The following is a 288,358-nucleotide window of genomic DNA, read 5'->3' as shown; positions in this document are numbered from 1 at the left end:
CAGTCAGACAGATGCAGCTGGAGCTAATACAGAGTCACGGAGGAACCAAATTACTTTCGGCAATGAACAATTTCAAAAGGAAAGAGTTGACCGATGGCACAGGCATTGTCTTCTTGGAAGGTTAAAATTATTATTTTTGTTACTTTAACACTGCAGTTTAATCACCACAGACTGCGTTCTGAAATATCCTCAGTGTTCTGTGTCTCACAAACAAAGACACAAGGAATGACAGTTTGCATAATAAAATGCCAAGCATGTCTGCTGCGACGACAGCCTTTTCCAAAATATGTCAAGAAATATGCACAAAGATCGTGTGTTGCCTTTGTTTTATACTAACATGTCAAACCTTTGTTGAAAAGCTCATAAAGCATAAGTTAGTCAGGAACCAGGTCAACGGGAGGAACCAGCGAGATGTAACAAGACAGTTTCTACCGTTGGTCTGGGACACTGATGGTTATTAAAAAGACCAACACTATCAGTAGGGGAGTCTTTAGACAGCCACAGTCCTAAATTAACATTGGCTCAGGGGAAAGAGCGACCTTAAAGTTCACAGAACGCCTGTGAATAAAGAATGAAAGGGCACAAAGTCCATCATAATTAAAAGTAGCTTTTTTGCATTTCACCCTCTCAACAGTTTATTCATTGACTTGTCAAATATGTATGTCTCAATGCTGCCGTTGGCCCCAACAGACTGATCTGTGAGAGCCCAAGGATTCTTATCCGAAAACACTCAGTGATGGTTTGCAGCCAAGAGCTTGAGAGTTGTCCTAATACATGTCACTGCATTAACATAAATGCATGTTATTGCTTAAAAAGTAATTAATCGAAGATGAAAACACGCTGTTTGGAGACAGAAATGGGAAAGTCTTTGTGTTGAAATTTCCCATAAGGGCTGCGTGATACGACTAAACACTGTGTACTGTAAGACAATGATTTGCCGTGATAGATTTTATCCATATTGCCCACTCCTTTTTTCATTATTTGATAAAATTGTTCCCCAAAAAGGATAAAAATGCAATGCGTAATGTCAGTGTAATGCAAATTTCTTTAATAAAAAACAACTAATTTCTCTCCCATTTTTCATCAACCAGTGCTGCCATAGTTCCCAACCCCAACCAGCTCAGGAAGGCATGAACAGTTTCTTTAGAGCTGTGTGCAGGTTCCGGACCTCTGTAGAACAGCATTGAAACAAGCTTATCTCCTGCTCTGATAGAAATACAACTAGTGTACCATGACCACTAAAACATGTCACACAACATGCTAGATTCCTTCAACCCTGTAAACAGGAATCTGTGTGTCCTACCGCACAGGGAGGAGGGGGGGGAGGATGGAGGTGAGGACAGTGACAGACGCTCTGTAGCCATGGCGTTCTTACTGGTCTGTGACAGAGCCTCCTGTCTGTCAACCTGTCCAACGGGGATGAGAGAATTCAGTGGGATGTTGGTATGCTACCCTCTCTACACACACATGCACGCACACACACACACACACACACACACACACACACACACACACACACACACACACACGCACACAGATTTTTTTTCTGTCTTCTATGGTCTTTCAGGTCCATTATCTGCCATTTGTTCTATGATGTTCTCATATAGCTCTCAGAGAAACGAGAGGGTGAGCAGCAGCAGTAATGGCTGTCTTCTCTGGGCGAAGCGGGGCTACCATATAGTGACACGCCACCGCAATGACCGAGGAGAGAGAGAGAGAGACTCTGTAAATGAATGCCTTCAGTGTAGAAGCCTCCACCCAAGGTGACTTCTCTCTACGCTGCTGCTGTCAGGAGTTTGGTGATTTAAAACCCCTTAGAGGGAGGTAGAGGGGGGGGTTATAGATGCTCCCGGCCTGGAGGCCCTGCCTCAGCTTGAGCTCGAGCCCTTGGCTGCAGCAGTGATGGAGGTGCCTCTCTGACAGGCTCCCGCTCCCCAGAGAGCAGCGCTGTCACCAGGGTGCTGCCAGAGCACCACCACATCTCGTCCCATTTGAGGCTAATCGCTACATTATGAGGCTGTTAGTGCTGTCGTCACTGTGCCCCCTGCTCCATAAAAGCTCCATCAGTGCAGATGCGCTGTCCTCTTGCAGTGCCGCCTGCCTGTCTGCATGTTTACGGCCGATTTTATTTCACTTATGCCAATTTCGAATGCGTTGGGGCTCTTTTACGTGCAGCATTAAAGAGCGTTTTGTGTATCGTTCAGATGTGACAGTGCATTATGGGAAAAGTATGATAAAGCTTCTGAGAAAGGCTCAGTGGACATGACATCCTAGAGAGGACAGGGGAAGTCGGGGGAGATAAACTAGATCAGTATCACATGCAGCTTTGACTACAACTATATATAGATTTACCAGAAAGGGATTATACTACAATGGATTCTTTTAAATATTGGTTATTATGGAGAACAAGAATTATCTATACTTGGGATGGATTTTGTTGTTTGGATGTTTTGTAAATTCTATTTTAGTTAGTTCTTACTATTCTGTTTGTTCTTACTATTCTGCTTGTTTATTTAATAAAAATGAATGTGGAGCACTTTGTAACATTTGTTCTAAAAGTGCTATATAAGCAGTAGTCCTTAGTGCTTCACCAACTATCTGGAATTTGTGCCATTCAAACAAGCCTTTGTGAACTGTCCCCCGCTGGGATATCAGAACAAATGACATTCAGTACACAGTTTTCTAATGCAAGGTCTTAATCAGGTTTTTATACAGCAACATGTTATTTATAGACCTGATATGTCAAGGGATATGTCACTTTTTGTTGCCACTGCATGACTTTACAGTCTGCTTCCTGTCAACCTCCCAACACACGCCATGTCACCTTACAGTACTTATCATCAAATACATGTTTCATAACCAGAGGTTTTGATAGCTGAGATGGCAGTTCATTTGAAACTAGGTTTTGACACCTTAAGGTGGTACTGCACTGAGTATCAAACACCCACTGCCTGCAGGCTTGAAAGTTGGCTGTGAAGAAGCTGCAGATTCCTTCTTTTACAAAGAACAGCAGCTGTGTTTAGCTTGAAATTGTGTCAGTTTGTTATAGAATGTATTCCAACAATGACAGGTTTTCACGGTGAAGAAAATGTATTAAGATGCCAATCGAAACTCCCTGCATCAGACGTCACGTCACACCCTGTTCATCCATCCATTGTTTTGACAAAATTTGCCAAAACCTTTATAACTTTAAAAGTGTGACAAAAAAAAAAATTAAATGACATCTTATGTGTGGCATGAATTCTAAGAAGTTAAGGTAAATGTGACATCAGCATAGAGCTGGGCGCTATGGAGAAAATCAAATATCCTGATATTTTTAACTAAATACCTCGATATCAATATTGTGGCGATATTTTGTGCTTGCACACAATGAGATTTTTGAGAAATAATCAGCAGTTATGTTGATATAATTCCTCTTTATTGATCTGTCAAAAGCTTTTGACACTGTGGATAATGTTATTTTAAAGCATAGGCTTATATGTCTGGGACTGTCTAATCATGTTGTTTCCTGGTTCACAAATTATTTGAGTGACAGGACCCAGTGTATTAAATGTGATGGTCTGTGTTCTGAATTTTTGAATGTCCAAAAGGGGGTGCCACAGGGTTCTATATTAGGACCCCTCCTGTTCATCATGTATATTAATGATTTAGGTCAAGATGTGTCTGACGCTAATATGCATTTTTATGCTGATGACACAATAATTTACTGTTTTGGATTGAACCCTGCTAAAGCTGTAGAATCTCTGCAGAAAGCTTTTGATGTGGTCCAGCACACACTTATCCAGCTAAAACTGGTCCTTAATGCTGAAAAGACCAAACTAATGTTGTTTTCAAACACTAAGAAGGTCCCTCAATGTATCCCCTTTGTGTCCACTCCTGAGGGAAATGTCATAGAGATGGTTCACACCTACAAGTACCTTGGTATTTTGCTTGATGACTCCCTGACTTTTAAGCCCCATATAGACAATCTTGTGAAAATGCTTAAACTCAAATTGGGCTTTTTCTTTCGAAATAAATTCTGTTTTTCTTTTGAGGCAAAAAAGCACCTTGTTAATGCAACATTTTTATCTATTTTAGACTATGGAGACCTGTTGTACATGAATGCTTCTGCTTAATGTCTCCATAAGATTGACATTGCATATCATGCTTCTCTGCGGTTCATTACTAATTGTAGGGTCTTGACCCATCACTGTGAACTGTATTCTCGAGTGGGATGGCCTTCTGTGTCCTCCAGGAGGCTGGGTCACTGGTATACTTTCATTTATAAGGCCATGCTTGGTCTTTTCCCTTCCTACATCTGTAACTTAATCTCACGGAGGAGTGTTGGCTCTCACTGTTTGCGGTCGAATGATCTTTTGTTGCTCGCTGTTCAACTTGCCCGTACAGAACTGGGAAAAAGGGCTCACTCAGCCCCCCACACATGGAACATGTTGCAAAAAGACTGGAAATTGACTGAATTACTTTCATTGAACGCTTTTAAGTCCAGATTGAGAGCACTTGAGTCGATCCTTTGTAATTGTTTTTCATAATGTATATGTAATTGTATTGTATGTTTGTAACTCTTTTGCTGCTTCTTGGCCAGGACTCCCTTGAAAAAGAGGTTTTTAATCTCAATGGGATTTTCCTGGTTAAATAAAGGTAAAATAAAAAAAATAATAACTATGTGGGTAAAGGCAAATAATAGAACAGCTAGAACAGGCTGGTGTGTTCAGAAAATTACATCACTCTACTGTAATGCAGCCTTTAAAACCAGGAAAAGACAACACTTGTGTCTACCTTCGGGTATAAATAAAGTAACTTGAACTTTATCAGGATACTATGATATCCAAAATTTAAGACGATATCTTGCCTCATATATCGATATAATATCGATATATTGCCCAGCCTTACATCAGCAGAAGTGAGCAAAGTAATTCAGGCACCAGTTTTATTCTTAAAAACTGTCAGAAAAATGTTGTCACGGTGTCAGTGCAGGGTGAGACGGGCCTTTCATATGCAATAAAAGTGGACGCGTTAGTTTGCAGAATATTGAAAATAATTTAAGACAGATGTCGTGACCCCAAAAAACTGCACTATGCTAAGACCAGCTGTATAGCATGCTGAAAACAACAAACTGTTCACACTAAAATGGGATCACCATGGAATGTGTGCAGGGAGGGCTTAGGGGAAATCAGAGGAAATAACAAGCTAAATCTACTGTCACAACCCATTTCTTCTCGGAGTAACCCACTCCCACACGTCCCTTTTTTGATATTTAAGCATTTCTGGTTTTTTTACCCCCCTTTTTTCACCCTTTTTCCTCTCCTTTTCTCACTAGTTCCTTAATTTTATATTTTCATGGATTTGACAACACCTCCTGCACAATGACAAGTGATGCTATCGAACAGCGATTGTCACTGTTCCAAAGGAGGCTCACAAGTGAAAGGTCTACTTTTGAAGACAGCTTACATCATCACTTTAATCTCCTCAGGGGGAGGTTGGGGATATCGAAAGTCAGCAAAAGTTTATTTTGCCGTCATTGACCTCTCTGCAGAACTGCTCATGCTGCAGATATTGCTCTGGATGAGCAAGCACATTTCCGGCATTGTCCACCATTGCTTGGCCTTGTACGGTATGTTAAATAGTTCACCTACCTGTGTACCTGTTGGGTTGACCCCTCCCAGCTGTTTTTGCTGGCCCGTTTCCCTGCTGATGTCGTCAGGATTTGTCTGTACGGATTGGTTCAGCCCCCGGGGGACAGTGCTGCTCTGAATGCCACTGTGACGTTCATGTTGCATAAGGTCAGAGGCTGTCTGGTTGATGTATACACTTGATGACTCAGATGTACTGGAGATTATTCCAATAGATGGCACGCACATGGAGAATGCAGATATTGAACTTTGATGTTGGTTCAAGAAGCAGGAATCAGGCACAAGTTAATGTTTTTGTATTTTCATGTCAAGGTTAAATTTGACGTAAAATAGCAGATTTTTCCCTAGCTTTTCTAGGAACATAGATACATTTATTTTTTATTTTTTTTATACAGCTAAGAGTATTCTTACAGTATTCGGGTGAGTATTTTAGTTGATTGGGGTTTTTCAGATTTTTAGGGTCTCCCAGGTCATTCCTTGGAAAGAAATCTCATGGTTTACATCAGTGTTCAACGTTTTTTAAGCCAAGGACCCCTTAACTGAGAGAGAGACGGAGCAGGTACCCCTTACAACATAATTAAGTTGCATAATAAACTGGGCCTACAATAACGTGTGGGCGACCTAAAGCCTTTATACATACCTTTTCGGTGCATAGCATACAAAGCTATTAAAATATTTGTTGCATGATTTTATCATTTATGTTATAATATTAAAGATACATATGGCACAGTGAATCCTTAGTATGAACTGCATCTGTGATAATATGTTGGATTCATGTTAAGACATTTTAATTTTCACATTTTTTTCCCAAAAAATTTACAATAATTTGGTGGGGGCCCCCAGGGCCCCCGGACCCCCTGCTGAAGATGTCTGGTTTACATGAAGAGATGTCATTTACGTTTTCTTAGTGATTTGAAATTAGAAGAAAATAATGAAAATTATGACAAATTAAAGAAATACAACAGCATTATCTTAGTAAGTTGTTTGGCCACCTTCGGCCTCCAGAACGGCTTAAATCATCTTTGCCATAGATTCTTTCAGGATCATATTTTCATGGCGGCGTAATGACGAGCGCAAGCAGTGCTCCAAACGTTGAGTATTTTCCTGACCTTAAAAATCACTTTGCCTGTCTGTGTGTTGTTTTGAGCGATCAAAGTTGTTGATATATTGCAAAATGGCTCTTCGACACAGCGAGAACTTCTCGTGTCTAAAATACAATAAAAAATATCAAATTCTGTTTAACGGGAGCATAATTGGCGGATGATATTTGGGAAGTACATTACAAATACAGCACAGCAATAAGCTAACTAGCAACGAAGATGGAGACCAAAAAAAAGAGCCATTTAACACTTTGAGGTGACGATGGTTCTGATGTGGCAGTTTCAGATGTGTTTCAGCAGAAAGAAAGAACATCACTGATTCACTCTACTTCGCCTAGATTTGCCCAGCCAGTAACACTGCTCCTGCTGACACGAATGATAGATGATGATGATGATGGTGTTGGCGAGGGCGATGAAGGGGATGATGGACGGTGGATGGTGATAACTATGATAATGGCGATGATGGTGACTTTTTATTATTTTTATTCTGGGCTGCTCAACACTCTGGTGCTGAGCATCAGAACGCTACCTCCACTCCCATACATCATTCCCCTCACAGCGCCCACCGCGGCCCCTACAGGTGTACCACCCCAACTGCCAGAATGACCTCATCCGTCCTCATTATGTCCACATCATTACACACACATGTTCTTGCACACATACATACTCCACATGTATAAATAGTAAACTAGGCCAGAGTATCTCCAAGGTTTTGGCTTTAGGAAGAGGAAAACTTAGATTTCTTGTGTTTTTACGTTTTGTTTTCCATCATCACTTTCTGCCCTTATTTCCCCATTTTCCAGCATCAAACCTCTGAACATCCCCATCCCCCACCCCCCAACATATCCAGCTTACCACCCTGCAGTCCCTCCTTCTGCTGCCTGCTATCTGGCCAGGCAGGGTCATCCATCTGGGGTCATAGACTCCGTGTGGAGCCTCCCCCATTTATTAGCTCCCCAGAAAGGCCACAGAATCAATTGTGTGCATTAAAGGGCCGGCTGGCTGGCTGGCTGTCAGCAGGCCAGGAGCGAAGAGGAAGATGAGGAGTCAGAGAGGGCTGCCCTGTCAGCCGGGGAAATGGAATTTTATCTGGATGAATCGTCTGACCGCTCAGAAAGAACGGGGAAGAATAGGATCCGGTATTACCACTAGTACAATTAATGGCAAAAAGCTGCCGGATAGAATCAATGGGGAAAAGTCCGGAATGGTGCCCTTTGCTTTTGTGCTCGGTGTCATGAAGTAACAAGGAATCCCTGCTCCATTTCAAAGTGAAAAGAAGCCATGTTTTGGTAAAATGTGATTAAGTTCTTACACCAGTCACTGGATTTCGTTCATAATTCTTCTTGTGGATGTTGCGGTATTTACCGGAGGGTAGGGGATGGGTGGTGCAAGGAGAAGGATTGGCAGTGGGAATTCCATGTAATCCCATTTGGGATGGAGGGGATGCTCCCAGGGAAATCCTCACTGGCATAAACAGGGAGATGGCTGCAGAGACAGGAGGGAATATGAAGCAGCAAGTAAACACTCACAGGGAAACGCTAATAACAGATTGAACAAACTGGTTGACAACTACAAAAAATAATAGAACGTAAGTGAGGGAATGAAAGGGAGAAGAAGAAGGATTCATGTTTGATTTCCTCAGGTGCTGCTGCTGCAGCTGCAGAGAGGATGGTCTACCGTGTGTCGAATTAGCTCCAACTCTCATGGATGTAGATGTTTGTAAATGTGGATGTGTGTTTGAGGTTCGGGCTCCCCTGTGTCCAACAGACCTTCAGTTGGGCCTTTTGTTGGCGATGCCTTCTTCTCCTCCTGTCTGCCTGATGACTTATTCATGAAGCCCAGAGAGCATCGCAGTGTTGTACAGTAGAGGAACATAAATAGTGGCCAGAACAAAAGGAGGGATAAGAGAGGAGATTGATGCAAAGGAGTAAAGGCGAAGATGAGGGAAGGGGCGGAAGGATTGATGGAGGTTAAGGAAGAGCGGAGGAACGAGATTAGAAAGGAGAGGGCTGGTAAGATGAAAGGAATTGGAGGGAGCTTTGGTGCAAGGCTCAGAGGATCAAATTCTGATTTCTGTCCAACGAGACACTCCTTAGGAAGGCTTTGGTGAAGAGCTGTACAGAGCCAGCATCTGTTTGTTTCTGCTGGATAAGATGTGCTTGATTTGCTGTTACAGACTCTTGGGCTTCCTCTGAGGGAATGTCTCTGACTGTTTCTTTTTCTAAGATCGGTTCAGCAGTGCCTGTTTAGAGCCAGTGGAGTGGTTGGAGCGGCAGTCAGGTTTGTCTCCTGATGTGTGTACGAGGCGACAGGACCCAGTGGGCCTCCAGGCAGCTGGAGTGTGTCCTCCAATCCAAACGATAACTGTGAATGGACATAGTAGATGATGGTAATTAATTAGTTTATAAATGGAGGGACTGTGAGGGGTATTTGTTGGTGTGGTGAATGTACTGTATTTGTGTTGCGTTACTTATGGAGTTGTCACAACAGATTTTCTTTTCTTTTCACACTGTCATTAATGTGTAAAATTCAATTATCTTTTCTAGCACTGAGGTCATTTATTTATTGTGTTGTACTGAACTGCATTATATTGAGAATTGTTTCTAATATTCTGCCTTCCTCCTGTATGTAAATAGGAGGGAGGTACAACACCACCTTTAACTATGTCCCAGTACAAAACAAAACATTGAATATTTGAAACATCGTAAAGGTCCAATTTATGGCTGAGCTGTGTATTATATATTAACAGAGATGTTATGTTTCCTGCCCAGGGACTACAGATGTAAATGATCTGGTACAGCTAAGACGCTGTGCACTGTCCCTGTTATATGAACAAATCATTAAATTGAAAAGATTTGAGACTGAGTGTAGATTATCCTCTGTCTTCCTCTCGGTTCGCTAATGACCCCTCACAGACCCCTCCTTGTCTTCTTTTGTTAAGAAGAAACCAACGTCCACAAAGTGAAGATAGTACACTAGACAAAACATAAACCCTTTGTGTGTTTTTTTTTTTTTTTACAAGTTTCTGTTTTAGGGTGTTGTCATATTGATGCCCATATTCTCTCCATGGGGGACACATGTAGCATGATAGAATTTATAGTCTCATTCATATCTCATTCTTTTTTCTTTTTTTTTTGTGTCTTTGATCGCTAGTTTTTTTTTTTAAACTAGGATTTACACCTAGTTACACATAAAGTTTATATATTAAAAACATAAAACATTGCAACTCTAAGTACAGACATCAAGCAATAAAAGCAAAATTACTGTCTGATAAGTGTTCCAATAAGTTTAAACCTAATACAATAATAGACCCATAGATCTGAATGGGCTGTAACTCCCCTGTAAGTATGAAAAATATGGGTGTTTATGGTTTCTCTCTAGAGCTGGGGGCAAACCTGGTGTTGTTCCTCATTTTGGATCGGAATTGTGTGTGTGTGTGTGTGTGTGTGTGTGTGTGTGTGTGTGTGTGTGTGTGTGTGTGTGTGTGTGTGTGTGTGTGTGTGTGTGTGTGTGTGTGTGTGTGTGTGTGTGTGTGTGTGAGAGCGAATGAGCGAGCGAGCTGTGTGTTCTTTTCACCACTGGTATGGAGCTGTCTGAGCAGCTGGAGACAGCCGACAGATGGGGAGGGAGGGAGGCGTCTGCATGGAGCGTGTCAACAGGACAAGCCAGCAGATTCCCATTAGATGCTCAGGTGCTTTATATAGTGGGGAAACTGTGTTGTCACGGAGGGAAGGAAAACAAACTATGGCAACCGACACAGCAAAAAAAACGTGGCCAGACGCTGACCCTGAATGTTCAGACCATATATACTGTCTCTGTAGATCCACATGAGATGTATTACAGTTCACAGCTCGCAGGAACCAAAACGTGGCTCAGATGCTTTTTGAGTTACAGCTTGCATGCATATTATGCTTCTAATTTACCTTTGATTCACCTTTCACTTTTCGGGTTACTGTCACCATTGCAAACTTAGCCATGCATATTTATGCTAGGCCACAAACCCAGAGAAGATTACCATTATTATTAGTACTCTATAGTACCAAGTTGTTTGGCATCTGAAATACAACTGTAGAGAGGTTTAAATGCTATATAAACATTACAAAGTTGATTAGGTTGTCTTTTAATGACCTCAGGCCCCATTTAGGAACACTTGATGCCAAATATAGCAGAAGAAGAAGACTAAAGTTTCTACTAAAACAGATTAGCTAACTAATGACTAACATACATATAACATATAACCTATGATTTGCATGAATGGACTAGGACTAAAGTTTAGCTCAGTAAATGGTATGTGGAAGTAGCCTCCTTTTTCTATTGATTCTTGGTTCCATTTACACTTTTGTCAATATGTGATCTGAAGTTTTGTTTAATGTAAATGTTTTTTTGAAGAAACAACTCGCACATCCAAAAATTCTTCTGTGCAGGTGCGCTGGAAGATAACATGAACTTGGAAACAAAGGAGCAAATTCTGCACTCTGCTCTTGCTATTGTTAGAGGTTAAAGCAACACCAAAGCACTTTCCCCCTTTGGTGCCCCTACAGGTTGGAAGTGGAATTGTCCATTACCGCTCTCATTCGAACTACAGATCCGCTACCCGATCTGGCAAACTTGCATAGTGCAGTTTTAGCCGATAGAGGGCCGCAAAGCGAAGTGCCGAAGTGCTGTTCACCCTGTTACGAGTTGATCAACCACAAAAACGATTTTGGAAACATTATTTTAAGGTACAAAAGAATCTTTGGTGTTGCTTTAAGTTGCAACAAGTTGAAACATTTGAGTCACTGTATATTCCTGATATTGATATGACATTGTTGTATGTAATATTGCAATTGAATTGGGATGTTGATTGCCTGTATGAGTGTCATATGCTGCACAAGTGACACGTGTGTTGGTTGAGCGATACTCCCATTGATAAGTGATTGTCTATTGTCCCGCACCTGGGGACACAGAATGGGAGGGGCGAAATGTATTTAAGCCTGGTTATGTTTGTTGTTTGAAATACTCTTCATGAAGGTCCGTAGGGGCCGAAACATTAATAAACGGTGAGGCTATAGCAAGAGCAGAGTGTTCCTGTGTTTCCAAAGTTTATTGTTAATGTGAAATCAATGCGTCTTCCTCAGTGCATTCACATCTACGTACACATACTCTAAGCGGCCTAAATATTCTGTTGATCACACAGACCACTGCTTCTGTTAACACCATATAGCGTTTGATCCGGAGCGACCCGTGTGCTGTCGAGTTCAGTTTGAATCTCATCTCTTCGCATGTGAGCGATTAGCAGCCAGAGATCAATGTACTGCAGAAGGCTTTGAAGCTAACTGGCTAATCACTGCTCACAGAGCATTTTAATGTAAGATCTGTGGCTTTATATTACTCTGTGTTGGTGCAGTGCAGGTGAAATTTCAGCAAGAGAAATGAATGCTAGTGAAAGCTGTTAAAGGTAGAGGAGAAAGTCCTTTTAATGTTAAAATGACTTTACAACAAAAATAGAGCAAAACACATGATCTCCTGAAGAAATGTAGCTACATAACAAAAACACATACTCACTCCGACACAGGTCGGGTAAATCAATACAAGAGAGAAGATGAGAAAAAAGAGACAATAGAAAGGAGAAAATTAATGGAGGGCGGACCACAGAGGAGAGGAGAGAAAAAAGAGAGGACAAGGGAAAAGAGGAGTAAAAAGACACTAAAGAAGAGAGAGGGGACAAGAGGTGGAGAGGAAAAAATACAGGAGAGAGTGGTAGATGGACCAGACAGCAGAAAAAAGGCAGTAAAATCTTTAATCATTAAACAATAATTTAGCCACTCCTTATCCAACAGTTTGGTCCATGCTTCTGAGATGCAATAAAACTTAATTATCCCCGTGTATGTGCCTGTGTATTGTGTCGCTCTGCTAGCCTGAGGCACACAGAGGCCAGTAATAGTCTCATTAGACCAGACCTCCTGTACCTTTTTTTATTCCCCGACGTAAAACAGCAGCGGCCATTTAACCTGCTGTAATGTAGCCTGAACAGCACCCACATGTACCTCCCTGTAACTGTCCATTTCTGCTGTCATTCTTTAAATCCACCACCTCTGTTGGGGAGTTAGCAGCACTGAAACACAGTCAGACAACAGGTCAGCCTTTAAAGTCACAGTCCTCAAGATTATATTCTTAATGTTTTACATTACATCAAATCCAATTCTTGGCCGTCATTTTTTTATGCAGTAGCCTTTCAATGTGCTGTGTTTGTTTTCTGTTTGTATTGCATTCTTTTTTTCTTTTTTCTCTTTATATTCCACACACAATAACCTAAAAATGGATGACACTTCATGGTTTGATATGGTGAGATTGTAAGATCCAGGACTTACACAACAATTACATTGAACAACTTCTCAGCCCCTCTTTTTTCCGCAAAAACCCAAAAATGTCTTCCCCCCCCCCCCAAAAAAAAAAAAAAAAAAAAGGGGGGCGGAAGAAAAAAAAAAAAAAAAAAAAAAAAACCCCCGATTGACGACACGATTGGTACACCCCTAGTGATGATTTTGCAAATCGCCCTACAGGTTGTAGGTGGTGCCAGAGGAGCCAGATTTTTATTTTTTATTACCTGCTTCATGTAGTTCTACTGGAACATAAGGTCAGTTTCAGCAAATGTGACAGAAAGTTGGTTTTATAAGGCTTACCTACTGCACCTTTTAATGCCAACATTGGGTAGCAATGCAGTAGGAAGCTACATGTAGCAAGGCAGAGTGAGGGTGTGATCATTTACTGATTGATTTTTTTGCATAAGGGAGAGGAGACCATTACAGAAATTCCAATCTATTTAATTTGTATTGTCAAATCATAACAGAAATTATCTCAGGACACTTTACAGATAAAGTAGGTCTAGACCACACTCTATATTTTACAGTAGGGCTGCAAAAACTCAATTTGATTACTAAAAAAGCTGGCAACGAATTTCATTATCGATTCGTTGTGTCGCGCAACTATTACGCCACTCAGTCGCGGAGATGAAAAAAATTTGAGTTGAGCGCAGAGAGGAGCAGAGAGGAGCAGCGCGGAGCGAAAGAAAAGAATAAAGAGCATTTCAGGGGTAGAGGAAATACGGAGGGAGACCCGTAACGTTGTTCTGAAACACACGGCGGAGGCAGAGAAATCAGTACGACCTAAGTCATCAAAGGTGTGGGAGCATTTCACACTAAATACATCAAAAACGTGTGATGAGTCAGCACCTAAAATGTAAACATGTTGGAGTCCTTGAGGAGGAGGAAGAGCAGGGTAAAGTCACTACACTATCCTACTTCTGTTCCGTTCTGAAGTGAGGAACGTACCGTCCCTCCAGTAGCTCTTCTGGTGCTGCCGTTTACTTGTTATCCAGCTGACTAGCATGACAAGCTAGCGTTAGCTCGTTAATAACAGTAGTAAAGCAGGGGTGGTATAGTTTGCAAGACTAAAGACACGGTTTTATTCACTCGCCTTTTTTGGCCCATTAATTTTTCAATCGGTCATGTATATATTATGTGCTTTGTCCCATATCAGTTATTGTTGACAAATATATTAGTGTGTGGTGTATAAATGAACTTAACTTGCACTTACTACAATGATGGTAATAATTTTATGAATAAGTGTGTGTGTGTGTGTGTGTGTGTGTGTGGGTTGGGTTACTTACCTTTACACAACTATTAACTAAAACAACAAGTATGTATGTATTGAGTTGATGTAAATGAATGCTTTTTTGTTTTTTTTATCCGATTAATCGAAAAAATAATCGACAGATTAATCGATTATTAAAATAATCGTTAGTTGCAGCCCTATTTTACAGTGACCCAACATTTCCCCCATGAACATGCATTTGGTGCGATACCAGCGAGGAGAAACTTCCTTTTAACAGGTCCAGCGGTCGATACACATTTCCCAAAACCCTAGGACCTAGCACTATTAAAATTCACTCATCATTATCACCAGTAATCACAGGTGATGGCAAATCAACCAGGAGCATTATAACTTTAACGTTAACTCTACATACACACAAACACACTATGGCCCTATAGCAGAGCCCTCACATTACCACTGTAAAAAGGAGGCTAACAAGGTTGTGTACGAGTCACTCGAGGGTGAGAGTTCCCAGAAACCCCTCTGCCCTTTCTTCAGGTCTCCAAGACTACCTTGATTTCCCCCTATATCTCAACCTCCCTCCCTCCCCCTCTCGGTTTCTTTCTGTCTTTCCCTCTCTCTGTGTCTCCGTCTCTTGCTTATCCAAGCGTACTCGTACTAAAACATCACCGGGGCTCTTTAATTGGTTCTGTCCTGCAAAAGAGAAACCTTTCTATGTGCGAACACAGACATGAGAGGCTGTGTGTGTGTGTGTGTGTGTGTGTGTGTGTGTGTGTGTGTGTGTGTGTGTGTGTGTGTGTGTGTGTGTGTGTGTGTGTGTGTGTGTGTGTGTGTGTGTGTGTGTGTTTTAGAATGAGGTAATGGGCTGCTTGAACAACTCTCTTCTGGAAGCCCTTTTCATTTGTTGTATTTCCCACAGACCTCCTAATGGATCGAGCTATTACCTTCTTTTTTTTGGAGTGTCCTCTCTCTGCGCTGCCCCAATCCACCACACAGAAAAGGACACTTCACCCTGCACTTTGTGTGTGTGTGTGTGTGTGTGTGTGTGTGTGTGAGAGAGTGACAGACAGAGGAAAAAAGAAATTCAGTTGCAGCTCTGCTGTTGAAGCAGAGATGCTGACGTCTTGGGAGTGGGTGTGGGTTTAGAGACACTCTCTGCTCGCTACATTATTTATCCCTTTTTACTACAAGCCATTACTCCATGTGACATTTCTACTGGTGATGCTGTGCAGAGAAAAGACAAAAACATCTGTCCTTCACCAGAGAGACTTCTTTTCTTTCTGCCCATCGATCAGTCTCGTTTTACAACCAAACCGCATTCACACTGCTCTTGTTGTGTCTTTGTCTGCAGCTGTTCTCTCAGTTAAATACTGGGATGAAGGTGTTTAGTTATATGATCAGATTTACCAAAACGAGCCTCCATGCAACACAAATTTCAGCCTAAGCAGCGGTCAACAATCCAGTCAGTTATCAGTCTATTTGCTCCCACCTAGTGGTGGCTCATACTCAGCACAGACTGTAGGCCCTTGATGCAGGTGAAATTAATTTGAAACTCTAGTTAAGTGTCAGGTTAGCTCAGTTAGTAGAGCAGGTGCACATGTATAGAGGTTTACTCCTCGACGCAGCGGTCGCGGGTTCAACTCCGACCTACCTCCCTTTGCTGCATGTCGTTCCCCCTCTCTTTCATGTCTTCATCTGTCTTATCAAAATAAAGGCCTAAAATGCCCCCCTCCCCCCCCACAAAAAAACAAACTCTAGTTAAATGCTAGTTTCTTCTGGTTTAAAAAAAGTTGTTGCCAGATAAAGGAGCTAATTGGTGTGTGCCTATGATAACATAACGATTGCTTGAGAAATGTCATGAATAAGTATGTGTTTTTAAGTCATTTTGGCTGTTAATGTGGTTGACGTGGTAAGATCTTTATTGTTATGGTGGGTTTTAACAATGATTCTTGACAATATCTGGAACAACTTTAGCTGTGCGAAATTGTGGTTTCTTCTGTGTTTTAGATTGTAGAAGGCAAATTTGTTGCAAAAGTATTTGGGTTTAAACAGTCGGGGGGGAAATCTGGACGCTCTGAGGTAAATGACCTGCCTTCTATCAGCGAAAACTGTCACAATGCTATGGAACAAGCCAATGGACTTTGCTCAGTGAGAAAACAATCCAACAGGGTGGCCTTGGGCCTTTGAGTATCTGAAGTACCCACTCAGTATTGTGGCTTTGAGTGTCTTGTTTTTTGTTTTTAAACTTTCCTGCTTTAACAGAAATTTTAACCCAGGGGATGCACTTCTGCATTTCTGGGTTAGGTTTTTTTTTTTTTCATTCTGTCCTTTTCCTTCACCTTTAATGCAGCTGATACGTAACAGGCATTCTGGGAAATTCGGGAAAGTATTAACTGAAGTAGAAAAACACAGAGCAAGTTTAAATAACTCCTGAAGGGCATCAACAAATAGATGATATCTAACATCCGTGTATCTTTGGGATTTACATTTTAAATAAGGATTCAATGTCATAATAAAGAACAATGCCCGATATGCTGTTTGGGCTGGGGATGTGTCCTTGTTTCTCACTCAGTCCCCGTCAGAGCTCTGAGCTGTTAAATTTGACTGAGAACGTGACCGTAGATGAGCCCGACTTGGCAGCTGTTAATCCTTTTTCTCTGCAAAAACAATGGGTGTGAAATCCCACCATGCACTGATGTCTTCAGGCAGACTTTAATCGTGTTACAGGCCCATGCTCAAGGGGGAATTTGAGTCTGTGTGTGTGCTGCGTCTGCTGTGTGCTCATGCATGTGTGTCTATAGCGGAAGATCATATTTAATGTCTTAATTGAGGGCGGATTTATGCAAATGAGGGAATTATATTCATTTTCCCTCCAAGGCTGTTTTCTTTAATATAATCTGGGGGTGTGCAGGGATATTTCAGGGCGTCTCCCAAAGAAGAAAAAAGATAAATTATTGTGCACTTGCTGAGATAAGAGTTAATTGAATTAAAGTGGCACCCTGGGCAAGATCTGCTGGAATATGATGGTCTGTTTTTGTGTGATTTGAAATCAATATAGCTTTAGATCTAGCACTACCAGTTTCTCCTCTCACATTTTTATACATTTTGTCAACTTGAAAGCCTACTTGAGCCGTTGTTTTTGGAGACGTTTTTGACCTGGAAAATGTAGTTTTTGACCAACTTACTCAAAGTTGATGCTAACTAGGGGGAAAAAAAGAGCGTACTCCTAAATCATAAATTGCAGCACTTTCCAATAATGTCTTCCCCATAATGACCCATGATGTATTTTAATAGCTAAGAGTCTATTTATATTCTGAAACATTAGCTGTATTCACACGCTGCACAAAGACGACTTTATGTTTGACTTGTGAGACTGAACTCCCAATTCTCAGCTCGGCTGTTCTCCACCTTTGCACACACACCGTGTTGTTCCAGAAGCTGCTGGTTGTGTGAGTGACTGAAGGTGAAGACGCGTGCTTTAATATTTTAGCGCTGCAGACATTCACACAATAGACAGCGTTTGGAGCAGACTTCAATATTGACTGTCTGCAGGGGGAGGTTTGTTTTGGACCGCAGCTCACCGGCTCCACTGTGAGTCGGACTGAACCGGCAGAAGTCAAGTAAAACAGCCTGAGAAAGAGAGGAAGAGCTCGATTCATGTTCCTGGAGAGGTTTTTTCTCCCATGACAGGGCCTGTGTTTATACAATGTGGCTTAGGTTTAGCTGATTCTGGACAAAATAGATGTTTCAAAATTAAGCTCCCATGTTTCTTTAAATTATTCATTCTTGCAGCATTATTAAATTATTTCCCGTGCCCAGGTACAACTTTTATTAACGGACTACTGAATGCAGAATTATTAAGCTTACTTTGCTTCCTTACACAACTAATACAAACGGAGACTAATACATTAAAGATTGCATACTGTTAGAACTTTGTGTGAGCCATGTGCATTAGTTTTAATTGACCACTGGAGGCCACTGCAATCCATTTCTGTTGCTTTGTTAACCTCCCGGAGTTTTCAGTAGTCAATCGAATAAACAGTGACTGCTCTCAAATGAATAGCAAATTTTATTTTGTGTTTTATTGGTTCAGATTTTTAAACAAATAAGTCTAGGCTTAATTGGAGACTAAATTACATTTTTGCACTGTAGCTGTCCCATGTCATCCAGTCATTTCTTCCTGCATCTTTGTAGCAAAATCCTGTTACCTTACTGTAGTGGATACTTTTTTTAGGGGTTATAGCAATTTTACAGAGACACTCCAATCTGTAATATATCTGGTTTAGTCCCCCTTGTCCACCACATGTCTATAGAACACATTCCCTGAGATTCCATGGCCTCACATTTGGGACATCAGTCCTCTTCTTACAGGGTGATAGAAAGTTTCAGGAGGTCTTTGCGATCAAGTACAAATGAGCACCGGGGTCCTGTGAGTTGGTCGTGTTTAATTTGATCTTTTTGGACTTCGGCGCAGTCCCTCCCAGCCTTATGCAACCTGAATCATGTCGAATTCTAGAAGACCGATCCTGCTGAGCTGCAGTTGTAAGTGAATGTTGAATTCAGAATGTAGCTTCAACATGATTTGTCTTCATGTATGCGTACCTATTCAGAGAAACAAATCTAGTTTATCCCATGTAAGCAAACTGCACACGATGACAAGACAGGATGTGGATTAGAAGCCAAGGGCTCACGTTTAATCTTGGCCCTCACTGAGACAGTTGAGTGTCCAAAATGCTTAAGGCAACGATAAAGAGATTGAGGTGTGTGTGTGTGTGTGTGTGTGTGTGTGTGTGTGTGTGTGTGTGTGTGTCCAGACTGCCATCGCACATGCAAGCTGTCTTTACTCTGCATCCTAGAATGTTCAAATCTGTTTTGTTCAAAGGCTGGTTGAGGTCTGCTGGAGTTCAAGATGGTTTTAAAGTAGAGAGCGAGAGAGTGTGTTTAAATATGTGTTTGTGTGTGGATCCATTCCTGTAATTGTCAGTAAGTGGCTTAGTGGTATCTCCACCCTGTTCCTACTGATAAGGCTGCGTTCTGCCTACCATTTCTTGCAGGACTGATAAGAGCGTTTCTCTGTCACACTGTGGAACAAAACTACCCAATCTGATCTGTGCAGGGCACCAAAACACATCACAAACATGGTCAGACAAGCAAAGCATTCAATTTAATTAGCATACTGTATCGTCACACTTCTGCTCAGATTTTAACCTGTTAACATGTTTACGAATTCTGACACGTTACTAAGTGCATTATGGTATGCTGTGTGGCTGTAATCAGCATTAGCCTACTAGAAGAAGAGTATGTTTCCAGTTCCATGAAGGCCTTTTAAACTGACCAAGCTATCTAGAGAATCCTATTTCTCAAAACCTCAAAAAACACTTATTTTTATACCTGTACTGTAGTCTAGTTTTTTGTTATTTTGCAGCAGAAATTGTGTTATATTGTTGTTGTTTGGGAGACGTGTGTTTTTTTAACTTCTCCAAGTTCTTCTGCCCCTCAAAAGCCTATTAATGCAGCTTTATAAAGTACCCAGATACCCTGTACTCTAACATCAGATAACCTGCCTCCCTGTGTTGGTTGAGCATGGACTGTCATGTCCACCATTCAGCTATGGGCTCATTTGGTGCTCTGCTGTCACTCTCACTGACACCGGAGGTGCAGCCGCTCTGTGGGCTTGAACGCAAAGGCTTTTGCATCGCAGAGGCTGTGCTACGTGGGGGTGTAGCTGTGGCAGTCTCTAATAAAAACTCTGCCTTTTATCTTGGCGTGGGACGGCCTCAAATACAGTGCGTCACTGAAAGTAATATTTAGTGCAAGAGGCCCAGGGACCTCCGGATGTCCTTCTGTGGGGACAGTTCATCATGTTGGAGCCTGGAAATTTTAATAAATTGACTGAAATGTTGATGAAAAGACATTGGCTGTTCACTAAATAATCATATGAATCGTTCCATACCAATTCACCTAGAGCTCCCAGTTCATGTCATGGATGAATTAAAATGAAATTAAAAAGAATCACGTGAAAATGTCTATTAAATTCATGGGAATGATATTCATTTATTTAATTGCTGTAAAACACATACATGTTGCAAATTATCCTCACGGTTCCTAGGATGTTCAGTAAAAATTTCAATCCAATCCAGCGAAAAATAAGCAATTGTTGAGGCCTAGAATACACGTACAAAGAATCGCAAAATTGATTAAATTTAGCTCTGAGGGGCAAACTTCAAGAATTCATAACTAAAAAAGTATTTAGAGTAGAGCTACCGGTATATGATTTTGCAAGGTCCCATGAATTTAATAGAAGTTTTCACATGATTTAGTTTTCCATTTTAAGAAAATCCATGACATGAACTGAGAGGTCTAGAAGAGTTGGTGTGTAATGATCCATATGCTTGTGCACTTACTGAGGTTGTTCCAAAAAATCACTCCAGCAGTGTTTCAGTGCTCCTGTCCTGTTTGTTGGTAAACTTTTGTTTTGACTCTTCCTTTTTCAATATTTCCTATTTGTCTAATTCTAAATTCTGCACCCTCTTTCCTCTCACCTTCACATTTCAGTCTGTCAAACATTTCAATCTCTCACCTCAAAAAAACTGTCAGATCTTGCTTGCCATTCCTTACCTGCTCCTTCTTTCCCTTAAACTTTAAAGTGTGTGCGTGCTGGTGTGTGTTGTGTTTGTCTTTGCTGGTGGTCCCTCAAACCCTGGGAGTCCACCCACATAGTCGCATGTTTACCCAGCAGCCCACTCTCTCCCAAACACTGCTGCTGCGCTGCCTTTAAATCAACAGGTAATGCGCTGAAAGGTTGCGTCCACTCTTTCTCTCTTTTGTCTTTCTCACTGCTACAGTTTGTTTGCATTCAGCCTCTCAGGCTGCAACTGCTTTCAGGAGTGTTAACTCCTTGTGTTGGCTTATTGCTTTTGTTGGCAACTAAGGCTGGTACCAGAACAACCAAATAAGTCCGTCATTCACTGCAGAGCTGTGCGCGCTGCAGGGGCGGCCAAGCAAAGCACTGCCCTGGGTTTTATGGCAGGAATAAGTACTTTAGAATAGTCTGTTCACTATATTCTTTTTTTTTCTTCAAGAGCAGGATGAGAGGCTCATCTTTTTGAGCTTGACTGTGTACACATGACAACCGGTGTCCTCTTGTCGTGCCTGTCTTGTTTCCTTTGTGCCTCTTAACCCTGATGCATCATTACCCACAGGTCTATTTATACAACTTGTTATCCGTGAGTGAAGCTTTCCTGGCAGGAGTCGCTGAGTGGTGCCAGCCCGGGAAAGAATGCCTGTTCTGGGCCTCCGCGGAGGGGCACGGCCCCGGTCCCTGGAAGAATTGCCACTCTGTCTTCCATAGTTGGTTATGTAAGCAGCTGACCTACTCAAGCTGACACAATATGGTAACCTCAATGGGAGCACGGTTGGCAGTAGAAGCAGTTGAAATCTAAAAGTTGTTCTTTATTTACATGAGATGATGAGGACAAGTTCAAGATGACACTTGAACTTTGTCAGCAGTGATTTGACCTGAATTCTGCCAGCACTATATGGAAGAACTCCCCCATGGTATGAAGTGGGTTTGGAGCACCACATCATTTTCTTGTCTTGTTTTCATCCAACTGTTCTCTGTTGGATATCAACCAATCAGTGCCATGCTCTTTCTGGTACAGTATTTCAGACTTTCAAACGAGAAGAAAAGTATTTTCTCGGCACATTGTATTTTGATGTTAGGGTTGAGTAATGTTTGTAATAAATTAATCATTGACTTAAAGATGTAGAAACTGAACACTACAGTTAAATAAGGGTGGTGAAACAAAGTGTTGCTTAATTGTTTAGTCAGTTTACTGAAAATGAATCGGCAACTATTTTAATTCTCGATCAGCAGCATGTCTGTAGATTATATCACCATAATCTAGAAAAGCTAGAAAGTCCAAACTATATTTTTCCTACAATTAAAAGGGAAGCTGAATCAGTTTCTGACGCCTGAACCCTTCAACCGTAGAGGGCTGTGAAACACTTTTCAGCCTGGTATTAAGTTACTCTTTAAGAATCAGAATATCTTCACGGTATCTTATCCACTCCAATCTGAAAATCATCAACAGCAGCATTGATCGAAACCTACTTAGGGCAGAACTGGGTTAAGACTTTCCTCCAACAGCAGAAACTCAGTAAGCAGGTCAGGCTGATGGGGTGAAGGAGAACCTCATGCACCGCTGTGGAAGTGATGCTGGTAGTGACATTGTGAAGGGGGGGAGCAGGCTAATTGGAGGAGAAGGAGGCGGCGGAGGACGAGGGTGTTGAACGCCAGATGTTTAGCTATATGGTTCAAACGGAAAATAACCCAAGTGGAACCAAAGCTGTGACGCTGGTTGATTCCCTTTATGTGGTTCCCTTCCTCCCACCTCACAGCCTTCCATTAGAGGTTTTGGGGACGTTTTGCATGGAAGTTAGGAATCTATTTTGCGTCACAGGCTTAACATAAATAAATCACTGTCTGGAGCCTTGTAGCATGTATACTTTGCTTTGTGTGAGAGTGTGTGTGAGTGAGTGAGATGGCATGTTGCCAGGACTGTCTTCCTCTCTACCTCAGAGCTCCTGCACAACCAATCATTGTGTCGCGTGTACAGTGCCAGCTGTTGTGGAGAAATGTCTCCCTGGTGTATGATGAATAAAACAAAACGTTGATAAAGTACTAATTGACTTTCAATAAAATGAAATAGCCTATGACTAAGTGCTAAGACTGATAACCACCTAGGAACAGCTTGGAGCTTTCTCCAGATAATGGAATGCGTTGACTCCAGTGCTGGTGCTGGGATCAGCTGGTCAGATCCAGTGTAACCAGTCTGGAAGTAGATGAGATGGAAGTGATCTCCAGAGGGTTTTTGCTTTTATCTGAGTGGGCTCTCTCTCTGGCATGCTCTTAATTTACAGTACCCTTCCTCTTGCCCTCCCCGAGTTTCCCCTCTGTGCCCTGCTGTCCTTAAAGGGAACTACCACACTAAAATACTTACTACAGTTAAACATGTTTTAGTGATCAGTGCAGGCTGGGAGGATAATTTGATATTATCATTTATTTTAGTGTAGTGTAGTATTCGTTTAATCGTATCGTGATGACAGTCAACAATCAAATGAAGGAGAACAAATGGAATCTCATTTGCTCTATTGTGTGATTTTGAATGATTCTCATATTTTTGTAAAATGTGCATGGATTAATTTCCTTGCTCATTTCGGAACATACATTACCAAACGTGGTTTCATAGCATGCATGTGTTCTCATTCCTGTTGTGTTTTTGAAGATTTTCCTTGTGCAGCTACATTGAATTTGATAACAGAGCTTGTGATTTGTGTCTTGTCTATCACCAGTTAACATTGGTGTCTGTTAACCATGACCCAGATTCTTGCCTAGTCTTAAAGGGTAACTACTGGTTTTATTTTCAACCTGGACCCTATTTTCCTATGTTTTCTAAGTGACTGATGGGAACAACAATCTTTGACATTGGTCCAGTATTCAGCAAGATCGCTGCAGTCGGCAGCGGCGAAACAAGCTACAGTGTAAGTTAAGAGGGCAATTGTCCAGCTTGTATTTACCTTCACGAAAGTGCTCGTTTTGCCGCTGACAGGCTCAGATTAATATTCTTATTCTATAAGTGTCTGACAACATTATGGAAAGGATCCCTTCAGAGATAGACCTTTAAAACCTCTTTGAGACCTTTCTGTTTAACCAGAAACAGCTCTGAAGTCGCTAGTGCTAAACCCACCAGACTCCATTTAAAAAAACAATACTTTTAGCATGTATAGAGCCAACATGTTTTCACATTTATTGGTAAACTATGTGTTTATTTCAACCAGTCCTAGAGTTGTGATGGTTGGAAAAGAAGACCCAAAACGGCTTTTCGTTTTATTTTGTTCCTGTCGACTTTGAATGAAGTGTATTTTACGATGCTAAAATTACTGTTTATTTACATGGTGGGTTAAGCGAACGCAATTTTGCGGATGTTTTTATGTTGGAAAAAAAAATAATTTCATTCATTAACAGAAAGGTTGACCTCCTTAGAAATCCTTTCCATAATGTTGTCAGACACTTAGAATATTAACCTGGGCCTGTCGGTGGCAAAACGAGCACTATGGTGAAGGTAAATACAAGGACAATTGCCCTAGTAACTTACATTGTAGCTTGTTTCACCGCTGCTCGACTGCACCAATCTTGCTGTTGGACCAATGTCAAAGATTGTTGTTCCCATCAGTCACTTAGACACAAAAACATAGGAAAATAGGGTCCAGGTTGAAGAAAAAAAAAAAACAGTAGTTACACTATGACCAAGTTGTTGTTTTTCTTTTTTTTGTTTTTTTCTTGAATACTGGGAGTTCGGCGCCAGTTTCAAATGTGCCAATCTTCCTTTGCCTCCTCCGGTATTGCTGCTTGCAGCGTTCTCAAGAACCGCTTATCCAAACAACTTCATACTGGACACTGTGCTTCCTTGGGTCCTGACATAGTTGCGTCCCCTAGCAATGCTAGAATAAACACATTATTTGTTAACAGCTGGGCTATTTGGGACCAGCCCAGGTTATTTCCGGAAACAAAAGTATACAGCACTGATGCTTGAAATGTAACACCCTGGTCTCTTTCTTTATCTGGTCCTGATTGTACTGTAGTATGCGACGCATAGAAAGCTGTACCCAGCATGTGGTGGTGTAACCGTTAACAGGGGTCCTCTCTCAATATACAGTGTGTACATAATGCACTACTGATAAATATGTCCCGTAGATCTCAAGAGCTTGCTATCGACACTGCACTTCCTTGGGTCCTCCGCTATACAGCCGTCAAGTAGGAAGTCGATCGGATGAACTGTGGTCGAGAAAATCAAAAGACAGACAGAGACTACTTCTTCTATTTTAGTTACATACTTTTCTCATGGATTTGTTTGGGCAAAAACCTCTCTAAAATGATAGAGAGGATACCAAATAAAGACAAGGGAAAAACAACAAAATCAGGTTACCTGTGGTTTCCAATGAGTATTTCTGATCAGAAAATTGACCTGTTTATAGTTCATCTCTTAATGCACCATGACAGTTGTGTTGATGTATGAAATCAACATGACCGTGCAAGTGACTGAAGTTTTTAAACTGCTTCTGAAATGAGAAAAGGAACCAGAGGAGTTTCATCTTTTGTTTGCATTTCATCCTGTTCCTCTCCTATTTACTTAAAACACATTCAGGTAATGTAATAGTGAAATAATATTATCCTTAATTTAGTTGAGGACCCCACTTGGTGGTCCCTCAACCCCCAGTTTAGCAACAGCTGCAGCACCTCCAACCACAACATGACTAGCACGTGCGTCACTCAGGCACTAATAAAAACATGACAGCCACTCCTTTTCCTTCTTGCTGGCATGTGTCTGTGTGACTGTGTGCATGCATTAAGCTCTTTTGGCTGTTTGTGAAGAGAATAAAGCTTAATAGAGTGCTAGCTCTTTGCTCAGTCCTTCCTATTAAAGGTGTAAGACCAAGAGCTTATAACTCTACCGTGCATCCTCACACATTCTCAGACTGTATGTGAAATATAAATATATATAGTTTCTGCTTCTTTATGCTGCAATAAAAGCGATTGATATATTTCTTGTTATGCATGATCCTGCTGTGTATAGCACTGTAATACACATTATATTTAGTACTACAGTTGACGAAAAGGTGTCCCCCTAAATCATTACAAAATAAAACACTGTTGTGTTTGCAGGGTTTTAGAGGATTGCTCCTTATGCCTTTGATATAATAATAATAAAGAGTTACTGTTTTATTAAAAAACCCAATTACCCCCACAAGGGGATACTTGCTGCTACTAGTCATGCTAAAGCACATTTTTATCTCCCATCTCACCTCATTAAGTCTTCTTCCCTGCAAACTTAGAAATATAGCCACAGTAAATATGGAAATTTTCCGATTTAGTGGAAAGCTGCAGTCTTGCTCTCTCTTGTCTTACAGCATATTTATGTATGTATATGTATTAGTGTATATTTCCAGTGTTTTCATTACACTGTAAAAGCATCTGTTCAAAAGCAGATATATATGAGCTTATACTGCAGACAATGACCCTGATGACCCTGGGATTATTTTTGAAGGAATCATGCATTTTTACAAATTTTGGAACTGAGATCAGTTTCCACTCACTTCACATGATATAGTTATAGGGACTGAGTTTTATTGCAGTTTGTTTCAAGATGGTCCTGCAGTTGTAGGACCTGCAGTCAGTATCAAGATTTGCTGCTGACTGCAGCACTGGGTCTCGGCTCCAGTTCAGTCTTGTGTCCATGTGTGGCAGGATATTAAGACTCTGAGCAGCTTCTGTCAGTTGCTGCCACACTGAGCGCCTAATGAGCAGAAATAGCTCTCCCAGTTAGTTTCTACGCTTCTCAGCCGGTTTTATTGATATGCTGCGGAGTGAGGCGGCACATTGCCATGGAAACAGCATACAAAGACGATGAACAAGGGTGTATGCAAGCAGTAGAGAGAAGCCTCCCTTGAGAAAGTGTGTGTGTGTGTGTGTGTGTGTGTGTGTGTGTGTGTGTGCATTACGAATTTTGAACTCCATGTCATAGGAACTACTGTCCCTTTCAGCCATGTTTGCTACGTTCATGAAACGCACGCCTTTGTGGACGCTGGCCTTGGGCTTTTATCAGGGGACACAATATGGAGGTAAAACTCAGCAGTGCTGTCTATCTGGAGCATTTCAGGACAGTTACAAGCCGTCTGTCAGATTTATTTTCCTGCTGAGACATTTTCAAAGGGCACCACAGTTGCGAGACAGGAACATCTTTTATGTTTATGGCAGCAGCGTTCCTGGGGAGATGCACCCTCCTCGTACCACTGACGCCTTTCTCTATTTGTCATCAACCCATAAAACATGTGGTGACGATGTTTGGAGGCAAATCTAAAAATGTTGACACATCTGTCCATTAATGTGATGGACAAGTCATAATTAGAACATATCCTATCTGCTTTTCACATGGCGGATTTTAAATCCGTTGAGCTGAATTTACAGTAATTAGTTTACTGTTATGGCTGGTAGCTCACATTCCTCCTTACAGCGTTTCTAGGTCATTATTTCAATCACTGCTAATGCTTTGCCCTTCTTACTCTACTTTGAGTGAAGACAGCGTGGGAGCTTTCTGCTCCTTCTGAATGCCTAATGATTCACTCATTCTACAAAATGTTAAGTTTGGAGTCAACACCGTTTTCTTTATCACAGCTGTTGCTCAATTCAGCTCCTGATGCAGATTTATTTAAAAAAACGTGGCTGTATCGTGAACTATCATCACAAAATTTCCAAAATCCACATATGCCTATTATTGAATTATTCGCATGTGAAATCATATGACATTCTGAAGCTGACAGACCTAGGCTTTAGCCCAGGGGATCCACATGCACAGGGACCCTAGTTTGGCTAGAAACTTAAACATTTTTAAAATTTGGCACATTTACTGCCCTTTACCATCATTTTTTGTCATTTACAAACAGTACACTTGAACCAATCTGTGCATGACTTTATACCAAACCTACCTGTGCCTGTATGCACATACAGTATATCATATCTGAAATGGTGTTCCAGGTGTGATGATGTATTTCCATGTACTAAATTTACATGTGCTTTTTGGTAAGATGTATTTCAAAGCAGAAAAGCAAAATTTATAATATTAAAGTAATAAAAATAATAAAGGCTGAAAGAAATAAACTAGGTTTGAGTGGAAGTTTTTTTTTAAGTTTCTTATTCAGTTTTTAGGTTTTTTTTCCTATTTATTGCCTATCTTAATGATCATGTGGCCCCTCACATTTATCTCGCAACCCCTTTGAGGGTCCCATGGTTGTACAAAGTACAAAGACATGTCAAAAGGCTGACATTGGAAGGTAAATACATTGACAGCTTTTTCCCCCTGTGAATTCAGTCATAGTCTTCACAAGACAGAGGCATCTTCTGGTGTGGGTGTACATTCAAGATTGGGAATGTGTGAGAGAGAAAATGGTCCTGTTTCAAGTTGACTGAATTCTTAGTTTGATTGGTTTCCCTGTTCAGGTTCAACAGCCTCTCTGAGGGAAAGCTCAATCAGCCCGAGGCGACAATGACCCTCCTCCCCGACACTTATCACACACAGGGCCCGCAGAGAGTAGGAGCAATGGCCTCATCAGACACTGTTAGAAAGAAATTAAGCCAAAGGGAATGACAGAAAGGGAAACTGGAAGATGTGAGAATATAGTTGGTGTCAGGTACAGAGTGATGGATCATGGACTCTTGGTGGAAATGTACATTTTTGCTGCCTGATTGGAAAGACTAGCAAATGACTATTTAAACAGCTGAATTGTTGACCACGTCACTGTCAACATCCTCATCCCTTCGAAGCCTCCAACAGACAATATGTCACTTCCTTGAGTGATGGAGATGCATACAGATCGACTACATCACGTTAGTTCTCCGTGTTGATCACAGTAATTACTCTGTTATTGCTCCATGAGACCTGGTTGGAGATGAAGATCTTAGGAGGAGGAGGAGTAGAAGGAGGAGGAGGGTGAGAGCCGTGCTGATTGAATTAGATATGAGTCACGCCTCTCAGCTGTTATGATCATGTAGCCGTTTTCCTGACAGCCACATGGGAACATGGTGACATCTTTATCAAGGATCGCTTCCAATTTGATTTGCTTGTTTCAAATGAGGTTGGTCTAATTTAATTTTCCAGACAGTTTTCAATCAGGCATGCCTGTTAAAATTTGAACCTCAGGTTTGGAGTCATTGGAGCAGAAAGGAGGGTAATGAGAGACCAATGAGAAAATCTTTCAAGAACGACATTTTGCATCACCCAGAATTTCCCTGAAATCTGCAACATGAATGTCACTGTATCTCATCTTCAAAGAAAGTCAGTTTTAATTTCTTGCTGACATCTGCTAAGATTTTAGGCATTTTTCAGACATTGTTAAACCAAAAATGTCTAACTGACAACATAAGGTTAAATACATGCAGCTGAACGCTGTTAGGAAAAGATGATCTGCCCACATCCTTTAAAAGTTTCCTGCAGTAGATACAGATAAATCACTCAACGAGGATGGGAGCTAGCTGTGCGATGCACAGCGGTTAACTGTGACCCCGGTCTCTTATAAAGCCTTCTGACTATTTAAAGCATACGGTAGGCGCCAAGTTGGGTTGTCTTCCAACAACCGATCCTCTCTCGTGGATAGAATGAATTAAAGGCAGCTATGAAAGCTTTGAAAAGCATTTAGATAGAATCCTTCGGTTTGCGTCTATCTCCGTCAGCTTCTTACCGTCTACTGCGCAGCTCTTAGTGGCTGTAGAGTCCAGTGGAGTGATGCCAGCTAAACAGAGGCAGTGCTGGGATCAAGCCAGCAGCAGTCTGGGACCGGCTCCAGAGTTAGCCATCAAACCTGCTTGAATCTTTATGGAAGTCTCCTGGTGAGCCGCGGCCCCCACTTAACTCCTGGGGCCTTTCCCATTTCCCAGTTTGTGCATCCCCGATTCCTCTCCTCGATTCCCCTCCTCGCGTCTTAGTCCCGCCCACTAGGGTTGTGCCGATGGACGATATCATAGCTCATCATGGCTGGCCGACATCACGATGGAGAGCCACCATCACGATGGAGACACGACACCCCCCCCAACACTTGTAAAACACTACAAATGTTTGTATGAAAAGAACTATACAAATATAAAGGCTAGACATATATTAAATACACACAAACGCACTCTATCTGCGTGGATCGGCTCTTTATCTGAATAAGCTTAACATCTACCACCTTCCATCCACCTGAATTAATTATTTTCTCCGATTTAGAGACCCTACAGGCAGTCCCTATAGGCTCCGTTGCTTTTTAAATTATGTATTAATGTATAAGTGTTTTCTATAACCATTTACTTTAATGATTAGAGATGCTGTTTTTAAAAGTTTCCATGCGTGCAGAAATGTCACTGCAGCTGATATCGTCGGATATTTAAGCAGCAATACTAACTGCAATTATAAACTGGACAGAGTGAACAGAACTAGATCTTTAGATTCTGAAATAAGTTAAATTGCTGTTTCTTAAGCGTCTCTCGGACGATCTTAGAAATGAAGCTGTCTGTCCAACAGCAGCTCTGCTATGTTCACCTTTTTAGAGAACGTTAATAATACCCTCCTCGTTGATTGTGTATTATTTCACCCACCCGCTATTAATCAGAATAATAATTTGTAAAATATGACCGGCCCGATCCGTAACGTTAATTTAACCACGGAGCCTTGGATATCATCGCTCTCTCTCTCTCTCTCTCTCTCTCTCTCTCTCTCTCTCTCTCTCTCTCTCTCTCTCTCTCTCCCTCTCTCTCTCCTCCTCTCGCTCTGGCACACCTCTGTTTACATGCAGCGGGTGAAAAGTCTTCAGTGAGGATACATCAGTGTATATTGTGTCGATTTTAACTCCTCGGAGGAGCCTCCTTGATGCTCGATCCTCACTCCTCGATGTGCATTTTAGGAATTGGGACGTCCTTCGCACTGAGAACGATTTCCGGGTCATAAGCCGGAGGATCAAGGATCGAGGAGTCGAGGAAAGTACAAATTAAGGAAATGGGAAAGGCCCCTGGAATAGATTTATCCTCTATATTGTGATGATGCGTTGTGATCTATTGCTTTGGTCTACTCACTTCCTTTCAGTAATTTCTGACATTTCACAGAATGCCTTTCAAAAAGTTCTCAAGAGGGATCGTATAGACAAGACAGGCATCGCGTCAATCGCTTGACTTATTCCATTTTGACTCACACTGTCACATAACGAGAGGAAAAGTTGTTGTGTAGCGAGAGGCTTTCACACTGAGCTTTGAGACACATAAGATAGGTGAATATTTACTGTCATGGTGTGAAATGGCTAACCGAGGCTGGTGACAGTTACTACTAATGGACACAATACCATCATACAGTATAGCAAAATCCAACTGTGGTCTCCAACCAGGGCATGAAGTTAACTTTTTTGACCACCAGCCACTGTGGCAAGTGGATTTTTAAATCCACCTGCCACAGTCACTTTTTACCAGCCAGGTTTTTTTTTTTTGCCTCATAAAGGTGAAAAACAGGACTTGCTGTGTCTCTGTGATCCTATCCTGTCCTATTCATAGTAGCCTACTCATGGACATTGTGAATGTGGACCATAACACATGAGTTGTTTTTTTGTTTAGTTCTTTTGGGGAGAATAATAATTAGTACTATTAATTAATTACTTTGGGCTGAGATTTTCTAGGAACCTTACCAAAAAGGCTCAGGATGATGATGTTGGTATAATATGAAAACGGCTGGTGGATTTAAGACACAAAATAATAATTTATTGAATGAATCAAATATGAACATATCTGTCAGTGGCTTGTTGATCTTTACATTGTTAGTTAATTTCCTATCCTGGGCTGGGACACACATTCATACGGTTTGATAAAGTACTTATTGGACTTTAACTTATCATTGCACTTACAATAACGAGCGTAGCGGTCCTCAATTTAGGTCATCCTGTAGGTCTCATCTGCGTTTTTTCCTGCATCCACCGTGTGTGATTGTGTGTGTTTGTCAGTCGCGGGGAAACGGAGCAACAGCCCCGCCCGCTGCAGACAGCTGACAAGATTGAAACAGCAGCAACTTTCAGAGACTTGAAAGTGAAAAATCGTTCCAGCGTATATTGATGTTACAATGTAAAAATGTTGGCAGGTCTTTCGCTGTACGTTTTGTTGGTAATGTGAGATGTTCGAGTCACACACACATCTTGTCTTCATAACGGAAACAAGGAAATTAATTTTACCCGTTCTCACTCCCGCTTAGTCAGTGGCTGCACGTGGGACTGCTGGGATTGTGTTAGTAATGAAAATGCGATAGGGAGCCCCGGCTGTCAATCAATGTCTTCCAGTGATGCGGGCCCCTGATTGGACCAGGCCCGTAAGCAACCGCGTACCCTGCTTACCGATAGTTACATATCTGAATCACTCAATTCTCATTGGCTACCTGCCAACGTGGCAACACTTAGCCTAGACAACACTTAGCCTAGCCTAACAATACCTGGTGATTCAATCAAATATGTATACATAAAGATGTCCGCATATTCAATATCTGGCCACTCTGTTGGGTCATTGATCCACTTAAACAGGGAAAGATCGAAGGGGCATGACTATAGACCAACCTTAAAGGGATATGGTTTGTTGAAATAAAGCTTATCACGGTCTCCCCTAGCTGTAGATAGGTGGGCCAACGCATTTTTTTGTACATACGTTGTTTTTGTACAGTCCGGTCCAACACCGGCAGCACCGCTGCTAGTTAGCTTAGCGTAGTGAATGGAATCCTATGTTGCTGGTTAGCATGTTGTGATTAAAAGTGAGCCAACAAAAGACAAAAAAACAACCTAATTACTTGCACTGAGACAAAAAATGTGTTGGCCCACCTATCTACAGCCAGGGGAGACCGTGATAAGCACTATTTCAACAAGGTGACGTATTCCTTTTAATTTGTTAAGGTTTTGCGAACAATTAAAGGGATAGTTAGAGATTTTGGGATATATTTAGGGCCCGAGCACGAAAGTGCAAGGCCCCAACGGTGCCTTGCACTGAAAGTGCGAAGGAACCTATTGTTTTTCGTCAGATTATTATTATTTTTCCGAGTCCTTTGATGCATTTTTGAGGGGGTTAGTATGCACGAAAACTCACAAAAATTTGCACACATGTCACAACTGGTGAAAATTGCAAAGTATTGTAGTAATTGGGCTCGGGCGTTGCCAGGGGGCTCCATAGCGCCCCCTAACGTGCGCATTAATTACGACAAAAGTAATAAGTTAATATACCAACTTTTGAGGGAACATAGGTCTCATCTTGAACTCCATCGTGCTATTTTTTTAGAAAAAATTACAAAATTCAAAAATTTCTGAAATATTGGTTTTCGTGAAAAAATCTTCATTTTATGAACACATGTTTGAGGACTTTAGGATGAACGAAAACTCTCAAACTTTTGCAGCCATTTGCAGAATATTAAAATCTTTCATCTGAATACACATTTTAGCTTGGGTAGTGGTACGGTTGCTCTATAGCCCCCCCATATGGATTTAGCACTTGGGCACTTTTATTTTGGGCCCGACAAATATATACGAAAACTCACATAAATTGGCGAACACATAAACACCTGGGAGCTTTGCATGACTGTACAGCAGTTTGGGCCATACCTCTAAGCGGGCTCCATAGCGCCCCCTAAGGCGTGGAAGGCCTTAACATGGACATAGTTGCTCCGATCATCACCAGATTTAATACACATATTGCTCTAATAATTGCGGATATATTTCCCATTTACCTTCATTAGCTCCGCCCAACCGGAAGGCGGTCATTTTTAATTATGCATTTTTCAGGTGTTTTACATTCTTTCGAACTCGTCCTAGGCCGTGATTTCAATCTTCTTGAATCTTTGCAGGTAGTATCTGTTGATCCTCATGACAAAAAGTTATCCAGAGAATTTTGATAGTTGAAAAAATGCGCAAGTTATAGCAACTTCCTGTCTAAACAGGAAGTTGCCTTATCGTGGCAACAATTATTTGCATTGCCCCGAAACTTGACAAGGTTGTTCCTCATGGCCGGTTTAGCATCTGTGCCAAAGTTTGTGGCAATCGGCCATTAGATGGCACTGTTTTAATTTTTTTTTATTAATCAGCAAAATATTGATATATGGGAAGCCTACTTTGTCTAACTACTCCTGGGATGTGAGTCTGATCGGCACGAAAACTTGCAAGTAGACACGAAGGACCTTCATGAAAAAAACGTATCAAAAGAATATTGATAGCTAACACAGTGCACAAGTTAAGGAGGACCAACTTCCTGTAGGTGGGTGTGGAAACAGAAACGGTTGTATCTTGTCAACGGCTATTCCAATGGCCACAAAACTTAGTGCAGTTGTTCCTCATGTGCTACTGAGGTTGTGTGCCAAATTTAGCAAATTTGCTTTATGCGAAACCTACTTTTTTTAACTCCTCCTAGAGCGTGAGTCCCATCTGCACAAAAATGTACACATAGACTCGGTGGACCCAGGTGACAAAAAATTATCAAAAGAGTTTTGATAGCTAACACAAGGCGCAAGTTACAGAGGACCAACTTCCTGTAGGGGGCTGTCGAAAAAGAAAGTTGCGTATCTTACCAAGATTTATTCCGATTGACACTAAACATGACACAGATGTTCCGCATAGGGGCATGAGCATCCATGCCAAATTCAGAGTGAATCGGCCATTAGATGGCGCTGTGAGAATTGCTTTTATTAATTATTCACATTGCGATATATGGGAAACATACTTGGTCTAACTCCTCCTGGGCCGTGAGACCAATCTGCACGAAAACTTGGATATAGACTCGGTGGACCCTCGTGACTAAAAGAATTTTGATAGCTAACACGATGCGCAAGTTATGGAGGAACAACTTCCTGTAGGTGGGTTTCGAAACATGAACGGTTGTATCTTAGTAGTTATTCAGATTTACATGAAACTTAGAATGTGTGGTCTACATGTGATGTTGCATTTGCCAGTACCCCCCGGGCAAGAAGCGAGGGCCCGTCATCGCTGCTTGCAGCTTTAATCTTATTTGTTTTAAGACCAAGAGTTAGATGAGAAGATTCTCATGTTTGTTTGTTCAGTGTGAAGCTATGACCAGCAGCCGGTTAGTTTAGCTTAGTTTAGCTTAGTTTAGCTTGGCTCGCCTTGCTCTGTCCAAAGATCCTCTTAAGTTCACTAATTAACTTGTATCAGTGTAACACTTCGATATGTCTATAAAACAAACATTTGTTGAAATAATAATAAACTTGTCAAAACCTATGACGCAAACTCGCATGAAATTACATTGACATGGATGACATAGAATGTTTAGATGCTTTCTATCCCCCCAAAAGGGGCGTGCCGGTCTGGTATGTGGCTGTGTTCAAAGTCTTTTATTATTAGTGCATTGTACAGCATGCCTAGCACTTTCTGCTAACAATCCCAAAATGCAATGCATTTTATGGATGCGAAAATTACTGTGTGACCTTCCACCTGTCAGTGAGCTGATGATGATACAGTCATATTAGTCACTACTAGTTGACTACTGCCCACAGCGTTGACTAATAGGGAAAACCTCAGCTAAAGATCAGTTTGTAAAATAGGGACCAGACTACACTTTTAAAGCACTTTTATATCTATTGTTAGTGATGCAAATTGTAAAACACAGCAGTTGGTCTCCCTTTCTCTTCTCCACTGGAGTGCTTTGTGTGTAAACGTTAAATGTCGGTGTAAAATGTCAGCTGTAGAGAAGAGGAGCTGATGATCTCTGATTCTGAGGGACTACCGCCAAAACTTGACATTTACCTTTGATGGATTAGACAACCTGTTTAGACTTATTTTCTCTCCAACAAAGCATCCTCAAGGCAGTAACTGGTGGAGGTGACAGAGAATTATTGCTCAGATTAAAGCCTTAATTCAGCTTCTGTGTATGTTTGAGGTCATTCCCTCTGTCATCCTCGTCTCCCTGGGGCAATATAAAGTCCAGAGCTCAGCAGTAGCAGGGGTCACGGTGATGTAGCCCTCACTTGGCTTTAGGGCAAATACAGAAAGATGACCCTTCTTCAGGCTGTCAGTAATATCCTGGGCTTTCCTGGGGTTAGTATAAACCAATGACTAGGCAGGATCACAGGGAAACCATCCGTACTTTATGATCCAATATATACCTGTTATGGCTTTTCCACTGGACGCCAGGGTAAACTGAGATTATCTCCTGTCACTTTGTGTTTCCCGTGATCGGGTCCCTGCCGCCCCGAGGGCCATGTAAAGAATAAATCTCATAACTCCGTTCCAGTGGAGCCTCACATAAACTCGCTGAACGGCAGAAGTGTGGTTTCTGTTGAGCCGGCTCAGTTGTTCAACCGGTCAACCTTCCACTTAATTGCAAAGTATAAGCTGACCACATTGAAGCTGACATTCATTCTTTGGTTTTCTCCACACGCGTAATCCTATTTAGGGTCATAGATGGGGGGTGCTGGAGCCTGTCCCAGCATGCACTAGGCAGAAAGCAGAGAAACAAGTTGCCAGTTCATTGCATGGCCTCAGGTTGACATCGGAGGCCAATATGAATACAATGTGCCTTTCCAAACCCACAGTTTCCAGGTTGGAATTCCATGAAGGAAACATTTGATTGGATGATTCCTCTGTTTATTAAATTCGTAAGGAGACAGTTGTTCAATAATCAACCTTTTCACTTATAATATTCTCTTAACTTTCCAGAGCTTGACAAGTGGCGGTGAGTCATCTATCAGGAAAATCCACAGTCCCTTCTCTCCCATCAAGCCCTTTAGGAATACTCTTCTCTTCTTCAATGAAACCAATTATTCCAGACAACGCTGCTCAACAAGGAAAAGAGACAGACCGCATCGCCAGTTTTCCCTGCGGTGGATGAACCAATCTATTATTGGCCCACGTGATTCGGCCTTGTATTGAGATAGGGAAATGTTATTGTCCAAATAAATTAATTCAGGCTGCACAGAAGCCAGTGGCTCCTCTAATACTTCATTTGAAATCACTGCACGCTGCTCTGCTGCTGCCAGCGGACGCCAGCTGAATAGTTTGTGGAGAGCTGCCTCAGGGCGACTACCAGTGGATGGTCCCAGACCGCAGAGAGGCGTTGACAGCGAGCAGCTCTTCAACTGTTTCATCAAAACTATTGTCGTGCTCATCAAAAGTTTTGCCTCACTGCAGCTGGTCGGAGTTAGTGAATTAAACTTGCTGCCTGCTCTGAATGCTGAACACCCAGTTTGGCTGTAGAGTCATTCTGCCACGCTGTTATACCGATTACACTGCAAAATAGTGAATTCTATGGATAGAGCATCTGTCTATGGATATGTTTGAATGTCCTTATGTCAAACATGCTGCATATGTATAGCCTAGAAATTTAGACGCACCCTAGCTGCGGCAAATGTAATTTGCAGCCAGGGTCAGTCTAGCAACTCTCCTTTGGCTTGCGAGCTGGAAATAACAAACTCTAGTCAGGCCAGTCACATCGTGTATAGAGTCGGTGGGCGGGCTTATGGCTGCGGCTGCTGGCGAAGAGCAGTCTTTTGAATCGGCTTTGGCCGCGACTCTGGAAGACTTGGAGTTAAGCTTTTCTTTGAGAAAAGAACAAAGAACGGCACTGAAGTCATTCTTAAAAAAGGAAGATGTGTTCAGAGTTTTGGCGACCGGATACGGCAAAAGTTGACTCTATCAACTAGCTTCGCTACCTTCTCCGTTGTAGCGCTATCCTATTACGTGCAGAGGAAATTTGAAAGACAACCGTTTATCCCGCCCCTCGGATTGAGCCCTGTCAATGGTGAGTTCCCAGACCCAACATCTTGATGTGGGTCAGGCTTGTCAGGCTAGCATATGTAAGATTTCTAATAAAACTTTGTCTAGCCATTCCTCATCAGTCAGTGGCTCTCAGCTTTGAACACTTTGACTGAGCATTTCAGGCTACAACTCTTAAATATTACATTCATGTTCAACTAATTTGCAGCATCAAATAGGCTTTATTTTTTTTAATCAACATAACAAAGAAACAAGATGTCTTTGCAAAATGTTTACTGTCACCGTAATTAATTTGTGTTCCCTTTACAATATCCATTCCTTGCAACTAAAACATAATTTCCACTTTAACGGTTAAGTTCTGGCATCCACAGTACAAAGGGAAAGGTCATGGTCTTCTTACAAACATTAAAGAAAGTCATTGCTGACTTGAAGCATGAGACAGGGCAACAGCTAAATGTATTTTAGCTACCTAAAAAATTACCCACCTAAAAAACAAAATCGGTTTGTATACACTTTATTTAGAATATTTATAGTATATATAATATTTTCACCTCTTTACCTTGCCGCCATACAGCCCTTTCTGACGGGGAACTGAAGCTGTTTTGTGAAGCTATGCTCTTTTCAAAGCCACCAGACTCAGAGCAGTTTGTAGGGTCAAGAAATCAGTTTAACTGAAAACATAGTAGCCGTATTGTACTGTACAGTAGTCATCCTCAGGCAGTCAGAGCACAGGCTGCTGCTCTGCTAATGTGCTCCTCCTCGGGAAAGTTTATCCCTTGTTATTAGAGAAAGAGAGAGAGAGATAGAAAGACAGTAAGCTGAACTGGGTCACACATGATGCTGATGGAGAGAGCAGGAGAGGGAGGAGTAGAAAGCGATGGGAGGACGGTAACCAAAAGGATTTGAGGATTCGAGGAGCCCAGGGAGCGGGCTGTCACTCTAAGCATCACACGAATGATTCAGCCACCAAATGTGCTTACCTCCTCGTATCCATGTTTAACGTGTGTGTGTGTGTGTGTGTGTGTGTGTGTGTGTGTGTGTGTGTGTGTGTGTGTGTGTGTGTGTGTGTGTGTGTGTGTGTGTGTGTGTGTGTGTGTGGTTTATCTAAGCTGCTGCTGTGAAATTGGACCACAGTGACTGCAGGATCAGGGGTGGGGATACGTTAGGGTTCAAGGAAAGCATCTCATGAAGGAATTTTGTGTGTGTGCACAGACTTCTATGTATATCTTTTGTGTGTGTGTGTGTGTGTGTGTGTGTGTGTGTGTATGTGTGTATGTGTGTGTGCGTACTGGTCCATAAGTGTGTAGGGAGGGAAAGGAGCTGGCAGCGACACTGATGTGATCTGACATGGTTGAGGCTTGTAAAGGACGCTTCGGGCCTCTTTGGCTCCCACTGTAAACCAGTAAGCTCCAAACCCCCCTTCCTTGTCGTTTCTTCCCTCTCTCCATCTTTCCGTCCTCCTCTCTTCCTTTCCCACCCACAGCATCCCTCTGTCCAGCTCCAGTTTGTTTGAGCATTTTGCCTTCCAGCCATCTTGCGGGATCATTTCATGGCTATTTAGAACGGGTGTCTTCATCGGGTCAGGCATCTGTGTGTTTTTCTCTCTAATTCTCCTTCTCTTTCGTATCTGCCACTGACTCTCCGTTTCTTGACCTTGCAATGATCATCCTCTGTCAGCTAGTGTGACTGCTGTGTGTTGATGAGAAGGTGCAGGCCTGGCCTCTTTATCCGTCACAGTCACTTCACTGTGACTAACTCCGCTGAGGGTAATGGCAAACCAAGGATATCCACAATCAAATCTTGTTATCAACCGCATTGAAACAAAACAAAGCCTCCTTTTCAAGTTTGAACCTTTCTTAAGCAACATTTTAGCTCTGTTAAACACTTGGGACTGGTGTAAAGGAGCACTCCACTGATATTAGACACCAAGATCAGTATACTAGTCATGGGAAGTACCAACAGCCTGTGAACTTATATAATGTCTACTGTGGCTCTGAAGAAGTTTTGTCAAGTCAACTTATGCTGCATTCAGGTCATATGGGATGGATGGTAGAGGTGGGAAAGATTCCCATGTTTGGATGTTGACATGAACCCTATTTACAAGGAGTTTGACAGATGTGGGTATTTACCAAGCACAAAGTGTCTAACAAAAGACATGATCAAGCTTTGAGTTGAAAGTCCGGTATCCTCACACTCAGGCCCGCCGATAGGGGGGGACAAACGGGTCTGTTGTCCCGGGCCCACAGTAGGGGGGGGGGGCCCAGAACTGGGCCCTCATTAAATTATGGAAGAATTAAAAATCTTTTTTTTAAATAGGCCTATTTGTGGAAAAAAATATGTAGCATAATATTTGAATTACATAAAAGCGTTTTATTTGTTTTCTTCCTAATTGTCCTGGAAATGGTGGTCAAGAACCCCCCCACCCCCAACATAAAAATGGTTTGGCCTCTGATCAAAATTTGATATTGTCACTTGATTTGAAGTTCAGTACGCTCAAAATGTCCGGTCAGCACAAGTCCGGAGCTCGGAAAAGGAAAGAAAAGAGAAGAAGAAAATAGAGGCCTTAGAGATTTTCTAAACAAATATTTAAAAAAAGTGGTGCGGTGAAGCTGGAACTGTCACGTACGAGCAAGGTAAGAAACAAGCGCAACCGGCGTTTACGAGCCTTGTAACGTAACAGGCCAGCTCTCATGTTAACGTCCATTAGCTTGTATAAAAGCCTGACACAACACGTTAACTTTGACAGAAACAGTTGAGTTTGGTAGCTCCATCAGTAAGGATGAGACAGAGAGAGATCCAGCTGCAGTCAGGTGACAGAGAGAGTGATGCGGGAGGGGCCCGCTGCCCCACGCGGAGGGACAGAGTCAGGCTACCCGTGAGAGAAAAAAGAGAGAGATAGAGAGAGAGTGATGCGGGGGGGGCTCGCTGCCCTGTCGGAGAGTCTGAGCAGGATGGATCAGAGACTGATTACACACTTAATTTCAGTGAGAGATGTGAGGAGAGGAAGAGCAAGGGAAAAGGAGAGATCTGGCCGCAAGGGGGGGGCCCATCTAAGATCTCGTCCCGGGCCCAGGCAAGACTGTCAGCTGGCCTGCTCACACTTCTCGTGAGACATCTCATCCTCCGCTGCATTGATTTTGGCCTTTCTCTTTTTTAAAATGTCTCTCTCAGCTACTTCAAGGGTTTCACAAAACATACAATGTAGGCTGGTCGACAGGAAGAAAATTACAAACGCGTGTGATCAAAATATCTGGTTTATTTAAAGAGTCTGTGTGTTTATGTATGTTTTACATATTAATACTTTAAACATCAGATGGCAGAGGATCATTCCTGCAGCAGCTGGTAGAAAAAGAACTTGTGTAAAATGTATATACAACATCTTAATTTTCCGTCCATCCATATTTTATTGCCTTGACTGTGCTGAAGACTAAATAAAAAAATAAAAAAATGAAAGAGTCCAATTGAATGGGGTTTTATATCAGGCCTCGAGGCATTAAACCCTGCGAAACCTTGAATGCGTATTTTAACCTTCTGCATTGAAATATGAATAAAATGTTCAGTACTGAGTATTTCATGGATGTGCCTTTTAGTGCGTCAGAATATAAAGAATAGACGCTGCCGCTCCACGGCCTTCAGCACATTTCTTCAGCCCAGTCCTGCTCAATCCCTTTGCCCCTTGTTGTCATCACAAGGATAAACACACTCATCCTTTTGTGTTTTTCTTTCCCCTCTCCTTGGCCCGTGCTACTGTATCTGTGGCTGAATGTTTGGCTCTAGGTTGGCATTAATACTCTGCAGAAAACCGGATTAGCACAGAGGGGAGAGTGGGCGACGTGGACCGGGTGCCTTCCTGACCCAGCACGCTGTCGCTGTCTCAGGCAGACCTTGCCCACTCACTAAGCTCTTTAAAGGATTGCTCACTGATAAAGAGCACACCTTTTAATCTGATCTCCAGATTGCCACTGTCAGAAACCGTAGAGGTGCATTTAAAGTCGTGGCTGCTGCAAGAAAAGCACCACTGGCTAGCTCAGCAGCAAGCGAGCTGTTATTACTTATGGTTTAATGAGTAGTCAAGGACATTAGGATTTGAATGTGAATGATACAGGGTTTGATTTTAAATGCAACAATTTGATTATTCAGGTTTAGATAATTACATTTTCATGATCTTGTTTGGACGTTTTGCAAATTAAGGAAAATAAAGCAAGGTAAAGGAGCTTCCAGTTTCCATCACATTTAATGTTTGAGAATAAGATAAGAACAGTAAAAAATGTGGCTATCCGGCAGCTTAAACCAAGTTATCTAATAACCAAATGTGTGCGTGTATACTGGTTAAAAATGTCTTTAGTTCAGTGTCACAAAACGTGATTTTTCGACCATGATGAGTTTGTCATTGCGTGGGAAATAACGCCTATAATTCAAAAGCTGAAAAAAAATAAATGTTCCTGGTTACATCTGCTAGGACAAATACAGCTCCCCATTTGAAAGCTTTCCAGGTCAAATGCTGGTGGAGATATAGAAGTACATTTTAAATAATGTGTTACCCTGTAAATCCAAGTAAAGATGGGAAACTTGAAGCCGTCCAAAGTTTCATCATAACGCTGATAAATCTTTTTTATCTTTAGTGTTATGAATCAACATTTTGGCACATCTTGCCTTCTTCAGGATAGATAAGGTTTTTCATGAGCCATAAAGAACAACTAAGTTCTTAAAGGATAAGCTTTCTTAAACGAATCTCTTACACTAAATGCAGCTTTCTCTGGAGTGCACCAGTGTAAAAAGGATGAAGAAATCATCCACACAGACTAACCTTCGCCCACAATCTCCCACACAGCGTGAGAGCAGGGAGGCACATTCAAAGTATCATGGCCATGGGCCTCGTTTCCTTTGTGTGGAGTCAGATTCATCACGGCCAAATTGGCTCACGATGAGCAGTGAGCGAGGATGCCGTGGACTTAAGTTTTATTCTTAGGGGGGGGTTTCCGCTTGCAGTCTCAGTCAGTAGAGTTTGGCCAATTAGCTGCTGCGAATAGTTATGTTGATGCTTGAATGCCAAGTGCTGCTGTGAGTGTTTGTATTTGTCCATTTCCATCGGAGCCTTCTTCAAACTGCACCCTTAGAAATGCATAGAACAACTTGTGCATACAACCAAAATTTCATTCTCTCCATTGCACCCATACATGGTTTACTAAACAGCGCTCTGTAGTGTCTGTGCAGGCGGCTGCTCTTTGCTTCATTCACCAGCTTGCGCGGGCAGCCCGTCTATTAGAAACATCCCTGCCAACCTCTGCCAAATTAGAGCCTTTAATTGCCGTTCCATTTTGTGGCTTGGAGTCCATGTGTTTCCTTTCCCCAAGCTGTTTGGCTTTGAACATTTAAAAGTCCTGCTTTCAAACTTATACATTTTTTTTACAACATTTCATAAAATTCCGTTTGTAACCCTCAAGTTTCCATCAAAGCTTCGAGGCAGGAAATAAGACTTTAGACTTGATTTCCTCTCTCCCTAACCAATGTGCTTACAGTAAGACTCTTATTTGTTGTTTGTGGTGGTGTTAATTTCCTGTTTGCCTTTGAGGGGCCTTACTGGAGAGTTGTGTCTATCCTACAAAGCATCATAAGTTTTTCCTTGTTAAAACAGGTGTGCGAGCACTTAACATTTATTTAGAATTGGCCTGTTTTAGGTTTTATTGGCTTTACATCACCGTGCAAACACCATTAACTATCAAATGGAAGCTGTGAGTAAGTGGGGCTAAGCTGGGTGGGCAGCAGTTGGCAGCACATTTCAGCCTTGGCACCCTGCAGGCAGAAACAGGCCATAAACATTAAGGGTGCCTCCCCCAATGATTTCAGCTGGTCGACGGCCAAACACACCTCCCTCTTTACTGATAAGCTATCGCAAGTTTGCCTCCTTGCTGTCAAAATGATGGATTCAATTTTGACTTATTGATTTCAACTTTGCCACAACTTTTCTTTCCTGCTGGATGATAGTACAAAGTAAACCGTGCCACAATAGCTTTTAAGTGTGCTGTTCTGCAACATCAGGCATTCCTCATAATTATTTTGCAGGTCTTTTTATGTGTTTCAGTTGTTTTTATGACTTGCATGTACCTACATCATTAAAAGCATTAGAGGTTTAACAGAGGTATGGGAACATAAGGTCGATAAAAATGCCTTTCATCTGTCTCTGTATTGAAATTGTGAGTGCATTTTATCATAAAAATGTAATGTAAGAGTAAAATTAATGGATATTACAGATTTAAAATCCAAAAGACATTTTGTAGCAAATTTTCCAATAAAATGGAAATATCTGCCCATTACTAACATGCATTTTTCCTTTTTTTTTTCTCTTCTCCTGCTCCCATTGGTCCTTCCTGTGTGATGCTGTGACCTTATTGTGGCAGGTAAGAAGTTCCTTTTGTTTGTTTACGTGTTCTTCTGTCCCATGTTGTTTCCCCAGCAGCGCTCTGGTTTTAGATTCAGCTGAGTGTGAGTTCCTGTCAAACACTGGGTCTCTCTCCACAGAAGCTCACATATGTGTGCCAGATGGAGGTTTGATCACAGAGAGAGGCTGCTGTGAGATGAATCCTAAAATGTGTGCGTGTACGGTATGTGCATACACATTGACGCACTTATATGTGCATCTGTGTGCGTCGGCGGCATGCATGCACACATGCGTCGGAGTGACGAGTTTAGCTTGAAGTGACGACTATGCAACCGTTTTTGTGCAGATTTAGTTAAAAAAGAATTAAATGAGACTTTGCATATTGAGGATAAGGATAATGAAAAGTCCTTAAAATTGTTGTTAATTGGAAAGCACTCTTTTATGAATGTTTCGTAACTGCTGACAGTTAGAACAAGTTTAACAACTTGGTAAAAAATCCCTGCCACTGTAAAAAAAATATAATAAAATAAAAATAAAAAACGCATCCCCAGCATCAGCATTCTCCCCTCATTGACCTTTACATTCCACTGTGCTATAATGTCAGCCAACCTCTATCAGTGGTTGCGTTCTATATTTGCTATGTTATATAAGTGCTGACTAATTTCAAGTATGTGTGGTAAGCGACGTTGTTTGGAAAGATATACATTTTAGACAGGACTCTTTATTTAATATCATTCATAGGTTGTCCATTTTGAACTTGCCTTAACCCATGGGATGAAAAAGACTCTGCAAGTCCTCCAAACTAAACAACAACATGTGTGTGTTGTAATTGCCTTACAAAATGATTGATATTCGTATTTTCTAATCTGACACTGCTGTGGTTAAGGTTTGGTTAGGTTTAGGCCCACAGCTGAACTGGGTAGAGAGAGATCATGGTCGTGGTTTCCAGATAAACATTGACTTATGGTAGAAAACTTCAACAGACTTCTTCAACATCTACTGTATCCACCCCAACCTCTTCACTGTTACATCACGCTAGTTTCACCTTTGCTCCTGGCAGATAAGAGTCATAATTAACACGGCAGCTGGACTTTTTCTATCTGAAATTGGCTATTTTTGAAAATTTCTAACACTACAAGTTTTTGGTCTACTGTATTTGACATCCTCCCTCACACAGGTTGATCATTCATTTTTAGTGTTTGCTTCACAGCAGTTGTTGCTCGTATTCACATTTGCTAACGGCTAGCTATCAGCAGTGCATTTAGCCCTATTTGGCATAATTATAACTGCAACATACTGAGTATATTAATGGAGAGTGGAGAATTGGATTAAGCTGCAGGACTCGTTTGAGAAATTTGTATGGACAATTTGATACCTTTTTTTCACCGTGAAAACCTCTCACCATTAGGATCCATTGTAACTGAAATGAATCCAAGCTGCTGTTACATACGAATAAAACTATCAACTTTTTACAGGCAACTTTTTAAGCCTTCAGGGCACGAGTGTTTGATATTAGAAAGATTTTGGGTGGAGTATCACTTTAAATTTTACTGCCCTTTAAAACAGCACAGCCCAGAATGTGTTGGAGCAGTTCACTGTCCTGAGCTTTACATCTGCAACAACTTTATCTGACGCTATTATTGAGTTTTGAAAATTGGCTTTACCTGAAACAGAAAACAAAACCACAGTTGTCCAGTTTCATAAATGGCGGAAGATAGTACTAACAAATTGCTAAAACTAGCTTTTAAATAACAGAAAGGTCAGAGCATACACACACAAATTGCACTTTCACACTTCTAGTAATAAAGTCATGCAGAAACATGTGAGAGCATTCTTATTTCTGCAGTGTTGAGGAATGATGCCACATGCAAATAGACTGTTTTTTGTAGCCTCCGATGAATAATGCATCAGTGCAAACAATCCCCTCGATAAACCCGCACAAAATATCCAGCACTTTGTTTGGTGAATCCCATTAGTATGTTTTATCTTTGCAATCCAAAGTTCAATCACATCTATGTTTGTTGAGGGGAAAACATGTTTCGGTCCCGGAAATCTTCTGTTTATTCTCCAGTTTAGATTTTATGTTTTTTTTTGTATTTATTCTGTGCGGTGTATTTTATCCGGCAGTTCAAATGCCTTTTGGTTGCATGCATCAACAAGCATTCTATTAATAATGCTCCGATGAATATACTGTATCTGCACTGTATGTACTGCATGACCGGGCTAAAAGCTTGTGTAATAGCTTTAGTAGCCTGAGTTCGGGAAAAATGTTCATCCGCTGTATTTTCTTTTTTTTTTCCGCTTCAAACTCTTCATTCCTGCATCCAAACCGCCACACTAATGAGCCATTAGTTGTATAAATGTGCTCTAGATAGTTTTGTTGGATATGGCTCGGTGTGGATGTATGGACTCGATAATTAGCTGCGTATTCTCATTCTCACAGCTCAGGGAGAAATATTTCACATCAAAATAGTATTTTTAAGCATGCAAGTACATTCTCTGGGTCTCTGTCTAAAGCTAGAGAAACTCTACAAAAATGTTTAGTTTGACTATGGCCCTGATCAGGCCATAATAAGTGATTTTCAAGATAAGAGCAAGTCTCCTTTAGTACAGTATGGCATCAACGTGCTTCTATGCATAGTTTAAATTTCGACATTAAAATACCAGTGCACCAGAAATGTTAAAGAGAGCTCAGATGTGGTCACAAAAATGCTCTGATGAGGTAGGAGATGACGGAAACAATCTGGTCGTTTTTGCGTGTCTCTTTTCTGTGACAACATCCCAAAGTGTGTGTGGACAGAAGGGACAAATGCATTTACCAAAATGACAGATATCCTAACTTTGATGGATAGCAGCATTGAAACGTTGGTGGTATCTGGGATAATGCTTGTTGTAAGTCGCTTTGGACAAAAGCATTTTGCAGAGTGACAGATGCTCATTTAATTATTAATCCAGTGTGTCATCCTTTCAAAGAAAATCTACAAGTCCAGTTTTTATGTTGTTGTTTTTTTACGGTCTGTTGACTCTGATTTTGCAGCCAAAATAAAATACATTCATCAAACGCAAGGACAAGTGCAGGCTAGAATGACTTGCCATCTATCAGCCACTTCTCTGTCCTGTATTCTCCTTTTCTTTGCTTCTCTCCCCCTGGTGGCCCCTCATTAAGCTGTTCTGATCTATATCTCGATTTCTGTTCCCTTTCACTTCTTCTTCTCTTTCACTCGGTTTCCTCAAACCCATCTCTGCCCTCCTCTGTCTCACTTTTCTGTCCTTATTTCATCACTGAGAAAAAAAGCAGTGAGTGTCACAGCAGTTAGTGGGTAATTGGTATTTAAGCCTCGGGGCTCACATAACACCAGCTGGTTTATTGCAGCCCTGTTACATGATGCTATGTTTTAATCTCACCCATATTGATTATTTTCTTTCTCCACTGAGGAATAGAGTCTGATGTAGTTGAATGTCACTTGCTGGCGTTTTGGATATTCAGGCCAAGCATTGGCTTCTCAGCAGGACTTTTTTTTACTGAGCACTAGAAAGCATAAAGGAGTTCAGACCAGCTAATATTGACTCACTGAACATTAAATAGGGTATTTTTTTTTAGCATTTTCTAATATCAGCTGAGCTTTGAGGCTCTAATTAATGCTCTCAGACATTTGGTGTCCTCTCCTTCACCCTCATTCATTCATGAAATATTCACCGCTGTCTCCTTTGTCAAAAAAGAGGGGCTAAGGCAGAGCTTAATGTTTAAAAATGTTAACATCAAATAGATGAGAAGCAACAGTAACTGTTGTGTAATAATTACCAGGGGAAAAAGAAACATGACCAGCATAATGTGTTCACATTACATTCCACCTTCAGCTAATAAGTCTTAAATGAGCTATTAAAGCCTGATTAGTGCTGGTTAATTATGCATACTTCATTAAGAAGTGAGTGAGGAGACGTTTATTGTCTTTCTGCTTCACTTTTTTTTTTTTAACTTCGGACAAAAATGTCCATCTCCTGATCTACTGTAAAGTAGGGCTCGAGATCACATGGGAAGATTTTACACCCACCCACCCACGCACACACACGCACACACCTCGGAGCTGTGGCTATGCTGACTTCTCCCTGGTTTCCTTTTCTGTCACCCCAGTTTACTGCAGAGAGACTGTTGTTTGGGTGCAGCTGTCTCCTATGTCTGGCTTTTTTGTGTGTGTGTGTGTGTGTGTGTGTGTGTGTGTGTGTGTGTGTGTGTGTGTGTGTGTGTGTGTGTGTGTGTGTGTGTGTGTGTGTGTGTGTGTGTGTGTGTGTGTGTGTGTGTGTGTGTGTTTAATTTTCATGATTTTACTCTTGTGTCTTTGCTTTTATTCACACTACACAGGTTGTGTTGTTTCTTGTGGTACAGTAGAGATCTGCGTGTGTGTGTGTGTGTGTGTGTGTGTGTGTGTGTGTGTGTGTGTGTGTGTGCGTCTGTTCTCGTACTTCTATCTTTGTGAGGACCAATTTCAGTTGTTGACCTTGAGAAGGGAGGATGCTGTTGGAAAGAGAAGACATTTGCGTCAGCTCTTTGTAGCACCATTTCAAGGATACGTCTCAGTTTTAGGGTTAAGTTTAGGATTGGGTTTAGTCGCTATCTAATAATGACATGTAGGGTTAGAGTTAGAATGAATGAAATGTTCAAAAACTGTAAACATATTGACATTGGTTTTTGAAAAACAACAGAAACTGGACAGAGTACAAGTGCAATTACACCATCAGTTTGTTGTCAGAACTGGTTCTTGTCTTAAAGGAGACATATACTCGTTTTCGGGTTCATACATTGTATTTGTGGTTTCTACTAGAACATGTTATGTTAAATAAAACATTATTTTTCTCATACTCTCCGTCTGAACATACCTCTATTCACCCTCTGTCTGAAATGCTCCGAAAGGCCCAGTCTGCTCTGATTGGCTTGCAAGAAAGATACAGTGCAACTTCACCAAAGGTATTTGTCAAGCCATGGGTGGGGATACTCAGGTTGGGGGCAGTTTATTCTAATAACCCTGCATGTGACATTTTTTTATTTGTTCTTTATTTGAATAGGGACAAATACGAAAAAACAAAACATAAATTTATACATAAATAACAATCCGATGCCTGTATCACAGTGTTTATAGCCGTGGCTAATTCGCAACACCTGTCCCTAGAAGGGCTTTTAAAAGTTAAAATAATAAGAGTCAAAAAACATAAGAAGGGGAGCCAAATCTGAATGGCTGGATGAATGTTTTCCATGTTTTCTGATGGCACTCCAGATTTTATTATATGTCCCCTTTAAAGGATACTTCTGGTTTATAACAACTCAGGTTTTATTTTTGTAGTTTTTGCTGTCATTCCTATCAGTACTAATAGCATTGTATTCACCATTGGCCCTTGTAAAAGTCAATTGAGAGAAGAACCGGAAACAGGGCGATATCGCTAAAAAGGTGTCAGCAACACGGACCATCAGATATTCGGACAGGTTACTGTTACGATTACTCAAAACGTCTGTTGTAAACATCCATTACAGTTTAAATACCAACCTTCTGCTTCAGCTTTGACCTGCTGTAATTACCGTAGTTATGCTCACACACAGTTTTCCTGTGCAATGAGGGATTATCGCTGACATTTTGGATTCGCTCACTTTCTGTTTTACCTTTTAAATAAAGTGGTTTAGATAACCTGACTGATGTGTGACTGCTTGTGTTTCTTGACTGTTGTGATGACGACGTGGTCCCAGATCTCAGCAACCCTTTATAATGATCATAACTGATAGGAATGATGGCCCACACTATGACAATAAGACCTAAATTGTAAAAATGGAATTAAAACTGTAACAAAAGATGTATAGACTGACCTTGAGACTACATTACACTACATTACTTTCGTGTGTGTGTGTGTGTGTGTGTGTGTGTGTGCGCGTGATTGATTGATTGATGTGTGCTCCTTCTGAACAGAGTGAACTCAGCTCACAGTGATGACCTGTGTGGGTGACAGGAAAGTGACAGGACGTCCCCCCACTGCCCCAGAGACCCATTTAGATCACACACACACACAGACACATGTGCCACAGCTGGAGCTGGGCAAGGGCACAAACACACTCAGCAGGATTCACACTGACACACACACACACACACACACACACACACACACACACACACACACACACACACACACACACACACACACACACACACACACACACACACACACACACACACACACACACACACACACGCCTTCTCTCTGTCTCTCTCCTGTCAGTTGCAAACAGGACTTGTTTTTTCCTCCTCCAGCTCATTCTGCTGAGCTGATTTGTGTTGAATATGTAGTAGGTAGGTTTTGTTTTAGTGTGTGTGTGTTTGTCCTGACACTGCGCTGTGTGTGTTGCCACCCATTCTCACTTGAGCCATACCAGAGCCTTGCTGGGCTTCATGGACTTGGCTCCTCTCCCCCTTGTGTCCGGCCTTACAGCTCTGCCACTGTTCATTATCGTAAATAACTGTGTGTGTAGGTCAAGTTGTAGATCCGGTGCTGTCACAGTGAAAATGTCAGGCCGTTGCTCCAGTTAGCGCAGCTCTTGTCCCACTTGTTCTGCTCTGCTAACTCTACTAATGAAAACAATCAGGTGTGTGTGTGCGCAGTTTAATTTCATTTGTGGTGCATAAATATTTAAATATAGGGGTAGAATTGGCTGGATGAAGACTATAAAAATGGATCACTGTCAGCAGACTGTGTTTGAATACATGCATTTAAATGCCCATATTAAACAGTACATTTAAAAAATATATAACTTCACAAAGAATAAATCATAGTTAATGTCGATGTTGTACTTATTAAACATATACTTTCTCAAATGAAGTTTAGTTTTCTCAATTCAGATGAAACACTCCAAGAGTGTACCCCACTGCCAAGGATGCACAATGCTTCTTCATATTATAAAATGTTAGGAAATATTCAATCTGCATCAGGATCCACATATGTGTTTTGCATCAGCCAATCAGCATGATGGTGGCCATAATATCTGGAAAATACCTAAATCTTTGCTGGAAATGTAAGGATTTATTCATGGACAAATATCAAGTGAGTCATACTCATAATCACTGATTTATGAGTATTGTATAATTTGGCTTTAGCGCCACCTGTAGGTGCAGTGTGAATTGCACTATGCACTCATGAGGCTAGTATCAAATAGGCTTATAATTTGACAAACAAATTTATAGACCATGCCTGCAATTATAGAAAAACTATATATTTACATTTGTAGGTGGTAAATGTATGGCCTATACATTCATACATGTTTTGTAAATGACATGGTGGCACTATTGGAGTCAGCTCCACACCAAACTACTGATGACTTTTTGGACCTTCCACCAATTCAAAAAGAAAAAGAAAATCAAATAAACAAATGGGAACATCACCTCCCTGGCGGAGATACATATTTGCACCCTAAGGCTGTGTTCAGACAGGCACTAGTACAGCCTTCTGCCCGGCAATAAAGTTGAACTTGACCCAACTTTTTCTGCAACACAATGTGATGTTATCTATCGAACACTGTATTGGCCAAACAAATACACGCAAATGCACATTGTGGATTAATTTGTAATGTGAGCGGCCTATTTCTACTGTTGACATGGCGATCAGCCATGTGAGGGTAGAGTGAATGCCACGGTGATACAGTAACTTTCCAGAGTTTAATATCCTGTCTAATATATTGTAAAAGTCTGTGCAGTGTTTTGGTGTGTGAGCCTTCACACTCATTTATCTCTTACTCAAACTGGACCTTCTGGATTATATTTCTCACCAACACCTGAAGCATAATTTTTTGGGGGCATTTCCGGCCCCCATCTTTAACAAGACGCTGAAGACATGAAATGGGAGAGAGAGGGTGGGGGGGGGGGACAAACCGCAAAGGGCCGCAGGTCGGTCGAACCTGGGCCCGCCGCGCCGAGGACTAAACCTCTATATATGGGCGCCCGCCCTACCAACTGAGCTATCCGGGCTGCTGTTTTCCAGTCTTAAACTGGAAAGACCAAAAACCATGTCAAAGCTGACCACAGTTAAATTAGTAGTCCTGCTTTTCACCCCAATGTTGATAATTCAGCACTTCATCATCTATGCAGTTCATATATAATCTCTGTTGACACTCATCTCTCTCCAATAGCTAGAGAGCTCACAGCAAACACCCACCATCCACCCCACACAAATGTTTATTATTCTAAGAAGAAATACAGTATAAACACACAGCAGAGCAGGCAGTGGGTGTCCTAGTTATTACTGTCAATACCGCCCATTTACAGCCAAACGGGCTCTATTATTAGACTGCACTGGACTGTCATCAGGTATCTTCAAAGGTTTCTACATAAATCACATATGACTGTTTTTTTCCTGCTCTGTGAAGTGCTGTGTTGTGATCTGTGAGGGTCTGGGCCATGTTTACCATCACAGAGAGGATAGTAGGAAAATAATGGAAGTTTCCCTTGTAATGTTATGCTGGGCTCTGTATGTTTTTCTAAAAAGACAGATTGACATCTGAGGCTAACGGAGTGGAATTAATGTATTTTCCTATATGTTTCAGTCAGCCAGTTTGTGCGTGTTTTGATGTCAGGATATAGGTGTGTTTCCAATCAGGGAGGCAGTCTGGCTTTTCACTCATCACCAGTTACAACATTGTCAGTAGTTTATGACAAGGTGGAATATATGTGGCCTACAGATAGTGATCATCATAAGGTAAAAAATATCTAGAATGGAAATGAAATTAATTGTACTTTAGTTTTAGAATGACATAAGTGTAATCTACAGCATACAGTGAATTTAACCCATAAAGAATTATGTCAGGCTAAATCCACTTTAAATGATACAGGCATTCCTTGACTGACATATTGCACATCCAAAATCCATAAGCAATGTGTAAAACGCTGCCTAACTTGGGAATTGATTAAAAAAACTGGAGCTGCAAATCTCTAATCACATAAACTTTCAAATGTTTGGACCTTTAGCAGTCACAGCATCACATCTCCACACACACCAAAATGGCACTAAATCATAATCAGATATTAGTATTTACATAATTTAGGATTAATGTAACAAGATTAAGATTAACATACAAAACACGTCCTCTCCTGAATTAAATCATTGCTCTTATAAAGTGTGTGTGTGTGTGTGTGTGCGTGTGCGTGCCCGTCAGTATGAACTGAGATGATCTTTTCACATTGAACTGAACAGAAATTACCAGCATTGACTCATGTCTCTAATGCTGGTAATAATTATGTTAAGTTGTTTGGTTTGGATGGTGGAATGCAGACATTGTGTTTAAGATGCTTTTTTTTCATTTGCCACAAAATGTACAGACATTCATGCTCCACAGAGGATGTATCACAGTGAATCAATGACATTGATTCACTGAGTTTTCATCTGGTGCCACCACAGACAGTAAAAAAATATGGACGAGGTGTCTCCACTTTCTCTCTGCTGTACAAGTGAAGCCAAAATATCCCGGATACGGGTGCCGCTATCTTGTAGTTTTGGAGCCAGAGTCGGCGCAATAGTGATCGGGCGGTGCAGCCACGGTATTGAAGTCCCGCCCGTACACCCGCCCCACCAATCACGAGTCAATCACAGCTGTCAATCATGGCGTTTCACCCCATTTTTATAGCATCACGTAACTTATTATAACCAAAATTATCTGAAATATTTCACTGAATAAGTGACAACCTTGACCTGCTGGTGGCTAGATGAAAAGCCTGGGGGATTATCAGAGTCAGTAGGTTCATCTTCTAGGGAACATGAATGTCTGTACAAAATATCATGCCAAATCCACATGACAAAACACTTCAACACAAAAAGCTGATTTAAAAAAATCCTTAAATCCAACAAAAATGAGTTAAATTAAAAAAGTGGTCTGGTATGATTTGTTCATTGCTATGGAAAATACATAGTTTAATGTGACCCACATAAATACTGGAGGAATTGTCACTTATTGCTCGTGGGATTCAACTCCTTCACAAGCAAAGCAAAATGATCACGCTAAACTGGCAAACCCTAAACTCAAGATGAGATTAAATAGCTCCCCAAGATGGGCATTTTTGTATGAAAAGAAAGTAAGAGAAATAGAGAGGCAGGCTGGAGGAGCATACTGAGTAGATGTGTTGAGCTTTTCTCCACATATGTCAGTCCTGATCTAAGCCACACCTGCTGCTAACCACGACTTAGAGAGAGAGAGAGAGAGAGAGAGAGAGAGAGAGAGAGAGCAGCAGAGTGGAGTGTGTTTCAGGCTGTGTAGTCACAGGCTGAGCAGTCGTTGAAGCGAGCGGTCGCTATATCACCACTGCCTTTTCTTTTTTTCTTTCTCCATCTCTCGGTCTCTCCTCAACGGAGCTCGGTCTTTCCTCCTGTCATCCTGAAGCGATGGTGTAGTTAACAGGGCTTTGTGGGAGAGGAACTGCCCTGCCCTCCTTTAGGATCTTTTTGCCAATCGCTGACTCTCACTCGGTGCTGGAAAAAAACGGGAAGGGAACACTTGCTCTGCCACCAGGCAACTGGGGAATCCTCTGAGTGTAAAGTGGGATTTTTGATTTTTTTTTTTCCTGGACTTTGCACAGTGGATTTTCTCCAATTTTCATCTGGACACATTTTATTTTAAAGAACACTGTGAGGAGGATTTGGTCTTTTCTACAAGATATAAAGAGCTGAAGCTACTTGACGCCAAGAAACAGGTGGAATCGGTGGGTTTTAAGCCCCCCACTGCATGTTGGGGAGCTCAGCTCACCCCCCTGCTGAGATCCAGCAGGAGCAGCCAAGACCCGGACACAGACAAATTACACATTACACACATTACCAAGTTGCAGATCAGGTGCAAACTGCACATGTGTTCCTTCAATCCGCTAACACCTTTACAGCTGGACCATATGTGAGTTAAAAAGGAGTCTTGCTGACTAGTAGCAGAGTCTCCATCTCAGTGTGAGAGGGAGGGGAGCGTGCGGTCAACAGGCGGTCAGGAGAAGATGCCAGCCATCCTGGTGGCCTCAAAGATGAAATCAGGACTCCCCAAACCCAAACCGGTGCACAGCGCCATTCCCATCCCCCAGAACCACAGAAGGCCGTCAGCTCTAGCGCTGCCTTCGGCGCCCCTCAAGACCCAGATCCCCTCGCTGGGCCAGCAGGTGGGCGCAGGACCCCCAAAAAGCATCACACCAGGGTCAGAGGATGGAGAAGACACTCAGGTCAGGATGTAAAACTGTAAACCTCCACCCACACCTACTGAGTGGTGTTCCACTGTCCTACTTACAGACATCCACTGTCATTTTGGCCCTTTATATTAGATCTCTATCCACCTAAGTACTTATTACTCAATACAGCCACTATCTAATGAATGTAGGTGGTGTTGGCTCACAGCCTACTCAGCAAGATGTTGTAGAAGGTACAATATGTGGTTTAGTTCATTTTGAACATTGCTGGATAAAATAATAGTTCTCTGCCTCCAAAATCCTCTCTCGCTAAATATTGTGTAAAGATCTCGGCAGGTATCTTTTACAATAGTATTTAATTTGACTAATTAGTGATTTGATTCTTCAAATTAATAACCCTAAAAATCATAGTGATGGCTTTGGTTTCCGTCCCATTATGATCTAAATGCTGTTTTACGAGATTTTACTGTCTGACGAGGATGAAATTATGAAGGAAAATCGATAACTGAGTGTTTTTGGCATTAACATGGAAAGACGTTCAGTCCTTGCAGGAAAAGTCACTTTGCTATTCCTTTGCGACAACATCAGCTCAGTTGTCGGTCTCTTCAGATTGTGTCAATGTGTGTTCATGTATTTCTGTGTCTTTCTCTTTCCTCAGCCGTGGTGGCTCTTTAAATGATAATCTTTTGTAAATCAATACACATCATTTCAGTACTTTCTCTGGCTCCATTTGGCATAACAGAAATACAATGCCAAATTCAGTAATTTCCTGGAAGGAGACGGAGCAGGCTGTGTCTCTGCTGTCCAGGATGGCAGCGTAGCAGGATATCAGGGGGGCTGTTGTGCTGTGTTTGTGTGAAATATTGGCTGCACTTAGCAACCCCACACAAACGTCTGCAGCGGCGAGAGGCATCGTTCTAACGCCATGTAAGGCAGTGAAGGGAAGGTGTCTGTGTTTGTGTGTATTAGAGGGCCAGCATGTGCATCCTTGGCAACCTGTCTTAACGGCAAGCGTGACTGAGGCGTCCAGCACTCTGTTGTTTAGGATACAAATTTGAATCTGGCGTAAAGATGATGATCGTGTGAGGAGACACAGGAGCCCCGCGCTACCGGACACGGCGCGCGTCCGCTGCTGGTGTCGTTTGTTTGGTGGCTAATCACGTTTTCTCACTGACCTACTTTCCGTGACTTTCTATCTCATCTCTGTCCTTTTTTCTCTCCCTCTCTTCATCCCTGTTGTGCTGATGAATCAACCGTCTTCACCCTCGGCTGGGTTAACCCGTGACCTTCCTGACCAGCAGCAGAGATGGATTGCAGTACATAACTGCAATATTCGCATCACTGCTGCTGACTGTGTTGTGTGTGTGTGTGTGTGTGTGTGTTATGTGAGTGTTTTCAAAATGTTTGCTGTGTGTGTGTGTGTGTGTGTGTGTGTGTGTGTGTGTGTGTGTGTGTGTGTGTGTGTGTGTGTGTGTGTGTGTGTGTGTAGCACATTTATGTGAGTCTTTTCTAAAATTTCAGGCAATGGAATCACCTTACCTTAACTACAGTGCTGTACATTATGTTGGTCACCTAATTTTATCAGGAAAAAATGAAAGGTGCTCCAAGTGATGTTGGGTGACGTTATTCTTGTTGACGTTCAAAGTATTTTCAAACAAAAGGAGACTAGCTCGCCCCTCCCTCCTCCTCATCCCGTCCCCTCCCTTCTAAATAAATAGGATTTCTACATCAGAGTTGCAGGTATCTGTGTTCATCTCCTTGAGAAGAACAGTTGTGTACCACATCTGCATAGAAACCAAGCATGTCAGTTTCATCGTAAACTACATAATAAAGATACAATTTTACTTATAGCACAGACGCTAAAAAAGGGGCATAGAAAATAATTAAAAGATTAAATACGAGATAAAACAAAAATATTTTTACACTATTGGCCCTCAGATTGAAAAAAAGAAATGGATAGATTCTCTAATAGTCCGTGGTTATCCCTTTAAAACAGGGCAAGATTGTTATTGGACTCATAGCTCAGCTTGATCGTCCTCATTTCTGGACTGTGTCTGCTGGGCTTCACTCCAGGGACTGACTGAACTAGAGGAAGGCCAGAGCGGCAGAACCGCTGGTGAGGACGCTGCATCGCTGTGTCTGTCGGTCCTCAGTGTGAACCCAATCAGCTCTGAGGGCAGAGTGAGATGAGAAGAGGCTCTCTGGAGAAATGGAGGCTGCTTTATGTTTTTGGCGCTTTCACGACCGACTTGGGAGACACAATGTTGAGACTCTTTCCTTTAGTCTAATAATCAGGAAAAATTCATTCTCCCAAAACAATTTTTCTAGAGCTGCCATTTTGCACCAACAATCATACACGGCGAAAAATCCATCATAGGAGAGGCGGAGAGACCAATTTCAGCACCCACAGTGGCAACAAATAGACATGAATCCAGTACAGTCATAAGAGTGGGTTGAGGATTGAGTCATTTCTCAACTAGGAAAACTGCTCTTACTATCTATGTCACTGTCAGTTTGTTTTTATTTGACATTTATTAAACGAGGATGGTCTCTTGAGATCTAAATCAAAATCCAAACACATAAGGAAGAAAAGTAAAGAAAGGAATAAGGATACTATATTAATAACATTCATTTCACTAGGAAATGCCTGAATGCACCAAAACACCAAAATGCATTGAACATGACACCGATAACTACCAGCAGCACACGTTTGCAGTTATCTGAGGGATTAGTGAAGTCATGGCAGAGTGTTGTCGAGGCCTCGCTTCTACCAAAGATCCAGCTGGTTGACCCAGTTGGCACTAAACACACAAACATGTTGTGTACACCTGTAACAAGGAGTTAATCCATAATGCAATGAGAGCAGGAGGCAGAAGGCGACATCCAGGTTGTGTTTACAGACAGGAGAGAGGACAGTACAGTCTGTCTGTATACTTAGCTGTGTGTGTGTTGTGGTGTTGTGTTGTAGGCCAGGAAAAATATGAATCACGATTTTTTTAGCTTAGAATTGATATCATGATTCTCTGCCACGATTTTTTTCTCACCAAGTGTTTTTTTTGGCACCTATAGCACATTGCGCATCACCACAAGCCTGTATACATGGAGGCTTCAATGAATAAAGAAAATGAAGTACATACTGGCCATTTAAGTACAGTAGGCTACCAAAAATAGTGACATACAGTATAACACATTGAACTAAATATGGCCCTGATACAGGCTCTATCTGAACTCCTTGAACATGTCTTTACATAATTAAAACATGTCAATCAACATGCTGCAGCTACAGCTTCAGTCTCTAGAGAAATGGAGTTTGTCAATTGCCAATTTAAGTACAGTATCAAAAACAGAATGATTTCTTAGCACACTCTTTAACTGCTTGCCTTTTATAGAATTAACATTCAACTGGCCATTCAAGTAGGTTACCAAAAATAGAAGTTTAATGCACTGCGCTGAATATGGCCCTGAACATGGCTGTAAATAGGCTAATTGAAACGTCTTTCGGACCTCTTGCCTTGTACGGCAAGAGGTCATCATATTGCACTTTGTGGTGATGTTTGAGGTGCTGGTAAAGATTTGTGGTGTTACCTTGCGGTGCTGCAACGAGAGCAGGTCTATTGTGTTGTGGTGTGTGTGGTGTGTTGTGTATGTGAAGTCTGGCACAATCTGCTGAATCTGATGTAAAGGTGATAGTCTGGAAATGTGTGTGTTGTGTGTGTGTGTGTGTGTGTGTTGTGTGTGGTCTTTCCGTCTCATGTGTGAAACCATATGAAAAGATAAGCTGTTCTGACCTTTAACCTTTTACCATACTGTTATTACAGAGAGAATGCCTGCACAGATATTCTGCTGCCCTCTAGTGGCTGTGTTTTTACCCTACACCCGATTCCATTCACAAACACTAGCAGGAGGTGTGTGTGTGTGTGTGTGTGTGTGTGTGTGTGTGTGTGTGTGTGTGTGTGTGTGTGTGTGTGTGTGTGTGTGTGTGTGTGTGTGTGTGTGTGTGTGTGTGTGTGTGTGTGTGCGCTTCCCTATTCATCTTTAATGCGTCAGTTTCATCCCCGGCCTCCTTATCTTTCTCTCTGAGTGTTTTCTTTCTCCCTCGCTCTCTCACTCTTTCATTTCAAGTTTTCATTGTTGCCAGCTCATTAATTCTCAGCTACAGCTTTGAAAAAGAAAAGGTTCAAACGAAGAATCTCTGAAGGCCACATTCGCAATGGAAGACCCTGAAAAATAAATTCTGACGCTACGTAGAGCATAGACCATTATAATTCATGAACACACACACACACACACACACACACACACACAGTCAAATGCTCTCTCACACATGAGCACACAACACATAGAGAGATTTGTCTGTGTGCCAGTGTGATAAGGAGCTCATATCTTAATAAGTATCTTTCCAGATAAAGGCTTAAGTCAGGCTCTGTGTAAAGACTGGCTTTATTAGACTTATTATGAAAGCACACCACGGCCTGAGAGCTAAATCCCAATCACATAAGAAACATATTGGGACTGGTGAAGAGGGTCACAGGCCACGTCAGCTAATATTTACTAAGATGATCATGCTGTAAATAAACCAGGATCCACAACTTAGGCAGCCACATATCCAGGAGAGAAGAGCTTAGTCTGGATATCTAATCATCACTGTGTGATAGATGCATCAATGACGCAGAGCTCCTTAAATCAACTTCCTTCGTTCTTGAAGATGTGTAATTGCCTGAGATTTCCCTAATTTGAATAATTTAAATTGGGTGTAATTTCATTCTAGGAATTGGTTTGACCGTGAACCTGCAATATCCAGCAATATGTGTGAACTCATTTAATTATTATGGATTCAAAGCTAATTAAATGACCCTTAATGGCCAACTATGGATCAATGACGATGGAGGTTAGCGATTAGACTCAGACTCGATATATACATTTGGGGTGAAAACCAAGCAGGAAAACCGGGGAATGACATATTTAGTTGCCTGGTTATTCATTCAGGTAAACTGTAGTTATTAATTTGATGCCTGTGTTTCCCCTCTAACATTCAAAAACACCTGAATAGTTGAGCATTAAACTGTTGCTAACATCAACATTTTTCCTTTTAGTTTAGTTACATTTGCTAAAACTATCCACAAAAGATCAGTTTACAACTTTTTTTGACAAGTTATAATGAGATATAATAAGAGATTAAGTTATGTTCTGCCTCTATTTAGAAGTGAACGTAGGCTCACAGCAACTTAATACTATAGGCCTATAGTGTCTGGCTTATATCCAGCATGTAGCTAATGTTGGAAAGCGTTCTGCGTGTGGCGTCTGCGAGGGATGTGCAGGTTACCTTTCCCCCAAACACGGACACACATACGTACATACAGATACTCGATAGATAAATGGAATATAATTAGGTTTTTCTCTGTTGGTGGGACAAAACAAGCAATTTAAAGATGTCATCTTGAGTCCGTCAAATGGGTACCTTTTGACATTTTCGGACAAATAATCAAGATATGTCATGCTGTCCCATGATGGACTTTCAAGCCAGGCGTTTGATTCTAGAGAAAGAAAACCACCTAACAGTTGATACAGGTATGGTTAAAACTAATGAATAATTCAAATGTCCGCATCAACCTTTAAAACCCATTTCACTTGACCCCTAGAAGAGCTCTCTCTCATGTCAAAGAGCCTCCCCCCCCCCACAGCATCCTGTATCCTGTGAAAGGCAATAATGATTTTTTTTATGGCTTTAGCATCCAGCCAGAGTCTCCTGAAGACCCGGCCCAGCAGGTGAGAGTGAAAGGCAAAGAACCGTCGTGCTGCATTAGATTGCTAATGCCCGCCCACAGGACGACAGATTGGGTGGGGGTATGGGTGACTATATATTGCTGCCTTTTTGCCATTACCATGACAAAGGGCCACACATGCACATATGTCTCCTCAGGAGGAGGTGCAAGTTAAAGCCAGATTTAATGGATGTTTGGGTGATTCATTGTTGGAGAGTTCATTGTTCAAAGGAATAACCAAGGTTTTAACAGACTGCAAGAGTTCAGACCGAGAGCACAGGAAGAAAGGACATGTCTTGTTAGGGCTTGTGAGTGACCCTCATGCATTCAACTTATGCACTTTATCATTTTGTGTTTGTATCAGTTACAGTTTTCATGTGAAAAGCCTCATTTTTTAAATCAGAAAGCCATCAGAAAGTGTCAAAGAGTCTTTTTTTCTTCTTCTTTTTGTCGAGGCTATTTTCTTTAGTTCCTGAAAGCAGTCACTTTGGAGATAAGAGGTTTTCACCCAACAGCGACCCACACATGTGTTACAATCTGCATCAGGCAGGTGGAAGCCCATGTTGCTGTTGATAAGAGCAACACCGCACCTCTGTGTGCTCTCTCAGAGAACACAGAGATGGTCGTCGTGCAGCTTCATGCGGCTGGGCTGATACCAGGAGGGGCTTCAATCACAGGCAGACTGCGGTCAGATGGTGAAGTCTGTGGCTTTTATCTGACGATGAAGAGGCAGGTGCTCCCCCTGCAGCCAGTGCCACCAGTGAAATGGCACTGGCTGGGTGCAGGGTTTCCTGCAGGATTTGTATAGATTAGTGGTGCCACGCTTTAGATTTTTAAGTCTTCTTCAAGGTGCTGAAGGTGCACCTTGTTAAACTCATGGTGCATTCAAGTGTGCCTTGTAAACTCTGAGAAACTCAAACTGTTGTCGTAAAGTGCATTGCCGTCACTGCTAAAAATGTTTTTAAATTGGATTTGGAGAATCGTGACAACCCTAGTATAGATGTCAAATAATTATTCGGGTTTCCTACTGTAGATCCAACTTTGCTCCTAATTTCATGAAATTTGAAAAACTGTAGTCATGATGCATAATGTATCTGAGAAGCCTACATCTGTTTTAAAGGTTTTTACTTGCTAGAAGAAATGTGTTTTTTTAATTTAATAAAAAAAAAAAAAAACATTATGTTTAATTTGCTTTTTAACTGTTTTTTAATCATAAAGCTCAATGTTTGAAGTGAAAGTCTCCTTCTGTGAATGGGCAGGTAATCTCAAAGGTTAAACTTTAGGAATAAACGATCAGTGCACATTTCCAAAAGAAAACCTGTTCCGGTGTAGCTAGAGTTGATGTTTCAGAGAATGGAGGGATCTTAACCTCAAGATTCAGAGTTTTGTCTTGTTGGATGGCAGGAAACAGTAAAATCATAAAACACATTTTGTAATCAATAAATCACCCTGGTGCTAGAGTAATTTCAAATACCTTTTATAGTTTAATGTCTACCTTTTGGGTTTCTTATATTCTGTTCGATATCTTCTCGATAAAATAAAAAATTCAAGAGAAAATGTTCAGTTTCTTTCCTTGAACATGTGAAAAGCTCAGCTTCTTTGAGGATACACATTGATCATATGGCAGTTGGCTCCAGTCATGACCTCATCTCTGCCTAATGTGTCTCGATCAGATTCCACTTCCTGTGCGGTTGTCCCCTCGCCTTCCCGTGTGAGGTCATGGCTGAGGACATAACCATATTAATTAAGACCGGGCATCTGCTTCTCTTGAGTCAACGTCCTTCCATTGATCCTACCCCCCAAAAGGTGACCTCCTCTTCAGTTTCTCCTTCTCTGCTTCCCTTGCGTTAGTTGTCACAGGGAGCCCGTTGGTGCAGACAAACGGGTCATTGTGAGTGGCGCCCCCTGGGGAATCGATGCTGCAGAGGCGGTTAGACTAACGCAATCAGCTCCATCTCTGTCTGGAAACAGAAGGCAGTGTGGGAAAAAAAAAAGAGCAGGACAGGCCAGGAGGTATAGGTCAGCAGGGCTGAATTCACCCTCCCCAGAGAATTTCCGTGTCCGGGGTCAACAAGGACTGAGAGGCAGGTTGGATAACTTCATGACCTCTGTTGAGCCAGCAGAACGCCGATGACGTCTGCTGGTCTGGCTTTGATACAACAAATCAGCCTCAGAACGATTTACATCTAGTACAGTAAATAAAGGGGACATTATTTGTACAAATTTGGAAAACACAGTACCTCTCACACAGTGTAAAAAGACAACATATCAAGTCATATGATATACAGCATATCAAATACATACAAATACACATGTATACATGGGAACATATGATTCATGCAATAGTGACCATAATTACTGTTCACCATGTGATCACCATCACATTAGTTGTCCTGCTCGAATGAAACGTAAAAGTTTAGTGGAAACTAGTCTTTAGAAGTCACTATTTCATCAAAATTACCATAAAGAAGTTGATGTGTCTGGATATGTTGGTCAATAAAATGTTAAAGCCACAACTAGACCATCTTCATCGCTGAGACAGGTTGTAAACAAACCCTAGTTTAGTTCATTTTACCTACCATACCTACTATAGCTGTGCACGCACACAGTTTATAAATAAAATAGATGACTGTAATGAACAGAGTCAACTTTATAGGACTTTTATCACCTAGATGTATCATAATATGATATATTATGCCGTATATTTAATCTTGCAAACTGTGCTTCCAGCTGCAGTGGTTCTCAGCTGTGCTCTGAGGTTGATGGGACTCTCTAAACAGGCACGAATACAGCTATGAAATATTTCTTGGCTTTCCGTCAGCTCTCGGGTAGTAAAAAGATTTCCACATCTCTCCATTCATCTGTGTTCTCGTGCAGCTCCAGGGAGCTTTTTATTCCTCTGATTTTAACCTGTGTGTGTGTGTGTGTGTGTGTGTGTGTGTGTGTGTGTGTGTGTGTGTGTGTGTGTGTGTGTGTGTGTGTGTGCTCGCTCGCTCAGTTGACATAGGCAGTCTCTAGGTGTTGAATCCAAAGAAGGGGCTGTAAATCTGCCATTCAAGAAGCTTTTCAGTGATTCTAAGCACACCAAGTCTCTCCATTTCCCACCCATCATTACACATGCACACAAACACATAAAAAGCCACAGTGCATACAAGGCAAAAACATATAAAAACAAATCGCATCTCGATCTTTCAAAAAAATATAATTTATTAAAACAAATGAATATTTATATATACAGAAGATGGTATCTGTCCAGATGACACTGTCAAAACTGTCTATCTTCACTACACAATACACAATTTTTATGTTTGCATTCATTACGGGTGGAAATCACCAGATGCCCCACAATACGATAGTATCACATGTATTACCTTTTTTCCAACTTCAAATTATGTCCCCCAAAGGAACACTTTGTCAACATCTGTTTTATCAAAAAAGACTGCATCATCTCGTGTACTGAAAAAGCAAATCATTTTATTTTTCTAGTACCAAAAAGTTTAATTTATATAATAAAAGATTGATACTTGGTGTCCTTACCGTATCAATACAGTATTGCCACGGAAAATATCGGCAAACTATGCTGTATCGATTCCCGTATTCATGTTACCTGGTTAGTTGATTAATTTTTACTGCAGACAAATAGAGAAGTGACACCAGACACCAGACAATCTGTCATCTTACCAGTACTCCCTTGTGATTGTTGCCGGCAAAAATCCTTGATTATGCGGCACGTTTTCTTAAAAAATGCAATGGAATATTCGGGATATTTATGCAATTTTATGCAATGAAATTGCGCGAACTTGCAAAAATTGCGGGAACTTGCAAAAACTGCGGTTTGATGAAAAAGAGAAAAAAAAGTGATTCCCCCAACACCCTGCTTTTCGATGATGTTCACGTCGTGTAATTACATCACTTCATAACGTTGCCATGGCAAGAGGGGAAAATGGCTGCTCTTGTGTGAAGTAAACGCAACATTTTTCAACTTTCTGTAAAGACAAATGTGACTTTTTTTGCAACGAAATTGCGGGAATTATGAAATCATGCAAGCCCCGCATATTTTGCACGGAAATTGGCAATTTATGCGGCGTATTTGAAAAAATGCGGCCCCCGCATAAATATGTGGACTTTGGCTGATTATGCATTGAATTATGCGATCACATAATCGCGTTTTTCTGGAGGGACTGTCTTACAAGTTACACGTATGAAATGAATTTATCTTATATTGTTCAATACAAGCATGACATTCTCAGTATGTGCCAACTTTTGACATTTATGTCCTTCCGTACAACATTGTTTAAAGGTAAATAAAAGAGAAGTCAATAAAAAGACAAATAGAGTAGTCAGTCTACATTTACCTCCACAGTAGACCCTTGTCCTATTGCTTTGTTGCATGTCTCTTTACCCCCAGTGAGTCCATATGTCCCTCGCCCCCACCCTTCACCCAGAACGGAACAGCCAGGCAGCAGGGCCATCCCAACCCCCCCCACCATCACCCCAATCTTCCTACCCAGCCTCGAGAGCTCTGAGGTGGAGGTCCCCCAAAACAAAGGGCCCTCCCTGGCAGGGTTATCCCCCCCCCATTGTCCCTGACACACTGAGGTTTATCTGGGACTGTGAAAGGAACCATACTCAGCCCATTCACTGCGGCTGCACTTAATGAGCTTGTTGAAGGCCTGTGCTAAAACTTAAACGCAAGACCTAAATGCTGACATATTCTCTTCTTGTAGCGCCAGAATGTCATTAAATCAATGCTGGTTAGGAGCAATGGGGGACTAATGTTTCTGTGGTGCGGAAGGCTGAGTAGATGGGCTTCTTTTTGTGGTGTGTTAGCTTGGTGAAATACTGTATGGTATAGAAAACTGCATGGGCAGTATTCATTTCTGTTCAAAAAGTAAAGATGATTTCTTAATAGCCTCTAGCCGCTGTCGTGATCTGATCTGTTGCCACTGTTGTGATGTCCTCCTCAGTGGGTAATCTGTTGACGAAACCGAGAGTCTTTAAGTGCCACTTTTCTGCAACCTCAACTTCAACACGCAATGCTCACGTGTCTTAAAATAGGAGCCGTGTTTTGTTAATGAAATTCAGGTGAAAGTCCGTGACCGTTAAGTGGCCGCACTTTCCCTTGCAGTGCATTTCAGCTGTAAAATGTCTGTTGTTTTTATTCTACATAAAATGCTTAATTCTTCCACCAGACAATGGATGTTAAAGATGTCACGAACCAGCTATAAGTTGCATCGCTGCTGTGTTTTAGTAATTGGGGGTAGAGAAGCAGTAGAGAAAACCGCACAGGTCGTTACTTTCTACTGTCTACATGGCTTCAGTATTATTGTTGTTTCGTGAAGCTTAAAGCCTTTTTGTGCAGCCTCCTGGAAGTGATCATGCATCCCCCTACTGTGGGAACTTTCTGTAAATCTTGGGCCTTTCCCAAAATTCAAATTCGGCTTGTAATTTGTGGTCAGTGGTGGGGTGCGTGTGTGTGCACAGGGGGTTGGAACTCGCTCAAACGGAGGGCATCCTGTGCTGTGGACTCTCTTACACACACACTCACACATACATAAATGCTTAGGTTATGAACCCACTGCACACATGAACATAAATACACACATGCAGCTGCTGCAATGTGATGTGGGTGACGGCTGATCAGAGACCGGACTGCTCCGTCTCTGGTCGGGGAAAATAAAACTTGGCTTTTTTTTAACAGACAGCAGAGGAGCTGGTTAAAGAAATAATAAATAGAAAAGAGACGGTTAGCGTTGAGTTCCGTGTGGTTTGGCCTCTGAGCTCTGAACTTCCCACCATCCAGTCTCTCCACTGTTATCAAGGATGCACCGATCATCCCTTTCTGTTCATTTTCCTCACTTTTTTTGTCATGGAGGGCCTCGGCTGTCGGGGGAAGGGTCTAAGAAGGTTAAGAGGGCTGTCCTTTTCTTTTTCTTTCTCCTCCCCAAATGACCGATGGTCCATTGAAGAGCAATAGCACAATGTGTTGCCGTGGGCAAAGGAGGAGGGGAAGGGGGGGGGAACCACTCCTCCTCTGCTCGGTGCGTTTGGTTTGGCTGCCTCTCAGAGCGGCAGCAGAGGCCGCGGAGCTCCTCTTGCCTTTCGCCTCCTGCGTTTATTTTTCCCTCCTCCATGTCCCAGAGTGGGTGGAGAGAAGCTGCAGGCGCTCACCTCTCCCCCCTCCCCTTGAGGCATACAGAGACCTGCTGGGGCTTGAGAAAACAGCAGCTCTACCATTGCCTCTGGATCTACATGGTACACTCATTCAGGACTATTTTTCCAAAACCTCTGAGGATTTTAGCATTTTGCTGCAGCTCTGTGGGTCCAGTTTGGTCTACAACTGGTTCTGATGGATTTTATTTGGGCCTGGCTGGCCAACCAGCAGTCCTCCTCAGTGTGAGACAGGTGTCTCTGAGGAAGGACGCTGCAAGAAGGAACATGAGTTTGATGCTGTGCCGCTGGGAGCAGAACAATTTCACCATGAAACTGGTAGGCTGAACACTTCCAGGTCATCACAAAGCTCAAACACCAGGGGGCCGTTAAAAATGTATTGCTTTTCCGTGCATATAAAATCCTAGCTGGGCCAATAGGTTTTTTTCTCTGTCTCAGTCCTTTTATGAACACAGTGTTCACATCTTTATCCTGCCTTTCTTTCATGTCTCACTTAGATTCTTTTTCCACTTTGTGTTTATGTATCAGTGTAAATTCTTTTCTCATCAGCCCAAAGCCTTACAGTAGCTGTGGTGTTAGATTGCAGGCACGCAATGGATTAGTGGCGCTCGTTTTAATATCATAGGAAAGTGCTGAAGGCGAGCTTCCTAGTTTTCCCCTCACCTGATACTAGCTTCACTTTGATGTCTGCGTGGGAACTTAAAATAGGCTTAGAAAGGACTCCAACCAGAGTTTTGCGGCACATTTGCGTATTTGTATGTGCATTCTTCTTTCAAGCATTTATAGGAAAAGGTCTTTGGTTCTGCTTTGTTGCCCTCTGTTTGGTGTGATATATGTACGATGCCACAGATATGGTAAATATTCAACAGGGTCTGGGACACTGTGATAAAAGACAGGGCTGGCCGGGTGCAGATAGGTCATGCTGTGCAAATGAGGGGAAAAAAGATCTTTGTAATGGCTGATGTATATGATAAAAGTAGGAAGCAGCAGATTTAATAAAAGTCAGATTATATAATGAGCACCCTGTTGAGTTTACACATAACACAGCCGGATGGGACACTCTATCTCTCTCTCTCTCTCTCTTTCTCTTCTCCCGGTCTTTCTTGGTGTCTGTCTTTCTTTCTGCCATGGTCCTTATCTGGATCTCCCGAGCTAACAGAGGAAGGGGAGATGGAAGCAGAGGAGGTTATTACCAGAGTCTAGAGATGAGCCGATAAGAAGGCTAGTTTAATTACACACCGCTAACCTCCACACAGCATGACTGACGGGATGCCGGTGGGCCACAGGGTCAGCGTGTGTGTGTGTGTGTGTGTGTGTGTGTGTGTGTGTGTGTGTGTGTGTGTGTGTGTGTGTGTGTGTGTGTGTGTGTGTGTGTGTGTGTGTGTGTGTGTGTGTGTGTGTGTGTGTGTGTGTGTGTGTGTGTGTGTGTGTGTGCGTGTGTGTGCGTGTGTAAGATAGTCTGGCAAAGGGATAACAGACAGGCACACACTTCCAGAAATTAAAATAACCTTCCTTTTTATTATGAAGTGTAGTCAATATCCAAAACCCTCTCTGTTATATTAGAGCTCTATTGATTATTTGATTGTCATGGTCCTTATGTCAACATATGACCTATGCAGCGTAAATCAAAATGTATTATTTATGTGTTTAATCCTGATTACAGACATAACACCATACACAGAAAAGAATAATACATTGGCACTATCATAGATTTTTTTTTAGTGAAGGTATATACTGTAGTGTTCATGTGGTGCACTGTGGTACTTTGTGTGTAATACTGTTTGTGTGCAGCCTTGACAGACTCTCACTTGCCCCAGCACGCATTTAACTAACTGCTCTTTTGTTTTTCCAATTACTGTTTTGATGAACTTACTGAGAAAGGTTTTTGTTGTCTGTAGAGGTTCAACTAAATCCCCCCAGGTGGTTTGACAACTGAAGGAAGTGGAATTCAACAACCTGTCTTGAATAGGGTTTTAAAATCTCTAACTCCAGTGAGTTGGATTCAGATTTCTTCAGTAGGGCTGAAACCAACGATTATTTTCATTGTTGATTAATCTGTCGATTGATTGAGACGAGATGACATCCTCAAATATCTCGTTTTTTTCCCCCACAACTCAAAGATATTCAGTTTACTGTCATAGAGGAATGAAGAAACTAAAAAAATATCCACATTTAAGAAGCAGCAATCAGAGAATTTGTATGACTTTTATGACTCAAACCGATTATTCAAAATAGTTGGCGATTAATTTAATAGTTGACAACTAATCAATTAATCTTCAGCAGCTCTATTCTCCAGACAACACTTTAAATTGTTTATGTGCAATTGAACCTTGCTTTAAAAAAAGAAAGATGACCTTAATAACATTTCATACATTTTTGATAGCCGTGAAGAGAATGTTCAAAGTTAACAAGCAGCCAACGTCTTGAGCTTGAGTCAAACCCAGGATGTTACAGGTATGTCATGCAACTTAGCCTTAGTGCACCTGGAACTTCGGCCACATGGAGGGGAGGACATACAACAATGGTCTCTGGCCAGATTTGAACTCAGGAGATTGCAGCAGAATTTAGGATGTGCATTTGATTACTAGGCAACAGGACATCCCTGCATAGATAATGCATAAACCAATTGAAAGATTACATTATATTTAGGGGTTAAGAAAGTCATCTCCACTCTGTTGAGTCAACTCAAAAAGAAATGATATTGTTGAGATCTGAAGCTTAGAACAGAGCTTATATTCTAGTGTCTAGTCCTTCACTGCTGCTGTACACCTGCAGAGTGAGGATGTGGTTTTTAAGGTCCAGAGGCAGCTGTGTCTGAGGGGAAATCAGTTCTATCATTGCATATGGCTTGTTCACTCATACAGTACTACTAATAAGCTAAGCCATTTTTAATAACACTTGCTGTGCTGCTGTGCTCTCATGTGCATCAGACTGCATGTCTCAGGATTTGTCCTGATCAGATGTTTGGGCGGCAGACACTGCTGTGCAGCAACCAACACACCAATTCAGGGGAGTAAGTCTAGTATTCGATTCAATATTATCATATTCTGGATTAACCTCCTAAATATTTGGGCATTGTCAGATTAAGGATGTCAGGGTAAATGATGTACACAGGCATTATCAAAACTAGCACTATTGGGTGCAAAATGTCTGCAATTTAAGGGACATGTTTTTCCACCCACTTGCAGTGATTTTCAAACCAGTTTATGTATCACATGTACAGATGACCACACACGCAAACTGAAGTCTCTTGGCTTTCTGATGGATGACTCAGTTTCCCATACACTAAATTGCAGAGTTCCTGCCAAGTCGTTTTGTCTACCATGTGCTGGTATGGCCTCCATGCCTCACAAAGCCACATGTCTTTCATGTGCCAAACGGAGAGCAAGCAGAGACATGAGGGCTCATTTAGAGCGGCCTTTTTCAGCTTTCTGTGGGCTAAAGCCACTTTAGAGGTCTGTGTGAGTGCAACAGAGAGCGGACTGGGGGGAGGAGTAGCTGCCAGGGGCCCCACAGACCAAAAAGCATCCACTGTGCATCCTGCTGGGAGCTGAGAAGAAGAAGAAGAAGAAGAAGCAGCTCCAGCTGCAGTAGTGATGGAGTGGAGAGAGTGGAGTGAAGGCAATTTATGCACACTGTCACCTTTTCAAGCACCCCCTATCTTTCTATGTCTCAGGTTATGTTTCTTCCCTCTGTTTTCCTGTACTTCCCTAGATAGCAGGACAGACACTGACAACTAAAGCCACTGCAGGAACGTAACATAGTGTAATGTGTAGACATTGTCAGGTTCTGCTTGTGTTTTCTCTAATCTCAGCCCAAGTGGTTTGACACACTGGGCTCTTTGGGCCAACATTGGACACTATTTTGGATGAATATGTCTGCTTTCATCAGAAACGTTATAGTAGCAGTCCTGCATTTGTCTCTGGTTTGACTTGCATCAAGCAGCTATGACATTTAAAGGTGTCTAAAACAATTGTATTTAACTGAAGTAATCCATATGGACTGTATGAAATCAAACTGAATTGAGTCAACCGATCAGCCTTTATGCCTTTTTAGACAGTAGAGTTGGAAAGATTAGAAGAGAGGCGGGATAACATGCATGCACCTCAGCCAACTGAGCCACCAGGAGGCTTTAGTCCAGTATCAGTGGTAAAGCACAGGGCGGGGGGCCTTGTTTCCTGAATAAAGCATCACAGCAGCTGGCAGAGCAGACTGCAGTCCTCTGTTGTCATATCATACTGACCAGGGACACCGATTTCTCAGAAGCCATCTGTCTGTGTCTGCTAGTGGTCACTGGGAGCTGTGCACACGATGATTCCTTTCGCCCAGCGTGTGTTGACTTATTTAAGCAAAAGATGGGTTCCTTGCATTCACAGAGTCTTGGGTGACTACACGTTAGGTGGGACAGAGAAGGTAACACACACAATCATAAGTGGGAGATGATCACCTGCACCCATCTACCACTCGTTCCCCTCCTTGCATCCTTCTGTTAGATTATTGTGTGGGTGTATCCATCATTTTCCCACCAGCCATCTGCGAGCCGGGCCAGACTGGGTCAGAGGGGATGTGTCGCCACATGTCGCCCTCAGCCTGCTGCAGCACGGAGCTCCGCCGAGTCCTTATCGATGAGACTCAGCGTGGTCATGCAGCAGGAGGGGTCGCCGACAAGAATACGTGTTATCTAAGTCGGCCAGTGGGTTGTTATAGAGATCACCTTTTTAACCTTAAGAACTACAGCGTGTGTAGTAGAAGAGCATTAAAGATGGCTGAGGAAATTGGAGGATTTAGAGGATTTGTTATAAATCATTACGGTCAAGAAATCCTTTAGCAGGTTTCGAGAGTTGACCGTGACTTATTATCACACAGTGGGGAGGCGGTGCATGAAGAATTAGGTTACTTGTTTACACCAAGCCAATGTCCTTTTTTTTTCTTCTTACAAACCCTTTGAAACTAGCTCCTACAGCAAGTACACTATGCCGATGTGTGTTGGCAAGCATACCTGCATGAGAGACGAGTATTGCAGGCCTTGTCAGCAGTATCCGCTGCCTGCTTTTCTCTGTTCTTTCCTTTCTAAACGTTTTATTTAAGCAGCATATGTCTAAGCCCCAAGGTGACACCGTCATGCTTCAGCTTTGGCCAAATGTCACACTTCAAGGCCCCTCTGATTAGCTCAAGTGCTGAAGTATGATCTTTGAGCAAAAATGAACTCTCTAACCCCCTCACTACATACATTTCTATTTCCACCCCTGCCTTGCAGAAAGTCTGTGCACACCACTGCTTGTCAACAGCAGAGGAAGGTGTGATGGAGTTGAGAAAAGAACATCTGCCTTCATATTCTTAGTAAAAGTGTGGAGATGTTCTGGGCAGCTTCGAGGTGTGAATTGATGTCAGTGTGTTAATATGGAGCAGGACCATGCTAATGTCAGCACATTACTTTGCTGGTTAAAATAAATAATACAATAGTGGGATTCAAACAGTAGTACAACCCTTCCAGGGAGATCTGAGACCTCCCATATGAACTTGTGTGTGTGTGTGGGGGGGGAGGGGGTAATGTACAACACCAGGTGTGTCAGCATTGGAAGCTCTGTCACATCAAGGTAAGACATCTGTCTCGGACACAGGGGGCAACTCTAGTTGCCTGGATGACCACATATAATGTTGAGCCAGTACAGCACAAGACACGGCTCGGTTAAGGCAGCATACCATCATAGGTTGGCCGTGATGCCTAGCAGGTAGACAATATTGGTAGTCAGAGTGATTTCCCCATGCTGTGAGGCTGCAGTATACTATACTGTGGACAATTAATAGATTCAGTTTAGGAGTTTATGGCTTTGGTGAATCTTCGCAAAACAACAAATGGGCAAGTAGCTACACCTACTATTAGTCCAATTTAGGAACTACAGAGGAATTACAGATTGTCTCAACAGAAGAAGTGCATTATCTTGGCTGAAAAATGTCTGTCATGCTGTAACATGTGTTAATAACACTAATCTGTTGTCTGCTTCACTAACAATTATCAAGATATGTACTCTACATGAGATGCAATCAAATTTGCTAAAACACAGATTGCCCATTTATTTTTTATTTTTATGTTGCTGGTCTTATCTCTGTACCAGTAGCAAAAGAGGGAACTGAGTCAGGGTGTCTGACTCAGACAGACTGAATGAGAGAGGGAGAGAAGGTTAAAAGTGTCAGAGTGTCTGAGGGCTTCACTGTGAAGCAATCTGAAGGGGTGAGAGAGAGGTAAGGGAGAGGTACATACAGTATAAAGAGAGGAGGAGTAAAGCATGTCCTGTTCAAACAGACAACAAGCCAGACAGACCCGCAGAGCTGTTACGGAGATGTGAGAGGGACAGGAGAGTCGTCAAACAGCATGGCTATATTTACCCGCTCCTCCTCGCCTTCATGACAGAGCACACTCGTCTCGTGGTCTCCTGGAAGTTTGTGGACCTCTAGTTGTTTGCTTTGCCCGGTTAGTTGTCTTTATCAAGGTAACGGGCCCACATGGCGGAGAATGGCGGCCTCACGGTGCCGGCCAGGAGCTACAGCCGCTTCTCCTGCAAAAACTACAAACTGGTAAGAACCCAGTGAGAGAAGGCGGGGCTTAGTGTAGTGAGGGCTTAAGAAGATGTCATTCATGCATTTCTGCTTAGGCTGTACCTGTTGATAAACTAAGAAGAGTTTTTCTGTGCTGTAATTTGTTCGTCCATGAAGTGAACTGACAGTAACACAAAGGAAACCATTCACAGTGAAGACAAAAAGGTTCTGTAGTGTTTCTACCACAGACATTAACCGCGAGGAACCTGGGAGTGATGAGAGAAACAGACATAAGAGGAAGGGTCAGCTTGAAATAGAAACGTCAGGGTTAGAGCCAGATCTCCAGGAGCAGCCGGGAATTATTTTAGAAGCCCCCTGACAGAGAGGCAGGTAACAGACACTGTGAGTTGAACAAACACATTAGAGCTTAGCGTTGGGATTTGCTTCTACCTCGTAAACCCCTGGATGTCCTAAACATGGTCAGTGGAAGAGGCTCCACACTTCACGTTCAAAGGTAGATTTCCTTTGAAAAGGTAGAAGAAAGCACTGTTATCCGAGCATGTCTTCTGTAGAGTCAGCACTGTGCCATTACCTGAGTTATAACGAGAGCTGTTTAAGTCCTGGCTCCCTATGAAAGCTTCTCTGGAGTGATAGCACTTTATAGCAGCTTTGGCCCCGCCGTATTCTCTTTATAGTTCTTGCTCATGTCGGTAGATTAGTTCATAATGGCGTGTTAAGTGCAGCGCTTTTCAGGTTGCCTACTGAACCATGAAAGTAATGAGGCTAATAGTCCTGAAGTTATCAACATAATTGTTTCTGGAAAGCTGTGCGTCGTCAACGTATGTGAGAACTGAACTGTGCTTCCATGGACAGACCTGAGGATTTGTGTTACTTTTGTTATGTGAAAAAATTCTGTCACTGCTTTGTGATTTTTCTGCTTGAACGTCAAAGGAAAGACTAAATTGTCCTCGACAGGTTGAGTAAATTCTGCCTTTCAGTTATGAAACCGTATTAAAACCCACTGGGTGAATGAAAAATGCATCATCATCATCATCAAGCTAAACATACACAGACCAAAGGTGTTGAGCACATTAAACATATGGCTGCTGTCACAGGAACAAATAGTGAATTCTGTTTTTGTGATTTTCATTCATTTACCTAAATGAAGAGCTTAGGTGGTCAGCAGGTTAAGCAAATAGGTTCCTTCTGGATCTCTGGGAGTTGTTCTGTGATAATTGCACACCAAACAGACTCAATTTAAAGTGATTTCTCTAAAATATTTTGACCATTTATTTTTTGTTAATTTGAAAAGAAATGTGGTAACGTTAAAACATTCATCTTGAAAATCATCATAATATAAGAGCTACAACTAACGAGTATTTCATTGTCAATTATTTTCTCTAATCGATTAGTTGTTTGGTCTATAAAATGCCAGAAAATTGTGAAAAAATATCAATTATCATTTCCCAATGTCCAAGATAACCTCAAATATCGTTTTTTTTCCCACAACTCAAAGATATTCAGTTAACTGTTAAAGAGGTGGAATAAACAAGAAAATATTCACATTTAAAAAGATGGAATTAAGTTAATTTTGACTTTTGATACATACAGATTAATAGATTATTAAAATACTTTTAGTTTAATAGTTGACAATTAATTAAGTAATCAATTATTCTTTGCAGCTCTACATAATATGTAAAAAGGTCTATTGCGAGTGAAAATAAGTTTTTGTAGGAACTCAGGAATGTCCTGTTTGTGGGCGTTTCTGAAGCATCTAGCATGTATAGCCATGTATTTGAAAAAACAAGAAATTCTTACTCCTCATCATAGTTACAAGAAACTTGATTTGTGCAGATTAAGGCTTGCTAAATATTTTACAGATTGCGATTATTTTTACATTAAAAAAACTGTAGCATTTTTCCAGTTTGACCATTTTTTGTAAAAAAAAGCAAGATTTACAGAGTGAAAATATTCTAAAGCCAACAGGACAAATACAAATTCCACCAACATTGGCCTAAAAACTAATGCAAGTGTGTGTGCCAACATCTCTGCAGTGTTTGCTTAGCAAGCACTGAACAAGTCAGTGTCAGTGCAAACAACAGAAATGTAAATGCGATGGAGTTGCAACAGCTGAGTGACAGTTCCATGCTGTAGACACTTAAACACACAAACACACACACGGCCACAAGAAGTACTACAGCACATCTGCTTCGCTCCTCCTACTGTATAATCAGCCTTAGTCATGATATGTCGTGACATTTGCTAAACTTAATGCCTCTGCATCTGCAGCTGAGCCATCCGCAGCCAGAACAGAAAACTCACTTTTCACTCCTTCAACTCAAGGGTAATCTCCCAGTGGGATACCCTTGCTGCCCTCGCCCTCCCTCCGCCCAGGCTGACCCAGCGCTGCGGGGATGGACTGTATGCGGTCATGACCTTCTGTAGGCATCGCACACCGGCCTGGTGACTCAGCAAGCAGAGGCAGCGGGGATGCTGGATGTGAAGCATATTTGTGTGTTTGTGTGAGAGAGAGAAAAGAGGCAGCTGTCTGAATAAGTGACTCATCGGTGCTTGTCACAGGCTTTGAACCGCTGACTCTGTGTCCCTTTTTAAAGGCTTAAATTGGACATCATTATGTGAACATGCACATGGGTCCAGGCTTTCATGCAGTACGTGTCAAAGCATGGTCGGTTGTTTTTCTTCGATCCGAGTTCAGATCTAATGTCACAATGTCAATTTACTCTAGATAGCCTCAGCCCACTGTGTGCAATGTTAGAGTGCTTACTGCAGGCTATTATTCTTTTCTTTGGATCCCTTTAGTCTTTCTGTGGTCCATACAAGATAACCAATTTAAATAAACAGCTAATGTATAGAAATCACACAGTATAAATGAAACAAGAGTAGGCAAAACATAAAAATCAAGAATTAAGTGAACAAAAATAAAGTAATGCAGTGTAGTAAGTAGTATGTAGTATGTTCACAAAGCGGATTTTTGTCTTTATTTTGCAGCTGTTGACATCTATAGTTGTCTGTGGGGTCTAAGTCTCTGACAGTGTGAATGAGTCAGTGTCATGTTGCTTTCTCTGGTGACGGGAATGTCCCTGACATAAATTTACAGCTCCTAAAAAAAGACCCTCAATCCCACAAGTAGAAGGCCGGGATTATTGTGAGTTTCTGGGAATGGAGGGATTTTACCTCTTGGAAAATGTATATTGATATGGATCACTCATGGATGTGAGTGATGCTGTGCTGAGCGCTGTGGAACGATTAGGAGTGAGGCCTTGGCGTGCTTATTATTTATTTTGTATCCTGTTTACAACTGTTAAAGAGTCGTCAGTGGCTGAAACCGATCCCAGTATGCATTAAGCCCAAATGCAGGGGTACACTTTTTTTATTTCATACTTCATTTTGAGGAATCTAAACCTTTTTTTTGTACAAAAGCCTTTTGTCATTAAGCCAAATTAGCCAAACTTGCAGCAGTGCTTAATGTTGCCTTGACACAAGCAGCCATACAACAATTGTGCCTAAATAAAATCCCATCTAAACTGAGTCCCGAATTAGATCTGCAGACATCTGATTACAGAATAAGTAAAGAAAGAATAAGAATCTAAGAAGTCTAACTTTTGATACTTTTCCTTTGGCACAGTTCCTTTGTTTCCTTTGGCACAATAAAAGCATTGATGTTTAATAGCCAACCCTACGCAGAAAGGGCCTGACATTTTACTTTGCATGGACCGTCCGGTGAGGTAATAACGCCCACCACTTAGCCTCTACGTCTCCCTCTTATCCATTCGATAAATTCAAATTCAGACATAATCAGAAATATTGATTCATCAGTCATTTACAACCCTGGGGAGTTTTGATTAACTCTTTTATTCAATATGCAGAGTGCTGCTCTCTGATGTAAATACTGGGCTGAAGTCAGTGACACCTCATTCCTGTCTCATAGATATTGAGTCCATATGGAGTCAATACTCCTCCTCACTAACCATGCATCTTATTAAAATCCCTCTCAGATCAGATGCCTGTTTCTCATCAGCCCCTCCTTCTCATCTGCTTCTCTTTCTGTGACCTCAGATCACAGAAGCTACAATAATGGCGCGGTTAATCACACATGATCCAGATTAATGCACATTCAGCTTTTTTTTTAGTTTTTGGGATTTCAAATATTAACATGGTCTTTGATTTACATCTGACTGATGTTGTAACATTTGGTTTTGTGGTGAGATGGACTTTTGTAGTTATTTATCACTGGGGAGGGTTATTATTGGTTACAAATAATTCATTTCTAATATTTACATTCGGAGCGTTTTTTCCCTCTATCCCGGAGTAGATAATTGTGCGTTCCATTTATCTCGGAACTCGGAAGCCGAAGCTGGGAATGACGTCACACCCAAGTTGAATGCGTTCCAAATTTAAGAGTCGGATTTCCATTGTTTTCATTAGCTCTGGCCAGGTTAGTCATTGTTAGCAATGCCAGTTTATAACACATTACGCTGTTTTTTGTGCATACAAACAGCATAACAACATGTCCACAGATAGAAGATGGACAGGACTGTGTGCACGGCTGATTTAGTGAGACACAAAAAACACGGAAATGCTTATAACTGTATGTTACTACAGCTTTCACTACTGTTGATGCATGGAGCAGCCATGTTGGATTTGACCTCGGAAAATCTGAGTTCTGAGTACAAATGGAACGCACTATAAGCGTGTAGCCAGACCATACTCCAGCGCTGACACAGCGCTGTGGAGCTAGGTCTGCAATGCCAGACTATGTGAAATAGCTTATGACATAAGAGTTCAATTGTTTTAAATTGTAGTCCCGACCAACTAATCACAGTAGTTTGTAAGTATAGCAGGTCAGACGAAGCTTGTTGTTTTTACCACAAGGGGGCAGAAGAACTCCTCACACAGCCTTAACACATCGAGCCTTATACAGTTGTTATAGCTAGTGCGTTAGCTAACAGTTGCCTATTTAAACATCCAGCAGGCACAGAGCAACACATGTTTTCACTGCTGTTCAATGGATGAATGAAAGTCCAATATTCACACTCCTTTCATATCTGTTTTGGTCTCCACCAAGTTCTGAAAAAAATATCTGGCTCCTTAGCTGCTAAACGCTTCACTTTCTTCACCTGCTGCGTTAGCTGCTAACCTAACCAGCTAGATGCTAGGGGTGGGGGAAACAATCGATACAGCATAGTATCGCAATATTTTTTCGTGGCAATACTGTATCGATACACAGACGCCAAGTATCGATCTTTTATGATATATGGGTTGGTCTGCTTGACAATCACATTTTGCACCAATAAAATTGAAGTGAGATGAACAAACAGAGAAATGTATCTTTTTAGATACAATAGATGTTGACAAAATTGTCCTTTCGGGACATCATTTGAAATTGGGAAAAATCTGAAGTTGGGGAAAAAGGTAATAAATTGCAGTATATCGCAGAATATTGCAATATGTTTAAAATCGCAATAATATCGTATCGTGACATAAGTATCGGGATGATATTGTATCGTGAGGCCTCTGGTGATTCCCACCCTAGATGCTAATGTTAGTTGCTAACAGTCTGCGTGCTGTTTGTTGCTTGGCAGGTAGTGTAGCCTACAGTGGGTATATCGGAGCTTGTTTTCTGAAATGGAAATGAGGTTGTTGAGAGAGGTGAGACGTAGGCATTCATGGGCCGGTATGAGATTCTGACTGGTATGATAACTTTCAGCAAAAATATCAGACTTTCACAGTATTTAGGTATTGCAATTACAGCTTTAAAATATATTATTTTGAAATGTCTGGGTAAAAAAAACACAACTTTTTTTTTCTTCCATTGAACACAAACACTGCCACTGGGAGAGGGATTTCTAAACTGCACTTTGTGTCCTTGACGACTCATAAAAGAACAGCTCATACTGCAGGAACGGTAATACGGAAAACTTTAGTGGTTTGGAAACCGTGACTTTTTCAAACCGCGGTATACCTTGAAACCGGTAACAGGCCCATGCCTAGTGAGACGTGACCATACAGTAAATCTGTCATAAAACTAAAACAATGAGCTAGAAGAAGCTTGAAAGGTTAGTCAGGCTGCAGAGTGGGTGATGCTTCTGTGAAATTGTATTGCAAGCAGGCCTTCCATAGTACACATCATTTGATTTACTCTTAATATATAAAATACTGTTGTTTTTTTTACTTTTAAGATCTTTTATGAAGATGTATATGGCCATCTCTAGATCACAGTGTTAACATGTGTCATCCCTGCATATCTCCTCTTACAATACCTGAGCTCTCACATTCAAAGTTTGGAGCTTATGTTTTGGCTGACAGGAAGACATCAGAGACACAAAATGTGTTTTGAAAAGTTACATTTTCAGGACTTAAAAGGCAACTTGTTGTGACCTGCCCACTTCCCCTTTTCTTTCCTCCCACAACATCCCCATGTCTTACCCTCAGGCTGTTTGACCCCCCCTTTAGTTTCTACCTCTGTGACTGACAGCTACCCATTTCACCTCGATTTTAATTACACTCCAACCCCTCAATTTACCTGCCAGAAACTACTTCAAAGGAAGCTTACACACACACAAAAGCTCCTAAACATTGCACTTCCTATTCCCCATGACCAGCTGAGAGTGTGAATTGAAAGGATAGAGCCTAATCCAGCAGTTTGAAAGGTTTTTGAGCTCCGTGTGTCACTCAAGAGTCTTTTTATAAGTGCGTTTGTGTTTGGGTATGCAGCCTGTGTGATTTTAAAAGTCGCTCCGAGGCTCTTTGTGTTTAATGTGTGGTCGTGTACTCTCATAAACCTTTTGCATTTGAGCTTTGGCGTAAAGAGAAGTATATGTTTGTGCTTGTGTGTGCGCCTTTGAAGTGCACACACCTGTTGTATGCCATCACGAGAGCAGTGATTCACACGATGAGTAGCATGGCAGAAAAGCTCCCAGTCTTTTTATAGTGCAAACACAAAGACACAAGGGTCACGACCGTGACACACACCTCGCCATGCATGTTGCGCGTCCGTGTTTGTGTGTGCACTCATTCAGTACTAATAGATGCACTTGGATTTCACAGTGATTCTTGAGAAAGTTTAAATGCACAGTAGAAAGCAGGTTACCGGCAGAAATAAGTTACACAGGAAATCCAACAATACTTTTATACAAAGTATATTGGCACCCTGGTAACTCCTGGTTACTGTATAATTTGTAAATGCAGCAAAGTTACAAGGCTCGTTTATTTGCCATTTTTCAACACAGGGTAGCACAATGCAATGTAAGTTGTAGTCCCTTTACAAGACTTTGGTTTATAGTGTGAATGAGGTCAGTAATCACATTTCTCCCCTACCCTTGACCTTATTTGAAGCAAAGAGCTTACTTGTTTTAAGAGTATTGTAAGTGAGTGGACATTTCTTTCCCCTTACAGTGCAAATATGTCTGAATTTTACAAATAATGTTCAGTTGTGGAAAAAAGGACATATTTAGACAAATAGGTTCTACATTCACTTACTATGTCTCTGGATTTCATGATTTTGAATATAAGGATGCATCACTAGGAGTAATGAGTATGTGTTTTATCCCGCAGTACTGCTGTCACGGTGATACTTTCCCTTCCTGCATATTCATACATAAAGGAAGCAGAAAACTGCTAACACGTGGAGAAATCCATCCTTGAAAAGTCAGATTTCTCGTTTACATACACTGAAGAAATCTGATTGATGCAGAAAGCAGACTTAAACGTACTCATTGTCACACCTCCACTATCATATTTTTTTCCTGACTGGTATACCTGTGTGTGTGTGTGTGTGTGTGTGTGTGTGTGTGTGTGTGTGTGTGTGTGTGTGTGTGTGTGTGTGTGTGTGTGTGTGTGTGTGTGTGTGTGTGTGTGTGTGTGTGTGTGTGTGTGTGTGTGTGTGTGTGTGTGTGTGTGAAAACGAGAGTGAGACATACTGTGTAGAGGGAGAGGTGTCTTTATTTAGCCGAGCTGTCGCATGCGTTTCAGATCCCTGTGGGGAACAAAACTGCTCTGAAGTTGCACTTGTTAAACAGACTCTGCAGTTTACAGACAAGCCCTGACAATGATACAGATCAAGATAGATTCATGAGGTATCGGTACCTCAAAAATAACTTCTTCTTCATTAGAAATAATGTTCTGTGCCACTTCACTTTTAACCTTTTGTGTTTTGCGAGATTTTTATTATCTCACCAGAAATAGAAGCTCACTTCTCTCGATGAGAGAGAGATGGAGTAAAGGAGAAAGAGTTTGGCTACTAATTATGAGGGAAGCTATTCAGATTATTCAGATGCTTGCTCTGCCCCCCTCCTCTTCTCCCCCCCCCCAGGCAGTGAAGGGTCTTTTCTGTCCCCAGAGAGTGATGTCAGCATGGCCCATTGAAAACAGCCGCCGTGCGCTTCGAGATGAATGCCCTGGCTGAGCACAATGGCCCCAATTTGAATACCACGCGGATATATGCCAGATCGGAGCCCCAACAAAAGAAAGAGGGCTACTCTGCTCCCATTCAACCATGTTGTTATTTTATTAGAGTCGTAAATTTGCTTCAACCATTTATACCTTTTGTAGTTTTCAAGTGTTTATGGAGTTTGAAACACGTGGACGGCCTGACGGGGTTGCCCTCTGTTTTGGACTGGATTTTATTTTGGTTTGGCTCATAACTGAACGCCGTGGTTTGTGTTTGTGTCTGACCGCAGATCTACACGGACTGGGCCAACCACTACCTTGCCAAGTCAGGACACAAGCGTCTGATCAAGGACCTGCAAACAGACGTCGCAGACGGAGTGCTACTGGCTGAGATCATACAGGTCGTAGGTAAGGAAAACACACTTTTGATTCCAAAATCTGCAAAAGAAAGCCAGCTCTGATCTTGTGGTCGCTGGAAAAAAAGTAAAAGACATCATTAGTTACATCTGAAGATATGACTGACCTTTACCGAACATGTAGTTGCTATTTATTATAAACAGAGGCACATCATCATCCAATAAGAAACTTTTCTTTTGCAAGAGAGTTGATGTAACAGAATGAAACTCTATTACCAGATGTAAAAATGACAATTTCAGTATGAATCATACAAAGAGTTTATTTACCCCTGCACAGTTGAATCATTTTCTCCCGTGAGGTGCAGATAGATTTAGGACAAAACACTATTGTAGAAGTTAACACCCCTCTATTTTAGGTTTGCTCTGAGGCTTATGAGTGAACTTGAAGAAGTTTGATTAATTATAGCTCCAAACAGTTTCTTATCTCATTCAAAAACAAAGAAAAACACAGAGCGATCTGGTGTGTTGTGATATTTATACTTCTTTAGTAAGATAATATAAGATAATCCTTAGCGGGGAAATTTGCAAAAGTATGAATGTCTAACAGAACCATGTCCTTAGAACAAACTGCAGACAGAACATATGCTGTATATAACTACTATATCTGAACACAAAATAAGGAAAGAAAATATGAGAGAAGCCCATTGTAACTGATGATAAAAGAGCAAATTTCTGAAGTAACTTGTAAGGTGTCTTCTTCTACATGTTAATTACAGTCTCTCCCTCATTGGTGAAAATGTGTTCACAACTTTGTAGAATCTAATGAAACCAATCTCATTTTCACATTGACCAATCAGGCTTGAGTCCCTTGTGTTTCAAAGTGTCTCATGAAGGGAATAGGAAACTTCACATGACAACAGAACTATGAAGATATTCATCATAGCGTGGGCTGTGAAAGTGGGCTGTTCCTCTGCGTTGTTGACCCTCACCCTGTGTCTGTGTCATCAGTCTTGTCATTTCGTCCGGCCGTGCTCAGCCTGTCATTTCACGCGCCGACAGCCTTGAGGCTGAAGCAGGCTGACACCAGCTGACCGGTGACTCAGCATGTCACTGACTTCTGTCTGCTCCCAGCTCTTCCCCCGACGTCTCTGACCCAGATTTATACTTCCTAAGCTCCGTTCGGCTTCATCCTGCACTGAGAGAAGTCTCACTGTTCTCATGCTGTTTGTTTTTTTGAGAGTTGGGTCAGGCTTGGGGCATTTTATACACTGTATGTGAACTATATTTACATCACATGCTTGAGAGCATCCTTCTCTCATACCATCACTTTCCACACTGGCTCCAGCTTTCTGCCTTGATGTTGGCTGCTTAAGTTATTCTGATTTTTCAGAATCAGCTTTAATGGCCAAGTAGCGCAAGTGTGAACATAAACAAGGAATTTGATTCTGGCTTTTTTTTCCAGGGGTGTACAGTAACAGTCAAACTTGCATACCTGTATGAGGACTGTAGAGTAACTGAGCTTGTTGTAGTGGAATACAGTTAGCCCTTTCCTGAAATACTACAGGAACTAACCCACAAAGTAAAAGACAATTGTTCACTGGTTATATTTGTATATATATTTTTATTTGTTTAATATGGAACTAAATTTTGTGTTTGCCCAGTCATGGACCCTGCATACGTCACTCGTACTGAACCTGATTATTCCTGAACCCTCACAGAGTTCCTCCTTCTCGGAGGAGACTTTTTTTTAATGGCTCATAGTAAAACTGCTATACGGTTCGATCGGTCACAGTGCAGGTAAACTTCTGAGTTCTGTTTCTGTGTACTTGCAAACGTTCCTGTGGTCGAAAAGTGCCACAACATCATGATCCCCTTCATCCAAGATTATATGTATTCTCACAACATCAAGCCTACTTGCAATATTTACACTCCGACAGCTGACCACGGCGGCTCTGCTCTCATAATAAAGCAACACGAGCCAGAGCCATCTATTCACCTGTTCTGCCTGCCCCGCTGCCTCCTGTCTACAGGGAAAGAAACTCACACCACATAATCGCTGGTGAAACCGGAGCAGGCTGCCGGTGTGAGATCTGCCATACTGGGACCGAATGTGGCACCTGTTAAGCTATTTGACCAACACAAATTTAAGGTCAGGACTTTGGAAGAGGAAAAACCTCCAGATCAAGGACATCGGTCATGTTCTTATGAACTGTCCTTGAGGCAACCGTTAGCGTTAGGGTTAGATCTAGGATCACATCTGTGACCTTTTAAGATATTCTACTTGTGTCCTCAGCTCCAAGTCTTGGGATACTCTGCTCTTCTAAAAGAAGCCTTTATACAGTCTGGCTTCTGGTCTGTAAGCTGTTGCTCTGCACAAGCCAACCAGGCAAAATGTGTCCGGTTATTTTGGGAGCACTTAATGTGCCTCAAAATCACAGAGTAGCTGTCTCTTGTGGGTGTCACCACAGTGTGTAAAGTTTTACAGGAAGCACACCAACCATAGCCAACAGTAGGAGTGTTAAATCATCGATAATGTATAATATGCTATCTGACAGACCTTTGCTTAAATAAAGTATTCATCATGAAGCCTTTTTGTTTTGATTTAAAGTTTGTTAGGGATCATCAAAACCTCTAACAACTCCTCTCCACGTCATTATTTTAGTGATGTCCCAGTGCGTTTAGGGTGTGTACGAATCAACTTTTGCTAGTTTGACGGCGGAAAAAGGGTCCGTGAGCCAGGCGCATGGTTCAAAAGGGTTGTACTTAGTGTCTTAATTAATCATAGGTGTGTTTTGGACGAAACATGCAATAAACCAATCAGAGTGTCATCTCCCATTCCCTTTAAAAGCCAGGCGCATTTGTACCTTGGCGCGTTGCTATTATGATGGCGGATTTGCTAAGCAGGAAGGAGAGATTTTCAGGAGAAGAAACTGATCTGCTTGTGCGTGAAAGTAAAGCACCAGTAACCATAATAGCATGCAATATAAAATATATAGACATACACAATAATACTATTTCACATTGTAATATTTTGCGCTGTTAAAATAACAATGAAATGCTGCGTTATTGACTTTAGACCAGGTCTTTGTTGGTCAATGGCGCGATCACTTTCCGCTGCCTCAAGATAGCAATATGCCAAGAATGCACCTGAACACGCCTCCCTGTAAGACCAGCACACCCACGGGCGCAAAGATGGGTGCAGGTGCATTTGCTATTTAAACGACGTGGACTCCTGACAGGAAATTGACAACTGCGTCGGTCTTAAACTAGCAAAGACACTTGCGTCGGGCTTTGCGCTGCGCTGTGCCGGGTACAAGATAGGGCCCATTGTTTATTTACTCACCGGACAGAAAGAGGAGTATTTTCCCACAGGATAGGCATTGCAGTGCATACTGGAGTCCCGAGGTGGAGCTACACTGTGGGCCCCACCGTGCCTCCTGATGCAGGAGGCCGTGCTGTTGGCACAGTTGTCAGCTGTGAGCTGACAATCGTGTCTCAGCTGCTGTGGGCTGGGCCTCTTAATAAATGGGAGGAATCTTTGACAACCCACCCACACACACACACACACACATCCACACCCCCTTTTAAAAAGAAGCAGCACAACACACATCTCGGTCGGGCCCCCAGCGGCCCCGTTCCCATTTGCTGTGACCAGATAGCGTTTCATGTCTCAGCGGGAGGGGAGAGGAGGGTCGTCACATTCAGCGACATGAACACCTCTGCTCTCCTCACTCAGCCAGCAACCGTCTGGGACACACACACTCAGGGATCTCGACTGGAAATAAAAGAGAGGATTACCTAAAAAACTGTTTTCACAGTTTCTTTTATCTCTCTGTCTCTGCCTCCTCTTTTTGTCTCTCCTCAGCCAATGAGAAGATTGGCGATATCAATGGCTGTCCCAAGAGCCGTTCTCAGATGGTAAGTGACCTTCTAAGTTTGTTTTGGCCGAACGTTGTGAAATGTACCTCTGTGTGTGAATACTTCTCTGAGGTCCCATCTCACCGACTGATGTGGCCCTCGCTGGGAGCTGCGGTGCAAAATTCACTGGTGAATAGCGAGTCCATTTATTTTTACTTTCGTGGTCGTGCGGGCTGCCGTCCGTGAAACATCTGGCTCAGACGTCTGGCAGTTGGCGCTCAGTTGAAAGCATCGCAGGCTTTGGTTTTGGGGCCAGTTTTGCCTCATCTTATTACACTTGCAAAGGAGAGTGCATTCCTCTCATCTCCTGCAGTGAACAGAGGCAGGGAGCATCAGCACTGATGACAAAGAAAATGTTTGTAGCCAGTTATGATGTGGTTTTGTCCACAGTGACATTTAGCAGATATGTAAGTGGGATTTCCTTTATAACGCTGCTGGTGGGATCTCTGTGTTTTCGCAGTTTTGTGTTCTCTGTGGGAAATGAGCCGACAGTGCCCAGGGCAGGGCTGCCCACCGCTGAATGTGAAGGGTCGTAAATTGGGCCAGTGTGCCAGCTGAGCAGGCTATTTTTGGCGACCAGCCAGACTACTGAAGCCTCTCAAAGCACCAGAAAGAGAGAGAGAGAGAGACGCCCATAGTTAACAACTGAGGAGGAGGTGGAAGCACAGCTGATCGCTCAACCCTTCCTCTTCATTGCAAACATAGACCCATATTACTATACTTGTGAGGACATCCTGGTGTTCAGATTGATTTCTAGTTTTGATAAGAATTTTAGAGTGCTCTGTGTTTTTATGTGGGTCTGTTTCTATGTTGTGCTGATTTATGTAAGAATTTTCTCCACCTTTGTGGTTAAAAAAAAAAACAAAAAAAAAAACCCGCTTTGTAGATGATGAAGCCTCAAAGTATATCGGTCAGGATCCATTCTCAATTTAACGTAACTGACAGTATAGAGCTAGAGCCTGAACCACGAAGCACATTCAACATCTGGCCCTCAGTGAAGTCAGGTATTGCCCTTTTGGTTAACCTAACATTGGTCATCCTGGATAACCATGTTCACAAAGCTCAGTTAACTATGGGGTTACCCCATGCGGCTATGAGCGTGTTAATGTGAAAGAGTCAGAGTTTTAATTACGAGCGACGTCACCAGAAACATGAATTAAGTACTTAATGGGAAATGAGATACCCATGGGAAAAGTTGGTTATAGGGACAGCAAAAGTTGAACTTAAATGAGGTGAAATGGATATCATCACACAATACTATTCTGCTATCACACAAGCAGAATAGATTAAGAAGCTGTAGGAAGACTAGAGAGCAGGAAAAAAAGCAGGAATTCATACATATGTGAGTATGTTTTTGATGATGAACAAGCTATTATAAATGTGTGATGCACAATGTTAAAAGTAATGTAAGACTGTAGGAGAGGAGAGAGGAAAAGAAAGGAGTTAATGCCTGATTAGGTCTACTGACCAAAATGTTTCATTCTTAAGAGAGTTAATTAACTTGTGTGGATTATATCTCTAATAAAAGACAACAGAGCGTTTAGTTTTTTTTTTCCAGTTATCATCACAAGGCTTCATGTTATTCTGTTGGGAATTAAAGAAACTTTGCAATAATACAATTAAAATATAGCTTTTAATCGTCATTGTTATTTGTCATAAACTAAATAAATCGCAAAGTGGAAACGCAAGTCTGAAACGTGATTCTACTTATTATATATATATATATATATATATATATATCTTAATTTATTGTCACTTTATTGTAAAATCAGTGCTTTTGTCCATGTCAGAATCGTGGATTAATGATGAATCTCTTTTTCCAGTCAGCTGCTTGGTCAGTAGTTGGGCAGGTTTTGATCTGATCATCTGAAGTGAACATGCTCTAAGGCAGGTTACACTGGAGATCTTACCTAATACCAGAAAGCCAGAAAAAAAGAGAGTTGAATTCAAAATCACTTCAGAAATTCATGCACTAAGTCATATTAGAAATAGCTTAGCTCCCTCTCTACTTCCTGTCCCACTCACTCTCAATTAGGCCCCCAGTCGCCTGTAATTGAGCGTTTTGCACTCTTCGGTCTCAGTGGTCTGGGGGTCTCTCTGTGGTTTTGTTGTGCTGTTATCAACATCCTGTGTAGCCTCTCTCACATCCAGCACCGCTGTCATCTGCAAACACAGCAGCTTTTTTTTTTTTTTTTTTGGAGAAGAGAAAATTGCAGGATACTTCTGAGACAAATCAAGTGGTTCCAAATATATAATATGTCTGTGATTGTGTCCCGAATGTTCATTGATGGTGTGTGTCAGTCAAGAGGGACACAAGAAATTATTATATTATAGTGTACATTCAAGCAATGTGATATTGTTGGTTGGATAGTGGCTGTCAAAATCAAAAAAAATGTTGTGCCTGGATAAGCTTAGATGTTGCAGTGTGTGTTTGTGTCTGTAAGTATTTTTGGATGGCGGGGTATAATCTCAAAGTAGGTTCGCAAAATCTGACGCACTCAAGCAATGCTAAGGGCAGGTGCAACCGCAGTCATTATGCAAATGTCTGCTTTGTGGGTTGTTGTACTGTCAAAACAAACACGCACAGGTCCTGAGAGTTTAGTTGGCAGCTGGGGTGGAGGAGTGTGTGAGCCCACTTTTACTGCACTTGATTTCATTGCTTTCAAGCCCCCAAAGCTTCCAAAGCTGCTGCCAATTACCACCACTTAACTTAACCTCCGTTTCTAAACGAATAAACATGGAAATGAGCTCCATCGGTGGAATAAACTGTAGCACTCTCACCTCACTCTCACGGTAGCTGATTAGCATGCTGGCTATCCAGGCTGGAGCGAGAGGCTGTTTTTACAACTGTCACATCCTCGTTAAATGGACCCCCATCGTCGGGTCATTCATCTGCCACCCAGTCAGGCCTTTGTGTGTGTGTGTGTGTGTGTGTGTGTGTGTGTGTGTGTGTGTGTGTGTGGCTTTGGCCCAGAGCGAGGGCGTTGAGTTGACACTGAGCTGTTAAAACCACACAGGATGCCATGCGCACACAAACAGACATACACAGGGTGTCTCATCCAAGCATCCCATGTTAAAGCAGCAGCTTCTGAATTAACCCTTGTGTTCCAGACGACCACGCAACTTTCTGTTTTTTTCCAGGTTTGTTGTCACTATTTCCGACGTTTTTGTTGATTTTTCTTTTTTGGGTTAATTAGATTTCACCTGCTAGGGCCTGGGGAATAAAACAAGGCTTTACAGAGATGTTTCTATTAGCCAAACATTTCATCATCCTCATTTCGTTAAGTGCTATTAAAATCTGACTATGGATTTTTTTACTTAATTTACTTGAGATACTATGGACCAACTTTTTCAACAAAATATTTCATTGGAAGAAAGAAGTTAAAATGAAAACTGGCAGCATGTTGTACCAGGACACTATTCCCTCAAAGAGATGTTGCTGTTGATTTGATGCAATGTTGTCACGACAAATGTAAATCCTTTCACTTCTATTGTTTGAGGATTGAAGTTACAAATATCTCAAAACATGGACAAATAAAACCAAACTTTTCTGCCATTTATAAATGTAATACATTGTTTTTTTGTAATTTGGATGATCTGACCCTTTTAAATTACATTAAATCATGGGCCTCAGCAGATGAAATCTTGGACACGCTATACCTATATTTACATTACAAATTATTGCATAATCCATTACATGTATTCACAATTTGTGCTTTAGATAACATTTCTCTACTGGATATTGAAGAAGAAAAATGATTAGTTATTAAGAGTCTGGTTTTGTATTTGTTTAGGGTTTCAATCTGGACATTGTTTCTTGGACACACTCTTAGGTTTAGTTATTACCTGTATTCTTAATACCTTGTTTGCTGGACTGGTTTATTCTCTATTATCTGCCTATTGTATGCTGCTGCAAAAGAGGGAGGGAAGGAGAGGTGGAGGAGGTAAACTGACAGATAGGTACAGTAGAAACCAGCAGGACCAGGTGTTTATGGGCTTGATGGAAAAACCGACTGACGGAAGCCTCAACAGTCACCGAGGAATGTTAAATGAGGATACAGCTCCTCCACTTCATGCCAGGCTCGTTGCTGAGACTCTGTGATTGTGCCTTTGTGTGTCAAACCAGCCTGACAATAGAGCGTTTCTATATCTTTCACCCTGTGTTTCACCTTCAGGGTGCAGTGTCACTGAAAACTGCCATATAGTTTCTACCTGATCCAAACCCTACTTAACCTGATGGTGCACAGTCTGTGTAGTTTTAGAGATCACAAATTCAGACTGGTGATGGTTGCTTCTTTGACGCAGATGAATGTTGTGTAGATGGTGAAGCTTTACACAGGTAAGCAGGACAAGACCCAAAATATGTTTTATTAATGATTCAACGGGCTGGTAAATGTTTGATCAAAGGGAGCAGTACTGTGTGTGTGTGTGTGTGTGTGTGTGTGTGTGTGTGTGTGTGTGTGTGTGTGTGTGTGTGTCAGAGAAATCCCCAACTGCGTCAGCTGGTCAGAACTCAGGCGATCACCACCACAGAGCAATCACAGTTACTGTTTCTAGGCAACCAAATATACCAAACCTCGTATCTTAATTTCAGACCTTTATCGGAATATTATCTAATACCGTTTGTCTTCCTTGTGAAGGCTGCTGAGCCCTGGGCAACAAATGAACAGCATCCAAAGGAGGCGGACAAAATAAGAGAAACCCTTGACTGATTAATGCAGTCTAATACAACAGCGCTGCAACAAAAACTACCGCTGTGAAGCGTGTGTTAATTATTTCATGAGACTATGATCAAATCGTGCAAATCATGGTGTTCATGTTATTTTGTCCACCCCTTGTACATACACACAGACATACTGTGCTCGTTTGTTGCATAAGTAAGTCATCTGTTGCAATAACAGATAGTCCATTCATAGGAGATGTGGAGATGTTAACTGTTTGTTAATTATACAAAAAATGATTCCAGAAACCTCAACCTCGGGAAAAATGTGACCTCTTTTAAATGAATACAAATTCACAAATGTATTCTGAGCAAGCAAAGACATGCAAACGCATTAGACAACAAATTAAATCAGCTTTGCCTTAATTATTTTGCTCACAGTTCAGGGGGGGGGGATATAGTTATGTAGCCCGAGGACATTTGTGTTTTTATTTGTGAAAGCAGATAGTGTCAGCATGAGGATAATAAGGAAAATCTAAAACGGTATTTACATAACAGTTTATGAATAACAATACATATGAGGAGATACAATAAGAGACATATTTAAATGCTGAATTGAATTAGGGAATACACACCATGACGTGATTACAGACACACACAACAGCAAGTCTATAGAAATGCATTTGCTGGGCGCCCGGATTGCTCAGTTGGTAGAGCCGGCGCCCATATATAGGGGTTTACTCCTCGACACGGTGGTCCTGGGTTCGACTCTGACCCTTTGCTACGTGTCATTCCCCCCTCTCTCTCCTTTCATGTCTTCAGCTGTCCTGTCAAATAAAGGCCAGGAACATGCCCAAAAATAATCTTAAAGGTCCCATGACATGGTGCCTTTTGGATGCTTTTATATAGACCTTAATGGTCCCCTAATACTGTATCTGAAGTCTCTTTTATATAGATCTTAGTGGTCCCCTAATACTGTATCTGAAGTCTGAAGGGGGCAAGGTGGAGGGTGGGGGTGTAAGCTTGACCAGCTGCCACTTTGCTCGTTTGAAAGCCATGATGTCTCTCTCTCATAGGTGGGACAAATTCTCTGGGCGGGCAAAGCAGAGAAAGGGGAGGTAACCTTGCTCCTTATGACCTCATTAGGAGAAGATTCCAGATCGGCCCATCTGAGCTTTCATTTTCTCAAAGGCAGAGCAGGATACCCAGGGCTCGGTTTACACCTATCACCATTTCTAGCCACTGGGGGACCATAGGCAGGCTGGGGGGACTGATATTAATGTTAAAAAACCTCATAAAGTGACATTTTCATGCCATGTGACCTTCAATAAAATGAAATGCATTTTCTGAAGCAATAAGACCGAATATGCTGCCTGAAGTTGGCGTGTGTGATTTAGCATCATGGTGTGTGTATCATAGCTGCCAGTGCGTCATTTCTTTATCAATAAGCAGTGAGAACTGGCACTTCCCTGAGGCGTTGAAACCTCTGGATACATTTTTCATTAAAGAGAGAGAGAATTATTGAGGCAGATGTCAAAGTTCAGCAGGTGAGCAGGTAGCTGAAATCTGTGAAACCTCCTGAGAGAGTGAAAGTATGTGTGGGCAGATACTGGCAGAGTTAAGCACACAGTCATACAGACTCACAACCATCTTAACGTGATCAGAATCCACAAGACCCAACTGTCAGAAAGTCAAACGGTACAGAGATTTCGGCAATGAAGCTGACACACTAGAGTCAGACTGATAGATCAGAGTTGCAGCATATCGGGCCAATATTGTGTCTTTTCCTCCAGGTTAGCCAAATTATTATGGAAGAGCAAACAAAGGTGAACGGAACCATTATTAGCCAAACTGTCCGTTTCAAATATCCATCACAGTTTAAAACCGGATTCTACTTCAACTTTGACCTTCTGTACCTACTGTCGCAATAAGGGACATTTTTGTGTACTTACTTTCGATAATCCGTCCACCTGTCTGATTGTCTGACCACTTGTGTTTGATGTTTTAGCGGTGTCGCCTTGTTAACAGATCTCAGCGGTTACTTTAGCTAGAGACAAAAATAAGACTCAAGTTGTATTAAAGCACAATTATCATTTAAAGGCAGATGTGAATTCCGGTGCCTAAACTAGTATTTAAAAGTTTTGGTGGTGTGCTTCACACTTTGTTTTTGTAGCTCAATATCAAACTTTCTCAGTGGACTTCACAGACGTACAGCAACAACAATCGGTCTAGTTTAAGTTGAGGCTTTTGCGTCCCTCGATGCCCTTAATGCTGCCTCTTAAGGCTTTTTCATTCTGCAGAGAATAAGGTTTCTGTATTTAAATACAGAAATGAATTGCTTAAGATCAGCTATCAGCAACTTTGGTTTAAAAATATCGGCCTCAGTATCAGTCTTCAAAAGCTATCAGTCAAATCCTGCTCCAGACACGTAACACTCTGTCTCACACACACTCCCTCCCTCCCTTTAGCTCTCTCTCTCCTCTCTCTCTCTCTCTCTCTCTCTCTCTCTCTCTCTCTCTCTCTCTCTCTCTCACGCATTCTCTCTGTCTCACACACAAACGCAACACTAGCACCCGTGTGATGGGGAGAAGTGTTTGTTCAGAGGGCTGTTGGCTGGCCAGCCCCATGCTGCCAACAGAGCAGAGCAGGAGGTGACGGTGGCCTGGATGGAGGTGTGAAGCCAGGCAGAGCAGTCACGCTGTAGGAACAGATCACACATCCAGGCAGGTAGGAGCCACCAGCGGTGTCCTTCAGTGTTTATGAGGATTTGTTGCCGATTTCTCTTTGGGCTTGTTTAGGGGTGTTTAGTTCTGATGATCACAAGAGTTTAAACAGAGAATTATCTGTGTTATATTACACTATACATATTCTCGTTAGTATTCTCTTAATTTGGTCTTTTTGCTCTTTTGACTGTTTTTGTAACTGCGTACTTGGTGTAGCTATATTCTTGAAAATGTTGTCAACTTTGTCATTTCACTTTTACTTGAGTATGTTTTTAATCATCCATCAGCCAGCGGTCTTAGCACTAAATTTGTGGAAACAAAAGAAGAGTAATGAGCTCTAAAAGTGGACATAAGAAATCAGCCCCAAATTACTTTTACCATCTTGTAATAACTGGTTTAAAGTCATGTCAAGTAAATACGTTTTCAATAAGCCTGCAACAAATACTAGTTTTCTTTATTGATTAATGCATCAGTTAATTGATAATTGTGTTTTTATGAATTGCTTAAGACTTTATGATTGATTGGATATTATGTGTACCCAATCTGACATCTTCTAATAGTTCATTTTGTTTTATAATATTAATTAATATGATATGATATGATGATGATGATGATGATAAAAGCAAGAATAGCTTTGCATTTCTGAAGTTGTAAATGGCAAAGTATTGTCATTTTTACTTGATAATGACTTTGTAGAACATAAATCCAATTTTCAGAATTGTTAATTTTCTGTTCATTAGTTACGGATGAAAAAGAGAAAATAATGTTGTGGTGGTGTTGGCATTGTTGCCTTTATTTTGTATAGCTGACAGTAGAGAGGTGAGAGAGAGGGAGGAAGGATGACATGCAACAAAGGTCCCCAGCTGGATTTGATTGGAGATGTTGCAAATACTTGTACAGCGTCTTAAACCTCTAGGCCAGACTCCTAACAAAAAGTGTGACCTTTTATCAATACATTAACCTATGGGATGTACTTAACATCACAGACCACTCAGTGATATAGAACAATAAAAGAATACACAAGGGAGGATTATTAATTAATAAAGTGATTGGCCTTAGACTCTGTAGCTGGTGGCAGATTCTTGAGTTAAATAGTGTTCCTCTGGCTTCTTTGAGCTCTGGTCCCTGCCGGTTTTAAATAGCAAGAGGTTTCAGTATGGATACCCCCTGAGAGGCGGGGCTTGGGCGCATCTCAGCAGGACGGGCCTGGCATTTGTGATGGGGTATCTTAATGAAGCATATTTTCTGCAGGCTGCTGCTATTTAAACTCCAACTATACCAGGGGATTTTAGGCAGTAGGGGAGTGGTTCAGTCACTCAAAGGAAGTTTAGGCCCGGGGTATTATAGAAAGTCTCCGGGTATGTCAGTGGGCATAGAGGGGTATTTCAGATCAGGTTTATTTTTAAAGAGTCTGCGGTATTCGTAGAGGCCCATAGTCTGCATTCCTACTCTTGCTACGTTTTTTGCTGCATCACCTCGAAGGGCAGCACATGTCAGCCCCTCTAACAGCTGTTTCTGGGGTCAGAGGTCACGGAAATGACAGCAGGGGTAGCACTGCTGTTTCAACTCAATCCACCAGCCTCTTCACACACTAGCATGGCTCAGACAGACATGGAGTTTAAACTATGAGTAGAAAAGGGTAGTAATCAAATAGTGGATTGGTTAATAACAATGTGGTACAAGAGTGAAGTAATCACTTGGACGATGCAGCAAGTAGTAATCAAACAAGCACTGTGTCAATATCTGTGTCTGTAGATGAACTTAATGGTAATAATCTGGTTTTGTGCTTTAATAACTCTACAACCAATATTGATATGGTTAAATTATGTAAGTATTACTTTTGTGGTAGTGGATGAAAGTTATAGCAATTGAGTAGTAGATGCTGCTCTAAAGACACTCTAAAGATAAACAAACAATACATGAATAAATGTAAGTAAAGCAAATGCATAGTAAACAGTTGTATCTACAGTATTGCACACATTATTGCACAGTTTTTCTGTGTGTTTGTGTGTGTGTGTGTTTTCTCCCTGTGGTCTACTGAAAGCAGTGCTAATTGTAAAGATATAGCCAACAGTAACTGCTATGATGTGACTAACAGTAACGTGGTCGTCAATGTAATTAACATTATTGTGGTCGTGGGTTTCACTAATAGCAATATGTTGGGCGAAACTAATAGTAATATGGTAGAAGTTTTATGTATTTGAGCTTTTACTTCAGCTTCTCACCTCGCAGCCGGATACTTCCTAACAGGAGAACCAAAGAGGGAGCTGTAGGTCAAGCTATATTTAGTCTCCGCATATTAAGTGTAATCACGTCATTAATCTTTGGTGAGTGGGACCCTCCCAGTTGCAGCCCACACCCGGCCTCATTTACAAAGGACACAGTTCATCTGTATTTTAGTTAAGAAACCACCTGGAATATCACTGCTCTATATTTGTACTCCCTTGGCTGTGAAATTATATTTGTATTTTCATTCAAAATGGGTTTGTTGCAAGTACATTGTGGCAAGATTAGCCTTAGTGTGTTATAAACCTACTCTGACTGGTAATAAATGTCATGCTAAAAAAGATTTAGCACCTCTTTAACCTTTTGTGCATACTGTAAAATGCTTTTAAATGTCCATTGAACAGTCAATTCTTCAGTTAATTGCCTTTCCAAAAGCAGCACCTAACAGTCAGAGCAACGGCCGTGCCATATTGATATCTTTTGTGCTGTACCCGGTGTGTTTGCTCATCGAAAACAACAGTTGGTAAACTTTGATCGCACGATCATTAATCTGCAGTGACTCTGCTTGATGACTTGTTTTATGTGGTTTACTTTGTTAGTACGTGGGCCAGCCAGCGGACTCGCTGTATAATGGATCACATGGGCTCTAAACAAAGCCTGTCTGCCTATCAAATCCTCTTGCAGTCCAGTGACAGCTCAGCAGTCTGCTCAGGTTGCCAAGGCTGCTGTCATAGCAACTGTGTCCGTATAGATTGTTTGCCTCTTTTGTTGCTCTGCTGACAAAAGTCTGATTGGTTTGAAAATTCTGTTTTGACTATGTCACCATGTGGCCCATATTGTTGTTTTTTTTGCCCTTTGCACAGCACAGTCAGTGACTATATGTAAAGCCTTTCTACCACTTTCCAACCCTGGTACTGTAGGTATATGTTTGTTATGTCTCCCAAAGAGGTTCTGGTACCATTTCATTTGTTTGTCTTTCAGCTTGATATCTCGTAAATAACAGATTTTAATAAAATTTTGTGGAATCACTTATTTTCCCACTCTTCCTACAAATCTAATAACATGTTTGGATGAGTCTTAAAAAACACATTACTTAGTTTTGTTTATATCCCATACCATTTCCATGTAATTCAGAATCAGAAACTGTTTATTGCCAAGTGCATTTGCACATACAAGGAATTTCACTTATGTATGTATGCATTTCCTCAGTACTTTCTAAGATTTCAATTGTATGCTTACTGGCGTCAAATACGTATTTACTGGCAAAGTCAATCCAATAAACATCAACACATTTAGTTACCCATTATAACTGTTTTTCACTGGTCTAACAGTATCAAATCAATGATTAATAAAGCATGTATGGATCTGTATTTTATCCCTGTCAGTGTTAACGTTCAGCACTTCTTCTGAAAATTATAACATTTTGTGCTGCCAGCTTAGCTTTCTAGATAGACATGTAGATATTCACTTCCAGTGTTGGCATTAAGCTCTCATGAGAAGCGTGCAAAAGACAGACCAGCATGCTTCCTCACATTATACAAATATGCAAATTTGAATGGAAATGTGCCGGGTGCAGTGTCTTACAGCTGTGTCTGTGTCTCCCTGTCCAGATTGAGAACATTGATGCCTGCCTCAGTTTCCTGGCAGCAAAAGGAGTCAACATCCAGGGTCTGTCTTCAGAGGGTAAGCTGGACTTTCACTGGAACAAAAGTGGTAGACCAAAACCTGGGCCAGGCCAGGCTTGTTCTATCTACTAAACAAATGGCCTTTGTGCTATATGGGGGGGAGAGGGAGAGAGATAACCAATGTCTACTTGATACATTGAAGCATTTTTATTGGCAAGCTACAGGACATACTACATTGATGCCAGACAGTACACATTAAAACATGCAGGCTTGATAGGGCCTGATTACCCCATACATAAAACTAATGGACCTGAAAGTTTCCTATAGCGCAGTGGTTAAATGTTGCCTACTTCAGAAAGTATTTGATGTTGGCTTAATTTTTTATATCATATTATTCATGCAGGAAACCTAAGAATTATAGTAATGGTACTAATACTACTAGTGTTATCATTGGGCAGAACAATGAATAAGGGGACAGTGATGTCCGCTGACAGCAAGAAAGACATTAGGTCAGTTCTCTGTTCTGTAAGGAGTAGATGCAAGTTACATTGTATTTGTTGTGTTTTCAGGCTGCTGTTGGATACAGCTTTGCAAGAACATACAAGTGTACTCACTGCAACTCAAAGCCTGTTCACTTAATGGCTTCTATGCCAGATAAAGGTGCTAGCAAGTCAAAATATGGCTTGCATGTTCTTCTAAACAATAAGTGAACAGTTCCACTAAAACTAGTAGAAGTCCATTTAAAAGTGACCATTTAAGTCAAAAGTAAAATGTGTTTTTGTTAACTCATCCGTTTTGGGGTACACTGCTGGCTCAACATGCATAGGCAGATACAGTATGAGACTTTCTGCCTGTTGTACTAAATAAGAGTAAGTGGGTAAAGGCAATAAAGGAATTAATCATTATCACAATATAACAACAATATTGATAGGCCATAACAGCCAGTAAAGCAGTACCCCATAGTGCTATCCTGTAGCATCTTAGTAGCTTTAGTTTCTTAGCACAGAACAGTCCTGCAGCTGTCATTGTGCAGATGAAGTGACAGAATTTCTCTATCATCCTCACTTTTGCCTTTTGTTTTAATGTTAACCACTTTTTTGATTTTGTATCTGTGAAATATGCTATATAAATAAACCTTACTTACTTACTTAATTCATCCACCTTTTTCCTTCTTTATCTCACCTGCCTTTTCCTTTTGAATATTTCACATTGTCCTTCTCCCTGACCCACAGAGATCCGTAATGGTAATCTGAAAGCCATCCTCGGCCTCTTCTTCAGCTTGTCCCGCTACAAACAGCAGCAGCAGCAGGCCCAGCGGCAGAACTCCCAGCCCTCTCTCCCACCCACCGCCCAGCCCCAGGGCACACACCCTCCCCTGAGCCAGCAGAGCAGCGCCCCGGCCCAGCTCAGCCACTCTACGCATGGGACTCCTTCCCTTACAGCCCAGAAAGCAGCACAGGCCGAGATGCAGTCCAGGTGAGGCTCGCTGGCGCGTTAATGTAAAGTCTGTAAACTGGAACTATGAGAAAAGTAACCTTGAAACTGGATGAATGAGGTTTGTCTCTGTATTCTTCACTTTCTTGCTGTTTCTGCTGTTCTACTTCATCATTGTGTCATCTCTATCCTCCTGTTCACACCTCCTGTCATTTATAACTGTAAACCTGACCTCTCTGTCTCTGTCCTCTTCCATATTTCTCTTCTCTTTTCTTCTCCTCTAGGGATGGGTCTCAGAGTAAACTGCTCAAGTTTTCCCTTGGTCAGAAAAAGACCTCTAGGTCAGCTTCTTCTGCCTTTTTTATTTTCTTGCTCCTCCCTCTCTTTCCTCCAACACACCTCCTGTCCCGTCCCCTTCCTGGAAATAGGAAGGTAGAAATTGCCCCTAATCAAGGATATCTTGACAACATCTTTTGTACTGTAATGAGTTTCTTGTTGTTTTTGTCTGTGATTAAGGGCAGTATCTACTACAAGCACTATCTAATATGCATGAGTTGTAGTGTAGAGCAGATAGGAACTAGAGCTCCAGGCTCCCTTTTCGGACAGCCATGTCTGTCTGGCAGCGTGCCTCATTTGGCAAGCCTGCTAAATGGGCTGTGAAAGACCTTTAGATAACCCTTAAGTAAGCGTGTGTGTGTGTGTGTGTGTGTGTGTGTGTGTGTGTGTGTGTGTGTGTGTGGTTTGCTTGACAAGCACATCCCCCATATAATGTGACATTAATAATTAACACAGCAAGAATCTGTGGCTGGAATGTGCGTCTATAATATGTGTTGTTCAAATAGAGCTTCCGTCTGCGTTCACTGTGACACTCTCAGGTCTTTTTGCGTTCAAATTTGGCTCTTTTTTAGCATGCAGTGTCGTATTATGTGTTGATGCACCTTGGAATTGGATTTAGGATGTGGTTTTGCATGCTGCCCATCCCAGATTCTGTTTGTATTGCACCTGCCAAACACCAGCTCCGCTCAAAGCAAATGCAGTAGCCCCACCTTCTGGCCAGCACGTTTAACTACAAGATGAAGAGTTGAGATTCTCCTGGTGCTCTCCAACCAAACAACTCTTGGCTTTTCTATGTTCTTATTTAAAAGGCCCCAATCAAAAACGTATACTGGTTTCCTCAAAAAGTGCTTTGCTGCCAGCATGTGACAGTATCTGCAACGTTTAAAGGATTTTAAAGAGCTAAAAGGTTTATATAAATTGTCATTGTTTGCAAATATTGCAATAGGAGAGGCCGGTTTTAATTGTCAGTTTTCCCATTGACAGACTGCAAATCAACAGTCTTCCTTTTTCTTCTTCAAAAATGTACATGAAAAATGCCTTAAATAGGTAAATATGCCTACATTTCTCAGATTCTGTGCACTAGAATTGAGCAAATATGATAATCAAAGATCCCTTGCGCATCAGTATAATTCAGTCACATGCAGGTCAAACACAGCCAATGTGAAAGAATCAAAAAGAAGAAAGGGTTTGCAGCATATAAAACCCTGTCTCTCGACCAAATTCAAACGTCTTGGTATTTATTCAAACATTTTCTGCAGGTGGAAGAGCTAGCAATGCCTTTCATGTATGCTTTATAAACCATAAATGAAATGATTCCTCCCTTTTTTATTTGCAATAGATTTTTAAGTAAATACCAAGTTTTAAGTTGGTTCAGAGATGAATTTTTGGTGTGCTGTAAGACCTAAGCCTTTCTTCATTTTGAGCAAATATATTTATTGGCAAGATCATTTTTCTTTTGCATTTTTGACTGTATTTGACTTTAAATAAATTGTCAGGAAACATATAGACACATTGTAGCCAATATTAATATTTTGAAATGTAAATACCCATCAAATAGAATATTTTTTTTATACACAGCCAGTCCAAATGGGGAGAGGCAGTAGGCTGACTGGCCCTGCCATAATTGAAAGCCAAATGATCTTAGGCTACTCTTGACTAAATAATGCGGTAAAACCTATTACATAGCAATGGCCAGATAAATAATGGCCATTCAAAGTGAATGGCATGCCGGAAATGAGAGTTTCTATAATGTATACAAGAGCTGAGAGAGAGTGAGAGGTAATCTGTTTATCAGCATCCGCCTCACAGTCCCAGGATGATGATGATGATGATGATGATGATGATGATGTCGCTGCCTGTGAATTAGCATTTCATTAGCAGTCAGTGTGCCACGGCCTGGTCAGATTACAGACCTCAGCAAAAGGCAACAGATGGACTCACAATATGGAATCAAGGTGTCATAAATTTCACCAAGGCTTATCCATTGCCAGTACATCCTGTCTAATCTGTGTGGGGAAATAAAGGAGCAGGACGTGTAATCTGAGGCTGTTGAGCTCACGGCTCCCCTGGGGCCTGCACTCCGTCAACCCGTCCACCCCATACGGATACGTCCACGCTGCTGTGAGCTCATCTGTCTCCCTTAGATTACTGTAGGTGCATATAGGGAGGGGCCAGGTAGAGCTGCAAGAAAAGCAAACAATAGCTAAGTGTACATTTATTAAACTGTGTGTATCTTCTAATCCAAGCCACAGACTTTCAAACTGACAATGAGCCAGATATAAAGATGTATCTAAAGAGTCTAATATCCTTTAAGATATAAGATTAAGATTATAAATATTAATAAATGTGTGTAGCACATTTCTTAAATTACAGTAGTGACATAGTGCTTAGACAAAGAACAGAAAAATATTACAGTTAAGATTTTCTTTTTCTTCGTTTTTAGAGAATAACACAATTAACACTCTTGTGCCCCTCTGCCCTGTTCACATAAAACACTTTCTGCAATAAAAATTTAAATAATACATTTGCATCATCCCTGTACTCTCCTAATTGAGTGAGACCCTCATGATTGAATGTGTAAGCTGTAGACTGGATTTGTCTCTAGCAGAATGTGTAATTAACCTGCATTAAACCGGAATATGTTTCTTCAGTGTGTGAGATGAAGCCTTTATATTGAATATATTCTTCCTTCCTTCCTTCCTTTCTCTTCGTTACTTCTCTCCCTCTCTCTCTCGGTTTCTCCGCCAGACTTCCCGGCCCCTCGGCAAGGGTATCCACTGCAGGCAGTGACATCCCTCCAAGAGGCTCGGCCAGTGCTGCTGGGAACAGACGCAGCCAGGGCTTCAGTGACAAGACCAAAGCCAACTCGCACCTGAACAAAGGTAGGCCTCGTGTACAACCACAAACACGCACACACCTTTTTTTTGTTTTGGTATGGATGGTTGTAAATACCATCATCATCATCAAAGTTTTGTGACTTTTGTGTAAAAAGTCATGTCACCTTATCATCTCATCATCACATAATCTAAAAGATACTTTAAGGAGGGTTCATTTTGTGTGTGTCTGTCTGTCCCTCAGCATGCAATGCTACACTGACACAAGTGTGTCCTGTGTATCCTGAGAAAACGCCTCCTTAAATGTTTCAGGTGAATTCAGTTTACTTGGAACATATATATTTCCCGTCATAAGGAGAGAGCGTTCATCCTCAGTTTGTATAACAAACATTCAGTAGTTCAGAATCAGAAAAGGGTTTATTGCCACCTACGTGGAATTTGCCTTGGTAAATGGTCCATACATACACAAACAAACATATTAGATATATATATATATATATATATATATATATATATAACATATAAAAAAATAAACAAGAAATACGGAAACTGCATGGATGCTGAAGTAAATGTACTCCCTGACTGCAACCTCAGTGAAAAATCTCAACTTCTGTCTTCGGACCTGTGTCCGGTTACAGTATTTAGGACATTGTCACAGTGTAGAAGTTGAGGTGACGAGCTGTGATTTATATTGATTTATAGTTGAGATGTGATTGTGACCTCCATGCGGTTGCTGTACACAAACTGGATTCGTCCCCACAGGTGGAGAGGGTTACTGTGTGTTGTGGACAGCTCTAATCTGAACCGTTTAGGGCTTTTATGCATGTGTTTTTTGTTATTTGTTTGAGATTTTTGCTCGAAAGTGGCGTCCAATCTTTTTTTCTTTTTTTTTATTAGTTGTGATGCGTTGTAATAACTGAGAACCAAAGCGATCCATTGTGGTGATGATTGGTCTCATGCAAACCATATTTTTTATTGCTTTTGTTTCTGAAGATAAAGAACACATTTCTCATAAATCAAGTCACTTACACCAACTATAATGATTTTTTTTGTGTGTGTGCGTTTACTAAAGAGTATAAGGGGATGTTTCACTCTGCTGTCACTAGAAATTCTGATAACTTTAGCTGTTTTTAGTGTGGAAGAACAACACCCTTTTCCTGTTTGCTGAAGTCATCCAGCAGAATTGTTCTTACATTTTCAGGAACTTTGCTTTTGAGAACTCGTGTTTTTTTCTGCATGTTTGCTATTGTACTACAATAGCCATAAGGCTTGTACCTTTGCCTTTTAATAACTGAACCAGATATTTTCTAGTGTTTTTCATTATTTGTCCTGATGATTCGACCACAAGAGATTATTTTATTTTGGAGATGGAGATACATTCTCACACTTTTAGTCCAAACTCCTCAGACCCAGTGTTTGAGTTCTGCAGCATACTAACTTGCGAGTGTGTTTGGCAGTATATTTAGTTAGAGCAGTGTTGAAATAGCTTCTGTCACAACTCAGTGGGCCAAGGCTTTATATAGACTGTGTTAGTGTTCACAGACTAAACTCATTACCCTGCATTAGACAGAGAATTCTGACCGCAGAGAGAGAGAGAGAGAGAGAGAGAGAGAGAGAGAGAGAGAGAGAGAGAGAGAGAGAGAGAGAGTGTGTGTGTGTTAGAGAGAGAGAATCTGTTGTCTGTGTTTCAAGTGACAAATTAACCAGCATTGTGAGCAGCACTGTGGGGCACTCATTCTGATGTGCGGTTCCGTTGGAGGTAGGGGAGCTTCTATTGGACGGTGTTGTGTTTGTGAACGCTTGTGCATATGTGTGGGTTCATGAACATGCGAATGAAACAAATTAACAAGTGGTAGAGTCAAAGGAATAGTCGGACATTTTGGGAAGTACACTTTCTGGCGGAGTGTGAGATGGATAGATGATAACTACTATATATCCTATAAATATCCTGTTTGTAAACCGTACAACAACCAAAGTGTAAATTCAACAAGTAGTGTTTTATATTTCTTGGCCCGGCCTATTTGTGGTGCCAACTGGCTGCTGGCTGTAGCTTTATGTTTATGGTTACAGACATGAGAGTGGTATCAGCTAAATTAATCTCATTCTGGGCATCATATTGAATAAGCTGAAAGTTGAACTGCTCCTTTGTAGCGGTAATAGAAGTGGTAGCAGTAGTAGTAGTTGTAAGTCTGAAGCTAATTCTGAAGAAGAGCATTAGCTTGAAAAGTCCCTTGTAGTTGTGCCAATAAATTAGCTTAGTCTGAAGAAGAGCATTAGCTCGAAACGTAACTTGTGGATGTGCCAATGAATTGGACTTGAGGGAGCTACAGTGTGCGGACCTGTGTTTATGTTTTCATTGCAGCACTAGTAGAATTAATGTTTGAGGTGTCAGTTGAGCTTGTCTAGAGGTAAGTGAGTGACCCGGTTTCCACAGAAAGGACCAAAGTTCATCTAGAAATAAGATCAACTTAGTTTAAAAAACGATTTACATTTAAAATTGCTGATTGGCAGCAGGAATCACTCGTCCACCCCCCTCCTTCTTGCCCTGTTGTTGACATGCTGCCAAGCCCCTCCCCCCCCCACTGCCATACCACCCTCGTCCTCCTCCTCCTCCTCCTCCTCCTCCTCCTCCTGCACCCTTCTGAATGGCTGGCCATGGTTTGGGACTCTTCCCTCCTCTTCTGTCCATCTCCTCCGGTCCTTTCCTTCTTTCTCTGTTCCTCCTGGACGTCTGCAGCATCTATGAGGTTTGTCAGCTTGCGCTTGTAGATCGCCTCGGGCTAGGACGGCAGGTGATGGTTTCAGATGTAGAACTTAAGCTTTGCATTGAAACTTTGGAAGTATGGTTGCAGGTTTTGGTTGGTTGTTGTTGTTGTTGTTGCTGCTAGAAATGTGTGCATTTGTTATGCTGCAGAAAGCAGGGTTTTTTTTCTGTAGAGGATGTCGAGTCAGTTTCCCTGAAAAGTTTTGTAAATAATTTCAATTGTAAGTGTTGAGGTTTCAGGGATATTGGTCAACTAATTAGCCAACGTCTTGCTGCTTTGATGTAAAACTGACACTGATTTAGAATTTCATTTTGTTTCCAAGGTGTCAATAAATAGCTGACATTTTTCTGTCTGATGTTACAGTTGGGTTTAGTTTTTGCCTCAAAAAGGCATGTTGTGCACTAATGTGCTAGACATGATGTTGTACATGCTTTTGAGATGGTGTTTGGTTAGAGAGGCACCTGCGGCTTCTATTGTGAGGCCAGATCTGCTCTGTGTCTACGGCCCTGACACCAGAATGGAGTCACGTTACTGCACGGCTGTACAGTAAGGAAACAGACCTGAATCTTCTCCTCTGCTTTGCGTTAACACTAGGTGACAGCGTCTGGGTGTCCACCAAGTGACACAGAGCAGAGAGAGCAGGGAGCACCTGTGGTTCTGTGTTTGTGTACGTGCACGCTTCTGATGTATTTCTGTGCGTTTGTATGGCCGGTGCCCTTGCTGAATGAATAGCCTTCTGATGAGCTGTAGCGTCACTGTTTAAGTGTATTCATGTGGAGAAACTTTAAAAAGTTTCAGTCTCCGCACAAAAGCCGTCTGTCCCTCTCACTTTTTGGAGCACAATGACTGAGGAGGGAGAGAGAGAGCGAGAGAGTGCAGGCTCCTGAAATCAGAACGTGATGAGTAAGCGAAGCCGCAGCCTCAAACTTTGTGCCAGTCGGATATAGTTTGTGTTGATTTCACAAATAACATTTCCACGAAGGTGTCAGAAAATGAAATAAAGCCGACCAAAGAGGGAGAACTGTTCTCCCAGTGCTCTCTATCTGTGAGAAATCTTCTCAGCACCTACGTTTGAAATCCAAAACATGTTTTCAGTCTTGCTACATGAGAGGGACTTGAATGTAAGTAGGGACTGACCGAGAAGGTTTAGCTTAACGTCTTGTGACCAGTGTGACCATGAAAAGCGTTGAAGGGCTTGTGATGTCTAAACAGTGTCAGCCGATGCTACCTCTAATGCATTTACCGCTGGGCTTTTTGTGTGCAGTATATTTGCTCTGGTCGCTGGCCCTGCAACTGCATAAATGTTCAAGTGTTTGAAGTTGCTGAGCAGAACAAACATCCCCCTCTCTCCTAAACTTGACATGCATGCACAGACTTGTACACGCACAGGGAGAGAGAGAAGAGTGTTGACACTTGTGTGAAATTACATGCTTTTCCTCGGCTGTAGACGGGCACTAACAAAGCAGCGCATGCAGAGACACATGAGTGTGACGATCCATGAAAAGAGCTTTGGGTCCTCTTCGGCTGATTTCCCAAAATGCCTTGATGTTATAAGGAGGCTCTGAGAGGAGTAGGCTACCGGACCGACCATGAGACGGAGTCAGAGAGGGTGAGACAGGTTTTTATGGCAGACAGGAAGTGCAGTGGTGGTCTGTGATCCTTTCCCCTCCACTACTGTCATTTTCTGCTCTCAATTTTATTCTCTAATGACTGCTGTAATTATAAGCAGTTGTGTCGTAAACGCTTAAATTCTTTCAACATGTTTCTTTGAGGAGACAGCTCGACCAGCACAGCGAAAACGGGGCAATGTGCAGTTTAATTCCAGGTTTTGCCCCAAGGCTCCACAGGGTGGGTCATTAGGTCAGTGACCCGTTCTAAGGGCATGTTAAGACTCTACTGTGTTTATTTTTTTGAAGGAAAAGTGCTTCCTCACGTGCATTTTGTGCTGATAATGCTCAATGCAGCTAGAATAAAAACCAGATTGATCCAAAGTGAGAATTTGTGATCAGAATATTTACTAGAGATCTTTCTACCAGGTCTTTTTTTCCATTTGATTGTGGCTGTTGTCATAAACTGTGAGGCTGTGTTGTTTTTTAAATCTTAATATGTGAACTTTTCTGAGCTTGAGAAAGCACACTGCTGTGCCAAAAAAGTAGACAAATGCAGCACTTTAAAAAGAAAATTCTAAACAGCAGAAAAGTGTGAACAATCGGACTTTGGCATTTCTTTTTCCAAACCTTGGTTGGGTTTATGATGCAACAGTGTCCAAGTCCATCACTCTAGTGTCACTTCTGACCCGACACGTTGAAGATTGACTACTTTTCCTTCACCCTTAGCAACCCAACTGGAGCGTGTCAGTCCCGGTCACCGGGTGCAGTCATGACCAGCTGTCCCCAGTGTCCAGGGCCTCTCCATATCCTGCGTTTCTTCCTCTGTTCCTTTCTGACCCGAAATCCAAGCTGACCCCATTCACGGACAGCGCAGACCATCCTGCTGGCCCACATCAAAGCTTCACTCATCCCAAACCTGCAGTGCCAGTCTTATTCTCTCAGCCTGCTCCATAATCACAGCAGGTCCCCCTCTCATTCAGCCGCCTCCAGTAGGACGCCAGCTATTAGCAACCTGACCCACTTTTCCGATTGCTAACTGCTAGCACGGCTAATTGGGCCCTAATCACTTCCTAATGGCTGCATTGTTTCAGGCTGCTCTCGCTAAATGCTAAACAGGGAGAGAAAGGAGAGGCGGTGAACGAGTGCCTATTTCCAATTAGGACATGAAAGGTGCTGTAAAACTGAAAAAAAAGTAGAGAGCCAGATGAGAAAGGGGTAAACAAGCGGATTGGGTGTTTAATATTCTGATAAAATGGTGACTTAATGAGACCTTTTGAATAGTGTATGAATGTGGAATTAATGTAGCTAACGTGAATTAAAGGAAACTTCACCAATAACCAAAGGAGCACTGAGAGTTATATGATTATTTTCCATCTGAAATATCACAGAGAATGATTCTTTATGCCCCAAATGACTTGTTTTCTCTAAAAAAGCTAAAAAACTAAACTCCAATGGAGTGACTGGATTCAAGAATCGATTCAATCTGTCTTTATGCTAATGCAGCAGCCTGCCTTATTCTGTGTTCTTTCAAGATACTGACAAGAGACTGTCACTTCCTTAAATACTTGAAACAGGTTCATTTGTATTGTAAAAACGTTGTAAAAGAACCCAAAAATCCTGCACGCTGGTACTCACTTGTTTTGGTCCTGAGGCCTTCATTAGGTAAAATTCATACATACAAACATCATCAGGGACATGCTATTGGAAAATAATTGAAGTGTGTTTTGTCACTTAAGAGAACAAGACTTGCAGTGTGTTAAGAATCTAAACTCCCAGAGTACAGTTGTATGAGAAGGCAAAACACAGCAGCAATAGTGACTTGGAATAAATACAAGTGTGTGTGTGTGTGTGCATGTTGCAACAGAACTGTTATGATTAATTCCTCCCAGTGCTCCCTGCACCGGCCCTCTCTCTCACTGGCCGTTGGTGTTTGAATATTCAAATATTACTGGTCTGAACTCTGTGCTACTACTAGCACCTTTCTGTATGTACAGATTGACAACCTCAGCAGCTCTCGGGATACTCTAGTTCGCACAGTAAGAGCTGTGACTTAACCAGGAATTTCAGCTCTTCTTTTGCTCCTTCAGTTCTTGGTAAGTCTGCTTGTTGAGATGCTGCTGAGTCACTTGTTGCAGATTTACCCAGGCAGTTTGTTTTTGGGCGATAAATTGTAACAAGGGTTTACAGGAGTATGTTTACACTGCAAAAAAAATGCTTTCTGTTCTATTCATGTCCAAGTTAAACTTTAGTTTGTATACCGTTGAATGATGAATGAATCTAATTTACGACGGACTTAGTACATGTAACCAGACAGTGTGTCTTTGTAAAGCTGAGGGATGCTGACCAAAAGCAGTCCATATAAGTCCAAGCCTTATAAGTGCAGCAGCACTGCTTCTTGACTTGGCCTGCTTGGCAAGACTTTAAAGCCCTTGAGCCTGCTCCTCGTTGTTTTTATAAACAGTTTGTGATGGGCTCCTCTCATTGTTAGTGCTAAGGGGTTTTTAACAGTTTTGGTGGCTAGCCCGAAGGAAAGTAATGGCACGTTTGGCTGTATCAACGCAGGCCACCTCCAGGCCCTTATAAGGCCACTTTGTGTGGGGTCAAAGACGACTAAGCATCTGGTTTCTCTTCGCTCCCCCAGATCCTCCCTCTGCTTGACTTTTCCTCCTTCCTATCTTACTGTTAATAAAATGTCTCTTTTCTGGTGCAGATTCCTCAGAGGGCATGACCTCACAGCCTTCGGTGATGACTGAGCATGCTCCATCATCTGCAGTGACCGTCAGCTCCTCCACCAGCATCCCCGCTGCTACCTCCGGCCAGATTCCACACCCGTCTTCACTGTCCTCATCCACCTCCTCCACGGCCATTCCCCAGCCCAACAGCAACAGCAAGCCCTGGAGGAGCAAGTCCGTGAGCTCCAAGCACATCTCGCCTTCTCCTTCCTCCACCAGCACCGCCGCGTCTGCCATGCATTCCATCAAGCAGGAGAAGGACACCTCCTGTAAGGCTGAAGCTCCTCCAAAGGTCGCCACTCAGAAGTCAATGCTGGAGAAGCTGAAGCTCTTCAACAGTAAAGGAGGCTCCAAATCTGCCAGCTCCTCCAATGGAGTAGGGGCCCAGACCGACAACACTGCCCCAGCCAGGCAGCACGGAGCGATGCAGGTGGAGAGAGCCGAGACGGGCTCCAACACCGAGCCCCTGGAGGAAGATGATGGCAACGTCCGGCCGGGAATGAACGGGACGACCTGCGGAGCTGCTCCCTCGGCAGGTACTACTGTCTCCACGACCGCCAGCAGCCCCAAAATCGCCCTGAGGGGCATTGCCCAGCGCACTTTCAGCAGAGCTTTGACTGCCAAGAAGGGCTCTGTCAAAAGCACAGAGAAAGACAAGGACAAGGAGAGGGGGAAGGAGAAGGAGAAAGGGAAGGAGGTGGGGAAACGCATCTCAGTCCCGGACAAGACAGATCTCAGGGGGGACGAGCTTAAAGAGGAAGTAGCACCTGTTGCTGTAGACCCAGACAGCTCAAACAAACGGACCTCTAAAATCACCAGCTTCATTCCCAAGGGGGGTAAAGTGGCCAAAAAGGAGAGTTCCACCCCTGCACACAGCGGAATACCAAAGCCAGGAGGCAAAGCCCCAGGAGTCGGGGGTAAGGCTTCCTCTGTTAAGGAGGCGGGGGAGAGGCCTCGGAGCATGCGATTAGGAGGGGGTCTCGCCATGCACCGCGGCCCCCTGGACAGAGACAGGGACAGCAGACACTCCAGCTCCACTTCCAGCCTGGCCTCCACAGAGGGAAAGACCAGCGCCTCCCCTGTGGCAGGAGGAGGCACTACACAGAGCACAGCCAGCAACACGATCAGCGTGCAGCTACCTCAGACTCAACAGCACCACAGCCATCCCAACACGGCCACCGTCGCACCTTTCATGTACAGGTGAGATCACACCGACTGGAAACATCTGTTAAAGCCTCGAAAAAATCTGTTCCACATTTAGTATTTCTCCATCGCCTCAAAGATTTGTGCAATCAAAGTTACAGTTAATAAAAAACATAATTTCTTATTCGTGTAAGAATTTAAGACTCAAAATATCAGATATCGGTCTGCTTCATCAGGACTGTGTGGGTGATAACCATTTCGCTCTAAAAATGAGCTTCAATTTCAACTTCATAGGTCACATAAATGCACCAATGACATGCAAAAAGTATGTGATTATGATATATACAGTACATATATATATATATATAAAGAAAAACAATCCAACGCAGACAACAGAAAAACAAGCTCAAGCGAAAAAAGAGACACTTCTTGAATACATTTGGAATTATATGCAAAATAACATGTCTTAGTGTTATGTTATTCCCTGGTTCTGCTGCATCGATTTCAATACTATTTAATAAACAGTCCCACAGTGTTTATAGAGGTGCTATGCTAAATCGGTGAAGAATTTTATTTTGGTTTATTGATGATCATACTACTGAAGCATAAATATCTTAAAGCTGGGCTTGCTGGCCACAACACAGTGAGTAAGATCAGCAGTCATGAAACAAAGTCATTTAACCATTCACATCCTCCTCCGACCAAAAGTTTTCCCAGAAGTGGTAAGGTTGAATTCTTCTATGGGATTATGACTATGACTATAAATATTTACTGGAGTGTTTTTGTTCAGGCATAGACCTGATAACAGTTCTGGGTAAGCTGTTCTTGACTATCTTAGCTTTTAAATAATAACTACGAATTGGTATATAACCCCGCATATTACAATGATATTGTGTGTCTAGGATTAGTCATAACTTTTATTTAAGTCATCACATATCTTTTGATTCTCGGACGGCATCTGAAAGTACAAAATCTGAATCGAGCCATCTGTGAACTGTTAACCAGGAATGTCACATCTGTGTTTGTTTGTGTGTGTGTGTCTGTGTGCGCAGAGTGTACTGTCTGCATGTGTGTGCACATGTATCTGGGCAAATATGTGTGGATGTTGTGTGCCCCTGACCTCTGTCCTGGTCCCAGTGTGATAAGGAAGGAGGTCCCTCTCGTTCTCCGCGAGTCCTTTCTAACAGCCGCTCATTAGCCTCCTGACACTTCCTGCGCTGCTGCCCTTTCTCCCCCTGTACATCCTGACCTGTAGCTAACCAAGCCAACTCTCCAAAACACCCCCATCCTCACTACTCTGTATACCTGTCAGGTACCATTACCAGCAGGATTATATCGCCTCCACCTGTCAGAAAGAGTATGTTTGACAGAAAATTGAAGAAATAAGACACATCAAATCAAAGTTCCTGTTGCTTTTCCCCTCCCCTGCCAAGGACTTGTACACTAAAAACAAAGCACCATGCCAGAAAATGTGTAAGTGCATAAAATAACGTGACGTTTTGTTTTTTTCCTTCTGCTTCTTTTTGTTCTGGTTTTGTTTTGGCGTTTTGCAGTTATTATTTATTAGCTATTGATTTCATTGTACGTGTATACAAAGTATACACGTGCAATGGACTCTGAAGTAAACCATTGTCTGGAAGAGAGTGAAAGAAAATAACCTGGTTTAAACCAATATTATGTCATTTAAAGGTGCTCTAAGCAATGTCACACGTTTTTTTAGGCTACAACATTTTTTGTCACATACAGCAAACATCTCCTCACTATCCGCTAGCTGCCTGTCCCCTGAACACACTGTAAAAAAAACGCGGTCTCTGTAGACACGGCAACAACAACAAAAACTGCGCCAACCGGCACTACGAAACATAACAAACAAAGTGTTTCAGCCAATAACCAACAAGAAGGATTTGGAGGTTGGGGGGGTTAAGTGTGCGGAAGGGAGGGGGAGGGAACGGGATGAGGAGGAGGGAGGGGCGAGCTAGCCTCTGTTTTGTTTGGCAATACTTTGAACGTCAACAAGAAGTGACTTCACCCAACATTGCTTAGAGCACCTCTACCCAGAAGTCAAATGAACAGTGGACATGCTGTCACGCTGGCAGTCAGTGGTTTTGACTGGCTCACACTCAGAGAGAGTATACGGTAGTCCCTAAGGACAAAGTCTGGGATCAGGCAAAGACCAAAGGCTGCATACAACCAAGGCACCAGCCAGTGCAGCGGGTGAACTGTATTGATTTCTCCTTCAAAGACAACCTGGCATTTGGGGCTTAGCAGGCGTTCATTTTGGACTCCGGTCACAAGACTTGAAACACAGCAGATTTAATTCTTAATCAGGTTTATCCCTCTTTCGTGACAATTTGCTGAATATTCCCACTAAATGCACAATAATTCAGATGATGAATTCAATGATACCCTCCACCCTCCACCCCCCACCCCCTTTGATCCCCTCGAACTATTTGTTTTCCCAGATCCCAAACAGACGGCGAGGAAACAGCAAACACTGAGAGCGGCTCAGGAGGAAGAGGTGGAGACGGTTCCTTCACCAAGGCCAGCCAGCTCTCCATCGAGGACCTTTCAGGTGGGTGATCACTTACAGTAAAGTCTCTGTTCGGCTTATTGTGCTCCTGGTAAATATTTCTGAGCTTTTTATTTTTTTTTTTGTCTCACTCAGGTGAAGACCCAGAGACGAGGCGGTTGCGTACAGTCAAAAACATAGCAGACCTGCGGCAAAACCTGGAGGAGACCATGTCCAGCTTGCGAGGAACTCAGGTCACACACAGGTAAAAATCAAATACATTCATGGTGATTCAGTGCTGCAACCCCACTGAGCCAACATGCTCTGGTTTGAGGATTGTTTGAGGAAAATAGTAATTTAACAAGCTTGTTGAACTATTTTACTTCTTTTTTAGGCACTTTTATAGCTATTTAAGTAACATAGTGATTGCTTTTATTTCTATCCCAAATTGTTTACTGGAAACTTGTAGAAAAACTTCGAAGAACTGTACGGTAGGTAACAAAAAAAAAGGAAGTATAATAATTACGCTGGATATTTTGCCAACACTGCGTATTGCATGTTTTTTTGAGTTGGGAAAGCAAAGCTTTACTTTAAAAAGACTAAGAAAACACTAAGATTAAATTGAAAAGTATTGGTAATGTATCATGGTCAATATGAAAGTGATTTTTCTAAAGCATTTTCTTTTCACCTTGTCATTTCAGCACTGCTCAGAGATTATATAAGTTTATGAAATGTGTTGCAGTGGAAAACAAAAACTCTACTGTTTGGGGATCATCAAAGTGTAGCGCCTTACAATGGCTGCCACGGCTGAGTGGTAAACAGGCCAAATCAGGATAACTGTTGGGGATTTGAGTCAGTGATTGAACTGCCTCATGGTCAGCAGACTGTGTCTGTCTAGGTTTACAGGTATTACCTCCTTTTTTCTTCTGGTTCCCGTCTCATCCTTCTTTTGAGGGATCTTTTGCTTTGATCGCAGGGCATGTCTTTCATGTCGTCTTTGATTCAGGTTTAGCTCTAATCACATTCCCTCCCACTGAATTTTGACCTCTGCTCTGGCCTCGCGCCTCAGTGCTGACCCAGCTGTCTCGATTTAGTTTAGGCTAGGAGGAGATTATGCCGTTTGTTTGCCTGTACTATAGCTCAAGATTCTTTAAACCGATTTCTGTAGAATTTGGTGGACATCTGATAGTTTGAGCTGTCCACACAAGAAACATTCAATCCTCATTTTGGCAGACTGATCTCATGAAGTGCCGTATGTATGACACGCCAATTCGTATGCCATTTTGGCGTATTATCAAGATCGCTTTTTAGCGTGTTTATCAATGCAATTCGCCCACCCTTGACCTACATATTCCCATTTTTTTTTTGATGTGCACAAATAAGTGACAGGTACCATAAGATTTTTTTCTTCTTCCTGTTCTTTTTTTTTCATTCATGCATGTTATTAATGAATGAATTAATGAATAAATAAATAAATGCTTTTATTTTTATTTTTTTTTGTCTAAACATTGCGAGTGAATTTTCACCGTAGCGAGTAGCATAAAAGGGCGTAGGTCCGTGGAAGGAGGTTGGTTGGGGTGGCGGATGCGTAAAACACAGGACTTTCATCCAGGAGAGCCGGGATTGCGTCCCGCGTGTGGCGATTTTCAGCTGTTTTTATTTTTTAAGCCCAATGTTTCTTTCCTAAACCCAACAGTTTGTTTTCCTAAGCGCGTTTTTTTCTGTGTTTTTGTCGCTTTTTTGTGTTACTAAAGCCTTTCCCAGTGTTCTTTTCCTAAACCCAACCATTTTTTTTTTTTTTTTTACACGTGTGTGACGTTGTTCTCACGATAACATGCAACGTGGCGACGCCACGTGTTGGCTATGTTTACATCTGCTGTATACAGCCTAGACATACATGTGGAAAGCTCTAAATGCGTACAGATAACACGCCATTTGGCTTTAGGAAAGTGGCGTGTATGTTTACGCAAAGTCACGATGCCATGTTGCATTTTGGCCTGTTTTGACAGCCCTACAGTATGTGTATTGGAATAATCAGATGAGATGAAGATAAAGATGAAAAATTAGAAGAGCCTTTTGTGTGAGATTCCTCTCACTGACATCTCCAACGCCGATTCAACATGTTGAGTCGGCCGGGGGAAAAAAAAGGTAGGCAAGGGCTGATAAGTAGCGACCGTGCGTGACACACCCCAAAAACCAAGAAACAATTGGTCTGGGTGTTGTGGTGATCCAAATGTGTGATCTCTCACTGGAGAGAACTTATTTTATCTGGACTGTTACAATAAAACAACAGGTAGAGATGTAATCCAGAGTCATTAAGACATCCATGACTGTTAGCTCAGAACTGCATTCAGAGGAGTTCAGGCTTAGTTTATTCTCATATTAGCGGTATCGTGGCTTTTCTACTACTGCAAAGGAAGCGGCTTTGAATAGAACCTCATCAGATTTAATGGGACTTCCCTTTTGTTTGCATGTGGATCACAGATTGCACATTTATTCTCTCATCTCTCTCTCTCTCTCTCTTCTCTCTCCTCTCTCTCTCACTCATTCTGCTAGCACCTTGGAAACCACCTTCGACGGCAGCGTCACCACAGACATCAGCAGCGGTGGAGGTGGAGGTGGAGGTAGTGGCAGCAGCAACAACAGCGGAGGGAGTCGGAGCATCCTCAGCCTCACTTCGTCCCGTCCCTCCCTGTCCTCATGGCGCCTGGGCCAGTCCAGCCCTCGTCTGCAGGCGGGCGACGCACCCTCCATGGGGAACAGTTACGGTGGCCGGGCGGCCGGCAGCCAGGGGGGGCGCTACCTGTACCCTGGGCACCTCCGGCGGCAGCTGGCTGGCAGGGGAGGAGCACTCTGCAGCGTGGACCTCGGAGACCGGGCCGGGGAGGACGTTGACCTGGACAGCATCGCCGTGGACGTCACTGGTTACATGAGCGATGGAGACGTGCTGACCAAGAATGCTGCGCGCACTGATGATGTCGCAAGCGGGTAAGTGGATTACACTGGAGACTTTTTAATGCAGCAAACAGGTTTTGAAATTGCTAATGCAGAAACAATTAGTCGAGCTACAGAAACACAGTTTTGTTAATTTAGCAAGACAAAACATTTGCTGCTTCCAGCTTCTCCAGCGTGAGGATTTGCTGCTTTTTCTGTGTTTTTTTTATCATTATAGATAGAATTCCCTCTTGTTTTTCAATTATTGGTTTGAATTTTTTCAAAGTGTTGACATTTGAAGATGTCACTTTGGGCTCTGGGAATTTGTGACAGGCATTTTACACTGTTTTGTGCTTCCCCTATCAATATAAAGGATCACTTAATTTATTGCTAATAAAAATAATCAATACTTGAAGAAATGGTGGTAGGTTGCCACCTACCAACAAACTTTTGGGGGGGTCAAGTGAGAGAGGCACTAGCTGATTATTATGATTCTGTTTGAAAAGTAAAACTTAAAATTGTTCTTCTGTAATATGATAAGCCAGTTAACATAGTATCTGATTCTGTTTTCAAAAATCTGCAGGGTGACATACAGTATTTGTAGACGTGCCAAAAAATGTATGTCCACTATAAACCTCCTCTACACCTCCTCTACTACCATAACAATGTTTACTAATTCATTGGAAATAAAGTAATGAAAGTGTTAATGTAAAATGTTATCTTGTGCTTCTATTATTCGAGCATCATGTGTTTATAGTTAAGTTTTTCTGGCTGGTTGAAAAATGGACGTCATGGTTGACCATGTGGCCCAATAGGCTGAGTTGTCTGAATACAAGCTTGCCACAAGAGGGCAGTAGTGTTTGCTTGCTCACTATTCCTGCCTGTGACCCGAGTGCCGGATAATATCCCACAGTTTAGCCTCAGTAGCATTTAAGTAACATTTATTCTGTACAGCTCAGATCCCACAAGTATCCCATCTCTTTGTCTGCAGACGCAGTAATGTTGATACGCTGATAACTTGTTTATTTGCTCTCTCAAAACCACTGTCCATGTTGTAACAGGCCTGCTGCATACCTTGGCTCCCCCACTGTGCAATAGAAACCTCTGCTGTCATCGTTAATATCAGATAAAGTTGTAAATGGTGCCAACTGTGAAAGCCAGAGACAGCGATACCAGGATCTGATAACAGAGCTGCTTGAGTTGAGACGAATGCAAATGTAGAAAAGAGCCTGAAAGCTCAGGGAAGCAAGATGATAAAAAAAAAAAAAAAAAAAAAACATCTCTAAAAACCTGGAGTGAGAATTACTTCCTCTGGCCCCCATGGGTTTGCACTGATTCACCAGCCCTGAGGCAGCTGTACAAGTCGAGGGAGCTAAGTGCTCTTGAAGTACTTGATATGTCTGAATCTGTGGCTGAGCTGACAAAGGCCAAGCCACAGCCACACCTGGACAGGTGAGTGATGGGAACAGGTGAGCACAGCCATTCGCTCACTCGGAAAACTTGATATTCAGGCTGTGTCGGACCTGTGAAAAAAGGAAAGCAAGGCAAATTAAAAAATAATTTCCTGATTTTCTTATCTGATATTGTTTGGGCTGCAATAATAGATTATTTTCCTGATCAATTTTTCATTCGTTGGAATAACTGATATATTATTTAGTCTATCAAAAGTAGGAAATTGTGAATTTAGGTTAACCATCTAACACAGACAAGGACTGATGACCTCCCCCCACCCTTCTCCTTATCCTCAGGCCATTTAGCGGTTAGCATCCACTAACTGGTTCTTCTGGGATGTTTACCCAGAGAGGAGGAGCTGGCATTTAGATTGCAGCAGTAGACTCCAGTTCATGGTTTTCTTGCACTTAAATGTCAATTAAAGAGTCACACAAATCACAAAGCAAGTTTATATCACCTTATATTGGTTATATTTGTCCCGGTTTTGAGATATCTGTCTCTCTAATGCATTACTTCACCTCAATACAATGGAGGTGAATGGAATTTAATGGCAACATTTCTTTCCAGAGGTAATATCTTTGTTATTCCTGTGAGCAGTTGTCATCTGAAGTACTTTCTATTATAGAAACAGTCCTTATCAATCTTTTTCTTGTTCTGTTCTTTCAAAGCTGTTAGCACCACATTCAATTCAATTCACCTTGGGGTGGAAATAGAAATTTTAAGAGACAGGTATCTCAGCATATGATATTTATTTTTTGAACTGACCCTTTAACTCCCAGAACAATATAGAACCATGGATTAGTGACAGCGTAAAACTTATTTTTGATGTCATATCTTTGGGTTTTGGACTAATGGCCGGACAAAACAAGCAATGTCAAGACGTCACCTTTAGCTCTGGACAGTAGTGCTAATTTCTCACTATTTTCTGACATTCTACAGACAAAATGCTTAATCAAACAAACAAACAAAAAACAAGAGATGAATTGTTATTAAAATCAAACCGTTGCAGCTCTAGACATTAAGAAGCAGTCTAATGGTACACTGAGATCAGATAAGCATCTATCTGTCCTGATAGTCCATTTATTAGAGTGCTACAACACAGACAACATGACTGATCACACCACATTTAGTATCTGCATCAGTTTTCTCCAATCTCCAACCCCCCACCTCTATTTTTTTTCTTTTGGCTTCCCTGGCCCTTTGAGACAAGACCCCCCCCCCTCTTCCCTCACCACCTCCTCGGCTGGGGGGTATGTTGCCCCTCTGCCCTCCCCCTACCCTCCCTTCCTCCCCTTTCCCTCCCATTCCTCCTCCACCTTTCGCAGACAGACCCAACCTCCTGCCAGGGGGGGGAAGACGTGTGGAGCTGAGGAGAGAGACGCTGCATACCAACACTGAGCTCCCACAGAGCAACACACACACTCTCACACACGCTCAGGCTGCACATGGACACATAATCTATACGCGGAGAGTTCAGTGATACCGCTCACTCACTTCTGATATCACCATGACCAAACACGCTCTCACCTGGTGAAATTATTCACACAACAGCAGATCTCTCGCACTGATAACAGACAGTAGCCAGACGGTTGAAAACGGACACCTTTGATCAGGAGATTTTTATCAAAAGGGGATCAACCCTCACCTGGACGTGTTTATTTTGCTTCGGACTGACCGTGTTACCATGTTTGAGGCAGAAAGGTACGTCAGAGTGTTTCAAACTATCTAGACAAAACATCAGAAGCTCTAGAGGCGATTGTTGTTTTTTTATCAAGAGCGTGACAGTTTGTGAATTCCCTCCTGTCAATACCACAGTGCGTGCATTCTTTTAGTAAGTCAAATATTTCTGCAGGTTCATTTACTCAAGAACGTTTGCTTCTGTTAGTTGCACGCCTGGCTGTGTAAACTCTACCTGGCTGCTCCAGTTCAGCCCATGAACTCTCTTGTTTGGACACGTTTCTCCTGCTGCAGAAGGTTACAGGTTAACAGGCATCTGCAACTGGACAGGGAGTCTCAGTTACTCATTAGTGTGAAGAATGAATATGTAATTGACTTGACTGACTGACCATCTTCAAGGTGACTTTGCTTTGGGATGATGGATGCTTCCCATAAATGGCAGCTAACCCCCCCTCAGAGTGGATCCTCTGTCAGAGTTGTATCCCACCATTGTTCACCAATCTACATTGTCTCTGTTATTGTGAAAATCTGCTTCACAACAAGTCTTATATAAGCGCAGTTTACAATTATGTTTTCATTGCTTCCTCTGTCTGATTGATTGTGTGAATCTTAAAAAAAAAGAGGTATTGATTTGTCCGATACTTGGTGGTCCACGGATCGTTTGATTTAGCTTTAGTGGTAGTCAGGATTCATGATTTCTTATCTTAAATGCAATTTCAAATGCTTGACATAATACCTTCAAAAACATATAATAAATACAACATAAGACATAAGAACGCAAATAAATGATAGAAACAATTTTGGTACTAACTGATGAATACCTGTGGTTCATAAAAGCAGCTGAGAATACTAATCTGGATTTAAAGTTAGTCCAAATCAGGCATGTCCTCTTTCTACTTGATGTTTGTCCCAGCTCTTTGGTGTATGGTAACAAAAATGCTGAATCTCCTTGGTTAGTTTGGACTCTGGGTAATGGTTAGCAGACGGCTACCAGATGACCTGAGAGAGTGGGCACAATCCTTCTACTGCATTCATGTTCTGGTGACAAAGTACAACATCTGGTACTTTCAGGTTTGCTGCTGAAACTGTATGCACATGCTGTCGGGTACAACAAATCAGTCCCAGTGTGCCTCATATCTGTTTTCTATCACCACAGTGAATTGTTACCCATCGCTGCAGTTCCCCGCAGCTCTGCAGGACGTATTAGGCTCTTTCAGCGCAGTGTTTTAGTTTTCCTGCCTGCAGACTCGGCTCTCATCAACCTTATTTCCAGCAGCAGCTGTGTTGAGTAAAACAAAAAAAACTCGCAGACAGACCCACTGAACAACTAGCTGGTGAAGAAATTAAACATCTAGCAGCTTGTTTTGTGTGCCCAAGTGGCCAAGAAAAAACACAATTACTGCAACGTTGCAAAATTCATAATCATACTTGCAGCTGTAAACATTGTAAAGGCCGCAGTTTGTTCAGCATCTACACAGGTTTGCTCTCTGCTGAGTGACTTCTGGTTGCCGTTGCCGTTTCTGTCTTGCAGCTCAGATGCTGATTCAGTTTGACTGCATGTCACACAAAGGAGCTCTGTGTATAAGAAACACTGTACTCTGTGTATACTGTATATACATGTAGGTATAAATGTGTGTGCGTGTGTGTGCGCTCATTTGCCTCTTGCTGAGATCCACACAGAGATAACACAGAAAGGGTTTTAGTGGTTGAACTCTCGCTGGGCTTATTTTTCTAATCGCTCAACTGCCAAAACTGAGTCATCACAGCCCCACACAGAAAGCATTCACCGACTGAACGGTCCAGCCTCAACTTTAAATCAGCAAACATTTCATTAAATTACACCTGGGTTAAATGAGTCAATATTTAGTTCCATTAGGAATCTCCTCCACGAGTAAATGTTTGGGGAATTAGTTGGTGTTGTTTTAGTTTGAATGGGAATGTTTGTTTTAAGTGTTCAGGGCCTCAGCATCTGCTTCAGACTGTAACTGCTGCTAACGGCCAGTCTCTGACTCCAACAACCAATAAATCAAGTTCATTCAAATGTAATTTTCCGTTATGAAATGAAGGGGAGCCTGCTTAGCCTGCACTTATACATATACAGTGTATTTTTAGCTTCTTTTTTTATTTTTATTTTTTTATAATGTTCAGCTACTCAGTCAATCATAATATCTCAGCCCGGATTAGATGTGATGAATGGCGATATCCTCGTTGTGGGAATAAAGAACAGACTCGTCCTCTGTCTACTGAGCGGCCACTTCTTCTACAGACCACTGTTGTTTACCACTGGCCACATGAGAGAAATGTGTCCTCAGTCCGATAGTTTGCTGTCTTCGGTGTTTGTTAGGGAGTTCTTTGCCAAACGTTTGGCCCTGATTAATGAGAGCTTTGCTTCGACTGGAAAACTAGATGGATGTGGGTTCCTCCTGATCTATACACAACTAAAGCAGCTCTGAGAAGAAGTAAAAGAAGAGTGTGTTAACTCTGACAAAGTGTGGTACTGCACAACTTCAAATCATCCTCTCTGAGCCCTTTCATTGTGTGCCTTAGAATTGCTTTATGGGGACGATATCTAACGTGCTTTGTTGTGTTTTGCAGTTATATGACTGACGGAGGTTTGGGTCTGTACACGCGGCGCCTGAACCGCCTGCCCGATAGCATGGCCGCCGTCCGAGAGACACTCCACCGAAAAACGTCGTCAGGACAGGGAGATGCTGACAGGTAAGTCAGAAACATCCTAAAGGGAAATTTCACCTGCTTATTCTCTTACACTTTGAAATGACCCATCTGTGATGTTCAGTTCATTTCAGGAGTAATCTTTTGATTCGGTGTTGCAGTTTACTTTTTGCAGTAACCAATTTCCCTCAGCTTGCTTTGCCTAATCGCTACTAATTCAATTTTGAAAGTAAACTGGTCCACACTCAGATAAAAAATTGTCTCTTGAAGTTCACGTTTGCTCCGTCTTTATTATTTTGTAATGCAGAAGAGTAACAGGCACACGTGTCATTTGATGCCTTCCTTTCAGTGCGCAGGCACTGCGAGCCTGCAAAGATACAGCAAATGTCAATTTCTACTGAGCTTTTTTTTACCAGTTCACCTTCAATGGGAATTGCAGTTTTTGCCATTTTAAACACACCAGATTCCAATGTATTGAACTACAGTACTTCTACTGGTTACCTACAGTTCCCAGAATACCTTTATTCTCCTCCTATTAAACATGCTGAACTCGGTGTGTTTGTTCAGTTGTGGGAGTTTAGGCATAGACAGTAAATATTGTTATCCAATGACGTTGTAGGCATATCAGGTGGTTGTAATGCTTCCTGTCTGTTTTCTGCTCCCGTCAGTGGAGAAAAAAGAAAGTTTTATTTTTTATCACACTGTCTTGTCTCCTGGAAGTTTAAATTCTGTTGAGTCTTCCTTGAGTGCCATCTGCCTTGGTTGACACACTTGGGGGGTTTGAAATGGTGTGTTTGATGGAAGTCATGAAAAGGTTTAATATCGCAGACTTGCACATAAGATGGAGCTAACACACAATATCTTGAGCAGGCGGTGTATAGAGCATTGAAATAAATGGAAAACTGAGAAACTGCCAAAATGCCACCATATCCTGTCTATTGCTTAATATCTTGATAAAATAATATGTATCTCTCTGTTTCACAGAATGGTATTGCAGAGGTTTTGCTCAGACTTGTACCATTACTACAGAATGTGATGTAACTGAGCTTTGTACAATACACCACACTGCTAACTCACCGACTGATCCGAAATGTTGGAGAACAGCAGTGAGCCACGTGCATTTCTGTTGGTATTATCTTGGATATATAGGCCACAGCATGTAATAAAGTGAGAAGATGAAGTATTTGTGTATCAGTGGGACTTTCCAGAGCGCCCCGTGTCAGCGTGAGGGATTCTGTGTAATGCTGCCGTCTTTGTCCTGTCCCAGAGATGGAGAGGGGTTTGGTTCCTGGCTAATTGACAGATGGAAATGGATGAAGGCCAAGCAAAGCCCCACCATGTTGCAAGATGGAGATGGATGGTTGGGAAGAAAAGAAAGAGAGAGAGAGAGAGAGAGAGAGAGAGAGAGAGAGAGAGAGAGAGAGAGAGAGAAGGGGTGGGGGGATAAGCTTGATATGAAGATGGACTGGTGGTTGGAAGAATAAATAAATGAGTGAGGCTGGGTGAGACAAAGGAATGACTGGTCTCCTCAGTATATCACCAACATGGAATCTTTTATTGAAAAGAAATGTACCAGTTTCTTGTGCTTTAGGACCAGAAATATTTGACATGTGAAACAAAAGCTTTGAAGTCTTCTATCGGTTTGAAACCGATCACACACAGACAGACATGCTGGCGTGTTTTGTTGTAGTCTCGAGTGCTTCAAACTGCCTTTTTCCGTAAATCCTCAGGTGTGGCTAATTTCCTGTCCTCCAGACTTTTGACCTTTGCCCTCTCGCTGCCTTGTACCCTCAGTCCTTCACATTAAACTCCGCCAGCCCTTAGGTGGGGCTTAACACAAACTGTCCCTGGACTCAACGTTCCTCTCACCCTCTTTCCTTCTCTCTTACCATGCAGGACTTTGTCTCTCCTCTCACCTGTCATTTTCCTCTCGCTTGTTTTGATTAGAGACTGCAGCGAGTGGAAGAAACTGGAAAGCCATTAAATGATAAAAGTTGGGGGATTCCTCTTCTTCTTTTTTTTTTTCTTTTTTTTTCCCGTTGGATTTTTTTTTGCCTTCATGTTCCCGTGTGAGGTTTAATTGACCAAGTAGGCCGATGTTGTGCTTTCTCCACAAACTTCCCATTTCTTCTTTCATGATCTTCAGTCAGCTTCATTATTTCTTTCATACGATTAAAGAGAAGGGCAAGGAAAGAGTTTTAACATTTAAGAGGGGATGAGGTGACTCCCCTCCTCCCAACCACACCTCCTCCCCCCCTGAAGGAATGTCTGATCAATGTGCTCCCTGCTTTTACTTTGGGATTAATTAGGAGAGGTGGAAGCGGCAGATAAAAAATGCATTAGCATAACAAGCGGAAGCAAGTGCAGCTGGAGGGTAAAGAAGGGTGACTGGTTTTCTGTTGTAAAAGATGAGACTAATTTAATACATGAGACGGGGGTTAATGGTGCAGTTTGGGGAGGCGGAGGAGGGTGAGCACCTTTCTCTGCATGTTTCCTACATTTTGTGGTTCAGGAGTGTCAGAGGTTCTATGCTCAGAGGTGTGTGCGGTCTGTATTTGCTCTCTGGGTGTGTGTGTGTGTGACCCATCTATAAACCTGCTATAGTTTAAAGTAGGGGTGGGAATCACCTGAGGCCTCATGATACGAAATTATCCCGATACTTACGTCACAATACGATTTTATTGCGATTTTTTTCCAACTTCAAATTTTTCCCAATTTCAAATGATGTCCCCAAAAGGAAATTTAGTCAACATCTGTTTTTATCTAAAAAGATACATTTCTCGGTTTGTTCATCTCACTTCAATTTTATTGCTGCAAATGGGATTGTCAAGCAGACAAACATATAATAATAGATTGATACTTGGGGTCTGTGTATCGATACAGTATTGCCACGGAAAACATTGCGATACTATGCTGTATCGATTCCCCCCCACCCCTACTTTAAAGTCTTCTGGTTTGGGATGTAGCCGAGCCTCTCAGAGCTGGTGGGGAAGTGTGGGGGTGGGGGAAAGGTGTTAGGTTTCTCCGTGGCATTGGGGCAAAAACCTCGTGACCCCTGGACGAGGAGGTCACAGGCTTCAAAAGGGTCGAGGTTCACAGTTAAGAGCGTTCCTAAAACTGTTAGGCCTTCACGCTAAAACCCTCCCGATCAGACCAAACCTGCACTAATGAGGAGCACAAAGGATGCAACTAGAAAAACGCAGCGTTGAGCAGCATCTCATAGGGCTGTGCAATAAGAGTATACTCTTATTTTGTCTTGTGTTCTGAATGGGAGAAAAACAGTTCAATAGGAAAAGTATTTAGGGAAATTTCACAGTTCAAAGTGTTTTCACAGTTAAATTGTTTAACTGTTTCATGTTTCATGATTGCAACATCTTTCCAAAAGTCAATCAGTATTCGTGCTAAATAATCATGATTTCAATATAGACCAAACAAATCGTGATTGTAATTTTTTTTTTTCATAATCAAGCAGCCCTACCATCTGTGACCGCTCACGCTGATCAGCGCTGCTGATCTGCAGCTCCTGTTGGAAGTGCAAGAACTAGTTTTACCAACTGTCAAATGTATGTAAAGCAATTGGTGGAAACCAGCTGCAGATCACACTGACTCATGGGACAACAGGCCGTGCGAGGCAGAGTAAATAAGTAGAAACAATAGAGACCAGGAGATCTGTGTATGTGTGAATGTGTGTGTGTGTGTGTGTGTGTGAGAGCATGCTTATCCCTGTCATTTATCTCTGCGGCAGGAGAAAGAGGAAGCAATCCATAACCGCCTGTCTTCAGATTTGAATTCTCTTTGTTAAAGCAGACAAAGGAGATGTCTCTGTGGTGTGAAACCACTGTAGCGGTGAGTGTTAAAGAGACACCCACCCACCCCCCACATCCCCTCCCTTCTTGCTGAGGCGTTGAAGATATAATTTTTTTTTTCCAAATGAGAATGTGACACAGAGAAGAGAAGAGAGCACAACATAAACTACTCAGTTTCAGGCTGCTGACTGATGCTTTCACATGAAAACGAGGCGGCAGGGTGATAAAGGATCCTAGTAATGTTTTACACATTTGTGTTAATGGTTTATTTCCCTGTTCTATAAATTTACTTGCTGGTACAGCCAGTACTGGCAGGACCAGGACTCTTTCAGAAGAAGTTTGAAGAAAAGAAGAATGTGCTGCATGAAAAAAAACAAGCAAGATAATGAATTATAGCATATATAATATATATATTAACAGAAGGGGTGTTAATCAAAGATACAATATTATATTGATTCTTAGGACAACAATACAATATTTACTGATATCACAAAGTCTGCTACGATACAATTTGGATTTGATTTAATTCAGGGGCCTGCGACCGATACCAGACCATACATTCCAGACCATACATAAGCCCAATTGACGCAGTCAGTTACATTTATATATATTTACAAAAAGCTAACTAAAATATGATTGGACAATTTCATTACTAAGCTCTTCCAGACATTTAAATTAAAAACAAACTACTCTTTTTAATAAAAAGAATAAATATAAATGGGAATTTCAAAATCTTAAAGATGACGATATGTATCAATATTTTCATTTTGTATCGATAATATTGGTAGTCTGGCTATCACCAGACCAAGCTCAATCTTGTAAGATTGAACATTAGTCTGGGGAGTCTGTATTTCTACTGCACAAGAGGCGTGATCAACGGGCATAGTTTAAATGACCGTATGCAATTGGATAGTCCTTCAACCAATCAGACCACCGATCCGGGTGACGTAGCAGCGACAGCGGCATCAACGGGTTGCTGCGCTTCGGTGGCCGCCATGTTGAATGTAAACAAGAAGCGGCTTGTTCGCTTCTCTATCGTCAGCGCGCCAGGTGGATAAGCCAGTTTGTGATTGGTCCCCGCAAATTTGTAATGGAAGCAGGATAGAAAAATGTAAAGGTTTCCAGCCTGAGCTGCATGGCGAAATCAAATCGCCGGCAGATCGGGCTGGGTTTACCCAGTCTATAATATTGGATCATTGAGGACTGAAGTGATATATCGATCCAGATCATTGTATTGTTACAATCCTAGTAAACAGTCCATTTGGTTTGGCCAACGTGTAGCACTAACCATGTGAAAAATGAACACACAACCTCAAGGCGATAGACCTAACCATGTAAATGCAAGTAGCACTGTAACAAAGGTGGGTCATGTTGGGTAAAGGCTGATTCCAATCATTATCAAGAGGTCTGACAATAAGCAGCTTGACACAAGAGGTTTTAAATCAACATGAGACACGCAATCGAGCTCCAAGGAGTCCAATCATCATTAATTTGTTGTACCAGAGATGTCAGTACAACACATTAAAGAGAAAACAGCAGAATTACTTAATGTCATGAAACAACACAGAATATACCAAAGACAAGACACGCTTTCTTACAGTATAAACAGTATTGTTCCACTGACAGATACACCTTCCATCAGCAGGGGCCTGTTAAAACACTAAGACAGCTGTCACTCACTCTAATTCCTTTAATTGTCCTTCTCGTTATCTTTTAATTCTAGATTTAATAGCCTTTTGTAAAGTCCTTTAAATTGCCTTGGTGTTTCAAAGGCAAATAAACCTAAGTAAACTTGCCATGCCTTGCCTTTGTGGTACTAAGCCTCACAACACTAGTCTTTTAAGTCCATTAGCACTGCATATAAAACCCAGCCTCCTTATTTAGTTCAATGATCCTCTGGCAAAAAAAAAAAAAAACTGAAACTAGTTCAACATTTACCGCAGCCCGGTGTCATTCGACAACCTTCTGCATTGGCCAATCAAATACATGCAAGCACCACATTCCTGGTAGATTACGTTGTAATGTGAATTGTGTAATTCTGCTGTGATCATTTTCCAGAATTGTAAAATCCCTTCGCCCGCTATTAAGCCATTGTGCAGTCTTTTGGCACCTGATAAACTCAAACTCATAGATTTATTGCTTAAACCGTCCTTCCTGAATTGTATTTTAATTTCTTATCGGTATTTTAGTCCAATGATAAAGCCAAGTCTCAAGGCAGATAGTTTGAATCAAAGATTTTTTTTTTCCCTGCAAATTACTTGAATTCCAAAAGTCATTTTTTCAGCCATAGTTATTAACCCAACTGGTGTGTAGGCTAACTGTAGAGGACCCATGTTAGTTACTTCAAAGTTAAAGTCCTGACCTTTGACTTTCTTAAATTGTATTATTATTATGATACATGTTCAGATTATTTTGTCTGCCCCCATTATGTGGAATCACTATACAACTGCAAGTACAATGGATGTTGATAAAACTGGAAATCATCTGTGATTTTTAGTCCCACCTGCAACAGAACAGAAACAAGTTGACACACACACACACACACACACACACAGACACACAGACAGACACACACATGCCCCAAGCCCCAATATGTTGACTCTCCTGTCTGAGCAGGTTCCCTGTTGGCCTCCGGTAGAGGAGGAGAGATGTTCTTCTCCTCAGCTACCAACAACACCTGGCCCTCCACCTGTTTCACCCTCTACCAGCCTGTCTCTCTGTAACCCCACCTCCACCTGCTCCCCTGGTATCCAGAGTGAATGTTGTGGTTTGCCTCCGGGCTCCCACTGTAATAATAATCACTCTCCTCCCTCTGTTCCTGTCGTTTCATGAGCCAGCGATCTTGTTCCCCAAAGAACCAGGAGTCTATTTGTATGATAATCAGAAACACAGGAACACAGCTTCATCTACACTTTGACATGCCATTTTTTATGATTTCTTTTTATGCAATTCTGTAGTAGTTTAATAACCGTGTTTTACATGACATGTCAAAGTCACACTGCTTGACACTGCTTATCAACTTGCCATGCCAACTTACCCTAACATGACATAGGGACTTGCCTAGGGGCTGCCCCTGTTGTACTTCTGCGTTTTAAAGGCCGGTAGATGTCCGTTTACTTTGCATGCTGGCTACGTTGAACTTGTTGAACAGCCAAATAACGTGGCTACCATGATGATAACGGACCATGATAACAACTGAGAGAGCACCCTGCATGCCAGGAAATGGGATCCCGTGTTTCTTGTATTGGATGAGCATCAGCAAGGCATGTTCACAGATCGAAGAGGAAAGTAAGAAACTTAGCTTCTCAAACTTCAAAAAGAACTCCAGTCTTACTGCAGCCAATAACGTGCTGTCCATGGTTAAATTGATGCAATCTAACTCAAGATTTGGGAATTAGGAAATATTTTGTTATATAGTATATATCTAGCTCACATTCATTGAGAGGAGAATTTGTTAAATGTGGCTTTAGATATGTAGCCACACCTTTCCTTTGTCTGCTCTCCCCTTATCTTCTGCACTTATATACACTCTCACACACACACACACACACACACACACACACACACACACACACACACACACACACACACACACACACACTAACTCACTTACACTCACAACACACTTTATGCAACCAAATACTATTCCACAGATATCCAGACTCTCACACAGCATTTGACTCTCCTAGAATACTAAATACTAATAATGCCTCCCAGACATGTTCATACTGAAAGCAGAGATCTGCTGGGTCCCAGGTGTGTGTGTGTGTGTGTGTGTGTGTGTGTGTGTGTAACATCGCGTGTGTGTGTGTGTGTGTGTGTGTGTGTGCGTGCGTGTGTGTGTGCGTGCGTGCGTGTGTGTGTGTGTGTGTGTGTGTGTAATGAAGGCGTTCTGGGGCACACTGGTGCAGTCTGACCCACAATCTGTAGCAGTTTGATTCAAGCTATAAGGTCAAATATGTTCTCACATTAATGGGATCCTCCCACACACACTCACATACCCCAGCTGTTGCAGAATGCTCTTCCACCTACACAGCAAAAATCTCCATGTTGGTTATTTTAGTATTATTTGCTTATTTTTTTTAAGTGAAAGAAATGTTTTCAATACAAATCAACAATTGAGCTATTGAGCATTCAGCCTTAAAGGGCAGGTCTCACCAGCTTTAAAAGAGACACAGTCTTACAGGGTTTTTTTTAGCAAAATATGGCATCATGATTTTGCGTAAACATACATGCCACTTTCCTGTAGCCAAATGGCGTGTTATCTGTACGCATTTTGAGCTATCCACGTGTATGTCTACGCTGTATACAGCCGATGTAAACATACACGCGTCTTATTGCGAGAACGTGCCGTACTATCGCGAGAACGCGTGTAGAAAAAAAGGTTAGGTTTAGGAAAAGAACATTGGGAAAGGCTTTAGTAACACAAATAAACGACAAAGACACGACGGTGACCAATGTCACACGCTTAGGAAAACAATAAACGGTTGGGTTTTGATTAGAAAAGAAAAGGAGAAAGAATCGATAGGAAGTAAGCTTATTATGAGCAGAGAGAAACAGAGACAGAATCCTAAGAGAAATTATGTGTTCCGTTGCCATGCATACTGTTTCAGCAGACCATCTTCCCCTCCTCTGGGCTTTTAACAAGCACACCTGCCTCGCCCCAGGAAATACACACACACACACACACACACACACACTCTGACGTGGGTGGGGCTCTCACTCAGGTAAATAAGGGTTTTTCTTCCACACATTCTCTTTTTATGCCCAACATTACTGCTCTAACATCCACAGCTCTCTCTTGGTCTTTGTACTCATTATTCTGGCATGTTATTTGTTTAAGCTTGTTTGTGTTATCCTGTTTTGGTCTTATCTATTTGCTGTAGCTTATTACTCAGCTGAAGGCAGTGAGATGTGGTAATGACCCACAGAGAGAAAAAAGCTTGATATGCAACAAAGTTTGAGGGTAGGATTTGGAACCAGGACGTCTGTGAGTTAGCCACAGAGCCAGCAGTTTTTGAAGGGAAACACAGAGGGCAGAGGCTCGGTCCCACGTCTCTGGTCCAGTCTGGAATCTAACCCAGGCCACCAAGAGGAAACCGTAGATGGAGAAAGTAGAGCAAAGGAGCAGATCATGTTGGACTTCAATTAATCTACAGTGAGTGGCTTGTGGAGCACTCAGCAGCACAGGGTAAGTTTTAATCCTCCATACCTTACCTGACTAATATTTTCCGTGAGGTTAGGTGCGGGTGGGAAGTCGGGGAGTCAGCAGGTTCGTGCAGGTTGCAGCTTTAAAGTCGCTGGATAAAGTTGGTTATCCACGTTTCAGCTGCAGGAAAGGCTCAGGGACAAAAGTCTGCATGCGAGAGAGATTTAATGTCATGGACTCTTGAAATGTAACAGGCTACAGACCAACATATTGGTAAGATTTTGTCCTGTGAGCCCCAAATGGTATAATTTGCATTTTCTGATTTTAACCCTTAAGTCACTGCTTTCCCATTTTATTTCACCTGAAGTAGCTTTAAGTTTGGAAAGAATCCTCTTAGTGAAAATATAAATCTAACATTATCATATAAATATTCTGTATCAGCTTATTAATATTGAACTTAATAACTGTCCGAACTGTCAGTAACCAATCCACATTTTCTATTAGTAACTGGAAATCATTATTACTAAATGTGTTTTTGTTTCCATACTTCAAATGATGCAGTTTAATGATTTTGAAGAGTACCATACAGGTTCTTCTACATCAACAAGTATGAACTTTTATTTAATGCAACATTTTGCGCTGTGTGACAAGAAATTTAATTCAGATGGAGATGCAACTGAGAGCATCTGTGGAAAATAGACCAAAGAACAAAGTGGGGAAAAAAACAAAGTGGCTCAACGTTAAGAGAGGAAACTCCTGGAAATGTTTTATTTCCTCAAAGTGAAGAAACTTATAAAGCAGGTTTCAAACCAGATGAGCATAAAATAGGGCAGATTCTTGCCAACGTTTGCCTTTATGTTGTAGCTGCACTAATTTTTTATTTGGCCCCCGGGATCCCATGATCCCATGATCCCATGTGGTAGACCACAGACGTAGAGAGGCAGAAGTTACAGCCTTGTGTTTCATTCTAGCACCGAGGCGACAATGGGCTGGTTTGTATGCGCCGTGTGTTTAAGTAGTGTGTCTGCACGCACACGTGAGAAATTCCACGTAGAAATTCCCCGTAGTCTTTTAAATGTTGCTTTTCGTTGCATGAGCAGATGCAGCACGGTGGAGTCGTGTGCCTGTGTTCGGTGATGCGTGTCGCACATGTGATGAGTTTTTACCGTGGATCCGGGTCAGCTGGTCGAACCTAAGGGAGTGTGTTTGTTTACACATCAAACAGAGCGAGAAAGAGACGAGTCAGAGGAAATCTGTGTGAAAGACAGGCAGCCAGATGGATCTAAGTGTTTTGATAAATTCTCTCAGTGCAGATAGCAAATGTTTTCACAAAGACAGGAGACAATAAGACCAGACACGAGAGAGAGAGAGGGAGGGAGGGAGAGAGAGAGAAAGAGAGACACACACATTCCTGAGTGTGTTGTCCAGTCCTGTCATTTCTCGTCAGTGCAGGGACAGCTGTGTCATTTCCTGGGCTCCGGCCTGGAATGTGTTGGGTCCCCGTCCCGGCGGCCCCTTCACTGCCTCCTTCGCCCTCACACTCCGTATGCCCGTTTGGTCCTGACTGTTGTCTTTTGATGAAATCATAAAAAAGATACATTTGAGCTGAACCTTGAACCCTAAATGTAGACACGTTTTGGTGATTTTTGGCCACGATAATTTTCTGCTTCTCAAGTGTAGATTTGGTACATTGTCCCTATTTTGCTGTTAATTAACATTACATGTCATTTAGCTGACGCGTTTATCCAAAGCGACGTACAATTGCTATATATATGTCAGAGGTCGCACGCCTCTGGAGCAACTAAGGGTTAAGTGTTTTGCTCAGGGACACATTGGTAGATGTATCGCAGTGGAAATCGAAACCAGGTCTCCCACACCAAATGCATGTGTTATATCCACTGCCCATCACCAACATTAACCCCAGTTAAAGATGCAGTAGGTAAGTCTTATAAAACTAACTTTCTGTCATATTTGCTGAAACTGACCCTATGTTCCAGTAGAACTACATGAATTATGTAAAAAAAAAAAGACAGCTCCTCTGGCACCTCCTACAGCCTGTAATGCCATTGGCAAAATTCCACCGCTCCCGGTCGATTTTCTCCAATCAGGGCCACAGGGGGGGTCTATCTGCCTGTCAATCACTGCTCACGCACACGCATATATAGCGTTCTCCCTTCCCCCCTTCCTCGCGCATGAGCTGCAGAAAGGTTTCCCCAAACTCCGTGAATAATGGAGTGGCTTTTCAGAGGTGGCGTGGCTGCAGGATTTTAAAGATCTGAAGAATGATGCAGATGTAGCCACATTTCCTCTCAACAGGTAACATAATTACCATGAATGATTTATCTTTCACTTGGTTATTAGTAGTCAAAAGTCCACAAAGCTACATTGGTGAGGATGATAGTAACATTAGCACAGTGGTCGGTCTGATATGATGCTGAAATGGCTAACGGTAGCCTGCTAGTTAGCATCGTTTTACTGTTGGTGAGTAAAGTTTACGTTGTGTTGGTGTTTAGTTATTGAACATGTTGTCTGACATGCCGGCAGTTCTGTCAAACTCTGTTGTGTGGGAGGGGCTTAGGAGACGGTTTGGGCTGCAGCAGAAAGGGGGGAGGGACTGAGAAGTTGTCGATGTTCAAATTTTGTACTGGCTCTTCACAATCTTACCTACTGCAGCTTTAACACTTTATAAGAATAATATCATCAACAACATCACATTAAATCAATCCAGTTGAGGTAATAAAGACACCTGTGATCATATCATGCTTCAGATCTAAATACCCAAGAGCTTGCATGTATTAATTCACCTTACAACACTGAAATAATTAGTTTTGAGCCCCTATGAGCAGCTGCAAGTATAGACACTGATGGGAGAAATCTTAGCGTTATTCTGCTGTCTTAGTTTTCTGTTTTGTTGCTATACATAACCTCTAAGTAGCCTAATTTCCATATGAATGTTATGCCAGTCTGAACACGTAGCATTCTGTTTTAACACTAAACCGCATTTCTGTCTGTATCTGTTATTCACGTGGTTGCATTTTGTAGGATGTTTGAATTGTTGTCATTTTTATACAATTTGCTTTCAATCATTTATTTTGACAAAAAACAATTTTAACAACACAATATGATCATACAATCACTTGGGCTGGATATCAAACCTCAATACTTATTACGTATCAAAAGCTGGCATTGCATATCTGTCCAGATTCACACGTTGTTTGATCAGATAGTCCTTGATTTATTTCAAAACTTTGTTAATTTAAGGAGGATGGAAGAATTTATGGAGGGAAAGTTCTTAAACAGCTGCTTGTGTTTAGTCAACATTTGAGTTTAAGAAGTTTGGCTTCTTTTGTTAAAATAAAAAAATGGCAGAGAAACATTCATATCCATCAAGGTAAGACATCAAGTATTGTTTGATATCAGTACCGAAAATCCAATATTGTATCAACATATCAAAACATTTCACATTTCAACCACTATACTAAGCTCAAATCATCAAGATATGATTCCACTGAATATTGATAAACGTTAATGTTGTGTGATGGCCTAGCCCCATAAGAAAAAGTTGTTTTCATTTTGTGCCGTTATTCAAACCATATTTACTGATAGGAATCAAGTGTTTTGCATGTCTCTGATGGTGCTGATATGTTTGGGATAAAGCCACAACACCAGACGTCACCTGTCATCTGTGTCCCCCCTCCAGCCCTTAGGGCTGTAAAGTCAGAGAGACAGTCAAAATCCTCCCCTCTTCCTCCCCCACTCTGTCTGTGTGGACAGAGACAGAGATTTGGGGTTATATGATCCAGCTCCAGTATGAGGACCAGTAGTCGCCCCTCAAACACAGGAAATCCCCTTACTTCTGCTTCACGGCTCTGTTGTGGCCGCATGTCTGTGTGTATGTTTCTGCGGCACAGATCCTGTGTGCATGTGCCAGCGTTGGATGGGTTTTTCAGGAGGGGGGGTTACAGTACTGCCGGGCCAACCAAACCACCGACCGACCACAGTCCCAAGGGACGCACACAAGAAAAGTTAAACAAACACAACCACGGCTTTTTTCTCAGGACACTTCCAGACACTCCTATTGGCTGACCCACATGGTAGCTCTTTTTCTTTCCATTGGTCCCCTTGTCTCCCCCACTTTGCTCTTCTCTCTGGAGGTTTGGCCTCTGAACTCTGACCCTTTTTGGGAAAGCAGAACCGTTTTCTAAAGGGACCCGGCGAGAGGTGAGGTTGCTCCCTGGAATGTCTTGATTTGGGTCACTTTTCCTTGTCCACTACTGTCTTCTCTGACCGGTTTACAGGCCTTTAAGCCTCTATAGTGAGTGAGAGAATTAAGTCTGTGCTTGCACACAAAGTTTTAACTGCGCACTCACACTTTAAAGGGTCAGTTCACTCAAAATCTAAAAAGCACCAGAAACAAAATCCCATTCACCCCCGTTGTATTAATTTGGAGGCAGGAATCTGAATATCCCGCAGAACGGTCTAAAAGGCTACAAACTGTAATAGAAAATGAGTTTATTTTGTGATTTGGGTGAACTGACCCTTTAAGAGGAAGAGTAAAGAGCACTTCACCTCATCCCCTCAGTGTGATGATCTATTAGTTGTCGTCCTTGTCGGCCTGTGCTTGGCACCGCTTCCTCCCGCGGGCAGCCAGCAGTTACCGTCTCCTGTGATTGGCCGTAAAGGGCTCGTCGGTGCTTAACTGGCGGGTTGCTTTGCCAGCAGGAGGCTGTGGGTTGGGCCACGCCGCTTGCCCTGATCTCTAATTAGCACTGGCTTGTCAGTTAGTCAGGGTGGATCTGTCTGGGAAATTGCAGTCTTGCACACACAGACACACATACACTCAAACCTTAGCTGGGAAACGCACAGGACAGCAACAGTGGGACGAGGATTGTCCTTCAGTTTCGGGGAGGTTGTCTGTGATCATGTGGCTTTGACTTGTGTTGCCGTTTGGTTCTTGTTAGGCTGAAGTGGCTTATTTAGGGCTCGGGGTGTGTTTGCGTGTGCTCTATTAGTGGTGTGGCTGCAGCAGTGAAGTGGTTAACAGTCCCGGGGGAGGCTCATGTTACCAGCAGCAGGGCAGGTCCTTCCCTCTTCTCGCCCCCCCAGTTTCTCTCTCTGTTAGTCCAGAGAGAGAGAGGAACAGTGCCCCAGGGATGAACCATCAGTGCAACGAGCGACAAAGGAGCTCGTTCTAGGAACACTGCCAGGGCGAGAGAGAGGGCGAGAGACATTGAGAAAGCTCAGTGTGAGAGAGAGAGAGACAGACAGAGAGGGAGTGGGAGAGACATTTGGCTCTGTGAACTCTCAGCGGCATGAAGTCATGAAGCTTTCTGTCCAGCTTGGCATTTTCCCTCAGCGCTCTGGTTCCCACGGCAACCCAGGCACCCTGACCAGGTAGGTGTGTGTGTGTGTGTGTGTGTGTGTGTGTGTGTGTGTGTGTGTGTGTGTGTGTGTGTGTGTGTGTGTGTGTGTGTGTGTGTGTGTGTGTGTGTGTGTGTGTGTGTGTGTGTGTGTGTTTGTGTGTGTGTGTGTGCGCCCACAAGTGCAACAAGGAAACTTGTCCTTGTAGTAATGATGTCTTGGGTTCAGTCAATGTTCAGGAATCTTTGTGGGTTTGAATATGTGTCTGCTTCTTCATGGCTGTCCATATACCTTTATTTTCCGTGTGTGTGTGTGTGTGTGTGTGAGAGAGAGAGACTTTCCCCTGTGGCTGTTTGGACGGGCTGAGACGGTTGTGGTCACTCTAAATCTCTCAGCACCTCTCAGCTCACGGATTCACTGATGCTTTCAACTCATAAACTCGGTATCTCCGCTCGGCTGCTGGTAAATCCAGAAGGAAGTTGTGTTTCCTCTCTGTTTCTGTTTGTCAGGTTGTTAGCAAGGTTGTTTAAAACACAGCAAATGTGTGTGGCTTGAAATCTGCCAATGGCCAGCTGATTAGATTTTAGTGGTAAATCTGAATCTGGGATTTGAGCCGTTCACCAGTCTTTGTTTTTGTTTAGTTTGTAAAAGCTATAATTATGATGTTGTGTTCAGGTTCTGCTGGTGGGAAACATTCAGGACTTCCAAGTTGGCTGCTGAACACTGTATTTACTTGTTTTCTTGCTTGTCTGAAAATCCAACTTGACCGATGAATGATGATTGGGAGCTGATATGATGTGCTGGGTGCTTAACTTCAGTCCTTTTGGGTTTTTTTTACATGGTATGATGTTTCTGTATCATCAACTATTAAAAGTTGGCTTTGAATGCTTGGACACAGATGCTTAGACTCACTCTGAGATATTTCCTCATTTTTCAGGAAACTTAGTTGATTTTAGACTTTATTTTATTTAGTTAGGGTTCTTGTTTGGCTGCTTGTGTTACCACAATATACATGTTCATATTGCTCAAACTATTGTTTGGTATCAGTATCGAATGAACCAGGTTATTGAATTGGCACTAGTAACGTAGAATTTGAAACTGTATGCAGACCCGCTGGTAATATGGGGATTATAGTGTTGACACAATAAGTTGGTGAGTTGAATCCACAATAATAAAGTAATTTATCAAGCAAAATATATCCGTTTCCAGCTCCTCAAATGTGAGAATTTGTTGCTTTCATTTGATCCATTGATCACCAAATATCGTTTATCACAGTTGCCTTTGACAATTTGAAGATTTTAAACTAAACAGTTATTAATTACTAATTGGTTTATTGGCAAAAAAAAAAGAATCAATAATTATAGTAATCTGTAACTAAAGCCCTGGCTCATGTGATAGGAAAGGAAGCGATGTGTGTGTCATTTTCACTGCTGTCATACAAAGACAAGGTTTTTATGTATCATTAGTCTTAAGTGAACGGACCCCTGACCACTGTGAAAATACAGACAGTTTGAAAACACCACTCTGTGTGTGTGTGTGTGTGTGTGTGTGTGTGTTTGTGTGTGTGTTGCAACCAACCCTGCACTGGCCATGACCATCAGCCTCCCTCTGGTCCTTTTGAGCGTAATGTTTGCCAACTGGCAGGGCTTCCTGTCCCCCACAGACTCCCAGTGAATGCACACACACAAACACACACACACACACACACACATATATCCTGCATCAACTCCCGGCGTGTTTGCTCTGTTCAGATGGGTCTGTTTGAACAACTCAGAGACACACAGACACACACACTTACACACACAAACACACGCCGTGATGTCACCCCTCCGACAAGCCTTTGTTCATATGATAGACAGCCCCATTCAGTGTGTGTGTGTGTGTGTGTGTGTGTGTGTGTGTGTGTGTGTGTGTGTGTGTGTGTGTGTGTGTGTGTGTGTGTGTGTGTGTGTGTACCCAAGCTGAAGTTAGTTCAGATGGAAAAATAAAGAAAGAGAATCACCAGGCAGTCAGAGAAGCCGGTTCCATCAATTTTAGTTCCGTTTGGCACGTTAGTTAATAGAATAAGTTTTCCTTCTCTTTTCTTTTATATACAAAGGCATACATTGATCAGAAATACAAAGACACTTCATACTTGCTGTAAAAACAACCCATCTTTGTCTCTAAAGAGTTCAGCTGACTGATGCAGAGCAGTTCAGGGTATAAAAAGCATCACACCTCACTGCTGTGTCTCTGCTGACTGTCTGCTAAGTGAATTTAATGTCTGTCTATTCAGAAAGGAATGAAACATGTTCCCAAAGAGCCGCTGTCTACCAAGTGGACCCCCCCCCCCATTCTCTCCACTCTGAAAGATGTATTGTTTAAAGAGTACTAAAGTTAACCTCTCTCTCTCTCTCTCTCTCTCTCTCTCTCTCTCTCTCTCTCTCTCTCTCTCTCTCTCTCTCTCTCTCTCTCTCTCTCTCTCTCTCTGTCTGTCTCTGTGTGTGTCCAGCTGGGATGACAGCAGCTCTGTGAGCAGTGGCATAAGCGACAACATCGACACAGATGACATCAACACCAGCTCCTCCATCTCCTCCTATGCCAACACGCCCGCTGCACAGCGCAAAGGCCTCAACGCACAGGTAAGACCGCACACACTTACACATGCACACATCCATATTTCAGAAGAATATCTTTTTTTTATGATTGGGCCACAGGTTGGGATAGTAAGTTCCATTCATTAAATCTCATTAAACCTTTCCATATTTTATTAGAAAAGCGTGATGTACACATATAATATGTAATATATCTGACAAAAGTTGGTTTTTAGTTCTTTTAATATCCGTGTTTGAGTTTAAGCTCTGACGTGATTGACGTTTGTTGAAAGCTGATTGGAAAGGATTTGGATTCAAGAAGTGTATTCAATACTGTGTTCTCAGATTTGAATAAATTCCATCAAGCTGTAGTTGTGCCAAGTGGTTGTCCTCGCCTCTGTCTGCAATCACATCAATAACCTCTGTCATAACAGCTGGATATATCAGTGGTCTTTTTTCTTATTTAGAAGAAGATAAAGATGAGGATGCATTTTGTTTTATCATTATTTTGTGTTTATTTGTTCCAAGTTGAATACTTGTTATCAGCGCTGCACTACGTCACAATATGCTGTCAGTTATTTGATGCCCACATGAACAACTGGAGGTTTCTACTAGCAAATAATCACTATTACAAGCATCAGTGACTTTATTTAGGGGCGTTTTTTTAGTGGCTTTGAGTGGGCCCCTGTTTAAAGCGTTCAGGAGAAGACATAGTGTGTGATATTTTCGAGTTATCCGGAGCAACAGTTAACTTTACCTTCATTCTGTGAATTCAATGGAAAATGTACAAATGTTAATTTGCCAATTTTTTTTTGTGAAATGGATTTGAAGAAATTTAAACTAGATGCATAAAGTGGTAAACTGATGCAACCGTATCCTTCCACTTGGCCTCATTTCCCTAAAACCAGTCTGTCCCAGCATTCCTCTGCATTCAGAGAAGAATGTGAGACTACAGCTGTGAACTCACAAACGCTGATGTTGACTCTGGCCTCAAATCATTAAACACTGATTAAGAGCCACTACGCTTCAGGAAAGTGATCGCTGAGACGATAATATTGTCAGCTGACTCACGTTATTGTGGCTGATGTGGAGCCAGTCGCCATGATGAGGTCGAGGTGCTGACGAAACAAAGACAAAGGAGCCTTTCTGTCAGTACAGCAGCCTGGCACAGTGCAGGTTGTTTAAGTCTGTTTTAAATTCTGTGAGCAGAGCAGCTTGCTGCATTTTTTGCAGTGTTGCCTTGGCAACTGCAGAATCAACTTAAAAGCAGCCATCATCCCTCAAACAGCTGTAATTTACTGTTATAAAAAAAATGAGACTCTGGTGAGCTAGCTAAGTTGTACTTTAATCCTCACAAAAGTTAAAAGAAATTTCAAGTTCAGCACTAACTTTCAGTATGTTTTAAGTTTTGAAAAAAGACGAATTAAGTTGTGGGTGATCAGGAACTATTTCCACATGTATGAAGAAGAGTCATCACAGGAGCCACGGACTTCAAGTGGACTTGTCTGTTGTGAGGGCGGACTTGCGTTTTGATTCAAGACTTTGAAGCAAAAATCTCCTAGTCTCAAATTCTAACCTGGTAAAGTCCCAGATCAAGTGCAAACAGCTGCAGGCAAGCTGCTACAAGCTCTGGTCTTAGCTACCTACTGTAAAACACACTAATTACACAACTTTGGAGGAAAATATTTAAATGTGGTCACAATTCGAAAGACTATTGACTCTTCTTGACTTGCAATTTGCTTATCAAGACTTATGACTTGACTTTAAGTTCAAGTCTCTCTCGCAAAAATATGAGCTGCCCACCAAAGCTATATCAGCAAAAAATGCTTCTCTCACATTTCAAATAAGGAGAACTCTTTCTGCTCCGGCCCTGATGTGGTCAATGAGCTTCCTGACTAACTGCTCAGGTGATGGTAATGTGGATGCTGGCGGGATTACACAGCGCGATGGCTGTGGTCATAAAATGGAGTGCTTTTTGGAGGCACTTGGCAACGTCTAATAAAAGACGCTTTCTTCAGCAGTAATAAATCTGACCTACTTGGTGTGTGTGTGTGTGTGTGTGTGTGTGTGTGTGTGTGTGTGTGTGTGTGTGTGTGTGTGTGTGTGTGTGTGTGTGTGTGTGTGTGTGTGTGTGTGTGTGTGTGTGTGTGTGTGTGTGTGTGTGTGTGTGTGTGTGTGTGTTCCCAGCCTGTGACGGATGCAGAGAAGCACTCGGCCTCCACAGCGGTGCACCAGGCCTGGTCAGGCGACGAGGTGAAGAGGCCAGACGGCGGGTCAGACTGCGGGGTCAGCAGGATGGAGACAGGCTCCAAGTGGAGCCGCCGGAACCCTTCCGACATCTCTGATGAGTCGGACAAGGGCGGCTCGGGGAGGAAGACCCCCTCCGTGTCCCACACGGGCTCTTGGAGGAGGGGCATGAGCACTCAGGTGGGGGTGACATCCCCTCGGACTAAAAGCACCAGTAGCACAGGCTCCATGAGCTCCAGTGGCCTCAAGACCCACAGTTCAGGTAACACAGACATCCACCGCCCATAATAGTAAAACAAATATATAAATGTTTAAATATATCAAAAAATAAATACAATTTTTCCAATTTACTTCACTTGATCCTATCTGATACACCTGTATTCTGCTCATCATTCTTTATCTCCTCACTTCTGAAATTAAATGTTTTTTTTAAAGATGCAACTTGTTCATCTACAGCAGTGGTTCCCAAACTTTTTCACATAAAGGACCCCTAAACGGACACAAATCGGACCACGGTTTTGTCCCAGGTTCCCGTATCTGATAGGATTTTTGCTTTAAGATGTTTTATTACAAATGTGTATAACACCCATGACCAAAATAGTCATATATTCTGTCATTGTGTTGCTTATAGATGAAATTATAGTGAAATATATAATATATAATAAATGATTCCCCTTTTTGCTGGGGACCCCTTGGAACCCCCTCAAGGACCCCTGGGAACCACTGATCTACAATATGAGTGTAAAATCAGTAGCCCTGTCACACCCCGCTGATGTCTCGTTCTGTGTGTCCTGCAGGTAAGACAGATGACGTCAAAGTGTCAGAAAAGGGTCGTCTCTCTCCTCGTCCCAACGGCCTTCACCGCTCGCCCTCAGACACAGGACGCAGCAGCGGCGATGAGGCAAAGAAACAATCGATCCCCACCAGCCGCACCTCCACGGCAAACGCCCTCACACACACCGTTTCAGACCCCCACTCTCAGACACATACACTCACCTCACACACCTCGCGCACCCCAACCAGCACCTTCGGATTCAAGAAGCAGGGCCATGGGATGGTAACCATTGTTACTGCCAGCGGCGCCACCATCACAAGTGGCTCAGCCACCCTGGGGAAGATGCCCAAGTCTGGGGCACGATCGATTGGAGGAGGGTTAAAGGCCAGTGGGCAGGATGGCGGTTCGGCGCTGGGTCACCACGACGACGGCTTCCTCCCCATGAGTGCCCGCTCCACACTGCAGTATCGCAGCCTGCCAAGACCCAGCCGCTCAGGAGCAGCCGCCCGCAACGGAAACCGCTCCTCCACCAGCAGCATCGAGGCCGCCGTGCTCTCCGTCACGACCCACGGGAAAAACTCAATCAGCATCTCCAAGGCCAACGGCTCAGGAGGCCTGATGGCCAATCAGACGGATCGGGAGAAGGGCGTCTCTGACATTGACCTTCTCAGGAACGGAGTCGTGATGCAGAGTGGAGGAGCAGCGACTGTTCCTCTGACTGGAAGACAGCCGGTTTCTTCACCGACACTGCGCAGGTGAGCACGCACACACTTAACATAATTAACTTAAGTACCTCTATTAACTTAGAAAACATAATTTGTACTGTCAGTGATCCTGCAGACACAATGACGGCTAACTGATGAGCCATACTAAGTGCATACTACCTTCTTGTATGGGCTTGAATTTGCCCACATACGTACGCACGCACGCACACACACACACACACACACGCAGTAAGTTTAAATCAGGCCATTGTGAAAAGCAGGCTTTGAGATCAGCTGCCAAGCCTCAGCCTTGGTGGTGCAGGGGGAGGGTGGAGGAGGGAGGGTGTGGTGCTGGGTAATGGGAGCTGAGTCTTACCTCAGCGTTCTGCCCTCATTAATGTGAGGGAGTGATAACACTTCAAAGACACTGTGCTGCCATTATTGCCCACCACAGCTCCAGTCGTCATAGCCTGCCATTTAACTCTAACCCAGGATTAGCAGAACCAGGAGAGAGTTCTCCCTCTGTGCGTGTGTGTGTGTGTGCGTGTGCGTGTGTGTGTGTGTGCGTGCGCGCGTACATTGGCCTTGACTCGGACTGAGCACTGACTCAACTTTTCCTGGCTGCAAAATAAAGAATAATAATAAGAATAACTATTGATTTTGTCCTGTTAGCGGCGGGACCTTAAGGATGGCAAACTCAGCCAGCCTGCTTCAACGCTTATTTGATCCAGAACAGCCATGAATATTTACATGAAATTTGTTGTTTAATTTGCTGTTAATATTCATAATCTCTAGATGATGAATCCTAATTATTTTTCAAACCCCCATGACCTTTCTGCTTGCAACAGCATATGCTTTCAATTTACATTCATACACAAAAAAGATAGCTTCAAGCTACTTCCACACCTGAGCACTTTGTTAGTAAAAAGCTATGTGGAATAAGTCTTAAAATATGTAATTATGTACAACATATATTACGAAACCTGTAGATGTAGACAATAATAGATTTATTATAACTTTATATCAGATCTCTCTATTAAGGTCACACATAGACAGAATGTGCATCTTTTGCTCTTTAGAAATTCAAATATGGTTCATCTTTACATTCTGCCTCTTGTTAATTGATTATGTGATTTGTTAAAATTCACAGCAATGAAAAGAATATTATATGACATCCTTTGCTTCAGTCCTGCGAGTACTTTAGTCCCAGTTCTCACCCTTCCTCCCCTCTCTGATTTTCCACCAGGTTGTTTGGTGGGAAACCCGGTAAACAAGCTCCCGTCACCACGGCTGAAAACATGAAGAACTCCACTGTTATCTCCAACCCCCACGCCACCATGAACCATGTGGGCACGGTGCTGGAGTCCCCTGACGGAGGGCTGGGAGGCGTGGACAGCGAGACCAGCAGCCCCCTGTTTGGAGGCAGAGTGCAGGGAATAGGGATGGGGACGCTGGGCAGCGAGCAGGTGAGCAAGAACATATAAACATGTTTATTCTTTGGCTTTTAGAGTCACAAGTCTTTCCTTTAAAATGACTGAAGTAGACTGGCTAATCTTTAGAACTGAGTCACGGGAGCAGCTACTTATTCATTTGTTAAGCTGCTATTTTTAGCTCTACACATTCTCCAACTGCCCAGCACCCATTACTTACCATCAGAAGACGGAAAGCATATTTTTGCTTTTCTTTTTAGTTTATTTTGGAGTTGCATTTGAGTTATTTTTAGCCATGCTAATGTAGGCCTGTTGGTCGGCCCACCACTTTGGTCCGGACTGCAACATCTCAACAACTATTGGAGGGATTGCCATGACATTTTGTGCAGTCATCCAAGTCCTCCTCAGGAAAAATTGTAAAAAATTTAAGAGATTCCTTAAAGTGGCTACAATCAATATACTTTTTTAATAAAACCACTGTTTCAAATGACAATGTGAAGACAGTCAGACAATGTGAAAGGGGTTTCTTGTTGTGATGATCCTACAGAGAACAATCACCTGAGTTTGCAGCTCCCCTCAGGCTTGATAGGGAGTTTCAGCTTATTGTTTAGCTGTCCGGTAGCAACTTTACGGTTTTGGTTCACTCTCACTAATCTCAGTGTTGTTTTGTAGCCGGCAGCTGTTTTCAGCCAAAATGATACTATACACTGTTTGCTCTGCACAAATCCCAAAAGTTATAGACGAGCTGATGAACATAGGGGAGCATTCAGCAGCTAAAGAGCCAGATATTTCTCTCAGGAGTCAGTAGAGACAAAAACCTTAAAGATCTTAAAGAGAGAGACTGAATATTGGGCTTACAGAAACACAACTCCAATGAATTATAATCCGTAATTGCTGGATGTGTAAATAAGAAACTGTTTGCCAACAATAACCGTTTTCCAACAACTGTTTAGCAACAAGTTCACTATATCAACTTAAAAGGTTATATGTCAATGGTGTGTTCACAACTTGTTTTCCTTGTACGCTACGTGGCTAAAAGAGTTGTTGCAGGTTTAACTTCATGGAGCGCTATCATCCGGTCAACAGAATTTGTCTAATACTTTGATTTAAAAAAAACTATGGCATTCCCATCAGCTTCAGCTTGACTTTGTCTTTAATGCTAATTAGCATGTGTTAGCAGACCAAGCTTAGAGAATAACCACTGTAAACATTATCTGCTAAACATCAGCATGTTAGCATTGTCATTGTGAGCATGTTAGCATGCTGATGTTAGCCTTACAGAGCCTTATCACATATGTCACACTTTATGTGTATGTTACTGTGTTTCTCTACAGAACTGCCTGACTTTAATCATGCACAATATTATCAATAGTGTCATATTTCTTATCATTTAACTTTATAACTACTGTTATTTTCACACTTTAGCTATGAGGTTTGTGGTCACCTGTCAAACCAGAGGATTAAGTTTGGGTATAAGATTAAAACTGATTGTCATTTTGAGTTTAGAGAAGATGTAGGTATTGAAGGTGTTTGTGAGCTAACGACAAGGCTTTGGCGGGGACACGAGGATGATTTTGTTCACACCTGAGTAATACCACAAACCTGTTTTTTCTTGAACTACTTATGAGTTTTTCATTGAAAATTACAGATGGGAAGTGTAGGTACTTGTTTGACTCACTGTAGGCTACGTATTGCAGCAGAGCAGCAAAGTGTGAGCATGCTCAGTCATGAACTCACTCACCGTCACCTTTTCACATGATTCATAAGACTTCATCAGACTGTGTCCCAGTCATATAGTGACTCACGGGCATTGTTTTTAAGTCATTTCTTTACAAACAGTAAGCATAGGTTCAAAAGTTTAAATAGTCAGTTGTCTCATAGCAAATAGACCATCAAATAAAAGTGAAAATGCATCAGAAAAAAACCCAGAGCAAAGCAGCAAATGTAAGATGATTTAATGAAGATTAAAAGACTAATTGTTTCAGCACTAGAAGACACAGACTTTTTAAAAACCAATAACGTCCTCTGCGCTCCTCCACAGGCCTCCAGTCCCGGTTCAGTCTACTCCTCCACCGGCCCCTCCAACAGCCTGACGTGGGGCACCACCTTCAGCAGCTCCTCCGCCCAGAGCAGAGAGAGCACGCTGGGCGGGCATGGCGGGACAGGCAGCAGCATGGGATACCCCTCCGTCAGCAGCATGCACACCAGCAGCGAGTCCATCGACATGAGCCTGGGCAGCGCTGGCCATGGGACGCACAGGGAGGACACCCTGTCTGCTCTGGGCCGCGCCGGCAGCGTCAAGACCGGCATGTCTGAAAGGTTAGAAACACCGAAAAGTGGGGGATTATTGGGAGTCCCTTCTTTCTTTTTTCTTTTTTTTCTTTTTTTTTAAGTGAAGCAGTTTCAAAATTCTGGAAAGAAAAACAAAAATCGGAAAGATTGAATGCTCTATTTGTTCTTTTAGATGTCATATATTGTTTTTTAATACTTCTAATTCATTGCATTTCAGAGGTAAATATTACTAGTTATTTTGCAGGTTAGTTTTACATACAAAACATACGATAGTTTAAAAAAAGTCCTTTTAAAGATTAAATAATCCGACAGTTTATAAAAGTAGTTCAAATGAGCTTCACCTCAACCAGCTGAAACATTAAAATGTTGCTTACACTTTAACGCATCTGTAATAATAATCCCCTAGAAAAATGAGTGTATAATATAAAGCTTTGAAAGGGGTCATTCTGCATAATGAGTCATTTTTACTTTATATACTTAATTAAGTACATTTTGCTACTTATACTGGATATTTCTTTACTTTTTGATATTGATCCCGTCACTTAAGGATATAAATACTTCATCGCTGGCGACATTAAAATCCTGCTCAGTTCTGACATTACTGTCATTCCTTTTAAAGAATCCAGAATCAAAATGATGTACAAAGCGTCCGCCGTGGCGAGGTGTCGCTCCTTGTTTGTCGTTCTGTCATCCGCTCGAGCAGATAAACGAAATCCTGTGGCGTCCTCAGTCTACTACGCAGTAATTGTGGTCATTGTAGCGGATTCCACCCTGACAGGTTGACTGCGTAATGTGACAGGAATTCCTCAGAGGGAACTTAATAGCATCTGCAGTCGAAAGCTTTGAGGCCATGACATCACCCTCCGTCCTCACTGTGTTTTCTTATTAACTTCATTGGTGAAGTATTTCGCAGTTGACCTGTTCTGAAGGATTCACTTTATTCTCTAAAACTTTCTTTCTCTGTGTCTGTTGTGCGTTTTCCTTCCTGTCCTCCATCAGTCCCCTCTCCTCCCCCTCCGCTAGTCCCATATTCAGCCGAAACACGCTACCTCGGAAGCAGGACAGGTAAATGTACCTGTGTGCAGCTGTGGAGGTTCCTACTAAACCACCGCCTGCTGCCACACAGAGAGCATCACATAGAACCACGGAGAGAAGCTGTGCGGTAGCTCGTTGTATTTTATGGATTTTGTGCGTAGGTGTGTCGCTCTGTGTGGTAGTTTGTGGTTATTTGTAGGACCTCTAGCTCCTGTATGAATGGGATTTATGAGCCAGTGTAAATGTGCGGTTGTCTGTGTGGATGTTGGCAGCTTCACTGTTTTTGTTTGGCGGTCTGTGCTCACATGCTGCCACCTTGTGGTAGAGTTTGTATGTGCATTTACCCAATAGCATGGGCATAGAATGTTTACCATTGATTTTCCACTGCAAAAATCTCAAAGAATGTTTTACCATTTCCCTAAAAGTCTTATTTTCTGCAAAGAATTGAAATATTCAGCCAGTACAATGAATCAATTGAAACTGTTTTAAGAATGTTCTGTAATCTAGTGTTTCTTTATTCCAGTGTAGCCTTAGTCTGCTTTATTTCTTGTGAAAAGTTCAGTTTTTCCAGTTGTCTTAAGAAAAGAGAGAGCGATGGAGCTAAAATCCAATATTACATGGCAAGATCAAGATTTATTTGCAGTGTTTAAGTTAGGATGTACTAGTGACGATAAGAACAATATATTTACAGGTTAAAAATAGCATTAGGTAGTCTTTAAGAGATGCAGCTACTTGTTTCCTTGCCTCCTTTGCTTTCCTCCTCTGAAGTGTTTCTCTCCTACAGCGGGCCACACTGTGGTAGAAACACTCTGCCTAAGAAAGGACTCAGGTACTAACTGCACTTCCTGCTGGACTATTGCGCCGTTACACACTGCTTCACCAAATTGTCTACTGTCTTTCTTTTATTTCTGAGTCTACATTCACTCTTAGGGGCTTGTGCTCACGCTTAAAAAAAGAAAGAAGCTTTTGACGTTTCTGTTTGGCACTTGGCACATGTGTTGTGTTGTGCTTCTGTGATGAGGCATGTCGCTTTGTCGTGGTAAAGAGCTGTCACTGTGTTGTGCTGTAGCGGGCCTGATTTTGGGGTTCAAATTTCTTTGGCTTCTTTTCTGCTTTTTTCCTCCAGTCTATGTTGCTCACAGCTGAGAATCAGTCTATGTTCACGCTGTTGTAATTTGTTGTTTCGGAGTCTGATTCATCCTGTTAGATCCCGGCTACTAATCTGGCTGCTTAAGAGAAAGAAATCCACCTCACTGATTGTAAAAAGTCAGAAAAATCTGAATCACCTTGTCCTGTAAAAACACAGAATCCACACTGCACCTGTTCTGTTTCGTGTCCTCACATCCACTTAAATCTTTTCTTTGACTTCCTGTAGGTATGGCCCGTCCGCACAGCTGCGAAGCCACGAGGAGGCCCGTGATTGGCTGCGCTCCCACTCCACCAGCGGGCTGCAGGAATCAGTCGGTAACTCCCCGTTCTCCCCCAGCTCCAGCCTCACCTCCCCCTCGGGCACTCGCTTCAACTTCGGACAGCTCGGTATGCAACCACACACACACACACACACACTCTCACACACACACACAAGCTGTTGACAACTAGGAGGTTGCCGTTTTTAGGTGAGAGAAACTCAACCTGATTTAGCATCTATTTGATACACATGGCTCAAGTCATATACTGAATATTATCAGTGGATTGACAGAAAATGTGTCGATTAATCATTCAAGACATATACTGTATGAAGCAAAAATGCTAAACATTCTCTGGATTCAGCCTCTCAAATGAGACAAGTTGTTGCTTTTCTCTGTTTCACATCATTGTAAACTGAATATCTTTGGGTCTGGGGCTTGTGGTGGACAAAACCAAAAGAACAATCTGATGGTGTTACCTTGGACTGGGAAATTATAATTGCCATTTTCACAGTTTTTGCTGACCAAACAATAGATCCCCAAAATATGTCAACGATGAAAAGAAATCCTCACTTGACTTATATCATGTCATATGTCATTTTCACAGCATCCAGCCCGACCTCGGCAGCTCAGATCAACCTCGCCGGTATGCGCAACAACAGCCTGACCAATCAGGACGGCTCCTATGAGCCGTGCAGCGACAACCGGCTGAGAAACTCCTGCATGTCGCTTGACGAGAAGACTCGCACCATGAGCCGATCGGGCTCCTTCAGGGACGGCTTTGAGGAAGGTAAGAGGAGACGAGAGAAAGATGGATGAATATTCATTGACTCTGTGTGAGTCCTGGTCTTCCAATCTTTGGTGTAATCTGTAATTACAGTGTAATCCTTTTCCAAAACCTGCGTTCCCCCCGTCTCTCTATGACTCTGAAGCCTCCCATTCCTCATTCCACATCCCCGTGCCAAAAGAATTATTTTTCTATTTGTTTAGAGAACATTAGAAAGGATTACAACCGCACCTCTAAGAAAAGCCCTTCATCCCCTTAGAAATCCATAATCAGCTTTGGTGCTGCTTTGTTTTTTTCATAAGCTTGTGTATTGGGAAAAGTACCCAGCCGTGCTTTTTCCCAGCAGCAGGCAGACTCCCCGCTCGGGTGAGGTTGCTCTGCTGCTCAATCCTCCGAGCTATGGAAACAGAGCGCTTTGAATTAGAGGAACAAACTGAGACTGGGAGTAGAGTAAGGCGTAGTATCGTGATGAAATTGGAAAAAAACTGCCCTAAACACTTAAATAATGTTAAATAGCCGTAGTTGGTCGTGAACTTGCATTTCAGCAAACTGCAATATAAAAAATAAATGCTAATGCAACGCAAACCCGTAACCACAAATTAATGCAGCCAAAAGACATTTGCTATTAAAATGCTCACGGCTTAATTTTTCAAGGTCAGAAAAACTGTGTAATCAACAGGTAAATCCAAAACGTTTACGCTCCTTCTTTCAAGGTTGTATAAAGGCATTCTGGGAAATGTAGTTAATGGGTAACTGTCTGAAAAACCTCACAGATCACAATCACAGACTGACAGTGTAGAAATATCCAAAGATGAGAGATGGGCTAAGAGTTGGAGAGCAAATCCAGTGACACTGAAACTGGTTTTGTAAATGCACCCCGGGGGAATCAGCTGTGAGTTTTCTTTCAAGTGCTCATATTATGCTTTTTGGCTTTTTCCCTGTCCTTTATTGTGTTATATATCTTTTTTGTGCATGTTGTAGGTTTACAAAGTGAAAAAGCCCAAAGTCCACCCCAAAGGGACTTACCATCTCCAACAGAAAACACTGTTCACAAACTGCTCCAAACAGCTCTATTGTAGTCCAGCCTTTACTTCAGAGACAGACGTGGTCACTTTGTAACACACGTTATAATGCTCGCCTAGCTGCTAGCATGGCACTCCCTCATACTCTGCTTCTGACTGGCTAGTAGTCCTTATCTAGGTACTGTGCATGTGCGACTCCCAACAAAGATGGAATAGAAGTGCGATAAACCATGTAAACCTATTCTGGTATAACCTCTAAATACAATCATGAACCTGAAAATGAGCATAATATGAGCACTTCAATAAATCTGGTAAATCTTGACTTCAACTTCAAAACTTAGTTTTCTTTACCAGATTCTGAAAAAAACATCCTTTCAGAATCAGGATGTAGTATGTATATATAGGGCAGGTGTATCACATGACTGATTTCACAGTACAATCAAAATAAACATTCAGACTGCTAAAAGACTTTACTCATAAAAACACCCTTCAACATCAATATGTCCACATTGTAAGAACCAGCAAATGCAAACTACAGAAAAACAGAGTGATACCACAAACGAGACCAGTTGCTTCCCGTCAGACGAAGCGATACGTGTTTAGATGATTCACCACCTCTTTTAACTGCTGAACTACTCCAACAGATAACTGTAAGATGATGCAGGATTTTGCAACTACATGACCTTTATGACACAACGTTTATTTGGAAACTGATTTACATAAGTTTTTTTCCATCATTAAATCCAGAAGCAAAGACCAGTGACAGCCCACTGAGCACTGTTTGTCTAATCATGTATATGAAGGTTCATTTTCTTGTCTAAGAGAAGGAGACAGCTATCAATCATCTATCATACAGCCGACTTTAAAAGACATTTTTCTCAAGCAAATGCATGTTGAGCATTTCCCGACATTGTGACGCTACTATACAAATGCACAGGTAGCACACACCAAATTTGCACATGCACAATTACACAGGCACAAACTTATAATTATTGCGCCCTGTCTTCCCTTTCAGAGGAGGAGATAATTACAGGGATCAAAGTGAGAAGCATGAGAGAGACGCGATAACATACAAGAAACCATTACTCTCTCGGTCTTTGTTTGGGTGTTGGATCGCAGTGTGTAGGTCTGCAAGGACATGCGGTTTGTGTGTACATGTATATGTTGCTGAGGTGTAGAGTTACCCGGCCGTTGTTAGACTGACAGGACAAAAGTCACATCATCCACCCAACGCTTTGTCAGACCTGTCCTGTGTGAGAGCAACACCACCACTCACTGTCACTTCATCCCCTTCACCCGCACCCTCCCACACACCTTTATATATGCCTTCTTCTCCTTATATCTATAGAAACCATATTTTACAATGAAGACGTGTTTACGGGTTATGTAGTTCTCTTAGAGATAGATGCTCAAAAAGTATAAATTGAGATTAATGGTGTTTACATTCGTAATTATCCCCACCTTTCTGTTCCCATTTCTTCTTATGAGACAGTCTTGTACAATACATCATCTACGTAACCATGGATGAAAACGATCTGTACATTTTATTCAGGTCGATTTTTCTCACAAATCAACAACAATTCGCATGTTGATTTTTACTGGGTTAAAAGTCAGTTTCACAGAATGCTATAAAGAAAGTATAGAAAGTGCCGATTCTCAATGCTAACACAAACAGCGACAGATACACATGCGCCATCAATAAAAAGGTCAAAGTGGCAAAAAATGCTGAAGAGACGGAAATCTGAACATTTCTGAGGATTGTCAGTTTGTAGGAAAGAAAGAGTACAACTCTACCTGAGAGCATGTCAAGTCTTTCTATCCTGTATAAACTGGATTTAACTGAAAAGGGAAAGTAGCTAATTTCCACAAAATCAACACCAACAAATGACTCTGTCCAATGGCTGGCCAACTTGGTAGCAGTTATATAATATATCACAAGGTAACACAAGATCATATCACAATAACATACTATAGTAATTATTGTCCACCCCACATACAAAGAAATGAAAGTCGTCCCTCAGAAAAACATATAACATGTCAAACATGACTAATTCATTCATTGTTTTATCTATAAATGTATTTTCAGTCAGAAGACTAATCGTTTAATCCAGTAATTCTTGCAGTTTTTAATCCATTCAGGTCTAAAAACAAATTGATTGATGTGATTAAACCAGACATCAAATAAATATTATCCTTTTCATGTGGCTCCCAGCAGCACACCTTGCTGTCTAGACCAAATTAAGATAAAAGTGGGTCCTCGGTAAACTAATGTCTGTTTTTTTTCTTCTGTGAAGAGAATGAATGAATCTGCTGGGATCAGCCCAACCTCTCTGTGTGGTTGATGACATCACGCTGCTGATCCTTTCTGATCTGCTCCCAGGCAGGGAACAGTGCTGGCGTTGTGTCCCGGCCTCTCATGTGTGATTAGTGGATGAGTCATTAGCAGAGTAATGCTCAGGCTGTCATTAGTTACGCCAAAGTCCAACTGTAACGTGTAGGCGTTTTATTTTTATGGCCGCAGAGCTGCACCCGTTATGTTCCAGGAGGAGGCAGGAAGATGGGTCGGGGCGGGCTGGAGGAACTGGGAACACTGGGACGAACAGTGTTGGGTGGGCAGGGTTGGAGCAGAGTGGGTGGTTTGTGTGGAAGGGGGTATGTTGATAATCATGGTACTGTTGTGTGTACAGATGTACTTTCTAATCCCCACTTTTGCTTGTGGTTTTTGTCTCTTCAGTTCATGGATCATCCCTGTCTCTGGTCTCCAGCACCTCTTCCATTTACTCCACAGTGAGTACACATAACATCAACTGGAAATGGATGGTTAATCCTGATGCATATTATACCTTTAATACTGATACAGGATACAGTTTTTACATGACATTTTTTTTGGGTACATTTTTTTTTTGGGTACATTTTGCCATTACATAGTTTGTCCACTTGAGAGCACTGACACGTTTATTTTTCAACTCTGAAATGTTCCTCTCAGGACATATCTCGGTCACAACCTTTTAATAATACACATTTTAGTGATAAAATATGTTTGTCTCTCAGGGCTCTTGGTGGCACAGGGATGAGGGCACATACCATGTAACCGCATGGCCCCGGTTTGATTCTGACCGGGATCTTTGCTGCATAGCATACCCTCGTTCTCCTCATGTTTCCTGCCTCCTTCTCCACTGTAAACCGTGTAATGAAGGCAAAAACAAAAACAACAAAAGTCAAACATTAAAACAAATATATGCTCTATTTTTCAATGCGGAAAGAAAGAAAATAAAAATGATTGCATCAACTCGTATTAGAAAATCTTTGCAAAGCAGAAAGTGTACCAGTTCACTGATCACTCCACAGTTCGTGTGCCAACAAACTGTAATATTGAGTATTTGAGTTGGCAGTACGCTGTTACACATTTATCCTCTAATCCATCCAGATATTTGACTCAAACATCCCGTGAGAAAAAGGTCTCGCTGTAATCGCACAGGCAAACTTGGGACAGCCCACATGTTCACACAGTAGCCAATCAGAGCCTTGTCTTCACTGCTCCTCCCTCTGTGGGCTGGTTTACTCACCTGGGCAGGTGTAGCATAGAAACTCTCAGACAATTGAATCTTTGCTCTGCACTGGCTTGTCCTTTGAGCCGGAGAGCCACAGGTTTGAAATCAAGAGGGGGGAGGAGAGTGGAGGCAAAAATGATGGCGACGTTATCCCTGGCGGGCACCATCACATCCTGGCAACAAACGGTAGGGATGAGGAGAAGGACTGTAGAGTGCAGGAGAACTTCACTCTGCTTTTTTGTTTTGCTCTTTTGGAGTGTAAGATACAGCTGTAAGTCAAACATATAATTACCCAGAACATATAATCGCAGATACTTTATGGAGTTTCTATTTCTTTATCAGTAAAGCAGACATTTCTGACAGCATTTTCATACCTGAAAAACTAATTTAACGTTTGGGAATTCCACAACAATTTTTATTTTTTTATATTTTTCTGCTGTTAATTTTGCATTTTATTTCCAACTTTACTTTGGTCTTACCTCAGATTCCTTTTTCATTTTAGTTTATTGGTTGTGTGTAAACACTTGGTTTACACACTAACTGCCATGATGTTGATAGCTCATGGGATTGTTTTTGTTTGTGAAGTCTGGTCCCGGATTTTGCATCAGAGTGAGATCTGTGTTTTGTCTGTGTTTCCAAGACAGACAGGCTGCTCTGTCTGTGTATCTAGGATCAACTGGTTGTGTGTGTGTGTGTGTGTGTGTGTGTGTGTGTGTGTGTGTGTGTGTGTGTGTGTGTGTGTGTGTGTGTGTGTGTGTGTGTGTGTGTGTGTGTGTGTGTGTGTGTGTGTGTGTGTGTGTGTGTGATTGGCAGCTCTGTTTGGGTGGTAGGACCATGTGTGGACAGATGCCACTTTGTAAAGCATCCACTCATGGCGCAGAACACATGTGCTTTACACACTGCCTAATACATGCACAGACACATTAGGCTGTTGGAACCTGTTTTAGTGGTTGGTAGGTGGAACCACATGAAAAACCATTAATTATCAGATGTTCTGCTTCGTTGCGTCTGTCACAGAACAACAGCTGTGTTCAGGCCTTTAAAAATACTGATTGTGGATTAACAAAAAACTTTGAACAAAGAAAAAGCACCCAGAGGGCACATACCTCCACCAAGGCTTAACAATCTTCTAAATGTGTTACTTCATAATATTAGCAAATGTCAAGAAACTATAATGCATCTAATGATCAATTATCATGGGATAAATGAGCCAGATGTGTTTATACATTACAAAGCAAATGCAGAAGTTCATAGTGGAAATGTTATGAAATATAATCCTCAAATAAATCCTGTATATGCACGAGAATATGAGCACTTGCTCTTTGTCCCATGACCTCCAAGTTTAGTTTAAATAATTGTTAATTTTGGAAATGAGTTTTTGAAATATCCTGCTAATAAAACAAACAAGCAGGACCAATAACATAACATCTCTGGTGAGTGTAAGTAAGTAAGTACAGCTGAAATAATAATACTAATAAATGGATAGCATTAAAGGTATTACATTCTTTCAAAATAATCATCAAATCTATCAATCTTACCTGATAACAGCCTCTTTCAAATTATTCTGATTACACATTTTTGTAGAAAATGGAGATGACCATTGTGCTGTATTTGATACTACCATTGGATGGCGCCAAAGTAGGACATCTTTAAGTTATGCACATAAACTGACATCAGACTTTAGCTGACATCAGTCTTTTAGCTACAAATGAACCCGTTTTGAGTTCACTGTCAACTGACCTCTAACTATAAATAAGATGTAAAAAATAGCTTGCATCAGGTTAAAAGAAAAACAGTTCCAGACGCAGTGTCAGCGCCCGGTGCAGCATGTTTACATGTAAATGTGGGTGTTATATGTTTGACTGTTTTTTGTGAACAGCAGCAGCAGGTTGTGTTGTGTTCGTGCAAGCCTTTGTTTTGCCTGCTCTCACTCCGTATGTACTTGGCTACCTATCTTTTCTTACTATTGTTCTGTGGGCAGCCTATGGAGACAATGGGATTCTCTCTCTCTCTCACACACACACACACACTCACACACAGATGAGTGCAATGCCTTCAGGACGATATCTCTGCTTTCCAGACATATTACACCCAGACAATCTCCTCCACAGTTTACACAGCTCATCTCCATGGAGCTTTAAAATCAAACAGGAGTCAGGACATGTGCATGGTGCATGGTCTGCAGCTTCAACTGCTCTTCTTTTTCATTAAAGCATGTCAGAATTCAGTCAGCACGTCCTCTAATGATTTCTCTTCTTCTTCTGATGTTTGTTTTTACAGAATGAGGAGAAGTCTCAGTCGGAGGTAAGCTTCAGCCCGCCCACAGCTCCTCTATCCTGTGTTTTCTCAGCTCTTTAATTTTCTATGTACAGTGGCTGGACTTGTTGGAACATGGGGGCGTTTTCACAGTTGTATCTAGTTACACATGTAACAGTATTGTGACTGACCCTGTAACAGGCTCTTGTTCCTTTTTCGAACACCTGTGTACACCTGTACAGTACTGTATGTGCTCTTTTATGCATCGACTGACCGTGTTTCATCTCTTAACATGAACATATCAGAGCTCCAATCTGGGAGCCTCCCTCATTTGTTTTGCTACAGTTTTTCTTGTCTTTATGTGGCTGGATGCGTGTGTATGTGTGCTGTGTATGCTTTTATGGAGCAGGCATGTATGCTTTTGTCTTGCTTTTTGATGTCATGCTTTTTTGCGTCCTTAGATCCGCAAGCTGCGTCGGGAGCTGGACGCCTCCCAGGAAAAGGTTTCCGCCCTGACGACGCAGCTGAGTGCCAACGTAAGTGAGCAAGCACGTGAACACAGACACACACACACACACACACACACACACACACACACACACACACACACTCACTCACTCACTCCTTTACAAACCTCCTTCCAGTGTTTACCGTACCACAAATTTAATCACTTTTATGCTCATTAAAAACCCATTTTTCGGTTATTATCAGCAAAGGCTGTACAGCATGTAGCAAAATACAGAAAGGTAGGTGAAAAAATCACTAAAATAATGGTGTGCTTTGTCTATCAATATGTAATATGTAATTATTAGCTGTTGAAATAATAATAATAATAATAAAGAATAATTTCAGAAAAAATTGACCTGAAGCAGACTTATATTGATGTTGTTTTGCCAAAAGACAAACTTAACTGTAAAACCCCCCCCAAAAAAAAAAACAGAGGGGAAATTTGGCACTTTGTCTCTCTCAAGCACCCAAATACACACAAGTACATTTTGTGATATTCATCAAATACGGAACAGCTCCCACCGAGCACTTTACTCCCAGAAGGTGTAATTTTACATCTGGCAGAACCATCAGAAAATCTCTTAAAGCGTCTCCAGACACGATCCTTTCTGCCACCCTACCTTCTGTATTGCACAAGTCTCACCACGCTCCGCTTGTAATCTGCTGCCTGACTTGGTGCACGCTGGTGGTTTATCGGTGGATTAGAGATATGGAAGGAAGGCAGCGGTGTTAGATGACTGCAGAGAGTCAAGTCTCAGCACACTGCTGAGGGACAGTCGCAGATGTGGACTGAAGATTTACAGCTAATGACGCCTGGATACAAGAAGGCGCAGTGTGGGTGTTGAAAGACAAACACAGACAGAAAACAGAGGAGTCGGTAGTGGGGGGTCATGAGGTGGCGACGTAGACTCTTTGTCTTTTCAAATATTTGATCATCACGCCGCAGACAGATGATGAATTATCTCTACACGCCTTGAAGCCCCCGAGGCCGAGAATCTAAGAACACCCGTTGTAGCAAAAAGGCACGACTTAAATCAAACATCAGTCACAACACCTACACACTCTTCTTACACACATCATTTATATTTGTAAAATCGAATACAATAAAGTGAAGGATGTTTCACTCTTGTTTAACTGGTGCGCTTAAACCAGAAACATCTGCAGCGTTTCACTTAAAATTAAGAGTTTTGAAATCTTTCAGAGTGCTTATTTGTTGTATAAGTTCAATTACCCCTGTAATCCTTTATTTTCTTTTGACATGCGATGCCTATCGTCTTTACTGTATCTACGTACATGTTCCTTTGAATTCTGCTTGTTTTACTTGTTTGCACCCAGTCCCACCAACCCATGAAAATCAAGTTAAATCACCCGAACTGTAGTGAAAAGAGGCTTACCAGAAAATAACTTTATGTTGTCGTCAGGAGTGTCTTACCATGAATGAAGGGATCTAGCTCCAAGCAGTTTTTGGTTTGGCTTCAGTGTTGTGTTTGTTGTGTGGGAACCTGCCCAATGCTGACCTACAGGGGGATTAATCATTTATCACAGGGTGTTATTAATTTGCACTGGGTATGTCCCCGTTTTGGTACGAAGATTACTCGACTGATGTCATTTTTGGGTTTTAGCCCCAAGGTCAAAGCAGCTCTCACATTTTCTCTGATGCAGACTGTTTAGATCCATTTTCTCAGCTCAAGGTCTCTGCTGGTTATCACTCAGTTGAGATGTTTTCATTCCCTCAAACTCTTAAATAAACTCGCTCCACATTCACTAAGTCATAAGCAGTCCAGTTAGCTCTCTGCAGTTGGTATTTTTAGCTGTATAGTCAGGGAGTGAGCCTCTAGCTGACTTCATTTCCATGGCGTCCGGTGGGGGAAACAACTAAGATGTCTATTAAAGTTGGAAGGAGGTTTTGACTCCTGTCAGCGTTTGTTTGTTAGCCAAATATCTAAGAAAGTCACAGGTGAAAATGTGGCTGAAGTGTGGTGGACAGACATTACTTGGACAGCAGCTGATTAGATTCTTGGAGAATTTGCTCTTAGCCATAATTATTTTTGCGGTTTTATATTCTAGTTGGGAAATTCTGACATACTGTATAGAACTTGAAAGTGTTGGATGCACATGGTATTTTATTAGCAAGTCAAACCTGGAATATGAATGACAATTGTGAACATCTAATGAGGTTGGAGGAGGTTTAGTCTCGCATTGCCAGACCTTCTGGGTTTGGCTAGTCCACACAGCATTCCAGGATGGGAAAAAAACGTGCTCTGGTTTATTGGCCTTTTTTTAAACCAATCACAATCATCTTGGGCGGCGCTAAGAGCCCTACGGAGCAATGGGGCCTCTGCAAAATAGCCTCGGGAAGGAACTTGTTTTAGTGGAACATGTGTACGTTCAAAGGTTGCTTTAGTCATGCAACAGAAAACTCAGATTGGACAGATAAGCCGCTTTCCGAATGGAGGGATTTTTGCAGTTTCTAGAACATTACGTTCCTAGAACCCTTTTTTTTCTCGAGTTCCAACTGGACCAATTTGGGGATTATTAAGTTCCTCTGGCCGCAGTTCCTATAACTCTTTCAGCTCCTACTTCAGGGCAGGGTCTTTTCCCTTTTCCACATAGTGGTGGTTAGATGGCTGTGTTATAATAACAAAAGGTCAGTTCCTATGGCCACTTGGCCAGTGCGAATACAAATGGCAAAACTGGTTTTGGGGGAGAGTAGTTAGTAGAACTGTTTAGAAGTGGACTGTTCCTGTAACTACATTCCTGTAACCACTTGGTCGTAAAGAGGCTATAGTCTAGCTAGCTGTCTGGATTTATCCTGCAGAGATCTGAGGAGCAGTTAACCAGAGTCCTCAGAAATCCACCAGAGTTTAGAATGCCAACACAAAGAAAGAGGAAGGTGACAGACATCCGGCTGAAATGAGGGACATCCGGTGGAATTTCCGGCAGCATCTGAACAATCCCGGAAGAGAAACGTCGTTGATATAGACTAGAGGAGGTTTGAGCTCTACAGAGTTCCTGGTTTACATTTTGCACAACTTGTTTGTTTCTCCCACAGGCTCACCTGGTGGCAGCGTTTGAACAGAGTCTGGGCAACATGACCATCAGACTGAAGAGTCTCACAATGACAGCAGAGCAGAAGGTGAGATCAGCTCCCCTTGTTTTAGAACAGACTGCACTAATCCAAGTGCACATTCAAAGTCACTGCAGTGGACTTGTTGGTTTGATTATCCTTTGTAATTTCCTCTGTGTAGGACTCTGAGCTGAATGAGTTGAGGAAGACCATCGAGCTGCTGAAGAAGCAGAACGCTGTTGCTCAGGCGGCCATCAACGGAGTCATCAACACACCTGAACTCACGCCGAAAGGGGACAGGACAGGTATGGCAAACACTACACAAAGCAGGGATATTTGAAGGCCAAAGTTAAAATTTTTAGACTTTTGTGCCAACATTTGAGACCTTAAGTATAGTAATCTAAAGCAATGTAATATTCTCTGTTTTTTCACTAAATATTACTCATCAGAATAGATACAAGATGTCCTTCTGCACTCTTGTATCAAAGTGAGGGACAGGTATGTTACAAAATAGGATCCCACAATCTGTCCGAACCACAAAGCATCTTGATATTGATAAACAGACATTTTGATGTGTCGAGGATCTTCATTTATCAATAAATTGTTGGAGTTGTGAGCTCCAGGTGGTGTGTGGGACACTTTTTGTCGTGTTTTGCTCTTGTCAGAAGAGAAAAACTTCTGACACCGTAAGTAAGCAATCTCTCTTGGGGTAATGAGCGCATAAAAAGCAGGATAATGCACTCCACCTATTCAGTAATCTGGAGCCAGTTTTTTTTTTTCTGTAGTCAAAGTAGGAAAACATCTCAAGTCAGAAGTGAACAACACTGACGAGGTTGATACTTGATATTTAATAAAAGATTATATTTCAGCCTAATATTTGACAAACCCATACATGTCCTGCCTCTGCCTGTGTCTCCTATAGCTGGCAGTAACGGCGGTTCACAGCAGCAGCAGAATCAGCAGCCAGACCTGCGCATCAGGAGGCAGCACTCCTCGGACAGCGTCAGCAGCGTCGCCAGCGCAACCAGCCACTCCAGCGTGGGCTCCAACATGGACACTGACGCAAAAAACAAGAAGAAGAACAAGAAGAACTGGGTAAGATGCTGAGACTTAAAAAAAAAAAAAAAAAAAAAAGGATGCATCTAAAGATTTCAGTGTGTAATGAGTTACTAACAAGCAGCCAGCCAGGACTCATGGTGGTTTGTTTTTGTCTTTGTCTCGTTGTGCATTCTCATGTCGGGTTTCTCCCCTTTAGGCATCTTTCACTGGGGAAAAGGTGAATACACTTAGGATTTCCATAGGCCCAGTCCTGTTGAATACCAAGTAATGATTGATTTAGTGATTTTGCAGGTCAAAAAACTGGGCTAAATCTGTAGTAGTAGTCGTGTCTTAACCTGCAAAGTACCACATCAGTGTTTACTAGCTAGTGTCTAGTCCTAGTGTCAGCTCATATTTGTTTTTAACTAGTGATCATACAACAAACCATCTTACATACTTTCATTCACAACTTATAATGAACGTTTTCTTTTTTGTTGTTGAAAGGCGTTTTTGTGCACCGGAGGAAAAGTCATAGATGATGACGTATGGATCTTTTTTTTCCCCCCTCTCTGTCGTCCCGTAGACTGAAACGATGTTGTGTTGTGTGGTTGTCACTCCCTGATCCTGATGTTAACCTTTCAGGAAGAGCCGTGTGGTGCTTTGTGGTAGCACTTAAAAGATGTGAGCTTGTGTCGAGTTTCCTGCTTTAGGTCACAGTAATTATAAAGAAGGCCCCTCCTGTGTGTGTGTGTGTGTGTGGATGTGCTTCCAGCTGTCAGTTTCTGTAGATGAGACCCCACAGGAGGCTCCTCCATGCAGGTGCTCACACAGTGTATGTGATGTGGAGTGTATAGGGGCAGTGTGTGTTGGCGAGTATATAATGGATCATGAAAGACCTTGTTTCATGGTGGTTGTGATGTAGCATTAGCTTGTATCTGCCTGTAGGTAAACAATTTAATAAAAAATCAGCTTTGGTCCTGTAGGGGCCTCTAGTTTAATCTCTGTCCCTCCATAACACATTAACACACCCATATGAACATGCGCTGTTTTGTCTCTCTGTCTTCCTTTGCTTCGCTTCATGTGGCAGGTCTATGAGGTAAGAATGGTACGCTGTGTGAAATGAAAGGAAACAAAGCTGCCTAACCCCTGCACTTTTTCTAGGTTACTAACCTCTGTCCTTTTCCTCCTGTCTCTGCTGCCACCGTAGTGCCTGTCCTCTCCTCCCCAACACTGCTTCTCCCCGAAAACTGCTCTTATGACACTTGAGCCAGCTCTTGAAAGGAAAAATCCATCAGAAAACACTCTTAACACTGCCACAAACAGGCTATTAGGGATATAGCTTGTGTCTCTTGATCCATTTTGTGATGGGCTTTCGTATAAGTGGCCGAACACTATCGACGTGACATAATGTTGAGATATCTTCAATGCAGCTACAAAGATGTATGAAGACGAAAAATCCCAAACGATGTCCCTTAAAATCAAAGAGGCTTCTTTTTAACGCCGTGTAACACCAATTTTATTAATCCTACAGAGAACAAAATATTGTAGAAAAGGCACAGAGACCAATTTCTACCCCATAGTAAGATGTGTGTGTTGCAGATGTGTGAATCTGTCTTTAGAAAGTGTGTTGTCACAATAATTCTGTCTTCCTACATGAATTCAGAACAGAGGACATTTCTCAAGAGATTGTTGAAAAGCTTGTACAAGGGAATAGCTGACTAAAGTAGAAGCAGTGATAAGAGTGTAAAGTATACACGGTGGATTTCTCTTTTAAACACAATCTCTTGCTCAAACAATATGAGGACATGGGTCTTACCCAAAAGTTTACATGTATTTTGAATATGGCTCATTGTTTTTTTTTTGTTTTTTTACAAGATTTCACCAGAAATTACATAGATTTTTTTAAAAGGAGCAAAAACGAGTACAGCTTAGAAAACATTGCAGTTTTAGCAAGTTAGGAGAAAATGCACATGATGTTGCCCTTTATGCAAGTTTACAAAAATAAGAAACGTTTTAGCCACGGAGGTGGTTTGATGTGCAAATTACATTCTAAATACAGTATCTAATTTTCAGTATGAACATGCACACATCAGTCTCCCAAAAAGAACGCACTGTCACCTGCTCGCCTTGGAATTTCTCATTTAATACATTGAGAAAAAACTATTTTAATCCAGATAAACTCTGAGTTTCATTAGATTTGAATATAGAAAACTCCAGATTTAAAAAATAAAACATTAAAAACAAAAATGATGAGCCAGAAATCAGTAGTGTTACGCTCCTCACACTCAGAGTTTGATTTAGAGCTGTAGCTCAAGTGATAAGACGGTCTACCCATAATTCCCTTTCCCCCCCTGTGACTCACTTGCACTTTTTCACAGCAGTTTTCCTTCACTTTCCTTCGTCACACTCCTCCTCTCCCTCTCAGCCTTGTGTCTTTGGGAGTGTGTCCCTCGCCTGCTCACCGTCTCTCTACACTTCTCTGTTTTGTACCTGCAGCTGCGAAGCTCCTTCAAACAAGCGTTCAGCAAGAAGAAATCTCCCAAGTCGGCCTCTTCTCACTCCGACATTGAGGAGATGACGGACTCGTCGCTGCCGTCCTCCCCTAAGCTGCCCCACAACGGCACCACAGCCTCCAGCCACATGCTCAGGAACACACACTCCAGCTCGCTGTACGTAGACATCATCATCTGTATGTGTTTGCAGGATTATTGGAGCTATTCTGTACTGTAGCGTATCCTGTACAACAGGGCTTCTCAAAGTCCAGACCAAGGTCCACATCCGCACCAAACAGCAAGTCCATCTGCACCCGGCCCATGACTCGTGTTATGGATACTATACCTTATGATGTTTTTCTATTTTTGAATACATTTTCTATTCAATACATTTTAAGTGACTATGAATAAACATTAGTTATATACGTTGACCAGGAAAACCAAGCACTCAACTTAAATGTATGTTGCTTTAAAGTTATAAGTGAGTTGATGTTGTTTTGTTATTTGTGCTGGACCTCTGACCTTAAATATAAATCAGATAAGGACCTATGAGTAATACGTATGAGGACCCCTGCTATACAAAATAAATAAAAAATAAGTATTGTCTGTGTGTTTGAAATCATTCAAACAGTACAGATGGGAAAACAACCTTAAAATTCGCTTAAATCCTAATATCTCATGTAACTAAACTGTGTGTGTGTGTGTGTGTGTGTGTGTGTGTGTGTGTGTGTGTGTGTGTGTGTGTGTGTGTGTGTGTGTGTGTGTGTGTGTGTGTGTGTGTGTGTGTGTGTGTGTGTGTGTGTGTGTGTGTGTGTGTACAGATTGTCTGAGTGTTTGGACAGCGAGGCGGAGACGGTGATGCAGCTGCGCAGTGAGCTCAGGGAGAAGGAGATGAAACTGACTGATATCCGCCTGGAGGCTCTCAGCTCCGCTCATCAGCTGGACCAGCTCCGGGAGGCCATGAACCGCATGCAGGTCTGCAGACGCAACACACACACTCAAATAGAAGAATTTAGAGAACTTCACATTAAAGGGTAAATCAGCACTGAATCACATAGTGCAGAAAGTCATTGCTTCACAGCTTTCTGTGAGTTGCAACAGTTTTAATTCTCTATTATTCACTTTTGATTCCCCCTTTTAAAGCATAAATGCCCACGGCCTTAAAGTCAAGCTGATTTATTTCTCTAAAGTTGTAAATGTTCAAGGTTTGAGTTTCATTTTATTTACCCATAAAAACCAAAAAATACAGATTTCACTGGAATTTTAAAGGAGACATTTTAGCACTCAACAGACATGTAAATACTAACACCGATTGGCCTGAAGGGAGAATTCATTATAATGTTTTTTGTCAGCTTACCTAATTTTGTGTGTGTGTGTCTGCAGGTGGAGATTGGAAAGCTGAAGGTGGAGAATGACCGTCTGAAGGTGGAGAATCAGGGCAGCAGGATGGGGTCCCAGGCCTCCATCTCTTCCTCTCCTCCCTCTCACACACACAGCCATGCCCAGGGGCCGGGGCTCTCCCAGCACAGCCTCAACCTCACCACCAGCGAGTCCACCAGCCTGGGTAAGACAGAGCTGATGCCACTGGACCTACACAGTTCCTGGTAGATTTATAAGAGACACTGAATGGGCCTCGTCTCAGTGTCACCGATAACAGTTTGGGACACTCTGTATAAAATGATTGTCTTTTTTTCTACAACTACATTCTTTATAAATGGGTTAGCAGAGATTCAAAATTCTGTCACTTACACAAATTGCTGTCTCAAGACAGTGGGACCAGATGACATTAAATCTGTCAGACAGTGAAAAGTACATATACTAAATAACTTGATCACTGTCTGCTTTATGCAGTGACTTGATTTCTTAAAGGGAAAACATGAAAACACTTGACTGATTTAAGTCAGCCGTTAACATTTGCATTTTTCATGGGAAACTGACTTTGCTCTGCCCTCCTGTCAGACATGCTGCTGGACGATACCGGCGGAGAGGGAGGGATGAGGAAGGAGGGGCGACACGTAAAGATGGTCGTCAGCCTGGACAAGGAGAGCAAGTGGGGAGAGGTGAGACCTGTTTGACAAATTCATCTCCAACAGTTTTTTTTTGTTGGACCTGAAGGCTTTTTTGGTGTCTAAAACCAGTCGTGTTTTTCCATCGCAGGACGGCCGGCCTCGTCATTTTCTGATTGGGTGCATCGGTGTGAGTGGTAAAACCAAGTGGGACGTCCTTGACGGTGTGGTCCGGCGTCTTTTCAAGGTAAACATCTCAGCATCAGTGTTGTTTAAAGACAGTTTAAAAGTTGAATTTTATGTCAGGTTTTCTACTATAACACTAAATGCATACAGTTTTTTAAAACAACTATTAACTCAATCACACACTGAAATGTGCTTTTGTTCATTTAGAACCAGAAAAAGCCTTATAACTGGTATTGTCTTCAGAAACTTCACAAAAACAACCATTAAATGCCGAGACTTTGTGTCTGACAGGAGTACATCACCCATGTGGACCCGGTGAGCCAGCTGGGCCTGAGTTCCGACAGCGTGGAGGGATACAACATCGGAGAAATCCACCGGCCCAGCATCCCCGGCGCCGCCCAAACGCCCGAGCTGCTGCCCTGCGGCTACCTGGTGGGAGACAGCAACACCATCAACATCCAGCTCAAAGGTACCAACGCTGCATCTCAAGCCATCGTTAGTCTCACATTGCCAGACCTTCCTCCACAGCGCTGGGGAGGAGGGTCTGGCTAGTCCACACAGCATTTCAGGATGGGAGAAAAACGTGCTCTGGTTTATTGGCACTAAACCAAATCAATCACAATTGTCTCAGGATGTGCTAAGTGCCAGACGCAATAATAGTGCCTCTGCAAAATAGCCTCGGAAGGAACTTGTTTTGGTGGAACATGTACGTTTAAAAGCTGTTTTAGTCGTGCAACAAAAACTCAGATTGGATTTACCCTTCAGAGATCTGAGGAGCAGTTAACCCTAGTCCTCATAAATCCAACCGGAGTTTAGAATGCCAACACAGAGAAAGCAGAAGGTAACGGACATCCGGCCGAAAATAAGGAACATCTGGCGGATCTTCTGGCGGCACCGGAGCCATCCCCTAAATGAATCATTGTCGACATAGACTAAGCCATTGTTAACAAAAGAAAAATCCAGTTTAATGTAAGTTTCAATCAAACTTCAGTGCGTTAGTCCATTATTCTTATTCCTCTAAATAACTAGACCGACATAGATGCTGGAAGTCTGGTAGACTGGGAAAACCTTAATTTACACTACGCAGATGCTCGGAATTCAGTTTTTAGTCGTGCAGTTAGAGAAAATCACTTCACTTAAATATCCTGGTGTGTGTGTGTGTGTGTGTGTGTGTGTGTGCGTGTGCGTGTTGCGCGCGTCCAGGTGTGAGCAGTGAGAACGTGGACTCGCTGGTGTTCGACACTCTGATCCCGAAGCCGATGCTGCAGCGCTACGTCTCCCTGCTGAAGGAGCACAGGCGCGTCATCCTGTCAGGCCCCAGCGGTACAGGAAAGACCTACCTGGCCAATCAGCTGTCTCGACACCTGCTGCTGCTGGAGGGCCGACCCCTGACCCCAAACGCTGTCGTCACTTTCAATGTGGACCACAAGTCCAGCAAGGTAAATGCACACACGCTGTGCTTCCATGACCTATCTTAGGTTTAGTGGTTGTTAAACCCCCCCCCCCACCATTATTTTTTTTTATAAACCTTCTCTTTATTTTTTTAAGCCATACAGACTTTGGTATTTCACTGGTCTCTAGTGTTAAAAATTAATATCAGTGGACTCTTGTACAAGTTCTTAAAAGTTCTGTTGCACTGTCTGATGAATTACAAATCCAATTTTCTTACTTTAAACAATAGCCATCAAAACTATAAGCAAAAGTATCTATAAATAACCAATTACTTGGTAGGTTTTAAAAGTTGTAAAAATCACGCATAAAGCAAAAAATTAAAGTACAATTCAAAAGTTGATGAAAGTAAGAGAAAACCATTGTGACTTGAAGGGAAGGTGCAAGTTTCTATTTATACAAATGAATAAACAAATGTAAAAATGTGTGATCAGTATTGATAGTACTGTACAGTAAAATTAGGTCACCAGGTGGTTAATGTAAGACATCAGGACAATTAAGATCATCATAGCGAAGAATGTGACATGAGTCATCTAAACATTCTGGCTTATGTACAGAAAGGTTTCGTGTAGAAAACCCTGGTGCTCCAAGAACATACAAACAAATATGACTGGTTACATGATTTGTAATGCTCTCTCTCTCTCTCTCTCTCTCTCTCTCTCTCTCTCTCTCTCTCTCTCTCTCTCTCTCTCTCTGCAGGAGTTGCGTCAGTACCTGTCGGGTTTAGCCGAGCAGTGCAGCGGTGTCTCTGGGGCGGACAGCCCTCTGGTGGTCATTCTGGACAACCTGCACCACGTCAGCTCCCTGGGAGAGATCTTTAACGGCGTCTTCAACTGCAACTATAAGCACTGGTCAGTACACACCACACACACACACACACACACAAAATGTATGTTTGAATGAGTTTGGATACACGCCATACACTGCATTACTGAAAATGTGTTAAATGTGAAAAGTCGAACATCTCAACAGAATGGCTATTAACCAAAACAATGTTTCAGTTCACTCATGACTTCAAATGTTTTCAACTGAAAGTAGAGCTCTGTAAGAACGGCTTACAGGAGTTGTACCACACAAGTCAAAGCAGATTAAAACCTTCTCAACCGCTCTACTTTAAGTGTCCAGCGACTTATTAACTATGGTACGACTAAATGGACCGATGTGGAAAGAATAATAATCAGTGTCTTTCTGTCCTTTCAGCCCCTACATCATCGGCACCATGAGCCAAGCCACGTCATCGGCCCCCAACCTGCAGCTTCACCACAACTTCAGGTAAACTGCTGCCTATGTGCACCACCCACTCCTGGCGGCTGGATATTTGACATATTGAAGGATTGACATGATCTTAAAATACATTTAATTACATTTTTGTATGATACTTTAAAGTCCCGACATGTTCTCTGATCAGGTGGGTGCTGTGTGCCAACCACATGGAGCCGGTGAAAGGCTTCCTTGGCCGCTACCTGCGGAGGAAGCTGATCGAGACTGAGATTGGCAGCCGAACGCGCAACATGGAGCTGGTAAAGATCGTCGACTGGATCCCGCGGGTTTGGCACCACCTCAACCGTTTCCTGGAGACACACAGCTCCTCTGACGTCACCATCGGTAAGAGAGTGATGCACAATACGCCTTTTATTAAATGTCGGTGTGGGCAAACAATCGGTGTCTTACCTCTGTGCTCTGTGGCGTGCAGGACCTCGTCTCCTCTTGTCCTGTCCCATGGATGTGAAGGGATCCAGGGTTTGGTTCACCGACCTCTGGAACTACTCCATCATCCCCTACATGCTGGAGGCTGTACGAGAGGGACTGCAGGTAACACACTGATCCAGCTGAATGTGCAACACGTAGTGATGCTGAAGCATTTTCTTTATTGTCTGAGCCCACTAGGTGGTGCTCTCTGTTCAACAAAGGGTTGAAAGCACACCGAACTGTGCCTGAACATGAGCCTTTTTCTCTAAACCAAGAGCACCATCTAGTTGGTAAAGCAAATACAACTAAACTTCATATTTATCTCCGCCTGAAATACTCAATTTGGCATCTGTTACTTTGAAAATTTGAAAAAAAAAGCACCTGCAGTCAGCTTAGTAGATGTTAAATTTAAACGTAACTTTGTTGACCACACAGCTGCATTTCTCCATCTTCTCTTAGTTTGGTTTCATATAATTTATCAGTTATTGCATTCATTTGTTATTTTAATGCTGGCTTTTTTTCTTCAGAGGCTCTTGCTTTTTTTGTAACAGCTTTCACTTTTGCCTGTTGTTATTAAGATTTATGTTCAATTTTCACTTCTGTGGTGAAGCCTCCCTTTAATACCTGTTAGCACCTGCTTTTTAGAGGCAGAGGAATTTCCACACAAAACTGGCCTTCAGTGATTACTCACAAACTGAAAATTAGACAAACTGCTCCTCCAAGCAGTTCTGCCACTCGGTTCCAAAACGCTAAATCTTCCTCAGAGCATCTTGTAGTCTGTTTCAGAGTTATATTCTGTGTGTCTCTGTAGCTGTACGGCCGCCGGGCTGCGTGGGAGGACCCCGCTGCCTGGGTGATTGACACCTACCCGTGGTCAGCCACGTCCACTCCGGCTGATTGGCCCCCGCTGCTGCAGCTCCGCCCAGAAGACGTGGGCTTCGATGGCTATTCTGTCCCGAGAGAAGGAGTCAGGAAAGAGCCACCACAGAGCGACAGCGACGCTGACCCACTGGTGAGCAAAAATACAAACTCGCCTTAGACAGGGTAGTCATGAACACATAAACTCAGCAACAAAAGAAACGCCCCTTTTTCAGGACACTGTATTTTAAAGATCAAATCAATCAAAATAACTTTAGAGATCTTCATTTTAAAGGGTTTAAACAATGTTTTCCATGCTTGTTCAATGAAACATAAACAATTAATGAACACGCACCTGTTGAACGGTCCAAAAGACAATAACAGTTTGCAGGCGGTAGGCAATTAAGGTCTAGCCTCGTGAGACCGTCCTGATCTCGCGAGCTCCAGTTTTCCACTCGCAGATCAGTCTGGCATCTTGAGATGCCAAACGACCGACCAATCAGCGTTGGTTTTGAGGCGGGTTTAGGTGGTGATAGACAGATGGTTTACCCAATCAGCTAACCAGTATTTTCAGACAGCGGTAGCCCCAATTCTGTTAGCTGCTCGCTAATGCTTTTTTCTCTTGGATCCTTCTTTTGGAATATGGAGCGGGAACCTGAAAGGGCGCCTTTTATTCGTAAATTCTCGTTACACAAACGGCAAATATCCTTTACCGACATGTTGCTTGCTTGCTGAGCTAACGAGCTATGCTTTGCCTGCAGCAGCAAGGGCTTGTGGTTGTATTTTCATACGCTTCGTTGATCTGATTGGTTGATTTGGCCCGTCTATCACCAACATAGGTGATAGACAGATGGTTTATCCAATCAGCTAACCAGGATTTTCACCCCTTCCCAAAAGTTCTCCAATGGAAAGTTCCCAGATGGATATGCCGAGCAAATGCGAAGCAATCCATCTGGCGGAGTCAGGTTAATTAAGGTCACAGTTATAAGAAAATTAGGAAAGTAAAGAGACCTTTCTACTGACTCTGAAAAACACCAAAAGAAAGATGCCCAGGGTCCCCGCTAATCTGCGTCAACGTGCCTTAGGCATGGTGCAAGGAGGCATGAGGACAGCAGATGTGGCCAGGGCAATACATTGCAATGTCCCTACTGTGAGAAGCCTAAGACAGCGCTACAGGGAGACAGGAAGCACAGCTGATCGTCCTCGCAGTGGCAGACCACGTATAACAACACCTGCACAGGATCGCTCCATCCGAATGTCACACCTGCAGGAACAGGTACAGGATGGCAACAACAACCGCAAGAACTGGCCCGTCTGGTGCAGTCCATGAGGAGGAGATGCACTGCAGTACTTAATACAGCTGGTGGCCACACCAGATACTGAGGGCTACTTTTGATTTATTATTATGTTCACACAAATATTTGCATATGTTAAGTTTGCTTAAAATATAAAAGCAGTTGAAAGTGACAGGACGTATCTTTTTTTTTTGCTGAGTATATAGTATCTACTCTCCAACATTGAAATTTAGGTACAAAATATTTTAAAAGAAAAAGTACATGAGAAATGAGAACGTAAAAGTTTATTCTTGATCTTGTTTAGAAAATAAATCTTCACTAACATCAACGTTAATCACTAACATTCCTCAGCTTCCTAACTTTCTACAGAAATTGAAAGCTAGTAAGTGGACCTTGAGTTATTTTATTAGCATCTAGTTGGGTCAACAAATACAACTAATGGTTCATGAAGCTTCATCACTTATTTATCTCCACCTGAAATACTTAACTTGGCGTCCGTTACTTTGAGTTATTTCTTTTAGCAGGACAACCTCTGAGTTGTAAAGCTCGATCAGACTGACACCTGTTTCTGCCGACAGATGAACATGCTGATGCGTCTGAAGGAGGCGGCGACGTCGTCGAGCCCGCAGAGCTACGACAGCGACTCCAACAGCAACAGTCACCAGGAGGACATCCTGGACTCGTCGCTGGAGTCCACCTTGTGATGCAACACGGGGACAGGTTTTCAGGAGGAACTTTTTATAAGAACTGTTCTCATCGGGAGAACTTCTTGTTTAGAGTATAATTCTGTGTCACAAAATCCAGCCACCTTAATTTGGGTGCAGGTAACCCAAATATTTAAAAAGAAGAAGAACAAACAAAAAAAGGTTCAAATTCATTTCAGAAAACGGGCGACAAAAGGTTTCTACTGCACTGCGCTGTTTTTTTGTTTAGTTTTTTCACCGTTGTGGCCCGTGGCTCCTCTGTCAGGAGCCTGACATCTACTTCAGACAGACAGAATAAAAACACACAGTCTGTCACTGTTGTTAGCGTACTTAAACACCAGCCAGGAGTCCTCCGATCCCCACTGAGCTACAGCATCGGCTCCTGCTCATCAGGCTGAGATACTCCTGGTCCTGCCCAGCTGCAGTGCGTCTGAGCAGGCTGCAGATGGCGATACAGACCCTTGTCTCTGGAGCATCAGTGAGCCTGAGCTACCAGCCGCTGAGAACACAGATGAGGCTGTTGGACAGATTAACAGCCAGCAGGTTTTTTGGCTCCTCCTCCTCCTCTTCTTCTGCGGCTGAAGTTGCCTGTGTGATTGCTGAAGGATAAATCGAGGCAAAGTGAATGTTAAGTCCTACAGCGTGCCCGCTCACACTTCTAAAAACTCCTCGGAGATCATTAATTACACCCCAAACTCTCGACACTCATTGGTTTTATTCAACTCTAGTCCATGAAGGAGCTGTGTGTCCACCAGAAGCAACTAAGAGAGCACTAATAAAAATAGTTCCTATTAGATACAACTCAATGTTTTTGAGTTAAATGTCTGCTTTCAAATCTCTTCATGCACAAAAAGGATGAGAACTGGTGTGTTAAAGTGCTCATATTACGCTTTTTGGCTTTTCCCCTTTCCTTTATTGTTAAGTATCTTTTTTTGTGCATGTTATAGGTTTACAAAGTGAAAAAGCCCAAAGGGACTTACCATCTCCAACAGAAAACACTGTTCACCAACTGCTCCAAACAGCTCTACTGTAGTCCAGCCTTTACTTCAGAGACAAACGTGGTCACTTTGGAACACACGTTATAATGCTCGCCTAGCTGCTAGCATGGCACACCCTCATACTCTGCTTCTGACTGGCTAGTAGTCCTTACCTAGCTACTGCACATGTGCGACTCCCAATAAAGATGGAACAGAAGTGAGATGCCTCACTCTGTAGCTAAAACAGAGAGCTCAACACACAGGGTGAAAAGAGGAGCTGCAGCAATGTGCAGTACAACAAAAATTTGGTGTTTTTTGAAAATTAAACCATGTAAACCTATTCTGATATAACCTCTAAATACAATTATGAACCTGAAAATGAGCATAATATGAGCACTTTAATGCAAATCCATTAAATAAATCCTATATCTAACCCTAACAAGGAAGTTTGTAAACACTATTAGCACTGCTCAACAACAAGGAGAATGTAAAAGTCCAAAGATTCTCACCAAAATCCTTACTGACACTTTTTTTTTGTTCCTTTTGGAGTCGACACTTCATATGGAACTTTTCATCAAGGTGTTGAAGAAACTGTAACGTATGTGCAAAGGTTTTATTGGCCAAACACACAAATGTAAACACAGACACCAACATTTATAGAAAGAATTGACATAGCAAGGACAAAAAAAGGTTTACCTGGAAATCCCTTTCCGGGTCCTAGTTCTCATAAAAAAGACTTTCAGGAGTAAAAGGCACTAACTGGTAAATCAACATTCACCATGGCTAGATTTATCCTTTTACCGTGTTTAAGAAAATGTCATTGCCATCTGTGTCGTAACTTTCCATGCAACTTCACAAACGACGCCTCTACCACTTCTAAGTTCTCGCTTTGACCAACAAATAACCCTTTGAGATCTCCATGCACATTGGCCCAAACAGGCTGTTGTAGCACAAATCTCTTTTGGTGCTGGACTGAATTCTAACAAACAATGCCTTACTCTTTTCTAACAGACTACGTGCATTCGCTGATTCTTCATTTGTCTAAATGGCTGTAAACGTAACAGGGCTCCCGAGTCGACTCTCTCCTCGAGCACGGTCGACCTCTCATCATATCAGACACCGATGCCGCGGGATTGAGACGTGAATGAGAAGCAGTACTTTGGGTTTCAAATTAAGTCATATGCATGTGTATGACCCGGTGCTGTGAAGCTGGTGTATATATTCGGACCACTAGCAAGAAAGAAAAATGATATTGATGTGTTTTGGTGCTCAAAATCAGAACGTTGTGCAGGTTGATTGGGTGAGGGAAGTTTAAGAAGATGTGTTTCGATTTTTATACCTCATCCCCATCCTTTAACTGTGCTTTCTCCACGCTCACGGTCTGTTTTGTGTGATTTGTGATGAACAAAACTGTCCTAACAAACATGTCGAACTAATTAAGTGAAAACTAGTGTATATGCTGCTTTTGTTTATAGTGATATAATTAATCTGAGGTTAAAGGTATAAAGGTACTTGTGGTTGAATGATAATGTAAAACGGTTTGACATTTCTGTGGCTTAAAATATAAAGAATATTGTACTTTTTTTTTTTTGTTCCTCCCAGCCTGCCTTCTGGGAAGGGCAGGCGGACGTTTAAAGCCGGGGCTCATGTCATCCGGCACAGCTTCCATCGCTTTCAGTGTTTTCTGTCACAGATCCTATGCAACATTCATTCTGATCTCCTAATGGAAGCAAAAAGCTGAGTGTGCGTTTGTCCCCTGTGTGGTTTTCAGCACTGCCGAGAAGTACAGCATGGTTCGTGAGGACTTGTCAGATTTGTGGCCCATGTTCTTTGTCCAGATGTGTGTCTGTGTAGTTTAAAAAGGCTGTCCTGCTATGGTCCTTGTAAGCACAAAGAGACTGATTCTCTGTTTTGTCTTGAGTAAAGCCTGCTCTGAGAGGTGTGGATGTTGTTGAAGCATTTGACCAGTCTGTCAGTTTATTACTCACAAACTCAATGAATGTTTAGCCTTCTTTGATATGTACATTTTTTTTATATGTAACATAACTTTGTAAATAGTTGATTATCTTGCAGCAGTTTGATGACTTTTTCTAGCCGATTTGTTACAGTACTTGAAAAGGAGTATTTTGTGTACAGTCTCTTTACATCAGAGCAGATTGATGCGGTTTGTCATCACTGGTCTGTCCAGGTCTCGGAGAATTAAATCTGATATCACTGTACTAGTCTTAAGTTATTGTGATTCAATAAAATGAATGATTATTTATGATTGAATATTGTTAAACGTTTTTTTTTTTTGTAAGACGAGACACTACACTTTTTTCATGTGCTAGTCTATTTTGAGATTTTGGGCTATTTTGCTTCCATAACATGTCTTCTTTCAGACTGGACACACGTTTAGGTGTTTATTTTACTAATGTATGGCATTTTACAATACATATCTTTAAATGTATTTTTTCAAAAGGAGTTTTTTATTTCATACTCCACTTCTGTAGCACTTACATACTGTACACCAACCTTTCCAGTTACATTGCTATCTACTGTATATTCTGAAGCTTTTTACAGACGGGTTTGTTCATATATATTATTCATAGCCTGATTTATATATAATATTTTATTCCTAAAACATGGGGGAAATTTTTATGGCTGTTGACAGTATTTTCTGATTTATGGCGTGACAAGAGATATCCAAAATTTCATCTGTAAAAACCTTTGACTTTGATATGAAAACAAAATGAAACAAGAATTTTGAACCCGACATTATCCAATGGAAATGTATGTAAATAAGCACATATTTATTAGATAGTTTGATTGTGCCTCATTTGCATATTTAAATATACAATTTCAGAAAGCTTGTAATACAAAAAAAAGAATTGTCTTAATGTAAGTTATAAACTGGGGAAGTTTCACGGTGATATCTATTTAAAATGTTTACCCTATTCACTTAGTCATCACCATTTATCCTCACACACACACACACACACAAGACACACACTTGACTTGGAATTGTTTACAATTTTATTTGGTATTTGTACAAAAAGTGTGAAATAAACATATATACAACACATAATACTTAATTAAACGAATTCATATAAATTATTATCGAAATACTACATTTTTCAATAAACAACTCTATTCAAGGTCAAGGTAAAAGTAACTCAATATTCTTGGCATAAAATTTCCATACAAAATTGTACAAAATACTGTACAATTGAACAAAGCTGTGCAAAACAGCAAATTGTGTCTCAGAAGCAGATCCTGTACAGTGCGCATGCGCTGATGAAGCAACAAACTTGAGTGGAGCTTTTTTTTAACACTGGCATTTATGGGGTCCTCTTTATGGCCGGCAGCTTCTTACAAATGTGGTCACAGTCTCATATGAAAACAAAACATGGGTTATAGTCTCTATATTTGCTTTTTAAAATAAATTAAGATACTGTTATTTCTTCTTCGTCTGACTCTGAGAAGTCCGAGTGCTTACTGGAAAGAGATGGAGAGGAGATGCTGGACTCCGCCCTCATTCTCTCTCTTCTGAACTCTTCTTCCTCATCTTCCTCCTCAGCGGAGGACTTCTTGCCCACGTCGCTGAGGTCTGGGTGCGGGTTGGCTTTGGTGGGCAGCGTCTGCTCGCGGCAGCCGCCGGATGACAGCAGCTCTCGTTCCTTAGAGTTCCTCCACTTCATCCGCCGGTTCTGGAACCAGATTTTCACCTGTGGAGGTGGAGAAAAACCGTGAGTGAAAACGTTCTGCGTCAGGTACAAGTGGAATGAGCAACAGCAGTGTCTATTACGCGTAAAGGAAGCACAACGTGTTGAATATTTCAAGCGCTTGTGGACGTTTTACCTGTGAGTCTTTGAGGGCCAGCTTAGAGGCCAGCTTCTTCCTGTCGGGCTTGCTGATGTATTTCTGTTTCTGGAACATTTTCTCCAAGGCCTTGCGCTGTACATCGGAGAACACCGCCCTCCTCAGCATCCCTCTCCGGGGTTTCCCTCTGGCGGCCAGGGGCCACGAAAAGGTCCCGGGAATGGGGACAACGGATGAAGATACTACAATGCAAACACAGAAGAGAAATTGAAACCTGTTAGCTTTGTTTCCTTTGCCACATCTCAGGAAAACAAAAAAAAATCCTTAAAAACGACCCTGCAGCCACAATTGATCAACTAGTAGATGGAAAAATCGTACTGCTGTATAAATCTAAACTCAGGCCTATATGAATATGATTTCCCTTCAAGGCCATACTTTTCAACCGGTTATTATTGGAAGTTTTCTTCCTTTGGAACTGTGCAATACCTCTCTGTTTTGAGTGAAATGGCACGAGGTGACTAATTAGCACATTGGCCGGTCCCCAACCGCATTGGTATGGTAAAGAGGTAGCATATCCTTTAAGGAACCCTGTGAGGGCGGATAGAGGAGTTAATAAACCGTGAACGGTAATTGTGTAGTAATGAACTAACGCAGAAAAGACTCTGGACAGGCGGCGAAGGCCATATATTATCGCAACAAAAGGAGATTTACACTTTCAAACTAAACACAACTGCATACCAGAATACTGATGCCCGGAGGGGGGGGGAGTGAAGAGTGGAGGGGAATGGCGCTTTTTTTTTTTCCTTCGTGCCTTCAAATCATTTTCATTAAATGAACACGAAAAGCTATTCAGGACGCTGGAGTTGTTTTGTTGAGGCATTCAGCTGAGCCCATGAAAAGACTCCATCTCCATTATGAGTTGGCTGAATGAAAGCACGGACTAGCGACTTTATAGACTTTTCTAAGAGATTATTCTTTATCTCAACTCGTTGATTGGCCCGCATGGAGAATAAGCGTTTAGGGCACAGAGAGAGTGAGGACTGGAGGTCAGTGGTAACCTATCCTATGGGCCGTGCAGCGTGCAGAGGCAGACTTTCCCCAGCTGGGGCACTTTCGACGCAGTTGGGCTATTTAAAAAAAACAAAAAAAAACTCGCTTTACTTCAACTCCCACCGCGCGAGACACTTGTCTGCGTACACGCTAACTGGACGTCCTCCTGACAGTAGCTGCCCTGTGGCCGCAGAAGAATCAGGAACAACGACGCGCTATGTGGTCTTGTGAGAATATTGAAAACTCTCAATAGCGCCTAATAGGGAAATTAGTGCATGACTGGTTCACGCCTTTGGCCCCCCTGGTAAAAAGTCACTCTCCGGGGTGTGTGGGTGGTTCGCCCGGTGGGAGCTGACCAAATTGGTCACGGTGCTGAAGGCTTTGTTGCCCACCACAGCGGCCCGGTGGCCCCCCGGGCTCTGTGGGAAAACGCCGGGCCAGAGAAATGCCAAAACGCCCCCAATGGGAAACAGGGGGGGGACTATAACTCGCCACCCCGCCTCAAATTTAGAGCGTGACGATTTGGGATAATTGGTTAATTAGGGGGTGGGTGTGGGTCTGGGCAGGGGCCAGCGGTCCCCATTAATAAGACAGTGATTTCTTCTTTTCTGGTAAAAAAGAAAAAGAAAAAATGGCTACGACAGGGTGCGAGAGTGTTTTACATTTAAATGCAATTAGTTCAGACAATTCTAAAGGGCTAAGAGAGATGGAGCTGTAAAGGAGAAGTGCGTAAAAGTTGCGCCTACCTGGTAAATAAGGCGTCCTGAATATTGGGTGAAAGGTTCCGTCATAGCAGGGGATGGGGAAGGTCTTGCAGTGCATGCTGTGGAGTGCCGGGTGTGAGGACGCTGTGGAGGAACATAAGACATATTAATAATCATTCCTGAATGAGAAGAATAGGCTGCATCTATATTAAAGAAGCGCATCAACTCAAACTGAAGGCAGAAACAGAGGGCGTCTACTCACCGGTCTTTGGTGAAGGTGCGAGGATGGCGCTCACTCCAAACTTGAGAAAAGTTGGGTCCTTGTTGCTCGACACCGACATTTTCGGCGAGCACGATTCGCGCGTCACCGCGGTCGTAGCCACAGCGCGCTCCGCGGGCGCGTTGCTGAAGGACACGGTGGTGGTGGCTGTGGGCAGGGAAGCGCACGCTGACGGGACAGTCCGGTTAATGAAGGCGGCGGGGCGGCTTATCCGCAGCAGGTCCTCCACGAGAAAGCTGGAGTGGGTCTGGAAGGCGGACGGCAGGTTGTGGTGGAACGGCAGAGCAGCGGCAGGCCGGTACAGCCCCGGGTAGAAGGCAGGAGGCGCGAGCACGCTTGGGATCATCATGGTCCCGGTTTAAAAAAAAAATCTGTGTGTGAAATCTGAGATACTCCTCGTGTCAGCTGGGAGAGAATCAGTCGTGTGAATGGCTGCTAACTCCTCTGGTTTCCTCACTCAGGGGAGAGGAGTTTTATAGCAGCCTGCCCCCCCACCCCCCCTCCTCTGCCCTCCGCACAGGGCTGACAGCCTCAACAATGGGGCTCAACAAAGTTCTCCACATGGGTCGCTTTCATGCCGCATCCCCCGGCCCGCTGATTGGCCGAAGGACGCAATTTATGATTGCATTAGACTTCATAAGCAAGCAACACACAATGTCCCCAGCACAAAAGGGGCTCAGTCATCAATTTTGCATGTTGACCACTTTCCTTTCAATTTGTATTGTTTGGCAGAGGCAAGCGGCCTAATTAAAGAGCAATCTTTACAGATTCACTCATTATACGGAGACTTCTAATGAGCCTGCTTTAAAAAAAAAAAAAAAAAGACACTTTATTCTTGTCTATTCAGGGTGTCTTTATGTTCTGCAGGATATAAAAATATATACTCGTTACAAATGTAAAGATATTCTTTTATTCTATTTTCAGTGCTGCCAAAATAAACACACACAAGCAGATAAAAGCAGGGTTTAAACTTTATAATACATAACTGAGTATATTTATTGTTAAATCTCTACATTTTCTGCACTAGCTGCAGACGCTGCGCAGCATCTCAAATGTAAATCAGTTTTAGGGTTTCATAGGATTCTCAACACTCAATCTGGCCCTCGTCATGGAATAATGTCTTAAACGGATTTCTGCTATCAAAACGCTTTAACAGATGTGTTAAATATCACTCTTCTTGCACAGGCTTCATTCAGTGCGCAGAGCCGCAGCTCAGTGCGCACAGGAGAAGTGTGCGGCCTGAGCCGTGCGCTCCTGATCCTGTTAACCATGAACTAACTGTCACCCTCAGCTGCGGAGGAGGCGCCCCTCGGCCTTTCTCTCCTTCCCTCTCTCCGCATCAAAAAAAGGCCCAGAGGAATAAAAAAAAGCTTTATTTCTAAAGACGGTTTTGTTCTGCTATTTTAACCGGCTGAATAAAAGTGCATCTGTGATTTGATTTAAAACGCATTCATATGAGCGGACACTGAGACCCCATATACAACTCTTATTAAAGCGACTTGGAGCCTTATAGTCGTGTTCTGTCAGCTTTGCCTCGGAAAACCCGTTAAAGCAAAGCAATCAGGCGAAGATACATTGCAGACCAAAAGGGAAAGAAAAAAACCGCCTAATTGTTGCCAGTTTAATACCCAATTGAAATAAGCCTATAGCATACAGTTAAATATTTTGGAATAGTTCGGATTAGATTTTAAATCTTTCAAGAAACAGAAAAACAAATGTTTACTATTTGATTAATCTGTATTTAAAATTGTCTGTAGTTCGTTTTTTTTAATGGATGCCTTTTATTGTTATATAACTCTCGAGTTAGCATTTTTATGTAGAAGTCTAAATTAAGCTGATTCTGTTACACTAAAATATATCTTTGTCATTTTCATACTCTTTTTCCACATTTCCATAAAACACCGGACTATCCCTGTAATAAGGATTTATGGTAAGTCTTTGCGCAGTAGTCTGCTTGTTATATAAAGAACCAAATAATATAAATTATGATTGTAACAGCCTATTATTTTGATCATGTTATTATAGCCTATTATTAATTTAATTTAGTTTTGCCGGACCATATGACTATGAATATGTTTTTTAATAGTCCAAAAAAAAAGAAAAGAAAGGCCAATTGTTTAAACTTATTTAATGTAAAGACCAATTTCAGTTTGTCCACATTAGTCCACATTCACTGAGTGACATTTGTGTCTTAAGTAAACCAGTCAGACAGTTTGCATCATCTCAAATAACGATAAGTGGTTCGACATCAACCTAATATAAAGTGGCCACAATCCGATAATTAAAAGGGAACGCCTCCGTGAAATGATCCTTTGGAGAGAGTCAGCGCTTATCAGAGGTGCGTCTGCTTTATGAGCGCATGCACGACGCACAAACAGGCGTTAACACAGCGCTCCGTCACCACAGCTACACCTCCACTGAGTAACGAGACCTTCAAAGCTTTTTTATGAGCCCATATTCCTTTACTTGGCTGCCCGAAATCCTCCTTTTGTGAGCGGTAAGCAGATGGTTAGCAGGAAGCATAGGCTGCTCTGGCTGACCGAGACTAATTTCTACGAGCTTTGCAAGCTTGCCACGTCCCCGCTCCTTTACCAGGCCGAGTAAAAACAGCTGGCTGCGGCTGAATTAAGGCCATTAAAAGCACATCTCTGAAACATTACCACCAACAACACCCCCTCCTCCTTGTTAGAGCCCACTAAAGTCCCATCACTTTATCATAATTATCCTAGGACTCAACTACCCATGTTAAAGTTTACATATGGGATAATTTATACTATTGTGTAGCCCATCATCACCAGATCCAACACTATAAATGTTTACTACAAATTATTATTACTATATTGGTATACATTTGTTGTGTCTAATGCTTCATTTTTTTTTATTGTATTTAGAGCTGCCAAGATTAATCGATTAATCAATTAGTTGTCGGCTATTAAATTAATCACCAACTATTTTGATAATCCATTAATCGGTTCAAGTCATTTTTTTTTTTTCAATTCTCTGATTCCACTATTACCTTATTATATTATAATTATACTTCACTCCTCTATGACAGTAAACTGAATATATTTGAGTTGTGGACAAAACAAGACATTTGAGGGCGTCATCTTGGGCGTTTGGGAAACACTCATTTTGACAGTTTTCAATATTTTTTTTAAATTATAGACCAAACAACTAATTGATTAATCAAGAAAATAAACCACAGATGAATCGATGATGACCCTAATCGTTAGTTGCAGCCCAAATTGTATTAATAAATGTATTCAAACAATATTAAATGTGGTATTTCAGCGTTTTATATACCTATAATATTCATATTGACACCACCTCATTGTGTTTATGTTACACTTGTGATAGGCTAATATCCCCTTAGGGATTAGCTCCTTATATTTATCACTTATGGTATCCTTTGATAGGCCTACAGGGAGGATTACTCATCTTTATTTAAACCACTTATTATATAATATAGGGATTACCATTAGATGACTGACACTTAAACTTATAATATTCCTAAATGAATTTATGGTTTTCAGATATTTCCAGCTAGATTTTGTACAACATAGCTGTACAATATATATCCAATTGTACAATATATCTGAATATTATTGTATTGTTGTAGCTACTTTTTCCTACAGGGCCATGCCAGTTTACCAAATAGCTGAACTTAACCATTGTCTTGGGTCTCTTTCGGCTTCGTTAAGTGAAAGGAGCTGAGTAAATATGTTACACATGCATGAAAGGCTCTCTATGGGCCGCCCCATTGTGCCTCGGGTCCGACAGGTGGTTAACTGTTTATTATTCCCTCATTATTTATCGGTGACGTGGACGCACCGAGGAAAAGGGAACTCCCCATCTTTTCACTGAACCGGGGATGAACAGATTGTGCTGACTGGTTGCAGCCTCGTATATATGACACCGGTCACCAGTCCATCCATCTCAGCCCTGCAGCCATTCAGCCTGCATCCAACTCAATCAGGGTCCGGTAAATGAAACAATTTATTTCACTTAACACATCCATCGTGACAGATTTAGCCATTTTCTGTTGCTTGCCAAAGACAAGCAGGCAATCAACTTTAATACATTCACCGGATATCATAAAAAAAAGTTTATGGATATTACGTATTATTTATTTATAAGTGAAAATAGACAGAAAGGCAGATGGATATAGACTTTAGACTAACTAGAATAGCCAAAAGCAGTACAAAGATATTGGAATATTGTCAGAATTCTTATTTAAGAAGTTTATAAGTAAATAAAGTTGAGTTTGAGACATAGACACAGGCCCTTAATGTCTCTGTGTAAATTTACTGTAGTAAAGTACTGTTTTGAGGTACTTGTATAATTTACTTAAATATTTATATTTTATATTTCTTTATACTTATTTGAAAGCTATACTTGTTACCCTGCATATTCAGATTTTACATAAACACAATGCATTGCCATAGATTCAATTATACATATAGTAGTTCAAATTAGCTCCACCACAACCAGCTACACTGACATGCTGCTTGTACAGTATATTAATTTAAAGTAAGTAAAGTATATTATTAAAAATAAGCTCAGAAAGGAGCCCTTCTGCACAATAATATACAGGCTACTTAATATTTCTGTCAATATGTCAAATGTTGTCCATCATTTACTTAAAGTAAAATTTTGAGTGTGGGACCTATACTTGAATGAATATGAATGAAGCATTTTTCCATTGTAATATTGCTTATACTTAAGTAAAGTAAAGTTTCTGAATACTTCTGCCACCATTGCACATCATTTTTTAATAGGCTCAATCCATCGTGCCTTGAGATGTCACAGTTCGTAGAGGGAATCCTCGCTCCTGCCATGTGAAGTTAACCAAACATCTATTTCAGCGGATTCAGTTCGTGACCGGGTTTCCCCTCAGCAGTGGCTCCCACTTGGGGTGTTTTGGCCGCGGCTTCACCTCAGCTCGCCGGCGGCACTGAAGGTTGCTGCAGCATCTGGCGCAAAAAGCCCTGCTCAACACTGAGCGAATTAGCAATGCCCAAAGATTCCGAAGAGCAGTGACAAGCATTAAATCGATATTAACTTTGTATTAAACATGGGCCCCTCCCTCTTCCCCAAATGGACTGGAGCCATATCAGTGCACAAAGCGCTCTGTATGAACTCTGGCTGCACCTGTTCCCTCTCCTTGGCCATGGGAGTTCAACTTCTTAGTGTCACCCCGGGCTCTTTTCTTTCGTCTGCTTCACCCCACACGGAATTCTTTCAGTTGGGCTTTTGTCATCATTTTTGATCCCATTTTCGCCTCCCACGTTAACGACTCAAGTCACATCATTAAGAACGTGTATTTTACATTTACATTTTCATTTAACTGCCCAAACTGTAACAACACAAGTTCCACTTTCAACCGAAGAAAGTTTCAGAGCAGAATTGCTCTTTCTGGTCCAGGCTGGGACACTCGCCTCCCCTTTTTTTTTGCTGTTCATTTATTAGCAGTTGTCAGTATGGATGTCGAGTGGTGTCCTAATCCTCTTAAAGCGCATGTTGGTACAGTTTGCATATCATTTTCTCATCTTGGAGAAAGGCCACAACCCTCTCTATTCACAGGGATTCCCTGTCCTCATTCAGTGCAGCCACAGCCAACGGCATTAGCATAATCTGACAACCAATACCATTGTCTGTGACCTTGTATGCAAAGTTAATTGCTCATTAATACCAAACAAAACAGAGGGGCGCAGAGGAAACACAGTAGTCCTCTAAATCCTTGTTTTAGAAGGGACAGGCAGGCAGGTGGAACATCCTCCACTGGCTCATTATGCTCTACCTGAAGTTATTAGAATTTATTCAAAATCTAAATATTTTTTTTCTGGTTTTTGACAAAAGCATCTGGTACTTAAAAACTTACAAATAGTAAATTGGGTGTGTAAGTAGTTGTTTATCCAACCTATTTGATTTTAACATAATAATCTGGCAGTGATATTGTATTAAATCCACACACACACACACACACACACACACACACACACACGCAGACACACACGCACACGGACACGCACACACACAAAAGTATATGCAATTTGTCACAGTGGCTCAGCGTTAATCAATTGCAAATGTATCTCTCTGAGAGTTTAATCTCATCTCTACATTAGTTTCACGGATGCGGGGCGATTTCCAAGAGAGGAGCCTCCACTCCAAACCCCCATACCCCCCCAAGCACCTGGCAGTCTTTTCGGGTAGCGTCATGTAAACACCCACTGGTTCAGCGGGTGCCCCGTCTGAGGAACCAAGCGTCACCGCGCAGCACGGAAAAGAAGGCCAGGCTGTGTGGTTGTCAACACCGGTTTAGCTTAGGAGTCCCGTTGTGACATTAGTGGTGGCTCTCCCAGTCAGGCTGACCTGAAGCACTTGTTTGATATAGATATAGCCTCTAATATCTGATTATTATGGAATGAACGGGCACTAGACAGAGTTCAGAGGGCCACCACATGCAGCTGCCTAATACTGTCTTTGTGCTCTGCAGAAGCTGCACAGCCGGCAAGGACAAGCTTGAGATAGATGAAAAAATGCAATAAAATGCTTGTTTGCAGGGTTTTAAGTTATGTGCGCCATATGTGATTATGAAATGAAGGAATGCTGCTTGTTTTAGTCATGCACCGTGAAAGACACATCCATAAAAAGGAGCAATTTTAAGTTTTACTTCACTATTTTGTAACTTTTTGGCGACTCCGGCCAGGAGGTTTGTTGTTTATTGGGCTGGAAGCTTGAAGAAGTGTGTATGTATGTGGGAGGGGTAGCTGTGCAGAGCAGTTGAAGAAGAAGAAGGTATGAATGGGGAAAGAAGGGGCTTGGGTGGAGGAGGGGATGCTTGACGGACTTCACTGCCTGTTGGCCCTGCAGCATTGATGCCGTGTTGGCCATATAATCGGATTGCCAGTGGGTGAAAGTGAGCCCGGGTGCTTATGTCAGTTTGCGTCTCGTCAAGCTGAATAATACGCATGGCCAGGGAGTGAAGCGGACGCTTGCCATTGAGGGCTCTCAGTACTTGTGGCTAAGCATTTCTAAAAGAGAGAAAAAGCCTCATTGGATTCATATATAATTCTCACTCAAGCGTTTTGATGCATTTGCATAACAGGAGGAAACCAGTGATCTTTTCAGTGCTGCTGCTGCTCCTGCTGCACAAGTGTGTTTGCATGTGCCACTGTGTGATTTTGTGTGTGTGTGTGTGTGTGTGTGTGTGTGTGTGTGTGTGTGTTTGAAAGGGCCCTAGCTGAGCCCTTCATAAACAAGGCTGGACACGGTTCTTGCACTAGGCCTCTGATGATTAATCGAAGATCAACAACAAAACAACAGAACATTTAGCTTTTTTCACTTGTCTTCTTTCACGTGGAGGGGAAAAAAACAGCACCGGGTGTAAGAGTTCAGTGGTTATGTTGTAATGAATGAACATGACCAAAGAAAACAATGCTGACCTTCAGATTCTGTGGATTTCCCTTGAAATGTTTTAGGGAGAGTTGATAGTGGCAGATTTGTCTGATGCTGTATTTCAAACCAGTGTCAGCCGAGGCTATTGTTGCATTTGGACTGCATGGAAATGACTGAGATGCCCTTTAAAACATCACACTGTACAGTAGATGCATTTGAAGATTCTCCAAAAATAACTTGATTATTTGGATGAATCCCTCTTTTGATCCATGAGCTGAAATCCTTTCTTAAGTATTATTCTAGTGTGTTGTTTCAGCCAGCTATCATGTTGAAGTGCAGTCAGAAACTATCAAGCACATTTTGAATTATTATGTCTCCATCCTCAAGCCCATTTAATCAGAAATGAAACAGTAACAATGATGATAGAGTGCTGAATTTCAGCTTTTTATTTGATGGTGTTAACATCTACATCAAATTACCACTATTATAGCCTTTTTATAGACAGTGCCCCAATTTTCGAACAATGCGGCAGGATACTGATCCCAAACATGCAAAGAAGCCAATAATAGTTTTTAGGGTCAATAGTGTTCTGGACTTTCTAATCTCAATCCAACTAATCCAACTGTTGCATTTAAAACCAAATTGAAAGTGGAAGTGAGGACAGAGCATCATCAGGGAAGATACAGTAGCATCTGTTAGTGTCAACAAATGATATGGCACCAAATATTACATTTCATATAAGTTTATCTTAACTGATTAATTTTTGTCCACTAAAATTGGGGGATTATGTATAAAATAAAGGCAATTGATACATTACTAATCTAATAATAATAATAATAATAATAATAATACATTTATTTGATATAGCACATTTTACAGACAAAGTCACAAAGTGCTTCACATAATAAACATTTGTTAAAATACAGTAGGATTTAACAGAAAATAAGCAAGCAAAAATAAATACAATGCCAATGGAAATAAAATAAAATAAAAGATTAAAAACTTAAAAACCCAAAGTTACAAACATGAGACAAAAGTGAGTTTAAACACGTGTGTATGTGATTAAATAATTACTACACTATTGCAAATTGTGCTTGACAGAAAACTAATTTTCATGGATTAAGTAATTAATCAAGCAAAAAATACAAAACAGCCAGTCAGGATTTGTTGCTTCTCTCTGTTATCTCATAGCAATTAAAAATCTTTGGGTTTTAGACTGTTGGTTGGAACAAAAAAAAAGTAATTTAAAAAATGTCACATTTGGCTCTGGGGGCTTAGACAGAACCGACTAAACGAAAACATAATCAATAGATTAAGAGTGAAAGAGCATTTAGTTGCAGCCTTAGCTGAGAGCTAGCATGTCAACGTATCCTCATGCAACGGTTAGGCACACATTTCCGTGTGTTATCCTACAAATGTCCAGCAACATGAGCGATCAGTGTGCAGTTCATCGGTTTGGGCAACAAAAGTACTTGAAAAGATTGTGGTTTGGGTTTAAATAAGTGTGTTTTTTACGTAAATTACAAATGTGGAATTAGTTAAGTACGTAAATTACGTGACAAAAGTAAGTTAAAATAAGTAAATGATGATTTTCCCTTTCACAAAGGACAGAAACAGCAGTCTCCTGGGTTAAAGTCTGGTGTGTATTTGACCCGACCTCCTTCCTTCTTCCTCCGCCGATTTTGTCGCTCTTTGTACTACGTCGCCTGACTTCCTGCTAAATCAGCCCTGCACGTCCTGGCTCACAGTTACGTGGGTTATATACAAATTATAGTGCATTACGTTTCGTAGGTAAAAGTACGAACAGTGATTGAAAACAGCTTGAGCGTATTAACATCATAATGATTTGTTTCATACCTAATACACTGCAGTATAAAAGGTCAAAACATCAAGAAAATGTGTAACTGCATATTCTTATCTTGTAGTCTACGTTTGTTATGCAATAATATTTTTGGAGATGGTAAATCAAACATCTGTTGATGAAGCCATGACAGCCGCCACATGGTTTGATACACCCGAGTGTGAGGTGGCAGTTTGCTGGAGCCCTCAGGGCCACTGCAGTTCTCTTCAACCCGGATGTGGACCGTCAGCCGGTCCATTTACCCCGTTGAAATTCTGTGAGGCATGATGACCATCACGATGCTCAGGGTCTTTGGTCATACAGACCGCAGTAATGTGCTCTGACTGACTTTCCACACAGCAGACCCCCCAGGTCTGATTCCTGGAGCAGTCAAAGTCCTGCATCTCAAAGTCACATACAGCCATTCGGAGGCATTGGCCTGTGCTGGTTCTCAGTCCCACTGTGGCCTGTAATTGATCCCATCATTGCATTATGGGGGATCTAATAGGCCCTAGGTGAGGTGACCTACGCTCCACCAGGTCTTTAACGCCTCTTTTCTGCCTGTCAGTTCTCCAAACCATCATTCGTCTATCCCTTTCACCATCTCCTGCAGTCCATTTCCCCCTTTCTTCTGCTTCACGCCTCCACTCTCCTTAGATTTAGCGGCCATGTTGAGCTCACTGCCGTCTCAGATTAATGAGCGAGAAATGACACAGTTTATCGAGATCAGAGACACGGTGAGATGCAGGACTACTTTCATGTTTGTTCTCCCCTAGCTAGGCACCAGGATTGCAATTGGCCTCTCATGACGAACTCATGACCAGGATGTGGGGTTAAGCCAGTAACCAGAAACAACATGGAAGAGAAGGCATATCTATTTTTTTTTTTTAAAGAATTAGAAACTTTATAGTAGACTGTTGAAGTCTGTATATACTTCCAACTTTTTCATTTGTCTTCCATTCCCGGTCGTTCAAAGCTGCATTGGGGTTTATATTAGAGTACTTTGTATATTATCTTTAGCTGGAGAGTCTTCCTAGAGACCTCTTGTACTTGTACAAAAGCCGAATGGAGCAGGCAGGGGGAAGGGTCACCTATTGCAGGGTGACCTCTGCTCTGCAGGGCCAAATGATAAGACACTTAGGGTCAAGGAGAGCACAATGGCCTGAGAGAGTGTCCACTCCAAAGACACCAAGCCGCAGAGCAGGAATTTGAATCTTTCACTTGGCTTCAGAAAAATCACTTGAGGAAAAGCTTCGAGAAGAGACGTTATCCTTTCATTTGGTAAAACCATGAGCCAGATTAAGGATGGAAGGAGCTCAACCTGCTCTTACAGCCTGCCTTCTGTTTTGGGAATATGAAAGATGTGAAAACTTGGAGAGTGACCTATTTTTTTGCCCTGCCACACACAGACACAGAGTTTGTGGTTCCAGTTGTTTTGCTTTCTAGTTTTCACGGGACAGTTTGATTCCAGCTATTATCCATGGCCATGGATTCTCCTTGAATGTTTTCCCATCGTCTTGCTTTTGCGTCTACGGTTTGATAGATCTTTACAGTCTTTTCTCACTGAGGCAGATACAGTGGAACAAGCAGAGACTAATTGATCAAGGGAGAAGCAAATCTCAGTGCCACAGTCTGGGAGTCCAACCCTATTATATTTATGACGTGTGTCCAAACAGTGCAGCCTGGCAAGATCTCCGACAATCCCCAAGATCCCAGCAGATGGATGAGAAATTATTGCTACCATTTGTTGTTAGAGACAGACACATAGTTTTATTCATGCATATCCTTGAAGTAAATCTGCACTGATCATTCATGCAATCTGAGAAACTGAAATGTCTGCATGTTTGCCTGGAAAAAAAAGACATTATTCGCAATGACTTTTATATGGGATGTTTGCAGCTTGTGAGGAATGGTCTGTGAAAGGAGGCTGGGGATGGGATGACAAACAGGCGACCACGGTATAATGAGAAATTGACAGAATAATGACACATATGTTCCAATTTTACACCATTCATTGAACTGGGACGACATTTCAAGGATTAGAGATAACAGGCCGTGATAGGCTGTGTCCTGAGTCAAGGGATCATGGCTGCATTCACATGCAAAGAGACTACACACGCACACGCACACACACACAAACACAAACACACACACACACACACACACACACACACACACACACACACACACACACACACACACACACACACACACACACACACACACACAGACTTTGAAGTTAATGTTTTTACTCCTCTTTCATATGAAAATGAATTTTTAATGACCGGCAAGCACAAAAATGCCGGTCACAATCAGCCGTTTCCCACCAAAAAAATCACAAGTTAGCAACGATGGCATCAATGGCACGCAAAAAAAAACGTAATTAATAGAAGCGCCATCAATTAATTCGCTATTGCAACATCTGACAAAGAGAGTAGAATGGCGAGTGCATGAGAGCAAGAGACAGTTGGCAAGGGTTGCCAGTTGAGAAAGCTCTATTCAGTCTCCCTGAGGTCCTTCATACTCACAGAGGGGATGACAAAGAGCACCAGTTAATTAGCAAGAAGTAGCATCTCAAGGAGGACTGGGAAGAAAACCTCCATTCAGTCTCTCTGCTCACCTCTCGCTTATGAGAAAGACTGAAGGGTTGGAAGGGGGGGTGGGCTGCCTGCATGGGGCTGCCTTGCTTGATTTAATTTGGACAGTCATTCCTTTAATTTGCGAGGTCATTGTATCTAACGGGGAGTTTCTATTGAGGCCGGCGAACAAGTGAAGACCTTGGAGTGCAAGTCAACGATGTCTCCCTTCTGTCTGCTGGACGAGATGCGGCTGCGGCGGAGGGAAGAGGATGAGAAGAGTAGGATAAAGTGGAGAGGGGGATTTGGAGAGGGAGAGAGAGAGAGAGAGGGGATGAAGTTTTAATTAAGTCACTTCTCCGTTTCTAAGCAGACTTAATTTAGCCATAGTTCCTCACGAGTGTACGAGCCGATTGAAAGAGGTGAGGGAGAGGGCTGGAGGGTAGCCTATATATTAGATCTATTGTTGGAGAAGATTTTGAAGTGCCTGAATGTGTCATTAAAAAGAAAGTAACAGATGGAGAAAAAAAGACAAGTAATCAGTTGGCCCACTTTCCCTCAATAAAAAGAACTGAATAAAACCTTTACTTTCTATTTAAAAGATTCACTATTACACCATGCACAGTTTGGTTTCAAAATTGACAAAGGCAGGTAAACTGGATGTTTGTGGTGAAAGTGCAGATTGGAAAATAATGTAAAGACCTGAGGAATTAGCATTTACCATCGGACCAGGAGCAGAAGGGCAACAGCTTGCAAATAAATCTCCAACGGGAAGGAAACCTGGTTGGTTTAAATGCTGTTTTTGTTTCAGTTGTTTAAACGGAGGCCTGATCAGAGCAAAGAACTCCCCGAGGTCCACAGGCTGAGGTGCAGACAAAGGTGGGCCTGCCTGTGCTGAGGTCCCAGAGGACTGAGGAATATGCAAAGCCCTGCACCTCCACACTGAGGCTGAATTTGAATGGCTCAAACCAGGCTGCACCATAAGGAGGCAACATTCAGCTCCTTTAGCCTCTTAGCTTTACATTTAAAGGTTAGAACATGTAAATGTATGACAGTGACTGGGAAGTCAGGGGTTTAAGAATGGAAATGTGAGTATGTATAGTGTCACTGTTGGAAAAGAGGAAGGCTAATTATCAGGCAAACAAATGAAAAATGAATGAATAACTGTTTTTAAATGCTAATTCCTCAGGTCTTTATATTATTTTCCAATCTGCACTTTCACCACAAACATCCAGTTTACCTGCCTTTGGCAATTTTGAAATCAAACTGTGCATGGTGTAATAGTGAATCTTTTAAAAAGAAGGTAAATATTTTGTTCAGAAAGTGGGCCAACTGATTATTTTTTTGGCTTTTTATTTAGTAGATAGACAGTTATTGGGAGATAGAGAGAGAGGATGACACGCAGCAAAGGGCCACAGGTCGGATTCGAACCCATGCCGCTGCCCAGGACTCAGCCTACATGTGGCGCATACGTACTCTACTGGGTGAGCTAGAGGTCGCCCTTACTGTGTAACTTTGTTTTAAATTCCCCTGATACGTAACCCGGGAGCGAGAGGACAGTTAAAAAAGAATGAGAGAGTTGAGTTCATTGCCTGTGACAGACAGTGTCAATCAAACCGCTGTGTGGAAAGCCTCGCCGCCCAGGTCTTTGAGGACGCATTGACTCTCTGTTCATCTTCACTGCACAGTTTTACACCGTTGAGAGACAACCACATGGGAGCTGAGCTGCATTCAAAATATCCGTTGGGCTCTTTCCTCTGTTTTCTTTTGCAAAACGCATCAATCAACAGTATAAGAACTTTCTTTTTCTCTTTTAATTTCTTTGTTATTCCTCAAAGCTGTTTTGTATTTCGACCAGTTGTAGTAGTGAAAGTTGTACACACCACTATGAAAAATATTCTATCACAACTAACAGTTCTGAATTACAAAGTATATTTAAAAAAATAATATCAGAAGTCTTCATGCATCAGAAAAAGAAACAATCATTGTGAGAGATGCTTCTTTTCAGAGCATTAAGAAAATAAGAGTCCCCGCCCTCTGTAAAAACACCCCTCACAACTCCAATTTGGGGATTTTCTGCTCTCAGATCAGTTGAAGGATTTGGGCCTTTCTCTAGTAAATTTAAGACTTTACTCCCATGAAAATCAACAGCATGAGTCGTTCCAGCAAATCCCTAGGAAATGTTTACTTTCAAGTGACAAAGCCCTCTAGCGGCGGTAGGAATTCTGACTCTTCTGCATCAGGAGCAAAGCAGGAAGTAGTGGACGTTGTTATAGAGGATGGGCTGGATAGAGGGCTCAACAAAAACACCAGAGAGAGTTTCCTACCAGCAGTAAACCATTATCGTGTGGTTATTACTGTAATCATAGTCTTGCATTGCCAGACCTCCACAGCGCTGCGGAGGAGGGTCTGGCTAGTCCACACAGCATTCTGGGATGGGAGAAAAACATACTCTGGTTTATTGGCATTTCTTTAAACCAATCACAATCGTCTTGGCCAGTGGAGCAACGGTGCCTCAGCCTCGGGAAGGAACTTGTCATGGTGGAACATGTGTACGTTCAGAGTATGTCAGATTGGACAGATAGTCTAGCTAGCTGTCTGGATTTACCCTGCAGAGATCTGAGGAGCAGTTAACCATAGTCCTTAGAAATCCACCAGAGTTTAAAATTACAACACAAAGAAAGCAGAAGGTAACAGACATCCGAAAACGAATGTCTGAAAAGAGTGAAATCCGGGGGAATTTCCGGCAGAACGAGAGCAATCCGGAAGTGGAACGTCGTAGATATGTATAGACTACTGTAACCATGAAGAAGCTCCCCCAACTTTAACAAAGCACATTAATCTTAAAAGTCATTTTAACCTAAAGCCATTATCCTTCTCCAAACCTGTTGTGTCTAAACCTTAAAAGACACATGAGTAGGAGAATGTGTAAAATATGAGACTCACACAAAAGTAATCCATCACTTATGACTAAAAGTGTGTGGCAGTGTACAGACCCTGGCCTCAGCCTGCTTTTTTTAATCTTTTATTTTCATTGTGCCGTGTTCAGGACGTTTCTGGGCGTTAGTCTCTATGAAAACATAGCGACCAGGTGCCAGATCGTAAGCATGCATCCAAGAGAAAGCTACAAAAAGGGCAGACACAGTGCTGAAAAAACACAAATATAGCGAGGGGAAAAGCCAAGCGCACAAAGTTCATTCCAAAACGAGACTGAATTTGGGGTTGGCTTTCACCTGTTGGCTAGCCCCGTAAACACTTAACTCGTTGAGCAGGGGAGGAGGGGCCAACAAACGGCAACCGACAAATCCTACCTTTTTTTTTTTAAGATTGTTTTTTGGGACTTTTTCCCTTTATTACAAGTGACAGTGGATAGCCATGAAAGGGGGAGAGAGATGGGGCATGACACAAAGCAAAGGGCAGCAGGTCAGATTCGACCCTGCGCCGCTGCAGGACCCAGCCAACATGGGGCGAAAGCTCTTACTGGGTGAGCTAGAGGTTGCCCCTCATTCTGCCTTTAAACATAGGCCCTGTTTACACAAGAACGCTCGCTAGGGAAAACGTAAAAATATTTTATCAGATGTGCCTTTAGACGGCGACGGCGTTTTTGGGGCTTAAAAACGCTAAAAAGTGAAACCACCCTCCAGAGTAGAAATCTTAAAAACGCTCCACCGTCGCATTCCCGTCTAAAGGGTAAAAACGTAAAAGTCTGCAGCCTCTATTGTTGTGGTGCCTGGCGACCCACCCCATATTTCGTTACATAAATCAAAATATAAATTGATTACTCGCCCATGGCCACTGCCTATACTTGGTCCGGATGGCTTTCAGCTTTGATGATATCTGACTCGTGTGGATATGGCGTCCCTCCAGGTACAGGATACTGCTGAAGATTCGGTCCATATGTCTATATATTTGGACTGATTTATTTTTGTCCGATAGTGATTTGTAACTGTTAACTTGGAAACTTGGTAACTTGGAAGGCACAGACAATAGTGGGGTATCCAGAAAATCTTCTGAGATTTATTTTCCAATAACAGCAAAAGTCTGAAACTACAAAGTAACTACCAACTAAAGCCATCACATGATGGTTCAATATTGTCTGCTGAAATGGAGGAAAGGTGAGACTGTTTTCCAAAATGTAAAGTAAAGAAACCGGTACATCAGAACTGTGTTCCTATAGAGTATTTGGTAACTTAGTAAATGGATTTAGTAACTTCCCTCCTCTGATCAGTTAGGATGAATTAGTCAGCTCATCCTGTTGTGTCAGTAAGTATCAGGTGGATTCTTCCTGCAGCCAGGAAACTGCTGACAGGAGCCACGACAGTGCTAACTAGGGTCTTTAGAGATGCAGGCTAATGGTTAGCTTGCCATTTCAGCATCTGTCTCTTTCATGTGTCGACAGAAAGGAAGACGACTGACAGAGCGCAGCACTTCTGTTTCCTGCCACTGCTTATCCTGGTAAGCTGTCAAACTTTAAAAGGGGTTTAAGGAGTGGGATATATGTTATGTGTGATTCTGTATCAGAAGCCAGTAACTAATACGAGAGAAGAGAAGATTAACAGAGGAAGCAAAATAAACAAAACAAAATACAGCTATTTATATCTAATTTCTTTCTTTCAAAGATTATTTTTTTGGGCATTTTCGGCCTTTATTTTTGACAGGACAGATGAAGACATGAAAGGGGAGAGAGAGGGGGAATGACATGCAGCAAAAGGTCAGAGTCAAGCCCCAGCCTGCTGCGTTGAGGAGTAAACCTCTATATATGGGCGCCTGCTCTACCAACTGAGCTATCTGGGCGCCCATTTATAGCTAATTTCTAATGTGAGATTATTGATACTGACGTGTAAAGTTCCTGTAAAGTTTTGAAAAGTATTCGGAGATAAATTAATCCTAATGGTGTTTCAATTTGTCATGAATATCCAAATAGCAGCGTTATGCATACAATGGTCAATATGGAAATGTTGACTGTCCATTTTGTGAGTCATGAACGTTTGTAAGCTTGAAAAGGTTAGGAGAAAGGCAAAGACTTTTTTTTTTCTTTTTCTGTAGAAGTGTGGAGACTTTTGGGGTGGGGAGGAGGGTTTGAGGGGTTGTGCTCAAATCCCCAGAAAATTCAAAGTGAGAGTGGAGGGGGTGGATCTGCCAGAGGAGGAGGGTGGAGGGTGATGTATGGAAGGGTAAGAGTAAGAGTTTATTCACTGGTGTCTGAGGGAGCCTTTCAGAGCCACTGAGTGAGTCTCTATAGCGGAGCAATCAACCATAGGACTAGGAGGCTTTATCTCTAAAATACAACCCCACCTCCACCACCGCGCTCCACCCCAAACACACACACACACACACACACACACACACACACACCCTCTCTCTCACTCTCTCTCTCTCTCTCTCTCTCTCACTCTCTCTCTGGTACCTGTGGGAGCCTCTCATGTGCGGCTAAGGGTACCATTGAGGGAGACAGGAGGGAGAATGGCCCATGAGGGACAAACAATCATGAGGAGTCTATCATTCTGTGTGGTGTTGTCTTAGGGCCTGAATAGAGCCAGTGTGACCTGCCCACCACCACCCACCCCCTTCTCTCTTCTCCATCAACCCCTCCTATCTGCTGCCACCCAGTATCCCCAACCGTACTGCCTTATCGTCAATTTCACTTTCACAAACAAGCGGCTATCTCTTCCAGCCAGGGGTCTCATTTGTATGCAACCAAAACAAATCACTAATTAAACTTTTATATTTTCAACTATGGATGTCGGCATCAAATCCTTTTGGCCCCGGCCCGCACCCATTTCAAGTCCTTTAATTTTTATTTTTTGTTTTGCTGATACAGAGTCTGATCCAATACTTATATTTAAATGTTGATTAAAGAAAAGGATGCAAAGGTGTTGATCAAAGTGTGACTTTGTAACATTGTGGCCAATTTAAAAAAATGAAACATCATAAATAGCAAGCAACTTTTCATTTTTATAGTTTGTTACTCTGTTTTCTAAGACATCATTGGAGCAGTTTCCCCTTTGTCCGTTTTTTTTTTTATTTTTTATTATCTGTAAGTAGATTTTCCATTTGTAGAATTAAGCTATCTCAGCTTTCAACTGGAGTGGTAACATTTTCAAAATCTCTAAATCTAAATTATATTCACCCAATTCAATTTACCGCTTCTTGTACATCAGATAGATGTTAGGAAGAAATGAAGTGAAATTGGCCATTAAATCAAAACTTAAAAGGCATGATTTGGAGAATTTCCTGAGATGCCGAGTAGTAAACACTGCACCATATGATTTTATAGATTACTGAAAAAACTTTTCAGCCTTCTTTTCAGCGTATAAAAAATAAATAAATTCATAAATGGTCACACTTACTCAAATACATGAGAATTTAAAAAGTCTATGCTGCCCAATGTATATACTGTCATTGATGATAAAGTGATGTAACTTTATCATCAATGACAGTATCTATTCTGCTCATTAGAAGCTCAACTGCAATTACCAAGAATTGTGGAGTGGACTGAAGTAGAGCAGCAAAGATTAATCGATCAATTGTCAACTATTAAATGAATCGCCAACTATTGTCATTAGAAGCTCAATTGCAATTATAAAGGAACCTCATTTAAGGACTTTGAAGTTGCCAACATGGAAGGATAAAAAAACTCCAGGCTCCTTATTTCCATACATTTACCAGCGTTAATAACATGCTACATAATAGAGTGGAAATAAAAGGAACAGTCTGACTAATAAATAAATAAATAAATAAAAGGGTAATATAGCCTTTGTTGAGGTATAGTTAAAGCTACATTGTGTAAGAATTTCTCCCATCTAGCGGTGAAATTGTATATGACAACCAACTGAATATTACTTTCTAGCCCCTCCCATTCCGAGCGCGTTTTAACTCCTACGATGGCCGAACTCGAAACTCCATCGTTTACACGCAGCTGTCCTCTAGCTGTAGCCTAGTCTGTGTTACAACTGTACATGACGTGAGTTGTCTCCCAGGGAAATCACGAGGTCATGCACAACCATGCTATAGTTAGCCAAGCAACTATGAAACTTCGAATTTACACAAATAGGCAGAATTACCTGTCGAGAAGAAAGCAGGCAACTTCGGCGTCCCTTTTAAAATACTTGCTCCTCTTTTCATCTTGGAAAAGCCACTCCAATATTAACTTTGGTCTTGTTGCTGTGCCTGTCGCGTTATCGTTTTAATTCTCTTTTTGACTTCCTTGGCGACTCTGTTACATGTCCTCGAGAATAGGTGTGATCCTCCATCTTCAAATCAGCCAAAATGAAGGCCGACGGCCCCTTGGACGGACGATGGCACGGAACACACCGAACAGACTCGAGTCACTGACCGGACGATTATCGGCTTAGTGTGTCTCGGGCTTAAAAGCGCGAAAGCCGGAGGTATGTCTCTCTTTGGCTAATGTATTTTAAAGGTGGAGGCGCTACATGGCTGCCGCCATTCGAGCGACTCACTCGTATGTATTCTGAATGATTCTGAATGTCAGATTCTACGCGTACGAGAATACTTTGATTTGTTGGTGGAAGTAATTACAAATGAATGAGCACATATTTGTGAAAGACAACAATCAACTCAAAAAATGACACAATGTAGTTTTAAGGTTAGGCAACTAAAACACTTGGTTTAAGTTTTGGAAATATTGCTGTGATAACTTTCCTGCGTGTACACTCCTGCCTCATTCTAAAAGTGCTGTGCAGTGTCTTGGTTTCTGATGAGTTAAACTGGACTTTGTAGTTGTATTTCATCTTCTCACCTCTATCTGTAGCACTGGAGCTAAGTGGACTGGAGTAGAGCTGCATTTTTATTGATTAATTGTCAACTTTTAAATGAATCGCCAATTTTTTTATAATTGATTTGTTAGAAAAAAAGTTGATTCCAGCTTCTTTACTGTGAATATTTTCTAAATCAAGAAATTTTTAGGACATCATATTGGGCTTTGGAAAAAACTGAATGGCCTTTTTTCACCATTTTCTGATATTTTATAGACCAAACAACTAATCGATTAAATGAGAAAATAATCGACAGATTAATTGACAATGAAAATAATCGTGAGTTGCAGTCCTAGACTGGAGTGTCCCTTCACAGATATGTAATTCATGTTTTTGTTTTTTAACCAGGATACTACCCTGAACTAAACCAAGTAGCTTAAATCACTTAAATTAGAGGAGGCAGATTAAAAAAATACTGGGTCCTTTTCAGAGCAGTCTCCTTGGAAGGCGCTGATAGAATACCCAATTTTGTCCCTCAGGTGTGGAGACTTAATGGCGTCAATACAGCAGCCTTGTTGAAAACAAATTATAAGGTTGCATTTTTGACGCCATTGGTCAACAACTCTTCGGCCCTTCATGCATTAAATGCACCCATTTAGTTCACAGACTGAATGTACCAAAAGTCCAAATCTCCGTCGGACAGAGACTCCTCCATCGAGCTCCACTGTGTGGGAAAGGCAGGAGGACCATGACTCATCCAAACATATGCTCCTCTGATTCTCTCTGACTGATCTGTCTGCAGCATCTGTTGCCAAGTGCACCACACAGACAGACACTGTGACCAACAACATTGTGTAGATGTGTGTGTTAGTGTATATGACACTAGAAGAGTATAGGCCAGGGTTGGGTGCAGGGGTACGGGGCTGGTGGCTGCTGGGGTAAGGTGGAGGGGGGTACCAGAAGGGCGTAAAGAAAAGGCAGAGAATACAGTCATTACCCACCCAGGGCTATTCCTCTCTGGCCCATTAGCTGCTGGCGGCCGTGACCAATTGGGTTTTGTCGCTCCTAGCAGGGTCATCCAGTGGTGTTCTGGGCCTTTTCTATAATGGACGCTCACTCAGCCGTCCTCACACAAAACCTTTAAGAGGGAACGAAATTCTCTCCCTGACTCTCTCTCTCTTCTCCCTCTCAGTTTAAAAAGACCCAGTCAGGCAGGAAAGAGAAAAGAGTGAAAAGTGATCATGAAAAGAGATTTGTTGCGATGTGAGGCGCGCAGGGAAGTGATCGTTTAGCCACACGTGGGGTGAAGGGACTCCATGGCGGCGGGTCTTGTTAACCCTCTTGACTCGTATGCCAGAAACCAAATCAAATTGTTCCGTGCCTCAAAGTCTGAGGACGTGGTTCCTTGTGGGAAAAGCTCACAACTTAACAACTGGCGGCGTGTGTAATTTTCAAAGTGGAAAGGAGGAATTTGAATAGGCCATAGCAGATTATCCAGTGTGTTTGAACACTGATCCCTGAACTCGGATGGTTACATCGTAGCCGCTGAAACAAGAAAGATGTTTATCTGCATTTCTAGTTTGATTCCACGCGGTGGCTCAACATAAACAGGTGTGAGAGAGGTGACAAAGGCTGGAGGTTAATCTTTGAAGAAACCGAGAAGTATTCATTTGCATTTATCTCTCTTCAATGCAGATTTCCGTTACTGAATATTTAACTTGAATCATCTAAATCCTATTCACTATTTACATGTGAAAACCTTAAACATCTAGTTAATTGAAGTAATAAATGTTCCTCTAGCAGCTGAGAGATTCTCATCTTTTGGGCTTTAAAAACCTATCATCAAAAGCTAAATTGAGTTAAATTGAGAAATTTGAGGTTTCCATGCTGGGATTTAACTGTTACAACAAAAATAATTGTGTGCACATATATGCATTTTCCATCCAGTATGAGTTGTGTATGTCTGCCTGTGTGTGGGTGTGTTTTTTTGTCCAGTCCAAAGCTGAATAAAAGGCCAGTTAGCCACCTAGCGGGCTACTAATTCTCCATGTCAAATACAATGGCTGCAATTATATGGTAATCAGTGTTGGTGGCTCATACCTTTCTGCTGCTTTCTGTGAGTGTGTCTGGCCAAGCTGCTCCTCAGGGAGACGGTTAGTCACGGCTTATTATTGACCCATTAGACACCCGTCCCACTGCCAGAAAGAAACCAGTCGGCTCACAGGCCGCGCTGCATTCACTGAACAACAATAACGAGAGGGAGACTGAAAATGAAGTTAATCATTTTGTTATCTATGGACAAAATGAATGAACTCATCTGTGCCAAACTGTGAATCAGATTGTTATCTTTAAAAGGACCATACCAGTGGGTTTGCATGTTGTACATCGTCACTAACCATAACTTAACTGTTCCAGACATCCGTTTATGTGTCCACAAAGACATGAAAATCAATATCAAAACTATTAAAAACACTTCTGTCTGCATTAATTCAAAATAAAATCACTGTTGCAAGAGAGTCGTGAAGACTTTTCAAATCAAATGCACGTAAACTCCATTACCATTCAGTGATAATGTAACTTTGACAAAAAATTAACACAGATTTCACTATGACAGACTACACATTTTAAGAGTATTCAAATTTATTTCCATACAGAAATTACTGAAAACCAATGGCTGCCTGGAACTGTTGAAAAATTACATCTATAAATACATATGGAGGAAATGTACACTACAGGGTTAGTACTTACTTAAAGAGCTAAAATGCAAATCAATTGTTGCCAGATTTTGTTTTAGTGCTTAAAAGTACTTGTTTTTTTGTTACGGTTTACACTTGAACATGAACTGTTTACTACAAGTTTAAAAAAGGATTATCATGCAAAGCACATTCATAACATGACGCAAGCCTGTGAAGATATTCTCTTTCAAAACATGTCCCCTCTTTGTCGCCTCTTCTCTTCGTCATATAATCGACAAATGTGTTGTTTTGATATAATCCCCCAGATCTGTCAACTCTGAAGCTTGCCCTCTGCTCCCCCATCCCTCTGTCCCCCCACCGCCCCGCAACACACCCACACAGACCCCTCTGCCACCTCCTCTCCAGTCCCCACCCCTGCAAAGCAAAGCTCTCTTTGTTAACCTAATGTGCTTTTACCAGTTGCTTTCTGCCAGGGAGACATCTGCTGTGTGCAACCAGTCAATATTGTGAGGACAGTTCAAAGCGGCCAGTTCATTATCTGTGTCAGCTTAACAACCCAAAGGTAGCGGTCTAAGGGACACAGGGAGGAGGAGGAGAAGGAGGAGGAGATGGGGTGAGGAGGAGAGGAGGGGTACACAATGTGTGAGGACACAATAGACTCCTCATTAACCAGTGATTTATCATGATAGGATGCCCATTTCAACCTTTGCCCCCCACCCACCGTCCACACACAAACACACACACACACACACACACACACACACACACACACACACACACACACACACACACACACACACACACACACACACCCTTGAAAACGATCTTATTGTTGGAAAAAGAGAGGACTGTGCAAGTGGAGTTGAAAGTGAAATGATATAGTTAAAATGTCAAATGAAAAGTAAGAGAACGAAATTCATCCATAGCTGAAGTGTGTCCTTTTTGAGAGTGTGTGAGAATAAAGGTTGACGAGGACCAACACACAAAGACTGCTTTGCTTTGTGAAAATATATTTTTTTTTAAAAGAAGCTGGTAACTTTCTTTCATTGTCTTTTTCATTACGCTCCTCTCTTAGATATTTAACATTTCACTATAAAAACTTGCAGAAGTGACTTCTCAGATAGACACATTTTCTTTCTTGTACCATTTAGTGAGACAGGACAGCGGCCCCGAAAAGTCAACTTTATTAAACATTACAGACAATCTGATTCACACCGTAAAAATTAGTCTTGCAATAGACACACCCTCCCTTTCCGGAGAGGCTTTATGAAAGTCAAATCTCTCGGTCATGATGATATCATACATGTCAGAAAGCCTCTAAAGATGCTCCATGCATGCATATGCAGGGAGATCATAGTCCGTCCTCAGCCGCTCTGCCCTCACAGAGACGGAGCCTCCTCTTGCACAAAAAGGCTGTATAATGAGCGTTTAATGTATGGCTTCTCAAAATGCAAGAGAAAAGGGAATATTCAACTTGGCCCATGTGGTGGTTTTGTAAAGCTGCTGCAGGAACACACCTCTTTTCACTTTCTCCTTTTCCATCCTTTCCATGCAAACCCCCCCCTCCTCTCCATCCATCCCTCCCTCCCTTTCTGAATCCATTTGCTTAAATCAATCTCACAGGAGGCGGTCGTGGATAATGTACCAGCCAGGGTTTGTAAACCGTTTTGTTAACAATGCATTCTGAAAAGAAAAGAAAAGAGGAGGAGAGGAGAGAGATAAAGCGAGACAGAGAGAGAGGGAGAGAAGGAGAGAGAGAGGCAGAAACGGGCAGAAGGGTGCTGAAAGAGGAACAGTTGGGTGGGTGTGGTGTGCGGAGCTGTTTCGGACAGGCCCCGTCGACTGGTGACACCCCTGTCCCATCTCCTCCCTCCCTCAGCTAAAGCCTGCATCCGCCCAATTCGGTCCAGTCCTTGCTTTAGTCACACCACCTGCCTTCACCATTCTTCACCATACACCCACCCGTCCGCTGACAGGACGAACAGACGGCATAAACCCCCGTAACTCAGGCTAAACAACCGTCTCTCACACACACACACACACACACACGCTACACATGCTACACAAGTTTAAACGCTGAAAGGGTAGTGTTCCCTTTATAGGATTACAGTGATCAATAATGAGCAATGAGAGAAGATCATGGTCAATTTCTCAATCATGTCAGTATTCTGCTCAGTGGAGACAGGGGGACACTACTCTGAACAGATCCATGTAGGAATCATACAAACCGTGTACAATTTGATTTTACCTTTACTCATAACTCACAAGGGAGTGAGAGCGCTGTTAAAAAACCCAGCTTGCTACTGTGTCTAAACTGACAAGAGATTTCACATCCTTATAACCGTGACACCAGATGAGGATGAGTTGGCTTTTAAAGGTCCTCATACCCACTGAAAGTAACTGCAAAACAAGTTCAAGTTGGAGACTGTCATTCCACTGAGGACTTCTCATGTAGAAGTACTTGCTTGCTGATATTCTTAATCATTTGAGATTGGTTTTTTTGTGTGTGCCTGTGTGTGTGATGGCCATTTGTTCTAAGTTGTCTTTTGCAGAAGAGATGTTGATCTATATGGGATGTTCTTCATGAATTCATAAATAGGATAAATAATAGGATGAATAACCTGGCAAAGTTGCAGCCTTTGTAGCAGGTTGCATTGTTTATCGTTTGCTTTCTATTATTCGTTTTGCTTGTGTAAAAAAAACAAAAATCCAATGTGAATAGAGAATGCAGCAAACATCCTATCAGCAGGGACCTGTTGGACTTTCCAAACAGACATTTTCAAATGAGCTGATAAATTAGGTAGAGGATGATCTGTCCATCATATCTCACTCTCTCTCACACACACATGCACACACACACACACACACACACACACACACACACACACACACACACACACACACACACACACACACACACACACACACACACACACACACACACACACACACACACACACACACACACACACACACACACACACACACACACACACACACACACACACACACGGAGCAACAGTGGTACCTTGGTGATGCTGCTGAGGCTGTTGAGTTCACTTTTCATTCACTTCTCACACCAATTTATGTAATAGTTTAAAATAAAATTGTGTCTAACTATACTAAAAAGCAAGATCATGAGTGTTCATTCAAAACATTACATTTAACACAAAAACATTTCTGATCGCTAAAAAAAAATCTGAAATACAAGTGTGTCTGTTAAGCAAGGGTTCAACTGCTTCTGTACAAGTTAGGAGTGACACATCCTATCAGCAGGGACCTGTTCCTCCATGTTCTCTGTGCCAAGCTACTTTGCCTATCAAAGCCGCTTTCAGCCTGAGGAAGCCTGGACCAGTTTGACACTATATTCTCATGGGTCCCTCTCAGATCTCCACCAAAGCACCCATTACTGGATCATAAGCTCCAGAATCAGACTATACTGGACAGGAATCCCCAGTAGGGTCTCGCAGATCGGGGCTGATTTGCAACATAAGCCCCCCTGTGATTGCCCATTAGCCCCTGTCCCCACTGACAGCGGCTAGCAGGGTAGCATGTGTAGCTCTAACCAGCCTCTGTGCATTGCCATTGAAGGTTCGCTACCATTACGTTCCCTAATTGGCTGTGAGGGGTATTAGGAGAGGTTGTGGCTTCAGGGAATTGATAGTGACATCTGATCTGATGTCCACTTAAAATGAAGACCATACTGAGTCATAGTGTGCTGACAGAAGAGCATCCCCCTGGGATACAGCTTAGGATCTGATGATTGATGGGTTATTATAATACAAGCCCCCTGTGTCAAGACTGATTTTACTTTCGGTGCATTTTCTTTGGTCCACGCCACAGTTGAAATTTTTACTGTGCTGCAGTTTTACATTTGGTTTGTTTAGGTTAGATTCTGACTAATTAAAAGTGAGCCAGGGTCACCAGGTAAACAAATTTGGACTGATTCAATATTTACAAACTTATTAGGCAGCATTTCTGGTAACTGTCTGTCATTCTGTCACAATAGAGACATTGGCAACAAATCTGATTCCAGCTCCTCTTAAAGAACGTTTGAAGAAATAGCTCAATATGAGCAATAGTCTGGAGTATAATGAAAAAAACTCTGAACATTGTGTCTATGCTCCAAGTATTTTGAATGTAGGAAAAACATTTCACCCATTATGTGACATTTCATGCTGACATGTTTTTTTTTAATCTGCACACAATTGATAAAATGCCATTTTCTTATAAATACTGAGTAACATCAATGTGCTCACATGTTTACTTTTAGATTAGATAATAAACATGTGAATCTCTGTGTACACCACTATTTAGGTGTCCTTTCTTGTAGCTAGCTGGATTTTGTTGTCACTGCAGCTGCATCACAGTTCGCTTTTGGAGGGAGTAGAAACTCAGTTTGGTGCATTTTCTGGAGTTCAAATAGCACTGTTTTCTTCTTTCTTTCTTACATTCTGCAGGCCAGAAAACGTCAGTAGTAATACAATATGGTCAATAGAGGAGAAGCACGGTGTCTGCTTTACTTGCTGTAAAAAACATAATCTAATTTCTTTAACGTCATGTGAACAAGAACACTTAATGCTTGGTCATGTATACAGAAAGCATGACTGGGTTTATAATCAGCTGTTTACATGCATAGAAATACATGACATACTTTAGAGGAGAAAAGTATTGCTGCGACAACTGTGCGAGGGATGAAAGAAAAGATCACTACAATAGCAATGCATCATATTCCAAATAATTTCATTCTGCTGACTATTTGTAAAAAATTAGATACATTTGTGTAGTAAAAACTGTGTTTCTCTTACTACAGAGCCTGTGCTCCAAAAACATGTCATGGTTCCAAAGTCAGTCAGGTGTAGGAGAGAAATCTGACTACTGACTTGCCGGATGTATACACCGATTTTACAATATTCAGGTTACTACTGTGCAAGCAAAATCATCTGATTTCCTGTGTAACCTGATTTCTCTGAGTAACCTTTCTTGTTTCAGCTTTGGGTCTGAGACAAGTTGGCCACCAATCCCTGCTATCCCTGCTTCTTTCCTTTCATAAAATATTTAGTTTCATCCCCAGCTACTATAGGAAAGACTCCAGGAGTAAACATCTGAGAAAGGATGCATGGATCAAGCGCTGCAGACAATGGTAAGGTCCATTGTAATATTCCTGCAGTTGTTTTTTTCCTTTTCCTGCCTTCCTGCAAACTATGTTAAAGTGCTCATATTATGCTTTTTGGCTTTTTCCCTTTCCTTTATTGTGTCATATATCTTTTTTGTGCACATTATAGGTTTACAAAGTGAAAAAGCCCAAAGTCCACAACCAAAGGGACTTACCATCTCCAACAGAAAACACCGTTCACAAACAGCTCTAATGTAGTCCAGCTTTTACTTCCGTGACAAATGTGCGTCACTTTGTAACACACGTTATAATGCTCGCCTAACTGTTAGCGTGCCACGCCCTCATACTCTGTTTATGACTGGCTAGTAGTCCTTACCTGGTTACTGCGCATGTGTGACTCCCAACAAAGATGGAAAAGATGTGTGGTGTCTCACTCTGTAGCTAAAACAGAGAGCTCAACACAGGGTGAAAAGAGGAGCTGCAGCAATGTGCAGTACAACAAAAATATGGTGTTTTTTGAAAATTAAACCATGTAAACTTATCCTGGTACATGCTCTAAATACAATTATGAACCTGAAAATGAGCATAATATGAGCACTTTAACTCATCACACATGTTATGGTAAGACTGTCACTATCGGAGCAACAGCACACACCTGATTTAGCTGTTCAAAACGTTGTAGATCCACCAAAGAACAAGATCCGCTCACTCTGAGCCTCTCTAAACACCCACAACCAGTCAGAACAGAGCGACGCATAAGCCAAGCTGCTCACAGTTTGTCTGCATGTGGTCTGAAGATCAGAGCGCGCAGACACCGAGTGTGGTCCATCAAAAAGCTCTTCCTAATCAACCCCGGAGACCCCGGCCTTTTAGCCGCCAGCCCTCAACGTGTCTCGCTGTGTTTACACACGCTGATTAGTTTGGTAAGTGTACAGAATGTCCCCAGGACGGTGATCTCCGAATCAACGTGCCCCTCAGTCCCATCCTTTATCTTCCCATCCCTCTGTCACAATAGCCAGAGATCCTCTTGGAATCGGTGAGAGAAATTAGGGGATCAGAGTCGGCCAACTCCTGAGCAAACAGACTGAGCTAATGGACCAGCCGCTTTCTCCTCCCCTCAAATTATTAGCAGAGCGAGGGAATGTAGCCAGTCCAGTCATGATGTTAATGCTAAAGCTCGCTAATCCCTTACACACACACACTGGCCTCGCACTTGCCTTGATGCACACATGGCTTCTGGGTAATCACTCCACCACCCAGGCAGTGGGAGAGGATGGGAGAGCAAAGGAATGAGACTGAAAGTGAACACATACATATGGCGCGGTTCCCAGGAGCTTGGAAAATAATGTAGGTTGTTGGATGTGAGAAAAATATCAAAGAAGAGTATCCAGGACATACTTCGGAGCCTGAAACTTGAACATTCATTCATAGATGTTTCAATTTGACATTATGTTAAACAAGTTTCCAACTCTTCACGGTGTGGGATTTCCTTTTTTTTTTTTTTTATGGTTGCTTTTCCATTGCAACTGTTCTTTTTTCTGTGATTTTCTGGATGTTTGCTGTCATGATGTGTTACTTCCAAATATGTCAACTTTGAGCCCTTGAATTTCACAAAACAAGAGCTTCGTAGTGATAAGAAAAGTCTTTGGACTCCCATGCAACCAGTGGTGTAAGGTTGTGAAGATGGGCCTAGTGCACATTACTGACGCTTTAATGTTTCAAAGGCATAAGTGCTCTCTTGGCTTGCAGATGTGCTCAGCTTGTCAGTTTTGACAGATTTTACACCTAAACTAGCAACCGTATATCATCTAGTCACATGATCAAATAAAGACTTGACATTGGACAACATCAACATACATATTACTCAGCAATCATTGCATAAAGTACCAGTCAAAAGTTTGGACACGCTTTCACATTCAAGTGAATCATAAAACATATCTGCATATCTGCATCTGCATATGACAAAAATACCAGAGAAAATAAGAAAGTATTCATGTAATTTAATCGTTTTTTTTAAATATAGTTTTTAAATTGCTACTCACTATTTGACTCTACAGCACCCCCCCCACACACCCCACGGGCCCCGGGTCTATATTTACACCCCTGGATGCAACCTGACGCACATAGGAACACACAGGTAACCTAATACAAACTCACACAACAAATCTTCCTTCTCCTCTCCATCAACACATCTACTGTGGAAGCCTGTCTCCTCTGGTTTTTAGGTTGGCAACAGCTGGCTAAAGCAGAATATGCTAATGCCAGTTGTTGGGAGGAGCACTTTAGGCTTATGAGGGATTAGTGCTTGTTGGCCAGCCCTGACTCCCTGCTGAGCGAGCACGCTAATACAGGTGTTAGTAAACTGGCATTAGACTCCAGCTAATTAGCTTCCATTCACCGAGTGATTGTCCAGCCAGCTCTGCCATTTGTAGTGATGTTTGCTCATCGGCAGGGAGGTCTCTGTGCTGTGGTGGGTCCGATATGATCCGACATGATCTCCCTTCTTCCTTCTTTCACTCTCCATGTAGTCCAAGAGACAAACTCAGCTTGTCTAATAAGAGCCAGAAGCCAAGACAGAGGAGCAGAGGAGAGCCAGCAGCATCACACTGAGACAGTGTCCATCATAAAGTAGGCCATACGTATAAATATGAGAATGCAACTTTGTTTTGGCCTTCCCTCCACGCTGAGCCAAGATTTCTCAACATCCGAAACAGTCTTGCATCTGATTATCATATGATAAAACGTTTTAAAAGACAAACTTTCAGTCTGCAAGACTGTCACTATGATGATTTTGTGTTTCAGTGCAGCCGACTCAATACAGTTGTTGTCATTAAAGGATAATTCTGGTTTATTACAACAGGGGTTTTAGTTTTGTGGTATTGGCATTTATTTTTTATGATAATGTTTTCCTCACCATGTAAGTGCTAAAAATGTAGAAATCACTACAAAAACAGGGCAAGAATCACAATTAATCAAGTCAAATGATCTAAACCACTATATGTGAAGATAAAGCTGAAGTGAGCACACCTGAAATGTCAGTAATCATTTCTAATTACTCAGCAAAGCTGTGTGTTTGTGTGTGTGTGTGTGTGTGTGTGTGTGTGTGTGTGTGTGTTTGTGTGTGCGTGTGCAGTGTTGATACTTTCAAAACGTATTTCGTTACAGAATACAGAATACATGCCCACAAATGTAATTTGTAACGTATTCCGTTACGTTACTCAATCTGAGTAACGTATTCTGAATACTTGGATTACTTCAGGATTACTTCCACATTGAATTGCGTTTTATAAGTGTAGGAATGCAGCTATCACATCCAGCTTACTAAACAGGCCTATAATGGTGTGTTCTTTTTATTCCAACTAGCTGAATGTGTACCTGAACAAGCAGATAGATTATTGTATTGGTATCCCCGAACTGCATACTACAAAAATCTAACCGCAGTCTAAGCTACCACGAGCTAATTTTAGCTAACGTTAGCTAGCATGTCAAACAGGGCTAGTCAGTCTTTAAACGGCTCTGGAGCTAGTAAATCAGCACGTAGGAGAATGTAAAGTTCGCGTCAACGTTAAAATAGCAAGGTGACCAGTAAAACTACAGCAGACGACTACACCTGGCTAATTAAAAAAATAGCTTACTTTAAGATGCTTCTTCAGGTTGGAGGTGGAGTAATTTGGACGCTGAAAGGAGGTTGGTTGCTGGCAAGCAGAGGTTGCACTGCACAGTTATATTTCATTCTCCCTGTTCGTTCTTTAATGTGAAATGCTGTTTGAATTTCCAAGATAGAAACTTATTCCTGCCCTGGCTGCCGGTTCCGACTCCATTGTGACTGATCACGCAAATAGCTATTTTTTTCGATTTCATATCGGGGCTTCTGGAAAATGCATAGAGTTGCCTTAATTTAGTCAGAGTGAATAAACTCGTGAAACAGAGAAGTATCGTCATGTAATCCATTGATTTCTACAATGTAACTGTATTCTAAATACCAACGATTTAAATTGTAACTGTAACGGAATACAGTTACTCATAATTTGTATTCTGAATACATAACGCCGTTACATGTATTCCGTTACTCCCCAACACTGTGCGTGTGTGAGTGCGTGTGCCCGCGTGCGCACACTTACTAAGTACAGTAATACTTTTCTGTTTTTGTTATGGGTCTCCATGTAGCAGCCAATACATTATCATTAGCCTTGGTTAGCTGGTAGCATTTATGCCCCCTGATCAAATATCATTATGTCATTACATGACTTTTGAATATTGAAAAACAAAAAATGTTACATAGATAAATATTGAGATATTGCAAATGTATGCGAAATTAAAGAAAAAGAATAAATTTAAAAGAAAAAAATTAAATCATTAATTTCATTCTTTCATTCGATTTACATCAGAAAAAAACTCCACAAACATGTCAAATAAAAAGCTTAATAACTAATTGAGATATGCTTGGAATTATTAATTTGGACAACAAGAATGTGTAAACCAATTATCCAAAAATATAATTATTGCATGATATCACCAAAAGTCCCAATATGATAATACTGAATTACTGCCAAGCCCTCTGTTCACCCAAAGTCTTTACCAAACGGTGCCTGAAATGAACACTTAAGGTATTAGTACAGCCATTTTTCTATTATGAGGATTTGTAGCAAATAATCATTTTTAGATTTACTGGCACATACTGTGGCTTGTGACGATTGCCTGCTTAAATCTACAGCTAACCCGAGATCCCTGTCTCTCTTTCCAAAATGTCACTATTTTGGAAAAAAGATCATGATTACCAGGCATTTTAAATCATTTCAGAGGTGCTACAGGGTTCCAAAACATACAAAGTCGGAAAATGTGTTTAACCCATACACATTAAAAGCACCATAACTGCAGCTATTATTTTTGGGTTTTCTGCATTTAGTCTTCCAGAGAAACTAAGTAATTTTATAACTGCCAAGCAGTAAAAATGTGGTAGGTCTGTGTTCTATGAGTATTATGCCATTGCGGCCTATTAGGATAATTGCTCTATGTTTGCATGGGATGTTGTGTGATGGACAAAATGGATATCGGTGGTGGACAGGAGTTGAAAGATGGGTATTACGTGCCCTACACTGTTGCTGGATGTGGGAAAGAGACTAAAGGTTAGTTGGTTGACATTCCCGAAGCCATTCCGCTGAGGATGTCGGCAGTTCAAAGGAGTCATTAAGCTTCACCCGTCCTGCTACAAAGAGGAGATTTAAGACAGCAAATAGATCTAATAGTGAAAACTCAAAGCCAAACACAAATATCCACTAAGAGGCTTTGGTGTATTATGCTATTATTTACCCCATACAAGACCGTACAGATTTAACTGTTTCAAGTTTAATTTTCTCCTGGGAAACTCTCATCATAACTGATAATCCGTCCTTTTCATGTTACCCATTGAGATAAATGATGAGCAAAAACGAAATACTGATAACAACCAGAAATATTGGCATTTCATTAGGCCTTGGTGGTCCTAATTTCTGCGGTAAAATAATATTTGACTGAAATCAAACAACATATCGACTGACTATACTTCTGAAATATATCTAATAAAGAAAAAGGTTGAGAACACCGTGACTAATGTTAGCATAACTTCCAACGACAGAAAAAGGAATCTCCCGTCAATTAGTTGACTGACTTTAACAAAGCCATGCTGATGAAAAGGAATCAGCGGCCAATACACATCCATTCAGACAAGGGTTTGCAGCTCAGCAGTAAAACAAAGTCTGCGGTACACTTTCAGTACAAGAGCATATTTGTGGGGGGACAAAAAGCTAAAAGTGTGGTCAAGCCTACTACTGGCCAACTATTGTTTTCTCTGCTTCCTCCGTCTCTCTCGTTCTCTTTTCTATCTCTGTCACAAAACAACCCAACCCCTCATGCTAGTAAGCTTCTTATTACCAACATTCACTGAAAGGTTATTGGCACATTTTAATCAGCCATGTGCAAAGTAACAGTATTTATAAAGTACACCTGATCTAATCTGACAAAAACAGTTTTTCCTCGCCACTGTCGCACTGAATGCTTGCTCTTGGGGGAATTACTGCAATTGTTGGGTCTTTATAAATTATAGAGTGTGCTCTAGACCTATCTCTATCTGTAAAGTGTCCTGAGATAACTCTTGTTATGATTAGATATAATAAATAAAATTGAACTGAATAAAAAAAAAAGGGGGTTTTCTTTTTTTTTTTTTTTTTTTCTCCCTTTTCCCCCCCCCCCCCCAAAAATTTTTTCACAGGTACGCAGCAAGTGTCATTTGGGCTTTCATACTGTAAAGTTTATGATTTCTAATTTAAAAAGGTATGTCTATTTAAATATTTAAATGCACAAATGAGGGGACCGAACTAAATTGAGGCGTGTAATTGACACAATTATAGACTGACAGACGTACTAGTTAGCAGCAGGTTGGCCAGATGTGCAAGTGCAGTCTTATCTCCACCTGCTGGGAGCTGCCCGGTCCCCCAGACTCTTTTTTTAGAATCCTCTATTGAAAAACCGTGATAATCTGTTTGCTCCTTTAATGAGCCCATTGTTCCTCAGAGGAGGAAAAGAAGGTCTCATTGCTGCTTTGCAGCTCTTTGAGCAGGAAAGCTGCTCTGAGCACCACTGATACCCTGCTTCGCCTCGAACATATTGTGAAGGTCTGAGCCTCAAGTCTGAGCCTGCAACAAAGCCAAGTCTGAGGAAGACTCTGAGCCTCTGTCCTACTGTGGTGTTACTTTATTGTACCACTTTTTGTCACCGCTGATCAGAGGATCTGGCAGCTGGTATGATGTTTTTAACCCCTCAAACTAAAAAACAGACCAGATTTTTTTTCCCCTGAAGTTCCTTTAAATTGAGATGAAACTGCTTCCTCACTGTACATTTTTATAATTATAAAATAATATTTAAGAAACCAGGACTTGATTTGTTGTATAACAAAAAGTACATAAAATATTAAAAATGGGTACAAATCTGCTTAAAACACAATGCAAAATCTGTGGAAAGTTAATGATAAATATATTACAATTTGCAACCACTCTAGTTTAACTAGTTCTTTCTTTTTTTAATGCGTACTTATAAGGACTCTGATTACTTTCTAAAAACAGAAAACAGAAAAAAGAGGACCTTATTTACTGTAAACTACAGCAATCACTGTCTTTTTAGAGGAGGAAAAAAATACATTTTCAGTGCATGTAGACATCCAGGTGAACATTAGTTGATCTGATCTATTCCTTTAAGAAAATCTGTATTTTTCAGTAAAAATCTGTAAAAAAAAACAAAATAATTATGAGCCTTGTATATATTCTGTATCTGCTTGTTCTGACACTTCACTGAAGCTAAATTAAGCGTACACACCACCTTACACACCCTGACTGTAAATCTATAAAAATAGTGAATGTCTTTAACATGCTAAAAACTTTAAGTTAACAATCTTATTAGTGACAAAATATGAACTACGCTCAGCAAAATTAAAATGAAAAAAAAAAAACCTTTCACTTTGCTTTTTTAGTAATAAAACTGCCCTGTAACAAGTTGACTTCAAGCACACTGACATATTCATGGATCTGTTATCATTTGGACGATAAAACAAATTGGAGATTAATTACCATTGAAATGTATGACAATAAATGGATATCTCAGCAGAAGGTCACAGAAAAGCAAAAGGCATCATCTTGACAATTGTTCGCACCAGCTGCATCAGACACAGCAACAAATAATGGCAACAGTCGGCTCTCATGATGGAGACTTCTCTCATAACACACACACACACACACACACACACACACACACACACACACACACACACACACACACACACTAGGTACCACCATCAAACCCTGCATCTTGATCAGACAGTGCCTCTCTAATTGAGCTAATCCCCACTTCAGGATCAGCGCTGTCCCCTGAGGTCTGACCCTCCACCCTGCCTGTCTCCTGCTCTCACTGTCTCAGCTTAAACCTCCCGTCTTTCTGTGGCTCATGTGGACTGCAAAGCTGTTTATTGGGAGACAATGGGCAGCAGATTGTGCTGTCAGGCTCCATTAATTTCCATCATTAGCATCACACTCCAGAGTCTGTGGAATCAGGGTCCTAAGCCTTAAGCCATGTTTGTGTACATCATGCATGCATGTGTTTGTGTGTGTGTGTGTTTGTGTTTGTGTGTGTGTGTGTGTGTGTGTGTGTGTGTGTGTGTGTGTTCGATATGTGTACTTGTAAGCATGCATGTATACACGTTTCAAATCAGGCAATTTTACAGAATTTCTGCATGCTTCAAAGAAATAAAACTAAAATTCAATAAGGGCTATCATATGACAAAACATATCACAATACAAAAATGTGGCCAGATCATGGAGCTTAAAAATAGAAATACTAACTAAATCTGATCAGTTGTGCCTCCTGAAATGTGCTCAGTTTTGTTAAATGCCAGAGGGCGTGATCAAATGTCATCAATTAACACTCTGAACCGTCAGAGTGTTCCCCTGCTGCTTGAAAATTCTAACAAGCTGTTTACAGTGGGAGTCTGTGGCCAAGTGAAGATTTTGGAGACTCCAACCAAGTTTGGACATTTGCTCTTTATCTTTAAATACATTCTCATCTACACAATTGTATTCCTCAGTTTAGTTTTATGTAAAAAGCTGCTTTTCGCACTAAAACTACAAGAAACAAAAAATAAAAAATTATTTGAAAGAAGTCAAAATGGTGAAACTTTGAACCAGTTGTATGCACATTTCAGAAGGAATGATGAGGAATTTTGTAAGTTCAGTTTGTTTTAATTCCAGTTTAGTTACAAATATCATTAGGGGTCAATCCATAAACTCTGTATCGTGTGTAGTATTGAACTGTGAGCGGAATATCATTACACACCCAAGATTGTTTTTGGACCTATTCTCATCACAAGAAGTTTGGTAACTTTTTTGAGACTAAAAACAATGAAGATACTGTATGGTTGAGTTACAACTGACCATCCCAGTTCTCTGGTTCAGCTGTGAAGTTTATTTGCTCTATAGCATCCAGTGTGAAATGTTATTGTTTGCGCATTTCAGCCTCAACTGCAGAAATTGCATATAACACATGGTTTTGGTGTGAAGAAGCCGTCATACATGTGTTTTTGCGCCAAGGTCTCTAATCAAACGCAGATCCTTTAACATTAGCAAATGTCTAAATATAATTGCATAATATCTTGGCATTTGCCAGTACCAAATTTAAAGAGCATCATCTGTTTTGGTCTACTTGTTTTTCACCTGCATCTGTAGTAAAAGTATCAATATTTGCTAGTACCAACCCGTTCTCACTCCGAACTTGTAAAATACAGATGCTTGGGCAGTGGCTGTCAGTGTCAGATACGACTCAAAAAGCTCCCTTCAGAGTGTGTGTAGAACGCACCGGGGAGAGCAGCAGCTACACAGCGCTTGAAGATGACGTAGCATTAAGAGCGATAGTATATGGTAGCGAGTAGTATGAAAGCCCGAAAATCATAGAGAGGTTGGTTGGGGTGATGGATGGGTCTAACAAAACAGGACTTTCACCCAGGAGACCGGGGATCGTGTCCTGCGTGTCACGTTTCCTAAACCCAACTGTCCCGTTCTTCTTTCCCCGAACCCAACTATACCGTTCTTGTCCCGCGTGTCAAGTCCACCCACGACCTTTTCCTTAACCTAACTGCGTCAAAATTGACGGCAATAGTCCCGACCAAGCCGGTTTAGATAAAGCGCGTTTAGATATGGCGCTAACAGAGACTTTTAGCGTCAATGACAACGCCAAAGGCACCTGACCAAGCGTTTGTATTTTACGCAATGGGAGTGAGAATGTGTTGCCAGTACAGGTGGGAACATATTGAACATTGGTATCAACTTCAAAGAACCTCATCATTGCATCACTAATTCATAATACATACAGTGGCAGTATGTCCTGTGTGAGCAACATTATGCAATGCTTAGGAAATACAGGAGGGACTGTGATGTAGGTATTAAGAATGTGAAAAAGCCAAAAAAACAACAAAAACCCTCTATGATCCATATGTCCTTTAGTGCGAGCTAATCAATGGTCAAACGCAATCGACCACTGACCACCATTGGTATTTCCACCTCCAGCAGTGGAGCTCTAAAAGGAAATTGAACAACGTTTCTGCCACGCACCCACTGAGGACTAAGCCTTCTAACTCCTACTTCCTGTCTGATCAATGTGAAAAACAATGACTCAACAGGTGCAACAGACAGGAGCCCAGCAGCAGCTTTCCTCCCCACCGCTAGGCCCAATTAGCACCCGCGGCTAAGGAACAAAGAGGCGACATTTCATTTCAGCGGAGTGCCAGTTTAAGGCCTCTTCTCTCAACCTCAGCCTCTTTTCTTTCTGTCTCTTACTGCTGACATCTTTAAAGGATCATCCCTGGCTCCATCATATTCTATTAGATTGGGTCGATGCCTTGTGTTCAAAGTGGCAGGGGTGTTAAAAACATGGGGTGTTGATGAATTCATTGCATGTGACTGGACTTGCTTCCTTTGTGTGTTGGTTTTTGCTAATGAAACCCCCTGAAGGTCTGGAAAAAGGCAAAGACATTTTTCAGGATTCAGTTCATACTCCAGGTCCAGGCTGAATTTCATGACCAAAAAACACACAAGTGCTGCCATCCCGGACAACCTGTTTGGAAAGTAAAGATACAATGTATCCTAAAATAAGTCGAAGGCCTTCTTATGATTTTTTTATGCAGTGCCTGATTTGTGTAAGGATGGAGAGCCTCACTCTCTTTCTCCTCATGGCTGCAAAACCCTGTTTTCTATACAGCTAATAACTGTGCAATATTTAACCTAAGAGGCTTTTCTTCATCCATAGATTTTCCCACAAATAAGGCCCTCACACAGATATTTTGAAAGTGTATTTCCTATGTAAAAAATGCTCTCATTTTCCAGCAAGCAACTGCACTGATGTTGGTTGGCAAGTAACAACACTGGCTGAAAAGTGTCTTGCATTTCGCTTTGTGTAGTCTATATCAACAACGTTTCATTTCCTGGATTGTTCAGGTAGCGCCGGAAATTCCGTTGGATGTCCCTCATTTTGGCTGATGTCCGTCACCTTCCGCTTTCTTTGTGTTGGCATTTTAAAGTCCTCAGATCTCTGCAGGGTAAATCCAGACAGCTAGCTAGACTATCTGTCCAATCTGAGTTTTCTGTTGCACGACTAAAACAACTTTTGAACGCACACGTTCCACCAAAACAAGTTCCTTCCCGAGGCTATTTAGCAGAGGCACCGTGGCTCCGTCTGGCGCTTAGCACAGGACGATTGGGATTGGTTTAAAGAAATGCCAATAAACCAGAGCACGTTTTTCTCCCATCCCGGAATGCTGTGTGGACTAGCCAGACCCTCCTCCGCAGCACTGTGGAAGAAGGTCTGGCAATGTGAGACTAAGCTTTGTGAGATTGAAGAGGTTGCAATGAGTTTTTACAGTTCTTCTCCACTGTTTACATCTTCTGGAAGCATACCTTGTAATCTCAGAACTCTACAAAAGAATGCAAAAATGAAACTCTGCATTCAAAACAATGCCGTCTTCTTAAAATGGTATTTTATGTTCAAATGACACACACACACACCATCATATAAACAGAAATTTCTAAGAACAAATTGAACACTGATGTGCTCAATGTAAAACATGGACAGTCTGGCGAGGTCGGTGACTTGAGTCTGTTCGGTGTGTTCTGTGCCGTCGTCAGTCGGAAGAGCCGTCGGCATCCATTTTGGCCGATTTGACTTGTTGAATCAGTCGGACTCAATGACCAATCTGATTGGTGGAGTGCTAGCCCTTGATTAGCGAATCAGTGCTTCTTCCACAAGAAGAAGCCCGAGAGCTGACAACGCCAGTATCTTCTTATTACTAGCCATCGTATTTTCTTCCGTTCAGCGAGTAATGACAACAACGATCCTTCTTGACTACTATCAACATCATCTGATGAAAACAATGACTGACGACAGCATGCTCTGTGTTTACTAGGTCTAGAGAGATGTTCCGTCATTTCCGGTGTTCATTTTTGGGCGACAATACAGATTAGCGCCGCCTGCTGTTATGGAGACGTATTACGTCTCGCGCACGCGCAGAACATAATACCAAATCGTTGCGGTTGTGTTCCCGGGCCACTTTATGGTGCGGCCCAATCGATCAGTCCGACGCTGCTGCCGATCGGCGGTCGGTGTTGTGTGTCAGAATTTAAAAAAAAAAAGACTTTACTTACTCAAATTCTATTCACATGCAATGAAATTCAAAGATTAGTATTAGGAGCATTGGACAGCTATACATACGGAACCCGGGGAGCAACTTGTGGTTCAGTGTCCTGCTCAGGGACACTGTCATGGGGCCGGAGGAGCCTGGGACTTAACCGCCAATTTTGTGGTTGAGGGGCGACCATTCTACCTCCGAGCCACAGCAACCTCTCCTATGTTGTCATCCATTACTCCAAAAACAGAGAAGCACACCTGATGCCATTTTATTGCTAAAGCTCTGATTGCTAATAGAAACAAAATGTGTGTGCTTTTCAATGTGGGCACAAGAGATTTTATTTTATGAAAACTGGGCCAAATGTAGAGAACTGTGTGTAGCGTTTTGAAAAAAGTGTGGTTTAGAACTGCAATCTGGGTGCAAAGCAGTGAATGTGCTTGTATTTTTAGAATTTTAATAAGTTCAAGGGGGTGGTACATGAGTTACAGGTTGTGGTCATTGTGTCTCAAGAACCAGTGATAGAGTGTAAACATTGAGAAAAACTGTTAATGTAAATTGAGGCTCATTGTTTTCTTTTCAGTTTGAATCTCCATCTGCTTTAAGAGGAATGGAGATGGTGTAGAGTTAATTTAATTTGTATAAGAAGGGAGTTGGGCTTTATATTTCATCAATAAAACAGTCTGTCTAAGGTCATGGTGATAGTTTAATAAATGCAAATGACGTTTATGCACACACAAAGTTGCAACATGTCCTGTAATGTTCATACACACATTGAACCCCACTTTAAATAAATGTGTGTAACAGATTCCCTTAAAGGAAAAGATGTGCATTATTCATTTAATATTGGGAGATAATGATAGGGAGTATGAAACATCTAATGGATTAGATTACAATTAACTTCACAACGGGGTAACACGAAATACAACAGGTTGACACTAATTATGCTGTAATGGGCCACGATATAGAAACTAAAGTAGGAGAAATATTAATAGCCTACAGAATATTGTAGGATTCTTTCAAGTGCGCATGCGTTGTCCATAAAGCGTTGTGTTATGTATGGTGGAAAATGAGCATGAGACTCCCCGAGATTTGAAGTTCAAGCGTCTCTTCCTTTCTGTTGATTTTAGCCTACTATCATATAATTCCAAATACATTAAGTATATAGTTACAATTAACACAGTAGTGTTGTGAAATTGTGCCGTCTTTCGCATTCACAGTCTATGGACTGTCGTTGACGGTGACGATGGTTTCCTCAGCCTATCACCGAAGCTCAAAGAGAGCACCGTCTGTAAAGATGAAGCAACCAGGAAGCGATCCAGCAATGTAATAGTTGTTACCATGGGTGTTTAACAATAGCAATGTCTCTTGTGCAACAACTGGTCACCACCCTAGGAAATGCGACCGGGCTCTTAACTGTCCTAATCTGTGTCATTGCAGCGGTTTTGAATTATTTCGACGACCCTGATCCGGTTAAATACACCAGGTAATGAACAGCGGTAGTCTCCCTAGATTTTCTGTCAGCTAAACTTGACACATGTAGCTAACGTTACAAGCGTTAATTTAACTCAACACCAATTACATGTCGCGTAATGTTAGCTAAATGCAACTATAGTTAATGTTTAATGTTGGCTACAATGGTCCCATATCTGTAGAACACTACTGTTAACGTCGAGAGGCAAAGATTGACTTAACCGAAGAACGTAACGTTACTCCCTGGGTCCCCGTGGGTAATCAAAGAGCGAACGAACGTCAAACCAAACGGGCATTTAAAGTTACCTTTCTTTTTTAAATACATAGCTACTTACGTTGTAAAACAAAAATACGACTGGATGTGGAATGATATGCATTCTCTCATAAATTCGTCATGAATTGCATCCACTACATACTATTTTTTTTTTAATAATTAATACACTCGATTACTGCTGACTACCAATGTCGAAACATTGCTGTCAATTTCCCTCTGTCCTAACACCGTACTAGCGTCCTGTCTGAAGATGGCACTACTTATCATGATAATAGCAGTCTGAATTTCCTATTTATGCCGAAATGAGTACGTAAAAACATGCATTATGCCAAAATAGTAAACAGTGTTTCCACAGCATGTTTCACATTTGCACATTTTTGGCACACAGCATGGCCGAGGACATAAAGACTCTGGAGGAAAACTTCCAGCGGCAAAATAAAAGCTGTTTCATCCTTGGTGCCTCTGGGGAAACGGGCAATATGTTGCTTCAAGAGCTGCTGAGGCGCAACATCTTCTCCAAGATTACTCTCATCGGAAGGAGACAGCTCACCTTTGAGGACCAAGCATATGCAAACCTGGTCAGTGGGTTAATTCTCTACTCAGTTGACGACTCCCATTATCTGAGATTCAACATGTCGATAGTGACATTGTTATGTCTTTTATGCCTCCAGGTACAAGAGGTGGTGGACTTTGAGAAGCTTGACGATTATGCTGCAGCCTTCCAAGGACATGATGTTGGCTACTGCTGCCTGGGAACAACCAAAGCGAAAGCAGGGACTGTAAGTTAAACTGTATAAATCCATATGTGGATACTTCACTGTTGAATCGATTAAGATTTTACTGTGGGTACTGTAGCACACAATTACCAAAATATAGTATACAGTATCTGTAGTGTACTCTTAAAGGTGCTCTAAGTGATGTCACGTGTTTTTTAGGCTACAACATTTTTTGTCACATACAGCAAACATCTCCTCACTATCCGCTAGCTGCCTGTCCCCTGAACACACTGTAAAAAAGCGTGGTCTCTGTAGACAGCCCAGGCTCCACAAACAAAAACAAACCGCGCCAACCGGCACCACCAAACATAACAAACAGCGTTCCAGCATTCCAGCCAATAACCGACAAGAAGGAGCTGGTTGAGCCATCACCGCAGCAGCGTTAGCACGTAGGCTACTTCGACAATGTGTGTTCATGACTGTTTCAGGAAACACGGAAGGGAGGGGGAGGGGACGGGATGAGGAGGAGGGAGGGGCGAGCTAGCCTCCGTTTTGTTTGACAATACTTCAACAAGAAGTAACGTCACCCAACCTCGCTTAGAGCACCTTTTTAAATAAAAAATGTTTTATAGGGATCCATTTAAATTTGTAGATATGTACTGTATATACAGTATATTCATATTAACACGTGGATTTTTTTTTTTTTTTATTATAGAGATTACGTTTAAATTAGCTTTTTTTTTTAATGAAATGTCCTGCTCTGGACACAGAATGTCCAGAGCAGGACATTTCATAGTTGACAAGTCACAGGATGGACCAGCTATGTAATAGTGTTGCTGATTGTAAATTAACTCAATCATATTTAGCATTCTGCAATTTCTTGCAACTTACTGGCCTACATCTATGGCTATACCGATCTGTGATAAGCTTATACTGGCCTAGCCAGTTTATCAAAGCAGCAGTGTTTACAGCATTACACTTTTATGGATGAACATAAGTGTGGGGGGGGGCAAGGTGGAGGGTGGGGGTGCGGCCTTGACCAACTGCCACTTTGCTCGTTTGAAAGCCATGATGTCTCTCTCTCATGGGTGGGCCAAAATCTCTGGCTGGGCAAAGCAGAGAAAGGGGAGGTAATCTTGCTCCTTATGACCTCATAAGGAGAAGATTCCTGATTGGCCCATCTGAGCTTTCATTTTCTCAAAGGCAGAGCAGGATACCCAGGGCTCGGTTTACACCTATCACCATTTCTAGCCACTGGGGGACCATAGGCAGGCTGGGGGAACGCATATTAATGTTAAAGGGGTGATAGAATGATTATATAGGTTATTTTACACTGTTCCTTAAGGTCTCCTAATGGGGTATGTAACATTGGTTGGGCTGAAAATTGCCCGAATGCTATTTTATTAGGCCCTTAACTACCCTGTGAATATGGCTCTATTTGGAACAAGAGCTTTTCTTCCAAATATGGTATGCTCATGAATATTCAGAATGAGCTACGCGCTGATTGGTTTGAGCAAACTACATAGAAACACATGGGAGACTCGACAGCAGGTCTCATATTTCAGACACTGCAAAGTTATACATTGTTTATTGGGCTATTTCCTTATAAATTCACTTCTGAGACTTTTTTTTTGCGAGAAATCAACTATATAAAGCTCAAATATGGGCCATTTTACGACCAATGGCCAATTGCAAATTTGGTAAGACTGTGTGTCGGAGTTCAGCGGTCGGTGCTGCCTGTGTTGCTGCCTCGCCGCCCGGCCTGCCTTCCTTCACAGACCCCGGACTGCTATGAGGTACTTGGAGCTCCGTCACGGCAGCCCACAGCACTCCATACCCACGCAAAGTCACTGTTTTTTTGCGCTAATGGACAACCAAACGCTGCTGCCCTGACAGAGCTCCAGGGCCTGCAACTCCCCTCTTACTGCTAGCTAAATGGCCCGTGTATGTGAGCGAGAGAGCGCGGTCAGCGAGCTTGTTACGCCAGCAGTCTCTTACCACAGTTCCAGTTAATCGTTTAATGTGTGTAATTATAATGTGTTGAGTTATTTAAACAAACTATTGGGGAAATAAACGCTGCTTGTCCGTCTCATTGATAGAGCCTGCAGCTGGATGTAGCCCGTGATTTGTAGCTATAAATCACGGATAGTTAGCTTCATTTTCGACGTAATTCGAGTATATTTATAGTTTGAATTTCGTAACGCCACGTATACAACATCTAGCCAAATGTCTTATAACGCTAATAATGGTGTCCGATTTCAAATTAATGAATATTTGTGAAGATTACGGCTTTCGTTAGCTGCAACTGTCCCTTCAATCCTAGCTACCTGTGTAGCTACAAATCACGGATAGTCAGCTTTATTTTCGGCGTAATTCGAGTATATTTACAGTTTGAATTTCGTCACGCCACGTATACAACATCTAGCTAAATGTCTTATAAAGCTAACAACGGTGTCCGATTTCAAGTTAATGAATATTTGTGAATTTCAGAGGAATTCTAAGAGGAGGCTAGCTAGCTCTCATTGATAGAGCTCCATCCAGCCGCAGGCTCTATCAATGAGACGGACAAGCAGCGTTTATTTCCCCAATAGTTTGTTTACATAACTCAACACATTATAATTACACACATTAAAAGATTAACTGGAACCTGTGGTAAGAGATTGCTGGCGTAACAAGCTCACTGACCGCCCTCTCGCTCACATACACCGGGCATTTAGCTAGCAGGAAGAGGGGAGTTGCAGCCCTGGAGCTCTGTCAGAGCAGCGGCGTTTGGTTGTCCTTTAGCCCAACAGACGGTGACTTTGCGTGGGTATGGAGTGCTGTGGGCTGCCAGCCGTGACTGAGCTCCATCTACCTCACAGCAGGCCGGGTCTGTGAAGGAAGGCAGGCCAGGTGGCGAGGCTGCTACACAGGCAGCACCAGCCTCTGAACTCCGACACACAGTCGGACAAAATTTGCAATTAGCCATCCATTTTCGTAAAGCGGCCCATATTTGAGCTTTACATAGTTGATTTCTCGCATAAAAAAATTTCAGAAGTGAATTTTGTAATGGAATAGCAGAGATCTGCGTGACCTAGCTAGATTCAGAAGACTACCTGATCTCTGGTCAGTTGTGTAGCCTATGTAAATGTTGGGGCGTGGGTCTCTTAATACACCCATGGGCGTGACAAAGTTACAGGTCTTGGGAGGTTGACGTCAACTTCCAGCTTTGTTGAGATTCGCCCGTTTTCAGCGGCAGTTTCAAAATATGAGATTTTCATAGTAAAGGGGTGTCAATGGGATTTTGAGCTTCTATGTATGTCCTATTTACCCACCGAACTGTTGTTATTCAACTATGACAGGGTAAAATCAGTTTTGCATTCTATCACCCCTCAAGACCTCATAAAGTGAAATGTTCATGCCATGGGACCTTTAATTCTTTGGCAGACACCTGTCAGTGTCAAATGCATTCAAAATAAATCTTCTCTTTCTTCTCTGTTATTTCAGGAAGGATTCATCCGCGTTGATCACGACTATGTTCTAAAATCAGCAGAGCTCGCCAAAGCAGGAGGCAGCACCCAATTCCACCTGGAGTCCTCCAGAGGAGCTGATAAAAACAGCAACTTCCTCTACCTCAAAGTCAAGGTATCGGTATTTTATTTCCTTCCTCTACTGCATGCCACATACTGAAGTCTTATCATATTATATCATTGAACAATAACATTGGGCAATCGCTGAAAGATCATAATGAAATGTTTTTTCTCCTAGGGACAAGTGGAAGCAGAGATTGAGGCGCTGGGTTTTGACAGATATGCCATTTACAGACCGGGGTGAGAGATCTATCTATCTATTTACTCAATTCAATCATTTTATGTGACTTCCAATTCACCAAATGAGACAAGTAAAAAAAAAAAAAAAAAAAAAAAAAAAATTCCCCAAACTAAAATATACAAACATGAATACATGATGTACAGAGGTGTTGTCTTATAGCGAAACTATTAAACTGCATCTTGTCAACTTGACCAATACCAAATATTTGCACAGATGTGCCTGAAAATATGCGTCCTCTTCCAACTGAACTGTGGTAAGCTTTGTTAGACGTGTGACATTATCTAAACACACAAAATGCAATGGATTGTGGGAATGTGGAGAGGGATAATTACATCTGATAGCTGCTTGTAGTTCATCTTGCTGAGTGGAACAACGACTTTTCATCACTCCAGTCCTAAAACAACTCCGCTGGCTTCCTATCTCCCACCGGATCACCTACAAAATCCTGGTCCTCACCTACAAAGCCCTCCAGCATCTGGCCCCCTCATACCTCACTGACTTCCTCTCCCCGTACCAACCCCCACGGGCCCTCAGATCCACCTCAGCCGGTCTCCTCTGCATCCACAAGTCCAACCTCTGCAGTTTTGGGGACAGAGCCTTCTCCAGGGCAGCTCCCAGGCTCTGGAACTCCCTCCCCCAACAGATCCACACCTCTGAGTCCCTCACCATCTTCAGGTCCCGCCTCAAGACCCATCCCTTCACCTCTGCCTATCCGTAGCCCCAATTAATTAATTAATCCTTTATGAAGTCTTAGTGTATGGTCGGCATTAGTCGATATCAACTCTCGAAAAAGTAATAAACATTACGCTTTACTAATGTTTGATGGACTGGGATTGAGATTGTTTTGACTCCCCTGCTGCTAATTTGGCAGTTCTGACCGGTTACCACAACTCCATCCAGTAAACAAGGCACCATGCGACTTTTGTTTGAAGTGACATGTTGAGAATCAATGTGGTTAATTACCCCAGTGAAGAAAAAAAAATACATGTCAAATCTGCTGTATTAAGTGGTTGTTCACCATCAAATAACTCAACCCAATCCAATCTCTAAATCATCAATACCTTCTGTGTTTTTCTCCAATAGGGTTTTGTTGGTAGATAGGCAGGAGAGTCGGCCGGCTGAGTGGCTCGCCAGGAAATTCTTCAGTGCTCTTTCTGCTGTGTCTTCTACGTCCATGGCCATCTCAATCCAAGCGGTGGCGAAAGCGATGGTGGCAAACACTCTGCTTCAACCTGAGCAGAAGACGGAGATCCTGGAGAACAAAGCCATCGCCAGTCTGGGAAAGAGTGCAGAGACATAAGAGAAGGCAGGAAACAAACTGAGAGGTGCATGATATATCGACTCAATATCGTTATCGCGATATCACAATGTGCAATGTTATATTGAAAGTGTCGCGATAAGTATGCGATACATTTTGTTTATATTGCGGAGCGCTGCGTCCCGTCCGTTGGCTGTGTGGCTTAGTTGTGTTTGATTTAGAGCCCGCCTGAAACGCTATAATCATCATTTCATTGGCCAGTTACCGCGCCACTTGTACATGTCAGCGCACGGGTCCACTACGTGACAAACCCTATGGAGCGTACCATGTGACGTGTGTGCATATATCAACAGAGTGACAGTGTAAGTGAAGAAATGGATAGAGACAACAAAATGGAACAAATCAGAGAAGCGAAAGAAAAGTTGTCTTGTTCTCTTTATTTATTTTTATACAGTACAACCAGTGAAACATGTCCTGTTCTGTATATATGGTCCTTATTTATTTATTTATTTATTTATTTATTTATTCATGTTCTACCAGTCCAATATGACAGTCAGTTGAAATAAACCTTGTGTTGTAAGAAAACTTGTTTTATTCATTATGAATCTTATTTTTATGTGTTTTCCCATAACTTTTGTAATTTTACATATGTTTAAAAATGTCGAAATTAATATCGATATCGCAATATCACATTTTGTCAATATTGTGCAACCCTAGTTAGAAACATATTACCCATTTACATTGATAACGCATGATCAAGCAATGTTTCCTGACCCATGTTGGACTCCACTCCAATCTGAGGACTATGAATGTCAACCCATTTACATTTAGACACAGGACACTGGTGGGGTAGTGCATCACACAAATGGGCGGTTGCTGGCTGCACAGTATTAATACTTTTTTATGGAAGCAATATTTTGTTTTTTGTCTCCATAATGGTAATGCCCTACTTAGATCTTAGATTCCTTCATGTTTTGACACAGCCCACTTATGGCTGTGGTAAAGATTTATAGAATGGACTCTCCAAACGAAACGCAAAACTGATTTAGCCATATACCTTTTTGCTCTAAAGCTCTAGCTGTGCAAAGTTAAACCAATTCTTTGGACTTTGACAGTTCAAATTTGACTGTGACTTTCTGTGTGACCTGTCCCCAAACTTTTTTTCTTTTCTTTTCAGGTCATTTCAACAGATATACAGGAGGACTACATACTGCAAACACTACTTACATCATCATTATCATCATCCTCATGATGTCAAAGGATTTTCACATTACTTAATCTTAAAATTGTATTTGGGTTTCATTTCTTGGGTCTTAAAATGATTATATTTTCATCAGGGAACTGTTGCAAGACTTTTGGATGTGCACATTTGTGCTCGGAGACAACCCACTGAACAACTTCCTTAAAGTAAATGCTTGAATTTATTTTACACCAGATTAAAATATTGGATGTCTTTAACCTTTTCATTAAAATATTATGAATATTTAACTGTGCGTGTGTGTTTTATTTATTTATTCATTTTATTTGTTAGTGACCATGTACAATTTTTAACATAAATGTTGCCATTTGATGCATTGTACCAGAGTTACCCTTAGGCTAATTTACATCTGCAGTCCCTAGGCAGGGCAAGAAAAATGTTTCCATAATGACTATCCATATTAATATGTGGTGTCTATATCTGTGCTATACTACATCAGTACGGCATACATTGCACACATTAACAATACCTATTGTCTACCTATGTTATATTACAGGTAAGTAACAGTGTTTGATCATTTTGGATTTAACAGTATCTGTAACATGCAGATACAATGCAATCCATTGAAGATATGAATTTTTAATGGGATTCCAGCAATGCAACATTTTTGAATAAAATTGGTGAATTAGGGTTTGGTTAGTAATTTTGCCTACACGTCTCTAAAACTAAATTGTGATCCTAGAAGTTATGAATTTAAGGTGTTAACTGCTATACAGCCAGTTTGATTTCATGATGAATTTGAACCTATGATCTTACTTTTGTTGGTGAATTTGTTTTCTTGTAAGACAAATCATCTTGGAACCAAGTTCAAATATTGCATGTGCTAGCATGCAATGTCAAATATCCAGAATATGATGTAAATCCTCAAAATACAACCAGCATGTGTGTTCATATTCAACAACCTCTTGTACGAACTACTCTTTTAGGATTGTTTTTTTTTGTGTGGCCTCTGTACAGGGGTGCGCGCTCCAGCAGGTGAGCTACCCAGGCGCCTACCAACTACTCTTTAAAGCATGTGTATTTCAGTTTGTGGGGTGACTTTGTGGCTTGGTGTAAACAATGAAATCAAACAGAGCCATAATATTAAACAGTTCAAAAAAATAAAGATTCAAGAAAACAATACTTGACCAATATAGAAAGATGACCTGAATATATGAATGGGAATGTACACACAGTGTATAGTTGTATGTTGATTAAGGTATTGGATTATTGTATGACTTACAATTTTTGTATGCTGTATAAGCATATCTATTAATAGTAGTAGAGGCAGGACTTTATAAGCATTATGCTTCTGCCTGCTCCTTCTCTCCTTCTCGAGCTCATCCTTTGTTTTCTTTTTTGATGGATTTGGATTGATATGTATATGATTTTGTTTTCATTTTGTGTTTTTATCAGATTAGTTTTTCTTTTCGTCTTTTATAGTATGTTGATTGTTCAAGATAAATAAAACAAAACAAATAGAGATGGAATAAATGTGTATTGAAGGTAGACAGACCAGATAATACAATAATCAACTTGTGTCCCTAGAATTTATCTCTATTTTATGTTATTTTAACTTATTTCTTCCACTTTACTGAATTGTATTTGCCTATTCTTGTGTTTTGATGTATTTCATTGCTCTGTGAAACACTTTGAATTTGTGTTTGAGATCTGATATTCAAATACGATCGCCTTTTCTTTCCTTGATCTAGCAGCGCCGCCTTGTGACTGAATGTGGTTACACTCACTGGGCTCTAAATACATGACATGGACTCATTCTTCTCCAGAAAATGTAGGCTATTTTATATAGTCTATGGGTTTAAGATAAATAAATAAGTAAATAAATAAATCTTTATTTAACTGCAACAACTGCATCTTATTTTAAACCGATTTTACTTCATTGCTGACCTATGTTCTGTTGCTTATTGCATGTTTGATTACTGATCCAAAGGTGACATTGAGCGCCATTAAAGGCACTATTAAATAAAATGTATTATTATTATAATAAATAATTACTAAGATGCCGATGGTGTTTCATCAAAAAAAACAACGTATTTGAGCACCTTGAAAAGAAAAGAACATCCCCAGAGTTTTTTTTGTTTTTTTTTACCTGTAAGCAGATAAGGCTAAATTTATAGAACCAGCATTCTCAAATTCTTATTAATATTATGAATAATAATGGTAAAAGTAAGCACAGTGTTGGTGGTAGAGTTTAGATGACTGTGGGTGGAAACTGCATGGAATGGAAGATCTGCACTGTTTAAAAGGTGATAATAAAAACCTGTTGATCTGGAGGAGTCATCATTTGTCACCTGAAGATCCGCTGCGTCATAACATAAACTTTGGCGACATCTTGTGGTGTTCATCTGGAAGGGCCTCTTCTGACTTCTTTACGTCACCAAACGTCATCAGGAAGTCCACTGACTGCTGCTGAAACCAAGGCGACATCATGGCAGAATACACAGACCCACGTGAGTGTGGTAAGTAGCACATTTATACCCCCCAAACTGTAGCTGTTAAACATGTAAGTACTTATTTTGGCTAGCGACAATTTCCATTACGTATATAGTTAATGAACTTTGTCTTTTGTTGCGTCAGCAGCCTTTTTTTGCCCCGCTGTAACGTTAATGCTAATGCATCTGAGCAATGTTATTAGCTTAAGCTACATCGACACCGCCGAAGTGAGTGTGTACATGCAGCTATAATAAGGGCTCCACTTTGACAGACTGTGATGGAGTTGCTGACGAGATGCCCGAGCTCTCTGACGGTGATGATGAAGACATTGATAATGATGAAGAGCAGTGGATGGAGGAGGAGGACGAGGAGGACAGTCAGCCAGTTGCCGTTACCTGTCTGTTCTGTGACAGGTGAGATGACTTTGCATGTTTACTTAGTAGCCAGTTATCGGAACAGAAAGAATCCGAACTGTCTGTCTCTTCACTCTCGCTGGGTATTTCTATTTGAAAGCTCAAAATCAGTCAAGAAGATTGAGATTATTTTGGGTAAGTCAGTCTGCACAGATGTTTTCATCCTTGCTTCCGAACCCAGGGGACTGTGACATGAACAGGTACAATAATAATTGGAAATCCAAACTCCAGAACCAAGTGTTTTCTATTCATAAAATTTTTTTATGTTATCATCCAGTATATTTTCAAAGGCACTTTACATGGTAAAAACTAGGGCTGCTCCCTCTTAGTCGACTAATCGGTCGTTTTGGTCTAGTTAACTTGGATTTCTTTAGTCGATTAGTCGTTTTTGATGCTTTTTTTCATGCTGAATGACTTATTTCCAAGAAACGTACGAGCACATCTCTGGTAAACGCAAGAATTAAAGACTCTTTGCGGAGAAACTCAGATTTACAGATCTGTCGATTAAATCAGCTAATCGATTAGTCGATACAATTGAATGAGTGTTAGTCGACTAAGAATTTCTTCAATCGAGCACAGCCCTATTAAAAACAACATCAACAGAACCAGTCAAAGCAAAAACAGTTTAAAAACAGCTACAACAATGACAAAGAGGGAGGGGGAGGGGGATTTAAAATAGGTGGGTTTTGAGTGTGGTTTTGAAAGAGGGGACTGAGGTAGAATGTCTGAGGTGTTGGAGAAGAGACTTCCAGAGTGAGGGGGGCACTAATGGGGAAGGCCCTGTCCCCCCCTGGTCCGGTGCTGGGACCAGGTGAGGAGGTTGTGGTGTGCAGGTAGGAGTATGTCGGTGCAGGAGGTCAGTGAGTTAGGGGCTTTGTAGGTGATGAGGAGAACAAAGCAATACAACTGGTTTTGATTTTGAAAGATGACAATGCGTAAGCTTATACATTTTAACGAAACAGATTTCCCTGCCTAATTAGTAACTTTGGTTTTCAGGTTGCTGAGCTCTGTGCCTGCCACCCTGCAGCACTGCACGGCTGAGCACCAGGTCAACCTTGTAGACTTGATAAGAAAACACAGTAAGTAGACCCAGATGCTCTCTGCATCCTTTAAGAACCAGAGGATTATTGAGTTTTGTTGAAATGGCTCACCTTTTTTTGTTTTCCTTATTAGATTTAGATGACTACGGTTACATAAAGATGATCAACTACATACGGTCAACAGTAAGTACTGTCTGTAATGAGATGGGATTTAACAATTACACTATATTGTTACAGTTCTCAGTTTACATTTTTTGTTCATACCTTTGTGTTCATCGGGATTGTTAATATTTCCTCCAAAACAAATCCACTGACATTATGACTTATAAAAAATGCAATCGGATTGATGGATGTTTTTATATTTATTAAGTCTTCTGCAGACATATACAGGGTGTTACAACAGATGTAAGATGCAACAAGGTGTCTGAAAGAAAAGAAAAATCAATAGAACAGTTCCACACAGCAATATAGACCCACACCCATGCACCCCCCCCCCCAATGCCACTTGTAGCACTCACAAGTAAAAAAAAAAATAAATAAAAAAATATTATAATGATAATGAGACAGTAAACAAAAGAAGAAAAGTCTCCCACCTCCCCACAGAAGTTTAGTCAGGAGGTCTTGACATCACGATAAGGCCTTCAATAGGGCTCCAAGTTTTATGAAATGATCTCTGCGAACCTTTAAGAGAGTGTCTGTCTAATTTTTTCAAGGTGGATGCATTGCAATACCTCTCTTATCCAATCGTCATGTGATGGAGGAGAAGCATGCTTCCATTTAAGGAGGATGGCGCGCCTGGCCAGCAAAGTAGTAAAGGCAACGACGCAGTGCGCTGTAGCTGGTATACATGTGATTGGGGAAAGGCCGAACAGGACACTCAAGGATTTAGGGACAAGTGTAATTGAGGGCCTGTGAGAGAGTTCTGAAAATGTCGGACCAATAATCTGCTAGCACCGGACCAGAACGTGTCATGTGATCATGTGAAGATGATCGGCTGGGGATTGTTTGCATCTGTTACAGGCATCACTTCTGTTAGGAAACAGTTTTACCAGTCTGGCATTAGTGAAATGAGCTCTGTGAAGCACTTTACATTGAATTAGGGCATGTCTAGCACAAATAGATGAAGAGTGAACTAAACTGAGAATGTTTTTCCACTGGTCGTCGGAAATGTCAATGCCCAAATCATGCTTCCAGGTTAGCTTAAGGGAGTCAATTGGGGAAGGGGTTAAGGAGATCATTTTACCATAAATGGTTGAAATCAGTTGTCTTTGACCAGAGTCGAAGGTGAGAATTGAATCAATTTCTGATTCAGGAGGACGATTGGGAAAATGGGGAAATAGCTTTTGAATAAAGTGCCTCACTTGAAAAAAACGAAAGAGATGACTATTAGGAAGGTTAAATTTTGATGGATGTTTTTATGATCTGATATTTTTGTTTACAGAAATGTGTTGCATCCTGTCTGACGGGGCTGCCAGACGCTCCCTTACCCTGGGAGGGCGAAGACTTCCTGCGACCAGTCCTACAGGATGACCCCCTGCTGCAGACAGGTACAGCAACTCCTTCAGGGTTCATCCCACAGATTTTAGTTTTTTAATTTTCGAGTAACTGACGGCTGTTTGAGTAACATTGTATCTCTATCATCACCCTAAAAAATAAGAATTCCTCGGCAATGCTCACTTTGAATAAAGTGATTCATTGGATTAAATGAGTTAGCCTTTTTTATTAGATCAACTTTCAATATATAACTCGTCAGTTTTATCAACATAAATACATTTAGGCAGCAGGCTGATCCAATCGGGGCATAAAATAATGACAAAATAACAATCGCACCTTTTTATGCTTATAGAAACATTATGCTACGAGAGGAAATGTTTGGATCACACGAGTTGGAAACAATTTTACGCAGCCACCAGTGGAATCTATTTCTACAAATGGTATAATACTAATAATATTAGTGTAGCCTAATCTGCAACAGTGCAGAAATACCAGGTTTAATAGACATGCAATTGACGTGCAATATAAGTAAATGAAAAGCATTCGAATGTTGATTTTAGAATTTGAATGGCAACGTTATGAAAAACCTTCAAACTACTCAGTACAGCCATAGTTGTTGGACAAGTTTTTAGATTTTAAAAGCACCTCATGGAACTGGCTAATAAGTCACTCACAAACACAAACTCACACGCTCCCATTTAGCCCGGCTGATATTTGTTGGTACTTGTTTGTCCCGGGACTCAGCCGTGGTCCAGCGGAGAGAGGTGTAAAGGGTTCAGTACGCTTCAAATAAACTGGTTTATATAATGTGTCATCCAAACAATATTAAGACATAAGCGTTAATATTTGTTCCAAATGGGCACATTTACAAAACCCTGTTGCCATAGATAGGGGCGAGAGGTGCTGAATTGTGGGAATTCTGGATGAGGACGCACACTTTCTCCCGGAAGGCATTCACGGTGTATATGATGTTTAACGAGGCAGAACGACTGGTTCAGATTGCTGTTCAGTCTTGTTGTCAGATCAACTGTTGTACATCCTCATATAATGTTTACTATAGTTCACAAAATAATTTGTTATGGAGTTTTGTAGTAAATCTTTTGTCATTTTTCTGGTGTAGCCGTTTTTTAACTTACCTGCAGTCAGTTATACGTTTCCCAGAATCCTTTTTATAAAGCCCTTGGAGAAGGAGCAGGATTTAGTTTTGCATGTAGGTGCATAGAGCATTAGTGGAGTGGAGTGTGACAGATTATTCTGGGTCATTGGGTGGCGATGGCGCAGTGGATATGACCTTTGGTGTGGGAGACCTGGGTTCGATTCCCACTGCGATACATCAGCCAGTGTGTCCCTGAGCAAGACACTTAACCCCTAGTTGCTCCGGAGGCGTGCTCTGACATATATATAGCAATTGTAAGTGACATGCTAAATGACATGTAATGTTATATTCAAGTTGAGAAAATGCAGGAGTGACCTACCTGTTTCAGTCCCCAGCCGGGCTCTTTGTGCCTCCTCTGCAGTGCATTTCTCCCTGTATGTTTGTTGAATGACGGTGCAAAATGGCAGCTCCACAAAGAAGCCCTTGCTCTCTGATGATATTTGAGCTTATGCTCCATTTGTAGCTACTGAAAATGTGTGGCTATAACATCATTTCATGTTTTGCCAAATCTTGGCAGGAATCAAACAAGCACACCAAACAAAAGCAACGCCCATTTCTTTCATAGAGTTATTTTTTATAAGGATTTTAAAAACACTAGAAGGTCTGAAAATCTGAATTTTTAGGCAGATTGTTTTTTTTTTTAGATATGACCTGGAAATCTGATTTCACATCCACTTTACTTCACTTCATTGTTCCTTCAAGGAAAACGTTTTGTGCAGCAGCCATTTAAAATACAACAGAAAACACGCAGGGCATAAATACACAAAATATATACAATGTGTACTATTTTTATTTTTTATTTGTTTGCATTTTTAACCTGTGTTAGTCACTGTGTTGAGCCTATATATATTTTACATCTCCGTTTGTCTTCCCCTCTGTGTGTTTCTCGCAGACCCTGAGGAGCTCTGTGAGGGGTCGAGCCTGTCGATGTGCCCGTCGTCTGGGGCAGAGTCCCATGATGCACTGCAGCAGAGGGCACGGGCCGCTGAGGAGAGAGCCCGAAGCTCAGAGGAGGCCCTGGCCAGAGCCATGGATGACCTGCACAAACTGAAGTCAGTGACATTTACGAATTTCCATTTTTTCTTAATTAATAACCACTAAATGTGATGTGGTTGTCTATAAATTTATTTCAGGTTAATCTTGGGTAGATTTGATTTCTTTCCATGTTCTCGAGAGCTTGCAGTATATACTCAATATGTTGCTTTGCGGTTGCAATACCCCGCTGGGGCCAGCAGGGGGACACAGTGAACCCAGTATTGTAGAAACACCAACTAGAGTACCTTGTGGAAGAAGTTTGGAGGAAGGGGAAAGATAAAAAGCAATGGGAAAATTCCACTGCAGCATGGAGGTTAAAGTGAGGAAGGGGGGTGGGGGGGAGGCAAAAAGGGAAAATTACAGAAAGAGTGAGGTTGGGATGGAGGGGTTGGAAGAGAGTTAGAAAGATTAATGCCTCCCATCTTCTCCATTTACTGCTACGTCCTGCATGAAGGTTGTGTGTGCTTTCTGCTTTCTGGTTGGTGCTTTTGTCCCATGTCCTAATATTAGAAGTTAACCGCAGATCTGTCCGGTGTTCTTTCAGGCTGCTGGCCCAGGGTTTGGTGCTGAACGCAGAAACCAGCAGATCTGGTAACACGGGTGCTGTGGCCGAGCTCCGGGAGGACGAGGACGAGGCCTACTTCAGCTCATACGGCCATTATAGCATCCACGAGGAGATGCTGAAGGTCTGAGTAGTGCAAAAACCACACCACACACACACACACACACACACACACACACACACACACACACACACACACACACACACACACACACACACACACACACACACACACACACTCTTTCTCTCTGACCAGGCCTGCAGGTCTCATTACAGTCTTATGAGTCACTCCCCCCAGGCGCAAACGTGGGTTCATCAGCGTACGTCTTGGCTGAGAGATTTCCATGTAGCATGTAAATGAAAATGTTCATCTTTATGCACACATTGATACTGAGGACAAGACATTTTCTCAAAAGTGATAAATCAGCAATAAGTGCAGCGCTCTCATGTGAGACACCAGCAGTGCTGCTGCATGGGGGATGCTCGCAACGTGGATATACAGTTTTACGCTGCTCAAATGCTGAAACCTGAAAGTGTCCGCAAGCTGGGCGGGGGGGTGGGTGGGTGGGTTGTTGTCAGCTCTGTCTCCTCCCTTCCTGTTCTACTTACCGCAGTGCTTAGACATATTCCTGTTCGCTGTCCTGATTGGTGCAAAGCGCTGTTAAGTTTTGCGTTGTGTGTGTGCGTCAGGCTGCAAACTCCACCAGAGCCTCAGGAAAGCAGAGAACACGTGATGGGGGGGCTTTGCGGTAGAATGTGGTCAAATCTTTCACAAGTCGCCATGAAGTGCATCACCTATGACGCACTCTATGTACTGTGTGTGTGTGTGTGTGTGTGTGTGTGTGAGAGAAGAGGGTGTCGTGATTTCTGAGTATGACGTGAGCTAATACGTAAGTCACTACCGTATGAAATGAATCAACTTTTAATTTGTCACTGATTAATAAAACATGGACACTGGCCAATCAGTGTGACACGAAGGAGGTGAGAATCTTTTCAATGTAAACCGGCCTCACTTTGTTTGCTTTTAAGCTCACCTTTTGAGATCTTAGTGGAAAGTTTTGGTGTGCCATCGGGGTGGCTGAACAGGAGGCTGGGACTCATTTTTCAATCTGCAATTACAGCCTTTATTTTACCCAACATTATCCTAATGGACAGGTTTAGATTTATCCAAAAAGAAACAATACCCACATTGCAATATGTTCAATAAAAGAGTTATTGGTTGCTGTAATCTTTCATCCCTGACGTGGTAAGTGATGGGAGCCAAAATCAACCAGTGTTTCCCACACATAGACTAATTTGTGGCGGTGCGCCATACAATCAACACCAGCCGCCACATATTACGTTTTTGTTATTATTTTTTTTAACGTTATTTAAAACACGCAGCGTATTCGTTCAGCTGCATTTCCACACACACACACACACACACACACACACACACACACACACACACACACACACACACACACACAGCCCCTCCCCTCCGTGCACACAACGTCTGTCTCCATGAAAACGAGAGAAGACGGCTGGCGAAATTCACAAGTTCACGAAAGGTTGGTAACACCTTTACACAATCGCACATTAAAACCCGACTCTTAGCAAACAAGCGATTGCGCCCACTTTAGAAAGTTAACTAGTCACAAGTTTGCGGTAAAATGCAGTTGGGTTGTCGAGGTGGAAACACTATATGTAGCAGCTGTGAATCAAATTAACTTATTCTAAATTTTTTACTCTTACACTGAATGTTTGCTGCTTCAATCCAGATGAGTATTGAAAAGTATTTTCCTTGACTGAAAAAGGCACGTGTTGAGGATAAGGACCAGGCTGAACCGGAGGTATCGGTCTGAAACAGAGCTCAACAGTCAGTAAATGGGCATGTAAGCTTTGTATTAAGATAGTTTTGGACACATTTGAACCTACCTCTTTCGAGGGAAAATTAAACCCAAACATTCGCAAACCTTATTTAATAACAACAATATTTAATTTGCCGCTGCAGTGTTGGTAAAAAAAGATAGCAATTAAATGTTTTCCCCAAATTATTCAACTGTAAGTTTAACTGATGTTTGACATTTTGCTACAGTATAATAATTTTTTATTATTTTTTGTGTTTTCATGTTCTTTTAAGGCAACGTCATAGTTAAATGACACAAATATCAGAGCTTATTTGACTGTTCTAGCTGAGTACAATGAACAATGAATCTTTGGTTATCATAGTCCCATTACTAATGATTTTTTAAATTGTAAATATCTTCCGAGAGCTAACTATCGAATAGAACCTCCTCAATTCTAAGGTATCTTGCACTAAGGCGTGTTTCTGTTATTTCAATCGATTCTGTAGCTTTTCCTCCAGAGAGGAGTTGCTGGGGTTTGTAGGCAGATTTGATTGGCAGGTTAATTAGCGAGTCCTGACCTGGCCTTCACTAGAAATTTCAGGATCCCTCCCACTTGTATTTATCCCATAGATTTGCTCTGGAATTTCCAAGAATCCCTTGCAGTCTGTTTTGATCTGCTGTTATCTGCACCGGTGTAGAAAAAGCTCTACATGCTGTGCTCTAAGATTTTCTTTCCCAAGGGGGCTGATAAGGCCCATGTTGAATTAAACTTCACAACATAAGCATCCTAATGCAAGCAGTCGTTGAACTGGAAAAAAGGTTAGACTCCCTTAACCCTTAGAAACCGTACACATTAACATGTTATATTCTTTTTTTTTTTTTTTTTTTAATTACTCAAGAAAAGTTGGTTTCCGCGTGTATCGGTCTTCATTTTTGAATATTCTCTCAACAGGATAAAGTGCGCACGGAGAGTTACCGTGACTTCATGTACCGCAACCCCGAAGTGTTCAGAGACAAGGTGAGCCGGCTGAACCAATGCAAACAGATATTATGTTTATTATGGTATGTATACAGTATGTGCAGGGTAGCTGATGTAATGTGCAGCCAAGCCCATTAACAGAAATAGGCGTGTGCCTTTTGCAGGAAAGGCATTAGTAAGGTGATGGTGTCTGATTTAAAACACAGTGTGACTTTATTAGTGTCTTGAATGTCGACTGCAGAGTGCTGATAACAGACACATGCAATCCACCACCAAACCCATAACAGCCCCCACCCTTCCCTCCCAAAAAGCCTTCCATCTCGCCCCCACCCTTTCTCTTAACCATTGCCGTTAGTTGCTGGAAGCAGTGGCCTGTATCATGACCATCCATTATATGGGCGGCTGCTGGTTAGTGCTGGGATGAGGCTGTAGAGGAGGGAGGCAGGTTTTGTTGATGGGAACGTACATTTCCCTGTCACAGGCGAAACGTTCGGGCGAAAGAGAAGTGTCACCTTCTACAGGAACTAGATAGAGAACAAAACAGGACAGTCTTGTTACAGTACTGTAAAGAGAGGGGGAGAGCAGTACAGAAATATGGAGAAAAGCATGAGGAGTTGTGCGTTGTGTAGTGTCAGCAGTGTGTTGGCGACCCTCTGTGAACCCATAAAGGCAGCGGGATGCGTACAGGGAGGTTAAAGCCTTAAATAGAGACAGATATAAACACAGTGTTCCATATAGAGACGCGTATAGTCACTGCAGCTGTGCCTCGGCCATTAAACACCAGTCGGGGGCGAAGACGAACAAATTAACTGTAACCTATGGGAACCTAAAATAGAAGGTTTTTTTTGTTGGAAAAATTTACTTGAGGGAGATGTTTAATCAGTAAAGGTGCTGAGGACAGCATGCATACACATTCAGACCTTTCATTTGGATGACCTGATTTCCAGATGTTAGTACAATCGGCTGAAATGTTATGCTTGGATAGATTTATAAAGCGTGTGCAGTATGCTGTAGGTATAAACATATATTTTTTTCTGCATAGATTCGCAAGTGTTACGGCTCTTCCTAAAAATATAAAAACTGTCAATTTGTGGAAGACCTGCAACCAGATAACTTCTTAAATCTTATGAACTTTGGTCAAAAGCTATTTTCCCATCAATTGTTAACCACTTTTTAAAATTAAATTAAAAGTAAATTGCTAACAAAAGTTTGGGTGACAGCGTACCTTCTCTATAACTGTAAAAAAAAAAAAAAAAGTTCACTGCGTTCACACCACAATGTCTACAGCCAACTGTGTTATTTCATCCTAACGATGCTGCCTGACATAATATTCAAATTAATTTGAGCCCCCCTTCCCCTCCCATCATGCAGGTGGTGCTCGATGTGGGCTGTGGGACCGGCATACTGTCCATGTTCGCTGCCAGAGCTGGGGCCAAGAAGGTCCTAGCAGTCGACCAATCGGAAATCATCTATCAGGCCATGGACATAGTCAGGTGAGAGACACACACACAGTTCCTGTTCCTCAGATATATATGGAATTTCATTTATGGTGCTCTCAGCAATGAAAAATGTGAAATTTAAAACTCGACTGCACCTCGTCTTTGAGTCGGCAGTTAACGTGCTAGCCGGAGTCGAGAATTTTACGGGTCTTCCCTTTGGGTGCAGCAGAGGATTGTGGGAGTAGAGGTCTGTGTGACCTCCAGCAACCTTTTATTTGTTGCAGCTGGTTGACTACAATAGAGCTGCTGTCAGTCGCGGGGCCATAACGCACGTAATTTACACCTGCGGTCGGACTCCTTCACCCCTCGTCTCTTCTTCTCCTCTGCAGTAGAGTAGCTACCGTCCGAGGCCTTCAGACACACACACACACACACACACGCGCGCGCACGTGTTAATGACCCCCTGTTGGTACCTTTTTAATACAGTCCTCAGTCCAATTTCAGGTGCTGTGTGTTTCCAGTTTTGCAGCAGCTGGTTCTCCACAGTGGAGTCATCTACCACCACCAGAGCCTCCACTTTCCCTACATCTACCTGCAACCACTTCCTCCATCACACCCCTGCCTCAAAAATGCATTTTTGAATCAGGGGCCATTATGACTGCTATTATTACCGTTATGTAAGAGAGTGTCGTATAAGCAAAACAACGGGGTTTGCTGAAGGAAAAGGATGTTTTAATTTTACAGCCCACTGACTCGCTGTTGGAGTGTGTGTTGGCATGCAGGCTGCGTCGCAGGTTTGCCAGCGGTGAAGATTCAGCTAACCCCCCCCCCCCATCCTACACACTCACACAAAATGTGTACACATACTGTACATACAGAAACACACACAGACTTGTGTACTTGGTTCCTTTATGTTTTATTCCTACTGTTCGCTATGGTTGTGATTTTAAGGCTCTTATTTCTGTGTGGATGGCCATTTCCTCTCGGTGTTAATATCAGGATTGTAATTAAAGTGGCTCCTGTTGGTTGGGCAGGAGCATCCATCTCCTGTCTCCACTCCGTCGCCGAAGTTTAAATGAAAAGCTAGATGTGACTTCCTTCCTTCACAGTCACTTCCTTAATGGATAATGTCTTAATACGTTTTTTTTTTTTTTTACTGGCTGGAATTGATGGATTATCCAATAGAATGCTTTGAATTGTGACAACAAAGTGGGGAAAAAAAACTAGATAATGGATACGTAGATGAGTGAAATTCAGCTTTTAATTGTGAAGTAAAGATAGATTATCAGTTTGGATGTTTATCAGCCAATAATAGAATGCTGATCAGACAGTAATACGCACTATGAATACATGTAATGTAGGACAACCTGGCAAATGTTCAAACATTTAGAATTGAAGTTTGTGTCGTTCATTATCCCAGAAACATTGCGACATAAAACTTAAAATGTTTTTTTATTTTTTTTAAGTTAGTTAATTGTTTAGTTCATTTGTTATTTTGATTCATGTAAAGGTTCCTGTTAAGTAATTTTAGAAAACGAAAGGTAATATTGGAAACAAATTTAATTTTTCTTTATTCTTTTTTGTTCTTTATGTACAAGTCCTGAAAGAAGCAACAAAATAAAAAAGTACTGTATATGAAATATATTTGACAGATGTATATATATTATCAAAAAATAATATTGGAAATGTATCTTTGAAATGTATTTTATAAGAACACACAAATACCTAGAGGCAAAAAATTAATTTGTATGACAAAGGATAGATTCACCATCAGAAGACAACAAATATTTACACCCCTCTCTCTCTCACACACTCACACACACACACACACACACACACACACACACACACACACACACACACACACACACACACACACACACACACGCCTCAAAGCCACACAGATGCTGACTCTCTCCCCAGAGTCCTGACATTGTCCTCTAAATTACCCCAATAATGAGATTACAGTGTTTCCCTCTCGTGAAAGGTGTAGGAGGTGGGGTAGATGTGGGTGAGGGTGGGTGGGTGTTGGATCCTGGGAGGAGGTGATAGTGGCGGTTGCAGAGCAGCAGAGAGGGGAGAGACAGTTCAAGATAAGGATCGCTGCCACAGAAATGCACTCTGGGCCGCTGTGAGTAATCGTTCTGTCCTCGGTAACATTAGCTGTCATGATAATGGAATATTCACAGAGATTGATACCCAGACTGGCCGGTCTGAAAGGAAGGATCATTTAAACAGCAGCACTGATCTTACAGTCCCTACCTGAGCCTGACACCTCTGCAGGCCCACAGTTACAGTTTCCCCCCTTTCACACTCCCTACATGGCTCAGGAAAGACTGGAAATATAATGTACTAGACAATTTGCTCAAAGCTGTATGGAAATTGCTTGTTGCACAGTGTGGATATATATCTAGATTATACGTCCTCCATTTTGTAAAGTTTGTATGTAGTTAATGTGACTGTGATGTTTTTGTCAGACTTTAGTTACTTTAGCTTCAGTGACTTAAAGGATCAATGAGGCTTAAAGCTACACTAATCCCTGTTTTTATATTAACAAGGGGTCGAATGACTTCGTGTAATGTTGAAAGGGGTCGCTCTCTTGATGAACCGACAGAATCACCATCCAACGCTGCAGTTCCCATCAGCTCTACGGAGCGTTTTCAGCGTCTTTTAGCTCGTTGGTTTGGTTTTATGGCCCGCAACATTACTGTTTTGGTTTACTCTCACCGCTCTCATCATCCTCATTCCCACTCACAGTATACAGCAGTTTTCTGTGAAAAAGCTCTGCTAAAACCACTGTACTGTCCAGCACCAAATGGCAGACAGACAAAGTTGACGAACAGCTGGTAGAGACCAAACCAGAGCCAAAAGCAGAGTGAATATTTAACTTAATATCGGCGAGTGTGCTGAAGCACAAATCCAAATAAATGCCAATGTTGCTCTGTGTCTGTCGTATGTCTAAATAGGTGACTGTGTGGGTTCACCATATCAACTTTATAAGATGATAATACGTCAGTATTGTGTTGTTGTTCCACTGCCAAGTGGACTGGCAGTAGCTCAGTCTGTAGGTAGTTGGGTTGGGAACCGGAGTAGCTGGTTCAAAGTACGGACTGTGGATTGGTAGCTGGAGAGATGCCAGTTCACCTCCTGGGCACTGCCAAAGTGCTCTTGAGCAAGGCACCGTACCCCCTCTCCCCAACCGCTCAGGGTGCTGGTCCAGCACTACCAGCCCACTCACTCTGACATCTCTCCATGTGTGTGTTTGTGTGTGTGAGTGTAAATTGTAATTTCCTCAATGGGGATAAAAAAAAATTTATAAGTTAAATTAAGTGGCCAGCCCATTCATTCTCCCATATTATGACAGAATTTAGTTGCCATAATTGGGATTTGTAGTATCCACCTTTTTGAATGTGCACCACAGCAAAACTACTACCCCATTCTTGGTTTGTCGGATGCTAGGTTTTTCTCGGTCATCTGACTCGTGCATGTCTCCCATAGGTCCAACCAGCTGGAGGACAAGATCACTCTGATCAAAGGCCGCATAGAAGACATCAAGCTCCCTGTGGAGAAGGTGGACATCATCATCTCAGAATGGATGGTCAGTACCTATTTACGCACACCTTTTACTCCTGAAGCCTCAATAAATCAGTGAATGAAAAAAGTGTTTCAAAAGTTCAATTCCCATTTCAAAATATGTTACCTTATACTGATAGCTGATAGCTTGTTTGGCTTTCGAGACCTTGTGCGTTTGCTTGAGTAAGCGCTTTTCTGGCGTGACTGGTGTGGACAGCTCGGGTCAGACTCAAACCCCCTCCCTGTCGTTAACCACCTTATGGCTTTTTTATGATGTTAGTATAATTTGGTTTGAAAGAGAAGGTGTGTGTGAGAGATGAGATGTACATGGGGGGGGGGAAAGTTAGTTCATGACAAATGGCTAAAGCCTGGACATCATCACAATGCATGTGTCCAACACATAGGCGTAATTTAGAGGGGTTACAACACCCCCAATAATCGAAACTGGCCAGTGCAACCCAATCCAAAAACTTATTATAATTTCCTTTACATAAATAAAGACATTAGCACCATAAATGATGATGCAGAAAAGGCACAAATTGTTGCAGAAATATTCACCAGGAAGCAGAAAATGAAGTGTTTGACGCTCAGCATTTCAATTTTGCTCAAAAGTGGAGATCTTGACCCCCGCAATGTTGAACCCAAAGTTAGGCCCTTGGTCCAACACATCAAAATCCATAGAAGATGTTTTACTTGTCGTAACAACAGGAACAGAACAGGTATAAATAATAATGATGGCTTCCAATTCAGTTGTTCATGTCAGCCATTCCAGCCAGACCATTGTACATAACTAGACCCCCGACAATGAAGACCTAAATGGAGTGCAACCATTATCATTGCTGTTCTGTGTCACAATTCAATTTACAGATACATTTTGTGCGCTCACATGTGTGGTGTGAACAGTCTTCGAACTCTTCAAACACATACAAGCACTTACCCAAATTTTAGATGCTCAACTTAATCACAGATTGGTCCTTTACTAGCCAATGAGCGTGCAGAACCCAAGGGGCGGGTAGCAGTGATGCATGTTTTAAACATGGCTTAAAAGGGGCTAAACTCGACCATGAGCTTCTCTGAATACCCAAGCAGGAAGAGCAGTCTTCCTTTCCCTTGATGCCCATTTATCAGTGAGATTCTCTGTGGCGATACAGGCGGGACGGCCAAAGTTGAACGCACCGCTGAAGTCATCCCTAATTCATGAGCATCCCGTATCTGTCCCCTCTCAACCTCCCCCATCCATCGTGAAACCCCAGGGTCACGAGCAGGGGTCGCCAGCCAGAGCCTTCCCACCCTCTCACCAGGGAAATTGAAATTTGGTGGTTGACGTGCTAGTGGAACGGTGAAGGATAGGGGGCGTAATCTCTGATGACACTGGCTCACAGAGCGCTAATAAATCCAAGAATCCTCCAGTCACTTCTCATCATGGTGCCGATGGCAGACATTTCTCAGAGTGGCCAGAACTTCAGAAGCTGCCCTCCAATCTGCCTCTATAAATGGAAAAATGACAGTTGTCACGGGAGTAGGCTTTCTGCCCAGTGTAAATGGCCTCCGACTGTATTCAACTTTAATGGTTTCATTATATAGCCAGGTAATGTCTTATTACCGCAGGGCAATACTGGAGATGTCATCGCTATAGTATGTCATTCTTTTTTTCTTTTATTTTTTTTTTGCTACAGATGCCGAGTACTCTGTGAATTTTCCAAAACATTGAATTTATTAGTTTGTAAAATAAATCCATTTTATAAAATGTTATTTTCTTGAAAATACAGCTGTAGAATGGGGACTTCCCATGTAGGGATGCAAGATTCCTCACCCTCATTACCCACTGACTCTAAAACGACCTTTTATTACGACATCTAATTTCAAACATGTTTTACTAAAATATAATTTGACCTCTCTTGTTGGATCACAGAGAAAACATTTTTATGTTTACCTCTTCTGCAAAACTAAGAGAAACCATAATTTTACATTTCCAACATTTTTTTTAGCAGCAGCCATTCAATGTATATAGATTTAGTAATTACCTTTCTATATAGTAGTTTTTAATGGCTTTAATGACATATACGATATAATCTGACCCAGCTCAAAATGCACACACAAATACACGCCATCTCTCTCTCTCTCTCTCTCTCTCTCTCTCTCTCTCTCTCTCTCTCTCTCTCTCTTTCCATTTCACTTTGCTTTGCTTTGTTGGCATGACAAGAAAAAGAATATAAAAAAAGAATAGATATAATGTATATATTTGGCAGATATATATAGGTAATCAAAAATCAAAAAAACTATATTGGAAATGTGTCTTTTATAAGAACACACAAATAACTAAAGAGGCAAAATTAATTAGTATGACAAAGGATAGACTCCCCATCAGAAGACAACAAATATTTACACATCTCTCTCTCTCTCTCTCTCTCTCTCTCTCTCTCTCTCTCTCTCTCTCTCTCTCTCTCTCTCTCTCTCTCACTCACTCCACTCACTCACTCACTCACACACACACACACACACACACACACACACACACACACACACACACACACACACACACTCTAACACAGATTGGAGGCTTGCTTAGGCCAACTTAGAATTGCCAAATTGGGTCAAAGCAATTGCAGGGATGCACAGGAGGGAATTGTGTAACTAAGAATAGATTAGTATCCAGCATTTCTTCTGTGCAGAGGAGATGCAGGCTTTGTAATTAGAGATGCACCGATTGCAACTTTCTAGGCCGATTCCGATTTTCTTTGAGTTAGGCCAGCCGATTCCGATTTCATTTTTTCTAACCGCTTTACAGCACACACAAATATTTATTTTCTATCTTTTCTTTAATAGAACATTTTGCACAGAACATAGAACATTTTTGAAAAGATAATGGATCACTATAAAATAGAACTATATAAATTACTCCTGGTGTGAGAAATTAAAGTGCAATATTAGAACCATTTCCTTCTTTTCACATCCAATATCCAACTAAAAAAAAAGTGATTTTGGTTTCTGGTGTCGTCCCTCCACGCCCTACTGTCTCCTTGCAGGTGTTGCATATCGCAAACTTGTTATCTTCTGCACACATGCTGAAGAATTTCCAAACAGCTGACATGTTGCAGGTTAATTCACCAGGTTCCCTACATGTGCGAGAATAGCGCCGACGCGCTTCACACCGCGAGCAGGTACACGCCACACACGGCGGAAAGGTTGAGAGAAAGGAAAAAGCGTCTGTGCTGTCGCGTCCTTGTACGCGTGCGTCCTTGAGAACTGTAACTCGTATAACTTATGTTGTCAGTTAACTGTAGCGTCGACCGGCATGAAATCGGCATATGTCAGACTGACCTGCCTGTCACTGGTCATGGCCAAGCAAGAGAAAACCGGCCAATTCCGGTCACCGGCCGGTCTATCGGTGCATCTCTATTTGTAATTCTTCCTCTGATTTGTAGGCGTATAGGGTTGGTGAAATAAAAAAAGAGAGGGAAAAAAAAAACTCAATTGGAAGCAGAAATATATTATTATTATTACTATTACTATATTATATGAGGTTGTTGTCACTGCACATTGTTATTAATCAGAACTTTGTAGAATGAATAGGTCTACAAAACCATGCTCTGTGGATCGAGAGAGAGAGAGAGAGAGATCCTCCGGCTTACTGTGGCAAAGAAAAGCATCATTCCTTTAAAAAAAAAAAAGAAAAACAAACTATAATCATCTATCATCACGTGTTGTGATTGAAAATGTTGTTCCCTGGCCTGGAAAGTAGACTATTTTGAGTGGAAGGCATTCAGTGAAACATGTTTGTGGCTTTGAAAAGGTATTCATTTCAAAAAGACTGTGAACAAATGCAGTACGCAATTTCAAAAACAGAATATAACTAGAATGACAAGAATAAGAACACAACAACAGTTTATTGCTACAACTTGAAAGTGTTTATTAGGGATATTCACAATTAATTGACCAACTTTCAATCAATCAATCATTCAAAATGTATTTATATAGCACTTTACAAAAACCAGCAGGTATCCAAAGTGCTTAACATCAGAAACACATGTCATACAATAGAAAGAATGAACATAGAAAACAGTAAAATCAGAAAAGGTTACACAGAAACAACTTTACTCCATAGTGCTACTGTGCTACCAATAACCCAAAACTCAAAAATAGCGTATATATAACCCAAAACTCCACAAGTTTTTTTTTTTTTTCTTTGAATATTGCTCGTTAAATTGTCTTCTAAATCGGTTAAACCTTTGTATGCTTTCAAAGAGGACTGGCACCGTCATATTTAAATACCTCTAAACACACTTTTCTTAGCTTGGAGTGTAATGTTAAATTATTTCTCCATTGTTTATAGAGATAACCTTTCAAGTTGTATCATGAAGTAATATGTTATTTACCTGACAATTAAGGCTATTATGGAAGAGAGAAAAAAAAAAAGGATTATATCACTTAAGTCCAGCTGTCAGAGTTGTCCAGCTGACCGAGCAGACGGACAGTGGTTACAGGGCTAATAGACAGAGATGGGTGATGGATGTGGTGTCTCTGTGGTGGTGGTGGAGGAGAAGGGGGCAAATGAGTGTCTGTCTGCTGTGGCAGTGTTTAAGAGACTGCCTTTAGCAGCACCACTGTCATTTCATAACTCACAACATTGATCGGTTCTCTTTCTTAGCACACCGAAAGACAAACAGTCCAGTGCAGATAAGAGAGTGGGGGGCTGCTGGGGAGGAGGAGAGCCGAGTCCCCTCAAAGGCCAAATAAAGATAGTCAGTCCAAGATCAATCACACAGCTGATGGGCCTGCCAGCTTGACAGTGTTTTAATAGTACGGACGCACAAATGAGGACGAGAGTAGACTGTCAGAGGAGAGTTGGCATTAACAAACTTTTCTTACATAATACTAGAGTCAGCATTAAGAGTCTTAAGTTAAATGTTTAAAAAAAACATACTAGTACAATACATGCTAGTGACAAATCCCAAACAAGACAATAACTTGACATTGGCATTTAATGGAAAAGTCCAATGCGTTAACATGGCAACGTGACATCATGACTTCGCGTAAACATACACGCCACTTTCCTAAAGCCAAGTGGCGTGTCATCTGTACGCATTTTGAGCTATCCGCATTTATATCTACACTGTATACAGCAGACGCCACTTTCTAAAGCCACGTGGTATGTTATCGCGAGGCTACGTGTTATCGCGAGGCTACGGTTGGTTTTAACGTCACAAGCAGGGGGAAAAGAAAAACCGGTTGGGATTAGGAAAAGATGAACTGGGTTGGGTTTAGGAAAAGAAGAAGGTGGTAAGGAGACAACACACGCGGAAAAGAAAGGAAAACATCACACGCGGGACACACGGGACGCGATCCCCGCCCCCCTGTATGAAAGTCCTGCGTTTTACCCATCCACCACCCCGACCACCGTCCCTTCGCGGATTTTCGCCCTTACATACTACTCGCCAAGGCGTCAATTCACACGCAAACGCAAGGTAATGTAAGTCAATGGAGGACAAACGGCGTTGATAAACACGTCTTCATAACACGCCAATAACGCCATAACAATTGGCGTGTCATACATACGCCACAGTCTGAACATGGACACAACTTTGCATTTCTGAGTCTATTTTTGTAGTACTGAATTTATTTTCCCAGTGCGTCTAACTAATAATGTAGACATGATGACGTCTATTCGATATATGCAGCAGCTATAATGAAGTTTAGATAGCAAGAAAAGTTTCAGCAGTGTTTTCTACGAAAGTCTTGACGGGCGCCATCACAAGTTGGCTAACTCATACGTCATTGTCCTGTTTTCTAGCTTCGCTTTTCTGCCCTAGTATGAGGACTCATACTAGGGCCTTTCTTTTTTGTGGACTGGAGCAGTCATGGTCACGTTTTGATTGTTTTCTCCATTTCTGATGTCTATCAAACCTGCAAGTAGTACCAGCTTGGTGTCTTTTCGTAGTTGCCATTTCCCGTCCTTTCCTTGTAGACTTGTCGGTTACACTTTACTTTAACTTTTCTACATAAGACTGACATGACACTGTCATGAACGTGTCATACAACATTATAAACAAGTCATAAACGTTTATGACATAACTCTTTTTTAGTAAGTGTCATTCGGTTTTGTCATGACACGTTATGGTTAGGTTTAGGGTCAGGGTTCATGTGTCATGACAGTGTCATGTGAGTGTCATATATTCATGACAGTGTCATGTCACTCTTATGTAGAAAAGTTAAAGTAAAGTGTTACCGACTTGTCTCTAAAAGTCTTATATATAAAAAAATATATATATATCAAACTTTAGAAAATGCTACAGTAGACCATATAAGGCCCCCTGCCAATCAACTGAAGAAACAAACCTGGATCTGGAACTAAGTATTTGGTCCAAGTGTGAAATTGCCTTTACAATTCTTCATTAAATGGAACACAACCAGATGATACAGAAAGCTATGATAGAAGCTAAGTGTTGACTTTTCCTTGAAAAAACATGTAGTCTTTTTCTGTGGATGTGGAACCTGCATCACATACTCTATTGTCTTCTCGATAACAGTTTGTGTACAGAGGCGAAGGCCGGTGTCCCTGAGCTTATTGAGGTATGTGGTAACTCACCTTGGTGAAAAACTCTCCCAGAATGTCCAATTGGTCTTCAGCAACGGTGAGTCTGTTTCATTACAATGTGAAAGGAACCCTGAACAAGAAAAGTGCCAGAGAGCCCTGTTCAACTTCTCTGTGCCAACACCTCTGATATTTTACCTTGAAGTGAACATAGTTTGACTACCAAACAAGTATAACCGACACACACACACACACACACACACACACACACACACACACACACACACACACACACACACACACACACACACACACACACACACACACAAATCCAAATCATTGTGTGCGGTAGAGGTTTGAAGTCAAATTAATGGCAGCTCTTCTGCTTTAGCTTCATTATCAGTTCTAGGAGACTCAACCTGCCCAAGAAGAGGGCGGTAGTCATCAGTCATCCTGTCCTTCAGTCTGACTGACTGTCAGTCAAACACACACGCACGCACGCACACACACACACACACACACACACACACACACACACACACACACACACACACACACACACACACACACACACACACACACACACACACACACACTCTTAGAGTTTTAGGAAGTGGTTTTCAGCCAGCTGCCTGTGTACCAAAACCACTGATGCATCTAAGCCATCCCATTTGTTATTTGGCAGGTTTTTGTTGCTGTGGTGTAGACCAGGCAGTTTGATATGTACAGTAAAGTTATTGTTTCCTACCGCAAAAACATACTGACCACTGTTGTTAATGGTAAATGATGAAAAGCACAGAGTCTTTGCTTTGCACCTGGTCTTGTCATCCAACTCTCAGATGACATAATCATATTTTCATAAATGTGTCTATCTACAACAAGTCAGAGACATGTTTCCTCATCACCCATCTGTTTTAAAGGTGCAGTAGGTAAGACTTATAAAACTAACTTTCTGTCATATTTGCTGAAACTGACCCTATGTTCGAGTAGAACTACATGAAGCAGGTAATTTAAAAAGCAATCCGGCTCGTCTGGCACCACCTACAGCCTGTAGTGCGATTTGCAAAAATCCACCGCTCCCTGTTCAGATGCACCAATCAGGGCCAGGGGGAGTGTCTAACTGCTTGGCAATCACTGCTCATGCACATGCATTCATTCTCCCTTGTGGGGGGAGGGTCTTAAGAGACCGTTTTGGGCTTTAGCAGAAAGGGGGGAGGGGTTGAGAAGTTGTTGTTCAAACTTTTTGGCTAAGTCCTGGATCTTCGCAATCCTACCTACAGCACCTTTAACTCATCTCTTGGTTTCCCCCTTCGCGCCTGATGAAACATTGGCATATGGCCATATAGGCGTTTACTATGGGCAGGGTGTTATGTAAAGGCCCACAATGCAATTCAATACAATAATATCTACTATATGTATCTAAAATGCATGTTGCATTCCGCTCATCTGGTCAAAACATCACAAGGAAAGGGATAACTGCTCTCTGGTTTGAATAACTGCTACATGCAGAACATGAACCTGACAACCTGAAATATCTCCCAAACGGACATTCTCATAAACACAAACCCATAATCCTGCACTGCTCAGTTGACATTGTTTTTGTGGAGAGAAATAGCCAACACGTTTACTCAAAATGATGAATTTAATAGCGGCTTGTGAATGCTTGGACCAGTACACAGCCGAATACAAGTATATTAGGATTTTTATAGTGTATGTGTCAATTCACAGCCATAACTTTTTTTATTTTGCAAAGGCACACAAAGGCAGACATTGTTTTATTTTTATGCGGCTGACTTAGACTTTGACCTTAAAACCAAATAAGTTTTAATGCAAAGGTGCCTTTTTCAAATTCCAAACAGTAAATCCAGGCGTTGGGAAATGATGTGTGCCTGTATTTAATATCCGATTATCTGGTCTTTACATCTACTGCTGCAACATGACATCATGACTTCGCGTAAACATACACGCCCACTTTCTTAAGCCAAGTGGCGTGTTATAATGGCATACGAATTGGCGTGTCATACATACGCCATTTCATGAGATCAATCTGTACATTACCTTGCGATTTGCTTGTGAATTCACATCGTAGCGAGTAGTATTAAAGGGGCGAAAATCCGCATGTAGAAAGGTTGGTCGGGGTGGTGGATGGGTAAAACACAGGACTTTCACCTAGGAGACCGAGGATCGTGTCCCGCGTGTCACGTTTCCTAATCTCAACCGTTGCTTTCTTCTCGCGGTTACGCGCCAAGTGGTGTGTATGTTTACACTGTATACAGCGTAGACATACACGCGGATAGCTTAAAATGCGTACAGATAACATGCCGCTTGCCTTAAGAAAGTGGGCGTGTATGTTTACGCATGTTTAAGTCTTGATAACACGCCAATAATGGCATACGAATTGGCGTGTCATACATAGGCCATTTCATGAGATCAGTCTGACTGCTGACATGACGGAGCTTCTCTCCTCATTACAGCCACCAACAGCCTTCACAGTATTCCACTGCCCTCTCTGGTTTAAAGTTTCCAGTCTGCACATTGAGGCGAAGACTTAACTACATGAGCTGCACAGCAAATGTCTGCATGACAAAATAAAATTCGGGAAATATAGATTTCGTAGCAAATAATTGAAAAAAGATAAATGTAATGGATACAAGCACATCCAAGTGAAAATTTGCCATTTTCCTAATGTCTTAAAATTGTCTGCGTACTTGTTTGAGATGTTTTACCGGCCATGGAAATTACCGTACCATCTTCTAAAAACACACAATGTTCTTATCATTGATTTCAGAAGAGCCACGGCTTCTAATAACCTTGTAGCTATACTGCAAATTACTTTGCTGTTACACTATCTTCCCCCTGGATCTCGATTCTCATTTGCATGCCTTTAAATGGAAATTAGGCTGATATTGGAGCCTGCAAAATGTACACTCACCGAGCGTTAACACACCAAAATCTATTACTCGGATATGCGTGTTGTGTTTATGCTAATTTGGTAGCACCTGACCATCTATAGATGGATAGATAGATCTTTATTGTCATTGTGTGCGATGCAATCTAGACTAGTAAAGAAGAGGCATGTTGACGAAGAGGCGCCTTCAGTATTCAGTGAAGCGTGAAAATACTGCCAGAAACACACACATTCATACATGCACACCCGTCTCCTTTATCTTGCCTTGGCCCTCCTGGGACTGGAAGTGATGATGATCTGCAGTAATTGAGGAAGACGTACTACGTATATGTTGAATGCAGTAGGAGAGAGGAGGTACTAGAGGGTGAAGGAAAGTGTAAACTGCTGATGCAGATTTTGTACCAAAAAGTATTTTTCTAGAGTTGCCACTGCCCTCGATTTTACACAAATGCTAAAAGGTTTGAGTTTTTTTTATGAACTCCCACAAATAACTCTTGTAATTATTCCTGCAACGCTTTCCTGTCTTTCCTGTTTAGTTGAGTGGGAAAAAATGGCTTGCTGTGCTACAATTTACAGCTGAAATTCTACACATAAGTAACACAGCTGTAAAAGTGTATTTGCAATTCTAACTTTGTGTGTGTGTGTGTGTATTGGTGCATATGTAGATGTGGATGTGAGTTTGTGTGGTAGCCCGCTCAGGGGAATGTATATTATATGCTAATTTTGTTAATGTGTATAAGCTGCTCCATCCCATTCTCATTAGGTTTTCATTAGTGTCTTTTATGTAAATGCACAGTGACTATACTGCAGAGCATCATCTGCACCAGCCTGGCTGGCTGACAGTAAAGCTGAGCTGCTTCCTCGCACTAACACCTCGGCCCGTCTATGTCACTGAGCACATAGACAGACGGATCGATTGGAGGAAATGGTATATAAAAAAAAAAGTTAGTCTGGTGTTGAAATTTAATCTTGTCTTTCTTAACACAAGTGAATAAAGATAAAGTGAAGTGAGATAAAAGAGAAAGCTAGGCAGCGGAAGTTTTTTTCTTTTTTCTTGGTGCAGTTTTCACCTGAAGGAAAAAAACACACTTTTAAACCAGACTGATCAGTCTACTTTGATTTACTGGTATTGATCAACCAACATGTTAGTGACAGCAGAAACATATAGATCCATTTGTGATACAGAGCTGTAAAATGGCATAGGTATATTTTTAAGGAATGCTTCAATAATTTGCTAACTCAGTTTTGAACACTGCTTCAATTTTATCTGACTTTCAGTAAGATAGCAAATAAGCGAAGTTGAGTCCTAAAAGAGTATTCTTTTAGGACTCAATGCATCATTAAATGATATGGATATCGTTTGTGGTGTTTACTCTCAGGTTATTTGGCACCTCTTCTATGCCTGCAAGCAAAACTTTTCAAGCAAATTGGACATTAAAATTCATGTTGTTGTCCCTCGTGCAGTAAATTGGTCTGGTGGTGGGTCTTCTCACTCTCTTCTTATTCAAGCGTTCTACAAATTGAGCTAATGTGGGTGCTACAACTGAGTCCAAACTGTGGAATACAATTAAATCACAAACTTTACCGGTCAGGCATAGATAAAACGTGAAGGGATGACTCATCTTCGCACTGTCCTGCTGCATTTTGCTAACTGTAGTAACGGTAGGAATTATTTTAAAACTTGAATTAAAATGCTGAGACACCGTTGGACTGAGTCGGATGAAACTGTGAGGGATATTAAATATGTGTTCTCGTAATTAAAATCTCAGCACTGACTGGCCTGAAGGATGCCTGTGTAGCATTAAAAGTCCAACTTTGCAACACCTTCCTTGTTATGCCATCCAGCAGGTGTGACTGAAACATAGACACCTAGCTGTCTGTGCACTGATCGTCTACACTGATACAGCCCCAAACTGCTACATCATTCAGTCTTAATTTCACCTTTAGTGATGACACATAGCACAGGGTTACCTGCATCGCTCAGGAGTGACAAGACATCCGACTCAGTCGGACAGAAACTTCAGCACTTTTGCTTTAGTTCCAGCCCTCCCCACATCCTATTCTAATGGCACAGAAGTTTATGTTTCTGTGTTTTTTTGGTTGTTGGTAATTAACATTGCAGAAGTATAAATTATGTGTGCTACTGTACATGCTGCTGGGAGGATATGGAAGGCAGCAAGGGGGGGGGGCCGTAATCCTGGAGCATTGTTGACGATAAAAGTAAGGTGTGACTCTGCTTTCGGGGCATCTCTCTCTCTCATATCCTCTTCCCTTCAAGAAGAAGCAGTGTCGCGTGAAATTGGGATCTAAATTACGAGGGTGGTGTTCTCTGTGTGAGGGTTTTTAAAACGACCCGCTCGGCTGCTAAGGACACCGACGGGACCACAGCAGTCAGCAGCAGACGATTCGAGGGCCTGACTTTAGTTCGAGAACAGTCCATTGTCGATAAACTGAGAGAATGTTTCCCTTTATCGCCTCGCAGAGGATGAGTCGGTTATATCGGCTTCATCGCTGTCACCATTATCAGCTCGGGCCCATGACAGAGATGGTGACGATTTTGGAATTAGTTCTTAATCAGGGCTGTTTCCCCTGTTTCTCTGCTGCTTTCTCCGCTCTTCTTTCTCCAATAAAAGGTTGTCTTTATTTGAATAATAGGCCTCTTATCTCAGAGAATTACTATTCTGCTGGCCACGGCATCTCCTCCACCCTACGTCCTCTCATTATCTTTTGTCCTGGCCCTCACCTCTCCTTGTCCCTCTTTCCCCCCACTGAAGAGAAAGTAGAGATATTGGAATCTTAAACATAACTCCGGCCATTTTGTTTTCTCATTTTGTAGTTTACACTTCAAATGTCATCAATTGTGTCACCGTAGAGCTGCTTACATCTTGCTTGGATGGGTCCAGCGTTGCAAGCCATTTTCCAATTAATAAACTTCCCAGAAATTAAAGCTCTTTGTTATCATGTTTATTGCTTGCTCTGTAATGAGACATTTTGGTTAAAAACATTTTACTTTATTCAGTACTTGTATTGGTCATGCCCTGATAAAGGCCAGTATATTAACATAACATTAGCATATACAGTAGTCTTAAGGCCATGTTAGTCTTTGTTTAACTTTTGCTCATTACTTTGGTGTATTATAACTTGGGCTTTATTTCCATAGCTGAGGCCATCGGTTCCATAAGTTATAAATATAACATTGCACTCACAGAAGTATTGCCAAGATCTTGCAAAGTGGCGGCATTACGAGCTGTAAATCCAACACGGCTACAAACCGTAGCAGTCAGAGGATCTGGCAGGTTGTAAACAAGACAACAGGTAAATCAAACTTAATTTGAAGACAAAACGAATGATATGATAACCCAAACTGTCCATTGTAAACATCCAGCACAGCTTACAGACCAACTTCCTGGATCAATTTTGACCAGCTGTACATGGTGTAATGGTGTAGTTATGCATTTTTCCTGTGCACTGGGGGATTATTAACAACATTATCGTTGTACTCTGAATAAAGTGGTTTAGATAATCTTGCTAAACTGTCAGCTTGTTTACAACCCGTGTGATGATTTGACTGCTGTATTTGTTTCCACTTTTTGGACCTATTTTTAGAGATGTTGCCATGTTCTGAGATGTTTGGTGGGTACGTTATTATAACCGATCGAACCAATGGTCTGAGCTATGGAAATAGAATCCAGCTTGTAATAATATATTTTTTTATATATATATATTTTCCCATGACCACTTGCTTTTCCACCCTTGTGCACCTCCTCTGTCCTACATGCTGGACCTGTAAATCTGTACAAATTACAGAATAACGAACATTGTCAGGTCATGGGTAAACTGATGATTAAACAATGATGTGATTCATTCCAGAATGAATATCAGTATCAGGTAGCCCGTCAGAACTGCACCAGGAATCCATATCAAGGCACGTAAGGCTTCGTAGATCTACAGTTAACATGAGGACAAATTTATCATTGTGATGGAAAACCATAGGAACCAAATATCTAGATTGAAAATTTAAGGGGTTTTACTTTCAACATTCTTTTCCTTGTGCTCTTGTTTTGATCGTAAAACACAGATCTGCAAGCATTGATGGGTGTTTTTGTTCCTGAAGGAGCCAGTCAGTGTGTTCCTCAGTGCTTTGAAATGACTGATATGGGCCATCAGTTACAGTAAAATGTGCATGTAGTGATTTTGCTTCACCTCCTTGTCCCAGTTGGACGTATGCCCTCCCATATGTTTGAAACCGCCCAAATGTGGTGCACATAAATACCATAGCGAAAAGGACCAGCGTTGCAGCTCGGGCTTATCCGATTGGTTGATCAGCTGGTTGGAGGGGTAGGAGGTTGAAAAAGCCATTTGTCAGCAGTACCTGCCACTCAGGTCGAAGCCAACAAGATGTGGACAAAACTCAATTTCAGCATTAATGGAATAATAACACGGTTAATGTGCCGTCTACCGGAGCAGAACAGGAGGTCAACCCAGTGTCAAACCTTTGGATGTTGGGTGGAAGACCACATGGGCACATCACTCAATTCACAGTCATGGCTAATGCAGATTTCCACTACAGTGATCTTGAATTAAAAAATAATTGAATTGTCCAGAGGTTTTGTAGTCTTCTCCTTACACTCATTTATTACCTGCCTTGAGTTGCCAAAGATACCAGATAATGCTGTATGAACAGCTGCTTTTCTCAGTAAACTTGTTCCAGAAAATACCTCGGATATAATGTGTCTTTGCTCTCTTTCCAGGGTTACTTCTTGCTGTTTGAGTCCATGTTGGACTCTGTCCTGTATGCCAGAGACCTCTACCTGGCTGACGGTGGCTCAGGTAGGTCCCATCTACTCCTCACCACAAAATGAAGGTAGCACAAAGAATTGATACATCGGAGTTGCCGATTGTCTCTCACGTATATGACATATGCCACGTAAAAAAAAAAAACTGCACAGAAAAATATTTTCCTTAGGCATTAGGCATTTTTCCATAATGTAGTTTGGGAATTAATGCTTAATTTTAAGAGTGATGAAAAACTGCCTCCCTTGGCTGTTTCTGTGTTCTGCACATACAGCATTTGAAAATCAACCAAAGTTGCATGGGGAAGTGGAAGGAGTGTCAGGGGGGCGTTGGCTCTGCTTTGTTAACACTATAGTGACACAGACGGCCAAACCCATTCCACCATATGGGGGATGTGAACATTCTTTGTACAGTAGATCGGACTACCTCGGGTGCGCTCCAAAACCCTCTTGTGCCGACCTGAATCGAAGGCTCAGTGCAGCAAGTTAACAAAATATCACGTGGACCAGCATCATAGCCAATACAGACTAATAAACACATTTTACATGGCTTGCAGTAGCTGAACTCAAATTGAAGCTACCGTACTGTCTGTGCCAACACTAAAACGCTGTGAAAAGACTAAACTAAGGTGTACTACAGCATCTCCACTACCTGCTGCTGTTTAATTATCAGCTGAAATAGATTCCACATCAGACCTGCCGCCTCATGTTCCTCCTGCACTCCATTAAAGTGAGCTTCCCTGTCCTTCTCCACTATGTAACAAGCAGCAGGCTGCCACAACCAAATGGAGCATAACCCTTTGAAAATCTATGGTATGATCACATTTTTGGCAGGTCAGCTTTTCAGCAGCGGTTACATTTCCAAAGTAGGAAAGTTGTCTAACTCTAGTTTCAAACCCCAAAAATGGCATTAAAGTTTTTCTCTGCAAATCTTACAACATTTATACTATTGATAGAATTCTCCACATACAGTGTATATGTATATGATTTGTGTTTTATTACTCAGTAAAGGCAGTTTCCCTGCCTTTTGAATAGTTGGGGTGATGCAGCGCGGTGTGAAACTAAGGTTAGATTTACTCAAAATGTCATCTTGTCAGCAGGGAGAAACTGCTCGTGCCAGCCCCCTGTGGTTATTACAAGTAACAAGTTGGGATGATTGAATTGGTTTTCCTGTATTTCCCACTGGGTGTGTCAAATTGTACACATGTCAACACAAGCAGCAAAACATTGCAGTACTATCCAAGTAGGTTCATTAAATGCACTTAAGAAAAGCCAACAAAACGTGTGGGAGAATGGAAGATTTTACTCTGAAACATAAAATTGTATTTTTTAAATGAATGTCTGTGAGGTGGCTCTTTTTAAAAAAAATTTTTTTTTTAGACAAATTGAACATGGAAATGTCTCAGCGTTTTAATCAGAGCAATACTCAGAGGTGGGGTAACAAACAGCTGAGGGGGAGGCTCAGCAGCTCACCTCAACCCGACACACAGCTGTTTTAAAGACAACATGTCTCCCGTATGGCTGGCCTGAAGGATGGGCACAGAGGGGAGGCTTGGGGACAGCAGTTGAGTTTGGGCACTGTCCTTGCACTTTTTGCCTCACTAGCGGCTTTGCTTAATAATGGTGATGTCGGTTTGACCTCATATGCTGCTTGGAATTCTATTGTGAACCTTTTCGACAATCAAAATTACATTTTGGGATGTACAGTAACTCTAATGTGCACAAATCCTAACAAAAAAGACAAAACCAAAGAAGAAAAATGTATAATATGCATATTTCAAATGTGATTTTAAACTATTGTAGTCAAAATAATAAGACCAAATCATTTTCTTAAGGGATGCGTGCGTGCGTGCGTGCGTGCGTGCGTGTCAGTCTGATCCCATCCCTGTCACTGACCCTGATCCCTTCCAATTTAGTGGCTCCTTGGAACACAAGGGAGAGGTCGCACACACACACACACATATAGATTGACAGCCAGAATGACCCCACCTATAGAGACAGATGTGTTAGCGAGGGAGATTGGACAGGCGAAGGTGCGACCAGAGAAAGGCAGAAAGTGACGGGTCAGAGGACACCGTATGGTTCGTCATGAGCCTTTAACCCTGAGATCCCAGAATGTGCTGCTCTCTCTGGATCCACTGCCACTCAAAACCAGGAAAAATCGACTTCAGCCAATGGGGCTGCTTTGATATGGGTACATTTAATCAAAAGAGTTTTTTTAAGCTCTACAGCCTAAAACACTGACTGCATATTCCCAGTACAAATGATCGATTCCTCCAGGATGGCTTGTTTTTATTTATATTATGTTACACCCTGTCTAAAGAGAATATTGTACTTTCATTGGTCAGTTTCTGGAGTAACATTGATGAGCACTTTACTTAGACAATTATAATATTTCAACTGGGGGACATTTAGCAAATGGCTGGAAAAACAGTTTCAAAATCTCTGTAATAATAAATCATGTCTCATTCATGTCAATGATGATAAATGTCATAATATCTATTTTATACTTTTCTCACGTTAGCTCACTTCTGACTAGTTAACAATTCCGGACTTCCTGACTGGACTGTGAGCCGATTGGTTGGATTCCTGGTTTCTTGTCGTTGGTTGCTACAGCTGTTCTCAGTGAAATTATACAAAAATGGAGACAATTCTTGTCATAAAAATCTTATATTTAGGTCAGAAAGAGATTCATGATTTCACTAATTTGATAAATGAAGTTTATTTCCCATGCCTCATTCAGCATGCATGGTGCCAGGGCTTAGTTACCTGTGTCAGCGTCACTACGAGTCAAGCCTCCTCCATGTTGTTGTTTTTCTTTAGAATTAAACCTGCCCAAGACAGTATTTGTGTTCAAATCTACGAAGCAAATATTCCTGAATTTCAGTACAGCCAGACTGCACGTTAATGCCACAACCAAGACCTTTTAAATGTACTGAATGTTGATCCTAATACAGTTATTGTGTCACATTAGATTGATCAACTTATATTCTTTAGTTTATTTCCAGGTTTTGTGTGTGTGTGTGTGTGTGTGTGTGTGTGTGTGTGTGTGCGTGCACATTGCCGTCCCTGCAGCACTGCTGCTGTATGTGTGTTTAAGCTACATTAGAAGAGGGCTACAGCGGCTCCCTCATTCTCCCCACTACATTAACCTCCCCTTCATCCTTAAATGTGTCCCTGCATGCCTGGCACAGCACAGCGTCCAGGGAAAAGGGATCTGTTTTGTCCCATGCCCCCTACAACACCGTCTTTCCCTCTCTCACAGCCGACCAATGGGGGAGATGGAGGGAACAAGAGTAGGGTGGGGGGGTTGGTGGGGGCCATGACAAACGGGCTGTGAGCAGCGAGTCGAGAAGGACGCAGATGTCAAAGCCATGAATCTGGGGACGCCAGTGTACCCCCCCTCCACCCACCCACCCACCCCCACCTTCTTCCTCTTCGTCTTTCTCTCTCTCCAACCACAGCACCCTCTCCACTGCCTATTCATCTCTCTGTCTCTATTTCTTTTTCAGTGTCTCTCAGACGGGCCTGTCACGATTCTGCCCAATCAGCAGCTCCCCCCCCCTCTTCTCACCTGGCCCTCGTAATTACTCACTCGGTTCAGTAATCAGAGTAAAATGAAGTGACAAATCTGCCGTTTGCGTGCGTATGTGTTTGTAAATATGCGTGTGCACTGTCATTAGGTGCGGTGACACTCACAGGGTCACAAGCAGGCATCAGCTAATAAAGAGAGGCCATGAGTTGCCCATCACTGTACTGTCACCATCCATTCACACACTTTATGGTCCGATGTGTCGAAGGTTATGTGAGACTGAACACTAACACACATGCCAGGTAAAATAAAGAACGTGCTCATTGGAAGGCTTATATTTTTTTAAACTACAAAAAAACAGTGGTAGTTAAAAGATTTGGAAGTTTGGGCCAGCTTGGTTTCACAGCAGTTACAATGGATAAAAAATGTTCTGGATTATTCTTTGTATCTTCTATCTTTCCTTCCCCGTTTCTTTTCCCTGTAAAACACCTAATAACTTTTGTTTTTAAAAAGTGCAGTAAAAATGAAGTTTATTAACCCTGTTTTGAAGGTGGAAAAGTTATCAAAACGTCCACAGAAACTTCTCAAACCACTCTTGCATCATAATCAGTTTTTCTGCTGTCCATAATAAGATATTTAACCCAATCATTTTGCCAAAATATGGATAATTATATGTGAAATATAGATGGACTGATTTCAACAGGTCAAGCTCATGGTAATATCTGTGCTGCCTTTGAGAGGGAGCTGATCAGCTTGTTGGCTATAGCTAGACATAGCATCTGGTAAGCTAACAAATGGAGTTTAGGTGTTCCTTCAGCAGGAATATGGAGTCCAACTAAGCACCTACTGTATTCAAATGGCAGATGTCTGTTAAAGTTTACAAAAGTGTACAGTTTATGTGCTATTGTTGCTGCTAACAGTTTGTCATGGCTGTCTGCTCTAGCCTGTGCTAACTTTCTTACGGTTTCTATCTCCTATTGCTGCTGCTATGTACTTTCTGTAGCTTTATGCTCATATATGTATACAGTATATGTGATTTCCTTACCTTAATTTTTGCTCCCTTACTTGCTCTGTATAATTGTTTGTATTTTGTGAGCAGTTAGTGTGCAGTTAAGTTGTGGCCTATATTTTAAGTTATGTAACCTTGGTTCCTATGGTGGCAACTATAACTGACTACATGATCAAATGTTAGACGGACTTTATGAATAGTTTCCTCATGTTAAGAATATTACCTGGCAGTCAGCCAAACACCTAGCTAAGTAGTATTAGGCGATACCACGGATGTAGTAGGTTGTAATAAGCGTGCCATTAAGCAATGTAGTCAAATGAACAAAAGTAGTTTGTGTTTTCAATTATTTCATTTACTTACTTACTATATTTCTTCACTTGGAGGGAAAAAAAGAGTGGCGGAGCGTCATCCGATGCACTCCAGCAGCACTACTCTTGTTTGAATTGCTTAATAAAAGCAGTACTTGCTGTATCTGCTGTTGCTGCTGCTACTAATGCTTTTCTGTTGCTATCTGCTTAAAGCCACAGCTAACACCTTGCCAACTCTATCTGCTATTGCTACAGCTTACAGCTGCTACCCAGATTAATGATTTTCAACCATCTGATATATTGTCTTTGTTGGCTATAGTCAGCCTGTTCGCACTGGACAGGTTGCCTTGCTCAATGGATTCTCTCAGTAGAAGTTATCATAATGCCACAGTCAGGTACATTCACCGTAACCATACACCGTGCAGATTTTTCTTTCAGGCTCTCCTGTTATGAACATCTCTAATTGGTACATATTCTTACATTACTACTAGCGGCAGGAAGTTGTATGTTAAAATATTCCCGTGAGCGTATTCTAAACTCTACTGTAGGCCCTAGGGCTCTGTGTTGGCTAATGTTACTTCACAGTAGGGATACCAATGGCTTCAAGCTTCTCAGCTCTGGCTTAATCACTAAGCATATTAACCATACAAAAAAATCTATTCAAATGTGAAAACACAATAGAAGGACATTAAGGCTCATGTTTAATGCTCATTTAAGATATGGATAATGTTCATTCAATAGACACTGTTATGTAATATGAGGAGTGACCATAATCACTGCCTATGCTCAGTCTTCAAAGCTTTGGAAACGGAAACAAGAAAACACAGTTCCCCAATAACTGACTGACATCTTTTAAGAAGAATAGTTTTTCTGGGGCTAAATCCAAAGCTTGTTTGACCAAACTACAACCAGGGTCATTTTCAGCAGCAGTCATTTCTCTCAGCTGATAGAGACACTGTCAACTGTGATACCATCTGTTCTGGCCACTGGCACAAACTTCAAAATGATTCCAAATCACGTGTTTTCACAACAACTTAGAATCTATTCCCCCCACCAAGTAAGTCTGTTAAAGGCCGGAATCACATCATTTTTGTTCGTTTTTTTCTCTCTCTCATTGTTTACCACAAAGCATAGTTATCAGTGTATTTAAGAGAGGGCGCTCAATCAAGTGCAGGCAGAGTAACAATATTATTGATGCTGTGCAACTTTCATTAGCCTGTCTACCTAAAGTAATGAAGGGGATAATGGACAAAATGATGTTGGTTGTTGCTCATGTCTTTGTGTTTGCTTGAAGAAGAAAATGAGGCGGCCATTTTTTATCTCCTCTGTTGTAATGTAATTTGTGCAGCACAGAAAGTTGACTCATTCAACTTGGAGTGCCAGTGAAGTGGCTCAAAATGCAATTTAAGCTCTTTTAGGCTCATAGTATCAAAGAGACCTGCCCGCCATGACCATCCCATTCAAAAGGCACCAAAGAGTTCTCTGTGATCACAGCCTCGGGGGCCAATTGAAGCATTGACATGCATATCTGCTGATCAAATGTGTTGCATATGTGAATGCAACCAGTCCATCTCTGAGATTTGACCCACTTTATTTGTTTGCGTCATAGACTATCAGGTGGCCCTTTACCTGTTTCAACATGACAAGATCACTGTGCACAAAGCCAAGTCCATTAAGAAAAGGTTTTCCCAATTTTGTGTGGAAAACCATTTGTGGCCTGCACAGAGCCCTGGCCTTGTGGTGACCACAATGAAAGTTCAGGCGTTCGCACACTCGTAGCCATGATGCAAATTAATGTACCAAAACTATTTGGATGTTCACATTTTATCCATCGAGTGAAACATATAAAGTATTAAAGTAGGACAAAATGGTCATCAGGCCATGTTTTGTGCACGTGATGGATACAGTCATTACAGCAGCATCATGAAATTGATGCGAAGCTCCACACCCACAAGGTGTTAAGGAGTTCTCTGATTAAATTTGTTGAATGGTTTTCAAGCCATTACATTTGTTGATATTAAGCACGTCTCAGCAATGAGAGTAGAAGTTTATAGGACCAGGATCTGTCCACCCTTTCCTTTAGTTATGATTAATGATCTTTAGTTTAGGTGAAAATAAGTCCCTGAAGGGATTCACTCATTGCTGACCAGGCAACCGTACAATAGTTGAGCCCACTGAAACTGCATCATGAGATGCAATGACCTCCAAAATATGGACTTTGTTGGGCGCTCTTGTTTCTTTTGGATATATAGTGCATTGTTATGACGTTTAAGAAACGGTAAGGTTCAATTTAAGTGCATTGTCAATAGGGCTGCAACTAACAATGTCAATTCATCGGTCATTAATTTTCTCGACTAATTGATTAGTTGTTTGGTCTATAAAATGTCAGAAAATGGTGAAAAATGTCGATCAGTGTTGATTACCATAGCCCAAGATGACGTCCTTAAATGTCTTGTCTTGTCCACAACTCAAATATATTCAGTTTACGGTCATAGAGGAGTGAAAAAACTAGAGAATGTTAACATTTAAGAAACTGGAATCAGATATTTTTTTACACTTTTTTTCATAAGAAATGACTCAAACCGATTAATCGATGATCAAAATAGTTATTATAAATAGTTATTTTAATAGTTAACAATGAATCGTTTAATCGATTAATCTTTGCAGCTCTAATTGTCAGTAGACCTTGGTAATAACACAGTTTATGTAACAGATGGTTAAAAGACTATGAATAAAAATTAGCACAGTGATTAGTGCAGACAGACACAGATGCAGAAATGGATAAATTAACTTTCCACTGCTCAGTAAACTGCCTGCAATAACTATAGGAACGAATAACAGAGAAACTACAAAGCATCACAGGCAGGGAATGAAGAAAAAAAAAAAAAAAAGTCTACTAAAGTTGCATCTTTAGTGACAAAATGTTCCAGCCAAGAGTCCAGCTCCTCCCAGGTCTGAACGCAGCTTCTCTGCCAGTTTTGAGAGGTACTTTGTTAATTGTTGGTTGCCGGCGTCCTTTCTCTGGTTGTGGGCTGGCTGACATCGCTAACAGCGTTGCCAGCTATCTCTCTCTTTTTTTTTTTTTTTTTTTTTTTTTTTTTTTTTTTTTTTTTTTTTTTTTTTTTTTTTTTTTTTTTTTCTCTTCTCTCTCTCTCTCTGTGTGTGTGTCTGCCTCCACATCCCCATTTTCTCTAGTTTTTGGTTGAAAAACAGTTGTCAGTGACATTAAGACACCTGAAGTCACCCACATGATTGCAGTACAGAAAAGGTTTTGATGGAAATATCTTAACCTTGGGACTTGAATGTCAGGACTTGAGGCGGACTTGTGACTTGTACAGTGACTACAATAATGTTTGTTTACTTGTGTATGCATATTATGATCAGTCCTTGACTCCCTTTGCTCCTCTCTTTTCTCCAGTATATCCAGACCTTTGTAACATCAGCCTGGCAGCGGTCGGAGACACACAGAAGCACCAAGACCATATTGCATTCTGGGATGACGTGTATGGCTTCGACATGGCGTGCATGAAGAAGGCAGTGGTGCCTGAGGCTATGGTGGAAGTGGTGAAAACAGAAACACTCATCTCTGAACCTACAGTCATACAGGTAAACATGTCTATAGCACTACATACATAGATGTATAGGTACTGCCACATTCAACCTACAGTGTAGTGGGTTTGGAGGTCCAATAGTAACACTGGTATGTGAAACTGCAAGTAGCTAATATATTTGACCAATGGTCAGCATTTCTAAAATGACTATTAGATACAAAAGAGTGACTTGTCTCTATGATTTGACATGTTACTGGTTGTTTTGGCTGGATATAATGTGGATTTTTTGAAAGTAGCAGATGGAAAACGCCATATTTCTAATGGTTATTTCACCATTGGAAATATGGTGTTTTCCAGGAAGTAAAATTAGTAGTTGAAATATGTGTTCTGTATTTATATGAATAAAGAACGCAATTTACTTGCATAACCTAATACTGTAAGTCGGCGTGTGAAATACTGTTTAATGTTCCATCTTCAGGTATCTTAAAGTGAGTAAAATCAAACCTGAAAAGCAGTTCAAAGTACGTATTACAGCTACGGTAGCTTTCACACTTCAAAAAGCCTCTTGCTCTTTTCAATATCCTTTTTTCTTTTTCTGGGCGAAGAAGAAGACTCCTGTTCCTGAAATTTGGATTTTGAATACGTGTGGTCCTCCATGTTTCCTTTTTCAAACTTGCCGGGGCCGGGAAGCTACGATACCCATTAGCAGCATTAGCAGCACCTGTGAGTTTATCATGTGACAGCGAAAACGCAAAAGGCGGAGCAGTATGACGTATTTCAAGATGGCGCATAAATATGGAGCGTCTACCCCAGTTCATGCGAATGCAAATGTAACATTTCAAGCCAAAAAGAATACTTGGAATTGATGGTGGTGGTAAATATTCATGAAAAAGGACAAGTTTGTGAACGGGCAACACAGATTTTGATAAGGAACAACTAAACACGTTACACACTGGACTTTTTTAAAGGCTGAGTTTGACAGGCCACAATGCACCTGGGTTTGCATAGCCCTTGTTGCACAAAGATGACAGATAGGGAGCCAGGTCCAGCCCTCAGGATGTTTCTACTACGCTTAGATGACATCGACCATTATGATAAAACAAAATAAAAAACAAGCATGAAATGTTTCTGCCAGAGGTTGCCCCGAGGCTCGATCTTTAGCGCAAACTCTTCAGTTTTATTTTTTTCTGTAGCAGTGATCAGAGTGGATCCTCAATTTTGTCACCTGTGGATGACCCCAACTGCCCAACATCTGATATCTAACACCTGTATCAGCTGGGCATTGGCAAACCAATATGTGAGTCCGATCCTAATGTACAAGGATCTTGGAACCTACAAGTAGGAGAAGTAGAGTTTGTGGGACCCAAGCTGTTAGGCTTTAGACAGGGAATGAGAGCAGGAGTTAGCTGTGGAGAGAGAGATAGGGCCCCCGAAGGCGTGCGTGGTGATGCTATAGCCCTGGGTGATTGATCTGTCTAATCCTTGTTTAAGTTCCTCTTAAGGTAACTTCATTACTCTCAGGCCCCTGTGGATTGAGAGGTTTTCCCTGATGGGAGAACACACACATAACACAGAGATAAAAAAAAACACACACACACACACACACACACACACACACACACACACACACACACACACACACACACACACACACACACACACACACACACACACACACACACATACACGTAGTCCAACATATAAGAGCAGAGATACCTCTTCTGAATCTTTGTGTGTAGGAATGCTCTTCCCTCTTGTCTCTCATGCCATCGTGTGTTTCTTCGCCGGTTGTCCCGTTTGCTAAGCAGCATGTCATCCACCCGTCTGTGGATGTGATGTATGAGGGGGGAACTTGATATAATGGAATTTGAATCCTCTAATCGATAGTTTCTCCCCTCCAGTGACAAATAGACAGCCCCTCTGCCCAAATTACATGGACTCTCATCTATTGCCTCCCGTTGATACGATCCAATAACATTCCATTAAGGCTGACTGCTATTCCGTAAAATTGAGAGCCCTTTCTTGGAATTATAAATTCCTGCAAAACAGATGAGTTGTTTTCTTTTCTCAGTGAAAACAGATAGGAATGTTCAACTTAAAGAATATTTAACCATTTGAAGCTGCTTTAAACCTGCCTCATTTTACCATAATGCCATAATTCTAACAGTTTAAAAAAGTAATTTAGCTATAGTGTGTTGCTCTAAATGGTCTCTTAAAGGCACAACCTGTAATCCACATGTAAACCAGGGATTAAACATATTTATTTTACCTAGACCAATGTATTCACCAGGACTAGGTTTCTGTAAGGTGTTCTGTTGCTTGTAGCATCCACTGCTGGCACATTTCTATAGCAGTTGCTGCTTAAGTGACATTGTTACAGCCACCATTTTTTTCAAATATTGACAAGCATCTTTTATCTACTCCCCCAAATGCCCTTGTTAGAACATTATCTGTAGGTACGCTTTTATTACCTTCACCAAAGAGGTCATTTTTTATTAAGGAAGAACCCATTGAATTCTAGAGCGGATCAGAATCATGGGGTAGATACACAAAATTTTCACTTTCGTTAACATTGCAATATCTCTGCGCTCTCCGAGTGTCCATCTAGTTGTTTTTATTGTTTTGTATTGCTTGATCACAGTCCATATTGTCATCAGTATTTATTCATTTTTAAGTTCATCATTTTATTTGGGTGTTTTTGACTTTCAACAGACAATTGACTGTAACAGAGTGTGTCTGTCTGAGCTGGAGTTTGCCTCCGATTTCTGCTTGAAGATAACAAACACCACAGACTGCACGGTAAGTATACACAGACACTGCCCACTCTCACACTGAGACATCCACAATGCTATTGATATGAAAACATTTGTAAAGTTGATCTAGTTCGACTTTTAGCCTTAAAATGATCTTGAAGTTAAATTATTTGAAGTATTTTGCCTCGTAGCATGTGGCGCCTCTGCAGTTATCAAGCACCACCCTTGTGACACTGGGGCTTAATTGTGTGAATAAGAACATATAGTCAGCATGTCATACTTTATGTTGCTGAGATCTTAAATGCGGAAAAAAAACAAACTCATTACATATGTTTGTCTAATTGGGATAAAAACTCACCTGGGGAAACAAAAACTCTTCCCACATGAGTTGTTTTTTTCTCTCCAGCCACCTGTCATTTATCAGAGATGCTGTGCAAAAGGAGCGAGGCAGTACAACCAGCAGAGACATCTGTCAGCTCATGTTGATGGATTATGTTTCGGTATTTAGGAGGATGTCTGTCAGTTTGATCTTTAATCGAGTTTCAAATCGAATCAGAGCAGTGAGGCTAATGTGACTTTGAATTACATGTCATACAACTTGGTGAATGTTCACAGCCTGCTTGCCCTGTCATTTTCTCAAACGCCAAAACACACACGCTTAAACAATCACAAGCCGCCTCTCACAATGGACTGGAGCCGGAAATAGTTGCGGCGTGTGCCTTTCCTGTAGATACCTGTCCCGGTCATATATCCACTCAACCAAAGCTGAGTTATTTTTTATGCTTCAGCCTTGTCCCCTTACACATGGTACATACTTGTCTGACATGTCAACGTACGGTAAATTGACTAACTTCATTCAGACAAATAGGTAGCCAGGACAGTCTATTTAACAGATTGTTTGTGACCTCAAGGTTCTACTCTTTCAACCGTTACAGGAAGTACACTCACAGGAAAGGTTAATGTCTGTGAGAATGCAGAGAATGTTGATGCTTTTAAAAGCAAACTAAATACCTACCTTTTTAGTCTGGCTTTGAATTGGGCCGCATTCATTTATCTCTTTATGTATCTGTCTCTTTATCTATGCATTTTAGCCTGTTTTACTTTTTGGTGTATGTTGGTATATACCAAGTTGGAGTTTTTATCCATTTCTAATCCTGCCTCTGATGTTTCCTCACTGTAAACTGATGAGATTTATGATAGCGTTTCCTCAGCTCCGGATTTTATTGTTTAGTGAATGCTGTTATTAATTACAAAGCCAAAATCGATACAGCATAGTATCGCGATATTTTTCGTGGCAATACTGTATTGATACACAGACGCCAAGTATCGTTCTTTTATGATATATGTATTGGTCAGTCTGTCTGCTTGACAATCCCATTTTGCAGCACTAAAATTGAAGTGAGATGAACAGACAGAGAAATGTATCTTTTTAGATAAAACAGATGTTGACAAAATTTTCCTTTGGGGACATCATTTGAAACTGGGAAAAATTTTAAGTTGGAATAAAGGTAATAAATTGCAGAATATTGCAATATGTTTAAAATCGCCAATAATATTGTATCGTGACATAAGTATCGTGATGATATCGTATCGTGAGGCCTCTGGTGATTCCCACCCCTACTTAGTTGTTTGTTCTTGTTGTTTTTGTTTGGGTGTGACTGTTCCTTTAAGATAACTTATTTTACCGTATGACTAAAGGTGGAGTATGCTTCTGGTTTAGGGGGCTTCGTATGCAACGTGCAGATGTTCTGTAGCTTTGTTGAAGAAAGTGAAAACCCTCAAAAATAAAGATACACGCAACTACACATTGGATCTACAGAGGCTATGTGGAGCAAACAAGAAGTGTCAATGTTCTCCTTGGCCTACTTTGTGTTCATCCCACATGATTGGGGTGCTGGTTAATGTTTGCTGATTGTGAAGACAACATATAGGAAGTTGAAAACAAGCTCAGTATTTTTTCCATTTTCTTTAATGCTAGACACATTCGTATTTAGTAATGTAGCAGAGTCCTTTTTCAGTGCAAACCTTGTCCTCAGTGAGAAGTTACTGGATGAATGAATTGTATGACAATAATGTACAACGTATCCATCTAGTGTTTTCATGGTACTCAAGTTTAAACAGATTCTTACACAGCCTGATAAGTCCTAAAGTGTAACTCTCGCCAAAATGCAACCTAGGGTCTTTATGTGAAGGTACCCGAGTCAAACTTTAGGACGTAAGCGCCACTTTTAAGATTGCCTGTATTTCTTTGTTTTCGGTCAAATGGCCTTTTGAATGGGAGTGCTAGGGGCACTACTATGATCGCATCAAAATCGCTATTTTTGAAACACTAAGAAGGCTCGACACAACATGAAACTTTGCTCCAAGTATCACCAGGGGCTCTACACCTGAACTCCAGCATTGGGAACATTGTTTGTGTACCCAGAGTTTACTAAAAAGAACTCACTTCAGCTGTTGGTTTTCCGCTCGCCGCCATTTTGCCAGTCAAAAAGAGTCGATCTCCGAATGCGAATGAGCGGACTCCATAGGAGGAAATGTCATTCTTATATGAGGCTCCTTTTTCAACTACAAGTTCAATATTGTTTTTCACTAACGACAAAACAACAAATTATCCGTTCATTTATATGGAACAATGAGCTTTCCATCTTTACTCTCCTCCCTGTTACGTTGCGTTCGGAGATCGACTCTTTTTGACTGGCAAGATGGTGGCAAGCGGAAAAACAAACTGCTAAAGTGAGTTCAAAACCTCTATTTTTAGTAAACTCTGTGTACACAAACAATGTTCTCAATGCTGAGTTCATGTGTAGAGCCCCTGTTGACACTTGGAGCAAAGTTTCACGTTGTGTCGAACCTTCTTAGTGTTTTAAAAATAGCGATTTTGATGCGATCATAGTAGTGCCCCTAGCACTCCCATTCAAAAGGCCATTTGACCGAAAACAAAAATACGGTCAATCTTAAAAGTGGCGCTAACGTCCTATTTATGCTTTTAAACAAAAGTTTGACTCGGGTACATTCAATAAAAGACCCCAGGCTGCATTTTGGCGAGAGTTACGCTTTAAGGAAAATAAACTAATTAGTACTCTTTCATTATTTAATTTGTGCTCTCAAATGAACAACTTGTGTGCAGCAATTACCAGGACATAGCGTTGAAACAACTGATGCAGTATGATTGTGAATACATTGTTGTTGGTCAGCTCTATTGTTGTTGATAAAAGTCAGTCTGAAATGAACTTCGAAAACAATATGTAAGATTTTAACACGTTTAAGGGATTTCAAAGACAATTCAACCCTATTAACCAGCACACCCCCGACATATTCATGTATCTCTGTCAAAATCAAACTATGTTAAACCAGTCGACTCATTTATTTCCATCACTGAAAAGAAATGCGGTTAATTAACCCAAAGAGAAAAATAAAGAGTCTTATGTAAGACATTACACGAGTCATCTGAAACCTGGCTGAACCTTTGAGTTCTGGTGTGTAGGTCAGCCCGACCAACGGCTGCAACACAAAGTTGAAGTGTGTGTCTTCAGTGAGGGTCAGCTACAGGCCTCTAAAGCATGGAAGAATGGTTTATGAGTCTATTTGGTGAGGTGCTGGCAGCCACATAACCCCCACACACACACACACTTTCCCTGAACTTCCTCCAGCGTCTGAGCCACATTTCTCTCTGTGATACCAGCAGCAACCTGCCGACTACAGAATAGCCTCTGCAGGCTCTGACGCTCTGCGCTGTGAGAAGTGATCTGTCTGTAGAAAAGCCCATTGTGTTAGAGCAGCTTTGTGTTGTGCTGCAGTGTCACTGCACTGTCTGGCGTATTGGTTTAATGGATAATCAATAGGTGGTTATTATCTGGCCTGTGCTCCCCGGCCGGTGAGTTTAATGGGATTTGTAAACATCCTCTCATTTTTCCTGTCTTTTCTGCTCTGTAATTGAAAACATCCAGTTTCTAGATCTAGAATGTAAGTCCAGTCATGTTAGTGTTCCTGCAGCAAAACAGATGATGGGATTGCATGGTACGGAGGTGTAATATTTCCGTTTTTTATTTTGAGGTTTTTAGATGCACGACCACTCTTTCCCTGCTTTCTTCCTGCTATTTCACGCTTCTAGTAATCTATAGTTGGCCGGCTGATATGCAAAAGTGCGTGACTTTGTATCTCGTGTATATGATTTATCATTAAGTCGTGCTATCAGGCTCATTTTATCCAGTTGTTTCTAGCTTTTATAATGCAGGTATTCTGTGTAGAATGTATCACTTTTGTACACATTTGTAGATACTCGCCTCCTCCATCCAGCCTGCTTGTCCCAGGATTTACAGATGGGATTATTGACCTGCAGGAGTAGGGTGATGCTACCATAAAGATACTGATCTGTAGTCAGTATTGGCTGCAGCTCCTCAGTATTAGTTAAGGTTAGGATGTGTGAAGGGTAAACCGCTCCTGGACCAGTGCTCGGGGATCGGTGAGGGAGAGCTGCTGCGCCTCCTGTGATGGAGCGCCTGCTTTTGTTCTCCTGTCGACAGTCCATTCATCAGCTCAGTCTGCCTAACCTTGCATTAAATGAACAGCACAACCCCTGCGTCTGCGCCGTTCATGCACAAGACAAATCCTCTCACACGCGTGCTTTTTTCTAATCCCTCCTTTCCTTGCCTCCCTTCTACACCTCACATGCTCCACGTCTTGTATACATTGTGTCTGCCTTTGCAAACCGAGCCTAATACACAATATATACACTACCGGTCAAAAGTTTGGGGTCACTTAGAAATTTCAATTCCACTCCATTATAGACCGAATACCAGCTGAGATCAGTTGCATTGTTTTTTTTAACCAGGGCGGCAGTTTTCAGATTACATTATGTGCTTACATAATTGCAAAAGGGTTCTCCAATGTTTTCTCAGTTAGCCTTTTAAAATGATAAACAGAATGTGCCTTTGGAACATTGGATGAATGGTTGCTGATAATGGGCAATGTAGATATTGCATTTCAGCCACCCACTCAGATCAGCTGGTATTCTGTCTATAATGGAGTGGAATGGAAATTTCTAAGCAATCCCCCAAACTTTTGACTGGTAGTGCATGTGCTGAAACTTTCATTAAAACTTGGATCAGAAATTCTCTCAGGGCATCTATAACCTCACCTTTTTTGTCCTTTTTAGCCCCTAGAGCTCCATGATCCATTTACCTGAACTGTAGAACAGGTAGCAAAAATGCCTCACCCCCTCCTAAAGGCTGAAAATGATGTATGCTGATGGTGTTGCAGGAGAGAATAAGTTTCTGTCTGTAATTAATTTTAACACTGCTGCTGATGTAGCTACTGTAGCGCTGCAGAGAAAAATGTCTCTGCAATCCATCTCGAACCTGCTTTCCATCAAATTTAAATTGTGTGTGGGGGGGATGGCCTTCTGGACTGACGGGGCAGGCGCTCGTCAACTTCAAGGACGATTTTCAGCACATTAAGAAGGGGACTGTTGATAAAAAAAAAGTCCACTCTTTAACTCTCAACAGTGTAAAGTACATAGCATTCAGAGTTAGGGGATCTTCTGACTGTCAACAAGAATTGTTTTCGGCAGGCTTTTTTTTTTAGCTTTAGCTATTTCGCTTTTTTCAAAAAAAAAACTCTTTCATTATAGAACTGTCCTCAACATGAGCTAAATGCATCACTTTCAGGCACACTGGAGGTTGTCTAATAGCATTGTGAAAAATTTAGGCAATCACTAAGAGGGATAGTGGTTACACCAAATTCAGGCACCAGACATCCCAGATTATTTATACCATATACCGTATAATCGTATAATAATATTAATGGCAGCATGGTGGCCCAATGGTTAGCACTGTGGCCTCACAGCAAGAAGGTTCTAGGTTCCAATCCAGGTCGTTCCGGGGCCTTTCTGCGTGGAGTTTGTATGTTCTCCCCATGTTTGCGTGGGTTTCCTCTGGGTGCTCCGGTTTCCCCCACCATCAAAAACATGCACTAGGTTCTCCAGTCAGGGCCTGTGATCAAGGCACTGGCTCAGATCTGGAGTATGTTAAAAACATGCACTAGGTTCTCCAGTCAGTGCCTGTGATCAAGGCACTGGCTCAGATCTGGAGTATGTTAAAAACATGCACTAGGTTCTCCAGTCAGTGCCTGTGATCAAGGCACTGGCTCAGATCTGGAGTATGTTAAAAACATGTACTAGGTTCTCCAGTCAGTGCTCTGACTGGCTCAGATCTGGAGTTGGTCCCCGGGCGCTGTGATTGGCTGCCCACTGCTCCCTTGAGGGATGGGTTAAATGCAGAGAATGAATTTCGCTACGTGTATGTGACAATGAAGTACCTTTTACCTTTTTTCAGCAGTGCTGTTCTTAATGGGGGGGACTTTGATACTGCTATAAGCTGGGTGTAATTCCCATATGTTATGAGTATGAGTATTGGCCATGACAATATTTTATTGCCACTACCTGGTGGAACAGGGGGCATTCATGTGTGCACCATTCCCAACAGAGAGTCGAAATCAAAGCAAACATGAAACAGATACTTGAACATAAACATTCTAAATAAAGCAAATATATTATTGAAACTAAACTAGATCTAAAATTAAATGATAAATGCATGTTTTAAACCAAATGTCACACTAAACAAATGAATAAATGAGTGTGTGAAGCTCCTCCCCACACTCCAATGTAAAGATTTGGGCCACAATCTTTTTTAGTCCAATCAAAAGTAATCCTAGAAAGTAGTCCTCTGGAAATCCGTGTAGCTGTAGGAGCAAAGTGCATAGCAGCAGTAGGGCAATTAGCCACTGTCTCTTTATTAATAGTGGCAGTTGAGGAAGACCTTGTCATTTTATTTTTGCAATTTGGAAAATGTGCTAATGTTTGCTTAGCTAAAGCTAAATCAAAAACTAGCCCCAGCCACTCACATAAACGCACCAGAGAGCTCTCATCAATGCAGCAGGTAGCCAGCCAGAAAGTTGACCATGAAGTAAGAACCACAATTCTGCTTTCTTTGGGTTTACTTTCGGTAGCACTCAAAGGCAAGTGTTTGAGATTTAAATAGAATTTTTTTTTTTGGGGGGGGGGGACAGCTGTAGGATGATTGTGCTCCTTGCCCTGATGCCAGAATTTGTGTTTCTCAAATCTCGACAACAGAGGTGAGTAAAAACTTATTATGACCAATAGTCATAAAATGGGGGGGTGGGTCGAAAAGTTGTGCGTCTGTTACACCACACGTTTTACCAGCACCCACCTTGAACTTAAATCTGTGTTCAGTGTTTTTATTTCTATGAGATTACCCTAACAAAGCTCAGTGATGCAGCTAACCACAGTCCGTCTTGCACAGCGTGAATCTGTTACAGTACTGTGTGTGAGTGTGAGTGTGTACGTGTGCGTGTGAGTGTGCGTGTGAGTGTGCGTGTGTGTGTGTGTGTGTGTGAGAGAGGCATCATGAGTGAGAAACACCGACTGGAGGTGCGCAGCAGCCAAGCCTGATTCATGCTCCACCTCGCTGGAGTGGCAGCAGTTGGGTGGAGAGGCTGAGAGGAGAGATGGGGGAGGGAATTCACACCAACCATGATGTGGTCGTGCTTGAAGCCTCCACGCCTGGATAAACCCCATCAAAAGCGAATTAGCCTGCTCTTCTGCCGCCCCCTTCCTCCCTCCCCCCTCAGCGCCCCGTCCCTCTCCCTCCCCTTAAACCCCCCCACACACCCCTCCTTACATCGTATAATAGTATCTGGCCGGGCCACGCAGCTCGCTGACACACAGCCGGGCGAAAGGGAAGCAATGATGAATTGCTCCCTCTTGGTGTTATCCATGATGATAATTATTAATTTTCCCCCTGCTCTTCCTGGAGAATGGGGGCCGGAGAGCCGCAGTGTTGCAGAGCCTCCTCCGTGGGCCGCCAGGAAGCCCGCTGTCATCACTTATCACAGACAGAGCCAGGGGCCCAAGGCTAAACGCTGATGAAAATGAAAAGCATTCTGATTTGTCCTGTTTTTGTTGTGTGGGTGTGTGTATGTGTCTCTATGCTTTAAGTTTACCCTTTCTCTTCCCTTGTTCTCTCGGTTTGTCGCTCTTGCCAAATATGTAGCGGCTGGAGACCTTGGTATTTTTCTCAGAAGTTGAGAAAAACAAAACCATTGCATATCATTGGGTTGACAACGATGTGACTGAATGCTATTTCTGTGTTTGATGAATGTAGATGGAAAATGTCTGCTAACATGTTAGCCATAACAACTCAATAAGCTGTGATATGTTGAAGGTTGTGTTATCTATCAGCTTGTGTTGATACTTATCTGTCCCCAAATGGCCAATTTTATTTCATTTTTATTATTATCAAGTAAAGATAGTGCTTGCTCTTTGGGGAATTGTTGGGTCTCTGTAAATTGAGAGTGTGGTCTAGACCAGAGATCTTCCCCACAGGGTCCTCAGAGTCACTGCAGGGGGGCCTCCAAATTATTGTCAAAAAGGTTTTTTCATAAATTAAAATGTCTTAACATCATTCTGACATATTAGCAAATAAAACCACCTATCACCACTGATGATAGGCTCACTGGCCTATAGGTAAGGTAGTCACTAAGATAGCCATTTACCCATACAGTTAATCCTAAGATTCTTGTGCCACATGTTTAATATTAAAAGATGATTTATAAAATCATGCCAACAATTATTGTTTTAATAGCTTGGTATTCTATGCAAAAATATAAAGGCTTTAGGTCGCCTACACGTTATTGTAGGCCCAGTTTAATATGCAACCTCATTTTATACAATATATAAAGTAGGGGGTCCCTGCTCCGTCTCTTTTTTAGTTAAGGGGTCCTTGGCTTAATAAACGTTGAAGACCCCTGTTCTAGACCTACTTTATCTGTAAAGTGTCCGGAGATAACTTCTGTTATGATTTGACACTATAAATAAAATTTAATGGAATTAGAAAGCAGCCCTCCTTTTGCTGCTGAAAAATAGTTTTCAGTTCCCATCTGGTGTTAAAGTTTAAATCTTGCTGTACTGTTATACTGGGTGTCGTAAAAGCTTATGTCCTTTCAAAGGGTCCCAAGAAGTTTGATAAACTCTCTACCCCCTGCCCAGTTTAAATCAGAAAGCATTAAAAGCCTGTGATCAGCTCGGCCTGGAACACTCCATATCAGGTGTGAGTCATCAAGATCTTTATTGCTTATTATAACAACTTTTGTGTTCCATGCATGAGTCAGTTATATTCCTTTTTATATCTTTTTCAAATGTGAATTTCAATGGAGCAGTGAGACCACGAGCTCCTCTGCCAGTTTGATATTTGCAAGTTTCACTCTGTGGCCTATATTTTAATTGCCTGTCTCGCTGCTGTGTGAAAGTTGCACAACACAGAAGTGACAATCAATCTCGCTTACGAGGCGTTGTCATCAGCGAGGCGCGATGAGGATGATCTCTGCCTCTCCGGCTGAGAGAGGTGAATCCGCTCTGCCTGACGAGTAATTATGGCTAATTTCCTAATTACCTCAGTACCGAGTGTCTGTGTAGCGTTCATTAAAAGCCATAATTGCATTGGGTTGACATGCTCTTTCATCCACTTTGGGTTCTTTTCTGGCTTTAGTAGTGAGCTAGCATGCCGCCCCTGCCTGTCTCGGTCGATAAAGGTTGATTGAAGCCTCTGTGCGCGGAGTGTGTTAAACACAGCTTCTGACGGCAGCACGGTTATCAAGTCTGCGTATGTGTATCTTTGTGTGTGCTGTGTGTAGATGCATTATGAAAAAAGATCTTTCTTTGCCAGTTTAACTTGCAGACGATATTTAAATACAATTTAGGAGACGTTTACAGAAGCTGGGAACAGATGGTGCTTTTGCTTCTCCAAGTGATACAAATCAATTAAAAACCTCTGTAAAAAAACAAACCTCCTCCCCAGCTTTTACTTTATGTTACGGCCACTTTCTCTCAGCTCCTTCTCTCCTTTTCAAGTTTCCTCTATCTATCCTCCTTTTTCTCTCTTCTGTCCCTCTGTTTTCCTCTTTCCCTCTCTTCCATTGATCCGGCTTTTCTTTGTCTCAGAAAGCTGGCCTCCAAGTTGTCAGCTGCGTCAGGATTAAAAGCTATTAGTTCTGCATCATTGCTACTACAAGTGTGCTCCTGAGATTGATAGAGTGCCTCTCTTCCTTCAGTGGGGGGAGAAATGGTAGGAAAACAAGCCTGGGGGGGTGTTTTTTTTCCCTGGACTTTACCTCAATTTGTTTCAGATATGTGAATGTTTTCACTCCGTTGTGTTCACAGCTCTGTAAATCCATATCAGCAAACAGTATGTAATATTTGTAAGGAAAGAGTGCATTTCCATGCAGGCATTTAGTGAATTGAAAACTAAATATGAAGGAAAAGAAGTGTGTTATTTCTGGCCACATCTAAGACCTAAAAAAGCTTTAATGAAGCTTCAGGCTGGCTAGTTTCTTCTTCTTTGGTTTGCAAAACATAACAATGCATTCACTGAGAGACAAGATTTGTCAGTCCCCTAGTGGGCATTATTCAGATGAACACACATTCATATTCAGTTGGACCAAAATCACATTAGTGTTTATTTTCCTGAACCGATTCCTCCTCTGTGCTGAGTGTTTTCATAACACTGTCACCAAAATAGCCACCTTTGCTAATTTCATGTACCAAGCTGGATTTTATTTTTTTTTGTCAGCAAAATTGCCTTGATGTTGTTGGTGGCTGCCTCATAATTTATTTCTTTTGTCCGGTGACAAGTCTCCCAGTAGAGGTGAGAGGGAGCACATGGGAGCTGCTGTTGACTCAGCCTAAAGGAGAAACCAAGTTGCTTTTAAGAGGAAGGAGTGTTGACGAGTGCAGTGCTCACATGAGTCATATTGATACCCAACTGTCTCAGTAAAAGGGTAGCCATTACTTCAGTTCTCTAGACCACACACACACACGACAATGACATGGTAAGCATAGCAAGTAGGGCTGCAGCTATCGATTATTTTAGTAATCGAATATTCTACCGATTATTCCATCGATTAATCGAGTAATCGGATAAGAAATACTTAGTAAGAAATACTTAGTAAACAGCAATAGTAAATATTTATTATTGTGAGCCTTGTTCCGCCTTTGTATATATACAAAGACTGGTTTCCTTTTAGAAAAAAGCAACATTTTTATTGCCAAATTCCAAGACCCTTTAAAAAGAAATACATTACAATAGTACATTTTGGTGGCCCAATTCCCCTTATTGCCTCTGGCTCTTTGCACTGGATATGCAAAAGAGCTGTTCACTGACCAGAGGGTTTACAGCAGGGCTACTCAACTACACTGTTGTGGGGGACACATTTTCAGAAGCCTAATACACAGTAGGAGCACAGCTATATCTATGGTGAGGAGAAAGAATAAAGAATGCATGATGACGTCATTCACGTGCATATTAAGTAGCCATGCTGGGGGGAGGAGCCGGTTTGTCTCCGGCAGCAGCTACATTTCCAAAGATTAGAAGCAAACTAATAAAAAGTTACACAACAAACCGACAGCTTTCGTTTTAGCTTGTTAAAACATCGCTATTAGCAGAGTAGCATGTTGTAGGCTAGTTGTGTAAACAGCGCGGTGGACGAGAGCAGCAGACATTAGCTACCTTGTGTCGGGTTGGCTCCGTGGAATGGATGAGTACACTGGAGGTTTGTTACAGAGGTGATGTAGCAGCATGTTTGCAGCTTAAAATGATCCCAAACTTTCTGTCGTTTTCTCTCGCCTGTCTCTCCCTTTTAGACCCTCGCTATTTTCGTCTTCCTTCATTTGTAATATGGGCCGTCAGTCTTGTGTCCGCAGAAGCGCAAACCTCTTGTGCGCTAGTAATAATCCTCCGTGCGGAAACACAGTGAGCCGTACAACCTTAATTACATTGATTTAACGAAGCTTCGAGGCAAAGAATTTTGCTTCGAGGATTTTTTGTAATCGAATTATTCGAGTTATTCGAAGAATCGTTGCAGCCCTAATAGCAAGCAAACTAATTCAGTGTGCTGATGTGCTGCAATAGCAGCAATCGGTACAGTGACTAGTATTCGTCATACTTATAAATAATAATAATATTCTTCATCTTCCGCCACATTTTTGTCACGCAGCATTGCCAACACATGCGCTAAAAATACATCAAAATTTGCGGAATGATCGTGAATGGTGTGCTATGACTTTTCTTAGATTTGCCTTGCGGTTTTCAAGAAATTCGCAAAAGACGACGCAAAATTTCCCATAGACTTTAATTGGAAATCGTAAGGAAATCACACATACACACTACTCCTCCTATCATGGAGCCATCTTTACTGTAGGCCACGTTGCCCTCACTTTGCAGGACATGTCAAACAGCAGATTTGTTTTTTCGGTGATGATGGCCTTTACTCAACCATTGTATTTTTTTCTCTTTCTCTCTCTCTCACACTTAAGCCACTGTTAATGAGATGTGCACCAAGTAGTCGGCACACTGTCAAAATCTCTTCCTGAATTTTCTAGTGTAAATTCTTGTCTCTCATGCTAAGTACTGTAAAGATACCTGTAAATATTTGAACAGTGAACGTTATTCCCAGTTTGGTTTTACTGCCATATTCCTAAACACAGCTGCTCATTTAGCTCATTTTGCTCATTAAAACCCTGAGACTTGTTCTGCCTCCTGCCTCTCTCTCAGCTCTGCATGTCAGAGTTGCAGGCTAGTCAAACAACCCAGGGGTTTATTGTACTGTCACATTCTAACACGGCCCTCGTATTTCATTGCAGGCAATTGTCGGCTACTTTGACATTTTCTTTGACAAAGGCTGCAGCAACAAGGTAAGCAGCGGCGGCAACAGCCAAGCCATTTAACAGAAACTCAATTATGTTCACGCTTTAGCGTGTTCCTCCTCCCTGAGGCGTTCGCTGGCAATCGACATGGCGTCCTAGCCGACTGCTGATATAAGCATTTACCCAGCAGAGCCGGCCAGTTGGAACAGCCGATGCCAAGCTCTGTGAGCAACACAGATATGCCTTTTGATTGCACTTCCTATTGTACCTGAGACGCAAACTGCATGCTATGGATGATCCAGTAAATGTCCATCTCCACTAGGAGCTAAGGCTGGAACAATGTAACATGGGATTCTCTGTTTGCTTTATAAATACAGTGCAGTTAGTTTTTATTTATAATGCAGACTAAGCTATAAATGGAGTGTAAGAGTGCATTGACTTCTTGATTCCAAGATTTTGTGCAGCTTTATTTTAATCTAAACCAGACTCCTTCAGGACCTCCAGTAAGTTTTCCTTGTGTTTTTTGAGAATGAGACACCTACTGTATGTTTGAATCTTTCCAGGTTTATAACTCTCAACTTTTAAATTGTATTGCTCTTTTCAGTTACTATTGCATATGGACTCACATTAAACAAAATTTATGTGAATATCATGGTTTCCCATAGGCTCAAATTAAGACTAATTGCTTTTGATTTTATATAGATTTTCACCTAAACATATCCAGAATTTCTTTTAAAAGTAGTGAATTGGTTTAAACGGATTCAAAAGCAGATTTCATGTCCTTTATGTTTTGTTTTTTTTGCATAATGCTACAACATGACATTGTGCTCTTTCCCACTGCTTTGTGATGTCTATGCTCTTTTTTTCATTTTTTATTTTTCTTCATGTATTCACACACCAGGTGATGTTCTCCACGGGTCCTCAGGTCACAAAGACGCACTGGAAACAGACTGTCTTCCTACTGGAGAGGCCTGTCTCTGTCCAAGCAGGTCAGTAACACACAGACCACCACACGGCTAGGAAACACTCTGCAACACTAGTTTTGTATTTATAGGTCCCATGACATGGTGCTCTTTGGATGCTTTTATATAGACCTTAGTGGTCCCCTAATACTGTATCTGAAGTATTTTTCCCGAAATTCAGCCTTGGTGCAGAATTACAGCCACTAGAGCCAGTCCCACAATGAGCTTTACTTAGGATGTGCCATTTCTGTGTCTGTAGCTATTGAGAAGCAGAGAGGGGGGGCAAGGTGGAGGGTGGGGGTGTGGCCTTGACCAACTGCCACTTTGCTCGTTTGAAAGCCATGATGTCTCTCTCTCTCTCTCATGGGTGGGCCAAATTCTCTGGGCGGGCAAAGCAGAGAAAGGGGAGGTAACCTTGCTCCTTATGACCTCATAAGGAGAAGATTCCAGATCAGCCCATCTGAGCTTTCATTTTCTCAAAGGCAGAGCAGGATACCCAGGGCTCGGTTTACTTAAGTTCCATTCGGTGTTTCATTTAGGTTTGCGTTGTGTAGGTTTACTTTCTTTCATGATTTTATTTTCCTCTCGTGGACCTTTTGCGGTCCGTCATAGCGAGCTGCGGCGGGTAATCTGTCTGTGGTGGAGATGTAGTCAGGCTGGTTGACACCCGTTATCTGTCACCTGCAGAGACAGCGAGGGATCAAAACCAATCACATCTAGCCATCAGAGACAGCATGTAAAACTTCATCTGATAGCCGGTTGCAGGCCTTTGAATCATGACACGTTACAAGAGGAGCGCTTTGTAACTGACCAGTGAAATATTTATAGAATCAGCAGATAAAAGTACGTTTAAGTGGTGCAGCTTGCTGAGAGGAGTAGCTGTATGGATGCTCTCTGAAAACTCCAGCAAACATGACAGAGCATCTTGTATCGCTTTTTGTGACATTCACCTTACTGTTGTTGCTCTACAGTTTAATACAGTATCTCACAAAAGTGAGTACACCCCTCACATTTTAGTAAATATTTCATTATATCTTTTAATGGGACAACACTGAAGAAATTACACGTTGCTACAATGTAAAGTATTAAGTGTACAGCTTGTATAACAGTTTAAATGTGCTGTCCCCTCAAAATAACTCAACACACAGCCATTAATATCTAAACCGTTGGCAACAAAAGTGAGTACACCCCTATGTTAAATTCCCATAGAGGCAGGCAGATTTTTATTTTTAAAGTTGAGTTATTTTGAGGGGACAGCACATTTACACTGTTATACAAGCTGTACACTTAATACTTTACATTGTAGCAAAGTGTCATTTCTTCAGTGTTGTCCCATTAAAAGATATAATGAAATATTTACTAAAATGTGAGGGGTGTACTCACTTTTGTGAGATACTATAAATGTCATCGACCGGCCATAAACGTGTTCACTTTAACACAAATATTTATTAATTTTTTACCATAGTGATTAAATCAGACAGCTGTGTTATTGCCAACTTGACAGGTACAATCCAACAAATCCAATCAACTTGAAAAAATTATATGTAATAATTTAAAATCACAATAACCAAAAAACCTTGTTCTGATATTGACATTCTTCAGTGTATCTGTCAAAGTACAATCTATACAGTCAACTAGTGTGTCCAACACATTGGAAAGTGAGACTATGTAACTTTTAAAAGAATCAATTGCACATTTTTTTGTACCAATGAAAAGTGAATTCCACTTATTAATAGCACTAAAAAGCACTTTGCTCAATTTAATACACTGAAGTGTTTTGCTGTCACAGCCTTACTTGGTCTGGTAAGACAAACATTAGATAACTGACATTACGGAGTCAACTTGTACTGTTATTACACTATGTTTTAGCATTTACCGTTGTCCTGCTGTTTAGTAGTCTCGCTTTAATAGGAAGTCCAACAAACAAACAAAAGCAAAAACTAGGAGGCAACAAAGCATCAGCGTCTTATCCTGCTTTTTCATCTTTGGGACCTTTTCATCTCAGACAGACATCGCGCTCTGTTGAAGAACTTTGAGATTTCAGGAGGTTTTCTTCATCTGTTCAGCCATAGTGTTGCTACTCATGCTCACTACCCAGTTCTTCTTCTGTTTATTCCAAAGAAATTGGAAACATAAATGCACTACTTCATGTGTGCCAGAGCATTTATCCCAGGAAAGACCTTTCTGAGTTTAGATCAGTACATGCTTAAGCTTTTATTAACTAAATACAGGAAAGATCTCTATTGTTATTAGTACTGGTGTTATGACTCGTAGCAAAAATGTATAATGATTACTTTTCAGTGTTCCCCACACGCTCAGTCATTATATTTGTTGTGTGAAAGATCCTGTATTACTGCTGTACGCTCTGGCCTTCTGCGCGCGTTATCATAATGGGAATCGCAGATGTGTCTGCTGATGTGGGGATGGATGAGCCTTCGGAGCCGGCTGTCCCCTTGCTGACTAGATGTTAGATGATAGTCTACTGTAATAAATGACCTGCGGAGGGACGCAGGCGTTTGTTGTCCGGCGGCCCTTAGCCAGGACGATAAGAACGTCAAAACCTCTGACGCTGCCCAAACGCTATCGCAGGCTTCTCGCTCTGCTGGGTCAGATAAACAAAGCTGAGACTGAGAGCTGAGGACGACAGCATGCTTACGCAATACAGAAGTGGGAAACTGCAGAGTGAAACGGACGGATTTCATTTGATTATCTGGTGCAGAATGTTCCCTGTTTCACCTGTGCAGAGCGGAGAAACATAACGAATGCAGATGCTTCATTACAGGGCTCGAGGGGGCACTGAATGGTTTCATGAAAATGATGTGAATTATATGGTATGGCCTTCACAGACACATCTCAAAGCAGTGGAACAGAGTTGAACACCTATGGGTGATATTGGACCAACGTGTTAGACAGCCCTCTCTACCACCATCACAGTAACACCAAATGAGGGAATATCTTTTAGAAGAGTGGCGTTCATCCCTCCAGTAGTTTCAGAGACTTGGACTTATGTCTACACATCACAGAAGTAAACCTGGAATCCCTTATTTGCCCCCTTTATCTATCCTGTCCCTTTTCGAGGGCACTTTTGTGTAAATATGAATGAGTACTGTGTATTGGGTTTTTCAAGATAAACTACATTAATCGTTATGGTTTTATTTTATTTTAAGCTGAAAATTCCCCGTTGGTCAATGACAGGATATGTAGGAAACTAAAGACTGGATTTCAGTTGCATTTACTGTCGATATTCACACTCCCCCACACATTGAAAACATCTCACATAGCTGTGATATTGCTCTCCCTTATTATACATCTATTGTTTCCCTTGATTTGAGGTTTGACTGGCACTCTTTTGGTCTGGCTGTGAAATAAAACTTCCTAAAGTCACCTTTTACACACACACACACACACACACACACACACACACACACACACACACACACACACACACACACACACACACAGCTCAAAACCAGCCTGTTTGAATCCAGCTGAGTCTAGCTCAAGCTGACGTTGACTCTGTAAAGATCCATCAGTCTGTGCTGTATATGCGAGCCAAGTATGGGAAGGAAAAGTTTAAAAGAAGAACAAAACGAAGGCAGAAGAGTGCGAGTAAGGGAGTGAGCGGCACGTTATTGATGTGCTCGCTCCACCCCGGCACCCTGACGGTCCCCAGCCTCCTCCAGGGGCCGTAAACCAGAAATTGAGTTTTTAACAGCATTCACCGGCTGCCTCCTAGGCTTCTATGGGGTACTTTACAACACACACATACACACGCCGCTCCTTTACACACTCAAATTCACAAGAGTACTTGCATACTTGTATACTAAACTCCCCTCTGGCTGTAAGAGAAAACTTCCTAAAGTCACCTTGAAGATGACAAAACTCTTACACCACACACACCACACACACACACACACACACACACACACACACACACACACACACACACACACACACACAGACTTAAACACACATACACACACACAGACTTAAACACACACACACACACACACACACACACCACACACACAAACATACACATACACTGTGGCCTCTCCTCCTAGGTATTGACTGAGAAGCACCTTCAGCTCTGATTGGCTGTAGTGACCGACTCTGTCTGTGGTGATTTATCATGGCAGAGACCGAATCCTATTTGATGTGTTTGTACGAGTGCAGCAGTAATTAACTTCGAGGCTGCGCTTCTGTGGGAGGTGCCGGCAGAAGAGAGAGAGAAGGCACGCAGCAGGCTGGAACAAAACATCCCTGCAAATCCTCCCGGCTGGCAGCGTAATAAATTAAACAGCGAATCATTTGTCATGCTCTGGTGTGTTTGTGTAGCGCGGCTATTGAAGAGGATGGTCCTTTTTTCACAGCTTTACCTACTTAGTGTAACCAGAGAAAGGAGGTCGCAATTGTTTTTGCAACAAAGTCCCATGATCCTCTAGGTGAAGCGGTGGCCTGGATACTGTACCTGCGCCTTGGGCGTTTGTTCTTGTCTGGACTTTGATTGGACAGTCAGGTGTTTTTTGTTTCCACCCACTTTCATGAGTCCCCTCCTCCTGTCCCGAGTGGTGCTGTAGCTCTTCCAAATCTCCTCTTTCCCCCCGCCCTCACCTGTCCAAGCTATTTCACTCCACTCACCCCACCCCCATCCCCTCGGTTGAAATCCGAAGGTCCTTGAGCTGGCAAACAGCAGTGGCCGAACCAACCTTCAGGTTCCTCAGGCCTGTAATCTAACACACTGGTTTTTGGGATATACCGCCAATCAGCTCTGCTACTTAGCTCTGTACTGAACAGGAAATGAGCCTGAGAAGTAAAAACGGATTAAATGAAGGTAGACTGGAGCAAGAGGAAGGATGTCAAGGAGGTGGGGCTGAAATATTGCCATGAGCCTTACTGCAGTGTCAGTGAAGGGGCTGAAGTGGAACTCTGTGCATCCCTGTGTCCCATCCAAACTCTTTTAAAGGAATACGCCACCGTTTGTTGAAATAGGGCTTATCACGGTCTCCCCTGGCTGTAGATAGGTGGGCCAACGCATTTTTTGTCTCAGTGCAAGTAATTAGGTTGTTTTTTTGTCTTTTGTTGGCTCACTTTTACTCACAACATGCTAACCGGCAACATAGGATTCCATTCACTACGCTAAGCTATCTAGCGGCGGTACTGCCGGTGTTGCACCGGACTTAAACAATGCATGCACAAAAAATGCGTATCTACAGCTAGGGGAGACCGTGATAAGCCCTATTTCAACAAACGGTGGCGTATCCCTTTAATATTTCAATGAATTTCTTAGTTGGAATTCGGAGATTAAATTTTTTTTTTTTTTTTTTTTTTTTTTTTTTTTTTGCAATGATATTTTAAATGCCCCATCAGGCTTATGCATCTCTGTCTTGCGCTCCTACCGCTGGTATAGTACATTAACTTCACATGAAATCATTAGCTTCCACTTTCATAAGGACATAGAGTTTAGGTAAAACAGTTTAAACCAATCTGCTCCTTTCAAAAATGTCATAGTATTTTGCTGTGAAAATCGGTAAAACTTAAAGAAAATGAGCCTTAACATTGAATTACTTCAGCTCAGCCTACACTTGCCCTCACTGTATGGAGCTGCAGATACTGAAGGAGTGTGAGCTAAATGGTTAAAATGTAAATGACAACAGTCTGAATGAATCACTAATGCGAGCCGTGTATTTCCAGTGTAATTTCATGGCGCAAGGCTGCATTGGGCTGTTTCTGTGGGCCTGGTAGTGCTTAATGACACTGGCATGTTGATGTACGACATCGTGGTGAAAGCCCGGCTCCATTCACCGACTCATTTCCACACATGGTTAACTCTTTCTCCCGGCATCTGAGTGGCCAGTTTACTGAAGCCTCTTCCATGGCTTTGGTCTGACTGATTACAGCAGAGCTGCTGTAGTCGCACCGCGACTGTAAAGACATTCGTTGGGTGGTTCTGTTCCTTAATGTGAAACATGAGGGGTTAGTCGGATTGTTTCTTCTTTTGTTCCCGGTATTTTGAGGGCAAACGTCTTTGGTCCCACATCTCCTGTTTTTCAAAAGGTCTCCAAAAGTCAAGCAATTATTCCTTTAACCTTTATCAGCCTTTTGCCAACTTGAGTTTGACTGCAGCCGTCCGCTGCCTCCCACGAGCACCAGGCTCTGTTGCTGTTGTAGCTTGTGCGAAATTGAGGCTCCTTGTGTCATTCCCTGTCAAATAAGTGAAAGCAAAGATATATTTTTTTAAAGATTACTTTTTGGGGCTTTTTTGGCCTTTAATTGATAGAATAGCTTGAAGATAGGAAAGGGGCGAGAGAGCAGGGACGACATGCAGCAAAGGGCCGCAGGTCGGATTCGAACTCAGGCCGCCTCCAAGGACTCACCCCTATTATCCACCGAGTGCGTCTGCGCTGCGTTCTGGAGGCGCCGCGAGCAATCGCTGCCATTCAAGTCAATGCTTGATATTCCACCAGCCGCGCCACGGCGTGTCCCAGAAGCACGCGTGAAGCGGTTCTCCGTTCCGCTACAGATAGGCGGCAGGTTTCCACGCTAGCCGCTGGGCTTTCGGATAGCCAGGCAGGAAGTGAAACAGCGAGACTATCCAGTCAATTTATCAAAAGACCCCCCCCCCAATACTGTTATGTCTCCTTTACAACATCACGGACAACGAGAGATTCATCTTGGATCACAGATCCTTTTTTTTTTATCAGGACAACACCAGAAAAGAGAAGGCATGGAGTTTAATTTCAGGAGTGCCTGGAGTGGAAGGTAGATACTAGCTTAATAAATACACAGTTGTTCTTTAAAGTACTTGTAGTGCAGAATAAAATCTGCAAATCGG

The 288,358-nt window shown here is 41.8% G+C and overlaps 4 protein-coding genes across 19 annotated transcripts in view; 3 read left to right on the top strand and 1 right to left on the bottom strand.

Annotated features, from left to right (window-relative positions):
- The first annotated feature begins 54,316 nt into the window (after positions 1-54,316).
- On the top strand, positions 54,317-172,357 carry nav2a (neuron navigator 2a). 14 transcript variants are annotated; one of them, XM_039794501.1, is made up of 43 exons: positions 54,317-55,237; positions 82,371-82,488; positions 86,302-86,354; positions 97,574-97,646; positions 98,821-99,064; positions 99,307-99,363; positions 102,107-102,240; positions 109,278-110,499; positions 112,905-113,014; positions 113,108-113,216; positions 115,508-115,939; positions 121,610-121,732; positions 138,495-138,624; positions 140,764-141,085; positions 141,621-142,353; positions 143,549-143,768; positions 145,774-146,051; positions 147,024-147,089; positions 147,844-147,888; positions 148,435-148,595; positions 149,073-149,255; positions 153,009-153,061; positions 156,106-156,129; positions 156,543-156,617; positions 159,641-159,724; positions 159,837-159,960; positions 160,578-160,750; positions 160,911-160,931; positions 161,198-161,236; positions 161,781-161,789; positions 163,190-163,362; positions 164,007-164,160; positions 164,569-164,749; positions 165,145-165,245; positions 165,343-165,438; positions 165,669-165,846; positions 166,581-166,816; positions 167,526-167,677; positions 168,027-168,098; positions 168,235-168,431; positions 168,520-168,638; positions 169,327-169,527; positions 171,247-172,357. In XM_039794501.1, exons 1-43 carry the CDS (start codon positions 55,019-55,021, stop codon positions 171,370-171,372), a joined length of 7,620 nt encoding a protein of 2,539 aa, XP_039650435.1. In that variant the 5' UTR covers positions 54,317-55,018; the 3' UTR covers positions 171,373-172,357. The 14 variants fall into 14 exon arrangements, with proteins under 14 accessions (XP_039650435.1, XP_039650436.1, XP_039650438.1 ...); XM_039794502.1 differs by lacking the exon at positions 99,307-99,363; XM_039794504.1 differs by lacking the exon at positions 147,024-147,089.
- Positions 172,358-175,351: 2,994 nt separating this feature from the next.
- Positions 175,352-178,613, bottom strand: dbx1a (developing brain homeobox 1a). The gene is made up of 4 exons (XM_039796003.1): positions 178,167-178,613; positions 177,947-178,048; positions 176,190-176,392; positions 175,352-176,056 (listed from the first exon to the last, which is right to left on the bottom strand). The coding sequence occupies exons 1-4, from the start codon at positions 178,531-178,533 to the stop codon at positions 175,775-175,777; spliced, it is 954 nt and encodes a 317-aa protein (XP_039651937.1). The 5' UTR covers positions 178,534-178,613; the 3' UTR covers positions 175,352-175,774.
- A 40,375-nt stretch (positions 178,614-218,988) lies between these two features.
- Positions 218,989-226,737, top strand: htatip2 (HIV-1 Tat interactive protein 2). 2 transcript variants are annotated; one of them, XM_039796075.1, is made up of 7 exons: positions 218,989-219,204; positions 219,854-220,043; positions 220,137-220,244; positions 223,668-223,805; positions 223,929-223,990; positions 225,075-225,316; positions 226,427-226,737. In XM_039796075.1, exons 1-6 carry the CDS (start codon positions 219,080-219,082, stop codon positions 225,289-225,291), a joined length of 840 nt encoding a protein of 279 aa, XP_039652009.1. In that variant the 5' UTR covers positions 218,989-219,079; the 3' UTR covers positions 225,292-225,316; positions 226,427-226,737. The 2 variants fall into 2 exon arrangements, with proteins under 2 accessions (XP_039652009.1, XP_039652010.1); XM_039796076.1 differs by lacking the exon at positions 218,989-219,204 and adding an exon at positions 219,537-219,771.
- Positions 226,738-228,849: 2,112 nt separating this feature from the next.
- Positions 228,850-288,358, top strand: part of prmt3 (protein arginine methyltransferase 3) — a 63,255-nt gene continuing 3,746 nt past the window's right edge. Inside the window, exons 1-15 of one of the 2 annotated variants that reach the window (XM_039795348.1) lie at positions 228,850-228,966; positions 229,212-229,353; positions 230,350-230,432; positions 230,527-230,576; positions 231,835-231,940; positions 233,936-234,095; positions 234,623-234,764; positions 237,422-237,487; positions 238,820-238,941; positions 242,386-242,485; positions 256,652-256,730; positions 264,961-265,148; positions 267,806-267,892; positions 280,559-280,609; positions 281,463-281,550. In XM_039795348.1, the coding sequence (XP_039651282.1) occupies positions 228,936-228,966; positions 229,212-229,353; positions 230,350-230,432; positions 230,527-230,576; positions 231,835-231,940; positions 233,936-234,095; positions 234,623-234,764; positions 237,422-237,487; positions 238,820-238,941; positions 242,386-242,485; positions 256,652-256,730; positions 264,961-265,148; positions 267,806-267,892; positions 280,559-280,609; positions 281,463-281,550 (1,495 nt within the window). In that variant the 5' untranslated portion in view covers positions 228,850-228,935. Of the gene's footprint in view, positions 228,967-229,211; positions 229,354-230,349; positions 230,433-230,526; positions 230,577-231,834; positions 231,941-233,935; positions 234,096-234,622; positions 234,765-237,421; positions 237,488-238,819; positions 238,942-242,385; positions 242,486-256,651; positions 256,731-264,960; positions 265,149-267,805; positions 267,893-268,252; positions 269,123-280,558; positions 280,610-281,462; positions 281,551-288,358 lie in introns of those variants that run through there. The other variant, XM_039795349.1, reaches the window with a different exon arrangement.

Source organism: Perca fluviatilis, chromosome 3 (assembly GCF_010015445.1).
Source record: "Perca fluviatilis chromosome 3, GENO_Pfluv_1.0, whole genome shotgun sequence".
NCBI lineage: Eukaryota > Metazoa > Chordata > Actinopteri > Perciformes > Percidae > Perca > Perca fluviatilis.
The sequence above is the reverse complement of the archived record's forward strand: the minus strand, read 5'-3'. Positions and strand labels throughout refer to the sequence as shown.

What these genes read in the sequence shown, in the direction of transcription:
- nav2a (XM_039794501.1), top strand. Translation starts at nt 55,019, where the DNA reads ATGCCAGCCATCCTGGTGGCCTCAAAGATGAAATCAGGACTCCCCAAA. An exon ending in GGACAGGGAGATGCTGACAG is followed by an intron (nt 121,733 to 138,494) that starts GTAAGTCAGAAA and finishes GTGTGTGTCCAG; the next exon opens with CTGGGATGACAGCAGCTCTG. An exon ending in AGGAGAAGTCTCAGTCGGAG is followed by an intron (nt 156,130 to 156,542) that starts GTAAGCTTCAGC and finishes TTGCGTCCTTAG; the next exon opens with ATCCGCAAGCTGCGTCGGGA.
- htatip2 (XM_039796075.1), top strand. Translation starts at nt 219,080, where the DNA reads ATGTCTCTTGTGCAACAACTGGTCACCACCCTAGGAAATGCGACCGGG. An exon ending in CCAAAGCGAAAGCAGGGACT is followed by an intron (nt 220,245 to 223,667) that starts GTAAGTTAAACT and finishes CTGTTATTTCAG; the next exon opens with GAAGGATTCATCCGCGTTGA. An exon ending in TATGCCATTTACAGACCGGG is followed by an intron (nt 223,991 to 225,074) that starts GTGAGAGATCTA and finishes TTTCTCCAATAG; the next exon opens with GGTTTTGTTGGTAGATAGGC.
- dbx1a (XM_039796003.1), bottom strand. Translation starts at nt 178,533, where the DNA reads ATGATGATCCCAAGCGTGCTCGCGCCTCCTGCCTTCTACCCGGGGCTG. An exon ending in CGCACCTTCACCAAAGACCG is followed by an intron (nt 178,049 to 178,166) that starts GTGAGTAGACGC and finishes GTTCCTCCACAG; the next exon opens with CGTCCTCACACCCGGCACTC. An exon ending in CAGGACGCCTTATTTACCAG is followed by an intron (nt 176,393 to 177,946) that starts GTAGGCGCAACT and finishes TTTGCATTGTAG; the next exon opens with TATCTTCATCCGTTGTCCCC.